This window comes from Rousettus aegyptiacus, unplaced genomic scaffold (assembly GCF_014176215.1).
Source record: "Rousettus aegyptiacus isolate mRouAeg1 unplaced genomic scaffold, mRouAeg1.p scaffold_m13_p_4, whole genome shotgun sequence".
NCBI lineage: Eukaryota > Metazoa > Chordata > Mammalia > Chiroptera > Pteropodidae > Rousettus > Rousettus aegyptiacus.
The window spans coordinates 151,594,635-151,860,807 of NW_023416307.1; the positions used below are offsets into that span (position 1 = coordinate 151,594,635).

At 43.2% G+C, this 266,173-nt stretch overlaps 2 protein-coding genes and 2 pseudogenes across 11 annotated transcripts; 2 read left to right on the plus strand and 2 right to left on the minus strand.

Moving 5' to 3' along the window:
• Positions 1-36,724: 36,724 nt before the first annotated feature.
• Positions 36,725-84,710, plus strand: SNRK (SNF related kinase). Of its 5 annotated transcripts, XM_036219689.1 has the most exons (8): positions 36,725-36,891; positions 39,965-40,014; positions 49,686-49,747; positions 52,943-53,637; positions 70,803-70,944; positions 74,261-74,473; positions 76,950-77,084; positions 80,815-84,710. In XM_036219689.1, the coding sequence occupies exons 4-8, from the start codon at positions 53,049-53,051 to the stop codon at positions 82,037-82,039; spliced, it is 2,304 nt and encodes a 767-aa protein (XP_036075582.1). In that variant the 5' UTR covers positions 36,725-36,891; positions 39,965-40,014; positions 49,686-49,747; positions 52,943-53,048; the 3' UTR covers positions 82,040-84,710. The 5 variants fall into 5 exon arrangements, with proteins under 5 accessions (XP_036075582.1, XP_036075580.1, XP_036075583.1 ...); XM_036219687.1 differs by lacking the exon at positions 39,965-40,014 and having other exon boundaries at positions 36,769-36,891; XM_036219688.1 differs by lacking the exon at positions 36,725-36,891 and having other exon boundaries at positions 37,689-47,437.
• Positions 84,711-92,190: 7,480 nt separating this feature from the next.
• Positions 92,191-236,535, minus strand: ANO10 (anoctamin 10). 6 transcript variants are annotated; one of them, XM_016141260.2, is made up of 13 exons: positions 236,427-236,535; positions 230,506-230,658; positions 226,510-226,707; positions 225,222-225,356; positions 216,659-216,778; positions 213,966-214,535; positions 212,458-212,513; positions 210,065-210,139; positions 208,041-208,223; positions 198,266-198,457; positions 193,424-193,552; positions 126,834-126,950; positions 92,191-92,710 (listed from the first exon to the last, which is right to left on the minus strand). In XM_016141260.2, exons 2-13 carry the CDS (start codon positions 230,642-230,644, stop codon positions 92,639-92,641), a joined length of 1,986 nt encoding a protein of 661 aa, XP_015996746.2. In that variant the 5' UTR covers positions 230,645-230,658; positions 236,427-236,535; the 3' UTR covers positions 92,191-92,638. The 6 variants fall into 6 exon arrangements, with proteins under 6 accessions (XP_015996746.2, XP_015996745.2, XP_015996747.2 ...); XM_016141259.2 differs by lacking the exon at positions 236,427-236,535 and adding an exon at positions 236,211-236,330; XM_016141261.2 differs by lacking the exon at positions 236,427-236,535 and adding an exon at positions 236,070-236,196.
• LOC118602146 lies at positions 139,071-139,189 on the plus strand (annotated as a pseudogene).
• A 19,672-nt stretch (positions 236,536-256,207) lies between the features above and the next one.
• On the minus strand, positions 256,208-256,326 carry LOC118602375 (annotated as a pseudogene).
• Positions 256,327-266,173: the final 9,847 nt, after the last annotated feature.

The window sequence follows — 266,173 nt, forward strand, 5'->3', positions numbered from 1 at the left end:
ATAAAGAATTCTTAAACTCAACGACGAGAAAACGAACATTTAACTCATGATTTTTAAAAAAACGAGAAAGATACCTGAACAGACATCTCACCAAAGATATACAGAGGGCAAGAAAGCATGTGAAAAGATGCTCACCATTATATGTCACTGGGTAGTTGCAAATTACCATGACAATGAGATACCACCACACAAAGTTAGAAGGACTCCAAACTGACAATGCCAAATGTTATCAAGGACGTGAAGTAACAGGAACTCTCATTCATTGCTGACGGGAACGCGAAATACAAAGGCAGACGGTGTAGCAGTTTCTCACGAAACTAACAATATTCTTACAACCCAGCAGTCGTGCTCTTTGGTACTTACCCAATTCAGTCGAAAACTTACGTCCACACGAAAACCTGTGCATACATGTTATAGCAGCTTTATTAATAATTGTCAAAACTCGGAAAAAACCAAGATGTCCTTCAGTAGGTGGGTGAATGGATAAATAGACTCGATTAGCGGTCGCCAAGGGTTGGGGGTTAAATGAACAGGCGGAGCGCATAGGATCTTTAGGGCAGTGAAGCCATTCTGCATTATACGCTAATGAGGGAAATATGTCCCTGTATATTTGTCAAAACCCATAGAATGTGCAACACCAAGAGTGAACACTAATCTAAACTATGGGCTTTGGGTGATAACGATGAGTCAGTGTAGATTCATCGACTGTAACCACCCTAGTCGAGGTGGTCGATGACGGGTGAGGCTGCGCCTGTGTTGGGGGCAGAGAGTACATGGAGAATCTCAGTACTTTCCACTGTTTTGCTAAAACAGCTCTAAAAATGTCTATTTTTTTTTTAAAAAAAAATGGAATTATGGTTCTATAGGAAATTGTTTCTATAGTTTGAAAAAGTATTTAGGGATGAAATGCCATCATGCCTGTAATTTCCTTTTAAAATACGTCAGAAGAAAAACGAAGCGAATATGGAAGAATGTTAACAATTGTCAAACCTAAAAGATGGAAGTTCAGGCTACGATTCTCTCTTTCTGTACATTTGTGGCTTTTCCTAATAATAATTTAAAAAGAATTTCCAGCCATGGAAGCTGTTAAGTTTGGGCAGTCTCAAGTAGAACTGTTCATATGCACCCCCTAAAATCCGAGCCTGTGTTACTCTAAAAGCTGTGAACCTGTCGGGTGGCTGTAATCCTAGTAAAGGCCGGGAAGCGCATGCGCTGGGGTATTGCAGAGCCATCGGCTGGCCCTGTGCTCCGCCCGCCCCGTGTTCACGTGGGGCTTGGCTGGTGGTCTTAACAATGTAGTGGGTGGGGCAAGGAAGTGACTGGCGGTTGGGCGTTTCCGGCCTCCTCAGCTCAGCTGGAGGCAGTCGAGTGCAGTACACGTTTCATTATTTTGTTTTTGTGTTCTTTGTAACTATAATCGTTCAATTAAATGTTTTAGGTCCCACTAACAGCATCAAATCCCACGTCATCAAAATAATATATTAAAATACACTAATACCTGTTTTCTTGTACTGATGCCGCCCCCCCCCCCCCGCCTCTGCCCCCACCTTTTTTTTTTTTTTCCAGGGGAATCCTTCTAATTTGGGGAATTTAAAAAATCTTATAAATGCAAAGAAAGAGAGAGAGTTAACATTTAGCTTCTAGCATCCAAGCTAGGATTTCGAAACCAGAAAAGAATCTTGAAATCCAAGCTTTGTCTTTAGGGAAGGGTTTTGTAAGTCCCTCTATCCCTACTCTTCAGGAAGAGCCGTCCTGGTGGACCTGAAGATATCACCAGCCTTTTACGTCACAGAGTTCCCTTTGCTAAGAAAGAGGAAGGAGACCGGGGAGGGGAAGGTTGTTTCTGGGCTGGGGCGCTGTGTCAGATGAATGGAGAGAGACTCAGCCAGCACTCAGCCCCCCGTATCTCATTTGAGACCCTGGGAGGGGCCCCATGTAAGGTCCCCATGCCAGCTGTCCAGGTGCAGCCACATCGGAGAGAATTGAGGGGCACAGCGTAACCTTGTGGAGGGAGTTCGGCTCCTACGTGGTGTGCAAGGCACCCCACTTCGTCCCCATGCACCCTCTTAGGGGATGAAGAAGCTGAATTGTTGGGCACTGGGCCGAGCAGGAGCCTTGGTGAGAGGCGAGATGGTCCCAGAGCAGAGGAGGTTGGGCAGAAACTCAGAAGGGTCTGCGGTGTCAACAGAAGAAAGAGTGGGCCAAGTCAGCCTGAGAGAGACCGGCCTGTGTGCCACAGCGGCAGCAGAGGACAGCAGAGAGACCAGGAGGACACCCAGACCCAGTGGTCGTTGTCCATGCGGCAATCCCAGCCAGCTGCTCCACGCTGACACTGGCAAGGAACGGTGGCCCTCCCCACCCGATCACCCCGGCCTCCCTGCAGTATCGCGGGGTCATGCAAAACACAGCACTCTCCGCTGTGGTTGGAGGAGCAGAGGTGGGCGTGGAGCACTTTTCCCCAAAGACCTAGACAGACTGTTGAAATGACTGCATTTGACCGAGCACGTTGAGTAACCACGGTTGCTCGCACCCCTTCCTCCTGCTGCTCAGCGGGGCGGGCTCTCCTGGGGAAGACGAGACCGGTTTTAGAAAAATGAAGCAACTGCATTTTCTTTGCTCATCTGAGAAGATCCTAATCGCGCTACAGGCAACGTTCGTTCTACAGCACACCCTTCCCCCGAGATGCTCACAGGGCAGGAGTCCCATGGCCAAACGAATCTGGGAACCCCCGAATCCTGGGGGCCCCTCCTGAAACGGCACAACGCAGCCTGGCACATTAAGGGGGTCGAATGGTCCGCAGTGAAAAAAGCCTGTTGCATCTTTGTTTATCTCAGCACCGTGTTTGGTCCCAAAAAGCCTTTCTTTGGGTAACTTCTGTTAATGTCCCAAAGCGCCCATGTTCCCATAAACACGTTTGGGGAAGCTTATTTGATAGAAAAGAAAAGTTGCTGGATCCCCTAGGGGACCTCGTGTCGGCTCCAAAAGCCGGGGAACGTTTCTCCCACTCACCTCCTCGCAGAAGAAACAAAACGACCCCCAGACAGACCTCTCAGCATCCAGGTGCTCCGGGCACACGATGCCCACACTTGCCAGCAGTTCTGGCCCCCTTTGGATGGCACATTTGTGCGATTAGGGTCAGGTATAACCTGCACAGAGGACTAGATTCTAGTTGATTTGTGGTTTTCATTTTGCTGTCGAATGCACACACATACTTTTGGTTTTTCTATGCAACCCATTTACAGAAGTGGAAAGAGCACTGGACTGAGGAATCTTGGTCCGCTAGTGGACCACCAGCCTCGTTTTGTACTTGTCCCTCAGTCCCTAAAACCCAAGCAGCCCTGGAACATGCCTGGTGTTTCATAGGAGGCCACGTCACCAATTCTTACTCCTTCCACTTGGCTGGCTCTTGATTCAGAGTTTCCTCCTTGTCCTTGCCGTGGCTCGATGACTCGATGAGAACCACAGTGCTCACACAGGACAGTCTGTGGTCTTAGACACCCCGTAGAGCTTGGGTCTCATTTCATAACAAGATTAGTAAAAGCCATCTGTTTTATCTGCCTCGCGGGGCTGTTGTGAGGATTAAAAATTTGAAAGTCTACCCAAGTCTGAGGTTTGCTGTAAAACTCAATACAAACGTTTCTTGTTGTTATCTATTTTTCCATAATTTAGTTTTTAATGTTACACAGTGTCTTTAAGGACTCTCCACATAGCCAATGTTGTTTTCTCCCCTGGGGGAGGAAAAAAAAAAAAGTTTAGTGCAATATTTTTCTACCCAGAAAAGTTTTTTAAAAAGCAAGGAGGTCCTGAGATACGTCCCATGAAATATCCCTGTACCGAGGATACTCCAGCCAACGTGACCTATGCCTCCAACGGCACTTCGCCTCTCTAGCCATCAGCTACAGGTCCGGTTCCTGTTCGTCTGGGAACTGCAGACACTGAATTTTCACCGGCTTCAATGTTCTGCTGTCCTTCATTCCTTTCTTCATTCCTGCCCCCTCCCCCACCCCCCGCCCGCCCCCGGCTTCCCAAGCTTTTGTGATGTTCAAACCTTTGGTGCACAGGGCCGCTGACATAACCTTTTGTACATCAAGCTGCCATGCTCTAGTTTTAGAAGTAAACGCAACCAAACACTCTCTGAAAGCACTTCTAGAAACCTCTTGGGAACAGATTCCATCCCGATTTCGAACAGAAGAATTTCCAGTTCTCCCTAATTCCCCAACTATTAGTGGAATAACAGCTCCAGGTTCGAGGTTTGACGCTCAGCAAAACCGTCAAAGGCAGATGGGAGCCAAGCCTTGGACCCTTCGCCACTTCAGCTGCTCTGGACCAATCACCCTTCTGGCAGTGCCATCTTAGCTCTCAACCCGAAATCATCTTGGGAGAGCTGACGTAAGAGCAAAAACCCCGGGGAACTACTATTAAGGCACCGAAGGTGGAGGGGATGCATTTTAATGCCCCCGGGAACCACCCTCTCCCCTCCAAGATTGGCTCTGAGCCAAATGAATCCTGGTTGCATTGGATTCCTCGCTGGGTTGGTTTCCTCATGTGAGGATTGCCATCCTCCAAGAGACATCAACTGACAGGAACGCTCCCAGGTGTGAGGGTGAAGGTAAATCTTCACCCTGTTGGCAAACGAGGGGCTCCCTGAGACATGATCAGAGCCTGAACCAGATCTGGAAAACTCTATAGTCCCTAATATTTGATTATCTCCTTGTCCCTAATTAATCGGTTAGATTAGATTTGGCAGAATATGTCATTCAGTCCACCTCAAAATTCCTATTTGTAAAACCTTGGCAGTCATGAATCTCAGCTGCCTCCTTCCAAAAAGTGAGATTTTTAGAATCTTTGTTAACTCTCACGTGTGTGCGTGTGTGGGGAGTCAGGTGTAACATTCTCTATGTTTACATCCTTTCTCTCATAAAACCTTACTATAATCCCAGGCAAGTATTATTGGTCCCATTTTATGGCTGAACAAATTGAGGTTTGGAGAGTTCGAGGGGTTCCCCCATGGTCCTATTGTCGGTAAATGACCGAGTTAGGTCTTAGTGCCAATGTGTCTAAGTCTTGTGCACTTTCTTTATATCCTACAGGTTCTTAACCTAGAGTCTTTGTCTGGCTTCGGGGATTGTCTGGAAAAATTCATGCATTTTTTTCTAGAAAGAGAGTCCATGGCTGTCATGGAATTTTCAAAGAGACTCAAGACTCAAAAATTATTAAGAACATATTGTTTTGTCTGGCAAAGAGCAGGTATTTGACATTTGTGTGCCAGATTGAATTGAGGATAAGCGATGGGTAGGGAGATGGGTCTCAGAGGGATAACACTCTGTTTATCCAGAAAAGCGCCCGGGGGTTGAAATGACCCCACACTGCAACAGCTGGGGTCCTGGCCATGGTGACTCAGAGAACACGTGCAGAAGTTGGGGAGCAAGCCAGGAAATTTTTACAATAAATAGATAGCCCAGACCCAGGACCAACATACGTCATCCAAAAGAGAACACGTCCCTAAGAAGTCTATAATAGAGAGAACCCTGTAGAATAAAGAGGAATTCCCTGCCCCTCTCCTGGACTTGGAGTGTGGTGGCCAGTTGAGGAAATCCTGGGTCTTCTCTGGATGAATGGACCCTCTAGGACATTCCTAGAAGCAAAGGAGTGAAACTTGTCTGAGGAGATCGCGTTCATCATCTGACCCAACGCTCATTATAAAGTGGGACAAAGGGGAGGATTGAGATTCCTGACCTTCTGCAGAGAAGATAAATGAATATGAGGCTTCGGCAAAGTTTCCGAAACAAATTTGGAGATCAAGGAGCGTCATTGTCTAGCCGGTTGTCACCTCGGTAACTGGACTGGTTTTCAATGTACTCATTTGGGTATCTTAAAGAATGAGACATGTATCATGGTTTGACATCCATTCAGAGACACGAAGTCTAATCAGGACACTTTTACGCTAACAACAGGGTACCACAGCCCCTCTTAGCTAGAAAGACACATGCTGTTAGAATGTGTAAAATCAGGTTAACTTGGGCAGTAAAAAAAACAAGAATAAGAACCCCAGTCAGGCTTCTAGTTGGAGATATTTTTGGTCTTTGTGTTGAACAGGATGTGTTTAGAGAAGAGATTTCCGTGGCCACTGAAACACAGAGAAACTTGGTGCCCAAATAAGAATGAGGGGAAACAAGAGCCTGCGTGTGCATCCCATTTTAAATAACGAAGCCGGAAGCATCCATCTGGAACGCGGTCAAAGAAAACAACCGCCTGCCGAAATGCTGGGTACCAAAGCCTCTGAAACGGAGCGGCCACTCCGCCAAACTTTGCTGGATAACAGATACTTAGGATGGCCGTGCGGGAAGGAATCGTATGGGGGAAATGTTGGGAACAAGAATCTTTAGCAGTTAAATAGTGTGCGTGTGTGTGTGTGTGTGTGCGCGCGCGCGCGCGCGAGAGAGAGAGAGAGAGAGAGAGAGAGAGAGAGGGGGGGGGGGAGTGAGGGCGGGGGAGAGAAGCAAACAGGTAGAGAGGGGAGAAGAGAAGACCAAATTCCATTGTTGAAAACGCTCTAAGTTTAAAATTCAGCCCGCAGTCCATCGGAGTCCCTTTCATAGTCTTGGCACCAGGCTCTGGTTGTGGCAGCTCCTTGAGGGACAGTGAGTATGATAGCATGGGGGAAAAAACAGGATGTTCAAGATCCTTGAGAGATTCTTTATCAAGCTACAGGGAGGAGGAGAGGTTCAAGCAGCAGTGCCGGCATGATTTTAGCTCACGCAGTGGAAAATTACTGACGCCTATTTCGTATAATTAGGGTCAAGAATGGATTTGGCATCCTTTAAAGCAAAGGCCCCCCAAACACAAAGCCGATTCAGCTGGCATGATTTCTAGTATTGAGAACATCAAGTCTGGCAACAATTAACTGGGCAAGAGGAGACAGTAGAGGGACCATTGTTTGGCTACGCTCTGCCCAAATCAGGGCAAAGAATTGTAGCGCTCCAGCAATTAGCAGGATAAGGGGCCCCCTGGAATACAGCACAACGTTGTGGGTGCTGGCTTGTGCCTGGAACATCTCGGGAAGCATCATGAATGTTAATTTAAGTGCACAACATGCCAGGAAAGTAAGGGGTTCTCGTTTTACAAACACAGGGCATGCTGGGAACTGGGCTTCCTTGAGGCTCACTTGGTGTCTTGAGGGGTAAATCAACTCTAGACCTTGATGCTAAGAGATCCAAAAAGAAGAAGAAGAAGAAGAAGAAGAAGAAGAAGAAGAAGAAGAAGAAGAAGAAAATCTACAGTATTATCAACACGGCTGATGAGCAGAAACTAGATTTGAAACACAACCATGATGCTTAGCACAAATGCTTCCCTTCGGGACCAAAAAAAGTGGTCCTGAGCTTTAAAACTTTCACGTCGTACTCGAGAAAGGATGACGGCAAAGCCCCCAAACCAGCCTCATGGCATTCTTAGACCATCAGCCTCCAGCTCCCTGTGTGTGGAAGGCGGGGGTCCATCTGTGCAACATCTTGGCTCACTGGCAGATGCTATCAAGGCCAAAAGGCCCATATGACACCACTGTGTTTGCTTTGCTTCCCGCTTGGCCTACTCCCAGTGGATACCTTGGGGAGAAGACCAAGAGGCTGGTCTCCAGGCACATTCCAAGGAGAGTCTTGGGAGGCAAAGTACCAAATCCTATGACTTATGGCAGAGCGCCTAAGTGGGTGGGTAGAAAAAGGACGCCTCACGTACAGAGGCAACATCATGTAAAAATGACCCAAATAACGGCGGATCAGACAAGATAGAAGCTACTTCTCTGTCCTGTGACAACCCGAACGTAAGCTATCCAGGGCAGGAATGATGGCTCATGACGGAGGGACCCGGTCTCTTTCAGTCTGGTTCTCTACTATCTCTAGGGTGTGGCCGGCATCCGAATGGTCCAAGATGACTCACCAGCAGCACGTGCACATTCCAGCAGTGGAGAAGAGGGGGGCATTCCTCTGCCCAAGAAGAGAACAATCTGGATGTTCCGCACAGCCCTTGCAGTCACATCCCACTGGTCGGGAGATAGGTCATGAGACCGCACCTAGCTGCAAGGGAGACTGCGAAATGCAATCTTCTCTTGTTTTTTTTCCTCTGGGTAGTCACGTGGCCAGCTAAGAACTGGATTTCCACAGAAGCAGGAGTGAGGCAGTGTGAAGGAGGAGGCTCCCCTTTAGATGCCTCCCACCCCACGCTCCTTCATCGGTGGCTCCTCCTCTTCCCTCCTCTGAACCCCCGACATTTCCTTCCCTGCGCCCCACAACAGCACCTCCAGACCTCCTCTCCATCACCATTTCTTTTGCCCAGATTTCACGGCCTCGCTCAGAACTCTCTCGTTCTCCTTTCACATTCCCTTCTTCTCCCAAATTAGAGAAGCTTAGAAATAAGAAAAGAAACAGCCGCATCTTGCATGAACATCTGGTGAGCATTTTTTTTCCTGGATGTAACTCCCGGTATTACGTTGGCCACTTTAAACACATACCTCCCTAAATACAGTGGGGGCCTTCCGTAAATAGGAAGCGGCTCTAACATTTTCCTGGGCCCTGTGTGCTCAAACACACTAAATAAACAATTTTAAAGACACAAACCAAGATTCACTTGGTTCTACGTGGCGGTGACATGGACATACACACATGTGAGAGACTAAATGTTCACACGGGCAGTAGTTCACGTGTAGACCTACGTAACAACAGGTCCCCAATTTAATACCGACCAGAGAAAGCCAAATATCAAATACGTCCCTCTAACCAATCCCGTAAGATGCCCACTTCTTGTTACGCACCTCCAGTTCCCGCATGCCACAGCCTCCAGTCAGGGCACGCGCCTGAAGCCTTCCCTTTCTCCACCATGAAGCTCCCCCAGGTCTCTGCCTGCCTTGAGTCTCTGCCAAAGGAGGGCAACGGTGCTGGCTCCCTGGCTACCGCAAGCTCTGAACACATAGCCTTTGCCTGTTCTCACTTGGGTCGTCTTCGCTTATTTTCATGCTCAAAAAAAAACTCTCACTGAGCTGAGTATTTAAGACAACTGCTCTTTACGCTGTTTTCTGTATAGATCTTCCCATCAAAAAAATGTAAAGCCTTTACTTTGCTCGGCCTTCTGAATGAAGAAAGAATTGGCAATATTAGGGCACAGAAAAGGAAAGCAAAGAACACAGTAACATAAAGATAGCGCCTCCAGTTTTGATGAGTAGCGTAAGAACCAAACGCTTCTCCCTGCTGGCTCATTGGAAATGCCACAGGCGGGCTCAGGAATAGCTCTGTCATTTTATGAAAAGGCCATAATCACAGAGCTGAAAGGCAGATGGAAAGAAAACGCCTGGAGAAGTCGTACTCCAGAGCTCCTGGGGCCCTGTTCCGCTCCCGAGCATCTGTGTGGCGGTCAGGGAAAACAGCCGAAGGCATCGCTGACGCCAAGTGTTGACACTTTACTAACGAAACCCCGCATGGACCGTGCTTTCCCCCTCCGCGCCTCCCCATAAAGCATCTCTCCGTAGTGGTCCATTTCTTTTCAATGTACATCTTGCCCGGGGCCTCCCTGAGAGCCACTAGAGAGTGGTAGGATCATCTTCCATCCTGGTCTCCAGGAGCTCTCAGAGCATCGCAAGGAAGGTTCTTCACTCCCCTCCCTGCAGCACTGAAGCACGTTATGCAAATCGAACCCGGACAATTAGAAAGCCAAGAACGCTCCTGCCAACAAACCGACGTTTATTTTTTTCTGTTGTGAAGAATTTAATTCGGTGTAGTTCTAGAAATAAAATGGAGCCCCTCTCCTCCCCCCCACCCCCGCTAGTGTTTTGGCTGAGTTTTGACCTAACTTTTAAGGCATTAAATCTTTAAAGAAATCAAATATAAAAAGTTAGAGTGAAGTTTAAGAATAGGATCAAGGCGTCACTAAAAGCTGCAGAATAAAAATGCTCTTCGTGTCAATAACGCAGGGCTGTTCTTCCAGATGCCGAAGATGAATTTCAAGCGTGAAGGATAAGCCCTTCGGTTTATACTCCAGAGAGAGTGAGGTCTACCGGAATAAAACATGTATTGATGACTTGACACCGAGCAAAAGATCCCTGGGGCACTGCGGACTTACACTCGTGGTTATCAGCAGGGCCATAAAGAGATGATGAATGAGGGGAAAGATAGTTACTAACAGATGGTGGCTATGAGAGTCAACCCAATGATGTTAATCGGTTGCAAAGTAGAAGACAAGACATTAAATATGAATGCCAGGAACAAGCTAATTATACGCAACTGTGTGCAGCAGGGGCTTCTCACCTTCCAAGGCAGCATGTTACCCGTTAGGTGTTACCAAGCCCTTCCACACTTTCTTCATTAATCCCAGGCAGCTCTGGGAGGGAGTTCCAACATTTCCCCCCATTTAAAACTGTCTGCAGATGTCCTTATCCTGGCACCAAATGTAGTATCAATGTCACCACAACCATCGCCTCTTGACTAACAAGGTCTTGGCATGGTCCCCACTCCACCCCTGTGCAGGACGCTCTTAGCCGCTTACCACCGAGGCCCTTGTCCTTTCCTCATCATCAGCCACGAGCGCCTCCCACATCCCTCTCCTTCCTTGCCATCTCTCCTGCACTCCACCAGTCATGCTTTTGGTGGCTCAGCTGGGCTCTTGCTCTGGCCCTGCTGGGGTCTTTCTGTCCCACCCTCTCCCCACCCCTGTTGACAAGCTGCTCCCCTTTGCCTTCAGAACTCAACCACGGTCCCCAGCCTGACATCCCAAGACCCCTCCTTCCAGCCCAGCCCTCGACCTCACTTCCTTGACAATCCTTGAGGCACTCTCTTGTCCAGCCATACACTTTCTGGCCAATACTCCTTTTATTCAATCCATGTTTTGTTATGAGATATAACATAAAAAAATAAAAAAAAATCCCACTTAAGATGTAGAAAGCAACAAGAGAACATCGCTGCCGCCCAAGCAACTTGAAAAGACAGATAATCTACAGTCATATGTTTTCTGGAGCCCATTAGAGAGCTGAGGTCACAAGGAACCCAGGTGAACTAAATTCCGAAGATGATAAGCCCCTTCAAGGAGCTATGGGATGCATCACTGTTTCATCTGTGGCAGAGCATGGACAGAGAAGTTGTTGGGGGCCTCTATAAGACATAGCATGAAAAAAAGAAAAGCACATGAAACATACCTGTAGAGCTGAATGAATTTCCGGCGAATAAGCACCTGTATAACTGCCACCCAGCTCAACACCCAGGTCCCCACACTCCGTCTCCGCTAAGAAGAGCAATTCCGCTGGTCTTTCGTGGTAAAGCCTTTTTTTTTTTTTTTGCTTTCCTTTAATCCTTCTACCACTGAATGTGAGTCTGTAGTTGTTATAGTTCAGCTTACTTTTCTTAAGACTTTATAAAATGAAATCCTACAGTAGATCTTGCATAGCAGCCGGCTTCTCGCACTCAACATGGTGTGCGTGAAATGCTACCACGTTGCATGCGGCTATAATGGAGGCCTGTGCCTCTATGCTCCTGATTCCTTCCACCGAGGATGCCCGTCCTCCATCAGCCCATCCATTCTCCACATCATCTGCCAGATTATCGCCCATCCTTAGCATTCAATGCAAATGCCCCTCCCGCCTCGTCCAAGAAGCACCCCCTACAGCCCTGCGTGGAAGCTGTCACGCCCGTGTGTACCTCCTCCAGCACTTTGAACTTCTATTCCACCTACAATGCTCTGCACGGTGGTTACTTGTGCTGCATTTTCAACATGCCGTAGAGCGTGTCCTCCAAACCAAACAGCTGGACTATTTTACTTACGTGGGATCTAGCAGAGTACTTAGCACTCAGCCAGGCACATGGCAGAGATTTAATGAATCCAATAAAAAGGTGGGTCTAGCTACCCAACTCTGCCAGGGTAAAACAAAAGTACCGTGGGCTCCGTCGGGTCAGACCTTGGCAGTGCCCGGACGTTTTCCTTCTCAGTGTTTGATTGTCTCACTAGTAAGACTGAAGCTTGCTCCAGAAGGTGCTTTGGGGACTCAATCCCCCATTCAAAGTGTTTGCATTGTATCTCTTAAAGTGACATGTAGAGCATCATCTGGCTCTTTGAGCTTCCTTGTTATTTGGATTTCGGGTAAACAGGAGTTTTCTCTTTGGCTCTTTAGGATTAAACCGTTTGGTACGTTATTTCAGTCTCAATGAAAACGGAATGATGTCTCCGACATTGTATTTTGAGGAACAGAAACTGGAGAGTCGAACTTGGTGCGTCTTAGATGATCCATGATGGAATTAGAAGTGGTTGGGAACCTTAAAAAACCCGCCTCCCTGCTCTGAACTGGGATGTGGGTGTGGAGGGAGGCGGGCATCTGAGAAACGTAGATGCTGAACAGGAGCCCAGAGTACCAGGTCCCGTGACAACAGGCGTGAGGACAGCGTCTCTCAGAGGCTGCGGCAGAGTCCCCGAGGGGCCGTTGCCTGGGAGGAAGGCTCTGCTTGGGACTCAGCCCTTTATCTCTGTTATTATTTACACTCCATGGAGTCTGGAAGCTGAAAACACCCGTAAGCTAAGAGGAGGAAGAACGACTTATCTCCCTCAAAAAGACAAGCAAAACCAAAGGGCACTTATTACTATCACCAAACTATTAACAGTGGTTGCTGTTGGCAGATGGGCTTTTGGTGGGGGATGGAAGGGAGTGTCTTTCTGTATCACACTCTCTGAATTGTTCGCAACTTTTTATAACAGTGAAAATATTTGATAAAGGAAACACAGGAACAAAGTACAAGTATGATAGCGGTCTGTTGGCAAGCCTGGAGGCATTGGCCCCCAGGCTCCTCCACTTCCCCATTCAGTGTTGTACGCTCACCATACCCAGAGGCTCATCACCTACCACAGCTGCTCCCCTCGCTGACTGGCTCCCCCACCCCACCCCTCCCTCTCTGCAGTGCCCTGCAAGAAGCCCTTGGCTGGCCAGGCCTGGGAAACAGCTCTCTTATTCCTGCCCACACCAAATTCCATCCCATCAGCTCGGGGCCCGCCTTCACTGGCTGTCATGTTTGATAGATTACTCCATGATAAAGTATTAATGCCCGGGCTAATGCCCGAATTTCCTGCACCATGAACTAGGTTTTTGGAATGATATGCTTGATGCCCCATTTTATCTAACGACCTCACTTCTTGGAATGTATTTCAAAGAAATCACCCGAAGAGGGTGGAGTGCAGAGGGCTGGCATCCCACCCAGACGCAACTGCAGGGCCAGAGCCCTCTCCCCACCCTGCTGCATGTTGGCAGCAAACGGCTCACAGCCGATCCCTTCCCTGGAACTCACTTGCTGACTGTGTGCCATGGTCCACCACCCAGGGCAGCCCTCAGCCTGGGGCTGGGTGGGGGGGTGGTGGTGATCAACTCAGTGATGCAAATTGCGTCCAGAGGCCCTGCAGGGTCAGACTGAAGCCTCCTCCCCTGAGACTCCCTCTGTGCTCAGCTCCTTCCCCCGCCCCCACCAGTCTCCCTCACCCCTGTCCTCCTCAGATCCCCTGGCTCAAGGAACCACATGCACCCGAATCCCATCTCAGGCTCTGCTTCTGGGGAACCTGACCCAAGACACAGGGAAAAGTCACAGTCATGAGAAAGGTTTATTACACAATCATAAAATCAGAGAGAGGCTAAGCAGATGCTGATAAGAGATCAGCTTGAGGGAGTGGAGCTAGGGTAGGAGACTCGCTTTTCACCATAAGCTTTTTTTATTCTCTTTAGTTCGTTACCATGTGCTTGCATTACTGTGATTTCAAATATTTTAAATTTAAAAACAAAAATAAACACTTATCTCACCTCTAAAGAGAGCGATGGTCCATCATTTAATGGTCATCTGGATTTCGTTCTGGAAAGTCAGTCCAGAAAAGTCAAAAGTTTTGTTGAGCCTAGAAGGAAAATCTACACTCCAGCTGAATTCATCTCTCTATCTGTAGATAGGTAAAAGGTTCATATCATTTTCTGCTAGAATTTGGCTGTTTACTGACAGTCACCGAATCACAAATCAGAATAGAGCGAAAAAAATGGAGCTCTGACTATTTGTTACTAGAGGATACGAAGATTATTGTAAAACCATCCAATGCCAAGAGCACACAATGCGCTTTTAAATTAAATGACAAGGAAGGAGAATCTGAGCAACAGGATTGTCAGCTGAGCAGAAGCTCCAAGAGGCACTGGCCCTATGGGGACCGCCTCAGAAGGAAAGCGGTTTCTGCCTCGGGATGGGTGAAGCAGCGTTTGGGCGCACGGCACCATCCTGTCTGTGAGGCGAGACAAGGAGGCACGGTGTGGGGGGGGGGGGAGCCAGCTCTGCCATGCGACTGCGTTGGCCTCACTGTGCTGTGAGCCAGGGACGCCAGCTGACGGAGGCCTGGAGACGTGGCCCTCAGCGGCCCGTTCATAAGGCAGGCCATCATTCATACAACCTCCTCTCTACCGGGGACTGCGAGGGGTGCTGGGGACACAGTGGAGAGCGACCGGAAGAAATAAGGTGTCTCAGTCAAGGGCTTTGGACTGCAAGCAACAGAAACAGAGTTTGTCTAACAGGGAAAAACGAATTTATTGAAAGGATTATGAGCACCGGAATCACAGGAGGGCTGCAGGACCAGGTCGGAAGTGGGCAGGAAAGAAGGCCGCTCTGGGTGCAGGGCTGAGAAAAAGGAACGGCAGGAATGAGTCTGGTCGGTGCTAATAGGATAAAAACAAAACAAAACAAAACAAAACAAAACAAAACAAAGCCATTTCTTTCATCTGCTATGTTCCAGAAGAAAGGATTTCAGAGGCCACGCACAGGTCACACACATACCTGTCCCTGGCTGTGTGGGGATGATCACAACAGGGATCACACTTGTGGGAGGTAGGGCTCCCCCGGCGTTCCTGTCCTGACAAGACCACGTACTCTGGTGGGTTCCCCAACTGAGGTGACCCTGAGAGGGCGAATGGGAAGGCTTCCTCGGGGAGGTGAGCGCCCAGCTGTGATGTGAAGCATCAGTGCGAATCAGCCCACCCAATGCAGGGGTCAGGGGGGGAATGCTCCGGGCAGAGGGCATTGCCAATGGCTGGAGGCTGCCTAGCCTGGAGCATCGGGAAACATAACAACCATTTTACATGGGTCCTTATTCTTAAAGGAGCCATTCAGTTGATGGCGTAACCTCAGATGATGCCTTGGAATGGGCAGAAATCGGCCGTAAAGTAAAAGGGACCCCCAAGGATAGTGTCTGCGTAGACACAGCGTAGTCTGGTCACTTGTCCAGAGTGGCCCTAACAGAAGGAAGGGCTGGGTCTAAGACCCGCGCTCCGCTGCTGTGTGGCCATGAAGACATGCCTTCGCTTCTGCAGGTCTCGTGGAGGGTAATTTCCCATCTGCCTGTCCTGGACGTCTGTGGTTTGAGGACTCAATGTCTGTTCCCCTTTGTCTGGTAAGGCTTCTAATGTTTCGTTCGTGGGTCTGTCTGCCTTTATTCTTCAGGAGTAGAACTCAGCCCCTAGCGGCAATGATTGGTTCAAGGACAGGCACACATCCTCAGCCAGTCCAATCAGAATGACGATTTTTATGGAAGCCCTCTGGAAGAGATTTTTATTCTTATCCACTGAGAAAAACCCCGAAGTTAGTCATTCTGCAGCCATCTCACCTTCACTATGGAGAGAGCCACAACACGGAGCCATGGATGGATGGCAGAGCTGAGAGACTGAGAGAAAACAGTCCCAACGAGACTCCTTCAGCCCGTGGATGAGGCTAGACTTGAGGCGAGAAAACACCCCTGGGTTTTTCCATAGCGTGTAAATTCTGATGCAGATCGCTGGTTGCACGCAACAGAAAAATCGAATCAGACAAGCTCTGCAGATGCCGAATGCCCGAATCACCACCACTTTGACCCCAGGGCCTAAGTCTGGACGCCTTTCAGATGGACTCTGTCCTCGGTAGCAATGGCCCCTGTGAGCAGCGCGTTCGGTAACCAAAGCTGTGGTCAGATGTGGCCAAGCTGGTGTGTTGAATCTGGTGGTGAGGAAAAAGGGGCGGGTCCTTCTCGCCGCCGTGGGAGCTGCGTGGGAAGGCTCACGGGCAGGTGGCGCGTGGCCCAGCAAGAGTGCCGGCAGGTATGCACGGCCGTCCCCGAGTCAGCACGCCACAGCCGCGGCTGCCTCTCAGAGAGGTGTTCCTTCCTGGGACGTGGCGCTGGGGGCTTGCGATGACGCTTCGAAGGACACGGGGTGGGGTGGGGGGGTGGGGCTGTGTGTGTGACCAGGGGAGAAGTGCCATCATGGCAGCGTCCGTTTGTGAGGGCAGCAGGACCTCCTCCTTGGGGTGTGGACTTGGTGTGTGTTTGGAGGGCTTGTGCCAGCCCCTCCCCAAAGGGGCTCATGTCTCCCCCATCCCCAAAAGGGTCACCGTCATCACAGTGATCACAGCACTAACAGCAGGAGCACTCGCGCTCAGCGGGTGATGGAGGGTCCACTGGGCTTGGGCCCACATCCTTTCTGTGCTTCTCAGTAGCTCAGAGCGTGCAGACGTTGGAGCCGGAGGTCGGGGTCGGGGTTGCATACCGGTAGCTATGTAACCATGGGCAAGCGGCTTCACCTCTAGGCCTCAGTTTCCTCATCTGTCAAGTACAGATAATAATAAGAGCACCAGCTTCATGCATTGTGTTGAGGATTAAATGAATTAATCCTCAATTTAGGCTTGTAGTGAAGGCTGCGGGTCTGTGGGAGAAGCATCAATTACCCAGTCTGTTTTTAGCCGAATGGCAAGGCTAGACCTGGGACCAGGTCTTCGGACTCTCGGATCTGCTCCTGCCTCGGCCAGGAACATGAGGGTGATGATGTTCATGCACCCCGGTACGGCTCATGCGGCCACACACCAACCCTCGGAACACAGACGCCTCTAGAGGTATCTCCCGCAGGAGCTCCATCCGAGTCAACAGCACACAGGGCTCATTGTCATTAACGCCAGTAGAGCAAGGGAGTGTCACCACCCACACACCCCGTCTACAACTGCAGCCCGCTAGGGAAAGGGAACAGAGTTCCGTCCGTATCTTCTGCGGTTCTCTTCCATTCTGGCCGCTTCAGCGATAAGGACGATGAGCAACGGGGATTCAGGCGAACACCTGAGCTGACTGTCATGGTGGCAAAACTTGAGCCTTCTCCGCCCACGTGATGTGAATGAGGAGGGTCTCGGACATGTGACTTCTACATGGGGGGGGGTCTTTGTGTATCATGCGGACACACCCTCAGTTTATATAAGGAGTAGAGATGAAACGAGATCCATCCCCAGATTTGTTAGCTTACGATCCTTCGGGGACGCCTGTCTCTCGAGCTGGGGTGAGAAGGCATCAGAACTGAGGGGAAACACTAGTCGCCCTGAATAATTCTCCACTCAGCTTTGGATAAGAACAAGTCCCAGGCAAAAAGGGACAATTCCGCCGGTGTGACAGCAGCCTGCTGGCTACATTGTTGCAAGTCTTCAAAGTGATCTCTAACCTTCTGTTATGCCCCCTTCTGATCCGCCTCCAAGTGCCCACAGGGAAGGCTCTGTGAAATATGACAATGTCATTCGCTTGCTTAAATCCTCCTGGGATTCCTGCGGCCTAGCGCGGCACCGTTCGATAGAACTTTCTGTGATGACGGAATGTTCTATATCTGTGCTGTCCAATATGATAACCCCGAACAACGTGGGGCCATTGAGCACTTAACATGTGGGCAGCGTCTGAGGAATTGACTCTTTCGTGGTCTTTTATTTCAGTTCATTGAAACTGCCACACCTGGCTAGTATATCGCTACCACATTAGACAGTGCAGATCTAGAGGATGAAATTCAAAGTCCCCGGCATGTCCTGGCCCTGTTCGAGCGACCTTGATTTTTTCTACCAGCATTCTTTCACACCGGGAATTCCAGCCATAGCAAATAACTTACAACTCCCTAAACCTTGTGCCCACTTCACACCTCCGCACCTCGGCATCTGCCGTTCTCTCCGCCTGGAATGTTCTTACCGCCTGCCCGAACACGCCTGCAAGCCGCCTGCCAGCCCAACACCCCTCCTTCGAGACACAGCTCCGGCGTCGCCTCTATTATCAAGCTTCATCAACCACCCCCTGCCCTCCCCGTGCAGAACGAGCCACCCCTCCCTTCACGCACAGGGCACGGACATGCTGGGGGGCCTTTCCGGCACTTAGGTGCTGACGCGTTTCTGTCTGCTCCCGTCTGCGGGGAAAGGCAGACCCCTGGGGAGAGGGTCCTGCGTTGTGTTCCCCGGCATTTCCTGGCACGGGGCTTGGCTCCTATCAACAGTCACTAGATAACGGCTAAAGAAATAAAATGATTTGCACATTTGTCAACATTCGGCCGTTGTGCGCCCAACTTCCTGTTCTACCCCAGTCGCTCTTTGGGACTTGTCTTTGCACATGTGGCCTTGGGAGTCAGGGAACACGAAAGGGCAGAGCCTTCTCTTATTTCTCAGGCGAGTCCTTCTGGGTGCCGTTGAGAGCGTGAGGGACGCGGTGACCCCTGGGGAGATGGAGGTCACACTTGTCATAGCAGCAGCACGGAGGCCATACTGTGTCTGCTGCCCGCCTTGCCGGATCGCTGAGATTGGTTCTCCAGCCTCCTGTCAAACAAGTGAGGTCCTGATGGCCTCCCAAAAATTCACGGAGAGAGCTGGCTCTCTCTTGGTAGTTAGCTGCCAAGTGATACCTCGCAGCAGTCCTGCAGATACGTGTCTAGGTCTATGGCACCCTGAAGGAGGAAACGGTGTGTCCTTCTGTGAAAAGACTCACTGTGACAAGGCTGAACTGTCACAGCACCCAAAGCTGAGGTGGACGCCGGAGCAGTAGAGCCGGAGGCAGCAGAAGGGGGACCCACGAGGCACTTGAGCGAGGTTTAACTGACCGAGATCGGAGGCGAGCCTCTGACGGGAGTGTAGAGCACCATCCACGCCAAGCAGAGCGACTGGATAAGCTGGGTAACTCCCGGCTGGGTCATCCCAGCAGCCGAAGGAGCGGAGATAGGTCACCTGGAGACTCCAAGCGATGCCGAAGAATTGTTTTGATAGGGATTGGGAAACCGAGTGCCATGGTGGGGCGCAGAGGTACTATTGATGAGCATTATTGGTTGGGTTTCCATTCTTTTAAGTAAGCATCCCTTCAAATACACCGTGAATGGAGAACTTCATTCATCCATTCAACAAAGTTCATAAAGGGCCTCTTCCTTTGCACAAGGGACCATGCCGAGGATCTTTTCTGCCTCGGGGCCTTTATCCAGGGTATGTCCTCTGCCTGGATTTTTCTTTCGGCCTTGTCTGCACAACCCCTACCCATCATTCACACTCAGTTGAAATGTCCCTTCCCTATGGAAACCCTCCTTGACCCAAAATTAGGTCTCCCGGACCCCGGTACCACATCGTATAGCACTTTTTAGAGCTTTAATTGTATGGTTAGTTATTGGTGGAGTGCTTTGAAGAAAGACTCTCTTCCTTGCTCAGTGGCAGTCTCCGTGAGGGCAGGGATAGTGACCGTCCTGTTGCCAGGCGAATCCTCAACACTGCACAGCGGAGCGCGTGACAGTCAAGAAGTAGCTGTTGAACGAATGAACAAAGGCGCGGGGCGAAGAGGAAGGAAGAGCTGCAGCACGACCTCCTGGCCCTCTGGGTGCCCCCGGCGTGATATTTGTCCCCACTTACTTCCTTTGCTCTTAAAAAAAAGGGAAATAACAAGCGGCCTCTCTAGGCCATTCGCTTGGGGCCCTGAGACCTTGCACCCCTGTGAAGCCCAAGCAGGGTACCCCGGTTGTCTTATCCTCTAGAACCCCTCACCCAAACCTCTGCTAAACGCTCTATTGCTATTACTGGTGCTTGTGTCCCCTGGAAATTCCTGTGTTGAACTCCTAATGCCTGATGTGGTGGTATTAGGTAAGACCTTTAGGCAGTGCTTACGTCACTGAGCCCTCATCGGTGGGCTCAGTCCCTTATAAAAGAGGCTCCAGAGAGACCCCTAGCCCTTCTCATCACGTGAGGACACATGAGGAGTCCGTGACCTGGAAGAGGGGTCTCACCTGACCGTGTTGGCACTGTGATCTCAGACTTCCAGCCTCCAGAAACCGCGAGTAATAAATTTTTACTGTTTATCATCTATTTGGTCCGTGGCATTTTGTAGCAGCTTGAAAGGATTGAGATACCTACTATACCACACTTCAGACATGAAAGTTGTAGATATCCGATGCTTTCTTCTGCAGCTTAAATAATATAAATGAGATAAATGCAATATTTCCTTATTAGTATTTTGCACATCACATTTGGGGAGAATGGAGATGTAAAAACTGAGCACCGAGTCTACGCAATGTCAGACCTTGGATGGGATCTTGGACCTTAGTGGAACACTGGGGAAATGCAAATAGACTTTGCAGTTTAGCTCACAGGATTGTACCAGTGTTAATTTCTCTATTTTCAGGAATGTTCCATCGCCATGCAAGATGTGAACATGCTGGGAGCTGTTAATAATAATAATAATAATAATAATAATAATAATGATAATAAATTATTCCAAAATAAAAAGTTTACTTGAGGAAGAATTCATCCAGTTTCTTCTTTTGAGTGCTATAAAATAATGAGTTCTGGGTAGAGAGATGAAGGGTAACTTTTATCGTCTTTTTTATACCTTCTCTGTTTTCTGTAATAGCGTGCATTGTTTTTAAACTTAGAAAACAAAGTGCTTTTAGTAAAAATAATGAAATTGCTTGGTTTAGAAAAGTATATATGGTTAAGTTTTGTTTTCACTTGAAAAGACAGTGGTGCCACTAAGATCAAATTGTAAAAGACATAATAACCCATAATCTTACTACCACGACCAAACTGGATTCTCTACTCACGTGCAAAGATAACTCTACTGAGCTGTAATCGGAGCTGGGCTGTCCAGATTTAATGCAGGTGCCTGCTTGTATTTCCTGCAGATGCAATTAAAACAGATCGGATGGTCACCTCCAAATGACAAGCGCTCAACACTCACAGCAGCCGATAGAGATCATGAACATGCTCTGAAGGTGTCGTGCTGTGTCTTCCCGTTCCCTTCGAGACCCCCTGCCATCGCCACAGTGTGTGTGGGTGGGTGGGGGGAGGTGTGGTCAGGCGGGACTGGGGAGGTCATGCCTCTCCCGCCATGGTGTCCCAGAGCACGTCCTTGTGACACCACTCTGAACGGTAGCTGCCCGCTGGGAGCTGGGAGAAGCTGCCTCTAAGGCTGGAAATGCAAAATGGGCGCTAATGGGAGCCTGCTGCTCTTAAAGTCATTCTAGAATTGAGTTTGGGGACAAGTGGGTGGCTCCATCTCCCGCAAACTGAAGCAGAGAATGAGCTATTCAGAGTCCAATAACTAACTTGAGAATCAAACATGACCCAGGCATGCTGGGGTTTGCAATGCTCTCTCCCTGCCTTACCCCATCCTGTATTCTCAGCTTGACCCAATTTGTCAACTTTGTTTCAAAGACCTCTTCAACGCTGTACGAGCTCGTCTGAATCCGGTTAAAGATTTCTTCTGCCCAGTTGGAAAAAGTGCCATTTCGCACAGAGAAAAGTGACACTGGCTTTGTGTCTCTGACTACGCTTTCCTGGTCCCATGAATGTGGGAAGTGGTCCTTTGTCCACTGCAGAATATACAGCTCTAGAGCTGTCTGAAATTTAGGACCACACTACTGTCCCAGGGAGGGACCAGAATGACCTCCCTCCTGCCTGGGACAGTGGGAGGCTGGCACGCCAGGGCGGTGTTGACCTTGGATTCAGGCCCACCCAGCTGTGGATCCCTGGCTGCATCTCAGTCACCTGTGCCTGGGGCCATGGCCTTGGCCCTTCTGGGTCTTGCCCCACATATGTTCTTCGACCCCTTGCGTTTGGGATGCTGGGCCCCTCCCTAAAGCCACTAGCAGCTGTGATGGATCAAGTGCCAGGTTCTCAGACTGGCATTAAGGTGCCCTCAGGCTCTCCGGCTGCCCATTCTGTGAGGCCAGTCCTCCTCGCTGTCCCTCACACAGCACGTCTGCTCCTCCTCTGAGGTCCTTCCTGCACGCATTGAATTTCTACCCATTTCAAAGCCTGACTCAAGCCAAGCTTCCCAGTAGGGCCTGAGGACCAGCAGCAGCAGCATGTGGGAGGCACAGAATGCCGGGCCCCACCCCAGACCTGCAGCGGCAGAATCAGAGTCACAGAATCTGCTTCCCAGATCCCTGAGTGAGTCACCTGTGCCTCCCACCTGGAGAGAAGCTTGTGAATGAAACAGTCGCAAAGTGTGGGCCTTGGACCATCAACAAAGGCAGACTCACGCACTGTACCAAAAATGTAGATTCCTGAGCAACATTTCAGACACACAGGAATTGGAACGTCTGGGCGTGAGATCCAAGAATCTGCATGTTTGACACGCCAGAGTGATTATATGTTCCATGTAAATTGTAAATTGTATAAATAAAAATTACAGATTTCTATAACAACTTGTAATAAGTTATTTCCATAATAAATTTTATTACATTAATTATAAATTTTATACATTGTTATAGGCATTAGATAGTACTTATGTATGTTATCATGTGTGACGATTTTTACTTTCTACATGAAATAACATCGTAAAAAATCAAAACGTTACCAAGAAGGCCAATGTCTCCTTTGGCCACCATCCGCTGCAGCTGTCCTGTGTCCAGAACATCTTTGCCGTATTTACACACACGCGCATTTCTAAAGAAATCATGTGTGATTATTCTGTTTGAGGTTTTACATAAATGGCCCTTTTCAGGGGCGTCACATTCCACTGTACACATTTTTAAGCCAATAGAGGACAATTCGGTTATTTACGGTGTTTCTGTAGCGCCTTGGAGAACGTGCTTGAACACAACTCCTGTTCCAAGGTGTGCAGGTTTCTTTAGGGAAGAAACCACAAAGGGCCAGAAAGTAGGATGGAGGATTCTGAAGGGAGGAGCATCTGCAGCGGTAATAGCTCTACCGCTTGAAGAGCCACAGCCCTTCAATCCTTCGGACCTTCAAATGTAATCTCTTTGTTTTGAGGTTGATTTCGTGCAAAGTCTGGAACAGAATGTTACGTTTTGGCATCAGAGCTCCTGCTACAAAGGGGCTAGAACTCGTAGTCCTAGTACCGGTAAGCTGAGGTGCCCCTTGTAAGCACCCACTTAATCCTGACATCGACGACCTTTGAGGTAGGTATTATCATGACTCCCAGAACGCTGGTCCCAGACTGGAGCACTGACCAAGCTTGGATGGCGACGAAAATCGGTCCATCCAAGATTCAAAGTCGGCAACTGCGGCCCCCACCCCAACCCCTCCCGTTTGCCCGTTTGCTGTTCAGAATCCTGGGTAAACGAAGGCCGGCAGGATCCAGAGTCACGTCATTGAACTGAAGTTTGTCTCAAGGCTTTTTCAAACCCACGTATTCATAATAGACTTGTCTGAGGAATTCATCAGGAAATTGCCCCCACAAAAAAAGCTGATAGGATTTGCCATGCAGGTAATCCTACGATGCAGTGACAGCATGAATCAGGACCTTCGTCTAGAGGCCCGCGAAGGCCTGACGGGAGGGGCTGCAGCAGAAACAGTGATTTTTGGCAAAGTCATCACAAACACTATTAAAAACAAAAGAAACACAGGCAATTTTATTGTCCCATGAGTGAGTATGTGCCCAGGCCTCACTCGGCATGCCAATCTGCACCCTGTGAAGTGTCGGTGACTAAAACAAAAAGACCCTGACCTCATGCCCCTTCTCTGAGTAGAGCTCTCCCATGATTCTCTGGGGTTATCACTTTATATATTGAATTTAAAAACAGTCCCAATCCTCAGACCGTCAAGAGTGCAATTGCACTCAGCCTTCCCCCCCCCCACTCCACCCTTTGGCACCTTTTACAGAGAGAAAATGTGTGACTTTTCTTGATGAGCAAACAGCCAAAGGTGTTTAGGAAAGGTCTATCATTTTTCTGGTGGCAAGACACCCTAAACGAAATTCATTAGCAGTTCTACTGTTTGGAATTTTAAAATATTCTTTGACCTACATAAATTCCTTGTTATGCCCTCTACTAATATAAGAAAATTAACCGACACACGCCATGGCGACTGAGAAATGCAGCAGCATAGAGTAACGGAAGGGAGCTTGGAGACTGTCATTTCATGGTCAAAGACATCGAAACCCACGGTCCGTCACCTGCTTCTACTCTTCCTAAGAAACGTTCATGTCCATCATCTTGTGAATCGTAGATTCTACTCTCTAGACGTGAGTCAAATCTTATCTGTAGTTCCACAGATAAATGCCATTTAATCACGTTTCTAGATTTGCCTACCTTCTAGAAAATATAAAGAGGAGTGCCGAGACACGGGATTGGCTATGTTTTATGGGCAACTAACCGTCAGGAGTCTTATGGGCAAACACTTAGTTGGTGACTGCCAGCTCAAATAAATCGGTTCCTTTCTCTGCTTCTCGGTTTTCTTGCCCCATATAGATATGGCACAGTATGACCATTCGTTTATTCGTCTGACAAATATCTATTGAGATCTTACTCTATGCCTCGCACCAGTGCAAAGTGAATAACACCGCAGAGGCAAAAGCTCTCAGTCAAAAAGCTATACACACATCTGCCTGGGAAGACGTCCTTTTTCTCCCTCCATCTGTAAAACCAATGCTCCTTCTTAACTACACTATGTATTGGCACTTACTCTAGGACACTTTGGCATTGAAGACACTATAACTTTCTTGAGGGTAAGACACGGCTTAGAGTTTTCATGTTCCCAATACTTAGGATGATGGGTAGCTGGCTCTGAGCCCTAAACATGGCCTTAGGCCCAAGAGTCCCCAGCCTTTCTTCTTTCCTAGACAGCCTTTCGGGTGGGGCAGGTTATTGTGAATGTCAAATCTATGATGGCAATGAAACTGATATTTTCCTACCAGAACTAATAGTGGGTGAATCTGCCGAAAGTTACCTTTTTTAATATTGATGATTTGAACTTTTCAAGACTGAGTTTATAGACATTTGGGGATAGTACATTCCATGTTCATTAAACCTCAATTGGCTTCGTCTGGTGATTTTTTTTTTTCCTCCTAGTTTATAATTATGATTAGCCCCAGAAGTCTGAATTAGGCCCTTTGGGTCGATTTCATTTGGTGTAGAGTTACATACAGCTCACTGACTATAAAAGAAACCATCCCATTTCCACTTTTGGTTTGGATTTGGTTATTTTCTGGCCCTTCTCTTGGCTCAGACCTCCTACAAATACTCCACTATTTCAGATAGCAGAGTCGACTTCTCAGGATGTATGGGGATTATCATGAATAACCCACGCCCATCCTCCTTATGAGAGATTGAGATCTCCTAATTAGCCTCCGGTCCAGGCAAAGGGCCCCTGTTGGGAGGGGCCCTCAGTGCTGACTGGGGATCAGAGTTTAGTCACCTTCTGGGTGAGCCGGGTTCCCATGCAGTGTGAGCGTGTGTGTTAAGTGTCAGCTCTGGCCAGCCATGTTTGTTCCTTTCACCACGATCCACATACCCAAATTTCCTCTGTTCAAAGGGGCGGAGCAGAGTAGTGGATGAGGAGGACAAGTAAAACCTCAGGCTGGTTATTCCAGAGGCAATGATTGGCAGGGGGGTGAGGGAGGGCGGGGGGAAGGGGGGCGGAGTTGGGTGGAGAGAGGAGAGAGAGAGAGAGAAGAAAACAAGAGTGACGGATGGTGGGTACCTGCGTAACCCACACCACATCTCCTGTCCAATCTTTCAACCACTTTCTGAAGACTAGATGGTTCCTCTCTTTTCAACATTATTAAGTTAAGCCTTGAGGACAAAAGGTATTTGATCAACACCTTAGCAGGAAGGATGGTCTCAATTTAGAGTCTCGGCTACTGGACTTCAGAATCTGGAAAGCCATTCATTCGACTACCTGCATAGTCACTGAACAAGTATTCATTGAGTAGCTGTCATGTGCAAGGCACTGAAAGACCTCCAGTCTCTACCCCGGAGGAGCTTGGAATCTAGAGTGAAAGTAAGAGGCAGTAGTAATAGCGTGTTGTTACAGCTGTGCCAAATGGCTTGTGGTGTGTTATGGAGGCCACATAATCCAGACTGGGGGTAGGGTGGGAGGTGGGGGTGGTCAGAGGCTGTGACATTGAAGCTAAGCCCAGAGGGGCATAGAGTTAAGCAATAGGGTGGGAGATGGACGTCTGGGTTTGGCTTTCCATCACTGTGGTGTATAACTTTGGGGGTTACCAGGAAATATGAATATGACCTCTGGCCGAAGGCTGACTCAGAGTGGTCGGAAAGGCTCAGAAGGAAAACTAAAGTTATTTTCATGCATGGATTACCATGCATACCACAAATTTTGGGCCAAAACTCAAGAAATATTGAAGATACTTTTTGGCTTCCTTTTCTTGATTCAGCAAATTAAAAACTGGGGGAGAATAAAAGGAAGAGTTACTATTTCTGCAAACGAGAGTGCTAAGGATTTCATGTATTACTATTGTTGTTATTGTTATTATTAATTACTTACAATCTCCTCTGCCTAAAACCAATTTGAGTAATGTCTTCTAGAAACATACACAGTGTCCTTACAGAGAACGCTATGAGTTTGTCGTGAGAACTGGGTTTGGGGAAGTTTGGAAATGGCACATTTGGCACTAGTGAAAGAAGGCCCCTCCCATAAAGTAGAAGACTCTGGAATCAGAAATAAGATTCAGAAGTAGCACTGGATTCAGAACCAGAAGGTGTAAGTTCTCAGGAATGGCTCTGATTCTGAACAATTGCAGCCCTAGCCCAGAAACTTCAGCCTTTGGGGTTTCAGTCTCTGCGTGTGTAAAACACAGTGGATTGGGTTCTGATCATATAGCCCCAAAATATTTATTGATCACCTACTATGTATTAATATTACCCTAGATATAGGTAATGCAGAAAATAATAGGAATTGAGTCTTCGTTCTTGGTTAAGAGTTGGGGTCAGGGAGATGGCTCATAGTCTAGTGGAAGAGGATGGACAAGTAATTAGAAATCAATGGAAATGACAAAGTGTTCTTGGGAATATGCGGGAAAAAGGGAGAACCAACCCAGGGGGTCACTCAGGAGGACAAGAACGTGGAAGGCACTCTGGGCCAGGACTAACGTCTCTAAAGCAACCTTAACATCCTCTACTTTAAAGTATAGATACATGACATTGCTTTGCTATATCCTTTGACAGAATGTTTAAAAATTGCATTCTCATTTTTATTGCTATTGGCATCTAGAATGCAAGAAAATCAAAATAATCTTTAAAAAAATCTTTTTCTACACAATGTTCAACCATACATAAAAACGGAGGAAAAAAATACAACAAATCTTTTTTGGATCACCTGATTTTGTTTCCTTTATGCCACGCCCACGATTTTTGTTGGGCTTTTCCTGGAATATTTTAAAGCAAATCCCAGGCGTCATTTCGTTTCATCCATACATATTTCACCATGTATCTCTATCAAAGAATAGCTTTTTTTAAAAAAAACATAACCGCAATGCCACTATCTTGGGATGTGATACTCGGAACATACCAAATTTTTCTAATGAGTTCAAATAATAATTTTATAGTCGTTTTATTCAAATCAGGATCCAAACAAGAGCTACGCATGGTATTTGATGGAAAGGACTCTTAAGTCTCTTTTCCTCTGTAACGGTTCTCTTCCCTCCCTGGGTTTATGCTATTCTCTCAAAGAGGGCGAGGCCTGAGTCATTCGTCCCGTCGAATCTTCTGCTTTCTGGATTTAGCTGATTGTTTCCCTCCTGGTGTCGTTTAACTTGTTCTTCTATTTCCTGTAAACTGGATTAGATTCTCGTTTAAAATTTTTGTATAGAAAATATCACAGGACATGCTGCGTACTTTCTGATATATTGTATCACGAGACACATGACAGCTAATTGTTTACCTTTTAGAGATGGCACAACCGATCCGCAGGTTCAGGTGTTATGAGCATGGTCCACCCAAGGTTCCTTGTCTATCCTTCGCCTGATAGTTATTGGTGGCAGTTGCCTAGATTCTTCTGCGTTTCGTCAGATGTTCCGATGTGGTGTTTCTCTAATTTCGTCATTCCTTGGAGAGCTCCTATCATCTCTTCGAATGCTCTGGAATACAGTTCATACCAGACAGGCAGGATAAGTGCTTGGTTATTTGCTTATTTCCCTTTATCAATTTTTTAACTCACTTTAACCCAATCGTCCCCTCCTTTGCCAGTGGAAGTCCCTTCAGGCTGGCTTCTGTGTTGTTTTGGCTTGACCCCAGTAGGATTTGATATCTCCCTTGCTTTTGAGAACAAGTGTCCATAGCTTATTTCTGTATTAACCAGATTCTGAAAACCCTCACTGTCTCTCTTCCTTTTCTTCCCTATTCACGACAAGTAATGGTTTATACTAGTTGTATTACTAAGGGATGCTTTCAGATATAAGTAAGCATAATGAACAAACAGAATTTTCAACTTTTTTTTTCATAGACAGAGAAGTCTGGAGTAGGCAGCTGTTAGCATTTGCTTAGCAGCTCATGAGGTCCGGAGCCAGCACTGCTGTGATTCCCTTGGTCTCTCCTTCGTGGTTGCAAGATGGCAGTTCCTCTTTCAGGCACCATGCCCAATCAGGGCAGGAAGAAAGGGGAAGGCCAGAACCAGCTGCAGCTGTCCCTTTGTATCAGGAAAGCAAAAGCTTCCCCTACCCCGCCACCGCTACCACTCCAGCTGAATTCCACCCAGATCTTACCGGACAGACTGGATCATACAGTCATCCCTACTTGGAAAGGAGGCTGGGAAAGTGAGCTGTTAGTTTTGCCGGTCCCTATAGTCCAGGCAGGCAAAGGAGTGAGGGTTGGGAGTGAAGATAGGGCTGCTGTTTCTGGGAGAGTAGTCTTGAGCCTGAGCCTTGAATCAACTTTCCCTATCCTGCTCTTATTTTTATTTTTTATTTTCATATAATGCCTAACGCTCCTGGATTTTGAAGTAGGGTGGGACAGTTGAAAAGAATGGTGAGTAAAGCTTTATTTGCAAAACTGTCCTAAGGAAATAAGCATCAGCTGTTTTGACATCGGTGCCCTGATGGGTCGGCTCAGCCCTGTTCAGTTATCAGATGCCAACTTCAGCTATGGGGTCTGTGCTGCTGACTGTCCTGTCTCCGCCTGTCTGTAAGGGAACAAACCAGTCTCACCTTCATCAAGACAGATACCTCATCTGAGCTGTAATCATCCATGTGCTCCTAGAATTTCTCATGTCCAGTTTCACCAGAGGCCACGCAACCTTCACTCCGTTACGGCAAAGGGCAGTGCTAATGGTCGCCCAGCCCACTGCACTGATGTTAAAACACTGAGCTTATTCTGCACTGACAGATACACTACCAGTGCCTGGAGCCTCAGAGTCCTGCTCCTTTGGACATCCATCCACCCTGCCCACGACCTCCTTACGATCCAGCAACTGAGGACTAAGGCCTGGCCTAGCAGGGGCGTTAAGGTCCTAACCCAGACAGCACTACAGCTATGCATTCTGCGTCTATACATCTAGTGGTCACGTGGCTCTGATTTTAGACTATTCGGAATATCTTCCATGGGAAAGTATACTTGTTACTATTCCTACTGGTCATTTCTCTTGACTGTCCATGGCTGAAGGGCAAATGGGTAGTTAATGATAACTCAGGAAATGGAGGTAGATTCAGGTGTCCCAGGGCCAGGCCTGTAATTGGATGCAGGCCTGGGATGAAGGACAAGAGCAGACGCACTGGAGGACCTAGACCCTGGCTACCAAGGATACTGGGGGGAGCCATTGGCCATCCATAGCAGAGGGTTTGACATGGAGAAAATGCAAATCTCAGGTTGCCAGGTCTTCCCATTCTTCAAGAGAAGACAGAAATCTTGAATTTATTTTTTTATTTTTCAAAATTTACTCTGCCATGAGGCAGGACTTCTAGCTATGGCAGACAAAACTAGACAAAGTTGGTGTTATTAGTTTCCTATTGCTATGTAACAAGTTACCATAAATTTAACAGCTTAATCAACACATATTTATTAACTCACAGTTTTGTAGGTCCGAAGCCCAGGCAGACTTTACTGGGTTCTCTGCTCCATGTCTAGCAAGGTTCAAATCAAGGTACTACCTGTATCAGGCTCTTAGCATCTGAAAATTAGTTAAGGCAAAATATATTGTTGATATAATAAAGTACAAAATCTATATGGTCAGATCAAAACATGCAGAAAAAACATTTGGCAAAATCTGATACTCATTTATGATAAAACTCTCAACAAAACTCTCAAACTATGAACATGAGGACATTTTCTCAAACAGCTAAAAAAAATCTATGAAAAATCTACACTAAACATCATACTTAATGGTGAAAAACTAAAGGCATTTTCCATAAGTTTGAGAACAAAGCAAGGATGTTCACTCTCGCCACTTCCAGTCAATATCCTACTGGAAATTCCAATCCTTCAAGATGACAAGAAAAAGAAATTAAAGTCATCCAAATTGGAGAAGAAGAAATAAAACTGCCTATTTACAGTTGATATGATCCTATATTTGGAACGTCCCAGTGAATCTAAAAAAAAACTAATAAATAAGACCATCACAAGATACAAAAATCAATACATCTATACATTGATAATGAACAATCTAAAATGAAATGAAGAAAACAATGCAATTCACAATAGTACTAAAAAGAATAAAATAGCTAACAATAAATATAACAAAAGATGTGTAAGACCTAAAATTATAAAACACTGTTGACAAAAAAATTTAAAAATCTAAATAAATAGGGACATATATCATGTTTATAAATTGACTCATTATTGTTAAGATGGCAACTCTTCCCAAATTGACTCATATATATAACACAATACCAAGTAAGATCCCCTCCCAGATTTTTTGATAGAAATGAACAAGTTGATCCTAAAATTTACATGGAAATGCAAAATACCTAGAATAACAAAACTATTTTGAATAAGAACAATGTAGTTGGAGGACTTATTCTATCGACTTTCAAAACTTACTATAAAACAATAGTAGTTAAGACTGTGCCACAATGGTATAAGGATAGACAGATGGGTCAGCGGGAAATGAATAGAAAATTCATAAAATCCTTACACTTATGGTAAATTGATTTTCAACAAAGGTGCCAAGGCAATTCAATTGGGATATGATGCTCCTTTGGGCAAATGGCTTTGGGACAATTGGCTATCCATATACAAAAAATAAATTATTTGTTAAAATTAACCCTTATTTTACATCACGTATAATAATTAACTCAGGATGAATTATAGACTTCAATGTCAAATTGAAAACTATGAACTTGAAAAAAACACAGAAAAAATATTTGTGACTGGCTTAGGCAAAAATTTCTTAGATATGACACTGAAAACAATTCATAAAAGAAAATTTTGATACGTTGGAATTCATCAAAATTCAAAACTTTGACATTTCCAAATATGTTAAAATATGAAAAAATGAACAACACCCTGGGAGAAAATATCTGCAAATCATATATCTAATTAAGTACTTGTATCTGAAATATAACAAAAAATATTATAATTCGACGAAACAAACAACCCCATTAAAAATGAGCAAGAGATCGGAATAGATTTTTCACCAAAGCAGACAAACGAATGGCTAAAACTCACATGAAAAGATGACCAACATCATTAGTCATTTGGGAAACGCAATGAAAATCACGATAAGACACCACTACACACTTATTAGAACAGCGCTAACCTAAAAGTCTAATAATGCCAAATGTTGGCAAGGATTTAGAGAAACTAGAACCCTCATAGGGTGTTGGTGGGAATGTACAGCGGTACGGTCACTTTGAGAAATAAATCATCAACGTAGAGTTATGACAAGATTCGACAACTCCGCCTAGCAACGTATGTAAATATTCATAGCGGCATTACCCATAATAGCAAAAATCTGGAAATAAATGAAATGTTCACCACTTGGTGGATGGATAAAGAAAACCTGCTGTGTCTACATAATGGAATGCTACTTAGTGATAAAAAAGAATGAACTACTGATACGTGCTACAACACGGATAAACAATCTGTGTGAAAGAAGCAAGATGCAAAAGACTATACATTGTATGATTTCTTTTATACAGCATTTCTAGCAAGGTAAATCTATAGAGATGGAAAACGAATCATTGGTCGCTGAGAATTGGAGATTAGAGTGTAATGAACTGCAAATGTACATGAGAAATCTTTTTGGGAGTGAGGGAACTATTCTAAAATTGGATTGGGGCGATGGCTGCACAACTATAAATTTACTAAAAATCACCCAATTACCATGTATTATAGGTGAACTTTTTGGTATGCAAACTACAACTCAATAAAACTGTTAAACAAAAAAATCAAATCTCCCAACTGTTGAAAATCAAAAAATTGAAATTTTACTCTTTGCAATGACCTGGATAAACCTAGAGGGTATCACACTGAGTCGAACAAGTCAGACAGAGAAAGATAAATATCATGTGATTTCACTTAACACGGGGAATCTAAGGAACAAAAGGAACAAACTAAACAAAAACAGACTCACAGATACAGAGACCAAACTGGTGATTGCCAGGGGGAAGGAGGATTTGGGGGCGGGGCGCTGGATGAAAAAGGAGAAGAGATGAAGAAGTACAAATCAGTAGTTATAAAACAGCCACAGGGATTCGGAGTATAGCATAGGCTATACACTCAATATTATTGTAATGGTTGAGCATAGTGTCAGCTGGGTGCTAGAGTTATGGGGGGTTTCACTTCACGGATTGTATAAATGTCTAACTTTTTTAAATTTAAAATTAAAAAATAAAAAAAAAAGCACAGAAATGAATGACAATCTAGAAAGTGAGAAGATGGAAAAAGCTGCATAAAAAAATTAAAGTTCCCAATTTTTAAATGCTCTCAACTAATTCAAATTCTTAAAAGGACCGATATAAAACAAACAAACAAACAAACCCAAGTCTTTAGTGCAAGCCCTTGGGTTACGTGCTTGCAACCTCAGTGTTAAGTGGCATGAATAGAAATTCGAATTAAAAAAAAATTCCTTGTCCCCCAAGAGTTTAAGATGCAATGAGAGAAAATGGAACAGTAAAAACAGTTACAAAACCCTATGGTAATATATGTCCGTTACACCTCAATGAAAAGATGCCCCGTGATAAATGTAAGAGGGTTGTACAGGGATGGGTCCGAGAACTCCTGGCTCTGACCAGGCTGGGGCGGCTTGGGCACCACAGGGGAGGTGACTCCGGAGCTGGTCTTTGAAGCCTAAGTGGACATTCGGGAGCTCACGAGTGTAGGAAATGGAGAAAAGGGGTAGGTGACATTTCCGGGCAGAGGAAACAGAATGTGAAAAAGCAATTTTCTTTCTGAGGAGGACTGGGGAGGCTGGAGGCATGGTGCACATGGAGAATAGAAAGTGCAGGAAAGAAAGGCAGGAGCCAGGTCGCCAGGGGCTTGGCAGTCTGTGTTAAAAGTCTTTGGACAAAGGGTGAAGCAGGATTTATTTGTTGGAGGAACATGGGCATGCTTCTTTTGGCCTTAATTAAACTTTGTATAACTTGGCAACATCATATGGCACTCATCTAAAAAGTATTTATTAATATACAGCTTCCCATGCGCCAGGCGCGGTTCTAATAATCTATATAGATTTACTTAATCCCATCAACAGTGGTTCTCAAACTCTAATCTGTATCTGAATCACGTGGAAGTCTTCTTAAAACAGAGGAACTACAGTTTCTGATTTAGGAGGTCTGGAGCGGAGCCCAAGAATTTGCATTTCAATCCAGTTCCCAGAAGCTGATGCTGCTGGTCCAAGGAGCACACTTTGAGAAACACTGCTTTATGCCAACCTTATAAGAAATTACCATTATCATCACCATCATTCTCATTTTACAGAGGAGGAAACAAAGAGAGGGTTAAGCAACCTGCCCAAGGCCATACAGCTCCTAATGGCGGAGCTGGGATTTCAGGCCTGGAAGTGTCTGCCACGCCTTCTAGTTCATAGGTTGCAAACAAGCACAGTTAACAGCTGGTATTTGCGATCTTTATTCACAACTATCAAAAATTCTCTTCTCTTCTCTTCTCTTCTCTTCTCTTCTCTTCTCTTCTCTTCTCTTCTCTTCTCTTTTCTCTCTCTCTCTCTCTCTCTCTCTCTCTCTCTCTCTCTCTCTCTCTCACTCACACACACACACACACACACACACTGAGGCCTTAACTGGCATCTGAGATAAAAGAGTTAGAAATGCAAACTGATGCCAAGGGGGTGGTGAGGGAAACTCATTGAAGAATTCTTTAGGCCATTCCAATGAAGTAGTATTTTGGCCACACTGGGATGAAGCCAGGATTAGAAATGCACAAGTATCAATGAGTACAAGTACAAAATGACCACTTAAATATGTACACGGAACTCATTACATATAATGTCACAAGTCAAAACTGTACATGAATACTCACTATCTGTTATTTCGAATACATTAAATTAGGAAAAATAACAATATCTAAAGAAGATAACACCTGCTTTTTGTTTGGGGGGGAGGCCAAGTCAAAAATGGCAATTCTTTCATAAATCTGCTTGCTTTTCACTTCTTGATCTAATTTGTAGCATCTCCCTGGTTTTACTCCAATAAACAACTTCTTCCTTTAAATTAGTGGCATTATGTTATTTTCGAGATCTGAATCATGGAGACTGTAATAAAAGCCTGCATGCTCCATCTTGTTTTGTAGAGTGGTATATATCTAATTAAAGCTTCCTACCAGTCCATAAAAAGACCTAACATTAAAAAGGCAGCTTGTCTTGGAGACAGCCCCAGGGCAGACTAGAGAAGGAGTTTCTTCATTACCAATGAACACATTTGCTTAAATTCAAAGTTAAGTAATAGTACATTAATTTATACGGGAATATTTTAAAATATTGCCTAAGCATAATCGGATCACGTTGCCACATTTATGGCGTGGAACTGAAAATGGGTCATGTTCTTGCCAGCAGCACTCCAGCTTCTCAAGAAACATCGGGGATGAATAAATGATTTACCACGTGGCCAGCACTGCATCCCTTTCTCTGGAAGAGAATTGGAGCTGCCTTTACTAAAATCAACTTATTCTGTTCCTTTTCATTGTTTTGCTATTCTCACGCCCTTGTTTTCCTTACATTCAAAACCCGAGTTACATACAGTTGGAGGATAGTCTGTCTTCCAACGGCTTATCTATTATGACCATTGTTTTGCGGTTATTGTTCTGTCTCAGGGGCTACAGACCCCGGGAGGGGGGTGGCCTTCAACCACTGGCATTCTCCTGGGAGACCATTAGAGTGGTATTTTTCCCCTTTACTTAGCTACAGGACTCCCTGAATAGTTATCTTTCCCTGAGAGAAAAAGTGCATAACCTTCCAGCTTTCCAGTAACAAAGGAACAAATTCCACAAAACAGGTAAGGAGCTCTTGCTTAACATGCTGCTAGAGTTAGAATGTCACTGTCAAAGTGAGATTATTCTTTCTTGGTCTTTCTAAATCGGAGTGATCCCAGAGTGGGGACCTTGACTCAGCCTGACGCCCACAGCCTGAGGCTTTCCCCAGCCAATGATCCATGATCCTACGCTGGGACATTAGGGTAACTGGGAGTCCTCCTTTAATAGAAAACCTTAATTGTTACCCATAGGGCAGCACCTCCCAACAACCTACTCTTGCTTCCCAAGCATCTTCAGGTACCTGAAGATGACGCTGTGGAGAGAGTCTAAAGGAAAAGGCTTCTGACATCTGCAGATCAACAGAGACATTTGCTAAAACCATCTAGATTCCTCTTCTCCGTCCAATTTGATCAAACTTGGAGCATCTAAGTAGTATTTTTTGTTTGTTTGGTTTTTGGCTTGTGTCCTTTGCTAGGGGTTTTTTCTTAGGGGAGGGTGGAAAGAAGGGAGAAACAGAAAAACAGAAAGGGAAAAGCAGGTTGGAGAAACCTGGCAGCAGACAGGTAGCGCCCTTCCAGGATCGCTGAGCTCCGTCGGGCAGCACGCTTCCACTGTCAAGGTGGGAGGCGAGAGCCCTCTCGCCCGCCCCTGTGGGCCAGCGCTCAGCTCCATTCCGGAGCTGTACCATCCAGGGCCACGGTTAATGCCTGGCGTGTTTTGAATCCCTGACTTCATATGTTTTAATACTTTCCACGACCTTCGGCCTTGCCACGCTGTTTCTAGAGGAGGCAGCCTGGCCGGGCGGGTGTCTCCCGCTGGCCTTTAACGGTAGCGCTGCGTTCAGATGCTGGGCTTTTTTCTCCCTTTGTTTAAATAGCAACAAAATCAAAACTCCTTCAAATTGGGTTTCCAGAGAGAGAGAGAAAAAAAAACTGGAGAGGAAAAAACCGCATGTATGATGTACGTATACACATATATCAATATATATTTAATTTTTTCTCTCTCCTTGATTAAACCTGTACGGGAGACAGGGTGAACCTTTAGAAGGGTAACGTGAATGCCAGCCCTCGACGCCCCCCCCCACCACCCCCCGCCCCAGGACGCAGAGTCCTGTGCGGATGCGGTGCGTTCCCTCCGATTTCCCCCGACAGCTCGCGCCACTTTTCTGGGCCATTGTCCCGCGTCCCCGGTGCTTCCTCCTGCGCCGTCCCCTGCCCTCCTTGGGCGCCTCGCCCGCCTCCTCCGGTCGGGCGGCGGCCAGGACGCCCTCCGGCAGCCCGCGCGCCGGGCCCGCAGGTGCGCCGCGCCCCGCCCCTCCCGGGCCCCGCCCCGGCGCCGCGTCACAGTGACGAGCGGCCCGCGCAGGCGCAGCTCGGCCCCGCCCCTCCCCGCGGCCGGCCGCCCGCCCGCTCGGTATTATGATTAGCGCTGGGTGCGGGGATTCGGCGGCCGGGAGGGAGTCGTCGGAGCCGCAGCGGCTGCGGACGGACGCCCGCCTGCGGGCCGAGGTGAGGGGGGGCGCGCAGACCGCTGCGGGGCGCGGCGGCCGCGGGCGGGGGTGCGGGGCTGGCCTCCGCAGCCCGGTGGCCTCCGCCGTTGCGGAGCTGGGCTCCCGAGCCCGGGCGCCCGCCGCAGGCGGAAAGTAAGTTGCGCGCTCCGCGCTCCGCGCTCCCCGCGCCGGCTGCAGCGCGGGCCGGGGCGGATGCGGGCCCCGGGCGGCGGCGGCGGCGGCGCGGCCTGGCGGCGGCGCGGCGTCGGGGCCCGCGCGGGAGCCGTCACTGCGGCGGCCGGCCGCGGGAGCCCGGAGGCCTTGCCCTTGCCGCCGCGGCGCGATTGCGGCACCTCGGGAGGCGCCCGCAGCCCCGCGCCCCGCCCCGGCGCGGGCCGCGAGCCCCAGCCGGGCTCCCCGCGCCCAGCTTCTCCCGTGCGCTGTGTGTTCTGCGAATGTGGTGTTCTTTTTTACAAACACATCTACAGATCTGGCCGCAACGAGGGGGTTCCTCGGTAAAAATGCAGCCTTACGGTAGAATAGGGATATTGTTGTCTGTGGAGAAAGGGCAACGGGGTAAGGAAGGAGGCGCAGTGCCATTCCCGAGGGAGAGCTAGAATTTTTTTTTATTTTTTCTTTTTTTCCCCCAGATTGGGAAACCTCTGGTCTTTTCCGTAGTCATCGCCTGTTGATTTCTTTCTGGACCATTTTACAAAAATCTTCTTACCTTTTACTTGGACTTGAGATCCAAGAAAGTGACAGCCTTTTTATCCTGGGCGGGGCGGGGCGCGGGGGGGGGGTGTCCTGGAGCTGTGCTAGTCCTGACAGTTGGGTCAAATACAATCCAGTAGCTTTGTAGAGAGTTCAGTTCAAGTCCAGTATTTGGGGGGGAATTTAGCGGTAGGGTTCTTAAATCTATACATGCCTGTGCATATAAGACCTCTCAGGCTGTCAGGTTACTTTTTTTCACCTTCCATTTAGCTGAGTGCATTCTCAGTCTCTGGAACAGGTGTTCAAGCTGACTTAACGCCTTTCACATTTTATGGTGAAAGGTGAAGCATGGCTTGCAAGTGATGGAACTGTAGATGTTGGGCATCCTGTTGAATTTCCACCAAATTCCTATCAAACGTCAGATTCCTCAGTTTGGGTTCCTTGTACAGAGTTGGGACGCTATCAGTCTAATTTATCAGAATGTTATCGGTGTACTTTAATGCCTGAGGTTGTCAAGGCTTATGTAACCACTTTGTTAATTTATAATCTTGTTACATTGCTTTCCAGATTTATAAAACCATTCCCTTAAGGAAATCTGTCTTCAACGTCTGCTTAAATATTTCTCTTGGAATAGGATTTCAGAAGAGGAATGTACTGTGCAAGTGATGATTAAAGCATACTAATTAGACAAGTTACTTTTAAAAAATCGATTTTTTTATCTGACTATCTAATTTTTCCTATTAGGAAGACAGATGACATTCCCATTTTACAGACCTAGTAATGAGAGAAAATTACACAGCATTCACAAGGTCATGTATGGAAGCAGTGTGGTAATTGCAAATCAAGTGCACAGTGTTAACTTTTCTTAATATTTAATAGTTCATCTTCAAGGTTTTCCAGGCAGGAACTTTGAGTGTTTTTTAAAAAACTGTGCTGTTTTTAAAATTTACACAGTTTTTATTTTATTTTGAACACAAAAATTACAGTCACTGTTAGTTTTTTATGGTTCTAAGTAAATTTTACTGTATTACAGTAAGACCCTTTCATTTAAAACATACAAAAACTTAGAAGGTACATTACTTTTTAGTTTTCTAGAACAGCAATATAGACAGGGAATTTAAAGTTCAAGTTTAATCCCGTTATACTAAAATGAAGGCTTTTAAGTGTTTCTATTAAAATTGAAGGGCATTCATGATATTTTTACTAGTTGCAGGAAATACTGTTTTTCTAAACTTTACTGTGAGTGTTTCTCTTCATATGGAAAGTGAAACTAAATAGGAAAAAAAAAAGCTATTTATTTTTAGAGACATTGAGCAACCATGGTTCTAAGCTTTGATATAAATAAGACATGATTTCTTCACTATAGCAGCACGTCTGAGCCTAGGAGCTCGTTACACTGCCCAGGAAGAAAAGGGTACAGGTGAACGTCCCACATGGTCAGAAAAGTAGGAATTAAAAACACTGGTGGGGAACTCTAAAGACTTGACTTAACTGGATGCCAGTTGTTTGCTTAACAACCAAAAGATAGAGTTTTTAGCCAATATGCTTTTATAGGAAAACTATTATTGAGAATTTAGGTTCTTTCCAGCTTGCATATATGTGCAGGTGAATTCTTAGAGCAACTTAGGTAGCAAAGTTGAGTGGATTCTAGCACCTTTGAAGGTAAACATAACCTGTGATCAGTCATTTATTCATGGAGCCTTCGTGTATCTGCTTTTGGGGCCTTGGGTTAGGGGACAGCAATAGGAAGGAGCTTACAGGCTACTGGGGACACAGGTTGACAGTAACTGGTGAATGCTCTGGTGAGACATAAACAAAACCCTTCAGAAGCGTAGGGCGGAGACAAGGAATCTGACTGGGGAATGCTTCCCAGAGGAGGTGATGGTTGAACTGCTCTTGAAGGACAGGTAGAGTTCCCAGGCAGAGAGAAGGGGAAAGGGCTCAGGGAGTTCACGAAGAAGACAAGGTCAAATAGTGGAAGAACCTAGATCCAAGTGGGTAAAAGGTAGTTGAGGCAGAGACAGTGCAGCTGTTCTTTTTTTAAAGAATATGATGGGGGGTGGGCAGTAGCTTTGGGGCTGGAGGGGGGAGTGTCTTGGTACTTCGTTTTAGTCTGGGAAGAGCTGATGTAAAATCTCTCAGACTTCGTGGCCTTGTGAGTGAACCCTGGAAGTGCGTCGTCTGCACTGGTCCATCGGAGCTACATCATTTGCTACTGTGTATCATTGCTTCTCACCTGTTTTTCTGCACATGATCTTTGGGTAGAGACCCTGCATCTTACGGGAAGCCATTTCTCGCTGGTGGGGTGGGAGGAACCTGTCTAAAGAGGATTTCTGCTCTACCCCCCCCCTGAACGTTTCTTTCTCTGCTGTCACTTCCAGAGCCTCCCGAGATTCTGCTTTGGCACCTGCAGCATTTGGTCTCTGCTCAGGTAGGCTCTTCCACGACAGATCAGGCCTCAGCCCCTCTCCTTCCCTGTTGTGTCCTACGCCCCAGGCTGCTGCCATGCAGCTACTCAGTAGTTACTTCAAAGTCGGAGGGCACTGTCTGCCCATGTGCTGTGATGTTTTTAAGTTCTGGAGTGTGTCCAGCCTCAAAGCAAGATCGGGATCTGTTTGTCTCCCTAAACACATACTCCCTCAACTGCATATTGGCCCGAAAATGTAGGTTATGAAATCAGTGCTCCAAAAGTGTGGGTTATAGGACATGTAACTGGTCAAATCATAGCCTCACTGGGCCTCAGTGCCTCAGTTGTTGACGTGCAGTTATCTTTCTCAAAACCAAGGCCATCAGCTCTGTGAAGGCAAAGACCACTTCTTTGATTTCTACATCCCCAGTCCAGCGACTGGCTTGGGCAGTTTGTTGATTTTATTAGGCTATTCATAGAAACCATACCCACTCTAACACCACTGGGTTGGATTTAAACTGTCTTACAGTCATGGGATTTTAGAAGTAGAAGCAGTATAGAGCTCCCCAACACCGACAGGTAGTAGATGCTCAGGAAATGTCTGTTTCTGTCCCGTATTCCCGGTGCGAGTGAACGTCTCCACCTCCTACCACTCTCCACCGGTGTCATCGTAGATTTCCCTCTGCTTTGCCCCCTGCGCGTTGAGTTCTCGGATTCCGCTTCCTCAGGGCGTCTCCTCCATTATATCCTTATCATCGCTGCTCTTGTTTTTAAATCTTAAGTCTTCATTTACCTGGACCATTTTCAGTTGTCTCCTTCTCTCTCTCTCCCAGCTCTAGCCTTGTCTTTCTAGTGTGATCTTCACTTGGCTGGAGGAGTGGTTCGTTTCACTGCCATGTCTGGTTGCTGCTCCTCTGCTTAGGACTCTTCTTTGTCAGCTCTCATTTGTTCATTTAGTAAAATGTATCTGGATATTCAAGGTTGATGCTGTGCTCTGCAGGCCCTGGGATACAGAGCTGGGTAAAACGGACATGGGCCGTCCACGGACTGAACTTACTATTTAGTCTCATGGGGGACCCAGATTATTAATCACACGATCACACAAATAATTATATAACCACAACTGTGCTAAGGGCCGTAACGGAAAAGGACGTGGTTGCTATGAGAGGGCACTGGATGCCAGTGTGCAAGGGTGTGGGGAGAAGGTGGTGGTCGGGAAGGTGACCTTTCTGCTGGGCCCTAAAGCCCAGGCAGGCTAGCCGGACCTGTGGACTGTCACCTGATTTGCACAGAATACAGGCCCTTGCCATCCTGTCTGACCTTGTCTGCCACGCTCTGCATGTGTTTCTGTCCTGATCACACTAAGCTCTCTCAGGCATCTCCTGGAAAGACTTTCCCACCGTCACCATTCCAGTTCTTAGACAGAACACAAAATGAATTTCTCTGAGATGCCTCCTTCGAACTCCCCAAGGCAGATTCAGGGAAGAGACACCTCTTCTGAAATGTCTGTTCCTAAGAGATTGTAAACACCTTGAGGCAGAGACCTTCCCAGTGTGTCCGGTAGAGATGCTTAGGAGCAGTTTGTTCGGCCAATTAGGGGTGAGGGTACTGATACCCGAAGGAGATGGGGAGCTTGGCGTGCGGCCCTTTTAGATAGCAGACTCTCCTGGGAGGGAGGCCGGTTCTGGGGAGCTGTGGAACAAATCTTTGGGGGATTTTGACGCCACTCACACCGTGCTCATACATGCTGCTGTCCCATTTAGCTTCCAGTAGCGCTCCGAGGTGGTGATCATCTTGGTTTTATGAAGATGGTGGCTGTAGAAGTCCAGTAACTTGTCGGGTCCAGGTTCTGCGGTTGGGGCTCTTCCCACCGCGCCGTGATGCTGCTGCTCGCGTTTGCTGAATAGATGGCATTCTGATCATTTTTGAAGTGTCCCTCCCCAGCAAAATGACAGGAAAAGTTGGCCACGTGGTGCTTCGAAATGCCGGATCTTAGGGTGGTGTTCCTTCCCCCTGCACACACACACCTTTGAGGCTGTTGTGTTCATATCGCACAACCAGGGGGAAATATGTGAATAGCACATTGAACAGGGTTTAATGTTCATCCATGTTGGTTCTTCTGTATTAGAGAGGTTATGTTACAGGTAATGTCAGCTTTCCAGTATAACTTGTCTAGATAAAGTTCGTTTTATTTATTTATATTTTTTCAATTACAGTTGGCATACAATATTATATTAGTTTCAGGTGTCCAATGTAGTGATGATAGATATTTATATACCTTACAGAGTGTCACTCTGATAAGCCTAGCACCCACCTGACACCATACATAGTTGGAGTTGTTACAGTATTATTGACTATATTCTCTATGTTGTACTTTACATCCCCATGAGACAGAGTTCATTTTAGACTTAGAACATTAGGCTAACATATTTGTGGACAGACTCTGAAGCCGGAGTATACTGTATTCATGGGTCCCTTTTTAAAATCGTTAAAATATTATACAACAGTTTTATTTAGCAGTGGACAAAAGCAGAGCAATTGAATTGTAAAGTAAAATTTAGCTTTCTGTTTTACCTCATTTTGTACAGGTTAGGCAGTTCTCTCTTTATTGGGATAAGGTATTATGAGTGCTCCTGAAGACATTTGGAATGAGAATATTCAGCCTGCAGGTTTAGGGACTGATTTTATCCTTTGCTCTCCTATTTTATGAGTATTTGCTAATCCTCTTGTGCAGGAAAATCCTTTTTCAGAAACAAATGGAGAGAATGTAATTTGCAAAGTACATTAAAATTGCAGTTTTGGAAAGGGTAAAGTTTTTAAGCAGAAAACAACCTCCCTAAATCTTACCTGATTTACATACTTGGTGTTGGCTGTCCTATGCCACTGGGAAGGAATCTCGCCATCACAAAATTGTTTGCAAACTCTAAAGGTGAAGTTATTTTCAAGGTGCCATTCCATTTTTAGATGACCAGTAATTACTTCAGTCCGTCTTTCGAATGGTTATTTGGCTATAACTTCCTTTCTCAATTTAAAAGGCAGTTTCTGAACATTTCAAAAAGCTTTTAATGGAATTTTTTTGTTAATAGTGTTTATCAGGTAAGTCCTTAGTGGCGCTGGGAATTTCCTCCTTTTAATTAATTGCGGAGGCAGGTAACTTGCATGGCACGTCAGAATTGGAGGAACAACAGAAATGTCCAAATAGATTTCTTTCAGTGCTGTTGTTTCCCTGGGAATTAGAAGGGCAAGGTCAAAGGGAGGCATTATTGTAGAGAAAGACGCGGGGTCATGGTGTCAGTGGACCCGGAGTCCAGCCTAGGTGGCTCCTACCTGGGCGTAGCACTGGAGCCGAGAAAGCCTTGAACCTCTTTGACCCCGCTTTCTCGTAGGCGAAATGGGTGTGATCCTTCTACGATATTGTAGGTTGTGAGGAATAAATGATACAACAGCGTGAAGAGTCCAGCACATAACGTAGATGCCCAGCTATTAAATTGTTCACTCTTTTTTGAGACTGGCATTAAAGCAAAGCTGAAATTCTAAATCGAGCGCGCGTGGTAGGAAGAGAGCATTTTTAAAATTTGAAACGAGACAGTGAAAAAAGTCAAACGTGGTTTTGCTATAGGACTCATTTCTATATAAACCTATTTAGGTTAATAGTAGATTTTTAGGAAAGTAGTATGGGTGATAATGAGAGAGATCTGATACGTCCAAACAAAACAAAACTTGATGTTTTATGGAACTTTAACAATGAACTTTCTAATTGCTTTAGATTCTCCCATGGCCTTATTCTTCTGCCTCTTTCATGTTAATGACACGCTCCTCTTCTGTCCACACCGCCTATGACGAGACGCTGCCTCTTTAATGACACTTTAATTGACCTCGAATATAATTCAAAGATAGATATATGGTGAATTATTTAGTATGGCAGGTTTTCCATTAGCTTCGAGTAGGTAAGAGTTCATCACAGATGTCTAAATGGGGAGCCATTAGGTACTTTTCAGGATCAGCCTTCTTGACCCTGCTGACCTTACCTTGCTTCTCTCCCAGAGCATCACTTTGCCCAAACTGGCATCCTCGTTCCCCCACTTTCGGGAATGGTGATTCCCCTGCTTCCTGTGGGAGGTGAGCCCTGCCCCGTGGGCTGCCGCCGTCCTGCCCGCAGTCTCCTCTGCTCTTCCTTTGACATGCCCGGCCTCAGCGAACTGGCATAATTATTTATCAGACGTAGAAAACTTATTCGTAAGAGTCTAGAAAGATTCCAGAGGACAGGGACTGTGTTGCGTCCTACACAATTAGGGCTCAGCTATTTGCTAATGAAAATCGACTCTGTTCTAGCCTCTGTCCCTACCTCAGCCTGAAGGAATTGTGTACCTCGTTCCCCAAGGGAAGCAAAATATTCCGTTGAATATGTCTTGTTTGGTAAGATAACGTAAGTAGGCTTTAGACAACATAGGTTCAGGGAAATCGGTTTATTTTATAGATCTGAATGGGAAAGTAAGTTGAATGAATAGTTATGTACAAAGTTGAATTTTTAATAATCTCCGCCTTTCCAAGATTTTAAAAGCAGCATACAGTCACTGCCCAAAATTTGAAAAGAACAGAAAAGCATAAAGAGAAAAAAAATTGTATAATTTTATCAATTTAACAATTTGGGGGGTGTGTGTGTGTGTGTGTGTGTGTGTATACAGACAAATTATATGCTTTAAAACAATTGAATCATATACCATGAAATTTGGTATGTGAATTTTTTTACTTTATTACGAGAATTTCCCCATGAGATTAAATAACCTCAGAATACAGCAGCATACTGTGATTTAACCATTTCCATATTTTAGACCTTTTATGTTTTTTGGCATATATAAATATCACTGAACATTTTTATATATAAATCTTTGTCCATGTGTTTATTTCATTAAGACATAAATCTGGTAGTAAGATTATTAAATCAAGGGTATTAATTATTTTAAGGCTCCTGATACATATACTGCCAGATTGCTTTTCAGAAAGATCATTTGCAGTCTCAGAAGGGTAAAAGAATCCCCAACTGATTCTGTCTTTTCAGTCAAAGTCAGTGAAATGTTGAGTGCCAGTCTTTTTTTATATGGATTAGTTTTATTTTTTATGTTCCAGCACTCCTTTTGGACCATATTTTAATGACCACCTTTGTCACAAAATCAGCAGGGGAGAAAAGATGGTAGGGAGTTAAGACGCGTTTTGACAGTTCGAGAAAAGCTTTGGAAGAGAGGTTTAGATTATTTTTTAATTCTCCATAACTTCCAATTTACATTCTGTTTTCCTGGCAAAGAAGTAATTGTGGGTTGACTTTATTTATTTTGGAGTAATTTCTACACACTGGCTATTACTGAAGTCAGTATTTGTTTTGTGAGCACTTTATACTAGGGCTGTCACCATACTAATAATTTTTAAGGCTCACTTACCCTTAGGTAGACATAGTGACATGCTTAGCATTTTTCATCACTTTAACGAGAGGCAATTCTGTTTAGGAATTTGAACTTATTATCTGTGCTGTTGGTCCAGGTTTTGTGGCTTGGATGTTAATAACCCCTTTCTTTCTGCAAATATTAAGTACTACTCTATGTCAGTTAATAAATCGCTTGACTCCTGAGTACATTCAAATTCCATGGTTTATCCTGGACTATAACCTGTTTTACTTAAAGGAAATTAAGGTTACTTAAACCAGCACTTCAAAGGCTCTGTCTGCATTGGCGACCCAGTCGCTGCCTCGAGGGCTGGAGCAGGCTTGTCAGCCCGGCTTTCCTGGTCACCTCAGTGGCCCTGAGTCCATTAACATCGGCGACGTGGAAGAAAACTTTCAGAAGGTACTTTATTAGGCAGTTAGTTACTTTTCAGTGGAAAATAGTTCCTTCGTCATTTGGAGGTACCATTTTACCTATTAGGACCTTTTTTTTGTAATAAATAGTTGACTTTAACCTTTTAATTTGTAGTTCCCATCTAAATTCCATCCAGCGACTGCAGACTGATACTACAAGGTGACCGACCACATAGCAGTAGCCACCAGTTCAGTGAAAAACTGGGTCCGTCCGTGACCTAGACCTGTTTCCTATTTGTGTGTGTGTGTGTGTGTGTTTTTTATCTTTGATTTATAGCTTATATTGATAACTGCCAGGAGGGAGGGGTACTATTCTAGAAACATGGAATATTGTTTGCTTTGGGTAAAGGAAAGAGCAGTGGTGACCGCATGGTACAGTCGTATTTTATTTTATTTTTTGCTTCACCTGGAGATTATTGATTTTGCTGGAGGATTTAGTCTACTGTCTTCCTTTCGGCTTATGCCATTTTTGTTATAGATATCTCTGAAATTTTCACAGTAAGGTCAGATTGGCAATATTCATTGAGAGAATGTTAGTTCCTCCACTTAAGTTGGCTTTTCTATAGACATACAGTTTAATTTGATATTTCCCATGAGTAAGAATTACAGTTTTCGTTCTTTGATATTTGTAGAAGATACCGGATAATTTGCCTGGGTAAGAGGCTTAAATACAGTTTCAGTGTGGCTTTGCAGAAGCTCATCTTTTAGTCGTTTGTATGAGAGGGCACAGATTTTTTTTTTTTTTTAAAGCATGTAATTTGGGAGGTTTTGGCACATTTGAATATTGGAGGTCCGATTTTGTGGGGACGATTATAATTTCCCACACAAAACGTGGAGCTGCCGCGGAAGTGGCCTGGTTTTTGCACACGCCCTTTTTCGTTCAGCCCTGTCCTCGCCCGCCCGCGGGGTGGCTCGGCCGGTGCCTCACGGTCCAGGCAGAACCGGCTTCGCTCCTCGTGCCATTTTTTTTTTTTTTTTTTTTTAATGTCCTCGTCTCTCGTGGGGCAGATGTGAGTGGGAGACATTCATTTAATGCACGGACCACACTGCAGTGGTGGTGACGTCAGTGAACAGTTAAAAGTGCATTTCGACAAGAATAACCGGGCGAATTCCAGAATGACAGTCGGTTTAACAGAGGCTGGCTCTACGACTGTTTTCAGCAGCTTGCAAAATGTGTGTGGGGCCGCCCACGCTTCCTTCCTCTTCCCCAGCCACACCCGCACCGCACTTCTGCTCTCCTCGCCGGGGGAGCATCAGGCTCTCCTCGCCGCAAGCACTGGCGCTTGTTTCTCACACATGAGAAACATACGATAAACACTCTCGACGACTCGGTCTGCTTCGCTTGGGCCCATTCCGGTTCTGTGCACGTGCGAGCAACGCCGAATAAGACGGCTCCACGATGGCCCGATTTAGTGGGTCTCCTGCTTTCAAAGATGTCATCTTAGCTACGGAGTTATTAAACATGTGGGAGATGTTCATCATATAGAGGAAAAAGTGGTTCTCATACTTCATAGACACTGTCTTAGTTTTGTAAAGAAGCACAGGTATAAAGGGTATATACTCCAACCCGAAGAGAGGCCATCCTAGATGAGGTTACAGGTGGGTTGTTTGTTTTTTTTTTTTTTTTTTTTTTTACCTCTTTTGTACTTTTCTGCATTTTCCAAATTTTCTAAAACTTATTCTTTTGTAGGGAGAAATACTTAAAAACAGATACAACCTCCTCCCACTCCATGTGTTCGTGTGTGTGTGTGTTTGTGTTCCATTTTATTTGAAAATTTTGTGTCTGGGCATATATTATACACAGAAAATAATGGAAGGCCTTGTACCAAAATGTTAATGGAGGTTATCACAGAGGATAGAGTAATGGATGATTTTTTAAAATTCCCCTCATTTTGCCAATCTATATGTTCTAATTGCATTTTCCCCTACGTCGCACAGATATTTCTTTCATAACTGAAACAAAAATGCTGAAAGGAAAGTGGCAGGGAAAGTGAAAAAGCAGTGTGCAAGACAAGAAGTCATATACAGAATGATCACACCTTCGTGAAACAACATAGAAAGCTGCGTGTGAATATTTGCAGAAAGGCCACCAAAATAGGAATAGTGCTGATTTCAGTGGTAGGACTGCGAATGCCTCTTTATTCTTTCTAATTTTTATTTTGTATTTTTGAGATTTTTCTATAAGAGAATATTTGATGGGAAAAATGTAAAGGAATATTTAGTCCTTTTTTGGAAGGATAGAATTGATAGCAAGTTATCTTAGTATCATTTTAAAAGCAAGTAGTTAGATTTTGTGCGATGGTTTATTGAAGAAGTATCAGACGTTGATGCTCAACTAGAGACATTATTCCCTTTATCACTGTTATAAGCACCCATTTTAAATTTAATACATTTTGGGAAAATAAACAGCAGAATTTTTATGAAAGCCAGAGAGAGAGAGAGAAATAGCTCAGTAAATTCATTCCCTTGAAGTAGAGTAGAAAACTAGAAAGAATTTCTACTCGGGAGAATACCATCAGTTTAACAGCGATGATGGTGGTGGTGGGTGGCATTTAATGGCTCTGTGCCAGGTTTTATGCTCAACACGTTACCTGTATTCATTCCTTTACTTCCTCACCACAACCTGTGAGGTTCCACTCTTACAGCTCACAGTTTCTCATGAGGAAGCGCACCGTGTGGAGAGATCAGGTTTCACTCAGTTCCGTAGCTATTGCTTGGTGAGCTGAGATTCTGATCTAGTCTTTGGCCTCCCGTGTGCCAACCATCCTGGACCACCACAGCACCTTGCCCTAGAGACTGTAGGTGAGACTGTTGAAAGAGAGAAGCAGACACAGGTGATGGGAAGAACTGCTGTTTTTTGCTTGGAGCCGAAGGACCAGGTGGGCATCCCAGGGTTCACCCGTCGCTGGATTTTGTTGTGCCCATGATTCTGCTGGCCCCATTTCGTGCCGCAGAACTGCCTACGTCTCTCTCCATCCTCATTCCCAGCAGTAAGCCTGTTTCCACATCTACCTCCTCCTCTCACCTTTCCCGCCTGCTCTCCCTGACCTCTTCACTCTCCTTTTCCCCCAAGCTCATGTGCCCTTGAGCTTAATGATCACCTGGACTCTGACCTTTAGTGCATTGTGTAAATCGCCTTTGGCCCGGTATGGATGTCTAGGCCTCTTGGTTACTTGTGAGCTATGTCAGCGTCGGCGGGGCTCGCAGGGCTGCCCCACCTGTGCCCAGGACGTAGCTGTTGGTGATCTGCTCACGTTCTCGTTGTTCATAGTTGCCTCGTTACCCTCAGATGGAAAGCCTCGAACGCAAAGGTGTTTTTGTGTTCCCTGGCGGTGGCATCATCATTGGGTTTTGCTGGCCTGCCAGAGGGCCGTGTGTTGGAAAGGTTGCCGGCCTCTGCTGTTGGAGGGAGTTTCATGAGCCTGGAGGGGCTCCTGTGGGCAGGTTGGGCTTCGAAGCCAGAAGGAGCAGGATTGGAGCTGCAGACACGCCCCGGCAACCTGAGCCTCATCGTGCCCGCCTCGCAGGCTCGGATTCTGTGAAATGTGGATTTGGTGCCTGTTACCCAGAAGGCACTTAGAAAATGATGAATTTACTATTATTCGTTATCACTGGTTCCTCCTCCACCCAGTGGAATCTGTGTACCTGTTCACTGTGAAATTCTGGTTTAGTAAATATCGAGTGGGTTGTAATTCATAGAAGAAAGATAATGGGAGACTGGGTCACTGACGACAAATATGCCATTTTTATTTGTCTGGATTCAGTCTGATGGAATATATTTTGATGTTACGCAGAGTTAAAACAAATAGAACGAAACTAAAATCTTTTTCTGTATTTTCTTTTTTAGGAGAAAGAATCAACTAACAAAATACAATAATAACAAGGATTATTCAGTATGCAGTTTGCAGGGTACGTTTTGGAGCCCGTACAAAGTCACCTTTACTTTATATAAGCCACATCTTAACATTTGGCGTCGATGGTCACAGTGATTTTCAGGCCCTGCAAGATCCTCAAAGACCAGAAAATGATTTAATTATTTCCTATGCTAACTCAAAATACACTTGATAATAGTATTAGAGAGTGGACTAGTATTTAAAAAGGTGTTCAATAATAAGGCTGTTTTTCTTTCCAACCTTTAGTTAATCATAATGTCCTATTTTTAGGTGTATAGTTATAGTTTCATAGACACTTAAAAAGGGGTACATGTACAAAAAAGTGCACTCTTTGATAGTGAGTTTGGACAGTAATTTCACTGCAGGGTATTTCTGTCGTTTTGAAGAGACCCCGGAGGATTCTTTCCCATGGACTTACTAGTAGATTACAGATTGATTCATAGCACCCTTTTACTGGCACAGTTCTGGGGAGAGAAATGTCAGAGTGTTAGTTGTGATTATCTAGGTGTCTGAGACCCTGAAAAAGATTTTTTTTCCTTATTCGCATATTCATTTATTACTTTTGTAATAAAACAAAATTTAAAAAACTAAATTGAAATTTAATTTTAAAAAATCTGATTTATATGCCTCTTTCCAGGAATACATCTAAAGTAAAGTGATAGATGAAAAAAATAAATATATAACTTGGGGGCAGCCTGAAGAACTTTGTTTTGAAACCTAAAGTTGCATTTGCAAGCTGATACAGTGGAAACATGGAATTGGGTGGGATTTTAAGAATAATTACTGCCTTTATAATTAATCAGTTAAAGGTTTAAAGATAGTTTTCTGCCCCCTGGAGTTAGCTTGGAGTTTCTGTATGTGAAAATTAATATGCTTGAATTAAACTTTCTTTTAGGCAACCAGTGTCCAGATAAAGCAAGATCTTTCCACTTGGATTTTCCTGTTAATCTTATCATTAAAATTATTAGCTCAGATGCCAAGGATAATACACAGTATAGAAGAAATTTGGGATTTTTTTCCCCCAACACTTGTTCATAGTACTGGTTTTATTTTTAAAATCTTCATAGAAACAATTTAGTTTTGGTTTCTGAAATTAATTTGCAGACGCAAACTAATTTGTAGCATAGTGTAGCATAGTGGTTAAGAGTGGAGATTTTGGCATCGGAGAGCCCTAAGTTAGAATTTCAATTCTTTACACACTGGCTCTGTAGCCTAGGCCAAGTTACTACTTCTGCGCCTCCAAATGGGGCTAATTATTCTTATCTCAGAGGGCAGTTATAGGGCTTAAATGAGGATGAAGTAAAGCTTTTAGCATGTGACTGACATATTGTACCAATTCCGTGAAGGGTGGTTATTACAGTAATTACTAAAACATAAGAAACATTAGTATACATATTAACATTGGCTTTTCAAGCATATGTATATATGTGTGTGTGTGTATATATATGTGTATATATATATGTGTGTGTATATATATGTATTTATTATTTTTTTGGAGGGAGTCCCAGATATGTGATTCACATCATTTCAATTTGCATATGAGAATGACTTTATGCCTCTTTTATAGTTGGTATTTTAACTCTTAAGATATTATTGTCCTAAATGTAACCATATTGGGAATAGTCAAATGTTTATAAAGGGTGTAGACTTTGAAATAAGAATTCTGTTTAAAACTTAGCTTCAGCACACATATACCTAGAACATTATACAACCTAGAACAAAATGTTTCTTTGGCTATAAAAACGGGGCTAATACTGATCTCTTAGCATTGTCAAGATCCGGCGACACAATCCAGTTTGATTTATTTTGCACAAATTATATACAGTAGGTTTTCCATAGATGTTAGCTTTTTTTCTGTTCTTTTAAGCAGATACGAGATTTAAAGGCATTTCATATTAGTGATTTTTTTTAAACTACCTTATTTTACCATTTAGTTCATTGAGATTTTGTCATCTAAGTGCAGTAAATAATATAAGTACTTTTCTTAATAAAAAAAAATGTGAAACTCTACTGGGAGCTTTAGAAAAGACTACCAAATGCTTGGCTGTGCACTAATCGGAAAGAGCTAGTCTTGAGAGGTTGCCCTAGTCCTCGTTGGATTTTTTTTGTTTAATTCTGTTAAATTTTGGTTTGAGAAAATAATAGTGGGATTTCAGTCTGTGAAATTTAAAGTGATGTCTTAATTTGTATAATTTTACACATTTATTTGTTTTTTTTTTTTTTGAGTCAGGGTCATTTATAAGAACCTATTTCTATATTTAATGTTTGCATAGTTTGAGAATTTGAAATGCCCTGTGAAGTCTTAAAGACTTTAGTGATTTAAGAATACATGCTGTTTATTCTTGAAATATAAGCAGATCATGGTGGGTTCTGTTTGAAAGTTGAAAAACCGTAATAAAGGTAAACATAACTGATAAGTACAAAGAGTGAGTACCAGTCAGCAAATATTTATTAAGTACCTGACATGTGCCAATTGCAGTTCTAGGCACTAGTGACAAAAGAGCAAACAATTGTCTTGTAAACATTTTGGGAAAAAGTTGCATTTCAAAATGTAACAAAATTTTGATTATCTGTTCTATGTAACACATTGTTCTAGATATTAGGGGAGGGTAGAAGAAAAAAATAGAACCGTAGAGTTCTCAAGCACCTTGCAGACTCAGTATGGAGATGGTGTATATAAAAACCTATAGGACAAGACCACCTGAGACAGGTGGCTCAAGGTGATGCGGAGAGGGAAGGTAATTCCAGCTGGGAGAGTAAGCGAAGGCTTCACCAAAGGATTTTTTTTTTTTTTTTTTTTTTTTTGTATTACAGGAAATAGCGCTAGTCTATGAATAACACAGAAAAAGTTGTTAGGTTTCTGTCCAGGTGTTTATTCTGTGTTTTCCCTGTCTTGTCAATTTTTTCCTTTTTTAAAGACACTAATTGAAATTACTTTTGGACCATGTTTTTTTTGTTGTTTTTTTTTTAGACATAGCTTATCACACTTGCCAGTTTTTGTATTTTTGATATTACCAAAAAAATGTAACAAACTAATTGTTTTGCAGTTTGCAAATTTTAAATGTATTTAAATTCTCAACCTTTATAATGTAAACCCTAAATATATAAATACATTGTTATAAATGGCCCTCATGTTTCAATTTATTTCAAGCTTCTCATTATTAAGTTATAAAAGAAAAGTTATAGAAACTTTGTTTCTCTTATTTTGTAGATGTCCATGGCATCACTGAAAATGAATTCCTTATTTTCACCAGATACTCTTATATGAGAACATCCATTTCAAACAGTCTAAATACTTTTTCTTCTGTTGGACCAGCATGGCAGGATTCAAGCGAGGGTATGATGGAAAGATTGCTGGATTATACGATCTGGATAAAACCTTGGGTCGAGGTCACTTTGCAGTGGTTAAACTCGCCAGGCATGTCTTCACAGGTGAAAAAGTGGCAGTCAAAGTTATTGACAAGACAAAATTGGACACACTAGCCACTGGTCATCTTTTCCAAGAAGTGAGGTGCATGAAACTAGTGCAGCACCCCAACATCGTTCGCCTCTATGAAGTCATCGACACGCAGACCAAACTATACCTTATCCTAGAACTTGGGGATGGAGGAGATATGTTCGATTACATCATGAAGCACGAGGAGGGTCTTAATGAAGACTTAGCCAAGAAGTACTTTGCTCAGATAGTACATGCTATATCTTATTGCCATAAACTCCATGTGGTTCACAGAGACCTAAAACCAGAGAATGTGGTCTTCTTTGAAAAACAAGGTCTTGTGAAGTTGACAGACTTTGGTTTCAGCAACAAATTTCAACCAGGGAAGAAGCTCACTACAAGCTGTGGATCTCTTGCATATTCTGCTCCAGAAATTCTGCTCGGTGATGAGTATGATGCACCTGCAGTGGGTAGGTACCCTTCCACTATCTGCCCACTTGAATTCCACTGGCTAGAGTGTAGTTGGTCAAATTAGTGGTGGTTTTTCTAAAAATAATTTCTAAGAGGACTTCTATGAGATATGTCTTAATTAACAAACTGGGTTTTATGGTTGCCATCTATCCCTGAAGCTGGCAATTAGTTTATTTTACCCTTTAAATGGCAAATGTTTAAAATATATTTGTTAGCACAAGGGAAAATGAGTAAGTTACCGTCTAAGGCAAACTCTTATCTGTTTATTGTAATTTTTTTAAGGTCTGAATACTCTTCCTATGTTAGATTCTTCAGTTATCTTCTACCTGTGAATAGCCTTTAATAGTCATCGAGACCCATACTGGGAAGGTATTGTAAACATTACAGTGCAGCGTGAAGAATGTGGGCATTGGAACTATTTATTGTGACCTTGAGCAGTGTACTTGACCTCTCTATCATTTCTTCATCCATAAAATAGATCACACATAGGTACCGTATTATTGTATTCCCACATTATCTTACTCCTCACAGCAGCCTGTGTGGTTGTTACTGTCCATCTCATGTATAGGATGGGAAATCGACCTGCAGGTGCCAGCTACGTGGTGGGCTCCCGAAGGGCGGCGGCTCTGGGCCTTCCCAGCTGCCCTTGGCCTTCACTGCAGTGCGGTTTTGTGCTCTCCCTCACGTATCGCGAGTTACTGACTTGCGGTGGAAGCGTTAACCGCTTTTTGGCTTGTGCCAGCTTTGTCCCCCTTGGCATCACATCTGTTTCGAAGGTCGTGTAGGAATTCATTTTTAATTTTAAGGATCTGTTCATCCGACGGTACGGTCAGCTTTAAAATTTTTTGGTTTACTCTGGGAAAAATATGTCCCAATATTACATGTACACGGTGTGAGACTTCACAGGTACGAGTCTTCCGCTTGCATTCTGATCATTTGCAACGCGGGTTATGGAAGATTGAAAGGCACACGGTGACGAGCACGTCGAAGAGTGTTGGTCTGATGCTGAGCACTCCGTGCACCGGGGCAGCGGTTTTCCGTGTTGGGCGGGATGCTCCGGGAAAGAAAGCGCTCAAGAATGGGTTTGCCCGCCGCAGATAACCACGCCCCACTGCGTCTTTCATGCGAATACTTAGCCAGAAACTTTTGATTAGTGGAGCAGCTCTAATCAGAAAACGAAGCCAAGAATGTACAGAAGGGGAAACTTAACGTGTCTCAACATGAGGAAAGGGGTTCAACTTCACTGTTAGGGAAAGGCAGATTGAAACCACATTAAGGCACCGTTTCTTACTTTCCACGCTGGGAAAAGCTGAAGGCAAAGCTAAGAGTGGATAAGACTATAGGACATGAGGAACTGTCGTTCTGTGCACAGGACAATTTGTCAGTATCTCGTAGGGTTAAAGATGTGCACAGCCTGAGACCCAGTGGTTCTGCTCCTACGTACACACCCCAGACAAGCTCTCACTCAGGCACACAAGGGGTTTTCAGAAAAATGCCCCTGACAGCATTATGGAATATTCATCAGCAGGGCGATAAGCCATTCGCTGTTCACATGATGGAACTCTATGCGCTGGTGAAAATTAATGAGCCACCTATGTCCGCATGGCTGGAGTTCACAAGTGGAACATTTAAGAGGAAAGAAAATTGGCAAAGAGTACATATAGTGTTATAAGATTTATATAAAAGCTTAAAAACATACGGAGCAGTGTTATATGTTGTTTAGGGATGCATGCACACGAAGAGAAGTATGAAGAATGCATGAGATCAACATAATTGCTTCTGAGGGGCAGGCGAAGCTAGAGGTTTTAGCTATGTTGGCGATATTTCTTTCCTAAGTAGATACATAGGTGTTCATTGTAATGTTCTTTTGTTTCCCTTATACTTTAAGTATTACATAATAAAACTTAAGTTTTTTAAAAGGAAAAGATTGTCTGGAAGGATAATCAGCAGTCCGATAAATGGTTACCCTGTGTTGGTGAAGTAGGGTTGGGTGGAGTTCACAGGTAACTTCTTTATTTCAATTCATTCAGTGTTATCGTGTGATTGAAATAAATATAGAATTGCATTAAAAATCAGATGGGCAGTTATTCTCTTAATAGAATGTTAGTTTGTTGTGCCAAAATCAGTCAGTGAATTTTTACAGGTACTTAGTGAAATTAGTGGAAACAAAGATTAAAATGTAATTTTATTAAATTACCAGATGTTAGAACTTTGGTTTAATTTTACAGCTAAGTGTTTTAGAGTATTTGGGTCCTCCATACTGAGATTTAGTTGAGGAATAGTTTTATCATTATTATCAAAGAACCAAATTTTTGGTTTTACTGATCAGCTGGACTTTTTGTTTTCTATATCGTTACCTTTTCTTTCATTTTAATTCTAGGATCTCTCAGGGTTTTTTTTGTTGTTGTTTTCTTCCTTTTTTAATTTAGTTTCTTGTTTAACCCACAAGTTTTTTTGGTTTCTTAACACTCAAAGTGGGTAGATCTAGTTTCCCTTTTAGCTATTTGGTTTTTGACTTCTAATTTTAGTCAGTAATTGTGCCTGATTGGTTTCTGCTTTGGGGAGTATTTTTAGATTTTCTATATGGCTTGATACATAATTTTTTGGCGACTATTTCCTGTGTGATTGAAATGTTTTTATTTTTGGTATAGTTTTTATACATGACTAAGGTTGTTAATTGTGTAAGTTTTTCCTTTGTGTCAAGTTTTTATTTTGATCCATTATTTTCTAAATTATGCTATTCTCTTATTCTAATCTGTGATTTTTGTATTTCCGGTTTTTGTTTTGTATGTTATTTTCAAGCTTTATTAAATATATAAAAGTTTGTAATCTATTTTATATGATGGGCCAGATACCTTTTATCTGTATGAAACTACTTATTTTATGCTTATTGCCTTGAGTTCTAATTTGTCAGTTGGTTTTAGGTCTATCTTTTTAAAACAATATGTGGGTGTACTTTGTGTCTAATCCATGAGTCAGTCTTTGACTAGGTGAATTTAATCTATTCATATTTATTACTGGAATGTTTGGGCTTCTGCTAACACATTTTATGCTTTTCATTTACTTGATTATTTTTTATTATCCCATATTTTGTTGGGTTATGAAAGTTTTCCATGCTTCTCCTCCAGTGGTTTATATGATGTGCAGTTTTCATTTGTGTAAATGTCTACCCTTGATGTCCAGAGTTAATCAAGGTCCATGTCATTCCCTGTTCCCCACAAACAAGCACCATAGTTTGTTTTCACTTCTCTTTTAGTAACAGATTTTTATTTGCTTTTATTTATTTATAATACAGACTTACTTAGACTTAATTTTACAAACGTCTTAGTTTACCATTCAATCTTGACCTTCCTGACTGGGTTTTATTTTTTACGTAATGCTTTGGAGAGGATTTGTGAAAAATTCCCCAAGTCCTTGTCTAAAAATGTTCTTATAGTTGAATGGTAATTTGGCTGGGTATAGAAATACATTTTCAAAATGATTTCCCTTCCGACTTTGAAGACATTTTCTCATTTTTTTGCCTCTAAAGTTGCCAGTGCGAATGTTGACGTGAGACTAATTTTATTTTCATTGTAGGATTACATTTCATTCATCGATGCTGTGAATGCTTCTGTGAGTGCTCCATTAAGTGGGTGTTTTTGGGTATTGGTTCTTTTGGTCGATGAGCTGGTTTGTCTCTCAGGGTGTGCTCATTTTTCCTAAGTGCTTGGGGATTGTTAGTTATGTGTTTATCTCTGTTTCTGAGAGCCCCTCATAGCTGTCTGTGAATATGATGTCTGCATATTGTAGTCTGCATACCGTGGATGTGGGAGAGGATCCAAGCATGGCTAAATGGGATGTCCCAGAATCTGGTCTTACTGTATGACAGGCTGTCAGTTCACCTCTGCCCCTGATGCCCACAGTCACTCCTTTCTCCTGGAACAAGCGTCTGCTTTTTCATGTGTGGTGAGTTACAGGGTGAGCAGAATTAATCCCTCTGTTGATTGTCTGGGTATAGTTCCTGTTTCCAGTCTGTGTCTTCTAGCAAGAAGTACCCCAGAAATTCCTACCAGGAAGTTTCTTATAAAACTCAGTATGTACTGCCATACATCCCTGCACTCCTGGCTGTTCATCCCAGAGAAACGAGTGCCGACATTCACATAAAAACCTGTACGTGGATGTTCAAGGCAGCTTTATTTGTAATATCCAAAAACTGGAAAAAAAAAAAAAAACCCAGATGTCCTTCAGCAGGTGAATGGTTAAACTGTGGTTCATCTTTGCAACCATAAAAAGGAACAAACTATTGATGCAACAATTTGGATAGATCTCAAAGGGATTGATTATGCCGAGTGAAAAAAATCCGATCTCAAAAGTTTATGTACTGTATAATTCCATTCGTATTAACTCTCTCGAACTAACAGAATCGTAAAGATGAAGAACAGGTCGGTGGCTGCCGGAGCTTAGAGGTGGTGGCGAGTGATGTAGCATGTAGGAACTCTGTGGTGACAGACACTTCCTCATCTGGTGGCAGTTATGTGAATCTTATCTACACGTGTGAGAACACTGCCTGGAAACTACACACACACACACACACACACACACACACACACGAGCACGTGTGAAACAGTGAAATCCGAATAAGTTACGCGGACTGGACTGGTGTCAGTGGACCTGGTTTTGTTACGGTGCTATGTTAAGCAAGATGTTGCCGCTGAGGAAAACTGGGTGAAGGGTACATGGAATCTCCCTGTTTTTTTTTTTTTTTTTTTTTTTTTTGCAACTCCTGTAACTATGATTATTTCAAAATTAAAAATTGAAAAATAATATATATATGATTCAGTGCCCGAAAGACAGTATTTCAAAGCAGATGTTCCTGAGATGCACAGGGGTTTTTGCTTTATTTTTAATAATAATGCCTGATTACTGTCTGAGAACGAAAGTCACTGTGATAGAAATACATCGCATTTTTGCAGTGTTCAATTGTGTGCTGAGAAGTGTCTTATACTGTATTTTTAAAAATAAAAATAATTTTAAAACCAGGTAATCAGCCAAAAATTGTCCTGTATCCACTTAGGTGAAAGTATTGAGCCTTCATCATGTTAAAAGTATGTATTTTTATTTATTTAGTGCAGTAATGCTTAACTTTTACTGGTTCAGTGGTGCCTTAAGATCTGATAAAGGCTACGGCACATCTTAAAATTGTGTTCTTAAGCATCTTTAATTATTCCTTTCTTTGACCTAACTTATTACATTTGAAAAACATCTCAAAATCCAGTGCGAATTTAAAAACGACCATCTGGTCTCTCTGAAAAAGTAGATTCGTAAATCGTAAGTTGAGACATTCTTGACTATTGATTTTATATGCAACTTACGTTTTGTATAATATGCAAGGTTTTGGAAATCTGGCATGTTCAAGCCAAGGACTGTGGTTAACCGAGAGGCTGCATTTAGTGTGCTTCAAAGCAGACAGTTGTTCCTCGCTCCGCTCTGGTCCCGTGGTAAAATATCTCAGTATTCACCCTTCTTAAAAAAGAGTCTCCTAGAGAACGTAGCAGATGGGTGGCCCCCAAAAGAACCGATTGCTGTATTACGTGTCTAATATTTTCAAATATTTAAGTAGGCAAGTAATTTTTTAAAAATTCGAAAGGATTACTTCTTTCTGTGCAGATAGTACAACCTAAGCCATAATACCTTTGAGGCAGAACTTTCACCTTTGAGGTAGAAATAGTCCCAAAGCACATCCACACGTGGGACGTTTTCTCTTGGGTTTTTATAAACCCGCCGTGATCACCTACGGCATGAGGCGACAGCCCCCGGCTTTGGTTTCAGATTGATTCCAGAGAAGCGCAAACGCCCTCGCTTTCGCGGCTTCCCACGCTCGCCCACGCCGCGTGTCCGCTCCCGCTGCCCGTCTCAGAGGTGCCCTGTGTTGGAGACGGTTGTCTCGGCAACGCGTCAGCGTGTCCTCGACTTGACTTTCTCTTCCCAGAGTCAGAACCCGGTTAAATTTTACATTACTTACTCTTAGACTCCTGGACGTGCGGGCCCTGAAGCGTTCTAGATTAGACGACCTTCGGCTTGGGTCACAGTTTGTGGCCTGAGTGTGGACTTTTGGGATTATACGTTTTTAAGGGATAAAGATTGGTGGCTCTCCTCAGCATAGGGAAGGACGTTGAAGTAGTCCCTTGTTTGTTTTATTTTAAAAGGTAAACATGCAACCTGCCTGCATGGTATGTGCCCAGCAGGAACTGCATTGCACCTGTGGTCCAGGCATGGGCCACACGTGTAGCTTTCAGTCGTCAAGAACTGAAAAACATACCCATAGAAATGTGGCACACGCCCTCCAAAACCCAGCCACCAAGTGCAAGGTCACGTGCTCTGTAAGGATACAAACTATAACCTCATCATTTTGTCACATAAAACCAAAAGAAAAATTGAAAATCCTCCCCTAAACTTTCTGAAGTGTCACATGCCCATTAGAAATGACAGTTATTTCAGAAATCACAATTAATTCATCTGGCACAAAGCAATTGTAGATAAAAGCACTCTATTTAGTATCGGTCGTGTATTCACAATGTATTGGCTTATCATGTGAATGTTGTGTAACTAAGTATTCGAGAAGCAGGTAGCAGAGCTTCTGTGCCTTGAGTAAAATCTTTTGGGTTTTATAAATAAGCTGCTATTGAGTTTAATACTTGCAATAAAGATTCTTGAGCACGAGATGTTATGGGTGGTATAATCTATAGGCACCGTAAAAATGGTTGTTTCAGGCGAACTCAATCATTGACTCTTCAGAGAGAGGCTTGAAAAATATGACAGAAATGCTGTATGTGTTTTTAATGTTTTCCCTGCCGTATTTTTAGCTCCGATGCGCCTTGTTCTCACCGTGTTATAGGCTCACATCCAATGAGGTGGATGCTGACACTATTTTGAGAAGCGTGATTTGCTCTACTGTTGCAGTGGCATGCTAAGATTTAGACTGATGGTTCTCAACTTACCTAGCCCGTCAGGTTCACCGAGGGGAGATTTAAACCAACCAGCCACCCAGCCTCGCCCCACCCCTGGGACCCTGCTTTAAATTGTCTTGGGTGAGGCCAACACCCATAAGGTTTCTTCGGATTCTGATGTGCATCTATCCAGCCCTGCTGACTGCCGATTTAATAAACCCAAAGAATCAAATGTTTTTTAGTTATTAGTGGGAAATAGATTCCCTGTTTTAATTCTAATGTTCTTTAAAGAATAAATGTTAGGGGAAATTTTTTTTAACCTCTTTAGGTTCAAAATGTGAATAAGACCATGTGTTTCTTTTTTGCTGTCGAGAGTTGAGGTTAGAGCCCCACCCCCGCCCCCAATTTTAAAAATCGCATTCTGTGCTTATTTAGTAGGTAAAAAACAATTTCGATTTTTCCCGCTGTTCCGGTTCCTGGATCGACAGGCTAGATGCCGCTTGGGCACCGTTGACCTTGCCTTTCCTCTCAGGAGCCCAGAGACTGTCCTGCCTGCTTCCTTTCCCCTGCCACCCCGAGGTGCTTCTGATCAGGGTGTCCCCTGGCCTCGTGTGGGTCAGACGGTGGTCTCCCGGCCTCGTTCAGAATCATCGTCCAGAAGACTCACAGCCCTTTGCGGTCTTCTGAGGCTCTACTATGCAGCGGACAGGGTTTCGTTTCAGGTGGGCCTTCGTGCCCCTCTGGTTCTGTCCCTCCAAAATCCTGTGTGGAAAGACAAAGGCAGTAATCGTAGGTCCTATTTGAATAAAAACCTCAGTTACTGTTCATCTCCATTTCAAACTAGAGCCCGCGCTCTGAGTCTTTGGCCATGTCATCCGAGGAGGTAAAAATCGGGCCGGCTGGCTTGAGCGTGTGTGTCGTAGAAGGTGAGAGAAGGAAGGGATTCTGGAAGCAGGGTTCCAAGGCTTTGGGATGTCAGCAGGTCCCGCTGAGAGGAAGCCCTGGGACTTTGGGCCCCGGGCCCGCAGGGCGTTGCAGCTGTAAGGGGCTGGGAACTCCTGGGGTCCTCAGCCTGAGGTGACAGTTTCAGGTAACCACCACCCAGAGGAAAGAAGTGCTTGTCGGTTCCTTTTGATCTGTTCCTTTCGAGTCTGTTCCTGTCATTCCTCTGCTCAGAACACTGTAAAGACCTCCGTTTCGTTGAGAGGCCGCACCAGAGCCGTGCCGGCGCCCAGCTCGGCCCTCACAGCTCGGCCTCCCACGGTTGTCCCAGGTGCCCGTTCAGCTCCAGCCTCGCTGCCGCCCGGCCGTTAGCCACGTTCCACGTCCACTCCTGCCTCGGGCCCCTTCCGGGTCCCGTCGTCTGCCCAGGCCGCTCTTGCCCACATGCCACCGTCCTCGTCTACCCCAGAGGTGGAGGGGCCCACCCCTGCCTGCGCCCCCTCCCCTTAGGACTGCTGTCGGGGTGAGGCGCACGGCGCCAGGTGACGTCCTTAGCATTCCGCCGGAGGCGGTCGGCCTCCCGCGGTCAGCCGTGGGGTGTCCGCTGGGCCGCTCGGAGAGGTCCCGGGGAGCCTTGCCTTTCCTCGGTGCCGTGGCTGCCGGCCCGGAGGGTATTTAAGGATCCCGGCCTCGTTTTCCTTCTGAGGTTCTTGCTGCTGCTTTGCAAGTGTGTCCTCGGGAGAATTTCTGAAATGTCCCGAAATGTTGGCTGCTGCGGGAACACTGGGAGGACGTGCAGGCCCGAGACCTTTGCTCACGTATCTTTTCTCCACATTTCTAGACGTATGTAACTTCTGGAATGTCAGGCTGTTTGTGTTTGGGGACTCGATTAACTTCTAAAGCAGGTACTTTTCTCTAGGCGTGCACGTATGTGTGTGTAATGTTAGATAAAAGGAAAACATATGAAAGTTCTGGTATTTATTTGATACCTTTAGTTTCTTGGATCTTCAGAAGAGCTTTTCAAACCCCTCAAAACAGTAACTATTTTAATACAGAAATAATAGAGAAACCGAAACCACTTGTGTTCACTTCAGGTTGCAACAGAGGAAACCTTTAGGGAGTTGAAAACCTCAGATCTGCTTGGGTATTTATTTTAAGGGGTGTGTGTGTGTGTGTGTGTGTGTGTGTGTGTAAAACACAAACCTGTTGAAGAAAGTCTAGTTAGCAGGGCAAAGAATCTGTAAATCAGTAGTCAGAACAAACTCGAACATGATAACGTGACACATTTGAAGTCCCGTTAGGACACACAGTGCTGCCAGGCCTCTGGCCGGCAGGCGGTGCCGCCGTGGCGTCGGGAGCCCTGCCGGAGCACACGCGTGTCGCATGCAGGCAGCGGCGCGTGCTCGCGCTCCGTGCTCACGCTCCGTGTTCGATCTGCGCTGGACCTGGCGGACCCAGTTCGTGGCAGGCCTCAGTTTCCGGGGAACCCCTGTCCCCTCGTGTCCCGGGGATGTCCTGACTCCCAGGACGGCGGTTGGGGAACGATCACGTTAGCATCCAGCTTCTTTCTTTCCCGGGCTGTGGCTTCTGTCAGGCAGAGCCCCGCTCGCGAATGCGGACCTCGGTGGAGGAAGACGGGGAGCAGACGTGGGCCGGGACCCCAGATGCGCGCCCCTCGCTCCCCTTTTACGTCTCATTCCCACCATTCTGTGGAAAACATTGACTTACCTAGTTGATCTTGACTTACTAGCCTTAGAGTGGCATGTGTAAAATTACATCCAGCGTAGTATAAAACAGTGCCCAATTCAACAGTGTAAAGTTTTAGTTCCAAATTGTTTTAAACCTTGAAACCTGAAGACAAAATCGTAGGACCTGAGCATCCGTGGCACTGTCCGGTGAGCGGGACAACAGCACCGTGGAGCGAGCCTCTCTCCGCAGATGCCTGGGGTGAAGCCAGGGACGCCGGTTTGTTGGATAAAACTAATGGAGAGGTTAGAGACAGCTAAAGTCAGCAGACGATGAAGCGCAGAGGGCGCACGGCCCGATTGCCTTTCCCTTTGGCAGCGGCTGGGGCGATGCCAAGCCTCGCACCCTCCGGGCGGCTCGCTCGCCCACTTGCTCAATAGTACGGTCCTCGAGAGAGAGAGAACGGCCTGTCCGTCCACATCGTATCTGTGTTCCGTCCTCGTCACCTGGTAAACACGGCAAGCTCTTAATGTTTGTTTAGTGAATGCATGTCACAGAGGGGAACTAAAGAAGTCAGGGCGTGCGTTCTCCTGCACTTCTCTATGACGTTTGGGGGCGGTCGCCTGCCATGCCCCTCTTGGCCTCTCTGCTCACACCTTCATTCCTTTCTCTCTTTTTGCCTTCTTTATGTATATTTAATGATTTCTAGAGTCATCATGAGTCTGATGAAAGCTGCGATCCCTCTCTTCAGAGTGAAATGCAGAGGCACGGTGTGAGAGGTGTGTGGACCACCATGAAACCCCTTTTCATAAGGAATTTTTAAAAAGATCTAATTTCGGAAAGGTGCGATTTATAGCTCGTTCTTGCTTTAATTTACAAATGCCTTGAGGGGATTATTCTGGCTAGGTGGAAATTTTGAGACAGCCGGAGCATCCAGACGGACTGTGTCTGGCAATCTACCCGGGGCGGGTGACCCGGGGGTGGCTCTGGCTCCAGTCTCACCTTTCCCTTGAGAACCCTCAGGTGGCCCCAAAGCAGGAAAATCGAAGCAGAGGGGGAAATGGCCAGCAGCAGTGCCGTGAGACCAGGGTCCCCTCCCTGGACACGTAATGTTGAGATCCCACCAGGAACACCGAGGTTTATCCGGAGAGTCTGTGGCCCCACGACTCAGTGGCCCCTCCCCTTTTTCCCATTACATTTTATAAGTCTGTTAGGGATTTTTATGAAACAGCAGCGAATTTCATATTCGAGTTTTCTGAATCCTTAAGGGAAGTTATTTGTGCTAACAATTACAATTAAAATCATTCTTGCTGTAGATGTTCGTGCTGTGGAGAGATTGAGTCATGAGTGCATGAAGGGAACCTTGCCAAACCGAATGTCCCCAGACCACAGACTGAGAATCGCTGTCGCACTGAGCAGAGAGAACCTATCCAGGCTATTTTTAAAGTTACTTTTATATTCCTATAAAGAGCTTTCTGCTTATTCAGCTAGAGTATGCACACATCACATTCTGTTAAGTACAGCTGGTTTTTAATTACATTTTTTATGAGTAACGAATGATGTAAAATCATTCAAATAATACAGTGTATTAAATAAAAAGTATCAAATCCCTTTCGCTTTCCCCTGCCAGTCCCTCTCCTGGACTTAGAGGCGACAGTCTTTGTCAGTCCTCGCAGGCTCTGCACTGCTGCGCTCTAGCGCTGTTGGCCCGGACACCCCTCAGAAACGACCAGATAAGGGGCGGTGTCCACGGTTTACAGAAGAGAGGACCCGCCCGCGCACAGGCCAGGTCACTCGGCCAAGAATACATGCACGGCCAAGGTAGAATTCGAACCCAGGTCTCTACTGAAAGAAACCACACAACCATCATCATGTTTCAGCCTGGGTCATCATTCCCTCTTCATCTGCGAAGGTCGCTCTTGGGTGGCAGAATCGGATTTGTAAAGCGCTTCGTGAGAGTGCGGAGTGGGACAGGCGTCCGCTCCTCCGGGCCGGGTCCGCGTGAACGCCTGCCAGCCCGGTGTGAGCCTGATAACCCGCTGACTCCTCGAACTTTTTCCTGTTTTCTTTTGACTTGAAAAGCAAGTTTGCACAAGGCCTTCAACAGCTGACTGAAACCAACTGCAGCTTGTCTTCATCGATCACCCCACCCCACTCACCCACCCACCCACCACTCACTCCGAGCACTTGCCCTCCTTTCCCTCTTAGCTTTTTTTCGAAGGACGTGAAGAGCCACCGACTTCCCTGTACCCTACACCTCCGCTTCAGCTGCCTTCTGGGGTGCCCTGCCCAGCCAGTCTGTCCCCAGAAGCACTGCTTTCCCTTGAGTTTCTGGTTCACTCCATTCAGCAAACTTCTGTCGGGCGGGCACTGCCTTGTGCCTGGGACATAACTCTGCATTTGAGGAACTCTGAGTGATGGAGGAAAGTGAGAGCATCTGTAATGACAGCTCTTTGCGATGGTGCTGCAGGCACCAGGTGGCCCAGCTGGCCAGGTTGGACGGCAGACCTCCAGGAGACCTCCGGGCAGGGTCCGTGGGGGCTCGGAGGAGCCTAAGCACTCGGTGGCGTTGGCAGGGTCTCCCCGACCTGGAAGTCGGAGGACCCGCCCAGTGCAGAGTCTGGGACGTCTCCCAAGTTTTGCCTGGGTGGAGGTGCCATAGACCAGGCTAGAACACAAATGGGGACGGACAGGTGCAGGGGAAAGGTGGTAAGCTGGTTTGCGCAGCACTGAGTTTTGAAGTCCCCGGCAGGCGTTTGGCCTGTAAGTCGATTCAAATCTAGGGAAGAAATTTTTTGAAGTAGATGTGATAGCATTCGTTCTTCTTTTTTTTTTTTTTTTTTTTTTTTTAAGAGGAGATGCTTCGTTGTTAAATAATAAAACTTTGAGTACTAGAGACATCCTAAATCAGGGACTTATTCAGATTCTTCATTCATCTTCTGCTTTCATTCTCACGCTGTTAGTTCAGATGACCTGACAGTTTTCTACTCTCTGAATGGTCCCTAGTCCGGTGTGTCTTACAACCCGCCCCGATCTAGTTCACAGCCAGAATCTTTCGTACACAGAGCTCCGGGTGGTTTTCGAATGCAGATGAGCAGTTCTTATGGCGTAGGTAAGAGTTCATGTCAGTGGACCACAGAACATCACACAAGAAACAAAAGCCCTCGGCTGTATCATAAACATCAGTCCTGGGGCCCACACATCTCTGCCACAGTCTTTGCTGTTCTGAGTAAGCGTGGCCTTCTTCGTTAGCATCGGGTCCTGCGTCAGCTGCTGGCGACCACAGTTGGCGCTGGAAGGTGGTTGCGTAAGGCCCGCTGGTCGTAAGCGGTGTGGTGCAAGGTGTTGGTCCCTCCTTCATCTGTAGTGGTTTCAGAACGTTCTATTCCTGTTGCTGCGTTTATGACTCATGGCTTAACACTGATAAAAGAAAGCCAGAGACGAAAATAGAGGTTTCTACCTAAAACCTTGCCTCCGGTCTTCCCGTTTGTATTGCTCTCTAGTCCCTGATCTTTCTTTCGCTGTCTGGATGGTTCGTGCACTTCGGAACGGGTGTGTGAGGAACCCTGTGGTAGTTGCGAGGTTCTTCCCTACCCCGCGCACATACTTTTTCCAGACCGATCATTGGCCTGTTCTTTTATTCTCTTGTGTTTTCTTTTCGATCTTCTCTTAGCCCGCCTGACGTGAACTGTGTCGTAAAAACGCCAGCTCCAGTACTAGAAATAGCGTAATTCAATTGCATTATGATAAGCGGACCTACTGAGTGTTAGCACACGAGACCTTGGCGCTTGTTTCCGTGACCTTATTTCCAGCCAGCTTGAGCGCCAGCAAGGACCCTTCGTACCACAAAGACGTCGTTATCTTTCCAGCCCTTCCCACAGTTCCATGAGTTGGAAGATTTCTTTTCTTTTCTTTCTATTTTTAGCCAAGTGAACTGTACTTATTAAGCAACATTTTCTTTTTCCATTTTTATTAACCAAAACGCATGCTTTAAATAGTGTCAGCGTTAAGTTTGACCCTTCCGGTGGTTGGTGTTTGTTGGCCTGTGCGCCTCTAACATGAGCAGACAGTTCCATGAACACTGTTTTAAAAATGAAAATAGTGTCACCTCCCCGTCCCCTGCTCTTTCTCTTACCCCTTACAGACTTGGTGGAACCCTTGTGGTCCTAGGGTCTCAAGCTCAGGCTGTGATCTATATTTTTGGAGTCTGTAGTTTTATTAGCAAGGTTGTTTTTTTTCCCCTCCAATGGAAAAAGATTAAAAACATCTACTGAAATGAATATTTATTAAGACAAGTACCACCTCCCTCCCCCGTTTGTGCAAGAACATAGGCTAATCCTTCTTGGTGCCGTTCTCAGTCCTGTAATACAGGTGTCTCGGCCTGGAGACCCAGGCTCCTGAATCATCACCCTTTTCTTTTTTTAACCTGTATTACTAAGAGGCCTTCCTTGCTCATCTCCCCCATCTCTGTGAGATTTTCTGCTCTGCGTTGGCCTTGTGCCTTCTCGAGCTCAGCTACTTCCTGTTTCCATTACCTGCTGTCTGTCGCTCACAGTGACTTGCAGCCCCGTAAGGACAAGGGTGCCTCCTTCATTTCTGTGTTCGCTGTGCCTGGAGCAGTTCCGGGCACAGGCGGAGGAGGGCAGGGCCGCACAGCCTCCTTAGAATGCTTTCCGTGTGCCGGGCTCAGGCGCGGTCCGGGCGCTTAACGTGGATTCTCTCCGGTCCTTTGATGGCCCACAACAGCTTTAAGAGGAATTCCACTGCTGTTTCTGTTCCCATCTTAAAAATGGGGAACAAACACATTTTTAAATAACTTGGTTGAAGTCAGACCATTTCGTGTTTGTTGAGTGACTATTTTCATCTCTTTCTTTTGACCCTTGGGATGAAAAAGTAAAATGATTCAAAGACAAAAGAGTAGAAAGGAAGAGAAAAAGTCTGGAAAATAAGTAAATGGCATAAGTGGCCCCTTGAATAATCATGTCGACTCAGTGAGAGAGTCTAAAACTTTTACCTCTAGTCACATTGCTGTTCTTCTCTAGTTTAAACGATTCAAATTATGTCACTTTGCTTTGCAGTCTACTTGGGATAGAATTGTATTTCTAAGTTTTTCAAATTTTAAGCATTTCCATGTTCATAAATTATTTGAGCCCTAACTGGAAACAGTAGAAACAGGGTATATATTTATGTCGTTTTTTTCTTTTTTACTCTCCTAATCACGCAGCAGCACTTCCTAACAGGCCGAGTGTGTTAGTTTGCTTGGGCAAAGGATCCTGAGGAGAACATTTCCAAATAATTAGACTTCACTGTTGCTGTCGAGGTTAATATTTAACAGAAAAAGAAGTTTTCTTTAACCAAATAAGGGTTTAGAGTAATCATTAGTTGACATTTACATAATTCATTCTATTTTTAAAACATCAGTTTTGTATAATTGCACAGTCAGCCGTCATCTCCAGTGGAGCATAGAGAAAAAGTAAAAAACTGAATTAGCATATCCGCAGTTAAAATCTGTGATGGCAGACGAAGCAATGTCACCAAACTCATTTTGTAAAAATTGTTTTCGTAGGGGTTATATGGAAAGATATGAAAGACACAGATATTAACGGTTAGGTTTGGGTATATTCGTCGCATTAAACAGTGTCAATATTTTAACAACAGAAGCCAATTTTTATGTTAACTACCCTGGTTTTTGTTTACGCATTTTTCGTAAGCCATTTAAAATCCCCTCTTATTTGGGGAGGAGATAGCCATGTGGATATCATAAACAAAAACTTGGCGACATTCCCTTTACGTGTAATGAACATCAGTGAAAAGGTGAGTTTATGGTTAATTTCTATAATATAATTGTTTTTGTAAAATAAAAGACACATGTATTAAAGGGAGAATAATTGTAATTCTCCCAGTGGTGGTTTGAGAGTTGGGACAGGTGACCCAAAAAAGCAGGTTTAGTTGTAAAAATAGTGTTTAAGTCAAATATCAACCTCTATAAGTTTCCTTTAAAATTTTTAATAAGGTACTACTAGAATTGGGGTAATAAATTATTCTTGTTGGATAATTAAAGAACAGGTGTCACTAGGCACCATTACTCGGATGGTTTGACTTTGAATGGGTATGGTCTTCTGGACTCCAAGGTCAAGGCAAAGAATTGTGGGTCGATGAGTGGAACGGAGTCCTGAGCTTCTTACTGTCCTGGAGCAATGCCAGGCCGACCTCTTAGGGGCACTCCAGAGCCAAAGGTTTGAACCGAATGACCTTTCGGTACCTTTCATCCTCATTTACATAACTGTCTTAATTTTAGTAGATTTTCCCATCTGCTTTACTAATTTCCATTGGAGCATCCTTAGTAAAATTTACTGCACATATAGAAAAATCAGTGTGTGTACCTTTTGGGTTTTTGCCTTTATTTCCCTCGGAGGTTAGTTTGGACCAAGGAAAAGCCATTTTATTAACACGGTTTAATTCTCTCGGAAAATAACGTAGAACCTACATTTTTTCGGTGTTTAATCTTAAATGAAAACAGCAGTCGCAGTCGAGTATTAACAGATGTGGTGACAGAGGCCATGTGGCCTGCCCCTTCATTCTCTTTTAAGCCTTTTGTGGTCTAGAAAGCTTCTTGAATTGATCTCTTCTTATATGAATATTTATGTAATCATGTCTGTACTTTAGTGTTTGGAATGAATGCGTATGACATCTTTCCTAAGTGGATTCATCCTTTTTTCATCTGAAAAAAACATCATTTTTCCATCCAGTCAAGGGCCCTGTTTTTTATTTAATGGCAAGAAGTAAGGTGCTGTTTGTTGTTATGGAAGTCTGTCTAATGCTAGAGATGAGAGGGTCCTCAGATGGCAGCCCTCCAGTGTAGGGAGGTCTCTGCAGAGGAGTAGACAGATTGTGGCCCAGCCTTTGCTGGGATACTTACTCTGATGGGAAACTCACCACCTTCTCCAGGGTTTTAATGGCTCCATTAAGCAGCTCCTGCTTTTTTCAAGCCAGAGCGTGCCTCTTAGTTACTAATACCTTCCCTCCGAGTTCTGTCCTCTCAAGTAATACATAACCAGTCTTTTTCCTCATTGTCAGCCCGGGAATATTTCTCTCCCCTTTGAGCTTTAATTTTCTCATCTATAAAATGACCGTGAGTTACATGATCTGGTTATCTCACCAGGATTGAGCTAAAGAACAACTGAGATAATTGTGACCTTAAGCAAAATCCTTTTCATGTCTGAGTATTAATACCTTAGTCTTCTCTCTGGTGTGTAACGCGATGGTAAAAATGTCTGTGTATGTCCGTCGGTTTGCGGGCTTTGATGGGTGCTCTCCAGTTGATGTTCTTGCCATTAACAAAGGATTAATTTATCTTTTAATTGAACGCTATTGACCATTCACTATGTGCCTGGCACTTGCTTGGGCCTTAAGTGAATGTAAAAACGGAACAAGACAGATTTCCTTCCCTGCCATATTGGGACTTGAGTGTTTGTCCCCAGATCTTATTACTTTGAGATATAAATGCTTTGACTGTTCAAAATAAAATAATACTGTTAGTCTACTTGTACTCAAGTGCTTTTTGGTTTTCTAACTAGTACAATGTTTACCAGTATGTCTTTAATTTGTAGATATATGGAGTCTGGGAGTGATCCTCTTCATGTTGGTGTGCGGGCAGCCGCCCTTTCAGGAGGCCAATGACAGTGAAACATTAACAATGATCATGGATTGTAAATATACAGTACCGGCCCATGTGTCTAAAGAGTGTAAAGAGTAAGTAAAAAAAAAAAAAGTATATGTGTATCTGGGTTAATTTTAATTTTTGACCTTAAAATTTTTGTTTTTTAAAAATTCTCTTTTAAAGCGTGTTTGAAATTTAATTTGAAATTTAATTTTAGAGTACACAATATATAACTTCTTAAACATGCCCGTTCTCAAGAAACTCATTAAATGCCTCTTCAGTCTCCTTGGTTCAGAATGAAGACATTACCACGAGAACTACCTTTCTCTTTTTGCATCAGCAAAAAGCACAACTAACTACCTGGGATTATTTTAAGTTTCAGAGAAGAGTTGGGGCATTTCCTTTTCTGAAATAGACCCATCCACACACCATTATTTTAGGATTTACATAGTGTGTCTCATAATTTTCTTCACGCACCCCTCCCTGCTTTGACCAAAGAGCTCTGTTTCGGTTCACGTGACTGTGAGAAGCCAGCATCCAAAAGTACACTTAAGTCGATCGATTGGAATTTAACGTACTGTATAGCACTATGGTGTGTATCACGAGAAATACAGTAATGGAATAAAAGAACTGTTGGAAGTTCAGTATTTCATCAACATTATGGGTGATATTTTTAAATAAGCTCAGCTGAAATTATAGCTACTAAAAGGATTTTGCTGTAGTAATACATTTTCAAGTTTCTCGGATCTACCGATAAGAAGGAAATCCGAGGGCTTAAGGAATCTTTTCTCTAAGTGGGCCCCATCTTAGGCTATGTGAGAGATGGTTAAGAACTAAGCTATATTCAGACTCTGGATTCAAACACTGGCTTCTCCGTTTACTAATGATGTGAGAATGGTAGAACCGACCTTTTAGGGTGATTGTGAGAATAGAATGAACGAATGTATATAGAGCTCCTAGCTCAATCCTTAGAACATAGGGGGCCCTCGGTATGAATACTGATGACGATGACGATTTCACACCCTTACTATTATCATTCTCTACCCCAGGAAGCAGGGCTGCCGTCTGTGGCTACATGTTCTGTGCATGTCAGATGTTCGTAATTCAAGGAGCATCCTCACAGCCCCTACTAAAAAACCTAGAACAGATTAGCATTTGTATATTGACGTGTCTCATTTAAAAGGATATTTAAGATGTGTATGTAATAAAATGAACACCTGGGTACACGTGTCGCAGCTTAAGCGGCAGAACAGTGCCAGTCAGTGCCTTGGAAGGCTTCTCCGTGTCGCCCGCCAAGAGGAATTCTCTTTAACAACCAACCATAGGACCACGCCGTTTTCCACTTTTTCCTGTGTCAGTTTTGCTAAGTTGTGTTTTTTTAAGGAACTCATTCATTTTATCTAAATTTTCAAATTTATTGGCCTCAAGTATTTATAATCTCCTCTAACTATATTTTTAAAGTCCGTAGATTGAGACGTTGCTCTTTTTCATTCCAATATTGAGTTTTTCCTTTCTCTTATTTTTGTCTTGAGCTGTCTTGCCTGAGGTTTGTTAATTTTATTAGTCTTTTTGAAAGAACTACCTTTAATAACTGTCTTTATTAATTAACTGTTGTACTTTTGTTTCGTTATTAACATTCTTTTATCCGTATTATTTCTTCCTACCTACTTAATGGACTAATTGTTTTTTTTCTTTCTTATGTTGGATACTCAGCTCACAAATTTTCCTTTTCTAATGTAATAGTCAAGGCTATAAATTGCCTCCTACTACCATTTCAGCTGCATCCCACTAGTTTTGATTTATAGTCCTTTTTTTATTATTCACTTCTGAGTATTTTCTAGTTTCCTTGGTTTATTCGACCCCTGACTTTTAGAGGAGTATTTTAAATTTTCAAATGTATGGAGTTTTTCTAATTAGCTTTATTATTTCTAACTTACTTACATTGTGGTCCAAGAATATATAGTCTGTATGGCACTGGATTTTTTTTCAAATTGTTAAGGCCTACTTATGGCCTAGCATGGAATCAGTTTTTATAAATAATACTTTTATTCTGGAAAAGATATATATTTTCCTAATTGTTGGGATCAGAGTCCCATATAAATCCTTAAGATCAAGCTTGTTAATTATGCTGTTCAAAATCACTTACATCCTTTCTGAGTTTTTGAACTCCTGATTTCACACTTACTGAGCTGTTCTTCCACTGTTATGATGGACTTATTTTATTCTTGGGAGATCTGTCCGTTTTTTTTTTTTTTTAGTGTTTTGAGGCAATGTTATTTTTGTACAAACAAGTTGAAAACGGGTGAATTGAACCTTTGTATCACTGTTTGTCTTTAATAATGCTGTTTTACCTTAAAGTCAACTCGTGTTATCCAGTTTTAGCTAACCACACCAGTTATTTTTTTGGTTGCTATTTATGTACTATATAGTTTTCCATTCTTTTACTTTAAGCCTTTCATTGTCTTGGTTTTAAGTAGATCTTTTTTAACAGCTGGGAGCTGGGTTTTTCTTTAATCGCATCTGAGCATTTTTGTCTTAATTGGAAAGCTAATCCATTTACATTTATTGTATTCACTGATAAATATAGATATGTTTATGCCATTTTTGTATATACTTTATATTTATATTTTATATTTTTATATGCTTTTTCTTTTTATCCTGTCCTTTGGGTTTGGTGGAAGTTTTTCTTTTTCCTCCATATTTGGCTTTTCCCCTTCATTAGATTGGAAGTTATAGTCAATTATTTTAGCAATTTTCTTATTTTAACACACACAGTTTTTGTACTTAATTTAATAAAGTCTTAGTTATTCTTTAGCTTAGTTATTCTCTTTCTAAACAACACAAAATCCTTAGAACACTTTACCTTTCAATATTTTAGTAATCCTTTTTTTAACTCCATAAATTACACACTGAATTTACCTGCCTCCTTCCCTCTGTAATTCCTCCCCCTTCCTGCTTTTGCCAACACAATGCCTTTAACCAAAAAATATTTTTAAAAATACATGACATTTTGGTGGCTTTCATCAGGAGGGCCATTCATTCATCCTGAAGCAGAAGTTGGCTCAGGCACCATTCTGTGTGTCATTGCTGGTCGTTGATTCTGGTTCCGGTACATCACTAAGCCACAGTTATTTCGAGGACAGATATTGGTATGTAGAGTTAATTCTAGATGATAGAAAACTATATTTGTGTGTTTGGCTTCTCAGTATATATAGCAGTTTTGATTTTTTATTTTTTGAATCTGATACTAAATTTTCTTTATTCCTGTCGCCCAACCACCACCACCAAAAGCGAACTTAATTTATGATACAAATGTTGGAAGCGATTTTGATTAATAAAATTATCCACCATTCCTAATCTCCCTGCCACGCAGTTCGTTTTAACAGTGAACTTGATCTTCCTTTTCAGCCTGATCACTCGGATGCTACAGAGAGACCCCAAGAGAAGGGCCTCTTTGGAAGAGATCGAAAACCATCCTTGGCTCCAGGGAGTGGACCCGTCCCCAGCCACAAAGTATAACATCCCGCTCGTGTCCTACAAAAACCTCTCGGAGGAAGAGCACAACAGCATCATCCAGCGCATGGTGCTCGGAGACATAGCGGACCGCGACGCCATTGTGGAGTAAGTACGTCAGCGCTCGTCCGTGCGGGGACGCGGGGGTAGGGTTCTTGGAATGGCCTCTCTCTGTCCCTGCCAGGGCCTGTGGACACCATGTCGCGGATAGAGATCCCCGTTGGCAGGGGTTATGTCATTTCTCTCCAGAGCTCCTGGCCCAGTGCTTGGCTCGTACGTTTTGTCGGGTTTTTTTTTGTGTGTTTGTTTATTTTTATTTGTGTACTGCTGAACAAGTGCACAGTTGCCGGGCGGTGGCCCTGAGCGCTGTGGCCTTTCTCCCTTCCTGCGGAGTCACCCGCTCTGTGTCCCAGTACAGGCCTTGTCCACAGCAGCGTTCGCCTCATCCCCATGTCTCCTGATGGTCCCCACAGTGAGCAGCGAGAATGGGGCGGCACCTCCAAGCCGCTGGACTTGGCGGCTGGTCACACTTTTCTGCCAGGTTTCGGCAGCGCGCAGCCAGGCCCACTCATTGGTGTTTCGTGTGTGGCCGCACTGTGTACGGTGTCGGAGTGGTTGTGAGAGAGACCGCACCACCTGTCAAGCCTGAAATGTTTACTGTCTGGTCCTGAAGAGCCCCTCCCGTCACCACCTGGAACCTGTCTGACTCACAGCCTGTTAATTCTTTTAACACCAAAGAAGGAGTTCAGAACCTAGACGTTTGGAAATCACCTAACGTCTTTTAATAACCTAAGAAACTTGGAATCAAGGATAATATAAAGATACAGTTGCTTGTTTTTTTTAAGCAGTGCTTCATTTCTTTAAGAGGTCCTGTCTATAAAAATATCATTTCCACAAATGAAAAGTCAAAAGTATTTAATCAGTTGAATGACACGGTTGCATGTGATGGAAAGAGGATGTGCGGTGGGGGTGGGGGGGGGCGGCGCATAAAAACGGTCCCAGCAGAAGAGCCGCTCTGGCGGAGTGATCGACCCCGTTACCTGACGTCAGGAAGGGGAGGCTGCAGGCGGGACTCACAGACCCCTCCTGCACCCCGGACTGTCACCCGGGACACCCAGAGTGTCTGGTCTCTAAGAGGGCAGTGTCTGTATAAGGAGCATATATCTCTAGGGTGTTTCTAGCACCCAAAAAGATTTATAAAAACAAACCCAGGTTCATAATTTTGGTTTAAGTACAGATTTCCCAGTGCATTACGAGTTTTCACAGATTGACCCACAACTACTTAAATGACCTAAATGAGCGGGAAGAGCAGCTCGCTCGCTGTTCCTGCCAAGGACAGTCACTTTAGGAATGTGAAGGAAATAATTTTTCATTTTCGAGTGGATAAAAGGCTATTTTATAGCTCTCTAAATTGGCTTAATGTTCTCAGCTTGCATAAATAAATACCTGCCGTGTCATATAGAGCTATTTAATTCATGTAAATTCAGTTCCGAGTCCAAAAGGAGCGGTCATTTAAAGGAGGCAGGCGATTCCACGCAGTCGCAGCCGTGCTTAGCGAGCACGCGCCCTGAGGGAGGCAGGAGCCGGAGGCCAGAGCTGCTGTCCCCTGTCCTTGCCTGGCTGGCCTCTGGTCCTCCGCTGCTCATGTCACAGCAGCGCGTCCTGCTGAGGCTGGTGCCTGCTGCCCACGTTCAAAGACAGGTTTGTGGGTCCACCTTGGGCTCTTCCTTTGGAATCTTACACCTCAGCCCACTTTGCCCCCATTAGCTGTGGCCCCCTGTACGTTTTGTGAAATGTGATCCCCATAGTATGGCTTCTGAGTGTTCATTCTGTATTTTCACTGACTGTAGAAAGTTCCTGAAAAGCCTAGTTCCATATTTCTAGGCCTTGTGCATCTTCTGTTGCGCTCCCAGCCATTCCCACGAAAGGCCAGCTGCTGGCGAGCAGGCGGGGCGGGTTCCCTGAGGGCCTTGTACCCCCAGCTCCTCGCCAGCACAGTGCCCGGCCAGAGAGCTGCTCAGAGAGCATTGCTTTTCAGATGGATGAATGAACGCATAGATTTTATTCCAAGAAGATGCTAATGACGTGCTCTCAATTATAATTCATTAATGTCTAAAATTCCAATAAATGCAGAGTATAAAAATAAAAACATTTCCTAATTTTCATATTGACGCTAGTGTTTCAGTGCATATTCAGATAACTCATCTCGTACTTCTAACGGAAGCAAGCAAGCCAGCTTACTGAAAGTAAACACTTTGACGCAGATTAAAGTTTTGGATAATGTGTACGTTCTTAGAAGCTTCATTACCTTTTGTATTTCCGAAACTGACGTCCAGCTCAGCTGCCATCGCATTTTGGATTTTTCTTACTAATTGAACATTTTTATGCAGTTGTTTTGTAGAATTTCAAGAACGATCTCAATAACTACTAGCTGTTTTTTTTCTTGTTTGTGTTCTTTCATAATTTTAAAGACTCCAAGTCATTGGCTTTCACTTGCTTGTACTTTAAAAACAAAATCAGTTCTGCTTGTGAAAATCTGAACCTGCTGATGTGGCCTCTGTGTTCACTCCCTTATTTTCTTCAGAGCCCTGGAAACCAACAGGTACAACCACATCACGGCCACTTATTTCTTGCTCGCCGAAAGGATCCTGAGGGAAAAGCAAGAGAAAGAAATACAAACGCGATCTGCCAGCCCCAGCAATATCAAGGCCCAGTTTAGGTGAGAAAAAAATCTTCACTGATTTTAGTAAGTTAACATTTTGAAATAGTGAACTTTTTTTTTTTTTTTTTTTTAATGCTTCCTAACTCTGTGGGTGTGAGAGTATAAACAGTGACGATGGCCTCATTGGAGGGGCCACTCGCGGGCTCTCATGTGCTTTGGGATCTTGGGTCCTCTGTCACCTCCCGGGCTGAGTGAGAAGAGGGGCCGTGGCTGCTGGCCTGGCCAGGAAAACACGTCCGGGGAAGCGGCCTTACGCCAGGGCGGCCGTCAGTTATTTTCATTAAAATCTTCCAGGCCCGACATGTGTCTATGTGTTCTTTTCTTTAATTTTTCATTCCAAGAACAAGGCCAAATTTTTCCTTATTTAAACTAATTTTTAAACATAAGAGGCCCTTTCTGTGCCGTGGCCTTCTCTCTGATTTCAGAGATGTGCCAGTCAGATCAGCTGGTTTGATTGATGAGGTGCTCGACCGCGGGAGTTGTCACAACCTCTCCGTGACGCGGCTTCCTGGCCCGTGCGGTGGGAGTAGTGATGTCCCCCGCCTCCTGGGGTGGTGGCGAGGGATGGGTGATTCAGCTCTGTGATGAACCCCCACTGGGCTGCACGTGGTCGCTGCCGTTGACATGGCTGTGACCCGGCCACTGAGGTCCGGTAAAGTAGCGAGTGTGCTCTCGGCCCTTGTTCTCGAACTCCCCTTCCCTCCCCCTGCTCCCGCCCCCTACCTTCCCTACCTTCCCAGTTCCTTTTTCTCCTGCCATGTTAGCTTTCCATTCAGAATCAGAGCCTTGGAACTGTTTTACATCATCATTATGAAATTTGTTTAGAATACCTTTCTGTTCAGGTAAATAGATAGGAAATATTTTAGCGTTTCAAAAGCCAAAGGGCACTCCTGATTCTGAATACTTCTCTGGCTGTATGTCCAACTGCACAGGAATATATGTGTCTGAATATATAGTAATTATTACGTAGAAGAAAACCATTGGGTTTTAAGTTACTTGCAGTCAGCTTGCCACGTGCAGGTTGTTGCTTGGGCCGGAGCGACAGAGAGCAGAAAGCAGGCCCAGGTGGCCAGAGGACACAGGCTTAAACGTCTGGACCGAAAGCTGAGTGTAGTAGCCTCATTTCTATCCTGGATGAATCCTGGATGAATCCTGTGGTCCGGTGTCTGCTTAGAGGGGGACTCTTGGGCATGAGACATACCAGGAGAGTGACTTTGAGGGGGCGGGGTCAGCCTAGCCCTGACCTGGGCCCCGTACTCGGAAAGCGTGGCCTCGGAGCCATCACTGCACAGCGGGCCACTGGGTCCAGGGCCACCCCAGTCTTTGGGAGCAGAAAACATTTGGATTTGGGCTGCTGCCTGTTCAGTGAAACAGAACAGAGCTCAGTCTAGGGGTGACAAACTATGTCACTCACTGGGTTAAATTGGTTTTACTTTTAGAAATTACGAAGCCAACAGTAGCTGTAAAGAGGTGTCAGAGCCCTCTGTGCAGTTTTCCTTGTGCCCTCCTGGGGATTTGGGGGACGTGCCGTGAAGCCCCTCTGCCCCCTGGAGCCCGGGGCCCACCAGTGGGTGGCGGGTGTCTGCTTTCTTGCCTTCTCTTTATGTCACTGTGACTTTACTTTCAAAATCCTGGGCCTGACTTGCCTTTATTGCGGAGTATGCCTTGTGGTCAGAGTGACCGGGGATGCAGAAACCCGGCCTGAGCCGGGAGACCGCTGTGTAAACCAGCGTGGCGGGGAGGGGCAGGGCAGGCCAGTGAGTGCCAGCTGCAGAGGGTGAGTACCTGGGGTGCTCTGTCTGGCAGAGAGGCCTTGCGATGTCCTGGGGGAGCCGACCTCAGCATGGGAGAGTCTCTTGCCACACCCATCACAGAGACCGTGGGGTGAGGACCGCAGAGGTCCACCCACTCAGCAGGCTTCCACTCTGAGGGCTTCACGGGTTGCAGAGTGCAGCCACTGCCCCGGGGACCCCAGCTAGATGTCACTGTCTTCAGGGCCGTGTGACCTTGGGCATATTACTTACCCTCTCTGTTTTGATTTCCTCATCTGTGAGCGGGAGACTCGTAGCACCTGCCCCCTGGAATTGTGGGGGAGCAGATGAATAATCCGCCGGGCCGTCAGCAGTGCTGGCGCTCCTGTGAACCATGCCGTCGGCGTGACTCGATGGTGGTTCTCGTTGGCGGTCTGTCTTTTTTGTTACACAGTAAGCCACAGTTTTCTCACCGTGTTGTGTTTACAGAGATCACCGCTTGCTCTGTCTAGTGCAGTGTTGGGCTCAGATACGTGCTCAGTACACACGAGCGACTTGACAGTTTGATTTACCACGTGGACGAGAGCGACGGGGCCGGAAGCGGCCGACAGCGCAGCGCTGGCCCGCCCCGCGTCTGGGGCTCGGGTCTGGAGGGGGGGGCGGAGAGAAGAGCCTTCGTCACGTCTGTGCCCCCATCCTTGAGTGGACTGGCCGCCGCCCTCGTGGGTCAGACATGTAGTCAGCACCTCGCCTCCCCGCACAGGACCCCCGCCGGCCCCCCACCCCACCCCAGTGCTCACTGGGTGGGATTCCAGGGGCCCCTTCAGGAGCAGCCTGAGAGGAACTTGTGTTCGGTTCTTCGGGCCACAAGGCTCAACGGGAGTTTGTCCCGTTGTGTCGGTGGATGACAGGTGACTTGTCCAGAGGCAGTGCTTGACCTCAAAAACACTGTTGAGCACTCAGCTTTTATAAACAACCCGGCGGTGACTGTAGCAAAGGGGGGACCCACTGCATCCCCAAGAGGCAGGCTAAGGCTCTGAGCTGGGGGTAGGGTGTCTCTCATAAGTTCCTCTGAGTTTTATAAAGCTACAGATTTACTGGGGTTTAACGTAATTAGGATGAAGGGAAAATGTCGTAGTGTGGAAGTTGCCGTTTTAAATGTCTCTGGCATCTGCTGGTCTCCCGGGCAGAGAGGACAGGTGAGAATTCCAAGGTGTTTATTGAAAATAGGCTGGAGACCTCAGTTTCAAAAGTCTTTTTCTTTGGCTACCAAGCAGTGTTCTTTTACTTGGATGGTTCCAGATTGGGGAGTAAAATCAAAGTTTAACGGTAGATGTTGCTCTCCAGCACGTTGTGTGGGCATTTAAAACATACATATTTAGGTTTAGATTCGTACATTTTTTAATTGGTGAAGAAGAGATTTATCTATGCCAGACTCTTCTCGCCAGTACGTTCGTGTTTAAATCCATTTAACTATTTCCATTTATTCTTGGAAACACCAGACTTTGGCACGGTCCTGTGATATAGCTGGAGGCCTGGAAGTTTCAGGTGAATTTTATTAGCAGTAAGATACCGTCAGAGGCGGTGATCTCAGACCCAAAGGAGCAGAACACGGTGGCGTTTGGGTTTTGCTTTGGCGATAACTCCCTTGTGCTTTTAAAAACATATTTTTCTTGTGTTGCGGGATAAACTGTCGGATGGAAGAGATGGAGCTGCGCCCCGCCCCTTTCCCCAGCCGGGATGTTTTCTTGTGGCCGCGAGCCACTGACCGACCCACGCTCAAACACCACGTTTGCCCTTCTGGCGTCCCCGGGGGTGGTTGCCGGACGCTGGCCGGGTCTGCAGGGCTGCAGTTTATTGTGCTCTTCCTTTCCCTTTGAGGTCTGTGGGTTTTGTCCCATAAGTGTTATGTAACATCCTTCGGCAAAGGCTGCACATTATCACATGACTTTTCTTTTTTCCAATCTGTTACATAGGCAGTCATGGCCAACTAAAATCGATGTACCCCAGGACCTTGAGGACGACCTCACGGCCACCCCTTTGTCCCACGCGACTGTCCCTCAGTCTCCTGCTCGGGCCGCCGACAACGTCCTCAATGGCCACAGGGGCAAAGGCCTCTGTGACTCCGCCAAGAAGGACGACCTCCCCGAGATGGCGGGGCCGGCGCTGTCCACGGGGCCGCCCGCGGGCCTGAAGCCCACGGCCAGCGGGCGGAAGTGCCTGTTCCGGGTGGAGGAGGACGAGGAGGAGGACGAGGAGGACAAGAAACCCATGTCCCTCTCGACCCAAGTGGTTCTGCGCCGCAAGCCGTCGGTGACCAACCGGCTGACCTCGCGGAAGAGCGCGCCCGTGCTCAACCAGATCTTCGAGGAGGGCGAGTCGGACGACGAGTTCGACATGGACGAGAACCTGCCCCCCAAGCTGAGCCGCTTGAAGATGAACATCGCGTCGCCGGGCACGGTGCACAAGCGCTACCACCGCCGGAAAAGCCAGGGCCGCGGCTCCAGCTGCAGCAGCTCGGAGACCAGCGACGACGACTCGGAGAGCCGGCGGCGGCTGGACAAGGACAGCGGCTTCACCTACTCCTGGCACCGGCGGGACAGCAGCGAGGGGCCGCCGGGCAGCGAGGGCGACGGCGGCGGCCAGGGCAAGCCGAGCAACGGCGGCGGCGGCGCGGACCGGGCCAGCGCCGGCGACCGGGGCGCGGGCGGCGGCGGCCCCGCGGGCGGCTCGGGCGGCGCCCCCGCGGGCTCGGCAGGTGGCGCGCGCCGCTGCGCCGGCCCCGCCCCCGCCAACGCCACGCAGCTGGCGGCGCGCGGCGCGGGCGACCTGGTGCAGAGCCTCAAGCTCGTGGGGCTCTGCCTGGGCTCGCAGCTGCACGGCGGCGCCCGCTACCTCATCGACCCGCAGAGCGGCCTGGCCTTCTCCAGCGTGAAGGTGCAGGAGAAGTCCTCGTGGAAGATGTGCATCAGCTCCACGGGCAACGCCGGCCCCGCCGCGGCCGTGGGCGGCCTCAAGTTTTTCTCTGACCACGTGGCGGACAGCACCACTGAGTTAGAACGGATAAAGAGCAAGAACCTGAAAAATAACGTGCTCCAGCTACCTCTGTGCGAGAAGACTATCTCTGTGAACATCCAGCGGAACCCTCGGGAGGGGCTGCTGTGCGCCTCCAGCCAGGCCAGCTGCTGCCAGGTCATTTGACTGCGGCCGCCGCCCCGGGGCCCCGAGCACGCCTCCTGGCCCCCTGCGCGCGCGGCGAAGGCCGGCTCCCTTCACCGCTTCCCTTCCGGTTTTACTCTTTTAAAGCGGGCAATTATTTATTCCTTTTTCATCTGTTCGCCTGGCGATGTGACAAATGCATGGTCTTTGTGCATGCTGCTGCTAGATGACTACTTTTCCAGCCGAAAAGTCTATCGTGTAATTTTTACATTCATAATTTTAATGTGGATGATCAGGATTAAATTAAAAATGTATATTCGGAGCCTAATATACATGGAGCACTTAGAAATTTGATGTTCTGCACTTAACCTAGGAAGAGGGGGGAAAAAAGATGCTTTCGTTTCCTTGTGAAAAGTCAAAATTCCTGTCCTGCCCGTCTGTGATAGGGAAACTCCGTGCTCTGAGGCACACTCTGTGGTGTCTGAGACAGAACCAAAGCAATAACGGTGTCGTGCCCACAGGCCTGGAGCCCGCGGACGGGCGCCTGCCAGCCCTCCGCGGCCCGCGCGGAGCAGACAGCCAGCGTCTGCCCGAGAACCTTAAAGCCGTGATTTCAGCGTACCCACACCTGTTTGTCTTAAGCTACAGTGTGACAGAAATGTTTGGGCTCTTAAAATTTTAACTGAAAAAGATTTTCTTGTAATAGGTGAGATAAAGTACTTAGATTTATAAGGCAGCTTCTCCTGTAGTGGTAAATTATAAGCAGACAATCCTATTTTAATAATGTGATAAAGTGAATTTCGATGATGTCTTTACTTCTAGAGTGTCTGTTTAACAGAACAAAAAGATGTAAATTCCTGTAGGGCACAGCCCAGGGTTTCCTTGAAAACCCTGTAGATAGAAGAAACTATAGGGCCTAATGTGGAAGCAAAGGTGCACACAGAGGTTGGTAAAGTCAAAACCCCATTAATTAAAAAAATTCCATATATATGTATGGATTTGATTTTTAAGTTTGGTAATTAGTTGTCTCTTTTGTCATCTCCATGTTACATCCTTTAGCTCGAATAGCTATGAAAATCGGCCAACGAAAAAACACACATAAAAGGGTAAAAATTCACACAGCAAACAAAGATGCACAAAGCCTGCCTCGTTTTGGGTTTCGTTCTGGTTTGTTTTCCGCTGGAAGTGTCTCTCACTTTGCCTTCCTGCTAAAACAATAATCAAAGAACTCTTGCTTTAAACTATTCCTGTACAAAGACTACTTTTGACCAGATAATCGTCTTTCGTGGCATTTTATCTGTAGGACACAGTATATTGCATATTGCTGATTTTGGAAGGGGCCACATGCTACTTTTTCATGCTGTGCCCTAGGCGGTGGTGGGTGGGGGGCGGGGGTCTCATAAGCAGTGCTTAGCGACATTGGGGATGGGATGTGGCTGGGCCCCGGGGGCCTCCCCATGCTTGTCAGCCTCCAGTCGTGTCCCTGAAGTGACAGTCACCTGGTCCATAGAGTGGGCAGAGCACCAGAGGATGGCATTCCATTGGTCACGGTTTCTCCAAGTACACACTGATCTCGCTACTTTAGGATTCACATATTTTACTCAGAACTCCGAATTTCACTATATACTTACTAAGCTAAGTAAAGAAGATACTTAAAATGCTTGTTTTACTTTCTAGACCTAGGCTAGATATGTTTTAAGCTACAGCTCTAGTTCATTGGGATATTTATAATTGAAAGCTACGAGAATAGATGTGTGGGCGAAGCCATAGAACATATTTGCTTGAAATTCTTGAGCAGGGATCTTACAAAGGGCCAGAAATAAGATGTGTGGTTCACGTGGAGAGTGAGCGTAACATCTGTATTAAACGTAAAAGAGAAGTTTATAAAGGGCATTGGCAATAAACTCTTTGTTGCAGCTGTTTTCCAAGTAATGTAAATACTCTTTCCTGTGATATGTATAGCCTTGGAATGGCACCTTTTAACTAACCCATATGTGTTTGGTTTTCAATGGTTTTTTTATATTCAGATGTATATATGGTGCTCACTTTAGGATCAGCAGTGTTGACCATTTATGCTGCATAGCTGTATTATAGCCTTATTAGTTGTGTGTGGTTGGTTGACCCTCTGGGTATACAACTGTTAGTCTGAGTGGCGTCTTCCTCATTTGTTCATAAGTGAATGATTGTGCATGTGTCGTATGTCATAATTTGTCGTCACATACAAGGGAAGGAGCGAATAACCATTACATTAAGATAATATTGGACCAAACTATTTACTTGCTCTAAACAGTTTCTTGTACCCCTTAACCTGTCTTCAGAAGTTTCATAGAGTTACAGTAGTGTGTAAATTAAATATTGTGGAAAAACAATTAGTCTTGTATTTTTCTGTGTGTGTGTGTATGTGTATATATATATACATATATCTGTGTGTGTATATGTATATATATAAAATTATGTACTTCTGGCAATTCTATCTGTATTTAAAGATGTGACAATCGACACCTATTTTAAGAAGTCGTGAGACTGAATCAAATTAAAGGTAACTTCTACCAAGGAAGAATTGATGTGTTAAGAGGGTACAGAATTATCAGCCTATTTGGTCAGTTGCTTCCGCTGCTGGTTGATTTTCCTCATTGTGTAAACATTGACAGGTATGTGACAAATGGGAAAAACAAATCCAAATAATAAAGTGGCATATTGTTGTTCAGCAATATGAACCGCGTCCCGTGGTGTTTCTTCTCCCGGGTGCCGCTCCGTGGAGTCCCCACCCGGGCTGGACGCTGAGCCCCTGCATCACCACATGTGACCGAAAAGTACAGTCTTCACTGTCCTCACTTTAACCTTGTGATCACAAGGCTCAGCGGGGCCCCAAGGCGGCCCGGTCATTATCCTTCATTTCCCCCATTCACCTGCTCTCCTCACTCGGCTGGTCACCATGCTCCATAACAACTGAATAAACCGAAGCCGTTGGAACCGCCCAAGGCCCCACGCCCGCCACCCTCCCTCTGCGCGCATCCACGCGCCCTGCCCTTCCTCGTGGCAGTGTGACCCCGAGGTGGGTTCCTTTGCAAACTTCACAGCTGCGAGGCAGCCCTGAGGACTTGTCCTTCTTACGGACCTTGGCTTCTCCACTACATCGCTCCTAACGGCACGCAGCAAATACGATTTTATTCCCCTGTCTTTAAAGAATGGTTTTGTCGTTCTCTCGCTGTTACCACATTTCTCTCTTCCTCTTCTCCACTGTCTCTTGACCTTTTCCAGTCAGGCTGGTGCTGCTATAATCCCACCAAAACTGCTTTACTCAAGGTCGGCAGTCACCTCCATGTGTTAATCCAATGTCAGTTAAAAAAAAAAAACACACACACACAAAGACATATAATCCACATGCCACACAATTTACCTATTGAAATTGTACTACAATTCAGTGGTTTTAGCATATTCTCAAGAGTTGTGCAACCATCACCATAAACCCCCAAACAAATCTTACACCCATGAGCACGTTCTCCCTCTCTCTCCAACCCCCCAGCCTCAGCCCCAGGCAACCACTGATCCATGGGGCGGTTCAATCCTGTGTTAGCATTTGGTGAGTCCCTCACTCTTCCTTGCAAACTTCCCATGGTTCGGGACCCCACTTCTACCTTGCGGCTCTTTAGTCCACCAGCGTCTCATTCTTCCAACCTCTAATCTCGAAATACCCCAAGGTTCTGCTCTGGATCCCTGTTCTACCTGTGGTCTCGATCCCACACAGTCTAATGTTGACATGCTGTTAGAATCTGAAAACGTCGAGCCTGCATTTCCCCCGGGAACACCGGGTTCCAACTACCTAGTCGGCTTTGCTACTCAGATATGTCTAACAAGCATCTCAATTTTTGCAAGCCCAAAACTACTAATTTCCCCCTTCAGATCCTTACCCCTCAACGCTCCCCACCTCAGAAGCAGCAACTCTGAAACTTCATTAGTTTTGCACAAGCCAAAAATGTTGGTGTCATCTTTTACTCATCCCAACATCTAAACCATCAGCAAATGTCACCAAAAACTGGCCCCTTATTACCTCCGGTGCTACTGCTCTGATCCAGGATGCCATCGTCACTCATCTGGACAACCGTAAATGCCCCTTAAAGGGTCATTTTGCCCTTGTTTCTCTCGTCTACTCTCCATTGGGCAGTGCTAAGCAATCCTTTCAAAAGACTAACTCGTATGCTTTGAAAGGTGTTTTAATTTCTGCATATTTGGGATTTTTTCACAGAAGTTTTTGTTACTCATTTCTAATTTAATTCTCTTCGGGTCAGAATTCATGCTTTGTATATTTGCAGTCTTTTAAAACCTATTAAAACTTGTTTTATGGCCCGGCTAATGGCCTATCTTGGTGAATGCTTCTCAAGTGCTTGAAAAGTGCTATTGTTGGTAAAGTGTTCTATATCTGTCAGTTCAAGTTGATTGATGATGATATTCAAGTCTTTTATACCCTGATTTTCTATCTTATATACCAATTAACGAGAGAGTAGTGTGGAAATCCAGCTGTTATTGTGGACTTGCCTATTTCTTTGGTTCTATCAGTTTTACTTCATGAAATTGGAAGCTCTGTTTTTAGGGGAATGTACACATGTAAGATTTTTTTTTTTTTTTTTTTTGGAAATCGATCCCTTTCATCATTGTGAAACGTACCTCTTTATCTCTGGTACATTATTCTTTGTCCTGATGTCTGCTTTGTGTGATATTGATATAGTCACCCTAGCTTTCCTTGACTTGTAGAAGTATGTCTTTTTCTTTCTTTGTACTTTTAACCTGTCTTTACGTTTAAAATATTTTGTTAGTTTTGCTTTGTAGACAGCATAGAGTTGGGTCTTGCTTTTTATATCCAGTCTGCAAATCTTTGACTTTCATTTGGAGTGTTTGGACCAATTACGTTTAGTGTAATTATCAACGTGGTTGAGTTTATTTATTTTTTCCGTGACAGTTGACATTCAGTATTATATTAGTGTACTTATATCAGGTGTACTTATATAACTTATGAAGTGATCCTCCCTCACATGGTTGAGTTTAAATCTACCATCTTTCCAGTTTTCTATTTGTCTCATCTGTTTTTCATTTCTTTTTCCTGCTTTCACTACATTCTTTTGGTTTAGCTCAGTGCTTTTTATTGACTTACTGGTTATACCTCTTATTTTTTAGCTCTTGCTGTAGAGAGATAATATACGTATTCACAGCCCACCTTAAAATAATGCTACTTCCTGCGGAATGTAAGAAACTTCTAATTGTATACTTCCATTTGCCTCCTGTCATACATTGTATTTTTCCATATGCATGTTTTTGCTTTAAGTAGTTTTTAAAGAGACGAAACATGAGAGGGAAAGTCTTTTATTTTGCTTACATCTTTATCATTTACAGCACTCTTCATTTCTTTGGATAGATGCACATTTTGATATTTTCCTTCTAAAAATCTTTAAAACTTCTTATAGTGCAGGTCTGTTGACAATACGTTGTCGGCTTTTGCTTGACTGAAAAAGTATTTTTACTTTATTCATGAAGGATGTTTTCATAGAATTCTAGGTAGACTTTTTTTTTTTATTGCAATGCTGGACGCTGAATTTTACCTTGTTGAGTGCTGAACTTTCAAATATTCATGTAAAAACTGTCTGATTTTCTTCTGGCATAGTTACTTAGAATCAGTTGGATTCTTTTGGGTCTTGCTTTTAAAGTGTATCAGGACAGATCCCAGAGCAGTCTTTAGGACTCAACTGGCTCATTATGGAGGCGACGTCCTTCTGAGCACTCTACTGAAGTCTCTCAACTCTGGCTACCGGGAACATGAACTGTCCCCAGCTTCCTGTAAGTTCCAAGCATTGTTCGGCCTACTGCTTGCCAGGGGTTCTTCCTCCAGCTTCAGGTAGATTTCTTGCACACCTGTACTGATCAGTGCTCCAAGACTGCAGCTCTCCAGAGCTGGCTAGCTCTGCCACAGACTTCAGGTTGCCCCTTTGCCCTTCTGCCCCCACAGTGGGCAAGCAGGGATGGGGACCCTCAGACTCCTGGGCTCTGGGTTAGGAGAGATGAGAAGGGGAAATGGGGCCCAAGCACACCGACTGCTGGGGAGGCACCGATTTGAGGACTTCCGACTCTAGGACTGAGCACTTAGAGGACACCTTACTCCAAGCGGGGCGTTACAGGTGGGGATATCAGGAAGAGGAAAAAAAATGGATCTTGGTCTTTGTGAGTCCCTAACACCCCTTTGGGGGCAGGAACAAGCTTAGATTAGCAGCAGATGATTATCAGAGATGGTGTCAGGGTCAAGGCCGTTAGCAGAGGGTGAGTCAGGCGAGGAGTTAGTGCAGGGGACAGAGTAGCTGAGCAGGATTCAGATTGTCGGCTCCTGTGGGAGGTACAGGGGACAGCAGTGGACTCTGCTGAAAGAGAAGAATCCATTTTGCTGCTTGTACCTTTCCACAGGGAGGCCAGGGGCTCGGGCTTAGAAGACCGGGAGAGTCAGAGGCCTGGGGGCACTGCTAGAAGCTGTTGCCGAGCAGAATGCCGGCATTAAGGTGGGAATAGGCTGCCTCGCTATCACACTGTGTATGGCCGGTAGTCACTTGGGGCCCCCATATAGTTCAATGCTCTGTTTAGTCTGTTGTCTTGCAATTCCTAGTGACTTTTGAATGAGGGTTTTCATTTTAATTTTACAGTGGGCCCTGCGGGTTATGCACCTGACTGAGGGAAGCTTTATAGATCTGTGACCTGCAAGCGTGGAGGAGGTGGCCTCGACCGTGAGAACGGGAGACTTCGGTGAGAAGACAGGCCGAGAGAGAGCGGCCCAGGCCAGAGAGAGCAGTCCAGGGTCCATCTCAAGCGTGGGGGCGAGAGAAAGCACCGAGGAAGCCAGGAACGGAGGGTCCACAGCGCGGGAGGCCAGCGGGCGAGCCTGGGGACGTCTTGGGGCCGAGCACTCTGCGCATCAGCTCTGAGCACCAGAGGCTCCTCTGCGGTCGAAAGGAGCGGGCCCGAGGTATCAGGTGACAAGTGGACATGGTCACAGTGAACGTGTGGGTGTCGCTGTGGCAGCGCCCCACAGAAAAGGATGGGCAGGGGGCGCACCGCCCCGTGTCGCTGCGGGGGCACTGGGGCCTGCCCAGGGCCATGCCTGTGATCCCAGGGCCCACTCCTCAGGTGGCCCACCTGGACGGGGAGAGAGGAGAGTGGACGACGCTCTTGACGTTGCCTTTGACCCTTGACCAGAGGGCTGGGCAGAGCAAATTAAGGCCTTGGACTAGAGGGTTCCACTTTAAACCACATGAACCTCCTACCTAACATGTAGATGCACCTTGCTACCAAATGCCTGAAAAACTCCAATTCTGTGGCACACCTGGTCTTAGGGGATCGTGGACATATAAATGAGACCAAGTAGGGCAGCTTATTGTTCCTTGTGATGAGGGATCATTTGGATTCAGGGTCTGAGATCTGGTCTCACAGCACTTCCGGAGAATTCCAGCAAGCCGAAACTTCCCTGGACCGGATGGCTATTCCCTGGGACCCGCCACCTGGGAGGTAACTGAGATGGGAGGAAGGGTCTCTCGACCCCCAAGACGCCCGTGGTCTGATAGGAATCAGTATCTTCCGCGTGTCTGCGTAGGAAGCAAACGCCTGGACCGTGGGCACGGCGTGGGCGGAAGTCTGCCGCACCGCTGAGTCCACGCAGGCTACTGACGCGGCTCCCAGCCCGCTTCCTTCCGTCCCCGCAGAGCGACTCGTAGCTGGGCAGCTGCTGCAGCCGGCCACTCCCCGAGGGCACTGTGGACGGCCGGGGCACCCCGAGCCTGGAGAGCGCTGTACACCTCACACTCACTCTTGGTTTCCCCGTCTCTGTTTAGCTAACTCCATCTGCAAAGGCCAGTCTTTGGCCTCGCGATCTGGGGTCGGGAGGGGCAGAGGTCACTTTGAGTGGCTCTCCGGCCCCCACTGGGGTGCAGACATATGCGGTTTCTGCTTCTCAGGCCAGACAGTGACGTAAGGGGAGGTACGCGTCGTGTCTACACTGCCGAGCTGCCCTCCGGGTAACATTCGGCACGCGCCCTTGACTGTCCTGGTGGCTGAGCAGCGCTTTAATGTGACGTTTTGGTGCATGCATGCTCTCCGTACCTCGGCTGGCCGTGCAGGCCGGTGCCCGTGGGAGACTTGGGGCGGGGGCTGCTCCTCCAGGCGGCCAGCAGACCCGGCCTTGACCAGCTCGGCCCCATCTGCATCCTCCTGCCTGGGCCTCGGGCCTCAGGTGTAAACGGGGGCTGGACGAGCAGGGGGACGGAGCCGCGCGACCTGATGCTTCGCACCGTGTCCTCCCCTCCTGAGGAAGTTCGCAGCGTCGTCAAAGGTCTGGAGAGGCCGAGTCGTCGGTGTGATCTGTGCTGCAAGCTCAAGGGAAACCGCCATCGAACCTCTTTCCCGTGTTTTCGTTACCGCGAGGCCCACACCCAGTGACCGGACGGACAGAGGGGAGCACCGTGTTCACGTGCGCGGCCGGGGCGCGGGTGCCGGGAGGGACGGCGGTGTCCTGCCTGGCTCCCTCAGTTACGATGGTCAGGACCGCGAGGTGGGGGACGGTGAAGGACACGCCTCGGCCCCTCGCACCCCCGCTCCTGAGCACCTCCCACGAGCTCGATGCCACCCCCTCTGAGCACTGAGAGGACCTCTAGGGGCCCAGGGCACCTACATAGCGCACCCTTCCTGCCAGCCTCCCTCTTGACACGACCCAACCTGTCCCCACATCCATCCTCCTCCCCGCTGTGGCCCACGGCCCGGTCCCTGTGGAGATGGCTCTTTTCTCCCCAGGCACGACTGTCTTGTCCTGATTAAGTGGTGTGGTTCTGCCTGGTCAGACCGAGGCAGGGCAGAAGGAGGCTTCCAGGATGATAGTCAGGCGCAGGGACCTGGGGGCTGTGCAGGCACCTCACAGGGTGAGGAGGGCCACCCGGAGAGAGGGTGGCTCCCAGAGCCAGCTGGAAGCTCTCAGGTGGGAGATGAGCTGATGGGGTTCACATCCGAGACCCAATGCCTCACACCCAGCGGTATTCATGCAACTGGCCCCCAAAGCCAGACTCCGGGGAAGATGAAGAGCTGGACCCTGGGTTCCCACCCGAACGTCATCCTTTCCTGGCACACGCAGGTGCCTAGGCTGGGACCGCGAGGGAGCTCCGGGGACTTGGGGATCAGGACCACAGTGGTCACAGCCATTCGCGGGTGTTTTGAAGCATGAGCATGTTCTAGAAAGCACTGGGCAAGCATGGAACCACCACTGAACACCTGTGCCGCGCAGCGCCTCGGACCACACGGGCGGGGCAAGGACGGCCATGGTCCAGCGGGACTGACTGACCAGCCACGAGTGGCAGACAGGAGAGCTGGGGCTCCCAACCCCAGGACGCTTGCAGGGGCTGCTGGGGCCACCCCCATCCTGACGTGAAGATGGGAACCACGGCGCTGGCCCCTGGGGGAGAGGCGGGTCTAGAATCTGAGGCCCCTCGGCCCCTCCCTGCTCTTCCCCAGGCAGCTGCGGCTTTCCGAGGGGAAGGGCCCACGGGTCTGCCGGGAGGGGCATGCGCCCGGGTGGGGGCAGGCTGGCTGTCTCACGAGGCAGTTTCAACAGCTGGCGGGAAAAGGAAGCGAGGCCCAGGCCTCTCGGGGTGCTCCTCACCGCCAGACCACAGCCAGTCACTGCCTTGTGTCTAGAACGGCGGTCCCCAACCCTTGCGGCACCAGGGACCGGTGCTCCTAAGAGAATCGAACGCCTGAGGATGTGGGGTGGAGCCGAGGCTGGGGGGCGGCCGCAAACGCAGACGAAGCTTCGCCGGCTCGCGGGCCGCTGTCCAGAGGCCTGGCGCCTGAGCGGGGCCGCGCCAGCCCACGTGGGCTACGGTGCCTGTGAAGGATGCGGCCGTGCGGACACAGGCAGGGAGGAGGACAGCGGCCCTGGGCAAGACCGGCTGCTCCTCCGCAGCCGTGGCCCCGCCAGGGTGCCGGGTGTGGCCGCTGGCCCTCGCCTGGCACCGAGGGGCGGGCTCCACTGGCAGCGGAATCCCCCCTCCTGGGACTGCCCGGGCTTTGGCTGCAGGCTACGGGGGGTGGGGGGGGGCGCCCAGGTGCCCAGCCCCACCCTCGGCTCGCGCTCGAACGGGCCGCCCTGGGCTCCTCGTCCACGCGTGGGAAGCAGCTGCGGAGATGCGCGTGGCCTTTAATAGCTCAGTTACTGCCGCTCAGACAACGGGTCTGCGGACGTGCGGGGCAGGACCGGGAGGAGGTGCTCGGGTGTCGGGTGCTGGAAACACACTACGCCGTACCCCCCCCCCTTCAGCTGAGGCTGGGAGGGAAGCGCCCCCAGAGTGGCTCCGGTGACGGCACGGTGGGCCGACACCCCGACCCGCCGCCTGGCCCCATGGGGCCCTGGGCCGTGGCGGGGGCAGGCGTGGTCACCATGAGGGCAGCTCGGGGAGCTGGTGGCAGCAGAGGCTCTGGAGCCAGGCGGGGCGTGTGGGGGGCGGGGCTTGGGAGGGAACTGCCAGGAGCTGGGCCCTTTCCCAGCCCAGAGTCTGGACACCGCGGAGGGCGGGGAGCCTGCCGCACAGAGCCGCCGCGCTGCGCCGGGTGGCCCTCGGCCTGCGCTCAGCCCGCCGACTTCTCTCCACCTTCTTCCCTCGATTCGTCCTTCAGCTTCTCCGCCGTGAGCTTCATTTGCTGTCGAGAGAACACAGGACCCTGGGTGAGCCACGCAAGCCCAAGTGGTGGCACCGCAGTGACGGCCCGGGGTCCCGCCCTTCATGGAGGAGCTGTGGCCTTCCGATGCCGCCCAGGCCTCCTGAGAGCAGAGCCCGGGTCTGGACACGTGGGCGGAACCGTGGGAGCAGGGTTTAGCGGACAGCTTTAGGGGGGTGTGTGTGGACTCTTCCTGCAGGGGATGCAGCATTTCGGCGGGCCTGGAGCAGAGGGTGGGCACAGGAGTCGACGCTGGCCCAAGGACACACCTGCCCAAACGACCCACGGCTGCGGTGTGTACGTAACCTTCAGCCAGGCAGGGCGACGAGACGGTCTGATTTAGCGCACACACTTGGAGAGCAGAACTGCCATGTCGCCCGAGTCTCCCCAGAAGCTACTTTTCGCGTCTGCTACCTTTTCTGTCACTAACACTCCTGTCCTCACTTCGCCTAGTCACCGATGTAAAATACCCCAACCAGGGGAACGAGCATTCCGGCCGGGATTCACTGCGGACTCTGCCAGCTGGTGTCATCCAACACTTATTCGACCTTTTAAAATGCCTTTTAATGAGGGAGGGAGAGCGGGAGGGGGGAGAGGAATCTGTTTTCAGATTTGACAAGTAACCCTAAGAAATTAAAGGCTAAATAAATTTAAAGTAGAACCATGAGGATAAAGCATTCCCTAGCTTGTCACGGAATCTTCCAGCCACACTTCCCCAGCATTCCACAGAGGAAAATCGAAATGGGTTGTGATCCAAAGGGCCTTTGAGACTCTTTTCGAGGTGCGAGTCGTGCCCCGTCCCCATTTATGTGTATGGCTCTGGCTGGGGCCCGCTGTCCTCGGCACAGGCGGCAGAGGAATCTGGCAGATCCCACGGGACGGGCCTCCTGCCCCCGCCTCCCCCGCGGCCGGCCCTCTCCCCCGAGCTCCCTCTGGCAGGCCCTCTCCCCTGAACGACCCGGCCCTAAGCGACCTCAGTGCACCTTCTGGGAGGTGTCTGGACTCAAACCCTCTCCGCCGCTCCTCCCCACCTGCACTGCCTGCCCTGCCGAGGGCAGCTGCTAAGAGGCTGGGCGTGTCTGGGAGGTCAAGGGGCTGTCTACACTGAACTGCACTTCTGGCAGCAAGGGCAGGATGACGGCCAGGGACCCCACAATCTTCTCATGCCTCAGGCCAGGAGGCAGGGACAGACTGCACAAGTGACCTGTCCCCATTTCTGTCCTTCCTTCTCCTGTCCTACAGCAAGGCTTCTTTTGAAGACAAGTGATCAGGCCCCAGGGTCTGGTGGGCTGGCCCAAGCCCACCCCTAGCCCAGCCCTTCCCTCTGTGGCTGGGTCCCTCGGGGCTTGATCTGCCTCCTGGAGCTTTGTGATCACCGAAGGGGATATCCTGGGAACACTGTGCTCCTGGTGGCCTTCACCGGGTTGTGGGGGAAGCTGGAGTTCGGCTTGTCTCTGTGTCTCTGTACTCCCCTGCTGGACACGCTGAGTGAATGGCAGGACCAGAACTGAAAACCTGTCGCGAAAGCCCAAAGAAAACCCAAGCAAACCGCTGCGACAGCCTGCTGGCCTGAAACGGAGCCACACTGGTTCTGAGGTCTGTGAGGCACATGCAAACCTTTCCTGTACAGACGGGGCCGGCCCCCACCGCTCCTGCCTGAAAGGTGGCATCAGAAGCCATCTGGCCTTGAGATGGCTTCTCTTCTCTCCGGTAAAGCAACTGCTGTCTCCTGCTCGTGGGTCTGGATGGCCTCGGTTTGCTGTCATGCAACTTGTACGAGGACCCATCACCCACCCTCCTGGTGATGAGGAGCCGGGAGGCTGAGCCCCAGCCCCAGCCCTGCGTGCTTCCTACATCCTCCTCTACCGGGGAGGTGGCGAGCGCTGGCAGAATTAACTCTAGAAGCACAGCACTTCTGATCCGAAGGAACATGATCGTTCAGCCCCGAGGGGACTCAGAATCCGGAGCCCTTGTTAACGGCAGACTCACATCGCAGGCCCTTCCCTGAGAGGCTGACTCACAGCTCCACAGTGGAGCCAGGACTCTGAGCTTGTAACAAGCCCTGGAAGTCTGTGCACGGATCACCTCAGGCCCGGAAGTCTCTCTAAGCAAGCTGGTCGCAGGGGTTACGGCAGACGGGGTTATGGCAGACAGGGTTATGGCAGACGGCTTCCAGGCCACGCTCTGGGCTCCGGCTGAGCTCCAGGTGGCATTGGCTGTGTGGCTACTGCTGGGCCCAAAACCACCTCTCGCAGCTCAGCTGTTTAGTTCTCCTTAGCCACCCTGTCCGGGGGTAGTGGTGGCGGGGGTTGGGGGTGGGGCAGGGGGCAACGTTATCCCCTTTAAAATGAATCTGGCTTCTCTGGGATTCTTAAATTAAAACCTTATTAAACATGTAAGCAGGATAATAGCGCTGACTTACTTCCTACAAAAAGTATCAGATGGAGAACAGAATCTTCCCCCAACTCATGAATCATTAAAATATTCATGTTCCAAATTACTTTTTAAAAAGCGCAGACTGGTTCTTTGCATCACTATTAGTAACGATCATAATAGGAACCTAATCACTACGCGCGCCGGCCACACGTGCAGCTAACCTGAGAAAGAATGCGTGAGCGGATCCCTGTTCCTCTCGGAGAAGAGTGGAAACGTTTTCTGAGACCCGCAAAGCTTCCTGCAGCCCCGGGACGGCCTCTCACCCTCCCAGGCTTGGAGTGAAGAGTCCCCCGAGCTGGGCCATGATCAGCTTGGGGATCTTCCTATTGTAGTAGTCAGGAATTCACCAGCTACAGAGGTTCTGCACCTGGGCAGCCCTTGGCCAAAGGACAGAAAGGGCCTGAGCATCCATCGCTTCCTGTTTCATGGAGAACTTGGGGCCCAGACTGTCCTGGGCACTGACAGCACCAGTCGCCAGCCCCTCCCTCCCCAGCCCCTCCCTCCTGATTTAATTGGCCTGGGGTGTGGCCTGGGCAGCAGGGGTTTGAAAGCTCCCCCAAGTGCTTCTACCCTGCAGCTGGGGTGAACCACTGCCCGAGAGGAAGCCTCTTCGCCAGCTCTGCCGGGAGCGGGAGGGAGCCTGCCCGCTGCACCCCGGCACCCGCGCGCCCCGGCGAGCACGAGCTTCTCTCTCTGTGTCGCTGACAAGGCTCAGCAACTTGTGGGGTCAGGGCAGAACCGAGCAAGGTCTGGCAATTCAGGTGAAAAGCGGGAAGTACAGAACGGGCCCTCTGGGGTACCCTATTCTCACAAAGACCACTTTTGTTCGACTTGGCGGGAAGCTGGCCGCAAACAGCAGTACTCCGAACACGTTCTGACACCCCAGTTACGAACTCCAGCTGCCCGGGCCTGGCGATGCCAGCGGGCACCAGTGCCACTGGGCCGCGCTGGAATTCTGTCTGCCACCTCTCCTGGAGGGCCTGGCTCCTTTTCACATTTGATAAAATGTAAAAGGGCGAGGCTTGCTGACAACCAAACTCGCCAGTGCTCTGAACCCCACCTCCCCACCCCAGCCAGCTCTTCCCCTAGCCGCCCCATCCTAGGGACTTCAGCCACCCGGCTACGCAGACCAGAATTTCACTGTGGCCCTGCCCTGTCTTCGGTCTGCCTTCGACTCCACCTGCCAAGCACCTGCCACCCCTCCCATCTCCCACCCTGGGTCTGTCACCCCTGCTACACTGGAACTGCCTCGTGGACTCCCCCACGCTCGTCCAAAACCAGATCAAGCCGTGTTTTAAAACAGGGCCAGGACATGCCACCGCAGAGCTTTCCCATAGGCTCTGGACGAAAACGCCAGCCCCTCTGCTTCTCTGAACCCTTCCCCGCTGTCGCCACTCCAGCCTTGGTTCTGAGTCCCAGCCACCAGCTCCTGTGGCCTGCGGGCTGCCTCCCTGCCCTGCCCTGTCCCTGAGCCTTGATCCTCGGCCACCCCTCCACCCCCCGCCACCACCAAGTCCTTGATCACTCAGCCCAGGGGAGCGCCTGCCACCTTCACATCCCTCTAGTTTAATCCCTGCACTCCACTCATCCTGGTTTTTTTTGTCATTGTTTACATACATATTTTTTCTGCCTGAAATGTTCCAGTCCACCCAGTATGTGATCTCTGGAGAGCCCAAGGACTCTACCCCCTGGGCGTACCACGGTGCTGCCAAGTGGGCTCTCCATAAATACTGGAAGAGTAAGCGCCACGGCTTCCCGAAACAGCCAGGCAAGTTATAATTCAGCCGATGTGTTCAGCAAGATCAAAATGAGCAGGTAAGGCCTCCGATCTCACGGGGAGGTAAACGACGCGCTCGCCGAACACGCCTCGCTGCCGCTGTGGGGTGTCGAGCACACGCAGGCGGCTAGTCAGTATTTTCCGAGATGTGGAGCCGAAGTGGCACACGCTGTCCTGGTTGGTGGCGATGGTCACAGAAACCCATCCAGGGAACCGGCACGCTCTCTCTACACCACGTTTCCCCCAGGCAGAGGGACCTGGGCCAAACCTTGTGACAGGTGGAGTTAGGGATAAGTCAGGTAATTTTTGAAGCTCACGACTATTTTTATGGATTAACTAGATCAAACGGGCATGAAATTCGTCCCTCACGTCGTTTCTCCATCTTCTCAGAAACCGTCCTTCTCCCGGCGCACGCCTGGGCCGTGGACAAGGGACCGGGCTGTCCTGTCGGAGCCCAAGGAGCCCGCCTGAGGACTGGGTCCTTTCCTTTCAAGGACTCGCCTGCTCTTTTAAGCCAATGAGAGCAGAAGACCCGGTCTAGAACAGTTTTAAGAAAACATCTAAAAGTTCCTGTTTCTGGCTGACAGTGTCTCCTTCCTGTAGGCAATAAGATACTACTTAAAAAAAAAGGGGGGGAAGGAATTGAAAATAAAAAAGAAAAGACCTCTTGGAGAGTCTTTTGAACTCTATGCAGGGAGCCCCTGGCACCTGGTCTGAGACACCAAAACTGCCCCTCGCCGGTGGGGAAAGGGACCTGCCATAGGCTGGGCGTCTGCAGGTGGCCCTGTCCTCACGGACGGGCCCTTCTCCTCAGCAGGGCTGTAGTTTTTGATTGGAAAGTAGCAATGGCTTCCTTTTTTGTCCCCATTACGCTTTTCGGAAACTGGAAAATTCTAGAAAGATGGTGCCTGGCCCATGTGATCAGCGCTCTCTTTAGTCGGACCTTGGGAACAGAGATGACGGTCACAGTTCGGGTTACACCGTGGGCCAGCACGCGCCTGCTGAGGCCGTGCGGCTGCAGACACAGGCTTCCCGGCTTCCGGAGTGTGGCGGAACTCCCCCTCCTCGCTCCACTGTCCGGAAACAGGAGCCGGTCCAGCTAATCGGTGCCGAGTGAAACAGGCCTTCGAATACGCAGCTGTTCCTCGACCACCGCCTCCGGTTTCTCACGTGAAGCCCAGAGCGGCAGAGAGCGGAAGGGATAAGTCGTTTGCTGACAGGGAATCAAAGTTGTAGAAGATAAATGGATTTCGCCTGCCACCTAGAATGACCAGCAAGTCAGCTTGTTATGAGGAGACAGAATAAATGTTTCAGGAGCACATGGCCAGGTTTTAGTGACGTGATTCTGTCTCACCTAGCAAAGCCCACAGCTGACTCGGTTCATTTATGTGGCTGCAGGAGGAGGAAGCACATTGACGTTCCCATAAGTTGCCTTTGACAAGTCAAACAAGCTTTGCGCCGAATAAGTAATCATGCAGTCACACCAGGTTGTGGGTATAGGTATATGTTGCCATTTGAACTGAGCATTCCAGAGAAGTCAAAGCACACAGAAAATGCTCTGGCTTAGCAGGCTTAATTGAAAGGCCATGAGAACCCCTGGAAGGGAAGGAGCTTCTCTTATTTTCAGGAAGGAGCTGGCATTGGTATCGCGACTTCCTCAGCACGCTAGAAAAAAAAAAGGCAGTCACTCCCCAGGCATGCACGATGCAGCGGCCAAACGTCCCAGGCTGGAGGAAGCGATGGCTGACCGCACGAGGAAAACATGTACTGGACGGAAATGGAACAGAACAGCGGGTGAGTCAGAGCCAAAAGGCCCCAGCGCAATGAGAGGACAGCTAGTCCCAAGCGAGGCCCTCACCAGGCGCACCGGCCCACCACCACGCCGACACCTGGAGAACGAGCCCGTGCCTCCTGGGACGCTGTTCGCTCTCGGCATTTAACATCAGGCCATCTGTGCTACCTGCTGTGAAGAACCTGCAGCCCCTGGGAGAATGCAGGAGACGCCTGGGCCTCTGGCCACCACGCTGACGCACCTGGCAGAGGCCCTGAACCTGCCTCTATGGCCCGTTCTGCCTAGGCCCCTCCGCCTGAGGACACTGCAGCCCTAAGGCAGAACCCGGGGCTCCACCCCAGACCTGCTCAACAGGAATCTGCATTTGGACGAGATCCCAGGGGCGAGTCCGAGTCCGAGTGAGCCCAGAATACAGCTGGAACATTCACTTACTAATTCCTTAGACCAGTGCACAGTCATGAATACCAGCCATTCGTGCCACACGCTCTGCAGACACCGGGGACCCTGCAAACCCCCCAGAGTGGAGCCTGGGTCCAGCAGCGCGGGGCACAGGGCTGAGGTGCCAGTCACCTCTAGGCAGGAGCTCGGTAGGGAAACGAGGCGGCAGTGAGCGACTCTACTTGGGGCCAGCAAGGGTCAGGAAAGGCAGGGGAAGCACTTGACCAAGTGTTCATCTAAGGAAGGGGTCTGCTGAGCAGTCACTGAGAGGGGCTTTCTGAGCAGCGAGAGTGTGATGCCGAAGGATAAGAGTGATGGAAAAATCCGGAGAACGAGACTGGGCAGGGGAGGCGGCCAGGCCGGGCCCCGGAGGCCCTGGGGTCGCGCCCCTTTGTTCTGGACACTACTTTCTTCCTGCGACCGGTTACGTAAACGTTTCTGGCAGCCTCGCTTCCAGCTCATTTGAACTTGCAGCCAAACAGACAGGCCTGCTGTTCTCACATGTACTTTGGTCAGACTTTTTTGCCTCTACTTTTTTCTGTGATCGATTTTTTTAAAAAAATCAAATGTGAGGCCTTTGGTTCATCCTGATTAAGCTGTAAGGCGCCCCTGCCTGGCCTTCATCGTCGCAGCCTGGCACGGTCCGAGTGTCCTCAGCACCTTTACATCTTCCCTTTCTGCCTTCATTTCGTGCATCTCCCACGCAGTGTGCATTTTCCTGACCCTCAGAGCTCACTGCAGACTTCAGTCCATCAGAATAAGACACCTTCCCGTCTACTGCTACTTAATCCTTCCCTGCCCAGGTGGTCTCTACTTCCTCTTCCTGTATGATCCCGTCTTCACTCGACAGGTGAAAAATGCTAGGTGCTCCCCTATCGTCAGGCGTGAGCTAGTAACCAACTCCTGGCCAATGGGGCTTGATGGTGAATCTGCTGGCGGACTTTTGGGCAAGACTTTCCTCTCTCATATGATGAGATTCTATGAGAAGCCACCTTTCCCTCTCTTGCCTCTGGACATACGTGTGAAGATGTGGCACCTGGAGCTGTGGCACCCCGTGACCAGAACGAAAGCCAACACACCCAGGATGGCTGAGTGGGGGACAGCAAAAGCCTACCTGGCTCCTCATCGCCGGGCTGTCCCCCAAGCCAAGGGCAGGCCCACTTAGGGATTCACCGTTATACTCCGCCTCCGAGTCCACTTTAATAACTTTCATTCTTTACATGTGAACAACCCAGAAATGTCCCAGGCTATGAAAGTGCCGAAATCTCATCATTCTACGTCCTCCTGTAAGTTACTGGGCATTGTCTCAACTAAATATGACATTTTTGCTGTTGATAACTCTACCTCGTCCAAAGGCTTTGTCTGGGCATGTTTTTCTCCCATGAATTATAATTTAAACGTCTCTTGATTGCACTGGCCAATTTTCTGACAAGTTCATTCTTCTCGCGTATTCTGAGGTACGTCCTCCGGCTGTCATGCTCCAGTATTTTAAGCCTCATTTAGAAACCCAAAGTATGTTCTCTGACATTCCATGCAGCTATTTATTTCTCTTTCTTTTTGGCTATAAGGTCTTGACCCCCGAGGTGAAACAACATCAGGTCTCTCTCTTGCGCGGGGTGCCAGCATCAGCAGAGAAGCAACCCGAGTCGTCTCCTATGAGCTGAGCTCCCTGTGGCCTCTCACTTGGCCCCATGAGGGGGCTGACCTCGGGTGTCCAGTCTCCTCCCTGCAAACGCCCCCTCAGTCCAGCCCTCACAGGCGCCGGCTTCCGCTTCCCCAGCTCCGCTCCCAGATCTCCTCTCCCACCCGCCCTTACCAGCGTAAGGCGACCAAGCCCGCCACCTCCACCCTACACTGGCCCCTGCTTACTCTGCCGCACACGCAAGCCTGGGGACTGAGCTAGTAGAGGAAGAAGGCCTCCCCGGGAGGGGAAAGGTGTGAACACTCCCAGGGTATCGTAACTGGCTTCTTCTATCACACTTCGTTTTCACGAGAATCAGGGAAGTTTAGGGTAAGTGGTAGGCTGACGAGTGCTGGCAGACTTGTTTTCACATCTCAGAAATATGTGCCAAAGTGGCGACGTCCTTCCTGCTTGGCGGAGCGGGCTTCATGCTGTGCCCGCTGGCCCCGCCCCGGGCCTCATGGCCTCACGGGCAGTAGCAGGCTTCCTCCGACCCGTCTACGAGTGTTTCTTCTTGTCCAGCTTTTCCATCAGAAGTCCAGCTTTTCCCTCTATGGGAAAACCTTCCTGTCATACACACACCACCAGTAGCTCTGCATTTTTCTTTTTCCCTGGTGTCGAATTCTTCCACCCTCACCTCTTGACTCTAAGCCTTTTCAGGACATTTGTTTTCCTGGCCTCCTTCTTGAATTTTTTCCACCCCCCACTGGAATGTTTAATCCCCTCTAGAATGCTAGAGCCCGGACCTTCTCTCCTAGCAAGACCATCGACTAGTTTATAGAAAACAATCCGCACAAGCATCTCGCATGTGCACGCCCTTTCACACGTGGCAAGCTCCCCGGGCTGGCGGAGAAAAGCCGAGAGGGGCAGCAATCGCCCGGCACAGCTCACACCTGAACGAGGCAGCGCGGGCTAGCGGAGGCCACCTCGCTGGCGCCTGGGGGACGCTTGGCGTCCTTTATCTCCCATTCTTAGGGTGTTTCCCACGTTATAGGTGCAGCCACTGACCTGCACTAAGGTCAGATCACATGCCCTGCAGCTACTAAGTTTAGGTCCTGGGATATAAACTCAGGGCTACTTAGCTCCAAACCACTGTTCCTCCCAATTCCTTTAATTTCCATATTTTCTGGCATTCGAGGCAAGTAACCTCCTCTGTGGCTTTTCCTATAACCAGTTTTTTGATCTTGGGAAACTATGGCTGTACCAGTCTTTGGCTCCCACCCACTGGAGAGGGGCGTGCAGTGGGAGAGTGGGCTGGGCAGCTGACTGCCTGATGCAGCGTGTTTACAGCCCGGGGAGAGTGACCGCCTGCCCCGAGGCCCCCAAGGGCAGTTTCCTAGAAGATTCTTCTGCTTTCCTTTTAGCTTTCTCATTAAATAAATGACAGATTTTGAAAAGCATGTTTTTAATTTTGATTTACTGTCATTTGTCGATATTTTTCTTTTATGGATTGTGCTTTAAGAGTTGTATCTAAGAAATCTTTGCCTAATGCTAAGTTGGCAAGATTTTATGCCATTTTTGTCCCAAGATGATTTATAGTTTTCGGTGTTATGTTTAGGTCTAGGAACCATTTTGGTGTGAAGGGCGGGTCCACGTTAATATTTTTGCTTATGGATGTCCAATTGTTCTAAGCATTTTGTTGAAAAGACTATCCTTTCTCTACTGCACTGTCTTTGTGCCTTTGTCAAAAATTAGGAGCCATCCTGGTATCTGTTTCTCCCTTTCATACTATTGGTATTTTTCAAATATCTGATGCTCCTAAGTGACCTCTCCACATTTTTGAAAGACTAGGTGTTCCCTGGTGGACTACCCACATCTAGGAAAGAAGAACAGGGTGACGAGAATGGGCATCTTCCAGGGGTTTCCTCTCCCCTTACCCCCTGTCCCCACCGTGCCCTCCCTCTGAATGGGGACATGAAGCTCCTTGTAGGCTGTGTTAGCGGACCGCATATTCCAGAGCCTGGCTTCCTTCAGGGCGCGCATGCTGGTGGCGGGTGAGTGGCCTGCAGCCGACGAGGAGCCGCGACAGAGCCCAGGTATGCGGGCTTAGCATCTCCCACCGCTGGGTACCACGGCCTTTCCTTGTGTCCCTTCTTTGTGGGTCCTGAAGTACAGAGTAACTTGGAGACCCCTTACAGTTCCAAAGCTCCTCTCACGACCCCCCAATCTTCTCTCTTTGGGGAAGGGGAGCCCCTTTGATGAGCTGCCGGGTGCTGGCCTGGTTCCCCTCCTCTAGAGAATGCCCTCCCTCTGGGGGCCACTCTGAAGGGGTGCAGCTTCTCTGCCCTGGTTCTGTCAACCTTTCTTACTTTTTCTATTTTACAGAAATTTCTCGACCTTTTTTAGTTAGCAGATGGTATACTTTCTTGTTTCCTAATATTTTTAATAGATTTATGCATTTCTTATATTTTTCCTTTTTTAAATATGGTGTTTTGGAGGGGACAAGAGTACGTTTAAGCTAGGAAGTCCTGTCAGATGGTCTTAAGTGTCAGGGACATGGGAACTCACTTTCCCACAGGAAGTCCACTAAGCGGTCCCCAGAGACGGAAGGCAGAACTGGACACATTGCCAGGCCAACCAGCGACACCGCATATAGAAAGCCGGCTGGCTGGGAGGCTTCGGCAAGTCACGAGGCTCTGGGGCCGCGCTCCCCCTCTAAAACGTGACCTCCCTCGAAGCGCTCCGCGGGCTCTCCGGCCGCGTGTGGCGCACGTGTGATGGGGGGAGGGACCGAGGGCGGGGCGCCGCCGACGCGAGTCCAGCAGGACACACGTGCCGAGAACTTCCCTTTCCCCACTCGTCTTTCACAGGGGTCTGAGTCCACCTCTGTTTTCAAGAACAAGAGTGCACGTGTACATGTACTTCTGATGCCTCGTCAGTGCTTCTAGTACTAGGTTTTTAAAAACTATATTAAGATTTTTTTTGTCCTCAAAGCATCCGTAATCGAGGTCCCATGAACTGCGTGCGTGCACACGTGTGGCGCATGTGTGTGTGTCTACAGTATTTTTTTTTTTTGGAGTAAGACGGGCCGGCCGCAGCGCTTACCACTCGGGTGAAACAGCGGGGACCGGCACGATCAAACACGTTCTTCCCGCCACACGGCCATCAACGACCCATTTCAAAAAACAAGACAAAGCGCTCTGCAATCTCAGGTCCCCATCTAAGGCTCAAGTTCTGTCATTAAATCACTGCGTAAAGATGCATTAAGTTTTTAAAAAGGGGTGGGGGGAGCAAACACAAAAATATGCCACAAATACAGCTCAAGACTCTTCTTTCGTTAACAGGCTTTTGCTTCTGCTGCTAAACTCTTGTTAATTTTGATCTGTTTACACACATTTTTAATTTGTTCAATCATTTCACAGACCAGCAGTTTCATGGTTCAATTTGTTTCAGGCAAAATGAACTGTTACAAAATTCCCCAGACTATTTTCAGTTTGGAAAAATTAATGAATTAGAATTGGATGATTCTACGTGATGGCTTTTTCGTTCTAATTACAGAATGGAGTCTTTTTCATAAATGTAAAAATGTTCAGTATTAGTGTAACAGAGGTGATAAATAAGATAAGTACAAATATCTTCCTCTATTTCCTAGCCTTCCCCTGGCATTCTTAGACACGTCCAAAAGACCATTTTTAGACGCAGTGAACTCACGGGGTGCCACAAGAAATTTAAAAATCTTGAGAGCGACACAGCAACACTCAGCCTCTTCAGCTGTCAGACAGCCATGAAGGTCAGTCTTCCTCCACTCCTAGTGAGCTGAGCCTTACTGAGCGGAGTGGTTTTGACTGAGGGAGCAGAAGAAAGGTCATCTGGGCACACGGGAAACGGGTGTGGGCTCAGCCTGTGTGGGTGCAACAAGATGCTTAGGGCGGCATGAGAGGCTGGGCTGCTCCAGGTGTGTGGGGAAGGGAGAAGCAGATGTGGCCTATCACCAAACAGGGCCTGAGTGGGGGTGATGTGGAGCTGATGGATGGGAGTACTCTGTGCCCCAGAAGATGTGAAGAAGTGCTTTCCCGTGCTACACACCTCCTGATCTTATTCCAAGCCCGAGGCAAATGGCAGAGAAATAGTCTAGCCACACTGCTTTAGAAAGGCTTGGTCGGCTCACCCATAAACTCAACTGCAAAAGTTCTTCTTAGAACACGTGTTCTGCTTTCCCAACAACTGGCTTCTACAAAATCTTTCAGGTTAATGAACATTCGCTGAGTGCCTGGGGTGGGGGTCACCAAAGATGCCCATCTCTCAGCATCCATGTCTTGGACAATCCCCCCTCCTCGAGTGTGAGCGGAAGGTGAGTTTGCTTCTGATCAACAGCATACGGTAAAGGTGATGGGATGTCACTCCAATGACAGATTATATGACAAAAGCGAAGGGATTTTGCAGATGTAATTAGTGCTCCTAATCAGCCGACTTTAACCAAAAGGGAGCTTACCCTGGGTGTGCTGGGCTTAATGAGTAGTGAGCCCTTTAAAAGAGGGCTCAGTCCACCCACGAGGTCAGAGACCCCGAGCAGAAAGACCCTCAGGGCCAACTGTAAAGAAGTAAGTGGCCAGGCTGTGAGGGGCTTGGGGAGTGGGCGACACAGGGAAGGGACTCCAGGAGCTAAAACTGGCCCCCAGTAGACAATCAGTAAGAAAATGGGGCCTCACAGTCTTACTGCCCCAGGACATGAATTCTGTGAACAGCCTCAGAAAACCTGAAGCAGATCTTTCTCTAGCTGAGCCTCTGACAAGACCGAAGCCCCGGTCAATGTCTTCCTGGAGCCTGGTGGGGCCCAGCTAAGTGGTGCCCAAACTCCTGACCCACAGAAGAGGAGGGAATAACTGTGTGTTGCTTGAAGCTACTAAGTTTGTGCTCCTTTGTAACAGAGCAATAGAAAATGAATATGGTGCCTAAGGTGGAAACTCCTGATGCTAATTCTTCATGTACTGACTACATGAAGCCGTCAAGCAGAATTATCTCCAAACATTTAATGGTTTAAAATAAATGAAGATTTAGAAAGTATTTCAAATTTGTGCCATAATTTTCATTGCAAATTGACCTAACATCCTTTCAATCTTCAGCAAATTCAAATTTCTGTTACTTGGCTCTCTTGGCAAAGTGTTTCTGGTTTTGCAGGATTTGGGTGACTACAACTTTTAAGAAACTCTATTCTTTGGTGAACTCTAAACACTAAAGTTCTAAGAAACCCTCCCTGGGGAACCCCACCTGGAGGAACCCCACCTGGAGGAATCCTGGGATAAACAGGGTGCTGTATCTTGACTAGAGGAAGGGCCTATGGATTCTTGAAGCAGTTTACAGGGGCAAGGCCAGATGTGATGTGGGACTGGCCACCTCCACCCAGGAGTCCTACTGACTTCCCGTGAACCCAATGAAGATTCAAAGCGTTTTGTTAATTTATGGGAAACTGCAAACCACGCCTTAACACTTTTCAAATCAGTAGTTTTTTTCAAAGATCTAAAATTTCAACATAAACTGCATACTTACCATTGCCTAATTAGCCATAAATTTATCTGATATTGCTATATTTTCATCAGCTACTTTTGCCAAAGGCAATTACCTACTTGTTTGGGCCTGAAGAGAACAATTTCCCTCTGATTTACTTCAAGTGGCACAGTAGTTAAGGTGAAATAATTATGTTACCCATTCTTGAAAGTGTATTTTAGAAAAAGAGAAAAAAAGAAATCGTCACAGTGAAGCTGGGCCCATCGGCGTGAGAGCCAGCTAACCACAGAATGTTACTGTGATAAACACGAACACATTTGCAGTTAACAGGAACACAGCTCTCAGGGGAGCGGGAAGAATGCCATCTGCCATGGCGGCCACTGCGTGCCATCTTCCGGCACCTCCCAAACGGGCCTCCGGCCCAGGCCCAGGACAGCTGAGGGCTCCTGCTCCCTGGGGCGGCGTCTGTGTGTCTTGAGCTGGCCACACTTGGCCCATGCTGAGTCAGGGCCTTCGCTGCCCAGGAGATGGAAACACCAAGTGCAAGTGCTTTTCGCTCACCGTGTTCAGGGCGTTTATAAATCATCAGGATATTTAGTTAAAACGAACCCTGACCACATTTTTAGAGGCAAAATTTTAAATGTTGCGAGCCAATACTGAAACCTCAGAGGCAAAAAGAGAGTCATCGGCGCCTGTTCATTGCTGCTTTTGAACCAAGTCTCCTTGTTATGCTGATACGTTATTGGTACATGGAGAACTGTCTCTTACACACAGATCATGGCTTAGAGCAATACTGGTTGTTAATGACACTGAGGGGCTTACCTGACACCTAATTCATGACAGCCAAATCATGCAGAATGTACTCTAAAGACAGGTGTGCCAGAAGTCTCTCCCAAAAGCAAACTGCTTCTTTACATCCCTAGTTACCCACAGAGCTGTACTGTGTCTTTTTATAAAAGTTCAAATTAGTTCACAACAATTCAGCCAAAAAAACATGAAGTGAGCACTAAATTCTTTACAACATCCCAAATTCCTGCCCCATCTATGGAGACACAATGGTGCCGGCTGATCACGTGACTGTCATTTGAACACCCAGGGGAGTAGCCCGTAGGTCGCCCTACCCTGCAGCGCGCACGCTGAGTCTCCATGAGGAGCCACCTGCAGCACCGCGGGAAGCTCAGGGACTGCCTGGCCCGAGTCCTCAGCTTAGGGGTGAGGACACTGAGGCAAAGGGTATGAGACTTGCCCAAGCGGGCAGGGCTGCTCCATGCCAGAGTTCAGACCGGGATCCTGGACTCCGATTCATGAATTCCGGGAACGCTGGTTAAGGTCCCTTGACCTAGAGAGATTGCCAAACCGACTGCAGGCGTTCTAACACCAAGGAAAATGTGTTTTTCCCACCGTACGCTTCTCGGACTCCCAGGGACCCGGTCTGTCCCTAGGGTCTTTGGCCAGGACAATGGTGCAGCCTCCAGCAGCAGCACACGCACCTTCCGTGGGAAAACATATGCAAATAAGGCATCGCCAGGTCACGCGGTGTAACGTCTCCTTTCCTTTAGCACACCCACCACAAGCCAGGCGCCGCGAGAACGCAGACGAGCCACCCTCGGCTGCGGCCTGTTCCAGGACGCAGATGTGAACCAGTGAGCGCAACGGAGCACGGCGGTGACCCGAGTCTCACAAGAAGACGAGACATTTCCTGGAAGACAAGCGGACACAGGGGACCCAGCAGGGAACGCGCCGAGGCGAAATGACAGGGGGTGTCCCGGGACGCCCCACGCGGCTGGAGAGGGAAGCACAGCCACGAGGAAAGCTGGGTTTCCCCTGAAGAAGGTGGACGTGTGAGGTCCCGGGCAGGGGCGTAACATGGAGGCAGTGTCGCAAGACGTGTGGCCAGAGGGACAGTGGGGAGCAGGGAGGAGGGACGGAGGTGGCGAGGCCACCGGGGGCTTCGGGAGCAGTCCAGGTGAGAGGGTGAGAGCCCACCAACACGTTCCTGACGGAAAAGAAAGCGTCATTATGAAAACACTGGCGAAGTCCAGACACCACATAAAACCACAAGCTGGAAATGTCAAACCCTAACCCCAGCCAAGCAAGCCGAACGACACAGCGCGTCGCCATAATGAGCTCTTCTTGGTCACAGAGTTCTCGGATGATGTGGAAGAAGAATCTTAGTCCTTCTAAAAACTGATTTACTTACAGTTTGTTTATTGTGCCTTAGTTACATTACTATAGTCCATAATGACAATTTCTGCATGTCAAAGTACCAAATGAAAATAGAGCCTTACAGAAACCAGCAGTACATATTCTGAAAATGGGTTTGATTTTCAACTTAGAGCTTGCTCCTTTGAGAAATTCAAAGGTGTAACTTAAGAGTCTGGTGACTTAAGAATTCTAACCAGCACGAATGATTTCACCAACATACAACACTTCCCAGTCTGCTTCTTTCGGCAGTACGACATCCCATGTTTTACTTTTTGCCCTATTTAAGAGGCACGGAAGGTGTATAAAATGCTTGTCAAACCTGCATCTGAAACCCGAGGCTCAGCGTTCGCGGCCCTCACCACGGCGCCTGCCACAACCGAGGTCAGGACGGCCCGCCCGCCCGCCAGCGTTTCACGCTTACCTCCTGGCTGCGGAGTCCACACGGAAGGGCACAGTGCAAAAACTTTGTACCTCTGGGTATTTTCTGACTAGTTACAATCTCTGTCCAACACTGATCTTGCTTCCGAGTTACCTTCACTAGGACCTAGTCGACAGTGTCTGGGGAAGCCGATTTAAATACACACACCACCACCACGGCCCCAATACGCAGCATCCGGGGAGGGAGGGTGGAACTGGAGGGGACCGTGGCACCCTGGCCATCGGGAGCAGGGGAGTAATGCTCTTCACTTCGTCTGTCTCTTCCATAGTCCTGTTTCTCCAGATATAAAATGTTGTTTACGTTACTTATAATTCACTACTGTAAGGAACTGGAATTAATTTTACCAGTTAATTTTAATATACGATAAAAGAACCATTACAACCAGAAAAATTCAAAAGTATATGTATATTACTAAATTGTAAGTTAAAAATCAACTAGCCCATCTAATTTATATTTCACACTTGGCATTAATGTTGTGTTAACAAAATATTAGATTACAAAAAGCTAAGTGTCTCTCAAGTATTTTAGGGGGAGTTGACTTTTTACAACTTTTTATGTTACCCTTGAATATAATTCTTTTTTCAGCATTATTACTTCTGAGGACTCATTCTTTAAGAAGAAAATTGGAAGCAGGAAGAGAGTGATTAGAGTCCTTTGTTTGTGTTAAATGAGAAGTTGGGATTGTTTCTACCACGTTAATTGCTTTGGAAAATGAACAATAAAATGTATTATGTTTCATGAGATTATCTAACTTTTTACCTGCCTCCCCAAATCTACCATATTTAACACATGCTGAGGGAGAGGTAAAGTAGGGAATAAGAATGTGGCAACAAATTTTGTTTTTTAACTGTATTTTACCAAATTGTTGCAAAAAGATTTTTCCTCTAAGTAATTTTAAACATGACCTATTACTGTCATTTAAAAAATTTATTTAAAAATATTAAAATCTTCTTGCTGGCCCCATATCTGATGTTGCCAGACAACACTATTTGAAATCTATTACCTAGATTGTAATGGAAGCTTTGATGACTAGAATATTGTGAGTCCTTCTATATTTAAAACATTCCGAGCCTGCAGCATAGTAAACTATTCTGATGTGCTCTTGAAAACCATACAAAACACGATGTGCCTTTTCAATCCACGTCATGCAATTCACATAACTAGCACGATGGCAACAGTACCCGGCCCACTCCATCCTGCTGAAGATATTTTCTGAGAGTGTTTCCAGGTATGGGACATCATTCCAGGGGCTGGGAAGAGTAACTTTTCTCAGACAAGTCTTGAATAAACAACTGCAGTTCTAGTAACACGGCAAACAGAAGCTAACGCCTTCCTCGCTGGTTCACCTAGGACAGAAGTTCCGTAACATTGGCGAATTGCTGGCACGTGTCACTTTTCTGTGTGTGCACTGAAGACGAATTATTACCTCAACCCTCTGTCTATAGCCTCGGGCGATAAACGTTTGGATTCCTTATTTCATTTACATGTAGTAATGCTTTGGGAGTTGGGTATGGCAAACTGGACAGGCATAAATACAATATGACTAATATAATCCAGGATTTACTACGTTAAGAATCAAAGCGAAGCATAGGCCTACTCTGGTGTCAAACGTCACACCACCTTTTTTGTCCAGTAATTTTCCTGTAAGAGAATCTTGCCTCCCCATTTTATTTATATCCTTTCAAAAGCAGATCACATTGACGTTGACAACCGTCTTACAGCTGACTAATTACTCTGTCCGAATGCAAATGGATATTCAATAAAGGCATATTAACTGAGATTTAATCCTTTGAAGCCCAGGAGGACAGCAGAAGAGTGGAGCCCAGTTTTGAAAAGGCATTCCATTTTCCCCTGGTTCTTTGTTCCTTAATCAAATTGGTGGAAATGAACTTGCAGTGCCTCGCAGAGCAGGCTGGCGGGAGCCCTTCCGCAGGGCTCCATTCTTGCCACTTCTCCCTCTGGAGTGATGCCATCGTCACAGTGCTCAGAACAGTGGAAAATTTATACTTTGGCTGCAAACGAGCAGATGGTTTCGAGCCTAATGGGGGACCATTTAAAGATGCCTCAGTCTGTATTTTAAGGCTCAGAAACAAATCCATTTTGGAGTTATTGTTTCTCAGAAAAATTAGTTTCAAGGGATTAGCTATGTGCTAACCAGTCATTTCTTCCTGAGACTGCTACCATGGGAAGATGGCATTAACTCACGAGAACTTATTTTTTTCTCTACAGTTAAGCACCTTGTATCTCTTGACAGAAGAGGCTCAAGCACCAGAGAGGGAAGGTTTATCTTTGTTGGCATTTTTAACTAATAAGTCCAAAGAACAGAGGTATCTGGATTGCCTCACCTGACATGTGATGGTTTAAGTGAGATTACTGAAGCTAGAGACGGAACAACAACCAGGTCCTACAACCACGTGTGTTTACAAATGAGAACCAAACCCACTCTGCCCTCCCCTAACGATACTAACTCATGACCACTTAACCGCCCTCTAACCAAGCACACAGGGCTGGGACAGGAATCTGAGGGACACAGGCTTTAGAACCGGCAGCCAGTGCTGACGCAGTTAGTGTCAGGAGAACGTGGAAATGGAGGCAGCTAGAGATAAGTGCTGAGACTCGGCGGTTTCCCACTGCCCCAGGCAGGGCTGCTGATAACGCCGCGCACACGGTCCGCACGCCAGGCACGAGACCAGCTACTTTTGAGCATTACTCCACTTACCATCCCAAGCCCACGAAGCTCTTACTGTCCCCATTCTAGAGTGCGCCCTACTGCTCGTGAACCGACTGTTCATCTCTACAGCTAGGGCTGTCTCAACCTTATAACCTCTCAGTCACAGAGCATTCTTTTTTGATCAAATGAAAGAAACCGTACAAATGGCAAACAACTGTCTTTATTCCCATCTTGTTTGAACAATGAAAATTATGTGCACTATGATCTCGAACCAAGTCTTTACTACGGTAGAGCCATAACAAAAAAAAGCCTGTACTTGAGAATAAATCAACTGCATTCTATACATGGCAGGAAGCAACTTCTGTTACAGTTCTCAAACGCTCAACTTTTTGTTTCCTGTTTCTTCTCACCTAACCTTTTACTTTTCTCTGCCTAAGTCTATAAAATAAACACAGGAGAAGACAGAATGTTTTCTCTTTCTCGAATGCATGTACGTTTGGGTTCTACTTCAATTTCAGATAAGCTCCTTGTCTGCCATCTAGTGTGGCAATATTTAAAAGAGAATTCGTTACGGCCATCGACAGAAGCCGACCAGTTTCCTCGGAGAACAGGGAGCTAAACTGGTTGTTGGGCTGCGTCTCTGGCAGCAGAACCTGAATTACGTCTATTTCCACCTCACCTGCTGTTAGCAGGAAAGTAGCCCGCATGTCCCCCAGACCCCACGGAGATCGGACGCACTGTGAGGGCTCCGCCTAGCATACCTGGCTGGCGTGCGCCACTCACAGCCGACATGGGAGGCCCTGAAGCCCCCAACCCCATGGCCCCACCACTGAGGGAGGGCAGCCCTCCGGAGGGAAGTCATCCTCACACCGAGCTTCCCAAGCAGGAAGGCTGGCTGGGAGCACGGACCACCAGGCCCGTTGGCCAATCTCAAGGAAGGGTTTGAGACCGTGTGCTTTGAAGGCTGTAAGATAGAACCAGCAGAATAGAAAAGGGATGCATGAGCATCTGTAAAGATAAACAGAAGGAAAAAGGACAATTTGCTAAAAGGAAATAAAGCACACACACAAAAAAAGGGTGCAAATAGTAACACAGGCACAAAGAATGAAGGTTAAAAGGAGGACATTTGGATAATACCAAATTCAAAGAATGGCCACTCTGTGCTCTTAGCCTTTTTCTTTTCTTGGAAAACAGAAAAAAAGAAGACATGAAGATGTGGAGTGGGGGATGGGGTGAGGGAAGAAAGGAAAATAGCGACCACCACACACACACAGATTCTATAGAATGCTGGAAGCGCGGTTCTATCATGTTGAACTAACACCGTTATTCTTACTAGAAACTCTACGCTCGAATTTATTTCAAATCTAATGCTCAGTGAATTTGCCACCAAAAGACCAAAAGACTTGTTCCTTTAAGAGTAAGTCCAAGAAGAAGCTTCCAACAAGGGCCCCACTGTAATTTCTGAAGGAAGGCCACACAGCCCAGGGACCTGACACCACTCTTCATTTCCAGAAATGCATCTGAAATCCAAATTACCTGTGGTTGATTAGCATTCTACGAGACCTGGTTTTGGCTAAAATATAGCTGGATAACAACTATTTTTAAGGAATCGCTGGACTGGGAGGGATCTGAGACTGTTCGCTGCCAGAGAGTAGGTAGTTATTTCTCCTCTGCAAGATCTCCAAGGATAGAGTATGACGACCACCCCTTTCCAAGGACGGAATATTAAAAAGGAGTGTTTTATGTCATAATGAGCAAAGAGTTCTTCACTGTACTCAACTGACACTTCTGTTATTTATACCCCCCTGCCCTGTGGTGGAAATGATGGACAAGCCTGGATTCAGAGTTGCCAGCCTGGACCTGACTCTACTTGATCGTCCTGTGTGGCAGTTGCTGTTTTTACGCCCACTTTACAGAGGAAGAAACCGGGGCCCAAAGAGCCTTGGTAACGGCGAAGCTGGGATTCCTGAGACACGTACCCCTGACTCCAAAAGCCATTCTCCTAAACGTACACAAACCACTCGTCCTGCTCCTGGTACATTTTACAGCCTCAGAGAACCAAAATGCTTCATTTAAGGCCAACGTATTGGTATAGACTGTGAATAACAATGACAATTCCTTATCAAGTTTCTCTAATTGTAACTGTTTAACCACGAATCATTTTCGCAGAAACAATCTGTGCACAGCTACCTTGAATAACATTTAAATAACCAAGACTGATGTTTTTGGAAATGGTTTTCTATAACATACATTTAAAAAAGTGAACCCATTAGCCCAGGAAGTAAAAAAAAGCAATCTGGATTTATCCTGTCGCTAATCAAAACAATATTTATCGCATGTGAAAGTAGAGGGGGTTGGAGCTGTATTTCCCAGACATTTGGCAGTTCATTTTCTCTCATGCCTGTGACTAAAACCAGACGTGCAAATTAAAAATATGCCTATCATTTTTTTCAAGATAATTCAAACAAAACAGCCTGCAAATCTACCCACACAAACACTGCTTTAAGCAACTTGAAGAAGCGAAGAGAATCTCACGATCTATGCATTTTCCAAATAACAAATGGAGATTTCTTACCAAATTAAATTCCAAGAATTTAAAGTTATAGCCCTGATGACATAGCTACCTGGCGGATAATAACTGCCTTATCGACTCTATGTAAAGGAACCGCCAGCTGCCAATTAAAAAACAAAATGAAATTGAAAAATTATGAGGGGAAAAGTTTGATTCCTCCTAAACCTCATGTTTAGAATAGGAAAATTTGACATTGCACAGATTTTTGAAAGGAAAAAGGAGAGAGGAGATGTGCTTTTGAACTGAATGCCATGACCTTGGCATTTCCCCAGGTCTGGTATTCTGCTCTTGGCTCTCCCTCCACTCTCTCCACCTGTTCACATCATTTTCCCTCTTTCATAAGTGGCCGCATCAAAGGACAGCTGGTTAAAAGTACAGAAAGCATGAGATGTTCAGAATCCAGCACAAAATCTTATTTCATGGTCGTCCTGAGGAACTAGAAGAGTGGAATAATCCAGACCCATTTTCTGAGTCCAACTCATCAGGCACTCTGGGACGGTGAGCACGTGCAGTCACTGAAACGGGTCACGAGACGAGCTGTTTCAAGGATCCATTCCAGGTACCCAACAAGCGACACAATAAGGTAATGACATTGCCAATTAAGACCGTTCAGAGTGATTCCCAATCTCCAAGGGATTTTAGAGAGAAGGGAAACTCACTGTTTTATTATGTATTATGTGCCAAGCACTGTGCTAGGTACTTTCACATAGTAATTTTACTTTATGTCAAATTCTGTGTTTCTGCTTAAGCACGAGAGAGGCAGTACAGGGAAGAAGAAAGAGCACTGATCCAGGAGCCAGATTCCGGATCCAGCTACATTTTATTTGACCATTTAAACTTTCTGAACATGTTTCCTTATCCTCAAACGCTGGAGTGAAACCTGCCAGGTCTGTCCTTGTAGGCTAGTAAGGATTAATTAAGATCATGAATTTGCTAGAGCTCTGTTGACAGCAGTGTCCAATAAGAATGTAAACAGTATTATTGTATTCCAGGCCACGACGACACAGGACTCTGGGTGTCTGAACAAGGCTCCGTCTCTGAGTAATGACTAATTTTACAGTCTACAGTACAGAGAGGCATAAAGAATTGGACAGGTCCGCAAGATGGTTCAACAATGGCAACGGTATCGAGTCCAGAACTTATAGACGTTGTTGGAAGTACCATGGGAAAGAACTGTGGGGAAAACTTAGGTAAATAGCTAAATTTTGACTAGTTGTTACTTCTGTAGGGAGAGGCAGCCAAAATATGGGACTTCGGAGCCAGATACCTGGTTATGCGACATGGGCTTTGTGATTTACCGACAGTATGATTTTAGACAAATCACTTATTTCTTTTTTTTTCTTTTGAATTTTTATTACATAAAAACAGAGAAACTAATATATAATGAATACCCCTTTATCTACCCATCGCCTAGCTTCAACCACTATCAACTCAGTTAAACTTGGTTTGTCTGTCACCCAGCTTCCCTTCCTGGATTACATCTATTATTGTGTAACAAATTACCCCAAAATTTAGTGGCTTAAACAACAAGTATTTATTATCTCACACTTTCTGTGGGTCAGGAATTTGGAAGCAGTTTGTGGCTCTGGCCCAGAGCCTCTCAGGAGGCTGTATCTAGGATGCAGGCAGGGACTGCAGTCAGCTAGAGGCCTGACTGAGGCTAGAGGATGGATGACCAACTATGGTCCATAGGCCCAATTTGGCCCACTGCTTGATTTTGTAAATAAAGTTTTATTGGAATACAGCCTCTTCATTTGCATATCTTCTATGGCTGTTTTTGCACTACAAGAACAGACTTGAGTAGTTTTGAAAGTGACTGTATGGGCCACATGCCTCACATATATTTACTAACTCACTCTTTACAGCAAGTTTACTACCCCTTGGACGAGAGAATCTTCTCCCAAGGTGGTTCACTCATGTGGCCCCTGGCAGTAGGTAATGTTTCTGGTCATGTGGCCTCTCCACTGGCTGAGTGCTGGTTTGCAAACTCGGGAGCTCACTGGGTGAAATTTGAAACTTGACCCCGTATAAAAAGGGTAAGGAGAGACTGAAGACACAGATCATTCTAGACTGGCAAGTGGCAGTTTTAATCAGCAAGAGAACTTACATACAAGGTTTGTCTTGGGCAGCTGCAAGATAAGCACATCTCTGCACTGGCCTACTAGGATCTTAAAAGTTTATGTACAAGGCCTCAACGGGGTTCAGTCATGTACACAGTCTCAACAATACCTGACTCTGTCAGGGCTGCGTCCTTGAACCTGTTCCCACTGTGGGAACAGTGGGCAGAACGTACATTCTAAGGACAGGGAAGGGGCGTGGAGCATCCGATTGCCCAGATCCAGCTCAGAAGTCACATTCTCTCGATGACCTCTTTCAACACTGAGTATCTTCACAACATGGCAGCAAGCTTCCCAAGAGCAAGTGATCCAGAGGGGCAAGGAAGGCAGAAGCCATAATGGTTTTTTAGGACCTAGCATCAGAGGAGACGCACCAACTTTTCTGCAGTATTCTACTGGTCATAGAGACCAACAGAGATGTAAGGTGGGACTGGACTCCACAAGTGTGTAAATGCTAGCAGGTGGAGACCAGTGGGGACCATCTTGGAAGGTGACAACCACAGTTAATGACCCTTTCCTTATTATATTAAATCAGGGTTTGGGACATAATCAAGAGTTTTTTCAACTCTAACATTTGACCATTCATTATATTATACAGGGAATTTCTGATAATTTATATTTTTTGCATTGATCATAGAATGTTGCCAAATTTTAATATCTGTATTTTAATTTTGACTTATGTGTGAATTCAGCCTAATTTACTATTTGTGTTCTTAGAGCCATTATTAATACAAAGTGATTATTTTTCTTTAATTAGGCAGTATTCTAAAAAGTTCTTAAATCCAAACATTTCTTCTTTCTTACATTCTATTCTTAGGAGACAGAGGCAAATCAGTAAATGTGCTAGTCTTAGGGATTTACTTCAAAGTCTAAATTTCCTAGTCTATCGATCACTATATTTTCATCCCAATTTCTTCATTGCATGACATAATATTCAATCGTATCTCTGAGGCTCTGTAGCATTGGAAATCAATGGAAAATAATACTGTTTATTACATCAAATACAAAATTTTCTATTTTAGCAATTTACTGGTAATTAAAAACAAAAGTTAAAAATAAAAAAGTCTGTGGTTTCCTGACATAGTAACTACTCAATAATGGTTTCCCGAATTCCAAATATAACACACAGAGGATGATTTCAAAGTCAAAGAAGTAGAATTTAGTAACAGAAAGGGGCACAAAGGGATGGGGCTTCGACCCTAGTGATGTTCATTTAATTACTGACTCATGCATTCAACAAATATAAATTGTGTCTGGAGTGATCCTGTCTCCAAGAAGCTTTTAGTCTGGGGGTCACAGACAAATACCTTTGACCTTGATGAAGCAAATAATATATTCTTTTAATAACCTAGACCACTGGTTTTAAAAAAAGGTAAATAGATATATATGTGTATATTTAACATCTGGACATATACCTGGAAAGAAGACCTGCGCTCACACGTGTGGGCCCTGGAGGTGACATAATTATTCATCTAGCACACAGAATGAGACTGGAACATGTAGAATTTTGACTATCTTACCAAAATATATATTTTTTCTTCCTTTTTAAACCCACAGTTTGCAGCATTCTGAAATCTCCAGATTAATTTATTACAGGGTGGATTTTTTTTCTTTACAAATATAGACACATCTTAACGACAGATGCAGACGTGGCCCAAAGCACAGGGCGTCCTCTGTGCAGCAGGGTGACCCTGAGGCCCTGCCGGGTGGCCTGGACCTGGGCCTCCGGGCCCCTCTGCATGCACTGCTTCAGGTCGACTCACATGGTGACTGGGGAAATGCTGAGTTTCATTCTGCTTCATGGTCTAGTCAGTCATTTCCACAAATAAAAATAAATCTGGTTCTGATTTGGCCATGTTTCTTACATCTGGGGGAATAAATAATTAAGATATATGACTTTTAAATTTTTCTTAGAAAACCAGGGGAATGAGATAAGTAGCAATTTATATATATTGTTTACTAAGGAAGACATAAATGCTCAGAGGTTTCCTAGAGCTTTAGTGAAGCATTTTTTTCTCTAGTGAGAACAGAATATGAAGGGGGAAAATGTCTACACGTCAGAGGTAAGGAGAAGATTGTTCCAGAGCCTGAATTTGTGTGAAGTACAAACTATTTTAGAATTCTATCTGGCTTAATCTGGGAGTTACTTTACAGTCTTTTGGGAGCCACCCTTGTTACTGATGTCAACCATGGTCATTCTTTTCGGGGTGGGGGTGGGGGGGGGAGATTTGAGCTTTATCAAGGCTTGGGACGGGGCACTTATCAAGTGCTCACATGTGATTCCTCAGAATGCGTTCTCTTCCCTAGCGATCCCAGAAAGGCATATGACCTGTTTCCATTTTTGCCAGAGTACCTATTTTAAGATTTCTTTTTTTGTGCTAGGACATTCATTTGTCATTTACTTAATATATTAGCTTTTCAACTAGGTATGCGTCAACAAATTCAGTCTGATTAAGTGGAGATTTCTTCAGAGTCTGGGCCTAGGGCCCTGTGCTGGGTGAGGGATACAGGGGTAAGGCATGCCCTGGACAACTGCACTGGGGCTAATGCACGCAAAGGGCCCCTGTGTGACACAAGAGGGCGGTGACTCCCCGTGGAGGTGGGGTCTGTGAAGCTGACGATGACGGAGGGGAGGTGCACTACAGGCCGTCAGTACGAATCCGCGAGCAGTGCAATCCTGCTCGACCCAAGAGGAAGAGGCAGAAGTGACAGAGAGCAGGGCTGACGAGGCGCTCAAGAGCCAGTGTTTGCTAGCGCGCCGATCAGCCCTAAAGAAAGCTATCGTTTATGAGTTGGAGAGAAATCACACGCAAATGGCGAACGGACCCATCCGAAGACCTGTTCTGAGGAGTCGGCCTCGGCAGAAGGCTCCGAACAGCGCCGGCTCACGTGCGCCCCCGCTGCACGCGGCTGTCACTCCCGTTACCACTGCCCGGCTGTGTTCCGGTCACGTGAATGCGTGGGCCTGGGGCAAAGGTGGAACTGTGCCTCATATCTAATCTGGGATTAGGGTGCCACTTCATCCCAGAATTCCTTGCTGGTCCACCCGGGGATGCAGGGCACCCAAGCGTGAGGCGGTCCTCCCCTTCCATCCCCGTCTCGTCTCCCCCACTGCCCTGCTTCCAACCATGCTCACTCCAGCCTCACTCGGCCCCTGTGGTAGGCACCATTTTCCTTGGCCTCATCTGAATGGTGGGGAGGTTATGAGACTATGACACGGAAAGGTCAAGTCACTCATCCCGAAGGCACACAAGGCTGAGACAAACGGCGTAAACATGAGAAAGACAGACAGGCTCGGAGGGGCCACCAGAACTTCCATTTACTTTTACCTCGAGCTCATGAGGCTGGCACTTGATGTGGGCCCTGGGAAATGGACCTTCCCCCGCGCCCACCCCCCACGTTCCTCCACCAAGGACTGAGTGAGGCTCCAGCACTGCCTGCCCCTGGCTTTCTGAGAAGCTAATCCTTTACTTGGATTTGGTGTTTCATTCTGAACCACTGGTCGGCAGATCAACACATGATTACATTCAACAGTCAGGCACTTTAGCATTCTCATTCTATGTGTGAAACTTGTAATTTTCCATGAAAATTGCTTGTGTGTCTACTATAACTTGAGCACAAATACAAGGAAAGTTCAGAGGCTCTTAGGAAACGCTGGCCATGGTTTCAATGAACTTAACCCCAGAAAACAAAGGCATTACTTAATGCAGGCTGGTCCTGTGAAGAGTCTTGCCTCTGATTTGAGGCCCTTGAGGGCTATAATTAGCATTGCTGTGTCTTAAAGTTCTTATCTGCTTCCTTATGACCGATTTCCTGATTTCCGAGGCTGTTCTCTCTCCCAAAGGCTCCATCTGGACCCAGCTCTCTCTGCTTCCAGGGGTGTGGCTCGCCGATGGCTGGCTGCCCAGACACCAGCCAAGTGGTGGCTGTACAGAGGATGTTGTGTCCTCGAGCCCCAGGCTGTCCCACCAGAGACTCGTTTCTATTTTTAAGTGGATCTTAAAATTACTGAGAGTTGAATAAATCAATTTGAAAAGAAATAAAAGGGCATCACTAGGATGATATTTACTGTCTAGAATTCTTCATAAAGGTCTCACCAACCAAAACCTAATCATCTGAAAATGCCCTTTGCAAAGCAAACAATTTTATTTCCTCCAGTCTGCCTCTTACCTTCAAGTATACCTAATTTGCCAGTATATTTAGACACGCCGCACAGTTTCCTAGCTGACATTCAAAAAAGAACTGCTTTCGGGGCCTTTCCCATTCATCCCCACACTCACTGCTGCCCCTCCCACCACAAGCGCTAACAAACCCACGAGCATTTCTCCCAGCGGGATCAGCTCCTGCGTCAGAATCACAGACGTGCTGGGTGTACATGTCTGAGCCTTCCCACAGACCAGAGTCCAGCCTTTATTTTATAAAACAAAAAACTGAGGTGCAAAGAGGCTACCTGACCCATTCACAGTGGCAGAACTAGGCCCGCGACTTGCTTGTTCTTGGCATGAACCTGACCATGCCTGGGATCTATCTGTGCTGGGGGCTTCAGGTTAGGGGTGGGGGCCAGGGAGCAATCGGAAGGGTTTTATTTATAAACAGAGGGGCCTGGGCCCTCCCTTAGATCTAGGAAATGAAAAACCTCAGGGTACGGGCCGAGGCACAATGAGTTTTCAAAAGTTCTACATTCAAGATGCACAGCCCAATTTAAGAATGAACTCAATGACTCAAATTTCTCAATTGTGTTTTGTCTACAAAATGGAAACTGAGTTGAAAAGTAGCAGTTCAAATATAAAGCACAATAATTTCTATTGACAAGTTTACTGTCGATTTCTGGTCACTTAACAGTGAGCTGGGGATAGGCTTGGCATTAATGAGATTTATTCTTAAATATGTTTTCAACAACTCCATTTTTGATCTGGGGCCACCAACTGATCAGAGGACCCGGCAGAAGCGCGCTCTGCCTTTGATATGTGGGAACGGCCCACTGAGCCGAGGCTCTACTTATTTACAAAGCAGATAGTTAAATGTCAGATTGAAGAAAAATAAGAAAAGTTCTATGTCCTAGAAATGTCAGTAGTTCAGCAAGCAAACTGAAGACATACCAGATAATTTACGAGTTTCTGAAAAGCACAGAGCAGGTGACCTTTCAGAACTAGAACCCTCTGGACTTTTTAGGACCTCTGGATGTGAGGAAATGTGATGAAAATCTTTGTTTTCGATTGACAGCAGCAGAAACTTAGGCCCACGCAGCCGCAAAGCCTTGGGCCAGCAAGAGAAAGCAAAGAGGTGGACAGCTGCAACAGATCTCCTGCCAGCGTTTGCCCTGGGCCTTCTATTCCATTGTGATTATAACAAAAAGTGATGGAGGGAGGAACACTCTTCCTTGGCTTGCAGTGAAGGCCTACGAAACCCTGCCTCCTCCCTGCCTCCCACTCACTTAACGGATCAGAGACATCTGAGCCACAGGTGCACTAACTGAAAGTCACCAGGGAATGTCCTGTTTGAAGGCATTGGATAAATACACTGAGTCAAAACCTGTTAGACATCTCTGTCCCTCCAGAACCTGAACAGCAAAATCAGCACCGGAATCACATGTTTCTTAGAAGGAGATATTAATCAGAGAATCACATCTATGTCACCTGGAGAAAAAAGACCCAGAGAGACTTAGAATCTTTTAGATGTTTTCCTTTTCTTTAAACAATTTGAGATGGAACTTTGGGCAGTGTCTCATTTCTTCTTGAAGACAAGTGTAAATAAACCTTGCCTGTGCATCGGGGCTTTGCTTAACTGCCAGGTGAGTGTATCTGAAGTTGTGGGAATCCAGGAGCTGAGATGAAGGCAGATCATTTAGCCAAATCCACAGTAAACACTAACATCCGGGAGTCCCGCAAAGCAAACACAACATCTCTATTGCAGGGCTTTTCAGTAAATAAATGTGGTTGGTAACATGAGGCATGTCAGCAATGGCCAACATCAGTGAAGACCCTCTGCTTTTAGATAAACACACGAGTGAGGAACCCTTTACCAGCACAAAGCGAGATCGAGCCTTGAGCAGCGTGAAGGTGTGTCCACATGGCCCGGGGAGCTGCCTGCTCCCACCTATCAAATCTCACCGGACGTGTCATCGTGGAGAAGAACTCTTTCAAAGACAATACTGTACAATTTAAATTGTTTTGCTTATGCACCCCCTAACGTTTTTGGATGCTATGTGTCCTCCCTCACAATTTTAAGTTGACATCTAAAATTTTCATCAAAAATTAAATAATTTCAAAAATGTGTTTTCTAGCATACTGTAAATGACACAAAAAAAATTAAGTCACTCTTTTGAAGATAGCCAACAGTCTAATAACTACCATAGTGATCTTATCCACCATTACTCATGTAAAAAATACATGAATATGCTTTTAATAGTAACAATTTCGTGTCTTTACTTTTTTCCTTCTTTGAAATCATATTTTCTTTCTGCTTCTCCCAAAGAAATTTGTCCTAATGAAATATATATATTTTTCACTTGAAAGTATCAGTTACTCTCTCATACTTTGATCATATGCTCATAAATGGAAATATGAAAGTTTTTTAAAATTCTTGTGACTGTTAAGTATTTAAAATTTTCTTCTGGACTGACTGGTCATTACAATGATTACTGGTGTATAAGTAATAAAAAATATGTAAATATAATATAGATTTTTATAAACAATTGTTGAGCATAAATTTCTGCATGCATTTTGGAAATGTAGCTCTTAAGGAGATAATTTGGTTTTGGTGAGTAGAGAATTGGGGTCCTAATTATTGAGTGTAGCTTATCCCCTGATACGTCCATTTGGAAGGGTTCTCTGTCACACGGGAGGTTTTTACCCGGGGAACAAGGCATATGGTAGAGTTCAAGATGGTGAGAGGTATGTCTTCCTCCTCAGAGTGGGAGAAGGATAACTGTGAAGGGGGAGGTGGCTATGGACAGCCAGGAGGAACCAGCAGGACACCTGGGCCCCCTCAGGCAATTACGTTTTAGATGTGCGTAGGGACGCGTGTCAGGTGAGGGCCTGAACATCCAGGCCCTTGTAACTGTGCCCACTGCTCCTTGCGAAGTCCCAGGAGTGCTGCTGTGCGGAGGGGCTGTGCTCTGCCAACCCCTCCTGGCTCCCCCTGCTTCTCTGGCCCTCATCCCTGTGGTCTCGGGTCCCTTAAAGGAGCGAGCTGAGCGAATACTTTAAAATACTGAACGGGGTGCCAAGTCGACAGCCTGCGGGCCCGTCCTGTCTTGGTTTCCCTCTGTCCTGACCCGAGGTTTACCGAGGAATTTACAAGCAAATTCCACTTTGCCTCACACTGCATCTTGGTTTTCCCTTTTGACTCAGGGCCTCAAACATTATGCGTCAAATACATATTCTGTGAAAATAAATTTTACTCTAAAGATTTTAACCTATGTTTAAAATTTTTTCTTAAAACAAAAAAGCATATGAATGTTTGTAAAAAAGAAAAAGGAAGGAGGAAGAAGGATGTGTCCAGTGAGTCTGAAAATGGCCTTAGGGAAGTTAAGGAATTATTCAAATTACCGATGTGAGGGAGGCTGCATTCCCTGTTTACTGCCATTGGTGTTGTAAATGCAGAAAAGTACACGGACTACAGCTGGCAAACAACCTCCCTTCCCAAGAATTTGTTGACCTTGAAAAACTAAGATGTGTGCACGGTCAGAAAATTCAAAACTGTACATGAAAAGAGAAATCCTAACCCTTCTCCTCAAAGGTCACTACTGGGCAGGATTCCCAGGAAGTCCTTCCAAGGACAACCAGGGCACATACCTGCATTCACCCCTTTCTTGTTCCTTTTCTCCTTCTTCAAAATTTAACTCAAAAGGTATCGCATTGTTCTGTATCTTGCTTTTTCCACTTAATAAGACAGCCAACACACACACACACACACACACACACACACACACACACACACACACAGAGCACAGAGAGAGAGACCTTTTAAAAAGCAGGTTCAGAGAATTTTATCACATGGAACCATATACCATAATTTACTTAAGCAGTCTCCTACTGAGGAATTTAGTTGTTTCAGTTTTTTTTCTAATAGAAATGTTTCAATGACTACATTTTTGGTATACCTCACAGAGAGCAAGTCACTCTGTTTGGAGGGTAATTTAAATTTTGATTCAACTGCATTCCAGAAAGACCGAGCCAGTATACATTTCTGTCAAGAGTATAGAAAAGTGTCCATTTCCCCATACCCAGCGAGGACAAGTTATAAACCAACATTTGCCAACACAGCGGGTGGGATGTGCTCTGGCGTTGCTGCTTGAATTTACATTTCTTTGCATGACCTCGAACATCTCTTCATGTGTTAGCCTTTGATTACTGGATTATCTTTCTTATGGATTTAAAGACATTAAGCATTTTTAATACATTGCAAATATTTCCCCAGTTTGTCCAATTTACCTTTCGAGTTTTTTAAACATTTTGTCTATAGAAGTTTTAAATGTTCATATATCTTACCTTATCGATATTTTCCTTTATGATTTTTGGATTTTGTGTCCTGAGTCAGAAGGCATTTTTCTCTGTAAGATGTCCCCAGGTTTTATTTAACAAACCTTGTAGGGCTTAAGTATTTTACATTTAAATCTCTCAACCACCTGAACATTGCAGGGGGCGGGGAAGGGAGGCAAGAGATGTATAAGGAATGAAGTAGAATAAAGTAGCAATTTTCCTAAACAACTATCATCAAACAACATAATCTTTTTTGTCCACTGACATAAAATGTCACTTTTCCCATAAACTAAAGTCCCAGTCTTATTTGAGCCTATTTATGAATTCTCTGCTCTATTTGATCTATTTCTTTCCTACTTCAAAATAGATTTAATTATCAGAACTACTGTATTATTCAGAATACATTTTAATATTTGGCAGAGCTGAAGGCCTGCCTCATTTTTCTTCTTTTTTAGAGGTTCTCTGCAATGTTTACTTCTATATATTTGAACTGGCATTACATTTTTATAAGACTGAATCTTTTGATCCTAATAGACTTTAAAAAATATTCTTCATATAGATTATCCATATTGTTTTTATAAGTTATTGGCTAAAGTTTTTATATTTTAGCTTCTTCGGGAAAAGGGAATTTTTCTTCAATAATATTTTCAGACTAGTTATTATTTCTTGTGATAGGAAACAAATGATTTTAGATTAACTTTGTAACCTGCCTCCTTACCAAATTTTCCTATCGGTTCTAGTAATTTATCTTGTGATTTTTCGGCATATAATCATAACCGCCAAGTAACGATACATTTGCCTCTCCGGGACTCCTGGAGCCCCTGTGTAACTGCATTGGTTAGCGTCTCCAGAACAGCGCTCAGCGCCATGGTGACCACGGGCTCCTTGCGGATGCTGCCCTGAGCACTTCCGGTGTTTCACTGTGGAACACGATGCTGGCCCTGATGCAGGTACAAACACACTGCTAGCCCACATGCCGAACGTGGCCTTGTCCCAGCCCTAGGAAACACGGAGCTATTCAGTCCTCTCGCCTACTGTGGCAACTATGAGCACCCATGTGGCTGGGAGACCAGGGTTCTCCCTCTCCTCTGTACTCTTATCACAGGTCGTTATGGGGTCAGCCCAGCTATTCGGGGGAACATTTGGTTTTCAAAGTGGAGCTTCCCCACCTGGTGCAGTATCTTCGGAGCCGTGCTTCTGTCAGAAGATCAGCCCCGGAAGGTCCTCCCTGCAGCTTTTTCCCTCCCAGTGCCCCAAACGTAAGAGGAGATATTCCTGTACGAGGCGGCTGAGAAGCATAAGGGGCTGTGCGGGTCCAAGAGGCCCTGGGCCTGAGCACCTCCCCTCGGAGGGCACCGCCTTGCTGGTTTTCTCCACTAAAGTCCTATGTGTCACTGGAGGAAGCTAGCTCTGGGCAGCTAGGAATCTTCTGTCTCCCTATTCTCACTCTCCTACAAGCAGAAAATCACCAAAATGGTGACTTCCAGCATGGTATTTTAGAGTGAGTGAGTGAGAGTGTGTGTGTTTGTGTGCGTGCATGCGTGTGTGTGTGTGTGTGTGTGTGTGTGTGTGTGTGTGTGTCTAGTAGAATGTGGAAGTCATTGGGAAGAGGGTTCTACTTTCAGGGTGTTTTTGCTGTTTCTGCCCACACTTTCTCTTTCTCCCTCACTCTCTGTAAGATATTCAGGATTCTATTTACTCCCCTCTCTTTGCATAATGCTGCTGTGGAAGGCAGACTCGGAAACTGTGGGGGGCGGCCCCCTGGGTGATTCTTGGAAATCTCTGTCTTGTTCTTCTGCTGCATGCCAGCTCTACTCTTTATTTAACATCGTTTGAATATTTTTCAAGCTTAATTTAGTTCTTTAAACCTATATGTTGCTGATATTATTAGGATTTTAGTTTTGTTATAGCATTCTAAACTGGAGTGTTCTGTATTTATTTAAACTGGTAACTTCAAAGCTGAAGGAAATGCTGAGAGTAAATCCTCTGAAGTATGTCTCCTGGCATTTGCTAAAGAAATACATTTACTTTCAGGATTGTTGCCCTTACCTGCTGCTTCAGTGCCTCCAAAGACTCAAATTCCAACCTGGCCAGTTTCATCTGGATATGCCGTGGTTTATCAGGTATGGCAAATGCAAGTATAAACTTTAGAGCCAGGAGTGCATGCTGAAAACAAGAAAGAGCACATGTTGACGTGACACATTAGACCATACGTGCCAGGAAACAAATTAGTCCTTACACTATCTGCGACCCTTCTCATTACCCTTTGGCAATTTCTAACTACTGGCCTGTACAGTACCGAAGATTAACCAGGCCCGTGAGCTATACTGAATCCACCCCACTGTGGCCCATTCAATAATGACTGACTTACTTTACTTTATTCTTTTAAGATTAGTTATTTCCTTAAATTGATGCCATTTATTACCCTCAAAGTTTTATAGAAAAAAAAGTTTATTCTGGAAAATTCTCCAGTGTTTCTTCTGTCTGTGTCTTAATTCCCAAGGTATCTGAGCATACAACGTTCATAGTCACTCCGTCCTTTGCTTAACATCTCCCCTTGTGCTCTGCTTCAGGCTGAGTTGTATGAAACATACATGTATCTTAAACATCAGATGCCTTGAATCCTCTGCATCCTCAGCAGTGACTAGTGTGGTTTCTTTCATGAAAATGATAATCAATTAAAGTTGATGAATTGACTGATGGCAATGTACTACCTCGTACTGCTGACTCCAAATACTTTACAGGCAGCTATACAGAAATGTAGAGTGTATCCTTTATAACACACAGAATATACCCTTTATAACATGCAGGATGCACCCTTTATAACATGTAGAGTGTACCCTTTATAACACTTAGGGTGCACCCTTTATAACACATAGAGTGTACCCTTTATAACACATACAGTATACCCTTTATAACATGTAGAGTGCACCCTTTATAACACGTAGAGTGCACCCTTTATAACACACAGGGTGTACCCTTTAGAACACATAGGGTGCACACTTTATAGCACATAGAGTGTACCCTTTATAACACATACAGTATACCCTTTATAACATGTAGAGTGCACCCTTTATAACACGTAGAGTGCACCCTTTATAACACATAGGGTGTTCCCTTTAGAACACGTAGAGTGCACCCTTTATAACAGCCTCAATCTGTGGATGCTTCTCCAATTCCAGCATTATTTCGTGATCCAGGATCACTATCCACAGAAATCTGAATGATCAATAGACTAAAGTTGACTGTGATGACAGAATGAATTACTAAATGATAAAAGCTGTGAAATAGTTTTTAAAGGTTAAGAAATAATTAAAAAAGCATTAAAACCAGTGTAGGAGATGAAACAGCCTCTAAGAAATGTTGCACTGAATTACTGACAAAAGGAAAAAGACAGCTGAAAAAAATTAAATGAATTCCTTACTGCAATATTTTCAAAAGAAGGATAAAGGATAAGTAACATGTAGACATCTCCTGGGAGAAGCAAGGAATAATGAAGGAAGTCAGCATCATAGCAGAATCAGCAATAATTCAATCCAAAGACTTGAAAATCGGCAGAATCCCAGGGCAGGCCGGGCAGGGCCTGGTACTGACAAGCAATCTGGAGCAGACCAAGGATAGGTAGCCTTCACTGAAATGTGACTGCCATGGCCACAGAAGACACTGGAAGATACTGATTAGGTGTCTGTCATGGGAGAACAAGTAGATGACACACCATGGATCAGATGACATTATTAGGTTATAATTCTGAATTAACTGAATTAACAGGAACATGAATATAACTATAAAGAAATGAATAATTCAGAAAAAGCTATACTGTGCCATTATTTTATTCCATTAATCTTAAAATATAATTTCATATAAGGCTTAACCTCTGTAGTGGAAATATTAAAGAAGAAATCAATCAGTGTATAAAAAGGAATCTTCCACATGTTCCAGAAACTATGTGTCCTCAAGTCGCCAGAGCCCCCCATGACCCAGCCTCCGGCCCCTTTCCACTTCTCCGAACAAATGTGCACCCATCCCATGTTCTTTGCTTTGGAGTCTTGGTGGGAATTAGTGAGATAAAAACCTGCTGAGGTTTTCCATTGGACATAAGGTGGAGTTATGGGAGCTGGAGGCAGAGATCTGGGAGCCGCCGGTGTGGGTATACGTAGCAAGTAAAGCCGCGGGGACGGAAAGAGCCACAGGGTGTGCGGTGAGAGAGAAAGGATGAGATGAGGCTAGAAGAGGACACAGGATGGAGCTGGATGATGAGAGGAAGGGGAGGGGCGCTCACAGAAGCCTGGGAAAGAGGAGGTGGGACAGGCAGAAATCCAGGAGGTTCCGGAGTCACAGAAATAAAGGGGAGAGTGAGAAGCCAGTCAGGATGGGTGCTGGAAGGTCAAGTACCTGAAGCCTGAGGAGACACAACTGTATTCAGCCACCAGGAGGCCTTCGGTGACCCTAGTGGAAATGGTTTCAGCTGAGTGGTCGTCACAGGAGCCAGACCACAGCACGCTGAGAAGGGCCTGGGGAGCAAAGCTGGAGAAAGGTCCAGAAAGTCTGGCTGGGGAGGAAAGACGTGAGACAGGAGGTAGCGGGAGGCAGCCAGGTGTGGGTTTTAGAGGTGTAAGTCCAGAATATGTCGAAATGCTCTGGGGGAGGAACCGAGGCAAACGCAGAAGGTGGAGATCCCGGAAGAAGTTCTAAGGCACAGGGCCAGGCTGCTGTGCAAGGCAGGGGCTCGGCCATGACCAGGTGGTCTGCCGCCGTCACTGTCAGGGCGGGAGGGCTGACCACAGGAAGCAAAGGCACTTGGGGGCACAAACTCGAGACTGAAGAGAAGAATCTCCAAAGAAATTTTTGTGTCAAAATATGCCATTCAATACTTCCAACAATGAAGCGCAATGAGGAATGACACGCCGTTGCCGCTTTTCTTTTATAGAAATCATAATCGTAAACCATCCCATATCCTTCCCCAAAACAGCATCTCGATCCTCAGCAGAAAAATGTGTGCCTTAAAGAACAAAGCAAAGCAAAAATGCCAACTGTATTAACGAGATTGAAAGAAAATACAACACCCTCACGACAGATTTCTCTGAATGGTGACACTATGTATTTATCTTTAGTCCTTAATGGACATGCATTACTATTATAGGGAAAAAAAAACTCCAACACTCATGTGAAAAGAACACATGGTTTCCTCACTTAACAAATGAATTACACATGCCCTGCCAGGCTCCAAATGCGCCAACCTGGCCACGAGCGTCCATAGGCCCAGAGAACAGCCCCAAACCAGACAACCTGCAGCTCAGAGTCTGGCTTTTAATCTGGAGTCCAGGAACAAAAGCAGCTAGAGTCGCCAAAGGCCTGGCGGCTGAAGAGTTGTTTCTCCTCAGGCTTCATGTACTTCACCTTCCAGCGCCCACCCTGACTGGCTCCTCTCTTTCCCCTTTGTTTCTGGAACTCCGAGACCTCCTAAATTTCTGCCTGGCCCTACCGTCCTCCGTCTCAATAAAAGCAGCAGTCACTTTGTGGTCATTCATTCTGCAGACACGTAGGGAGTATTGACGCAGCGCCGGGCTGCCTACGTGGTGGCCCTCTCCCACCACGTTGTTACCTCCCCAGAGCTTCTGTGACAGAGATCCGACCCCCGCCCCCACCCCGCCCCGGCCACACACACTTAGCTACACACCCAGAAGTTCCACCGAATACAGGTTTATTTGGTTTAACACGCATCATCATTAAAAAGGGAAAACACCACTGGAGGGGTTGAGGAGCATCGCCATTCACAAACACCTGTTGATTGTTTAATTAGCTGGCGCCAGCAAACTCTTTCTCTTCATCCCGCCCCCACCACCAACCACCTTGGGTCCCTGATTGTGGGGTGGGGAAGACAGCACAGCGGCTTCGGCAGGAGGGGACTGGCTTCCAGATGGAGGAGTACAGAGGAGAAAAGAGCTAACGTCCTCTCAATGACTAGGAAAGGATAATTCAGACATCCATCTTTCACCACCCCTTCTTCTTATACGTTCTTTACCCAGAATTCAGAATTCAAGTTGAGCATCATGATGGATTAAGCTTTTTTGATCTAGCCTGGAAACCTAAATAACATTTATGGTACCATGTTTCAAAAGATCAATTTTTAAAATCTTGTTTATATTTTCCATACAGCAAATCTGTTTCAAGGCTGGGAACTGCTTTATGCTGACTGAACTGAGGGAAAAAAAAATCGTAAAAAGCATTTTAGCTATTTTTACTTGTTTTCATAAATAAAAGAAAACCTAAAATGAAATACGGATCTGCACAGATTTGAAGAAAAACATACTCAGAATGAATAGCTGGGTTGGTTTTCCACAGCCTGTCTATGAAAAGAGAGGATAATTTCTGGGCCATGATCATGACTCTTCAACAACAATCTTCTTTTAAAGTAAAACTCACAAAATTATATCCCAAACAAAGTGAAAGAGAAAAGAAACAGTGTGGGGTGAGGTGGGGGAGATGGGCAGAATTTTAAAACTAGTAAATACAAAGAAGTTGGCTCTTCATAACAATATGCTTCAAGTAATGATTATAGGATGTCTCGGCTAGGAAAGAAAAAAAGACCAGGACCAGAGAAAATTAGCGCTCAGAAGCAAAACGTCTTCCGGTGCCCACGGTAGAGTCCTACCTACTCTGCCACCAGCATGTCGCTCACCTCTGGTCACTGCAGGGCTGTCAAAACCTTGGGAGTCTCATGCCAGGTGCCCAGAGAGCCAGTGGAACCATTTTATTTTACAAAAGCTAGAAAATTCACAACATGATCGACAGTAACAGCTGTGTTTATAGTAGTGTGTCCCCAACCCTCTCTTCTAAAATAGAAAATGCAAATTAGAGTTGAATTCTTGAAATTCTGAAAAGCTAATTTGATTTCTACAGTGGTATGTCTGCCACAGTACCTCTTCCCATTCAGAGCCCAGCCCCCAATGAATAAAAGGAACTTCCTCAAAAAAAATTCTCTGCTGATTACCAGACAAATTACACACCAAATGCCAATTAATGAAAAATGATTAATGGAGCCAAGATTGGAAAAAAAGGTACAGAATTAGGCTCTTAAGGAAAAAAAAACTTCGAGAATTTCATTTTAAGATGATAGCACAGATATCTGCTTCTCCACCTATCCAGGATCCCCTGAAATCACAAAAATATATATTCTAAAAAAGAAAAAAGAAAAAGAAACTGGAAACAAGAGAATTTGCCAGAACTTCTGAATATAGGGCTGATGGAGCAGAAAGTACAGCTCAAGTCTCCCAAGACGAAGGAAGAACCTCTTCAAGGAGCCTCAGAGAGGGGCCAATGTCAGATTCAGCCCTACGAAAGGAAAGGTCCTTTTGGACCTTTGAGCCAGGGAGTCAGCACCAAAGTGCATGCATTAAAGACCTGTCTTCAGAAAAGCCGGGGCCACAGGGAGCCACCTTGTAACAGAGTAACTGCAGGTTCTACTCTTGTACTAATGCCAGCGACTTGTCCTTTAAAGAAAGCGTATGATCTTCTGGGAGCGTGCCTTGTTTACAGTTGCTAGGCCAAGAGAGAAACTGAACCCAAAGCCATGCCAGACTCTTACTAAAGACTTGACTGCCGTAGCGATAGCAGCAAGATGACAGAGTAGGAGGCCAAAACCTTGTTCCCTCACAGAGACATCAACTTAACAGCAATATATGGTCCAAAACGCCTTTATGAGAACTCCAGAGACCAGTTAAGAAGCCTCAGTAGCCCCGGCAAGCACAAAGCCAAGAACAGCCATGTTGAAATGGAATGGGTAAGAAAAGCCCCTGGATTTCACCTACGATAGCCCCTCCTCCAAGCTGGCACAGCTCAGCTCAACTGGGACAAATGCCCAACTCTTATCTTTTCCCTAAGAAAGGAAAGAGAATGGAGTGGATGCCCCATTTTCCAGTTTTTCAGGGACCTGCCCTACAGACTAATGTCTATCGTACCAGACTCAGAACCCTGGAGAGGACCTGGCACACTCTGGATGCTTGGCGGCCACTTAGAACAGCTGGCTTGTTGAATTACCAGAGAACCTGAATTACTGCATACAGACACCAGAGGGGGTCAGAGAGTGCGAACTCCTGAAAAAGAAGCCCATGAACCTCCTTAATTGGGAAGTATCGTGGACAAGCCCAGGGAAGATATCTCGCCCCAGATATCCAGCTGGGCTGACTGCTGGAGGTCTTTCCCTGCACAAGTCTGTAAAGACTGGGAGAGGTGCTCATTTTTTCAAATGCTCAAGTCTCTGCACAAAATAAGGTACATAAAGAAACAGAGAAACATGGCAAAATCAAAGAAAAATAATAAATCTTCAACAACTGACACTAAAGAAACAGAGATCTATGCATTATCTGACTTCAAGATAATCATCTTAAAGAAGCTCAATAAGCTACAAGGGAACACAGACAACTAATCAAAATCAGAAAAATGACGCATGAAAATATGAGAATAACAACAAAGAGAGAGAAGCTATAAAAAAATAACCAAAAAAAATTTCCGGAGTTGAAGAATGCTATAATTGAATTGAAAAATTCACTAGATAGGCTCAACAGTAGATGATTAAGCAGAAGAAAGAATAAGCGAACTTAAAGACAAGTCATTTGAAATTATAAGAGTAAAAACAGCAAAAAATAATAAAGTAAGGGGAAGAATGATTAAGGGATGAACGAGACACCAGTAAGATGATCAATATATGCATAATGGGAGTCTCAGAAAAAAAGGGGAGAGGAAGGGAGAGAGAGGCAGAGAGCTTACTTGAAGAAATAATGGCCAAAACTCCCCAAATCTGCGGACGGAAATGGACATCTAAAGACTCTAACGAAGACGAATCCAAAGAAGCCCACACCTTTGTATTCAAACTGTCAAAAGACAAAGAGAGACTCCTGAAAGCAGCCAGACACAAATGTCACAAGGGAGATCCCATAATATTATCAGAGAATTTCTTAGCAGAAATAATACAGGACAGAAGGGAGTGAGATGATATATTCAAAGCGCTGAAAGAATAAACCTGCCAAGAAAGAATGCTATATCCAGCAAAATCGTCCTTTAAAAATGAAGGAGAAATAAAAACCTTCCGAGATAAACAAAAGCTGAGGGAATTCATCAGCACCAGATCTACACACGCTCAAGGGCATCCGTGAAAATGAAACAGAAGGGCGCTAGACAGCAACACGAAAGCATACGAAAATATAAAGCTCTTTGCTGCAGGTGAATATACAGACAGATACTCCTGTAATACTGTAATGGTGGCATGGATAGCGCTTAATTCTGATGTAGAATTTAAAGGATAGAAGCATAAAAGATAAATATGAAACCATGTGAATGAATATAAAATATAAAAAAATGTCATCTGTGTCATCAGTAATGTAAATTGGGGGCAGGTGTAAAGAAGAAGAGATTCTGTATATAACTGAAGTTTTTATCAGTTTAAAAGAGATGGGTTATAATTATAAGATGTTATAATTATACTCCGGATGGTAACCACAAAGATATACCTATAGAAGACACACAAAAGAAAAATGAGAAAGGACTCAAAGCAAGTCACTCCCAAAAAGTCAACAAAACACAAAGGAAGGCATCATGGGAGGAAAGGATAAGGTAACTACACAACACACAGAAACAATGAAATCATAGTAATTTTGTTACTATCAGTAGTAATTACTTAAAATGTACATAGATTAAACTCTCGATCAAAAAACAGAGTGGCTGAATGTATAAAAATAAGATTCGACTGCATGATATCGACAAGGGGCTCACTTTAGAAGTAAGGACATACCTAAGATAAAAGTGAAAGGCGAGAAAAAAGATATTCCATGCAGATAGAGGAGAAAGCACCACAAAACTTGGCTTTGTCTCAATAACACAATGAATAGGAATCTTCTCTGGCATTTCAAAGGTCGCTTCTCACAGTGTCCTCAGATCCTAACACCTGGCGGGTCACTAACCAACTCCTGAGATGCCCATGGGGCAGAGCGGCACCTGCTGAAGTCCACACCTGGTGCTCTGAGGGTGCACACAGGGCATAACAGGGGACCCCCAACAAATCGCCTGGACCTCTGGTCAGTCCACATGGGCCATTTCATTTCCCAAGGCCAGTCAAGTGAATGAGGAGTTGGGCTTAAAAGGTTAATGGAAAGCTGAAATCCTTAAAAAAAAAAAGCAATGGGCAATTCTTAGGAGAGTCAATTAACACAACGAGAGAGATAAGAGCAATTGATTACTGTAAAAACACAAAAAGCTTTTTTTACCTCCTCTTCCTCTATCTCGCCACCCCGTAGAAGAGTGGTTTGAAAAAAAAAAAAAATGCCAGTTAGACGTAATGAACAGAAGAAAATATTTTAAAGAGTTAAGAATCAGTTAAAGTGGGTGCCTCATCAGTTCCTTCCTTTCGCAACAGACTCCCCACTGCTGGGACTTGCTAACAGGAGAGGCTTCTTGGTGAGGGAAGGACACGAGAGATGGGGTCGCCGCTTGTCAGTGGGGCGAGAGGCTAGCTTCCAAGGCTCTGGCCATCCCTGCATCTCTAGAGAACACATCTTCCCCAGCGCTCCAGCGATTTACACGTGTCGAGCTTGTTCTCCTCCTATTCAGAGCCACATTTCAAGCAGACAGCAGTTTCTAGGCCTGATTTGATGCCTGTGAAAGGAACCGCGATCTGTGGGAGGATTATGTTTTATTTGGAGTTTGTTTTGTTTTTTTTTTCAACAATTAGTTTGATCACTGGACAAGGATAAAAACCCAAGCAACACTTAACTGTGTGCCGGAAATGTTCTCTAAGGCCGAGCAGCAGTGATACCCTAAGACTGCGGTCTCATTTCGCTACATGCATACTTTGTTTACTTTAATTGGTCCATCGACTGAGAATTTAAATCACACTGGAGAAGTACACAATTGTAACCCCTAGCCACGAAGGCCAGGCAGGGTGCACCCCGAGGGCCACGTGAGGGTGGAAGCTCTACCACAAGACAAGGAGGACACACAATCCAGCCCCTGAAGTCACCTGTCTCGCGCTTGCCTGGTCAGTGAAAGGATGAGGAGGGCGGGGCTCGGGATACCCCAGGTGGGGAAGTCCCGCAGGAAACGAAGCTGCTGTTCCTTCTGAGCTGCAGTCCAGGGACAACGGAACTGTCCCCTACCTCCTGGCCTCCCAAAACGTTCTTTATGTTCAGAGATATACAGGTATAATGGACACCGGGAGAACCTTTGAAATTGAAAAAAGAAAGTCTCGAGGGCCCCGTGGCAGTGAGGATCCTAGGCTACAGGTACAAGAAGAGAGGAGCGTTCTCCCCCTTCGCTGGTGACAGAGGGATGTGGCAGTTACGTGACATGAAGCCGAGACCCCAGGATGGCTCTCTGTTCACAGACTCTGCCTCCTTCCCTTTTGTTTCTTTCTAGTTTTCATTCTAATTTAGATGGTGTGGTCATGGTAACAAATTTGTTCAGTATAGAAATAAATGAGTTGATAACTAGTTATATTTAATAACACTTCATTGAGTCCCAACTGTGAAATAAAGATATCGGGCATTTCTTTGGCATTATTGGGCAGAAGCTCTACCCTGTCTCCTTGGCTCCACATGCCTGCTCCGGACCAGCTTCGGTTTGCCTACACCCTGTCTGGACTTGGCCTCTGGAATGTGCCCCTTGCCGGGGGCTGCTGCTCCCATCCCACCTCCGCCAGGTTTGTGCATCTTCCTCCTCCTCCAGGCATTGTCTTCCGTTCCTCTTGTGATGCTGCGCAGTCAGCATGAGGCCCAACTGGGTACAGAGGGAAGGGAACAGAGACCGGGAATGCAGCGATCACAGAGCTCGCGGAACCTGAGCGAGGCCTTGGAAATAAAGTCAATCACTTCAAGGGCAGGAAACGGACCTTCGGTTTCAGACCTGTGAGTGAAGTTCCAGGTTCTTAATTCTATGCATTGCTGTTTCTTCCCGCATGACCCTCCCAGGGGTCTCTGCGAGCCAGTGGTGGAGGAGGGAGAGCACAAGCTTGGGGATCGGGCAGCCCTCTGTGCAGGCAGCTCCTCCTCGGACGCCGTGCAGGTCAGTGAGCTGCCTGAGCCTTGCTTTCCTCGTGCGACATGCCCGCTGTCACACCTGGCACACAGTGAGTAGTCAAAATACAGAAATGCTCATTTCTAGAGTTACCAGGTTACTGTCTTGTCACGTTGTTCTCTGTGACAAGCTTCAACTCAGTTGAGGCCTCTAAACCTCAACTGAGTTGAGGCAGTAATGAACTAATCAGGCTTTCTTTTGAAGAAAGCAATTATGCAAAGAATGTTAGTGTCCTTGATGGAGCCTCCTAAAAATCAGATGGTATCTGCTTATACATGAAAAGAGAAAGCACCTTCTCTTACTTGCTCTTTGTAAGTCTTTGTTTTAATCCATTTACTGCTGATTTTCTGCATTTACAAATGTCCTGCTGAAGACCACACCGTCCCCAGCTGCAGTTCCGGGAGAAGGGCTTCTGAACACATCTCTCTAACCAAAATATGCTCCAGAGCAGGATCTTGTGCCAGGAAATAACAAGCTTTACATCTCAGGCACCAAACCATAGCCACAGCGTCAGCTGATTAGCTGAGTGATGGATGACAGGAAGGTCCTCAACTGAACCTCGGATTTATTATCGTGAGAAAATCTAATCTGCGGAGAAGAACAGCCTGAAAGCCTGGGAGGGCGGTGGAAGGTGCTAGATTTCTGCCTGCTCCACTGTGGACCTTTCACTGCCACTGTTGCTAATTATTGAGCAAATAATTAGTTTGCTTATTGAAACATTCTGCTTCCTGTGCTTCCCTGGAGCAAGATTTAGTGTTTTTAATACCGAACATATGTTTCAATTTACTATTTCTGTAACTGACAAATTTATAAAGAACCAGATAAAATCTCCTCAAGAAAGACTTGTGAGCACTTCTGGTTTCAGTTCCAACGTACTGTACAGAGCTTGGAAGCTGTCACTCCTGTCAACGTAACAAGAAAAAGCTGGAAAGCGGAAAATAAACTACTTTTCTTGGATCTGAGAACTGAGGGAAAAATCACCACCCCAAAAATCTGGAAAGGCAGGTGCATCCAAGGATATATAGTAACCAAGACCCACTTAGCTGGAAGAGAAGCTGCGGGAGGCTATAAACTGGCTCATATGGTAATTTTGATGAACTGCTGTTGGCTGAATACGACTAACATGAGTGAGGAACCACCAAAGGCTGCAGCCTTAGGGGGCCCCCCACTCTCACAGGCTTCCCCCTCCCAGGAACCCTACCAGGCTCTCCTGCTGGGGATACAAGAAGGCTCTCCTGTGGGTGCTGCGGGTGGGGGAGGGTAGGCATTATGAAATGCCGTCCACAGCCTTCTCCGTAGCAAAGGCTTACTCTCCAGGGAAGAGCACTGTGCCAGGGAAAATTCCTGATTCTAGCTGGAGTAAGAAAACTCCTCTCTGCTCCAGCCCCCTCCAGCCTTCCTGTCTCTCAGAAACAAAACAAAAACAGAGTCAACAGAGTCGGGCTTCAAGGAAATAGATGAGGAACACGGCAGCCAGGGAAGGGGAACAGGGAGGGGGAAGCCAGGTCACCGGAGGAGCACTTGTGGAGGTCACTGTCCTAAAACACAGCCCACTAAGGGATGGAGATGTAACCTGAAGGTCATAGAATGCGCCCCCTCCCAACACCTCATCACAGAGCAGCGGCTCCAGTATAACGGCACTGGACGACAGTTAACAAGAGCGCAAGACACAGACTCTCTCTGAGGAGAGCACACGGGACAGCCCGACACAGACAAGGGTGACGAAAACAAGGACACTAGAGGAGCTTAAAACTTCCGGTATCTACAGCCAAAAGAAACATTCAATATAGCCCCCATGCTAGCCAGGTTAACCTAAGTCCTCAGACTAAGGCCTATTTACCTCAGTGAGTATTGCCTGAAACAGCACGTTGGGCTTTCAGTAATAAACTACCAGCAGTGTCAAAAGGCAGGGGAAACACTCTGAAGAGATGAAGAAACCATTGGAACCAACTGGGACATAACAGATTTTGGAATTATCAGACAGGGAATTTAAAATAACTATAATTAATATGTTAAGGATTCTAAAGGTAGAAGTATACAAAAATGCAAGAACAGAGAGATAATGTAAACAGAGATGGAAAATTTAAGAAACAATTAAAATGAAATGTGAGAAATAAAAAAAATGTAATGGAAACAAAGAATGGACTGATAGACTCATCAGCAGGCTGGATACAAATGAGGAAAACTCAGCAATCTTAAGATAGGTCAAAATAAACTTCTCAAGTCTACGGCCATGCTATCCTGAATACATCTGATCACGTCTGATCTCAGAAACTAAGCAGAGTTGGGCCTGGTTAGTACTTGGATGGGAGACCACCTAGGAAGACCAGGTGCTGTAGGCGTAAAATAAATAAGAAAGAAAAAAAAGAAAGAAAGAAAATAAACTTTCCAAACTGATATGCAAATAGAAAAAGAATGAAAAAATAAATAAATACCCAGAAGAAAACATCCAACAACTGCGAGACAATATCAAAAGGTATAACAGGTGCATAGTGGTAATACCTGAAGGAGAATAAAGGGAGAATGGAGCAGAAAAGATATTTGAAAAAGTAATGTATGAAAACTTTCCAAAATGACGAACAACAAATCAAACATCCAGGAAGCTCATAAAACAACAGCTGGATAAATACCAAAACATTGACAACTAGGCATATCACATCCAAACTGCAAAAAAACAAAAGACAAAGAGAAAATCTGGAGAGAAGGCAGAGGGGAGAAAAATGCCTTGTCTAGAGAGGAACCAGAGTAAAAACTGAGCAGACTTCTCACTAGAAACCATGCAAACAAGAAGAGAATGAGCTAAGATGTCTGATGTGTGGAAAGGAAGAAACTAGCATTTATATCAGGCAAAATTATCCTTTAAAAGTGAGGGAGAAACACTTTCTGTAAGTTATTATTCTAGAAGGCTCTATGTGAGTCTCTACACTGCCACCAAGAGGTGCTGAGAAATGACCAGGGTGTGGGCAACATCCTGGTCACTAGTGACTTTGAGAAGCGCTGTTCTGGAGGTGGGACGGTTCCAGAGAACACAGAAGAGTAACTGGAGACTGTGAAGATGAACAACTTTTCAAAAGGGCGACTGGCACACTGCATGATGGAAACTGCTCAGCAGGACAGAGGGCCACCTCCCTGGGCATCTTTCGTCCCACCGATCCCTCAGGACCAGCTGAATCTAACTGACCTGACTGGCTGCTTATACTTGTCCTCTTCCAACATCTGGGGGCCCCTCCCCGAGCGGCACGGGTGCTCCGTGTTTGATCCTCCTCCCGGGGCCTCTGAGTGAGTGGTGCTTGCAAAATTTCCAAACATAATAGTAATATAATCAATCAAACATTGGTTCCAAATCTGTTTCTCTTTTTTTCGCACCAGATTCTGGCTCTAGGCCTTAGGGCACAAAGATGAAAAAGACACATAAAAAAACAAATTATAGTATCCTACGGGACATGAGGCAGTATTTACTCTGTAGACTATTATGTTCCAGGCAGGCAATTTTAGAGCAAGGTCAAAGTGCAACAGGAACAAAGAGTTAACTCTAACTTTTGGCACACAGAAATGAAGAAGAGCAAAGAAAATGACATTTTAAAAGAATACTTAAGTACCTACTGCATGACAAAATAATTTCTTTAAATAGAAATTAAGGTGCTACTTTTGCCCACACCTCAGATGGCTCTGGCTGGCTCTCTGCCTGGGATCCCGGGGCTCAGCAAGGAGTGACAATCCCCAGCACCTGCAGAGACACCGGGAGACAGGGAAAGGATGCCACAACAACAGAATCCGCAGACGATGGCTTATAATTAACAGTGATCTCAATTGCACTTCTGAATGTCATCTTTTACACAAAATGTGTATATTTTAAGGCCCCCAAAGTTTTGTATCACGCTGGTGGCACTAACTTTACCTTCTAGACACTAAACATGTGCTGAGCCGGGGCATTTTCTCCACTTGTGCTTCAGTGTAAGCTTTTGTGCACGTCACAGGGGAGCAGACGTGAGGCTGCACAGGCTCAGGCAGCAATGGCTTTAGAAGCAAAGAGTACAAGGCAGAATAGGTGTCCGTCATTAGAACGACAGATAAGAAAAGTTCGGTACATTTAGAAGATGGTAATTTATGCATCAGTATGAAGCAATAAAACGGATCTATATACAGTAACAAAGATATCGCAAACATAGTATCAAGTGGAAAATAATTCGAGATTCATGCACATAAATGTAAATACACACACACACAAAGCAACACAATTTAAATAAACGAGTGAACGAGAAGGACATGACAGTAAATAGCCCCGAGGAGGGCTACAGAAGTGGGACTCCATCCAATCCAATCCAATCCAATCCAAGCAAAGAAGCCTCTGCCATGAATCGAGGAGGAGGATCAACTTGATTCTGTGTACTTGGGTTGGTGGTGGTCAAGAGGGAAGGGAACAGCAGCGTTCTTATGAATAAAACACAATTGGCAGGCATGTATTTTTCATACTTGAAGCTTTCCCGTATTCGTTACTTACAAATCTTGCTCCAGAGACATCTATGAGGCAGCATGACTAGAAACCCGATTGTGTATCACCATTCTATAAACCTGACATGTTTTAGTACAATCATTATCTCAGTTTGTGGATGGTATTTAATAGAAACTAGGATAATTGTTGCTAAAAGCTAAATTAGCTAATGCTGTATCCAGTGAAGAATAAAGATTTGATCATGCTTTGAAATAAATTCAGAGAGAAAAACAAGTATAAACAAACAAACAAACAAACAAAACTGCACAACTGAACTTGACACTGTGATCGACATACAAAGGTATTTCTTAGCAGACAGCTAACCACACATATCAGAGCTTACTCATCCCGACGAGTAGAGCTTACTGCAAAAATGTGCTCGTTTCATTTCAGAATAAATGTATGTTTTCTAAGGCTCCTAGTTCATAGCATGCTTTTTGTTTTCCATCTCTAAAAAAAATCAACTGCAAGGAGGCGATCAGCACCAGTGGAAGTCAACGAACGTGTTCTGAGAAGCCGCCACTTGCAATGCCCAGCGCTACAGAGACAGCTGTGCACTGGTCCTGGGGCCTGGGGGTTCGTGATCTGACCGACTGAGGCTCGAGGCCCCCATTCCTACTCCTACGGGAGTCTTTCTGCGATCTTGGAATAATCACTCAAGTTTCTTTGCCTCCCTTTCATTAAGTGACACTGAGTTCCCGGCAACCAAGGCGGCAGATGAATGAACACTGGACGGGGGGTCAGGCACCCTCATCTGGTTCCCAGCTTATTACTCATTAGGGGGGCGATAACAACATGTCCCCACGGTGCTGTGTATGACCCGTTACTTACAAAGTAAAAATATAAAAACCCGAAGACCTGCTATGGATGCTGTCCTTCTCAAGAGACCCTTACAATGGAGCCATACAGCACCTGGAGGGCGAATCTCCTCAAAGGTCTAAGACAGACATACTTTAGAAAAACCTGTTCTAAGGAGAAGTTTAACAAAGATTCCATGATACTCATTTTCTGTTTTCCCCTTCTCAGAAGGATGTTCTCAGCACAAGATGATGCAGCCCTGAAAAGTTTTTGAATTTAAGCTGAAATAATTTGATTTCCTCCACAAATTCCTCTTTTACTTACTGTAACAACAAAATTTTCTGAAACTATTTTTACATAGAAAATATTTCTACATGAATTCTTTCATGAATTACAAATTCCCATTAACACCAAGCGAAGAAGCGGTAAACAGGAAATGAGGAGTATTAAATCTCCCATGAAACTTAAACCGATGCCTCGTATGCCAGGAGCTTCTGAACCCAGGTTTCCACAAGGGAAAGACAGAGCCTCGGAGCCCCTTGAGTTGCAGAGAATTATGGAGAACGTATTAGTGGGGCGGCAGCACCATTTACTGCAAGGCGGGGGAACTCCAGCCCAAAGGCCATTAAGTGGCTCCCAGAGAGATGGCTGGTGGACCATGTGGCACTCGACCGAGAGTGGCACTTCTCTTGCTCTTTCCTGGACCCCCTTCTGTCCAGCCATCACCCCACCTCCTGCTACCAAGCCATTTTCACCTTTTGTCCTATTCTGTTGGGAGTCAGAATGGGAGAATTCTGGATGTGAGGATTCTCCTTCAGGACTGGGCCGGAGCTCAGATCCAGCTCCACCCTTTGCACCTCCCTAGTAACGGGAGCGTAACAAACCTGAGCATCGCCCAGCTCAGTGGGAGACAGACCAGGTGGTACTATCAGGACGGGGCCAGGTGTCCACAGGCAGAGTCTTCCGTGAAGAGGCTGAGGGTGAGGGAAGGCTTGTTGGTGAAGAAACACGGGTCTGGAAGGTCCACAGAAATATCCGCCTGTGGGCTACTGGGGAAGAATGACTTATGGGGAGCAAGCTCCGAGCAGGGAGTGGGTGAGTACGGCAAGGAGGTGCCATCGCTGAGAGGTGTGGGGGAACTGCCAGGTCCTGAGTGGGACCCTCGTGACGAAGGCGCTTCTGAACTAGCACGGTAGGACGGAGCGTGCCTCCTGTGAGTGCCTGTCGGAAGCTTTTGCTCAGGCTTCCAACCACCATACGTATAAAGTTGCATTTTGTGCCTTGGAGAAGCCCAGCCCTGGCTGGTGGGAGCTGGTGAGGGCTCAGCCAGCACCGGAAGGTGGATGAGTTCTGACTCCGCCACCACGCGGCCCACCCCGGCCTCCGCCCGCCTCGCTCCGTGAGCACACTCCCCGGGAGTGGGGCCAGCCCTCCTTCCGCACCTCGACATTATTAGGAATTCTAAATATAAACTTCATTTAATCTGTTTGATTATTATTTTAGCTCTGTAACTGAGGAATGAAAGAGCATTATCCATTCCTATTTGTCTATCGGCTTAGAAAAAAGATGAAAACCACTGAGGATTCTCACATCCGTTGTTGGTGGGAAGGTACGACAGTGAGGAAGTTACCTGCTCTCTCTACGGAAACCTCGAACGTGTGTGCTCCCCACCCTCCCAGCAAAGGCCACCTCGTGTGGAGAGACTCTCACATGCCCCGAGCATGAGCACTAAGCTGGGACACCTATCACAGCACTGCTCTAATGCACACACACAGAGACACACACACACACACACACACACACACACAGAACTCGAAACCACCCAGTGGGTGTGCGCACAAGGAACTAGGCCACAGCCTCAGAATAATACAGAAAACATATATATAGGGCTGAATCATGCTATAAGTTATTCTAAGGGCTTTATATATAGTAATTCACTTAGTCCTGATAACAATATAATGAAGTAGGTAGTCCTATTGTCTTTATTTAAAAACCGAGGCACGGAGAGGTTAAACAACCTGCCCAGGGTCTCATGGCCAGTAAGTGGTAGCATGGGCTTTTGAATCAGGCACATTCTAGACCACCACGTAAAGCAGTTTAAAAAAGAACACCACACACTGGTTTAAGATGAGAGCCTGAAGATTCCCATTCATCTCTCATGTCCATTTGAAGAGATCATAAAAAAAAATGGCAAAGAAATATAGAAGGCACAATTTCATAATAATGGGGAAATGGGAAGGAGACCATGAGCACGTGGGAAATTCCCATCAGTTTCTGGAAATCCAAAAGCCGGTGCAAGAGCACAGGATGAAGAAACTGCAGCCTAAAGCCCGCATGGAGGTAGCTTCGGCTAGGGAAGAAGCTGGCCAGCTCCTGGGAAAGGCTCCTGACCTCAACACTGTCCTCCTGACGGTGGGAACAGTGACATGGGGGCTCAGCCCTCCGTGCAGAGGCTCAGGTGACCCTCAGATGCACACACTCACATGCCATAAACACACCTGCCGCACACGCGCACACAAAAGAAGTCTTTTCTAAAGAAATTAAGTGAGCTTGCATGGGATCTCAGCAACAATGTCCATTTTGGGGGGTGAGCGGTATATCCTGACCCACCGCCACTCATCCATCATAAAGCCTCTGCCTCCTGGAAAACCTCGCTTGCATCGCGATGCCCTGAGCCAGCCATGTCACTGTCTAAATCTCAAATATGAACAGACAGCAAAGAATTAAGAGACACTTGAGAAAAGTCTTCATTAAAAAAGAGAAACGGACAGACACGCAGCTCTGCACACAATACCCCAGGGTGCAAAAGGAGAAAACAGACCCCAGAGGAAACAGATAATTTCGGGAACAGAAGAGAAGATTAAAAAGAAATGCTAGCCTCAGGGAACAAAGAACATCTTGCATTCACATAGAAAAAACAGACACTCATGAGAAAGAAACAATTAAAAAACCAGAAAGAGTTCTTGAAAATTACCAATGGTCGCCAAAATGAAAACCTCAATAGAAGAGCTAGAGAATGTCGTCTAAGACATCATTCATAAAATAGAATTAAGAGTGGGTAGAAAAAGAACAAACTAAACCAAATTAAGCAGAATAAAGAAAGTATTTTTTGAATGTAGAAATCAGTAAGACAGAAAACAAACAACAGAGAAAATCAATGAAACCAAAAGTTGATTTTCTGAAAGGAAACTGATTAAGAATCTAAAAAGACAGAAACCGCCAATATCAGGAATGAGAAAGAGGATATCACTAAAGACTACGAAAATTAAAACACTAACGAGAAAGTAATATGAACTTCATGCCAATAAATTCAAGTTGTTACTTTGATAAAATAGACAAATTGCTTCAAAGAACCAAATTACCAAAACTGACACAGGAAAAAATAGAAAATCTGAATAGCTCCCTGTATTTATTAAAGATATTGAGTTCACAATTTAACAATTTCTCAGGCCCAGATGGTCTTACTGATAAATTATATCAAACATTTAAGGAATAAATAATACTAATAACCCCAAATAATCCTACGCAACCTCAGAAAAAAGGAGAGGGGAACTTAAAAAGACAATATTACTCTGATACAAAACCTGACAAAGATATTGCAAGAAAAGAAAATTACAGATCAATAATTCTCATCAGCATAGATATAAAAATTCTTAGCAAAATATTAGGAAATCGAACCTAGCAATCTATAATAAAATATGACCAAGTTCAGTAATGTAAGGCTAGTTTTACATTAGAAAGTTAATGTAATTCAACACAATAAAAGGATAAAGGAGGAAAATGACCTCTCTTAAGTAGAAAATAGTTAACAAAATTCAATACTCATACATAACAAAAGCTCACAGTAACAGAAATAGAGGAAAATTTCCTCAACCTTAAAAAGGCCATCTAGATAAAAATACAGCTAACATCTAAATGGTGATAATCTGTTTTTCCCTAAAATGAGAAACAAAGCAAAAAAAAAAAAACTACTATCACATATAATAAGCAAATTTAGCAAAATTGCAGGAAACATGATGAACATAAAAATAAATTTTCCTTCTATATACTAGTAATTAAAACTGGAAGTTGATATAAAAATCTATACAATTTATAATAGAGTCTAGAAACAAAACACTTATGGATGAATTTAACCAAATTTAACCAAATCTATAAACTATTGCTGCAAAAACTTAATGGATATACAATGTTCATAAATTATAAGACTCAACATTTTTAAAATGTCTATCATCTCCAAATTGATTTACTGAATCAATGCAATCCCCCAAAAAAGACTTTTTAAAAGAAATCAACAGCTTGACTCTAAAATTTATATGGAAATGTAGAGAACCTAAAATAGAAATCTTCTTATAAAAATAGCATTAAGTAAGTAAAAAGGCAAGTCACTGATATCATTTCTATCATTTACAATGATAGAAAGTACTTCAGTGACAGTTTTTGATAGAGAGCAGAAGGGACTAATTGCAGAAGGAAAGAAAAATTTTTGGAGTGATGGAAATATACTAAATCTTTTTTGTAGTGGTAGTTACATGGGTATATACAATCGTCAAGACCTACCAAACTGAACATTTAAAATGAATGCACTTTATTATATACGAATTATGCCTAAATTTTGATGAATAAATACGGCACAACAGAATGATGCAGTGAATCCTAAACTCTTCTGATTTTATCTGCAATAGTAATATTTGTGTCAGACTGAGATATCCATGAATCAAACTGTAAAGATAATTAATGCAAGATTCAGAGAAATTTAGAGCTTTCCAGCAATGTATAGTTATAAAACTACAGGGGAAAACACTGACTCTATTTTGCTTTCTGACACTTTATTTTGCTTTCGACGCCGTGACAGATTTCTCAGCATTGAGCATTGGTACTCTTTTGAGTTGCCTGAGGAAGTGTAATGTGAGCGTTCTGGGTCATATTTTAGGCTTTAATTATAAATCCTTTCAATCCACAAGCTGTTTTTATTTCATAGCGAAAGTTAATTACTTCCCGGCTTTGGCCACGGTGTCTTATAATTTTCAGCAGTGCTTTTTCATATGCGTTACATAATGTCACTGTTTAAAAAATGCCTGCGGGCACTACGCTGGCTGAGCAGGTGATTCTAAAGGGCATGACACACTGGTCTGTTCTGCGAGCCAGTTTCGTAATTCCCACAGTGGTTTCAGACACCGCGGTCTCCCCGGTGGGCAGCACAGTCGGGCACGCGGCCCTCGAGAAATGCCGAAAGGATGGTCAGAGCCACGTCTAATGCGACACTTTTCCCGTAACGGGAAGCGCCCTGGAGGAAAGGAAAGCTCCTGTGCAGGAGGCGAGCGGAGTGACGGAACACAGGAGGTGGCACGGGCTGCTCCGGTGAACGATCCGCCACCGGGCCCCTGGCACGCCTGCAGGCGGCTCAGCACGACCCTGCGGGGTTCCCGGCCCTCACGCGAACTCTGGTTATAAATCACACCACTGCACGGAGCTCGCAGAGCACTTACGCAATGAGTGCATCCAGGCTTCAAGTGAGCAGTCTCGGCAGGCAGAGGGTGGTGGCGACATCAAAAACCCTTCCCTAAACCTGCAGGTGGGGTTCCAATCCCACACCCAGCAGCTTCGTTTCATGACTTACTCCCGACAGTTCTTTCAGGTTTATATTGATTTCATCTCCTACTGACTCGTGAATCAATAGGACTTGACAGCCTATGACCAGAAAGGGATCTTTCACTGCTCTGGTATAATATTACAGGGCCTGGTAAGAGCATTGTTTCATTACCTGTACTGTTAGAAGTGAAAACTCTGAAAGCCTCTAGAAGTGCCAAGAACCATAACTTTTATCTTTAGAAACGAAACTTCTATAAATAAGAGGTACATGATGGTCACAGAGCAGCTGTCACAGCCAAAGGCTTCTCATCGCGGACTCCTCCTAAGGAAGCTTACTGCTTTGGGTCTCTGATTATTCCTTACACATGCCAGTGCTTAATCTCCTAACGACCGAAGTACTTAAAAGTTCTCACAGGGGTCCACATAGGTCTATTTACGTATTTACGTTCTCAGATACATTTTTTTACATAGTCTTGCTCTTCCCTAGATAGACTGCAAGCTCCATGAGGCAAGCGCTTGACTGTCTGCTATTGTGATGGCCAGTGCCACCTGCGAACATTCTTGGAACCACTGTGGGTAATCAGTCAACGTAAGGCCTATCGAATGTAGGCACATCGAATTAAGTATCAACCATTACAATTGTGTTTTAACAATTAAATTGTAGTTTACAGCAGCTTTATTCATAGTTGCCCCATACTGGAAGCAACCGAGATATCCTTCAGCAGATGACTGAATAAACAAACCATGATACAAACATATAATGGAATATAATTCAGTGATGAGAGGAAATAAGGTGTCAAGTCATGAAAAGACATAATGAAATCTTAAATGCATATAACTAAGTGAAAGGAGCTAATCTGAAAAGGCTACATATTGTATGATTCCAACCACATGACATTCTGAAAAAGGCGAAACAGTAGAGAGAGTAAAAGCTCGGTGGCGGCCGGGGGCTTGGCGTGAGGGGAAAGAAGGGCGGAATGGACGGGTGACGCACAGGAGCCTTTTCAGGACAGTAAAACTATTTCATGTAATACCACAATGACGGTCACATGGCATTATGCATTTGTCAAAACCCATGGAAGGCACAACACAGAGTGAACCTTAATGTAAACTGTGGACCTCAGTTAATAACAATGAATCAATGTTGGTTCATCAACAGTAAGGAATGCACCATACTAATGAGAAATGTTAATAGGGAAAACTGAGGAATTGGAAGTATACGGTAACTCTGAACTTCCTATATAATTTTTTTGTAAAACTAATACTGATCTAAAAATGTCTATTAATTTAAAAAATTTATATTGTAAATCCAGAGTGTGGAGTTTTTAATATTACATCTTCAAACAGACATATTCTGATTGCAAAATATTTTCCCAGTGAAGTATTTTTAGAAAGATGCAAACTGATTTCCTCTCTTACATAACACTGCTGTGATGGCCCAGAAAATATTCTGAAAACACTTTCCCCTAGTTGGAAACCTATTTAAAGTAACATCAAACATCCAATCCCAGCTATAACAGTAAAAATGCATCCAATTAAAAAAGAAACATTAAGAAATTGAGTATAAACAAAACACATTTTTTTCATTACTTAACATAAAATGTCTCATATTTTGGGTGCACAAAGTTTTAAAATTTCAAAATTCTATACTTAGGAAACAGACTATTCCTTCTTTAAGTCTAGATTTTCTATTCGTGATCTGAAACTTCATTACATCCCTCCCCTGCAGAGGATGGATATTCAAGGCTTCCAGGTGTATATCAGAGATGTTAAAATTCTACAGTGTAACCAGTTTTACTGATGGCGTTTTTGTATGATATACTCCCACGGGTACTCTCACATTCTGAAAATATCCCTCAAAATGGAGACCCAGGATTAACTAAAATTGCTCTATTAACAATACACCTACCACAATGGTTAGAGACAAACACACAGCCTTGACTGACCCCACTTTAAATTCATGCCTTCAAGAGGGCTCTCAGAGCCTAGCATCTGCGACTTTCCCCTGTCCATTCAATCTCCCACTCTCCTATGTGATTTCACACTTTCTCCTCTGCAAACATCCAACACCTCTACTTCCTTGCTTTCAGCACTGACCTTACTTGCTGTTTCCAGGAGAGAAGAGAGGCTTTCAGGTGAGAACAGCTGTGAGCTCCCACCATGACTCACACCCACCAGCTGCCCAGACTCATGTCTTCCACCTTTCCCTCTGTGTTGAGGTCCAACCCATCCACTTGTGTTTGATCCCACTCACCCCTCTCGCATAGTCAAGGACATCATTCCAGCTGCTCTCACTCTTGGGGGCTCCTGAAGTGCAGTGAGTGGCCTCATCAAGCTATGGCTTTGAATCTGCTCCAATTTGGTTTTTAAAATCCCTAATATATACATCACTCATAAAATGTTCTTGCCAAAATTGCTGAAACTGAGTCTAACCAAACCTCTAGATCTAATGTCCAATATAATACAGGGACAGAAGAATCAGTTTAACAGAAAGAAAGAAAGAAAGAATGAAAGAAAGAAAGAAAGAAAGAAAGAAAGAAAGAAAGAAAGAAAGAAAGAAAGAAGAAAGAAAAAAGGAAAGAAGGAAGGTACAAAGAAAGGGAAGGAAGAAAAAAAAAATCACCATAAGAAAACAATCACACAGACGTATACTGTGGAGGAGTCTAAAGGAAAACTGTCCTAGATGCATCAAAAGCCAATGTCATGGTCACTTCATCAAAGAAAATAGGTTATCACAAATAAATACATGAAAAGATGTTCGGTATCATTAGTAATTAGAGAAATTCAAAGGTAGGCATTACGAATGGCTAAAATAAACGAAAACACCTGCAAATACCAAGTGCAGACAAGGATCCACGTGGAGCAACTGGAACTCTCTCATTGCTGGTGAGAATGCCAAAATAGTATGTTACATCCATTATGGAAAACAATTGGCAGTTTCTTACAATGTCTAATATTCCCTTAACACTCCTAGGTATTTACCCAAGTAAAATGAAAGCCTATATTCACACAAAACCCTGTGGGTAAGTGTTTATAGCAGCCTATTCAAAATCACAAAGACTGGAAACAAAATACCCCCCTTGTACGGAATGCACTAACAAACAATGGTATACTGCTCAGTAACATACAGGAACTATTAATAAACACAGTAACGTGGATAAATCTTAAACACATCATGCTAAGTGAAAGAAAACAGATTCAAAAGACTACATATTATATGATTCCATGTACATGATATTTTGGAAAAACCAAAACTATAAAGAAGAAGAACAGATCAGGAGATTTGAGTCTCTATTTTCTAATTTCTTTTTCAGACTAGAAGGTTGTCGATACAATGGCTCATAGGAGAAAGCTGATGGGCTCAGAGGAATCCATCAGACTCAATGATCTAAAACAGCATCTTGTTTCTCCAAGTCAACAAGTCTATGGAGGACACAAACCAGGAGGGGTGACGGTTCTCCAGAAATGAGGGTGTTTGCCATTGGCAGCTGGAAGCTTCTTTGTGGAGGAGCTAAAATGATCTCTCCTTGATTACAATGCTTACTTAAAAATATTTAAATTGGCTAAACCAAAGCTTCCATTTAGGGGCATATTCACTAACTTTGGTTCTCCATAATAAATTTGTATGTTAAAACAGCTCTTTGTTGCTTAATTCAGAGAAACTAAACAAAGCAAAGGCTGTTTAAAAAGAATGAATGTATATATAAATCAAATATCAACTATAATAAAAGAAATCACCATTTAAAAACACAACCTTTTAGAGTTATTTTAGAAGAAATGCATGATTTGGTTTTTACATTTAAAAAAAAAATTGCATTTGTGGTCATGACGGATTCAAGTTGCCACAGAATGAAATGCTGTTATTATGCCATAAAACAGATGACCCCAAATGTCCTTCTAAGGAATCTATCTAATCTAGTCAAGACAGAAGCTGAAATCAGTTTTCTCTCCTATTTTATTATCACGTTATTTTGTACAATTTTTTTTGTACTTTGGTTTTAATTATACTTGATTAAATACATAATCACTATTAAAAAAAAAAAACAGAAAAAAAATTATCCAAATCTTAATAGCCAGAGAAAACTATAACTGTTAACATTTGGATTATATCCATCCAGGCTTTTTCCTATAAAATGCATATGTGTAAATACACGCATTTGTAAGTTTTTCACTTAGCATGCGATGGCCATCTTTCTAATAGTAAAGATTTACATACAGTTTTATTATTATAGTGGCAAGGTATACTACGGTAAGGATAGGCCAACACTTAATCAATTATCTAATGCTGGATACACAGCTCCTTTTCAATCTCGAACCTGACCTCCAACATTGGTATGAAAAACTTGTGAGTCTTTTCTCTTATGTAAAATACCTTCTTTTGGTGTCATTCTTATAGCAAATTTCTGCCCATCCAAAGACCAGCTAAATATTCACCTATAACCCTTTCTAGTACGTTTATAGTCTTCATTTTTATATTTATATCCTTAATTTTACTGAATTTAAATTGAGTGTATAATTTAAAAAGGGGATTTAACTTTATGTATTCCCCTTAAACTGCTAGCTAGTTGTCCCAACACCACTCAATAATCAATTCTTCTTTTTCTACTGATAGGAAATACCTTCCATAACTTATACCAAATGTGTATATATATATAAGTATATATATCTATATTCTTGACAGTTCCTATACTTTCAATTCCACTCCATTGATCTATCCTGGTGCCAGTGCCATACATTTTTAGTGACTGAAGTTTTCAACACATGACAGTGCAAACCCCTACTGCTGCATTATTTTCTTCAAAAGTGTTCATGGCCATTATCTCATATTTATTCTACCTGATTTACTTCAGATCAGGTTTTGACACACTGTTTATTCATTGTTATTTTGTAATGTTCACTTGTTTTCTCTGTTATTAGGTTTAATTAATTTATTTTTTCTTTTAGCTTATCTTCTTTTTTCCTTCAAGCGTTATGCACTTAATCACGTCTAATTAAAAACCAAAGGAAACAAAGAAAAGTCTATAATAATTGTTAGTGGACCCGATGGCTGTCCCTAAGCTTTTGGTTTATTGTGGCGATCTCCTGGTACCCGGTCTCTAAATGGTATTGAATCCTGGGGTGGAAAGGGCCCCTGCTTCTCCTAGGCCTTCTCTTGCTTCTCCAATTAGCAGGTTTTGTAGTGATCTACTAGAATTTGTTAAATTTTATTCTCATGATATTGCAGCAACTTTTTTAGGAAGGGCTTAGTTCTTGGTGTCTTTCTGAAGCTGGTCTCTCCTTCCTTCCTTCACATGTTACATCAGGTGAAAACTCATCAGAGCTGGTAGCATACGATGGGCACCACTCCCTATCAGCTCCCTGTTTCTGTACCGAGTTTCCTCCTTACTTTTCTTTTTCTTTGTAATTTTAAATGGTTTCTCCCCTTACTTCACGATCTTCCATAAAAATCTTGAGTTAGATCATTTTATGGAATGTTGTATAAGCAAGTAATACTCATAAAACATTAAAATAATCAGATAACCTAAAATTGTTTTAAAAAAAAATCAAGTGTAGCTCTGAATTCATGGATGTCCATAGTATAAATTTTGGAAGAATTAAAACATGACAAACCTGCAGGATAGTTTTAGAAAATGTACATAATACGCCATCCAGATGGTTCAATATAGGTTCTACTTACCAGAGGCAGATTTCCAGAGTGGGCAGAGTTTTGGACCTTTCCCAGAGAAAAGCCAAGGGCTCCACTATGTTATAATATCTGATTGAGACTGAACAATCTATAAAAAGTTTCCTTGAAAAGATTTCCAGTCCCTAGAACTACCTGGTATGTCCTAGAAGGTGAGATACAATTTGCCCAACTATTAAGCTAATTAATTAGCAGGATAAGTATATGTTCAGGTTGGGCACAAATAATTGTATGTTTTTTCCTTTTGGCATGGGTCAGATTTTTTTCATTTGAGAAAGTAAGGTGTACACATTGTTTGTTTAAAGAGGACAAAGGGTACACTGAAAAGTAGACCTTTTATCCATTCCTAACGTTCCCCCCACCCCCATCCTACAGTGCTCTCCCTAGACAAAGGCCCTGTTATTCTTCTGCTGGTTATAAATAGAGAAATCCTTCATTATCCCTCAAATTAAAAGTGATCAGTATGACACTTTAAAGATACAATCTTGCACACCATTAAGAAAGCTAGCATATCAAAAGTGTTAACCGAGTCTACGAAAGAGATATAGCACATTTTCCTTCCTATTTAGGAATATGGAAATAATTTGTAAATTATTAATTCAACATTTATTAAGCATCTACCATATGCTAGGCACTGTCCTAGGAGGTACGAATAGAAAATGAAACAAGACACATGTCACCTACTATTACCCTCCAGTATATCTTATTAAGAAAATAGTTAAGAATAATTGATGATTTTTTTTTTAAATATCATCACATAAAAGTCATTTATGAATCAAACGGAACAATCACAACATAGATCCAAGGCTCAAATGCTTCCTCAGATCCTGGATCATAACATCGTCCTTGTGGTAAGCTGAGTGAGAAGAAATGACCTGATGACAACTTGCCCCTCATCTTAAAAGTCCTCACATCTCTCTCTATCGTTAGAAGACTTGGGGTGTGACCACGTGTAACAGCATGCGGGAAGATAGGTTGATGCGGCCCCCTGTTTGGACCAAGTGTAACCTTACCACAGAGGTGTCTGTCTGTTAAATGGTTATGAGCAGAAAAAAAGAGAAGTATCACCCACACTTGGACAGAACCTTTTGGCTTGGGCCGGTGACAGCCAACCTACATACCACAGGCACACACAGAGGCTGAGGGGGGCAAAGTCAGACGCCGCCTCAACACAGCCCGTCGCTGGGGAAGCAGTTCACGCTTTTTCAGTTAACGGTTTAGTACAGTGTTTACCACTGTGTTGGGCCCTCCTCTGAGCGACTGACATACATTTACTCATCCAATGTTCACCACAATCCTATGAGGTAGGAACTATGTCCTTATTTGACAGATGAGGAAACTGAGGTTCAGTTCCTACCTCACAACGGCTCTGTGTATTCTGATGGTGTATGCCTATGATGATGCATGTGGCCTTCTAGGTAGGGGAAAGTCTTCATGCGCAAGTAAGTAATTAATTTAGAAATACTTAACTTTTATCGTTATGTAGTATGCATGCTTGATGTAATTTTCCCCATTTTAAACAATGCAATATACTTGCACCATACATATATAGCAGATAATTAAAAAATAAGCTGACCATGATCTAACATTTGGTCGAGAAATCGAGTAGTTGAAAAAGTCCACCAAATTCTATCTTCATTTTAAGATTAGAGCATCTAAAAGCAAAGCCAAATGCCTGGGTGACAGTTTCACGGCCGCCTGCAGAAATGCCTCCACTAAGTGAAGGCACTTTAGAACCTATATTGAACCATCTAAATGGCGTATTATGCACATTTTCTAAAACTATCCTGGAGGACATTGATCATTATGTAAATCAAGGCTCCCTATTCAAGGAATTATATAATGAAGTCATCTTTGAGTTTAATTCAAAAATTTGTTTCTAAAGAAGAATGTTTATGCTTTCTTTTATTTAACAACAAAAAGATGTACTACCTTTGACTTTTTACTTCAGCTGACAGAAAAACTTAAGGGCAAGATTGAAGGTCCAACTGTATGACATTTCTCATCTGGTGTGGGTGGATAAGGACATAACTGTCCCTATTATTCCAGATACTCTCTAAAAGTTTTTTAACCTAATTATCCTATTCACATTTTAAAATCTGTTGCCACTCTCTTCAAGTAGGTAGAGGTAGAAATAAAAAATAAATATTAGACTTGGATGTAATAATTAATTCAGAATTTGGTCAATCTAAAAAATTACATAATATAGTAAAAATGATCAAACTCAAAGGACTCAATGATTAAAAAAAAAAAATCAGAGAAGTAATAACCTTTAGTAAAATGTGACTGGTACATTTGCCCTGAAGAGAGCTTTAAAAAAAAAAAAAAGAAAGAATGAAAAAGAGAATCAATAACTGTAGGCATTTCTAAGTACTAAGTATTGGATAGACTAGGAGAAAAGTTAGTATTTTATTACCTAGTAGTTAATATCAAAATGTAATACTGGGAAGCAGGAGACTTCTGGAATAAAGAGATGAATTTCTTTCTGTTCTCTTCTCCTCCCAAATCTTAGTGAATGACAGCCCACAGAGCGCCCACAGAGCCCAGGCCCAGTGAAACCCAGGAGAAGGGCTCTTCGGGCCCCTCCCTCCTAGGCCTCAGAGGCAGGCTGGGCCTCCCCCATCCCAGTGACAGACAAAAGACTTCCTCTCCATTGAACACCACAATGAAAATACTATTACTCTGGCAGAGGAATTAGGAGGAGACAGACAAGGAAGGGAACAGAAGAAAACTTCAGAGAAATGGCACTGCATTCACGAAACTCAGCACAGAATACTATCTTTTAAAGGGAGTGGGAACATTCAGAGAACAAAGAAGAGCTCTTGGATACTAAACATGACAGCAGAAATCAATTCAATGAAGAATTAGAAAATTTACTTGCAGGCTGAAAAGAGACAAAAACAAAGCAAAATAAATAAACGGAGACATAAAACAGGGGAGAAATACACAACAAATAATAAGTCCAGATAATGGACCAGAGGTCCAGAAATAGAGAGGATAAAAGCTGGAGAAAGATAATTTTCAAAGAAATAATTGAAGAAATTTCATAGAATTAGAGTTTCTAAGTGTCAAGCACAATTGATGGGAAAGAAAAAAGAAACCAACCCACAAAGCCATATCATTATGAAATTTTGAAACACCAGGGATAAAAAGACTGTGAAAGTTTCTAGAGACTGAACTGGTCACGCGTGAAAGGCTGGGGCTCAGATCAGCCTCTCAACGGTGACGCCAGAGGCAACTGAACAATGCCTTCCAAAGCTCAAGGGAAATCGGACCTGGAGACGTTTCCAAGACACAAGATTCCAAAACTTCTCTCTCGCGCACCAGCCAACACGAGGAAGGGGATTAAGAAAGGATGTTGGCAAGCAAAGCCAAGTCAATTCTCCAGAAGTTGGAAGTGAGAATAAGAACCGCGCAGCGTAGTGAGAGAGCATCTGCCCAAATGCAGCAGCACAATGTGATCCCAGGAATAAACCCTCCAAGGAAAACAACAAAACACTGGTCAGTGACTGGATGTGTTTAAGCTTAACATTAAGCTTAGGAAAGTATCAATAATTGGTACATAGAAAACCAAGCAAATGAAAAGTAAGGCAGTTATAAACTCGTCTACATTTAAGGAAGAGTCACATGGTGGAGCCTGGCCTGGGTGCCCACAGCTCATCGCTGGGCAGGGAACAGGGCAGGGGTGGGGCAAGCTCCCCCTGGGTGCAGCTGCACCCGCTGCAGTCAGGGAGGGAGGAAGGCCAGTTTCCAGAAAAAAATGGGTAATGGGTGGGGAATCCAATAAGGAGGTCATCGATGTTAAAGAAAGAGACTGCTTATTGAATTTGTCTCTTCAGAGATTCAATTTTTAGCCCTGTTTAAGAATTATTTAATTATATCTTCTCCTAGAAACAAATGATTTTATACTCTAAGCTTCCTGTGCTCTGGGAGCTGATGAGTGATCAGCACCAAGCACTACGAACAGAAATCCAAGAAGATAGTTGTTCCTATAAAAAAAAAAATTGCATTTTCTGCTTTCTCTGTGTGTGTCTGTTTGTTGTGGAAAGAATGGTCTCCTCAGTGACCCTAAGTGGAGTGAAAAGATCTGCTCCCAGGCCTCATGCCCTTTCCTCGATGAGTTCAGCAACCGTGTATTCTGATAGTGTGCTGCAGATCTTGCATTCTTTCCTGCAGGTAGCATGTTTTGTGCTTTCCATTTGCATTGAAAAACGGTATCTGATCAGAGCAGCCTCACTGCTGCAGCTAGATTCTGGTACAGCGGTTCAGGCTGATGCACCCTGGGGGAACGCTCAACACGTGGCCTGTTCCTAACCAGGTGGTAGGCACGAAAGACCAAAATCAATCACCCAGCACCTCGCACTGCTCAGTGGATTCCTAAGCCAGCATTATCCATGGTTGATTACAGAGGAGGGGGCTGTAGTCTCCCCACAGTGGGCATGACCAATTGTCTAAGTATTTGGACTTTATCTGTTTGCGGCATATTGTGCTGCCGAGTGGGGGCATGATGTGAGTTAAAAAAAAAAAAAAAAAAAAACTGATTATACACTTGTCAGGGTGACCCCTGAAGATACAAGGGACAAGAGAGGATGCAGCAAGTTTTCACGATAATACTGTGGAGATTACACAGTTTAAATTCTCCAAAAATTTTCATTTCAGGTGCTCAAAACATGTTGTGATTCCATTAGCTAGTACTGAAAATACGTGTTGGAGAAAATTCTTCGTCTTTGTGTGTGTGCGCACGTGCTAGAGGAGCGTTTTACTACAAGAAAAAAAAAGGTCTCTATTTCCAGGTAACTAAATAAAAGGCACAGAAAAAGGTTTTTTCCCTCTAGGAGGACAAGAAAAAAAGGAAAAAAGTGTAGTGATACCCACAAAATAAATGAGCTAGTGTTTTGTTCCCTTTCTCGATATTGCTAATGATGCCAGGATGTCAGTCTTACCCACCACGGCTCACTGAGGTACAGTGCAACATCTTTAAAACTGATATTACTTAACAAAATTTAAAAGCTGTTTTTATTACCTCATGGTCATTACTGATCTTGACCAAAAAAGACTGTCTTACAATAAATTGACAACTACCTAAACATTTGCAAATAAAAATCTCCTTTCATTAGAGATCTTTTATTACATTAATCATCTGATGAGAATAATCCCATAAAAGTACCCTTCGAATCAACATAGTGCTTTAAGGATTCAGACATCCTTAAATATTATTTCTTCTGATCCTCGCAGCAGTGGTATTAGGCAGTTATTAACATGACACATGTAAAACCAACTGGAAGCTCAGAGAAGGGCTGCTTCAAGTCACCCAGTGTGCAGGGAGTTGGGGCTGGAGCCAGGCTTTTAACAACCAGGCCTGTCCTCCTTTTCTTGCTAAATCTAGGTTCCTTCCTCTTCTTACATCTCCAACTGTGCAACAACAAAGCCTTGGACGGTGTGTGTATAGCTCTCCCCTCCATTTGTTCTTCCTGTTGCAATAAGCTTTCAGCCTATAACTGAAACTCTAAAACTTATTATGTAAATACAAGCAAAATAAAAAGCAAAACAATAGCCCAAATCTTGGCAGTTTGACAAAGAGGAGAAAACAGGCATTTTAAAGACCTTCCTTTAAAGCAATAAGATCATATTTTTAAATCATAATGGTAAAGATTAAAAGCTTGGTAATACCCCACCCCCTAATAACAATGGACAGCACACATCAGAAAACAGATGCTTGCTGTATAGTCAAACCAGTCTAGACCATGGAAAAGAATGGAAAGCTACCTCGATTAATTCTAAGAAGATAAAATATACTTAATACCAAAACCTGATCAAGAAAACTAAAGACCAAGTTCACTTATAAAAACAGATGTAAAAATTCTAAATACAGTCCTGGCAAATAGAACCCATCAGTGAATTAACAGAATATAACACAACAAAACCATTATTTCGGGAATGCAGAGATTGCTCACCATGAGGAAAGCTATGAACATAACTTATTACATTCACATTTTTAAAAAGTGAAAAAATAAAAACCATATCCATAAAACAAAGAGGCTAAAAAACATTTGGTAAAATTCAACAGTCGTTGTTAATTAAAACAAGTAACCAAACAAACAACTACCTAAATTAGAAGTAGAAAGAATTTCTTAAATAAAATCAAGGTCATTGACTACGAACTTATAACAACTTACATAATGATGAAATACTACAGCTATTAACATTCAAGTCAAGACTAAGACGTTTGAAACTGTTTTGGGGGCCAAGCCAATGCAATGAGAAGATACGAAATAAATGGTGTAAGTATCGCCAGAGAAAACATGTGTGCTTGCAGCTGTGAATATAAACCCAAGAAATGACTGACAACCAATTATAACTAATATGAGAGTTTAATAGTTGCTGGATATAAATATATTTTTTAAATCTTTCCTTTATACTAGTTAGAAATGGGGATTTAGAAACATACTATTTGCTAGAGCAATAAAAACAATGAAGAAAACAGGGCTTAGATGAAGAAACCCATAAAATTTGTTGAAGGACATATAATAAGGTATTGGTAAAAACACTGAATACGGTGTTTTTAGTTGGGCACTTACCACAAAGTGTTCATCTTTCCGATATTCAAATATAAATTTAATACAATTTTAAACAGAAACCAATGGATTTTGTTGAACTTGAACTAAATTTTAAAGTTCCTATGGAACAATAAATGTATAAAAATTACCAACACATTTTTTGGGAAAAAAATATGTAGAATGAAAAATTATAGGGAAAAATGTTAAATACTAAAACTTACTACAACAACTATAATCAAAAGAATATGGACTGGCTCAAAAAGGGACAAGATGATCGAGAAGCAGGACAGAGACTCTCAACACGTATGTGATAGAGGTGGTCCGTTAGGTCCCGTTAGGTCCCGTCACTGGACTGATGGTTTACTTAATGAGAAAATAAATATAAATGCTATTCCTTTGGAAAACACGAAGTTGGACTCCTACTTCAAAAACAAAAGTAGTTTCCAGATGAATTAAACATTTGAATGTAAATAGGACACCAAGACAAACAACCAAAAAAACTCACTCCTGTTGCTGTTTTTCTGGTCACAGAGAAGCCCGGCCCGTGAGAAGGAGAGGAAGGGCCTCTCTTTCAGGCTTGTCCCCCAGCGAGGCAGGGCCTAGAGCTAGGGAAGATGCCACAATGCGAATTAAGCTAACCAAAATACGAAATTCGGGAACCCAAAAGTGAAATTCAGGGTACGTATCTTAATGTTGATGCTTAATTGCTCATTTTGCCGCATCATCGCTGTCTTCATGCGAAATGACTCATATATTTTGTCCCTAGTCAGAATAAATTCTCAGTTGTGAATCAAGGCATTAACATTCTGGTAATTACTTTAAAAAGATTTATGTAGCATGTAATTCTTTGCTCATGCATTTTATTTTTTTTTTTAAGCACGAAGTACTAAATCCTTGTTTTGCATTGTGGTGTGCTGTGTGTATGTGTGTGTGCGCGTGTGCGCGTGAGCGAGAGAGACAAAGACAGAGAGAGAGAGAGAGAGACAGAGACAGAGACAGAGACAGACAGATACAGACAGACAGACAGACAGACACAGACATACAGAGAGACAGAGAGAGATAAGGTGCCGATGAGATGGCGGATCCGGCTGCTGTCTGGCTGTGAGCAGGTGCAGCAGAGAGCAGGTAGGAGCTGTTTCTCATCCTGCCTCCTGGTAAGCTACTGGGCATCTCTGCGTGTTCCTTCATCACCAAAGAGTTCTGAACTTGAGGTTGTGGGGCTTGGGGCATTCGAGTAAGTCCCCAGACCTGAAAGACTTCGGATGGTGGTGCGTACGGAGGAAGGAGCTAGAATCGCACCACAGGTGGCAGCGGGGGAGCATGGGCAGCATTCTCCGTCAGAGCTCCGGCGCTCACTGAGAAACCAACGGAGAGGGGGCAGCTGAAGGGTTTGCCCTTATTTTTCTCATAAGATACCTTCATATTTCTGACAACGGTGCTGGTGACTTCTAGTAAAATTTAAAGCACAGCCCAAATCAACAGGAATTTATCGAGTGAGTTCCTTGGCCATGCTAGGTACTGTGAATAAAATGACAGGAACACAGAAGACAGAACCCTGCCACAAAGAGCTTACCATCTACTGCAGGTGAGGAATCCAGGCATGAGGCAAATACAGAACATTTCCATGGCAACATACACTCAAGTGTGGTTCAAATTATATACCCATACAAGCACCCTGAATATAGAGAAATGCTCGAGATAGGGAGGTGTTTATCAAGCGAGGCGTGGCAGACAAAGACTGCCTTAGGCTGGGCCTCAAAGGAAGCACAGGATTTCAGCAGGCAGACAGGAAAGCTGACAGAGGAAGAGGGCATTCACAAGGCACAGGATCAGCTAAGGATCAGCTAAGGTGCAAAAAACCTGGGTATTGGAGAGGAAGAAAGATTCCTACTCCAACAAGAAAGACAGTTGTGTTATTCAAGGCTGATATTTTGCTGGATGGAACTAAATTTTCCTGGGGAAGGATGGAACGAAGGGGGTGGAAGATGGCGATGAGTATTATGGGGAAGGGGAACAGGCAAGTCGGGGACCCTGGCCAAGGAGCCATCACAAGGTCCTCACTCAAATTGCTTCACCCGCATCACATTTTATGCCACAGAGTACGAGAACACCGATGCAGGCAGTGGTCTCGATCTTGTGACCTCCCATTTTCACCTTTAAAGCAAACTGAAGGAGATCATTAATATGATGCATATGTAAATCACTGGTCGTAGGTACTCTTTTCTATAGCCAATAAAAATCAAGCTGTGAAACTTCATAGGATTAAGAAATCAGAACATAGGGGCGCCCTCTAGTGGTTTACAACACCTTTAAATACCTTCAGGTAACTTGAAGTTTCTACTTTATTCTGATCATTTATTTTTATTTTTTGCATCCTCTATTTTCCTCCCAGGAAATCCAAATTTTACAAGTAGTTTCCAAATGTTCACTCACGATCAATTAGAAGCTTAAGTAGTGAGGAAGGAAGAGATGAGGATAGACAGCTAAGCCAAGGGGTAGAGAGAGACTGGGAAAAGAGGACAGGATTAGGCAAAGGGAAGTGAACTGCACATAACGACAAAAAATTAATGCTCTCAAAAGGCTACAAAATCATCTCTGAAGAGATTCAAAAGGATTAGCTTCTAACAGGATTGCCTAAGTTTTCAGGCTGCTGTGAATAATCTGATAGTTAAATCTGCTTGAATTTTTCAATGCTGTCATGTAAAGAAAGAAAGGTTTCAGCACTGCACACCGACGTATCCTATTAGAAACCATACTCGAGTGAGGCAATTTTACAGCTGAGAGAGAAGGATTTTTCCAGTCCGGCAAACCTGCCATCTGCACTGAAGCTCTGAGTCTTTATTACAATGATGCAATGAAGTATCAGAGGTCTACAGGTGAAAAAAAAAAATGCAAATAAATGAAAAAGCTAAATGCAGAGGAACTAAAGAAAAAGCATGAACTACCTCCACCAAGAAATGTAAATAATGATTATGAAACAGATGGGCAATAATTGGTACCTAAGTAATTATAGCTGTGGCTGCGATGGTATATATTTTCTGCCATTGCCAAAGGAGGAATTGTTTTTTAAAAATCAGGTTGGTTTACCTAGTTTGGAGGAAAAATGTCTTTTCAGAAAGTATTCTCGAATCAGTTTCTCAAAAAATTACCAACTAGTCCAAAGTTTCCTTCGAAGATGAAGGTAAAAATCCAAATGAAGTTCTGGATTCTCTAAGTACAATGACAGTTTCTCTGATTTGCTTTGTAAGACTGATGCGGAAGACACAGGAAAAAAAAGCAGCTTTCTGGTATCGTATGAGACAGTGTCAGCATAGATAAAGTTCCATGACTGGTAACTGGGTTTCACAATACTGTGTAAATTTTATACCAAGTAGCATGCCATTTACAGGTGCAAATAAATATAGTTAAATCCAATGTGTCTTGTAAATTCTCTACAATATCAAACATTGGATCCTTAGTCAGAATACAATTCTCTCTCACATTACTTTTTCGATGGGAAAATCAAAGTAAATTAAAATTGCTTAAAGTATCAGAGCATCTGTCCGGCTGGATTCCCTCGGCACCGTTTCACCAGTGACCTGACTGAAGAGCATGTGTTTCCTGAGACGCCATCACCTCCAGGGGTTTACTCAGGCACCAAAAAAAAAAAAAAAACCCACAAAACCCCAAATTATACCACATCAGAGCCCTTTACTTGAGGTGTGCTTCAAAACCTCAATTAATTAGTTCTCTTACTCATCAGAAATGAAGCATCACGTTTTTCTCACATGCTCTTTTCAGTAAGTCATCTTTCAGATCATAGGACCAAAACACTGTCATTTCGTGACATGTTCTAGAGGAGAAGGCAACAGACATCCACACGCGCCACGTCAAGAAATCCAACCTGTCAGCCAGAGGGGGATGTTTCGATCCCGTCATTATTCTGCAGTTTCTACATCTTTTATTCATGTTTAACAAAATAATATGGTCCCTCAGAGCAGAGGCTATGCCTTTTTTAGTCCTCCACAGGGCCGGGATACTGTGAGTATCACGATAGGGATGAAAGATACTTGCAGAGCAAATGAACTTTATATTTCTGTTTGCAGCAGAGACAGATGTACCCTGCTTCTCAGAAGTGCTAAAAAAGGTATAGAACTTAAGATGTAAGTAATTAAATAAAAATTGTCCCTTCAAAAATTTTATGATGAATAAAATATATTTAAGATATAGTGTTCCTGCAAAACCACGATGTGAAATAAGCACACTTTAATAAACTTTACTGTATGCTTAATCCTCAACTTTTAAAAAAAGATACAATGCTCTTACAGTATTATCTACACCTTATTTGCCAAAGCTCATTTATAATGTCCTTATCTCCAGAATGACACTCCATTCTCTAAGTTGCTCAGGCCAAACCTGCGGGTCATCCTTGATACCTCACTTTTGTTACATTCCACCTGCAAACTATTATGAAATCCTTCTGATTTTGCCTTAAGAATATATCCAGACAGAACTCAACCATTTCTGCTACTTCCACGTTTACTACCCTAGCCGAGGGCGCCACCATCACTGCCACGGCCTCCTAATTGGTCTCGGTGCCTCTACTCTATCCCTTCCAGACAACTGTCACCACAGCAGCCAGGGTGACCCGATGGACACAGACATCTGACCACCCGCTCTCTGCTCAGAACCTCCGGCAGCTCCCATGCCCCCTACAGTCAAGTGCGCCTTACTCACGACCTGAAAAGCCCTGCATGACCTGCCCTCCCGGGCCCTCCGCTGTATTTCTGCACTTACTACCTTCTGCTCTTTCCCTTGCTCACGCGAAGCGGCCGCCGCATGTGCCTCTTTGCTCGTCCTGAGCGGTCTTGGGCGCACCTCGCATCTTCCTCCAGGCGCTGGCTCAGTGTCGCTCTGCTCTCTGACCGACCTCCGACCTCCGTTAACCCCGCACCAGCAGGTCCGCGGCACGCCCCGCCTCCACCTCAGCACCCGCCGCTTACACGTACTGCATGTTTTATTCACTTATCTTATTCATTAATCAACGCCTGCCCCCTAGAATATACACTCCGTGAAGACAGAGGTACCTCTTCTTTATTTGTTGTTCACTGCTATGTCATCACTGCCAAGAAAGCGTCTGGCACTGAGTAGGTGCTAATGATCCTTACTGAATTAACCGAATGCGTTAGAATTCCTATTTATTGAAAGATTGTAGAGATCTTCTCGGTTTCATAAGTGGTGAAAAAGAAGAGAATAAAAATAGTTTAAAGGAAAAAATGCTCTAATCCTATGTATGATATTTCTCCCTATTTTTCAAAAAAAAAGACCAAACATAAAAACCACAAAGAGGACTTCACCAAAATTAACTTTTCTTCTGTGAAAGTTTATATGAAACGATAGACTGGGAGAAAACATTTGCAAACCACATATACAACAAAAGACTGCGATCTAGGATAAAGGGTGTTTAAAATCCAACTATTTAAAAAAGAAATCCAGTTAGAAAATGAACAAAAGACATGAATAGACATTTCAGTGAAGAGGATTTACAGATGGCAAATAGCCCATGAAAAGATGTTCAACATCATTAGCCATCAGAAAAATGCAAATTAAAACCAAAACAAGATATTGATACAAACCCATCAGAATAGCTGAAATAAAAATTAGTGACATCATCATTCAGGCAAGGATGTGGAGAAACTGGATTGCTCAAACATTGCTGATGGAAATGCAAAATGGAACAGTCACTCTGAAAAACAGTTTAGCAATTTCTTATAAAACCAAACATGTGATTACAGTCTAGCAAGTTACTCTTGGACATTTACAGAGAAATGAAAACTTATGTTCACCAAAAAACCTGTACAAAAATGCACCTTTATTTGTGGTATCCCCCGATTGGAATAAACCCCGATGTCCTTCAAGGGATGACTGTTTTAAAAGCTATGGCACATCTATACCATGGCATAATACACTACAATAAAAAGGAAAAAGCTATTGATACACACAATAGCTTAGATGAACCTCCAGAAAATTGTGCTGAGTGAAAAAAAAAAAAAGCCAATCTCAAAAGGGTATATACTGCATGCTCTGGAAATGGAGAACAGACTGGTGGCTGCCAGGGGCAAGAGATGGAGAAGGCGGGGTGAAGGGGCGAGAGGCGGGTGTGGTGACAAAGGAATGAGAGGGACCCTGTGGCAGTGGAACCCTTCTGTACCTCTCTGTGATGGTGACGACAGAAACCTCCATGCGATAAGACTGTACAGAACCAAAGCACACAAACGTACAGATGAACACAAATAAAACAGGGAATCTGAACGGAATCAGCGGACTGTATCAATGTCGACATCCCAATCTGTGACATGGCTCTACAGATCTACAAAATGTGGCCGCTGGAGGAGACTGGGGGGAGGGTACATGGGATCTCGGTGTATTTTTTCTTACGAATGCATGTGAACCTACGATTATTTCACAAAAAATTCCAGTGGAAAAAATCATGAAGTCATTACCTCGCTATGGTCTCACAGGTACCTTCTCCTGAGTCCCTGGGATCTAACTATGTCACTGTGTGCAAGGGAGCGAACTCATAGAGCTGTAAAATATATCTGATTCAGGTGGTGGTTAATTAAACCCACCAGATTTACATAAAACTCCCCAACAGACCTACTAATTCAGCCAGTTTACATCCTGCATGTTATTCACATCTCCAGCTAGACTGGGAGAAGATTATCCTTTTAAATAGTAGGACACGATCATATTTAGTTTTAGTATAATCATCCTGTTCTCAAGGTGACAAAAATTAATTACCTAATGCTCATCCCATTTCATGGTTTAATTAAAATGGTTAAGAAACAAGAAGAGTACAGTTTAATTCATGTGACCAATTATAAGCAGCATCCAAAATTTTCATGATCGTGCTAATGATTTCATCTTTAAAGATTACAATTTTAAGTGAAGCAAAGACAGTTAATGCAAAATGAGTTGATGGCAAGAAAACAATGGAATACAACATGCACAAAGTAAAAAGCAAGCATTATTATATTTCAACATCATTTATACATTATGGTTGTTTGGCTTTGTTACTGCTGCTCTAGTAACACAAATTAGATTTTTTAAAAATTCACAAAATATGGTTCATATATCAATTTATTTATTGATTTCACGGTGTCTGCAAAATCTCAGAAAAATATTTTTAAAAAGATCCTCGCTCTAGACTGACATTTCTAATTCTATTTAGCCTGAGAGTGGAGTCTGTATAAACTCGTCCGTATTAAATTAATGTCTATCTAATATCCAATCCCTATCTCAGCCTGAAAATAATCTTTTATAAAATAAACTTGAGCATCTTTCTCCACATGTGAATCACGACTGTGGAGACAGAAAGTCAGACAGAGGACAATCTCTTGTTTTTTGCTTATGTCTGTTGGTGACATAGCCCCGCTTCTGATTTCGGGACGCGCAGCCTGAAGGGACCTTGATGTCCACGAGGGTCAGAGAGGCTCGTGTCTGTGGTCTGACAAGAGTGTGACCTGTCGGGTTCTCTGGAGGGAAGAAATGCCCTCTTTGAACCCGGAAACCACTCAAAATGTGCGGGGCTCTTCCCTGTGAGGTTAAATCTGTGCCTGTAGGTGTTGTGACATTGGCTCCTCAGGGCCCCCGGGCCATTGCCCCCTCCACGGTGTTTTCTTGGGCAGCGCAGGCACACAGCAATAAGGTCCATGGCACAAGGGCTCAACCGCAAAGCAGCACAGTCTTGTCATCTAAACCCAGGGGGTCGCGAGCTCTGACAGTGCTCTCCTCAATGGACGGCCCAGCCTGTAGGCAAGGACGGGAATGTGGAGGAGGGTCTGAGCCCACGACGGGAGGACACCTGGCCCCCGGCCCTGGGACACATTTGCCAGGACAAGTCACAGAAGGGGGAGGCTGCAGCCCATGATCCCTCACTTCCGTCCGTGCACGAGTCCACCAGACTTACCTCTGGCTCCATCCATGTAGGCTCCACCACCCAACTAACTGGCACGTGTCTCCTGGGGAAGGGGTCCACCCTCTCGCCGTTTTATTTTCCGGCACTAACCATGCCCCAGGCACGTGGGCAAGCCGAGGGAAGACAGAAGGTCGGCACCTCAGGAGCCGACCTCAGATCTGCCCCTTTCATTTAAAAATACACCAGGCGCCGTTCTAAATGCTTAAAAAATACTGACTTCCTTTTCTCCTCGTAGCAATGTTTTTAGGGTGGGTACTGTTATCACGCATTATTTTACTGATCAGGAGCAAAGGTGAAACAGAGCCGGCAATTTGTCCAAAGTCACGAAATACGACTGGACCACAATGCTAGAAGGAGAGGTGTGAGGAAGTCAGATCTGCTATATTTTGAATAAACAAGAATTTTAGACTTGGGGTTGGAGATGACTCGAGGATGACTCCCAGGCTTTTGGCCTTAGAAACCAGAAAGATGGAGTCAGTATTTATGGAAATGGGAAAGATTTTATTTTCATTTACTGATTTTAATTCTTACTTTATTAAAAATGTTAGATTTTTACTTATTAAAAAAAACTCTGATGGGCAACTTCCACTTCTCCCAAGATAAAATCACCCTCTCGCTTAAAGCAAAATTCAAAATTTTACGAAACAACAGTTTCAAGACACTGGACATGAGACAATGAAGGACCATGACCCCCGAGAGACAGGAAACCAGGTGACATGAGGTCGCTCCTGCTCACTGCCTGGAGAGAGTTTCCCGCTGCCGCGCAGGGAGGGGGCCAGGCTGAGCCCGGCAGACTCCAAGTGGCCATGAGGTCCGGGGAGGACATGGCACCCGCTGTCTGCAGGGCAGGGGACAGAAGAGGAGAGCGCTGCGCAGAAAGACAACTTGGGAAGTCTGCAGACGGTGGGTGGCAACCGGCTCACGCATGAGGAAACCACCCGGGGTCTGGGACAGCGACACCTGAACGGACTGGTGGCAGCAGTGCCCGGTGCTCACACGGGGCGGAGAAGTACGCCACCACCGGCCAGACTAGAAACCCAACCCGCGGGTCATCAGAGAGAGCGCGCAGAGGTCCTGACTCAGCAGCGGGAAATAACCACGAGGGAGGAGAAAAACACGCCTGTTATGGTGTGGTTCTCCCACTGTACGTGAGTGGCACACTGTCCACTAGCTCTTGAGGGAGGACTATAGTGAAATAAAGATGCATTCTGCAAAACTTAAGGTAACCGATGAAATAACGAGACGGAGCTGAAGCTCGTAATTCCAACGGAGGAGAGAAAATGTGGAACCTCCCTCTCTCCCTCTCTCTCTCTCTCTCTCTCTCTCTCTCTCTCTCTCTCTCTCTCTCTCTCTCTCACACACACACACACACACACACACACACACACCCCACACAATAAATTCAGAGGGCAGAAAAGAGAATGAACAGCAAATGCGGCAAATAGCAAATACGAAGCAAGATGGCAGAATAAAATCTAACCACATTAGTAACCAGATTAAATACAAATGCTATGCCACCCAATTAGCATGCGGAGATGATCAGGATAGATTTTTTAAAAGACCTAATTATAATTCTACCTAAAAGAAACACCTTGAAATATGAAGACACGAATGGGTTAAAAGTAAAATGTCTTTTAAAAAAAAGGAGCCCATACTAACAGAACCATGCTTTCCAAATATTACACTGTTGAGGAAGAAAATGAAGTCAGGAGACCTCACTGAGACAGCCCAACGAGGCACAACGCCGGCCTGGTGCAAGGGGGAGGGCACCTTCGAAAGAAAGGGTCACGGAGGAGGCATCCTGGAGGCAGAATCGGCAGTGGGAGACGAAAGACATCTCCCAAGGAACAGAGGAAAACTAAAGCCTGTTCCATGATCTAGGAGTGAGTCGCTGTGAAGATAATGACCCTATTTGTTGAGACACAGAGAAAAAGACACACAAGCGCGGGGTCCCGGGAGGTGGCTGTGCTCTCCTCTGAAAGGCTGGATGGCGGTGCCTACAGCATGGCCGTGGGGAGAGGTCCCCAGGCAGCCGGAAGGCCAGCGCCAGCGGACAGGGGTGCAGACTGACGAGCTGGCTGCACAGACAGGACAGCCACGCTACAAGGCCAGCCATCCCGCGGTAATCACATTAGGCTCAAGCCCAGGTCTCTGGAGGAATTAACCGCTCAATACATCTTTTCCTGTTCTCAATCTAATCTCGTGTAAAGGGTCAACATTTCACACAAAACTATTTTATTGAACGTGAAGACACATAAACTTCATATGTATTTAAACTTTTTAACTTAAGCCTAAAGTTTCCTGCTTCTATATTAGTAGTATTTATTTGTGATCAGGTTAATTGGCACCAGTTATGTCTACAGCAGAGCACCTCAAACTACCTGTGGTGAAGGACCAATTTTTTAAATTCCCAGTCCATTATGGGCCTATATAATGTCTTATGGGGCTTAGATTGAATTCTGTCCCACCAAATTCGTATGTTGAAGCCCTCACCCCAGAAGTGACTGTATTTGGAGACAGGGCTTACGAGGAAGTAATCAGGGTTAAATGAGGTCATAAGAATGGAGCCCTGATCTGATAGGACTAGTGTCCTTATAAGAAGAGATGCCAAAGAGCCCTCTCTTTCTCCACGTGCACACAAAGAAGAGGTCGTGCGAACACACAGCGAGACGGCGGCCGCCTGCAAGCCAAGGGAAGAATCCTCAGAGTGATGTCTACCCTGCAGACACCTTAGGCTTCGACATCCGGCCTCCAGACTGTGAGAAATAAACGTGTTGGCTAACCCCCAGTCTGTGGCACATTACTGTGCAGCCAGAGCGGACTAACACGGCTTGGCACCAGACGCACTCACCAGGCAAACCCAACGCTGCTCTAATGGGCTATTCAACAAGATGAGCCCACCGACTGCACGCTTAAGTGTCCTAGCAACGTCAAACTGCCTTAGAAGTTCACGCTCGGTCTCCCTTTCTGCACTTTCTCACCATGGACCCGTGATAAGGACTTTGTGGACTAGCAACAGTCTGCAGACCACACTCCAACCAGCACTTGTGTACAGTCTTTCTGTGATTGTTTTTGTAAATGTAACATTTAGCTGAAACATAGAAACTCGAAATAAAGGCATGAATTTTAAACACATGAGAAACCAGATGTATGCTGTGGGGTGAGAGAAATGACAGAGAAACACAGGATTCTATCGTATCACATCTAGGCAAGGTCCCCCAGGACACTGCAGGATGCAGGTTCTTAAAAATGAACACCACTGCGCCTGGTGTATGACGCCCCTCGAACTCTGTTTCTCTATTTAACGCTTCCATCGGTCTCCGTAATCATATCCACAGGGCACATTATGATTAGATTATAAACTCACAGCTGGAGTATTACTTCTTCCTCAATTGACAGACAGTACATACTCCATACTCACAAAACAGATGCCCTTAGGAGACCTGAACTCAGATGGATGAGCAAATAAACTCCTGTGATCCTGTCACTGAGGTGCCTCTGGACCCAATGCGGAGATGTCCAACTTTTTGATGGCCACTGCAGAGGGTCTTTGATGGAATCTAATTCATACGTGTGGTTTTCATTCTGGGCCCTACGGTTTGTTTGGTTGGTTTTTCCTGTAAGTGAATGTTCACTAATCTTCGAATGCTTCTATATCACAAATGAGAAACATGGTTATCCTGTCAGTTCACAGGAAAATGGGCCGGCGATCAGTAGAAATCGTCAAGGTCTCAGGCCAGCATCACACCTTGGGAAACAGATATGTTCACAAGATTGCAGAATGTATGTTTTGCAAGCAGGATTGCTGTGACGTAAACTTTGCTGGCTGAACTTTACTCTCTTTTTATGTCCAGGGAAAAGGTAATTGAGTGTTATTGCTCTAACTTCTTTCCAGTTCTTGTAACTGTAGGACTCAGTGAGGGAGAGCGAATATAGAACAGAATTCCAGAACTGTAAAAGCCCCCTGTCCACCCCCACCCCGAAAAATAACCAATGGCAACCTCCTGTAACAGAGATGGCTAGCTGTTCATCCACATCACTGCCTCTTCCTTCTGGGCACAGAGCTGGACCACACTTCCTAGCCTCCCAGTAGCCATGTCACCTCCTAACAGCCATGGCTGATTTTCACATCCAGGAGAATGTGCATAGAAGTGATGATGTGCTCCTTCCAGGGCTGGCCCATAAAATCCTCCCTCTTGCCACCCTCAAGTTCCCTACCCCAGGCCCAGCTCTTACATTTAGGTCACTGATCCATTCTGAGTTGAGTACATGGTGTTAATTAGAACCCAAACTTCATTCTTTTACATATAGATATCCCATTGTTCCAACAGTATTAACGGAAAGACTATTTTTCCCCCATTGCATTGTCTTGGCACTCTTGGCAAAAATCAACTGACCATAAATGCGAAGGCTTATTTCTGGACTCCCAATTCTGTTCCACTCAGCCATACGTCTGAACCACACACACTTGATTACTATAGCTTTGCAGAAAGTTTGGAAATTGGGAAGTATGAGTCCTCGTACTTTGTTTTTCTTTTTCTTTTTCAATTAATTAATTAATTTATTTTTATGGTGACATTGGTTAACGAAATCCAGTAACTTTCAGCTGCATACTTTAACAGTAAGGCATATATATATATATATATATATATATATATATATACACTGTGTGTTCACCTCCCATAGTTAATTTATTTCTGTCACCATGTATTTGACCCCCTTTACCCTTTCTACCTTTCCCCACCCCACTCCCCTCTGGTAACCACTAGTCTACAGTCCATGGCCGTGAGTCTCTGTTTGTTTGTCCTGTTCATTTGTTGCTTTCAGGTTTACATCTCACATATAAGTGATATCATGTGATTTTCAACTCTTTCTGTCTGGGTTATTTTGTTTAGCATGACTATATCCCGAGGTCGTTCTTCTTTTTCAAGATAGTTTTGGCTGTACTGGGTCCCTTCCGTATCCATGTGAATTTTAGGATCAATTTTTGCAAATAAATTAGCTGGTGTGTTAATAGGGAATGTGTTGGATCTGTAGATCAATTTGGGGAGCACTGCCATCTCAACAGTATTAAGTCTTCCATTTTATTCTTTTATACTATTGTAAATGGGATAATGTTCTTAATTTCAGTTTTGGTTTGTTCATTGCTACTCAATAGAAATACAATTCATTTTTATATTTTTTATATTCTGTAAACTTGAGGAACTCATTTATTAGTTCTAATAGTGTTTTTAGCTGATTTCTTAGGCTTTTCTATCTACTAGATCATGTCATCTGCAAATAGAGATAGTTTGCTTTACTTCTTCCTTTCTAATCTAGATGCCCCTTATTTCATTTTCTGGCCTCATTTCCTTAGCTAACTTTCCAGGAGAATGTTAAATAAAAACAGCATGTGACATGAGTAGGCATCTTTGCCTTGTTCCTAATCTCAGTGGCCACGCATTCAGTCTTTCACAATTAAGTATGATGTTAGCTGTAGGTTTTGCATAGATGCCCTTAATTAGCTTGAGAAAAAGGAATGATTTTTTAAGTGCTGCTGTCACGCCTTTATAGGGAACCCTTGTGTTTGAGAGCCGAATTTGGCCATAAAATCATACATGGAAGAGAATCCCTGTTTGCTTACTTCCAGGAAAAATGCCAATTACAGAAATGGATTAACTGATCAAGACGCTCCTGACACAAATGAGATAATCAAGATGCTCCACACCTATGAGAAGATGCTGAACATCATAAGTCATTAGGGAAATAAATCCAAACCACAGTGAGATACTACTCACACCCAACAGGATGGCTATACATTTTTTAAAAATAGACAGTAAGTGTTGGCAGGATATGAAGAAACTGGAACCCTTGTGCATTGCTGGTGGAAATGGAAAATGGTGCAGATGCTAAGGAAAACAGTTTGTCGATTCTTCAAAAAAATTAAACAGAGTCATCATGTGACACAGTAATTCCACTCCTAGAGGGGTCTGGGGAGTTATTGCTTAATAGATACAGAATTTCTGTTTGGAGTGATGAAAAGTTTTGAAAATTGCTAGTGGTGATGGTTGTACAACATTGCGAATATAAATAATGTCATCAAATTATACAGTTAAATGGAAAATTTTGTTATATATATATTTCACTACAATAAAATTTTTTTAAAAAAAGATTCATAGCTATTACTACACCTACACCTTTATCATCTTCACTGTTATAGCAATGTTTTGGTTTGCTTTTCTAGGGAAAGCCCTGTCAATTTAATCATGTGACTACCATGTATATGTAGCACGAGATCCTCTTAAGTATTAGGACTACTCACCTATGTGCAAGCCAGGAGCTTCATATAATTCTTATGTGTTAGGGGAATGTCACTGCAGTTACCTAGACAATAACATTCCGCCCTCTGTCCATGAAGGCACTGATGCTGGAAATCTGCCTGAGTCAAGCAGGGTTCTTGTTTGCAATTCTGTTTCACCTGGGCAAAGAAGGGGTATTTTAAAAGGGCATGAGGCAGCTCATCTCCTCTAGAAGGTCTAAGGAACCAGGCTTGGCAGCGACACAGCCATTAGCAGTGTTTAAATTCATGCATAGTAAGGACGCTGGGGCCCCAGCTGCAGGGCATAGACATAACCCCCCAAAACAGTTGCAGCCTCCCTCACCAGAGTGGATTCTGCATGATACCTGCTTCTTGGGGTCACCAGCTTCCAGTTCGAAGTTTGGGTGGTAAGGTTATAACTGGCTGATCACGTGCCCCTGTCCATGCCCCAGCAGCAAGTGAGGCCAGGGAGGGAGTACGTCGCATTGCCTGCATCAGGGAAGGAAAGAGGGGAGGACAGAGCTCTGCTTTATAAGGTCAGAGATTCTCGGGACACAGGAAGCGAGTACAGGTGTTCCATGATGATGGCACCATGTCTTCAGGCGAACCAATTTGCAAAATAACAATTTAAGCTAAATGTGCCTGAAAAGGGTCCTCAGCAAAGGAAGCAACGCCACCTAAAACATCACACAAGCAAGGGCGCAGTCCATCGGAGAAGCCACAGGGAGCTGGATGTTACCGAAGTGCAGAGAGGAGGGCAGTCGGGAAGAGCTGCATGACTTCACAGAGGGCCTACGAAACTAAATCTGGACTGGGATCCTGAAAATGGTAGAGAGCCATGGAAGGCTCTGAAGGAGAGAAGCCCAGGAAAGGGGTCAAGAAGGAATGGCCAAAGAGGTAGGAAGAAAAGCCAGAGACAACTCTCTGACAGCAGTTAAAGAATGGATTTCTAGAATGAACTGGGTCACCTACCTCAAACGAGCACTGTGCACGGGTCATGTTTGTTCGTCCTCCCCTGCTTTGGTTCAAGCAGTTCTCCACACGGATAAGGATAAAACTTCGAGTTTCTGAGATGGTGTATCAGTGCGTTTCTAATTAAGAGTATATTTTCTACCCAGTTTGGAAGACCTGAGTTTTGGGGGGGCAGGGAAATCCAAAGGATATTTTAGGAAGCAGTTCTGTCAAGTTTTAAAGTCAGTATTTAGCACGAGGTGTCAAAAACCCCCAAATATAAGCTAGGTGGATGCCCCTTAGGGGCATGGTCAGCCCCATGGTCAGAGGCCAGTACACTTCCCCTCTTCATGACCACAAAGCACTTTAACCACGTTTGGTGAGGAGGAAGTAATAGCAATGGAATAGAATTATTAAGCAGGGAAAGACATTTTGTCTCTCTCCTCTCCCCTTTCCAAGTTTCTAAAATAATTCTGTAAATAGTGGTGGCACGGGAAGGGAGCTGCGTTTAGGAGGAGCAGAGACCCAGGTTTCCAGTGTGCCCCTCTCTGTCACAAACTCTTCTGTTTTCATTCTCAAAAGTGCCAGCGACTGATGAAGACTCTAATGAAGGTTGCTCACTTCAAACCTCATGTTTTCTGGGTGTCGTTCCTTCCAAATCTCAAAGATCTGCTGCCCCTAACGTATGTCACGCTCATCTCTCCGCTCTGCATTTATTTATTTAGTTTGTTCTGCAACAGAATTATCACCCCTATTTTCCAATGACAACATTCAGTATATTCTAGCATATTCACAAAATATACTTAGAAAGTATTAAGTAAAAGAATTCATTGAAATCAGCACGACTAGCGAAATAAAACCAAGTCAATGATGAAAATGATGAAGCTTTTAAAAGATGGCCAACTTATCTCTTTAGTCAGGGATATGACTAACATATGGGCTGTAAAATTATCTTACCCACTTTAGACGCGTTTTCAGAATTAGTAACATACTAATTGTTCCATTTAGTCACCAAATCTTTAAATATCTTCATATTTTATTAATCTCTCTAATTAGCCATCATTCTGACAATTTCTTCACCGGATTTAGAAATGTAATATTTATGATTATTTTTATAAAGCTAGTGACGGTGCATCTGCGGAGCACCGCGGCTCAGTGCCAGCCCTGCAGAAGCGGCGATGCGCACATCAACACACACTGCTAAAAGATTAATTAACGAGTTAGAGAAAAAAACTGTTAAGAAGCATGGAAGTTGGGAAACAACTTCAACAGACTGGAATAGTAAAAAAGTATACTGAGAAAACATACTGTATGATACAATTTATGTAAATTTTAAAAACAGGCCAAAGGAAATGGCAACAGAAATCAGAAAAGTTGTTACTTTTGGTTGGCAGGGCCAGGGAAGGCAAGAGGCGCTTCTGCTCAAATGTCCTACGTCTTAGGAATGTGCCCATTTCTTGAAGCTTCTTTGGGCTTGGCACTCATAACCAGTATCTATATGTATGTTATGCTTTAATAAAAATTCCTCTAAAATATTTTGCTTACTTAAAATAGCCTATAAATATTATGAAATACAGTATCAATATTCTGATTTCAGCCCTACTTTAAGCAGTCAGGAACAGCAGAGGGCCTTTAAATTCTCTTAGGATCTAAAATAATTTCTAACGTACTTTTTGACTTCAACGATAGTGGGAAAACATGCATACATACATGTGTGTGTGTGTATGGCACGTATAATGGATAACACACACACACACACATACACACATAGCATGCTGCTCTTTTTAGTGGCTTGGGAAAAGTTACAAAGGATTTAAGTGACAGATGTATAGCCTTATAAGTGTAATAAATTTCTGGGACATTTTTCATATTTTATTCAATGACTATATACTTTAAAAATTCAATCAATTAAACTATTACAACATGCTCAGAATGCTCTATATAGATGATATATTATATGTTAGATGATATATTAGATGTTATATTATGTTAACGAGAATAGATTTTGTGGTGAACTAGGTACAAATCAGAATAACTAAAATTACTTTTGCTAGTCCAAGAAAATTACCATTTCAAAATGAATTGAAAAAAACCAGCAGAAAACAAAGTTAACTACGAGAATAGGGCAGTCCATGAGAAGAAAAGATTGAGAATCAAGGTATTTCAATTTTTGATTCTGTTCCCCCCATAACCCCCAAAGTCAAACAAACAAAAAAATTATAATTCGACACTGGACCTTGAACTGAATAATCTTAAATAAGTATTTGCAAATTTGAAAGAAAACCTCCAAATAATTAAAAAACCCAGAACGGAAAGATCAAACAAATGAACAAACAGGAAGATATGAAATGAGAGTGATGACCCAGTAAATAATTAAAGAGAAAGACAAAATCATCTTAGAAGTGAAGATTAAATTACAAAGTGGCCAAGGAAGAATGGATGAAAGTGAAGAAAATATAATGAGGATCACCAAAGAAAGGTGTAAAAAGCCAAAAGGACATAAATAAAATAGATGTCAAAATGAAAGAAACTGATCGATATGCAAAATAGGCAAATTAGATCCAACATAGATATAACTGAAGACCCTGAAGAAAAACAAAACAGAACACGATTAATATTAAAAACTATTCGAGAAAATGTCCCAGAAATAAAAGAAGACTTGAAACTGCATTAAAAGGCCCACCATATATCTGTGATCTGAACCAGTCAACTCTGAGACATATACTTATAAACTATTTGACTTTAAAGATAAATTTAAAAAGTAATAATAAACTCCTGGGCCTCAAAGCTAAATGACCAACTCACTCACAAAAGGAGAAAAATTAGATTGGCATTGGAGTTTGACAGAACTAAAGCAAGATATTGCTGTAGCAGTTTCAAGAAACTTATATTCAAGAACTTAGGACCTCTTCTTGAGGAATCTTTTGTTATTCGAAGTAGGGTTCATGGCCCACAGCACTGGCATTATTTAGGACTACACCCAAGAGGTCCAAAGGTTTAGTATGTCCATTATTGTTTGAGAAGCACTGTGCCAGAGAACAAGTTTCATAGGAAAAGAGGTGAATAGAGAAACTAGCAAGGTGACTGACGGTAAGCACCAAAGAGATTTAACTGCTTATCTAGGACTGAAAAAAGATAAATGTAAATGCTGAATATTCTGACCAAGTAGAAACAATACAATTGAAATAATGAAAAGAGAAAGCAGAATATATCAACTAATTGTCAAACAAGTAATACTTAATCAAAACTGAAAACCCAAATAGAAGAAATCTAAGTAAATAAGAAGGGAGTTAAGGACATCATAGAAAATAAAACTGTAAAGGTATAAAACAAACATTCCTAAATTTCTCCCCATGAAAATAAAGAAATAGATCATATAGAGAAAAAAACACAGTAAAAATAGCAATACCATAATGTGTGTGTGTGTGTGTGTGTGTGTGTGTGATAAAATAACAGGCATGTTGAGACCAAACCCATCAGGCAGCTCGATGAATACAAATAGGCTTAACAGACCAATTAAAAGTAAAATATTTCAAACAGTTTTGCAAAAAAAATAATAATAATCAATTCTAGGCTGTATACAAGAGATATACCTAAACCAAAGTGACTCAGGAAGACTAAAAATAAAGGTATATTGGGAAAACTGGAAATACTAAGAAAGCAAAGGATATAATATAAGCCAGAGAAAGCAGAATTTAGGTCAAAAAGCATTAAAAACGACAAAGAATAACATTTATAATTTATAATACTAAAGGCCACAATTCAAAACGAAAATATATAGTAGTTATAAGTCTCTATGCACTAAATAACATAGCAACTACATTTATAAACCAGAAACTACGGTAGATGCTTTGTAACAGGAGCACGTTGTGTAGTAGGAGACTTTAAAACCACTCTTAAACCAAGATGAGTGGACAAAAAGTAGTAATTTAGAAGACTTAAAAAACATGTTGAATAGGGTGGAGCTTATGGATCAGTTATTGATAACATTACATGCTTATAATGGAAAATATATCTTCTCAATACACATGAAACATTCAAAAACATAATCCTATGTTCAGTCATAGAAAAAGTCTCAAACTTAAGTGCCATGTATGTATCTATAAGGCAAAATTTGAATATGTTTTTTACGAAAACCTAAATGTACAATACTATTAATAAACTCCAGGCAAAAAGACAAAAAAAAAAACAAGTCTATAAGTCTATTGTCATGAGTATAAGTATTCTAACTTTTGACTACAGCTATATGCTGATTAACTAATATTCAACTATAAGTTCATCTTTTTAAAAATCACCAAATACAAACGTTATGCTTTTTAATGACGCCACTAACTGACGTCAACCTTAATCCCTCACTCATTGGGACCCTGGAATTCTCAATCGCGCACACTGCGCTGCTTCCCACCGCCCTTCTACAAACCTTGCTGATACTAGAGGCTGAAGACTACCTCACACCTTGAAAAGCCTTCACGGCAGTGGCATACCCCTTTCCATATGGCTATCTGAATGGATGTGGGTAACTCACGTTCTGAAATGGAGTCTGAAAACAACAAAACAGCTCACTGTTTTTGTTCTTGAGCATGACCAGCGAATTCTTTAATGCCTGAGAACTACAGCCCACCTCATTGATTTCCTCTCATCAGGAACAATGATCAAGACAGGCAGCTCCTTTTATACTGAAAAGGAGGGTTGAAGACTTAAGAAAAGCCAAAGAAGCCTGCCTATCTTAACGGGTTCCTTTTAGCGAATCTCTGAAAGTCCAATTGTGAAATCTTCCTCAGAGCTTGAAAAGAGCCATTTGCTATATAAAATCAAATTTGAGATTAACTGGCATTAGGTTGTTTCATTCTGAATTACTTTTGAGAAAAATTACTTCTTTCATTTTGTAAACATATCCAAACAAAAGATTATCCAAAACATGTTCTTCAGTAAAATTTTTATATATCTTAAGATTTATTTTTTAATTTATATAGAGTAAAAATCACTCATCTGGCTGCACAGCTCTTTGAACTTTAACGAATGCACTGAGCTATGAAACCATCTCCATAATCAGGATGCAAAACAGTTCCATCCCTCCCCAAACGCCCTTGTGCTGCACCTTCGTAGTCAAACGCTCACCTCGCTCCTCATCCCTGGCAACCACCCTTAGTAGACTTTAATGTCCAAATCCAGACTGGATGCATATCACAACGATCTACAGGACGAAGCTCACAGCAAAGACAGTGCAATGACCTCTCCCCGCGGTCTCGCTCCCACGTCTGTCCTAAACCCTCGGTGGAAGAATACCACTGACCTACTGGAAAACTGCTCTTTTTCTTCATGGTTCCTTTTCCACAATTGATCACCATAAAAAATATTAATAAACTGTATTCTTTCTGTTCCAATCCCACCACCACTTTGTTGTGAAATACTCCCTCGACCTGAGTTCCTTGCGCACCGATGACTACATCGATATAGGCTTAATTATTAGCACAGATGGTGCCAATTAGTTTTTACGTGAAGTGTGGAAATGGAAAAGATAATGGAAGCACTAGGACCTTCCTGCACATGTCATGGCTGGGGCCGTGACAGCGGCTCGGGGATAATCGAATCTTTACGTTCTGCAGTTCACCTTCCACCTTGTGCTCAAGCTGCCACAGGAAAAACTTAATCTTCAGACTCAGAACAGGCACGGCTTATAAAATGCACACGTCCACACGCTCATATACACACACATACATACATACACACACGTGTACGTATGTAAACATGGTGTTTATATTCCTTCAGTTGGAAAGGTTTTTTAACTAAAACATGTAAGAAGTTGTTTTCTGGAAAGTAATCAACTTTCAAAATCTTTTCATGGTTTTTAACATTTTGGGGGAGAAGTTCATTTTTAGTAACATTTCTAACACAATGAAATTAGGAACACATTTTATTAATTAGAAAGAAATAATAGTGGTAATACCATCATCTTACATTTATAAGCGCCCTGGAGTCTACGAAACTCTCTCACACAGTTTCTAATTCAATACAGTCTTTGCAAGACGGCACCTGGGGGGACTCGAAACAAACCGAAGCCCCCGCAGCGTCTGAGCTACAAAGTGGGGGAAAGGAGAAGGAACACAGAAGTAACAACAAAAGCGCAGCTATAACATATCAAAATAACCCAAAAAACTGTGAACTGGTCAAATACATACCACTTTACCAAATCCAATGAGTTTATCAATGTCCATGATGCTTAAAAAAAAAAAAAAAAATGACATCCAAGTCTGGCCCAATTTTTGTATGTGAGTTCCCCTTTGCAGCCTATCCCCCCGCCCCTCGCCCTGGCGACCCCTGGTCTGATGTCTATCCCTATAGTTTGCTTTTTCCAAAACCGAAATGGAATCAACAGCATAGAGCCCTTCGAGTCTGGCTTCTTCCACTTAGCCTAACACATCTGCGACTGATCCCTACTGTCACTCGGATCAGCAGCTGATTCTGTTACTGCTGAGTGGTGTCCCACTGTACGGTGCACCACTTTGTTTATCCATTGGCCAGGTGAAGGACATAGGGACTGTGTCCAATTTCGAGTGACCATGAATAAAAGGCTATTCTGAATGGCTACATATGGGCTTTTGTGTGAACCTAAGTTCATTTCTCTTCAGTAAATATCAAAGAATGGAATTTCTGGGTCATATAGTAAGTGAATGTTTAACTTTTTAAGAAGATGCCAAAGTGTTTTCGAAGTGACTGCACCTCTGTGCGCTCTGTCCAGCCACGTCTGAGAGTTCCAGGTGCATCGCATCCTGACCAGCACTCATATTGTCATTATTTTTTTCTTTTGACCATTCTAATAGGAGTGTGGTGATATCTCCTTGTGGCTTTAATCAACATTTTCCTAATGACCAGTGATGCTGAACTGATGTATTATAGCACCAGTCCAAGCTGTAGATTGAGGTGTATGGCTGGCTACATCTTACCCAATTTTGGATACAAAATTCCAGGGCAAAAGCAGTGATTCTTGAAATGAGATTTGACTTAGAGTACTAATACAGCATTTTAGGTTTGCGGCGGTGTTAATGTAGGAAAAGTTTCCTAAAGTAAACAGGATATTATGCGGGGTCTAGATGTTGATAAACACAAATTTAAAGATACAATTTTAATTGAGGGAAAAAGCAAGATGCTCGGCATGTGGGTGAGGTCTCAGAGAGCAGGAGTATCATTTATCATCTTTGTGTTTCCAGTGTAGACCAGAAACCCAGAAAGGGTATTAAGTGGAAATGAAACAAGCTATGTGACAGCGCAGAAGGACAACTTAAAGAACAGGTCTTTAAGAACAATTATTCTGGCAGTTGTGTATTTCTGGCAGAAGAAATAAACTGCAAGGACGCAGGGATAAAGAACGGGGACCTGCAGAAACTGAAAAGGCAAGCTGGATTTGAGGCAATGGAAAAGAGGTCTTGGCAGACCCCAGCTGGTCTTCTGTACTGATGTGACAGAACAGAGACACCTGGGGGCCACTGAGACAGGGAAGGGAAGGGCAGGGTGGAAGGCAGCCGATGCTGTCCACACGCACGGGGCTCAGGCTCCGCAAGCCCAAACCCACTTCGTCCTCTGCACAACCCCATGCGGCCGGCGACTACGACCTAGGACAGGGAGGCTTGGAAGTTCGATCTCACAATGATGAATCAGATTTCCAACCTATTCATTTTTACATATCACTGGAATGGCCAGGTAGAGTTTACATTCGTAAGGGGAAATGAATATTGCAGTTCTGCCTCTGAGCATGTTAAAAGAGACCATTTTGGAATGAAATGGAAATGGAGTGTAAAATTTCTGCAGTGAGCTCTGAGGCTCCATCACTTCCCCGGCCCACTGTCCCTCATCACGCAATTCATGCTCTTCGCTCTCCCCAAGAAACCCACGTGGTCTCCAGTTTCAGCATTGCCATGCTCACTCCTGCCAGCGGAGCTGCCCCAACGTCCCACTCTTCCTTCTCAAAAGGGTCCCCTGCTACAAGGCCTCCCTGCACATATTCCCCTTGGATTTGATACTTCTCAACATTCCTTCCAATGCTATAAACAGTGGAATTTTCTTATGTTCTTAAACTCTAATTTCGATTTTCTGAAGCAAAACTTGGTTTCCACCTTCGGGGAAAAAAATGGACACTAAAATGTTTCTCTCTCCATTCTCTGAAGAAATAAAACAGAAAAGCAGAGAAAGGAGGCAAGTCTGACTTACTGGTTTATGTACCAGAAAGGGAAGTCCACTGTCATGCAGGGCGGAGGTGAGCAGGGAAACCCAGGGGGAAGCCAATGCACTGAGCGGGGACGTCCCTGGAGACATCAGAGGGAGCAAGTACCTGACAGAGGCCTTGACAGCACTGACTGAGAGGAGACCGGAGTAGCAGTCCTCAAAGATGAGCAACCCCAGTCATTTTATTTGCCTTTGGGTATTTGGTGTATTTACATTTGAATATGGCAACATATGATGTTCTGTGATTTCACGTTAAAGAAATTGAAATTATGACTTAAGAGTGTAGAGAAACTGTTCAGTTTTCTAATTCTTAATCCTTGTACAATTCTCTTCTGAAAACAACTCCGTTCTGAATACAGACTGATCTCCTTCATATGTGAGAGACTTGTCTTTTCCTAAACTTTCTAGGCCAAGAAACAAAGTTGGGTTAACCACTGTTGATACCTTAAAAGAATGCAAATGAATTGGTAAAAATTGGATGTCAACAAAGTTATATTTAAATGGACTGTGTACTAACCATCGGTTTGGAGAGCACTGGGTTCTTGAACAATACAAATATTTCCCATTAATTGACAAACTTAAAACCTGGGCCCCTAGACACATATGAAAAGATGCTCAATGTCACTAATCATCAGGGAAATACAGATTAAAACCACAAGGTGATAACACTTCACACCTGTCAGAATTGCTATTATCAATAAATCAACAAAGGACAAGTGCTGGAGAAGACGTGGAGAAAAGGGCACCCTCATGCACTGTTGGTGGGACTGCAAATAGGTGCAGCCACTGTGGAAAACAGGATGGAGGGTCCCCCAAAATTAAAAATAGAACTACCTTATACCCCAGCAATTCCAATTCTGGATTTATCCAAAGAAATCCACAACACTAATTCGAAAAGACATGTGCACCCCTGTGTTCACTGCGGCATTATTTACAACAGCCAAGATATAGAAGCAAACTAAGTACCCATCAATAGACAATTGGATAAAGAAAATATGGTACATATAATAACAGCCATAAAAAATAAAATAAAATAAAATCTTACCATTTGCAACAACATAGATGGATTTACAGGGTACTATGTTAAATGAAATAAGTCAAAGAGACAAAGACAAATTCTATATGATTTCACTTGTATGTAAACAAAAAATCTAAAGAACAAAATAAGCAAAACAGAAACGGACTCATAAATACAGAGAACAAACTGATGGTTGCCAGATGGGAGGGGGGTTGGGAGGGTAGGTGAAAAAATGTGAAAGGATTAAGAAGTACAAATTGGTAGTTACAAAAGTCACAAGGATGTACAGTACAGTCCAGAGAATGTAATCAATAATACTGTAATAAGGAGGTATGGCGCCCGGAAGACACTAGACTAATTAGGGGGGATCACTTCATAAATTATGTAAATGTCTAACCACTATGCTGCACACCTGAAACTAATATAAAATAATATTGAATGTCAACTGTAATTGAAAAAAAAAATTTAATGGGAAAAAAAATAGCTGGGCCTCCTAATTCCACACTCTCCAAGGGCAGAAGAAGCTAATTTAGGTGGCACACTTGGGATCAGTCATTCCTCAGTTAATTGAAAAAGTTAACTAAAATGAGAAATCATAAAAAAAATGCATGTTTTTAACATTTTATTTTAGCAAACATTGAGATGTACGTTTACTCAAAACTTTTGTAATGTACGGCCAAGGTCCTTTCCTCTGAGGAGGATCCAGAGCCGGCGTTTCCCATTGTCTTCCCTGCATAAACAACACGCGAAAGACAAGGTCAATGATTCCCAGGTTTGTTTTCTCTAAAGAAGAGTGAAAACGTAAAAACGCTTGTGAAGCAGCGTGAAAACAGAATCTGGAAGCTGTCCATGTTTTTATGATTTTCCCCTAATCTTTTATAATTGCCTCAATTTTACCCAATCTGATAGAAATTTCTCTTTATGGAGTCTTTCCAAAGATTGTCACAGAAACGGCGGCTCTCCCTGTTTCGGCACACATATTTCATCAGTTTTCATTCCATTTAATTAAATTGTGCCAATTACAGTAACAAGAATACCGCACATCAACAGATTTGGGAAGAAAATGCCTCTTGGTGAGCACTTAACTCAGTGAGTGAACCCCCTCCCTATAGCCCCCACCCAGCGGGCTGGGGGAGCTGATGCCAGCCTGGTGCCTGTCACAAGGGGATGGAGAAGCTGGGTCACCTGGGGAAGGTAAGAAAAGTGGCCTTCTGCTGCACTGTGATTTATCCCTTGGAAGGAACTGTAGAGACCATCTCTAAAGCCAAGGCTATACCTTAGAAATGCCGGTCTTTAATTATTCCCACGTAATTAAGAGAACACGGCAATGTTTCATTTGGATAAGACTGAAGAGGGGGAAAGCCCATAGCAAGACCAGAAAATTACCAGGATTATCACAGGAATAGAGAAAACCAAAGGAAGAAGAAAAAAATTCAGTTCAATAATTCTATTCAAAAGTACCCTAATCCAAAAGTCAAAACCGTATTTACTTTCCCCAGTGCATGCGCTGACACTGGGAAGTACTGACCGTGAACAGCTGGTTGTGGGCTCCTTTCTGGGCAAGTTTTTAAACCGAATTCTTAGAATTTAATCAGACCTATCAATTAGGTGAAGAGACTACTACGAGAACAGATATTTTTTCTGAAAAACAATAACTAACAAATCCTGAGTAATCTTGCCGAGCACTACAGTGAGCACACTGAGTGCATTTATTCATTGATCCTCATAGCTGGGGTAGGTACGGAGCTCATTCAAAGACATACAACTTGTCAAAGGTAGAACCAGGATTGGAACCCAGAGTCCCTGTTCTTAACTACTGTGATATACTGCCTAATTCAGTTCACCTTGTCTTATAATAATTTTAATATTTTGCCTAAAGGTTTTATTAGTATACTTCCCAAAAGAACATCGAAGTCTTTAATTATAAAATTGAAGTTAATTCTTAAATAACCACCATCTGTTCAGTGAAAAAAAAAAAAAACTATATGTGACTCATTCATTCGTGAACAAACATTTATCAAGCAATTGTTTAACCACTTGAAAACAAAGAGTTAAAACAATTTAATGGACATTTCTCAGTGATTGACTATTTACTGTGTGCCTGTCCTTATCCATGCTCCCAGGAAGCTAAGTCTGGTGGAAGGAACTCATGAGCGCTCTGCAGTTTTAGTGCAAACAGCGACCTGCAGGAAGTGCTCGGGGGTGTCCAAGGGTGGCATGGCAGCCGGGGAGGAGAAGGGGACAAGGAGATTGCACAGAATCTGATATTCAACTGAGGCATTTCTTCTGTAAGCCGTGGAGATTCGTGTAAGGGCTATAGCTGAGAAGAAATAGGATCAGAATTCGTCTTGGAATAAGCACTTTAGAAGCAGAGAGCATGAAAACCAGGAGGCTAGGGAGGGTCTGCTGTAAATGGCCAGCTGAGAACCACGGACTGTGCACGTGAAATCAGTACATTATATGGTAGTGGAATTAAAATCTCAATAAAGCTGTTGAAAAAAAACAAGTCTAGATGAGAAATGGTGAGAGCCTGAGCTCAAACCATGCCAGTGGTCAAAGGGAAGAGAAACTAAAGAGAGAATCAGAAGTCAGAATCAGCAAGACTTGATGCATGATGGGTGGGTGGGTGGGAAGTCAGGCTGGACTCAGCTGTGGGAACAAGATGGGGAAGAGAGAAGAAAAATAAAGTCCTATCATGGATGGAAACAGACACGTAGAAACATATAAACATACAAACAAGAAGCTGTAACACAAAACCAATTTAGTGTTATTATGGAAAACCAAGCCCCGGCAACACATCAGTGAGCTGACGGAGCCACGTGAGCTGACTGCTAACGGATTAACTCATGAACAACGGTGGTACTGCGACACCTTTTCACTTCCTCCTCTGCATCGGACCTAGTGCCCGTCACTTCTGCGTACATTACCAATGCCCTCATTTCATATCTGAGGAAACCGAGACATAGGGATTAAGAGGAAGAGCTGAGATTCTAATCTGGCTAACTCCTGACTCTGCCACCACGAGTTACTTCTCTGTTGCCACACTGCCTGCTTAACCAATAATGCTGATAATTATAAAGATAAGAAAAGCTTCATTCAGCAATTGCTAAACAGTCAGAATTGCAGCTCATATACTTTGCGCTGCAGCCAAGTGCCCAGCTCTGTGTTCGGTATTTCACATGCGCGATCCTGTCTATATCTTGCCCTGTAAGAGTAGTAACAAGACCTGCAATTTATTAAGTACCTGTGCAATGCTGGACACCTGTGTCAGGGTTACACACGTGTCATTTCTACTCCTCAGAGCATCCATGCAAAGGAAGCGGCACTGGCCTCAATCTGCATCAAGGAAACAGATTTACAAAACAAGGTGATTGTCCCAGGACCACTATGTACTACGAGGCAGTGCAGGGTTAGAATCTCCCCAATTTGAAATATCCATGTGTAGATGTTCTAGATGTAAATATAAATCGATCGAGAGACAGAGCAAGCAGATGTGTGGCAAAATGTTCAAAACAGTAACTCCTAACGAAGGATATATAGGAATTATCTGTATTGTGCTGCAACTTTTAAGTCTGCAACTATTTTTTTAAAAAAACAAAAAAATAAACCCTGTGAGTCAAGTCATAAAAGAACTCTAAGGGCTTGGTCTGTTCTCAGAAGACATCTTTAGTCCTTACAAACAGATGAGAACCAATTCCAATAATAAGCGGCTCTAAAAAAAAAAAAATTACCTAACTTACTTGTTTTAAAAAAAGAAACTGCAATTAAGTGATATTTTTAAAACTACCAATTAACCATGCATGGTAAGAACTGCTTGCTGGTCACTAAGAACTGATGATTAGAAATGCAATGTAACTTCTGGGGTGAGGAGTTAATTCAGTTGCACCTTAGAAAAAGAACAGCTTTTAGGAGGTGAACTGTTAGTATTCAATATGTCTGACTGGTACATCTTGCCAAATTTAGAATTAAAATAAAGCTGTAAATGTATTAAATGCTAAAACGAAATATTATCAAACATTCGATTTTTAGCAGATTATAGGACATTTCTATTTTTTTAGGTTTTGGAAATCTCTGCATAGTCCTGCATTTAAAAGTGATCCTTTGCTTGAAATTACGGACTGAATTAAATTTGTCTCAAAAGTGAGGGTGATGATTACTACTTAAGAGAAATTATTTGGATGCTGATTTAATCCAGTGTCAAATATTGACACTGACAATATTTGACTATTTTAAAGCTAGAAAATGGCATTTTCGCATGGTTCCATCTACTGTTTCATATGCTGGTAGGCTATTCTATTTTACTCTTGATCAGTCTATAAAGTGAACACATATTAGAGTACACAGATGTTATAAAGTTATACACCTGAAATTTATAAATGTTATTAACCAATGTTATCCTAATAAATTTAATTTTTTTACGGTGAAGATATATTAGTTTTAAAAGGCAACACTAGATGGCAGTAAATACACAAAAGTTGTAATAAATGACAGTTCCTAGCATAAGGTAATGATCATTTTTGCCTTTTACTCAATTTTATGCTAATAATTACAGTTTCCTGGCTTCAAAATGTGAACCATAAAAGCTATCTAAATTATCAATATCCACAATTTAAATATGAGAACACTACTCTCAACATCAACTTTATAAAATTCTTAAGTTTTCTAAGTCTTCTTTTTTAAAAAAATTCTAATCACATAAATGTACTTTAGATGTTAACTTAGTTTAGAGGGAAAAAAACTATTAAAATAAAATAAACTGCTTTTTACATCAGATGTTAAGTTTACACAAGAATTTACTTTATATATATTTATGGCTTATTTATCATAGCTTTTTGAATTAATGAAATTTCTACTCTTTTAGGGGCCACAAATGAATATAGGAAAGTAAGATATGACATTATTTATTTGATATGCTACTGGCAAACATTTTTTAAAGTCAACAAAAACTAAAACTTTATCTAGACTGCAGGGAAAAAATAGAGAATAAAATACAATTTTAAGATTTGACTCCCCTATTTGAAAAGACACTGAAGATCAAAGAGAAAAATCCTATAAACAGAAAAATGTTAATTTGATCCACTGATAATTTTGATGAATTTTCTGTAACAGTCTGAATTAAAATTTCACTATGATTTTTCAAACTTACAAGATAATAAACCAAAAACTTATATTTCCTAATTTATTTGTAAACTTTTCACTTTTTAGATTCATTACAAGACCAGATGGCATTCAGCACAGGTCTTAGCAATACTAGATTAAACTGTCTAATTGACTAATTTTTTGGTTATTTCTAATACTTTCTCTGAGCTTGACTTTGTTATGATACACCAAATTCTCAATTTAGAAACCAAAGCTAGGGTCCTCTAAAATGTATGAAAGTCGACAAAGTAAAAATAAATCTTTAAATAAGAGGATTTTAATGCCACTCTATGCCAATATAACCCAACTTTTGATCAATAGTTTAAAAAAATCAGAAAATAAATAGCTACAGTTACTACAAATACTTTAAAACAAACACACAAGCAAATAGCCAAAACAATCTTGAAAAAGAATAATTAAGTTCGGCATCTTAACACTTCCTGATTTCAAAACTTATTACGAAGCTACAGTAATCAAAGCAGAATGGTACCAGCATAAAGATAGATACTACTTATCTCCAAATTCATCAAGCTTCATACATTAACTATGTATGGGTTTTTGTATGTCAATCACACCTTAATAAAATGGTTTTTAAAAAGTATAGATACATAGACCAATGGAATAGAATAAAGAGCCTAGAAATAAACCCTCACATATAGTTCAAACAATTTTCAACAAGGTGCCAGGATCATTTTGTGGAAAGGACTGTCTTTTCAACAAAGGATTTGGGAAGGCTGGAGACGGATGGTGGTGATGAATACACAACCGTGTGAATGTCTTTATCAATGCCACTGCACCACACACCCTTAAAAACGGTTAAGAGGGTAAATGTCATATTATTGTGTTTTTACCACAGTTAAAAATTTTAAGAGGCTAAAATGGTGAATTTATGTTGTGTACACTATGTCACAATCAAAACCAGAGAAACTGGAAGAGCGGCACGCGTGTAGTCATTACGACCTCCCACACCCCTCACTGCCCCTTCCTCTGACTTACTCCTGGTTAGCTCCGTATTAGTAATTATCTCCTTTTTAAAACCATCAATAACATTATAGTTATCTCCTCATAAAAAATACGTGCACACCAAAAATAATCACTCTTCTCTTATATTTAGCCTTGGTAACCAAAGGAAATACTTCGTGAATACAGATCTAAGTCTAGGAAGTAATGAAATAGTCTAGAACATTGTTGGTATCTTGGCTCATGTGGATTAGTTTTAAGAAGAAAAATACCTTTTTTCTATGTTATGACAGACACCAAATCAGCCCACGGCTGGGCTATTATCTCTCATCCTTCAGGTTGTCAGGAGCCCCTAACTTAATGCTAGGAGTAGCTTACAGTGGGGTCAGAATTCGCAGTGACAAGTCTCTGCCAGCATGGAAGAATGCCTTTCAAACTGCTCTTAGAAATCAAGGTCAGGTCACATCCAGGCATTCCCAAAATAAGCTGCAGAGGTCCCAGGACTGCTGCTTTTGGATGAAATTCGTGGATAAATCCTCCAGTGTTATCACAGGCCATTCACGTGGTACATCGTTTATACTGCCTGGTTGCAGCTCTTGTAAATGTACTATACACGTGTGTGTGTGTGTGTGTGTGTGTGTGTGTGTTAAATATGCACATCTTCTCAACTACATTTAGAAGCAGAGTTCTTGAGGACAAAAATAAAACAACAGCTTTGTCTTCGTTTAGCACCAGATTCAGGATTATACACAGCGGCTCTCAATATTGAGTGTAATTTAATTAAAGAATAAACAGGAGGAACACGTTGCACCACTGTAAACTCTTGGATATGACAGCATCGGACGGTTATGTAAGGTTCAACCATTGGGACAAATCAGGTGCAGGGTGCATGGGAACGCGGTACTATCTTTTTAACATTCTTTGAATTCTAATTATTTCAAAATAAAAAGCTTAAATAAAAATTAAAGTCACAATTACAGGGCAATAATTTAAATTCTCTATGGATAACCCAAGGTTTTTCCTCATAAGGATTTGTTTGAGACTTCTGCTATACTCTAAGAAACCAGTTTAGATAACAATGGTAAAACAGATGCTTTAATATTATATGAAGAAACAAACAAACAAAAAAAACTTGAGAGGAGGCATAAGGGTTAGAATCTAGAAGCAACAACAAAAGTATCCCCTACAATTCACAGATTAAGTGAATCTGTGAAGATTAGATTAGCAAAACCAGCCTGCGACACTTGAGGTCAGCCATCCGCAGAACAGTCCCGTGGGCCAGGAAATCTCCCAAATGAAGTGAGGAGAGCCGGGCCCTGGAGAGCTGGTTAAGATTATCACCAATACAACAGAAGCAGTAGCCTAATCGATGGGAATATACAGAAGACTGGGCCAGCCAGAAATCCAGAGACGGTGAAGGCGAAATCGACAAGCGGGCAGTACTGACCTCATCGGCACTGCTCAGAAGCTGGCGACGGACACCAAGCCCTGTGTCACGACGTGGCTCTGCTTGGTTTGGGGCAGGGATAGCTTTCAGGTTCTCTGTGCCTCTCAAGACCATTACACTCCTCTTGATTTGGTTCTAAATTTACCAGGAAACCTGATAACCGATTCCACTTTTACTTCAATGCTGGTGGTCACGGTCATTGGAAAAGTATCTCTTTCAGGTAAATTAACTACCTGGTACTCTGGTTGGTGCCTTGTGAGTCTTGTTAGTTTTAAGTGTAAGTCGGTCCCAAAGCCTAATTAGCTTCGGATGCACTGGCCAAAGACAAGTTCCTAGATCTGCAAAGTTCAGGACCACAGCCTGGATCAAGAAGGTACACTCAGCCTGGCCAGCCGGCCACCCGCTGTCTAAGTGCCTCTGTTCTGTTCTTTCATTTCCACAGGTAATAAACTAGCCTTGCAAATAGCCCTCCGAAAGCCTGTCCAGTTCATAAAATTCCAAACAGGCCTACTTTTATCCATCAAAACCATTCTCTTTCCCCTCCTACTCACTGCTGTCTAAAATCATTCCCTAAAACGCATATTCTACATATAGCATCGATCACGAACACTGATTCCTATAAAATATGGTAAAAAAGCAAATAGAGCAAAGCAGAATATATTTCTTTAGCCACTACTGGAAACGTACAAGTTCAGGATTTCCAGTCAGCCCTAAGTCCTGAGGCCTTAGATACATGAGTTACCACTGCTCTATGATCCTGCTAAATTTTGCTTTAATAAACTTCTACAACTGTTCTATTTTTAAGTATTGCAATATTTTTAAGGTCACAATATTCCTGACAACCATAACCACTAGCAACAACAAAAAAATTCCTGCAAATTCTTCCATTTGTAATTGGTAAGTGCTTAATTTTCAAGATATTACAGTAATCCATATTCAGAAGTATGATAACACGAAAACCTAGGACAGCTAGCTTGTACTTTGTATGTGAAACTATGAGTCCTTCTACACATTACAGCACACTTTGGAGATTTAGAGCGTTTTATGATGAATTCCATACCTGTTGCAAATGAGACTTAAACAAATCATTCTCAAAAAGCATTTCTTAGGATTCATTTGCTTGAGAAAGTAGAAGTGACAGATGCCTAGCATAGATTTTAAAAAACATTAAATCTACAGAATTCTATTTCCAATAGGACTGATCTACTCAGCACTGGACAGACTGGCACAACGGCGGGAAAAACCACTCTCCTGCCTGCACCATGGTGACTGCTTTCCGCACACAGGAGACACGCGGGAGCGCGCAGCCTCGCCCCCCACGTCCTCCCGTCACCGGAACCGTCTCGCTTTCTTACTGGTAAATGTTGCCAAGTTGCCAGTCCCTGACAGCCAGGGACATCCCTGCTTTACAATAATGGAGCCATCTGATGCAAAAACTATTTAAAACAGGTTTAAATTTTCACTCACCTCCACTGCTACTACAATCAAAACGAGGTCTGTTTTTGACTCTGGAAAGAGTGCATTCACTTGTGGAGACATTCCAATCAGGGCGCAGTTGGTGACCACAGATATAACACTCATTGTTTCAAACGCCAACTAAAAGAAAAAAGAACATGAAATTAAAAATCACAATCGCTACTTTCATATTTCCTCATCCTTTCTCGTATTGTCTAAAATCAAGCAAAAAGTCTTTCTTTAGTTCTAAACATTTTGAGTACATTTTAAACTTTTTTTCTATAATGCCTTATTTTCTTTAGTTTAAAAAACAAAATCCTTTTAGGATGTATTTGAGATACTTTTGCCTTAAATATCCCGAAGCAGCGTATTCTACCTTTCCAATAGGAGGTGGCCAGGATGCATTTGGAATACATCCTAGAAGGTTACGCTGCTTAAGTTACTCTACTCATATCTAAAGGGAATCTGAAGTTAGGCCACTAGAGAAAATCACATTTAAAACGATTTTGAATAGAACTTATTCTGAGAAATTGTCCTACAGATGATACACCACATCTGGTCCAGCTGTACTTGAGGCACTAGTCACAATGTCCTCCCTGTGGCAGCATTTACCAAGTCACCTATAGAACTTCAGAAAAACACAGATGCCAGGCCCCACTGAGACCTACCAAAGACTCTGATGCGGGGTCCCACGGAGTGGACCGTGCACTACCGACGGGGGCCTGTGGCATGGTGCGACCACTGCTCACTTTTCTTCCTTCCCTCTTTTCCCTTTGTTTCCATTTCCTTCCCTTCCTTTCCTTACGTACAACACTACTGAATAACTTACCCACTCATTGCGAGAAATACAATTAGTACTAGAAATACAGATTTTTTTAAAAAGCAAAACAAAATATGATTGGGCTCAAACTTAATAAAATCTTGTCCAGTGGAGAATTTCTATCATCTTCCTTATATTTTAAGAATCCTTTGTGTAATCTGATTATTTTTCCAGTTTTCTTTACAACAAATCTACTTAGGACTTTATTTACCTTCTCTTTAAATTGCTTAAAATTTCAATGTTTATTATAATTATATTCCCATAGTTCGAAAAATCACACATTTCAAGTGGATAGTGAATCTCCTTTGTCTCTCTTCCTCCCCCTTGCCAGCTTCTGATCTCCCAAGACAATCACTGTTATTTTTTTCTTTTATAGCTTTCTAGATACTTTGTATGCAAATACCAGCAAACTTGTATACTTTCTTACTCTCTTCTCAGCATAATATACATTGTCGGTCCCCTTGCTTTTGTCACTTAAAATGTCTTGGAGGATATTCTGTGTCATACTCAAAGACCCCTCTCATTCTTTGTCACAACTGCTTAAGTATTTCATCACACAGATGCACCGGAATTTATTTAACCATTTCCTTATTGGTGGGCATTAGTTGTTGTTACAAACAATGCTACAATCAGTAACCTGATAAACACATCATTTAACAAGCCTGGAAGCACCATAAGTTCCAGACAGTGGAACACCTGAGTCAAAGGTGCCATACATTCATAATTTTGATAGATAAAACCAAGGTGCACTCCACAAGGTTGAAAGTTCACTTTTCTATCAACAGCATAAGAGAGTGTCTAAGCTGCCTGTATTTAGAATGCATTTCTAACTACGCTTTTGGAGTTTTAAATATCACCTATACTGATTATAATTTGCATACAATAAACTGTACTCGTTTAAGGTACGCACTGAAGTTTTGATAGATGTATTCACCTGTGAAACCACCAGCAAGCACGAACAAGATACTGAACACTTCCTTTCCCCCCGAAAGATTCCTCAAGACTCTTTGCAATCCATCCCTCTCTTTTACACCTGGCCCCAACCAAACACTGATCTGCTTTTTGTCACTATATATTAGTACATTTTCCCAAATTTTACATAATTGGGATCAAACAACTTATAGTCTTTTGTGTCTCAGCATAAGGATTTTGAGATCGATCCATATCATATGTACTGACTAATTAATTCACTTCTTTTTTTACTTCTGAGTAGTGCTCCACTTATGAGCACACCACTTTTTAACCCATTTATCTGTTCGAGGCAAGTCTGTGTTTCCAGTTTTGGACTACTGTGAATAAAGTTCCTTATGGCCACTCCTGCACAATCTTTGTGTGGACATGTGCTTTTTTGCCCCCGGATATCAGGAAGTGGAAGTGCTTGGCAAGGTAAGTGTACGTTTGGCTCTTTAATAAAATGTCATCTAGTCTACAAAGTGATTATCATTATGCATCCTCACCAGCAAGGAGCGTTCCCGTTATGACATGTCACTGCCAACATTTGGCCCCATCAGTCTTCTTGATTTTAAAATAGGAATGTAGTATATTTCATCATGGTATTCATTTGCATTTCCCTGGTAACTGATTCTAAATGTTTTCATGAGCTCATCAGCCATTTGCATAAGATCTTTGGTGAAGCACTTCTTCAAATCTTTCGTCCATGTTTTATTGATTTAATTATCTTATTGCTGAGCTGTATAAGTTCTTTATATAATCTGTATATAAGTCCCCTGGTAGACACAGTATTAGGAATATTTTGTCCCATTCTGAGTCTTGTCTTTCTCTTAACTTCTGAAGAGCAAACCACTCCCTGACCCCACCCACTATATGGAAACTATTAGTAGACAGTCAGGCATTTCCCCCTTGAATTGAGATTTCACCTATACCATGTACTGAATTTCTGGACTTTCTATACTGTTTCATTGGTCTGATTGTCTACCAATGCACCGGTCCCATGCTACTTTACAACTGAGGTTATGCAAAAACTTTATAAACTTGTTACTATAACAAATTTTAATATGTAGTATGGAGTGTCCTTACTCTTCTTTATAGAATTTTCCTGATATTCTACTTCATCTATTTTTCCCTGTGAACTTGATAATAAGTTTATCTGGTTAAAGGAAAAGCTTTGGTTAGGATAGCGCTACATTTATAAATTAATTTGTAGATTAAGTAATTTTTCAATTAAAGGAGAACCGATATATTTAGAATATTAAGTCTTTCTATATTAATTAGCTATTGCTGCATAACAAACCATTCCAAATTCTGTGGCTTAAAAAAATTTATTTAGTTCATGATTCTGCAGACGGACAATTGAAGCTGTGCCCACCTAGGCAATTTTTCTGGTCTCGGCTGACCTTGACTGGGCTTACTCACAGATCTGCAGTCACATAGTGGGTAAACTGGAGGTGTCAATTTATAAAACTGGCCTTATTATGCTAGTCTGAACTTCCAGTACTATGATCACTAAGAACAGTGAAAGTAGGCATTCTTCTATTGTTCCTAATCTATTGTTTGTTTGCTTCAACTATCAAACATAACTTTAAAGATTAAAAGAGAAGGAAAGTCTATTGTATTTACTTGTATTTTTGTTTACCACTGTTTTTTTCTTCCAAATGCTCCTAGATTCCTATGTTCATCATCTCCTTAGTTTAGAGAACTTTAGTTATACTTTTAGGATAGGTCTGCTGACAACAGATGATCCTCTTAGTTTCACTCTGAGAGTGTCTTGATTTCCTCTTCACTCCTGAAGGATATTTTCTCTGAATATAGATTCTGTATTGACAGTACTTTTCTTTAAGCACTTGGAAAATATCGGTCCTACTTTCTTCTGGCCTCCATAGTTTCTAATGAGAAATTGGCCGTAATTCTAATTGTTTTTCTCCTAAAGATGCTATTTCTCTCTTACAACTTTAAAGACGTTTTTCTTTGTCTTTAGTTTTCAGATGCTTAATTATGATGTATTTTGGCATAGACTTCTTTGGGTTTATCCTGTTTAGGATTCACTTGACTTCTTAAACCTGTAGTTTTAGGTCTCTTGCCAAATCTGAAAAGTTTTGGCCATTATAATGTCAAGTACTTTTTTAGCCCCTCCCTCTTTCTCCTTTCCTTCTGGAACTCCAATAACAGCTGTGTTAGAGTTTTTGTTAGGTCACAGATTTCTGAGGCTATCTTTACTTTTTCAGTCTATTTTTTTCATCTGTTATAGGTATGTTTATAATTGCTTGCTGAAGCATTTTTATCATGGCTACTTTAAAATCTTTGACACTTCTATTATCTATATCATCTTGGTGGTCTTTTTTCTTTCAGTTTGGTATCATCCTGATTCGTTGTATGACAAGTGATTTTTTAATAGAAACATGAATATTTTGGGTGCTATAAGACCCTAGGTTTTATTTAAACCTTTTGTTTTAGTTGGTGCCTCTGACAACACTGTAGCATGGGAAAGGGGGCCAGGTTCTTCATTTGGACACCAATGACACCCAAGGGAGACAGCAGGGTGCTGCTTACTGCTGGGCAGCGGTGAGACTTCTGGCTTTCCATAGACCTCCACTGATACCTCCTTTGTGAGAGAAGTACGAGTGCCTCGTTTGTGCTCTCGTGTGGCCTCTACTGTCCTGGGTGGTGGTGGAAGTCCTGACTCTCCACGAGGCTCTCCCTGAGACCATCCAGCAGACTGAAAAGGGAACCACATTACTGCCAGGTAGGAGTGAAAGTCCAAGCTGCCCATGTGATCACCACTGACTCTGCACCCAGTGATGTCCCAGCTGGCCACTCGCCTAGAAAACTGTCAAAATTTTACACCTGAAAGAAGTCATAGAGATTATACTTTACCTCTCTCACCCCGACCCCCAATTTTAAAAATAAGAAAAGCAAGGCCCAGAGAAAGTTGCAACTGTCTGAAATCACATGGCTAGTTTGTGGCAGAGCAAGGATAAAATCCAGTTTTCTCAAATCAATCTTAGGGCTTTTTATTAATCGCAATGCTTCATTTTGCTATTTCTTTTATAGGAATAATTTTTTTCTCAAATAATTACCTGCCATACTCCAATACTGGCTGAAGGTTCTGAGAATGGACGTTTGAAGACTCTGCACATTTTTAAGGCATCTGAATTAACTTCAGTGAAGTTATTTATCACAGCGAAGGCAGCTGCTAATGGGTAAACACAGGAGAAAAGGCTCACATAACCAAACTGCAGGAACAACTCCAAGTAATCATCGAAGGTACCCTGAAAACGTGAACCACGAGAAAACAGGCATTGTTTTAATGTCATATAATAAGAATAACCTTTTGCGATACTATCCATCGCATCAGCCTTTAACCGTCCCCCGCCCCCACAAAAAGAAATCTCAGAGTTTCTCCCAATTCCTTCCACTCAACAATAGAATTTACTTAAATTCAAAGGCAATTTTATATTGAGGTCCCTAAAATAAATAATTAAAAAATGATTTAGGCACTCATCTTGCATCAAATCATTGAATTATTACACTTTTTCTAAGGTAAACAACAGCGAAGCTAAAGATGTTTACCCTTGACCAAGAAAAAATTAATGATGTGGCATCACTTTTAGAAATCTAACATGATGGTCCTCTCACATCATGGGCACCCCAGTACCTGACTCCCTAACCCTCCTTTAAAAAACTAATGGTAGTGATGCCAGCAAAAATGGTAGAGTAAGGGCCTCCAGAAGCTCACCCCTCCATAAAAGCAACAACAACAAAAAGGCAAAATTGATCAGAAACAATTTTTTCAGTACTCTGGAAATTAACCAAAGGCTTGTGGCAATCTGGGCAGCATTTAGTTAAGAAAAACAGCTCGATCTTGTGGCATTTTCATTTAGCCTCATCTCCTACTCCCCAGCGCTGCAGCAGCCTTGAAACATAACACGCATCCCCAGTACCAGAGGGAGCAGAGTGGGGCTGGAGGACGTGGAAAGCCACATTTCCACAGGGAAGTCATTATCTGACTTGCCTACTAGTTCCCTGTTAGACGCCACCAAAAAGGCTTTTCTTTGTTCAACCTCACTGAGTCTCTCCCAGCACTGAAGACTTCTCTCCCCGGGAACATCAGATGAATGTTTTAACATCAGTCTGTCGGAAGTGAAGGGTTGCAGCTGGATCAAACAGTAGATTAACCAGGGAGCTCAAAGAGAAAAGCTGCAGAATGACTGGTCCACGGGAGTTTTTGAAAAGCTCCAACATTCTCCTGGGAATTGAGAAGACCAGGCACATGCACAGGATCATGCATAAGCCCAAGTAAGACTTGAGAAGGCTCTAAGATCTCACCTCCGACTGACGGTGAGGCTCTGCACAAGCAGAAAGTGAATGCTGAGGCAGAATTTTAAACTTCCTGCTTACTGTTGAAGGCATGCCCTAACACAAAAACAGGGACCTAACAGATATCTACAGAACTTTCGACCCAACGATACTCATTCTTCTTAAGTCCACATGGAACATTCTGCAGGATAGATAGTATGTTACGCCATAAAACAATTCTCTAGAAATTTAAAAGGCTTAAAAATCATACCAAGTATCTTCTCCAACCACAATGGAATGAAATTTGAAATCAATGATAGAAGGAAATTTGGGAAATTCACATAATATATAAAAATTGAGCAACATACTCCTTAAAAAAATAACTCAAGGAAGAAATCACAAGAAAAATTAGAAAACACTTTTGAGATGAATGACATTGAAGATACAACATACCGAAACTTATGGGATGCTGTGAGAGCAGTGTTCAGAGCGAAATCATGACTGCAAACGCCTTTGCTAAAGAAGAAAGAAGATCGCAATATAACTGCAAATTTCACCTTAGGAAGCTAGAAAAAGAAGAGTAAACTAAATCTAAAGCAAGCAGAGGAAATAAATAATAAAGATTATAGTAAAATTTCAAAAAAAAAAGAAAAATAAGAACAATAAAACCAAAAGTTGGTTTTTTGGAAAAGATCAACAAAATGGACAAATCATTGCTGAGACTGTGCAAGGAAAAAAGAGAGAAAATTCAAATGAAAGAGAGAACATTACTACTAACCTTATGGGGGGGAGGTGGGGAGATCTCTAAAAATATACTATACAACTTGTGTGCCAAGAGTAACATTAAATAACCTGATGAAGTGGGTAAATTCTTAGAATGACACAAACCATTAAAAGTGACACAAGAAGAAATAGAACACCTAAGCAGAACTTAAGTAAAAAGATTAAGTCTGTGATCAAAAACTTCTTACAAAGAAAAACCTGGGCCTAGACACCTGCACTGGTGAATTCTATGACTCACTTAAAGAAGAATTAAAAACCAATTCTTCCCCAAGTGTTCCAAAAGAAGAAAAACACTTCCAACTGATTCCACGAAGCCAGTATAACTTTAATACCAAAACCAACAAAGATACCACAAGAAAAGAAAGCTACAGACCAACAACCTCTGAGCAGAACTGGAAAAATCCTCAATAAAATGCTAGAAAGCTGGATACAGAAACATATTAAAAAGATTATACACTGTGATCAAGAGAGATTTATCCCAGAATTGTAAGGTTGGTTCAAAATATGAATATCAATCAATGTAACACACTACATTAATAGAATAAAGGCTATATTTATATATATACATTTCATATACATAATCATTTCAATAGACACAAAAACAAAATCCAACACCCTTTCATGATTAAAAAAAAGAGAAAACTCAACAAATAAGTAACAGAAGGGAGTTTTCTCCACCTGAGAAATAGCATCTACGACACGCACAGCTAACATCATACTTAATAGAGGAAAACTGAAAGCTTCCCCACAAGATCAGGACAAGGACTAGGATGTCTGCTCTCAGTTTCTGTCCTCAAGGTTCTAGTCAGTACAATTAAGCAAGAAAGAAAAGAAGAAGAATCCAGAGCAGAAAAGAAGTAAAACTATTTCTATTTGCAGAAGATATGATCTTATATACAAAAATCCCTAAAAAACCCACAGAAAATTATTAGAGCTAATAAACAACTCCAGTAAGTTTGCAGGATACAAAATCGATTTACAGAAATCAATGGTATTTCTATACAGCGTGACTATTCTGAAAATGAAATTAAGACATAAATTCTATTTACAATAACAGCAAAAAGAACAAAACAGTAATAAATTTAACAAACGGAGTGTACGATTTGTACATTGAAAACTATAAATCACTGCTGAAAAAAATTAAAAAGACCTAAATAAATGAAAAGACATTCCATGCTCACGGATTAGAAGACTTAATGTTTTAAGATGGCAATGTTCCCCAAAGTGATCAACAGATTCAGTACAATTCTGACCAAAATTCCAGCAGCATTTTTTTTTACAGAAATGATGGACAAGATAATCCTAAAATTCAAATGGTATTGCAAGAAACCCAAAACAGCCAAAGTAATCTTAAAAAAAAAGAAAAGAAAGTTGGAGAAATCACACTTCGTGATTTGAAAACCCACTCAAAGCTACAGTAATCAACACAATGTGGTGCTGGCATAGAACAGAAACAAACCCACATGCCTACAGTCCTATGGCTGTCGAGGCGGGTGCCAAGATCATTCAATGCAGAAAGAATGATCTTTTCAACAAATGGCACTGCAACAACGGGAATCCATGTGCAAAAGGATGAACTGGGGCCCCTTCTTCACACTACCTACAAAAATTAACGTAAAATGGGTCAGAGATGGAAGAGCCAAGGCTATAAAATTCTTAGAAGAAAATAGAAGAGTAAATATTCCTGACCCTGGATTAGGAATGATTACTTAGATATGATACCAAAAGCAAAAGTAATAAAAAAAAAAAAGAGAGAGAAATTGGACTTCATCAAAATTAAAAACATTTGTACATCAAAGAACACTACTGAGAAAATAAAAAGATAACTTACAGAATGGGAGGAAATATTTGCAAATCATGTATCTGATAAGAAATTTATATTCAGAATATATGAAGAAATCTTATAACTCAATAATAAAAAGACAGGTAATCCAATTAAAAATTGGCAAAGAATATAAATATTTATTTCTCCAAAGAAGAGATACAAATGGCCAACAAGCAGATGAAAAGATGATCAATATATTTAGGCATCAAGAAAATGCAAATCAAACCCAAGTGAAATTCTACTTCCTACCTACTAGGATGGCTATTATTGAAAATAATAATAAGTATTGGTGAGGACATAGAAAAAATAGGACACTCATATGGCTGTTTGAAAGGCAGAATTGGTATCATTGCTTTTGAAAACACTTCCTCAAAAAGTTAAGCATAAAGTTAACATATGACCCAGAATATGGTAATGCATGTTCATACAAAAGCTTGTACACAAATGTTCATAGAGGCATTATTCACAATAGCCAAAAAGGAGAAACAATCTAAAAGTCTATCAACTGACAAGTGGATAAGCAATTGTACTTTATCCATATAACAAAATATTCTTCGACCATAAAAGGGAATGAAGTATTGACACATGCTATGGCATGAATGAACCTTGAAAGCATTATGCTTGTGAAAGAAGCCAGACGCAAAAGGCCACATATTATATGAAATGCACCAGATTGGGGGAGGGTGTGACTGCTAATAGTTATTGCATTTCTTTGGGGATGATGAAAATGTCCTAGAATTAGATAGTGGTGATGGCTACACAACCTTGTGAATTTACTAAAAAACAAACAAAAAAAACTAAAATGAACTTTATGGTATACAAATTTTCTCTCAATTTTTTTAAAAAGTGAAGAAAAAAGAAGCTGATAGCAACAAGGAAGCTCCAGAGAGACACTCTAGCAGACGTAGTAGATACAAAGCAGCCAAAGAAATGAGTTCACAGCAGAAAATGAGGAACCCATAGAAGCATGAAGAAATCTCTCTGAAACTATGTTTGAAACCTTTCCAATATGTTAGGTTTAGTACAAAGGAATAAAGGGTTATATACAGTCATTACATACCCTCAATTTGAGGCAGAAGAGACGCAAACAGCATGGGGTGAGTTAGTGATCTTTCATAAGTGGACAAAAGAGCCTACGCTGAAGCAGGAGGCCTGGGTATCGATGACAGCTGTCACCTGAGTAACATCACCACACCTCGACAGGACACAGTGACTTGTTACTCAGATGCCTCACTAGACACATGCTGTTCACAATATCACGTTGATCCGGAACTGAGAGAGGTCGAGCAGCGCTCTGTTGTGGCATGACTGAGTGACAGAGCCAGCCCTCATGATGCCTAAGGCCACACCTGCCAACATCTGGCATCCTCAGGCCTCCCCACAATCACCCGGTGCACATGCAATGACAATTTCAGTTTAAGAAAAATACTCATCACAATATTTTAAAACAATATTAGACATCAACATTTTTAAATGAATATTATTACTGCATCTCAGAGTCAGTCTCATACCCAGATATGCATTTTAGGCTCAGTAGCCAATAACTTTAAGTATAAGGGAGTCCACTTCTAGTCAGTTTCTTTTATTATTCCACTAAAATAGAAAACACCCAAACGTAATTATAGAGGATGGGGAATGGCAGGAAGTGCCTCTTTCAGATGCTCTGGATGTGTGGATGAAGCACAAACCCAGGGATTCTGAGTGAGTCTCACTGGCAATTTTCAAGGCTCACCAAAGAGCAACGCCAAACCCACATACTTTGGAAGCTGCCGGCTTGACGTTAGCTGGGGATCAGGTGGCGAGCAGTTTCTAAACCACTCTTTGGTTGCATTTGGCCCTAGGAAGTATTTCCTTACACTGCGTTGCAGCATACGGATGTGGTTTTAAAATATGCCCAGCGCTATAGCTCCCATTTATTTCTCTGAAGAGTGAAGCAATCAAGAGTAAGAAAAGAGTAAAAATCTCAGCAATCGCGTCGTTTCTACCACAATTTTTAAGAAATCCTCATAGCCTGTGCTCAGCTTTCCAAATTGTGCCGTTTGGGCTCCAAAAGCAAAAGGTTGAGCCTCTGCAGAGATGCGCAGACAGTTTCTCTGAGGCCCTCCTGGCATGTTGAGCGCCCGGCACCGGGGGACGCCACCCCTGCACCGCAGCACACTCCGCCCGCCGTGTTCCGCCTCACCAGGGGACTCAGAGTGGCGGTACTTACACGTGACACTTTATCGGCACTTTTACGCTTCTCAGCACTTCTGAGTCAGTAACTTTAGTACATCAGGGACATAATCCAACAAGGAAAAAAAAACGCAGACTTAACAAAGCAAACAAGCACATACTAAAATAAAAATACATTAACCAAGACACACTCTACCTTATTAGCTGCAAGCTAGCTAAGACCAACTAAGACAATTCTAAGAACCCATATTCGAACATTAAGAACAAAGCAGTTCTTAAGAACACTATGGTATTTCTGAGAAAATCCTAATTTTATATATCTAATTTATTCAATGTATGAAAACAGTGTCAGGTTCCATGTGATCTCTCCCACCTGCTCCTCACAGCGCCCCTGGGGAATGCCACGTCTTAGAGCTCCCTGTGCGGAGGTATCAGTTCAGCACAGATCTGAATGACAAGGGAAGAAGTAGAATGTGAAGCCACACGCAGCGCAAAGACGCCGGGGGTCGGGCTGTTCTCTTCTTGAAACTGTTCTTTATTCAATATCATACTGAGTGTCTGCTAAATGCCAGGCTCTGTGTTAGAAATGGAGTTTTGTGATAAACAACATGGGGACCCTACCCTCAGTGGCCAAGAAAGGAAATTTGGAGCAAATGGCACAAAAACCCTAAATAAAATATTAGCGTATTCAACACAACAATGTATGTTAAAAAAAAAAAAAAAAACCACTGAACAAGTGGAATGAATCATTTAAAAGCAAACATGGTGTTCCACTAAGAAATTTATTAATGTAAATGAAAATATTAAAGGAGATGTTATGATAAACTCAACAGAAGCAAAAAACTGGCATTTGATAAAATGGAACGCATTCACGACAAAAACTCTTAGCAAAACTCTTAGTTCTCAAAGGGACAGTGGTGCACAGTGAAGTCTGAGGCGGTCCCCAGCCCGTGCCCCGTGGCTGGCGGAGCAGGTCCGGAGACCCCAGGGGATCACCCCCAGCGCCGATGTTATGGAGCATGACTCTTCCCTTATTTACTCAGTCCTCCACGGTCCAAGTTTTCTAGAGTGAGTGAGTATGTATTACTTTTATAATAACGGTTTTTAAGTTTCAGGCAAATTGCTTCTTCCCAAAGCTTGGCATCATTGTTTTAGATTCGTAGATAGTAGTCAGCATGAGACTACAGAAATCTAAGTTCACTGACTTCAGCGAGTAGAAAAATACCCCGGGGGAAGAATCAGTGCATAGCCAATAACGACCTGGAACAAATGTGAGGCGAAGCATCTCCCCCCTCCAAACATATGAGGAATAGCGAATATCTGATGCCGCCCCAGTGGAGACTAGAGGAGGGACCCGTAGGAGACGAGGAGGGGAAACGAGTCAGATCAGGCGGGGCCATCCAAGCAGGATGGGGCGGCACCGTCAGCCCTGGGTTCCCTCACAGACCCAGCACCTACGAAATGACATCAGAGAGCCCGTGTTGAATGACAAACACTCTAAATTGGAAAAGCAGAGTATTGAATCTTGTTCCTGATTTAGTCACCAAGTGTTTAATGACAGAGCTTCAGTTGCCTATTTCTAACGCGGGAAAAGCAACGCCTGCCTTACCTTCCTTCATAAAGGCAGGATCAGATGTGGTGAGACGCCAAAGGGGTTGAGAGCTTAGATTCTGACAGCGTCGCCTCACTGGCATACAGTTCTCGGATAAATTAAAACGGCTTGGACCAAAGGCATGTTGTTTGAATTACTGAACACCATTCATGAAGCCAGAGGAAAAGGAGCAGAAATTGATCCGGAGAAGACCATGAATTTGTTTTGGACACTTTAGGGGATGATGATGTTTGCCCAAATAATTCAGAGAAAAAGAAGAGCTGAAGGCAGATTAACTGGTCACAGGCAGAAGGGAAGTGGGACCAATGACATGGAGGATTATTTCAAGAAACTGCGAGGGCAGGAAAGAGACAGGACACGAATAGCAGAGCGTGTGAAGGGTTTGCCTGGTTTGAAACAGGAGAGTCACTAATGATTGGGGCAGGCAGAAGGGGAAGAGGAGATACAGGGGCTCCAGGTGGGCCTGGTGCATGACGCCTCGGAAACCAGAGAGGGGATGGAACAGAGAACTCAGGGGCAAGACTGTGGTTTAGTTCTATAAGAGAGTAAAGGAAGAAAATAACTGGCCAGAAACACCACGCCCCAGAAGAAGCAAGGAAAGAATTCTGACACAAAATGAATGAGAAGGAATATTTAACCCATAGTAAAAGCCAGCAACCAACCGACTCAGGCAAGACAGCTGTACATTCTGGCCATGTGCTCCTTTTCTTCAATGCTTCGCGTGTGTGTGTGTGTGTGTGTGTGTGTGTGTGAGAGAGAGAGAGAGAGAGAGAGAGAGAGAGAGAGAGAGAGAGAGAGAGTGTGTGTGTGTGTGTGTGTGTTTTCTCTGACACTTCATGTATAGACATAACCAGTGTTGTTGGTCAAGATGTGCTGTGAGTTTATACTTTGAAAAACCTTCTCCCCCCGCAACACAACAATGATAGCAAATGCTAGCGCATATATGTATATCTTAATCAAAAGACTTGTATCACCACTCAAAAACAAGAAAATCAGCTGCATAGGCAAGAAATAAAACAAAATGCAAGATCATCAGCAGGAGGAGCCCGGCCAGGCCAAGGTGGCTAGGGTCTGTACCCTGAGAGGAAAGGAAGCAGAGGGTACCCCACTCCTCTGGAGCAGAAGTAGAACCAGGTGCCTGAGCCAAACCAAGGTCCCTGGCCCTTGAAAGGGGCTGAGAAAAGCCACAAGTGCTCTTCTGGAACTACAGCTTATGTCAACAGCAAGCCACCTACTGGCTCTGTGGCTGGTTCTGCAGAACGCCCAACATCACCACAAGTTGAGAACCTGGGCTACAAACACCTCATCCTGGACCAGGGGCTTGCAAGCCCAAGGTGGGGCAACTGCAAAAATAAGGCAGGGAGAAGTGAGCAGAGACAGAGAATCGACTCTTACTCAGGATGAATATACAAACTAAATCCTTAAACACATGAGAAAAACTAACTATGAAAGTCAGCCGACAAATTTTATAATGGGACAAATTCATTTGAGATGAAGAACAAGGCTAAGAAAGTTTCACATGATGGACCCTTACTGAGTGAGCCACTGAAGGGCTTATTTCACTAAGAAGAATACAACATATCAAGAAGGAACGCGCAGGATCTAACGAACAATGCCTGAAAGCAAACACGACCCCAACACTCCCCCCAGACACAGAAACGGTGAACATAGTCGGGGCTCAATAAAAGTTTGCTAAATACATAGTTAGGCTTTATAAACCTGTAGTGATCTATTTGCAGTTCCTAAAAATAACTCATACATTCTATCTTAAAGGAACTATTTTATATTTACGATAGAACCAAGTAATTTAAATTATAAATCAAACTCCGGATCGGCATTCCACTTTTAACGACGGGCTGCAGCCTTTTCTTTGGGTTTGAAGCGTCAAGAGCAAGCAATGCTGCCACCTCTCCGTGGCTATCTCCTCTCTCCCTTGCTCCGTCACCTCTGAAGCAGCCATTCCCACCACCCTCGTCCTCTGGTGGTGTTAGGCGTGACTTCAGACTCAAGACCACAGTGCTTTTCATTGCAAAGTAGTTCGTGGTGAGGAAACTGGCTGGAAAGCACTTACCTGAGGCCGTGAGTACACTCATATGTGTTGAATTTAATACGTGACTAGTATTCTAATTCGGTCAATGTTTAATCCAACAAGATTCAAACTTACCAAATAGGTTCCCATTTCTTTTTCCAGAATGACTTGTTCATATAACGTAGCATCGATGTCCGCCTTTAAAGCCTGCACCTTCCTCTTCACCTGCATGTGGTGCTTCCTTTGGAGCCAATAAGGAAGAAGAGATTCTACAACCTGGTTAAGGATCTGGGAGGTAATCAGGAGAGTGGCCAAGCTCTGAAGAGAAGCACAAATGATACTTGGCAATGTTGCTTAATAAAACCATTGCGTGTGTATAATTATGCAATAAATAAAACGGAATTTTCAATAAACAGCATACTATTGTTACAAAAACTAGTATCAGAAAAGCTAAGTGTTAGACAGATATTTCTAATTTATTGCTTTTTTAGAGAGAAGACTCAGATTAATATACAAAAAGATTATAATAAAACTGTTATTAAAAAATAAACCAGTTATGTGTCTGCAAGAGAATGAATTATCTCGAAATTGTGTTTTTTGTTATCTCATCCTGGCTACAACACGTGAATCTAAATGATGTTCCCAAATTCGAAAAAAAAAAGTTTGGCCACAACTTAAAAAATATAAAACTAACACATCCTCCCTCACCACAGAAAACTTAGAAAATGAAAAAACAAAAAGCAACCTATAATTCCACCACAACGGAACCAATGCTAATATCTTAAATATTTCTTTCTAATCATACATAAAAATTAAAGTACAATCATCCCAGATGTATTATATACAACCCTGTATTATTTCTTTTCTCTCAATATATTGAGTACTTTCCCACATCATTAAAAATTATTTTTTACTTAGCCCATGCACTGTTGTTGAATGCGTTATTCGCAACCTTCACTATTATGAATGCTACTCCTTGGACACCCATGTCCATAAGCCTTTGCCCCATCTCTGATGACTGACTAGGGATGAATCAAGGTTCTTGGCAAAGCTGCCCAAGTGGTTCCCAGAGGTGCTGTGTCAACTTCCACTTTCTCCAGATGAATATCACTGTTTCCATCACACTGATATCATCCCTGCTGGTTTTAAAATTCTACTTTTGAAAGAATCTTCTCTGATCCCTCTGTTCCCTCTTCAATAAAGGAAACTCTCTGAAGTATAAGAAATGAGAAGTCATACCCTATTAATACACGAATGGTGGGGCTGGAGAAGGTATGTACATCCAACATCAACTTCAAAAGTATCGTTTTAAACTTTTTCGATTTTTGAAAATAATTTTTAAAAAGCAGTAATATATCTAGTATAGTTTTTCAGGCACAACATTTTAATTTTACTTTTATGCAAGCTGTCAGGACCATAACTACAAAATCTTTTACCTTTCTCTGTTACACAAATCTTTTAATTTCCTGAGAAAATGATCCCAAGCTCTCATATAAATATTAAAAAGCCTAGGCTTTGAGATTCTGCTCACTAACAAGCAGGGAATATTAAAACCAAGAAGGAGTGGCCCTCACTGACAGCTGACTCAGGTATAAAAATGAAAACTTAGAAAGCAATCATTTGTGCTCAACTTATTATTCACTATTATGTGATCCAGAAATGGCAGGCGAACAAAATATATGTCAGACTTTCTTAGACATTTCAGAAAAGACACGGCACTGCATAGGATATGCTGTTCTCTAAAGTTTAACGACTTATTAATTTTAAAATGAAAAGTGTTAGATCTATTTAAGATTACACCAGTCACCCCCGACCCAGAAACATACATGAAAGTTCAAAAAAATGTTATTAAAATTGTTTTTACAAACAATTTGCTATTAAAATTGTTTTTACAAACTTATACAAATATAAATATATGTGAACTATATATTTGACTTTACTGTCCTATATGATTAATTTTGCAAGTTGGTTAGCTTTGATTTCTTTTCGGTTGAGTACAATACATAGAACAATTGATAATGGGTTTTTTATTTAGAATTAGACTTAGAAATAGGTTAAAATTGGGATTTTATTTGTAAAAATAATAGAAAGACAATTACATTACTTAAGTATAGGAAACCACCTCTAAGACCTAAAAAATTGATACCTTTCACGCTTACCTGGCGCAAAAGCTTCATATCCTTCAGGACAAAGGCGATGTAGAAGAGTGACGCGAAGCAATTTAGAAAGTTGAACTGCCAAAAAAAAAAAAAACAAAAACGATATTTAATACTGCTCCACAGTTCTTTATTACAACTGTAAATACGGCATTTAAAAATGTAACAAGGGACCTCCAGTCAGGTTTTCCATAGTCCAGAAAGATGGCATAGACTTGTTTCTCCCCACTCCTCCTCACTAAGCACATCATAAACTCTGGAAATAGCGCAAGGGACAACCAAAGGTGAACTCTGAAAGGCATGAAAGGAAGGCGAACTGACTTGGGTCCCCAGGACTGAAGGAACAACACGGCACCAGGCTACCTTAGTTCCTACAGAATAGGGAGACTGAGGCTCAGCATTCCCCACCCCCAACCTAGTAACCCAGGTCGCCCAGGTGGGCTCATTCCCAACCCACTCCCACTAAGAAGAAGTCCTAAGACAGCAGAGGAGCGCAGCAGAAGTGGCAAGGGAGGCTGGTCAGGAACCCCCACTGACATTAATCTGCCAGAGGATATGTTCTCCTCCTCACCCTCTCCCCCCACCCCCTAGCCTGTCCTGACACTCCCTTGCCTCACAGAGTTGCAGGATGGCCAGGCAGCACCTGCAAGAAGGACCCCACCACCACGAGCAGTCCAGCCCTGGAAGCCGCTCTGTGCCCACAGACCTGAGACTCCCCACCCTCACCAAGAGACACCTAGGTAGCAGAGTGGCACTAGCAAGAGAAACCAGCCTTAATCACTAGCCCAGCCTGGGAGCATCTTTGTCATCATTAGCTTGAGACACGCTTGCCCTATCCCAGGCACACAGTCCTGGGCTGGAGATGCCACTATAACAAGTGCCATTTCTTCAAGAAGCTGCCCTGCTCAAGAACCTGCAACTACCCCCTGCACTAATGGGTTTCCTTTCTGCCCCCAGCCCCGGGCTGGCTACTTCTGCTTAGCAGCATCACTTTCTAAGACAAAAGACTGCCATGAGTACCACTGAGAGTACTTAATGAGGGAATGGGGAGTATGGAGAGAGTGAGCAGCAAGATCAATATAGCTACAGGAGAGGGTGCTAAGGGAGGTGCTAAGTTAGGGTAGAAGGTGAAAATCAAAAGCCTGGGAAGGGGAGAAGTACTCTCCCTGTAAGATTAAAAAGGAAGGGAGAGACTTAAGAAACACAACGAGGACCAGCAGATTCTAACGTATGAGTCTTTTTACAAGGCAGGCACATGACGTATCCAGCATCGTTAAAGAATAAAATCTCACAAATAACGGAACTCTTTACCTCTAAGAGCAAAAGTTCCATTTTATAATCTTTTGGAGTGATCTTTTTAATTATTACATGTTTCCTTGCTTTCTTACACAGAGAACAGAACACAATTTCCTTGCTGATTCAGTACCAATATTTTGAATATTAATTCTTTCATGGGGCTAGACTGAGGCCTTCAGAGCCTTTTAACATGACACTTGCCCCTTTTCTAATGTGTAAAATGCTAACATTGTTGAATTATTAGCATCTATTATGACAGGTTTTCTATTTCCTTACCTGTTCTTGCTTCTATAAATTTACCTACTTCCAGAAACCCTAACACCTTCCCAATAGTGGTTTTTGATCTTTTAAGGACTGAAAAAATAGATAAATAAGCTTCTCAGAATGATTTCTACAGCTGGAACGGAGACTCTAAGTGGGGGCCTGGATCCCTCATTCAGGAGTAAAGCACATGGACTGTGTTAAATTGAGTTTAGCTCCAAGCTCAGAGGACTCCATCTACCTGTCTTGATTCTCAGTTATGTTACAGATGGCTGACGGACTCTCCTGATAAATGAGGAGCTTTCAAGCTGGCACATCTTCGTGATTTATAATGATGGTGAAAAGAGACAGAATGTGCAAGATTTTACACAAATGGCAAGCAAGTTACACATCTTTTCATCTCTTTCCTCCTACCCATCAAAACATGCCAGGAACCTTTTGGACTCTGGAAATTTTCTTCAACAAAATTTTTTTAAAGTAACAATGTCCCATCACTAAATAGACTGTGGGTTAATTGGAAGGAATGTTGAATAGTGAGACATTCAAAGAAATCACACACACAAAAAAGAGAATAGAAACATGACTATAAAGTAGTTAATTAGTTTTATATAATGAGGAACTGGCTACAATACCAATTTTTACATTTAACTCTTAGACCACATGTGCAGTTGTATAACACCACTGAACACATATGCAAATACACTTAATCCTTGCCGACATGCACAAAGCTAATTGATATCTTAAATTATAAACACGTCTTCATATTTATATTCCTAAACATTAAATGATAGGCATTAGTTTCATAATTAAAATAAATTTGTAAAAAAATCTCTACTTACCACTAGAACTTTCAAAATTAAGTGATTCTGGTAGGCAGATTCCAATCTGTGATTCTCTAAAATATTAAAAAGAAGTAATTTCTCTCAGATAAGGAAGCAATAAGGGAGCATTGTCATAAACGAAAGTGAGACTTGTGCCGAGGGCAGAGACATCCAACAACAGCGCCTCAGTCAGTAAATAGGCTAGGCTGTCAATCGTGGCTACTGTTTGCCACCAAGAACATCAGAGAAAGAAGAAACTAAGAACGGGTACATCTTTCATGGTACTGCAATAGCACTGTAGTCTGAAATTATTTTTAAAATATTACTGTGACAAAGAAATGTGGGATGTGCTGGCAAATAACCCCATAGACAGCCACCCAGAAAAAGACCCTGAATTAGTGGTCATGATAAACCGATAGCATCCTCTAAAGAGCGGGGCAATAAAGTTTTCTCAACGTGTGGCTTGAAAGGATGAACGTAAAGGGAAACTCAAATTTCTATCCTCAGCTAAGAAGAGGAGACACTGTGCAGCTCCAAAGACATGGGGACAAAAGAACAAAAAGGAAGATTCTGAAGAAAGTGTCACCTTGCCCAGAGAGGCACTGTTAGGCTAATCTGGATCTGAAACCCAACTCGGCTACTCAGCCACTGTCCGACCTGGGCAAGTCAATTAACCTCCTGATGCTCAGACTCCTCACCTACAAATCAAAGCTGATACCACCCTCTCCCCAGAGTCACTGTCAGGATTAGAAATAATACAAAACCTTAGCCCAGTATCAGCAAAGAAAAGCACATGATAAGTGGCAGCTGTTGTTAAACGATTAATAAAAATAATTGAAAATATCTTTGTGGTCCATTAAGTTAAGACCTATTCTTCCTATGAAATAATATCATGTTTGTTTGTTTGTTTGAATGCAGTAAATAGTGAATGGCCTATCAAGACTGTTTTGAAACTGTAACCCAGTTCCTCTTTTACCATATATGCATACATGAACACCCGCCTTCGCTGAGTTCAATGGCAGTCCTCAGCCAGACAACAGGTTTTCAGATATCTAGACATAGTTCATTGGGCCAGAGCATCAAGAAGATAATTCAATCTATTTCAGCCTGAGCGCAAAAAAATGATTTTACATTATTAGGAGCACAGGTTTTAGACACACAGAGGCCTGGATTAGTCTGGCTCTACCATTTGCTATCCACACCTTGTTAAGTCTCAGCATCCTTATCCATAACATGGGCAAATGTGTCTATGTCACGGTGTCCTGAAGAGGGGAAAACGAGATGTGTGGGTAATACGCTTAGCAGGGCACCAAGAACACAGTAACGAACACTCAATAAATGAGAGCTGTGATAACCACGATCTGGAGAGCATCAGAGCTCACAAAGCCCATGAACTTTTCCTTAGGTCTCTATCATGAGCCCAGAGCAAAATCTACTGCTTCACAAGGTAGAAGTCATATGAATCCTGTGATGTAAGCAGTATTTCTTACAGGCAAATAAGATAAATACAGAGCATCGAGTCTTACCCCACGAAGTTAAAAACTCAGCAGCATATCGATAGAGGCGGTTCAGGATCTCGATCACAATGGCATAGATGATGCTGGGCACATACAACAGGACACTGGTCCACTCGGACCTGCTGCTCTCATGGAGACCCAAGGCCCAGGCTTCCATGTCGAAGTAGATCATCATGACGTACAGAGAGAAATAGAGACAGAGGCACACAAACGGCAGAGAGACCAGGTAGATGCGCAGCTGTCTCTTGTAGCTGGGGTACAGAGGCTCCTCCCTGCCAGTGACGGAATTGATACCCAGGACCCCATGAAATCCTGGCCGGGGCTCCTCAAACTGTCTCTTCATGACCAGGGTCCCCCACCTGTAGGTCATATTGGCACAGCCACGCTTCCACACTTCCAGGATTACTGTGGACCAGATCAGGTTGAATGAGGCGAAGATCACGTACTTGTCATAGTCCTCCCACACGAACAAGTAGTAAGGTAACCCAATGACCGCCATGGGGATTAAGGCAAAAGTAAAATATTCCAAAAATCCAAAGTAAAGAGCGATTGTTTCCCCAAAGTAGCCACGAATACTATCTATAATGAAAGAAAAAGAGAAAGAAAGAAAGACCTTAAGTACAGACTATAAGAAATTTCTTATCATTTCAAGCAAGCTTATTCATTCCTTTGGTTAAGCCAGGCTCAGTCAATACCCTCATTTTCCAGTAAGTGTGTGACGGCGAACCTGTCCTCCACGCGATGCAAAGACCCCACTTGTCCACATAGCAAGCCTGACTTCCCGCAGCTTAGGGCCCGGCTCTGCCAGGCTGTTTCCTCTTTACCTCTTCATCTGGTGGATGCCTTCTTTCCAAAGAAAAAATCACCTTGCAGCTTGTCCCACATCTCCAAGGTCCTCATTTAAATTCAGCCATGGCCAATGAGCCATTTTAATGTGGGGGTTTAATGCTCCTGAGTTTTCTCCTACTTTAATATTATAGTTATAAACGTTCTTTTCAAAAAAGAATCCCCAGCCATAATATCCTGCTCCCTCTACCCAAAGCCATAAATTTTCATCAGTGTTGCATGGCAAATTTTTCAATGCACTGAACAAAAATTATTCAAAAGTACAGAACAATATTGTACACATTCACTTCTAGAACAGCCATGGAACACATATATCTATACCTCCACATAAGCACTGGGCAGAAGGTCCAAGCAACATCGCTGTTGACATTCTGTGAACCTGACATAAACTACCTAATCCTAAAGAGGTCACTAACACTGTGTCCTCTGCCAGCCGCATCTACGTGGGTGTCTGGACTGTAAAAGCATCCTGCACTCGGGGTGCGGGAGGTGCAGCGGTCAGTTATTCCTTCTTGGTTAATTACACATAGTTAAAATACAATTTTTAAGAGAGAATGTGTCAGATTGGTCTATGGTTACGGTTTAGAGTTCGTTGATATAAACTTTTTCCTCCTATTTTTAATTTTTTTAGCTAACCCAGGCACTAGATATTAAAACAGTGGGTCTGATGAAGTTACTTCAAATCTGAATCAGGTAAGGATATCCTAGCAATAAAAATTTTAAAAAAAATTTTTTTTAAAAAGTGTGCAAGGTCCCAGGGCTCCAAACTAGATGACCTCCTTCTTTCAATCTCAAGGGAAAGTTCGAGATCTGCCTGTGGCCCAGCACGACCAGAGACCTCAGGTCCATAATTGTGCTCAGCCTTCACCATCGAAATGAGTTAAACCCCTTACTTTCTAAAAAGTAGCTAATGGATACTTCACTTACAAGTCCTAGAGGCAATATTTAAATTTATTGTCACCTAAGTGCTAAACAAAGTGAAAAATATGTCATAAGTATAACATAAAATGACTACTGTATTACCTGGATCTATCAAAACAAAATGATTCCTTTCAAAAGCTACAAGAAAAAAATCAGAATTTCAAAATTTGATCTTAAAAACAGTTTTGTTCACTGTTACAATATTATAATAGTTATTTTCAAAATGGAAATTACAAAGAAAATTAATTTAGAGGGATTCCTTTATACAAAATCAAAAGAGAAATTTTTTTAAAGAACTGATAATAACGTTTATGGTGAAATCTACCAGCTTAAATGCAACTCTGAGTCTTAAATAAAACATAACTAAACCAAATATTTTGAACATCTATAATGATATAAGTTTATACAAAGTATGTTCAACACACATGAAATAAATTCGTGGGTATTCTTATCACTGTAGTTAGAAAAAATGGATAGATCTAGTAATACACACCAAGAAACTGATAAACTACCTCAAAAGATGTTCAGGCCTGCCAACTTGCCCCTAAAAAGGAGCAAGGCATCACTCACTCCTAATGACTAGTTCTAAAGACACAGACGTTTTCAAACGCAAAGTATTCACAAACTAAACTCTTATAAAATCTGTTCTACTCCAACTCTGACATGTACTCACGAAGGCCACTCTGAACTGCCTGTGCTATTGGTGAAATTTAGTGAAAGCCTGGAATAGTCAATGCATTTAAAATAGTATTAGAAATAAGGAAATAAATAGGTCATGTAACCCATCTTATTCTCCCCTACCCAATTTTGCTCAAATTCCCCTGGAGAGCGCTGCCTAGCAGAGCATTAAATATCTGTCCAAGGGGGATGACCCCACTGCTGCAGGTGGCTTTCATCGGCAGGCCCTCTCTCCGGCACCAGGTATTGACACATACCTAGGGGCTGGTGCTTCAAGGTGAACCGAGTATACCACGTGTCCTCGAGCTTCTTCAGGGCCTCGTTGTCATGCAGTGGAAACACCTGGATCACGATGCCTGACGTCAGCAGTCTTCTCACTGCGGAGGGAAACGAGCCGCACTGCGTGAGACCGCGCTGAGCCCGCCTACGACGTGCCTCGTCAAGGACTGTCCAGTCACTCGGTCAGAGAGGACTGCTACACAGAGATCAGTCCACGCTGCCTACTCCAAAGTGTATGTTTATTTTGTTCTTCAGAATATTCATATCTTGACTATTTTCTTTGACTATGACAGCAGTACGAGTCAATGTAAAATTTTAAACAGTATAAAAATGTACAAATTAGAATTTGAGAGACCCGTTATTCTCTCCTTCCCCCCAAAATAACCACTATAAATAGTAACTTACTGTATAACCAGACTTCAAAATAAACATCCATAAATATAAATATATTTAAACGGAATCATTCTCTACACATTGTTCTGTAATCTTTTCTCATGTAGCAGTATCTAATGAATATTTTTCCATACCAATAAATAGAACATGAAATGTTCTTTTTAACAGTCATAATATTCCCTTGGATTAAATGCTTTAATTTGATCCTCTATTGAAAACTATGTTTCCTTCTTTTGCTATTATAATGTTAAAACTCTTGTACGTATATCTTTTCCCACTTGCCTACTATTTCCTTATTATATATATACTTAAAAGTAGAACTATTAGGTCTAAGAGCATATACATTTTAAATTTTGACACATATTATAAAACTGTCCCTAGAAAAATTTTACTCATCTATCCTCCCACTATAGTGAAAGCAAGAGAATGGTTTAGTTCCTTTCATTCTTGATACTGAGCATTTTCAATCATTTTCAACTTTTCTAATTAGAAAACAAAGGCTTACATTCACAAACAGCAAATGTGAAGATAAAATAAAGACTTCCTAGTTTCAGCAGTCATTTGACTAGTACGATTTTAACATGCTTGCACATATCTGAATGAGACAAAGTAATTCATACAAAAAAAATATATCCCTCCAGTGATAATAAATGAAAAAAGGGCATTCTCTCTTCCATAATTACTTAGAATGACTCACTCGGTGGATGTTTAAGAGGAAGTGTGTTCAGTAGACGTGGAGAACTCAAAAGTAATGCCTTGTCCCAAATGTGGGAAGATGGAGCACTTTCCACACGAGTTTCTAGTATAATATATAAAGCCTCCTACTCAAGAATATGGCTGCTTATAAGATGGAATCTGCATCAAGAAAGGTTTTTTTTTTAATCCATTGGTAAGCTTTGAGCTCTTTAAGGTTTATCAGCTCAACTCTTCCGAGGGTTGCCTCCCTTATCACTTATCTATCTAGTCACCAAAGGCAGGTGATGAGAATATCAGTCAACAGGCCCTTCAATGAGGAATAACAAATGTCTAAAGCATGAAGAGAAACAAGACTTCAGTTTTCAGTGTAGAAATACTACATATAATGAAGAGAGACAGTATATTCTCAGGACAGAGACCCTATCATAAAATCCTCAAAGTAATTTAAAAGTATAACTTCTTAGAAATGACCAAAAAAAAAAAAAAAAAGGTAATAAAGAAGCGGTATCTGATACTAACGAAAGGAAAACAACAGGGTCAAAAAAAATTCTTAATACATGGCTCTTCTTACAATTATATCTCATGTAAGTTACACAGAGGAAGTTTTTTAAAAGCTAAGGTTGTGATGAAATCCTCCTTAATGATTGAAAAAGGTATGTGGTTTAAGTTAGTTATATCAATCTCTGGCACTGTTAAATTCATTTTTTTATACTTTTATTCTAATTTAATGGATTTTTCCTCGGCTAACATGAGTAAAGTCGATCACCCGCAGCTGCTGTGATTCTTGTCTCTCATTTGGGAACACATAGCTGTAGCTTGCTCTTTCTCTTTTCCGATCCTTTTCAATTACTACAAAGTTTGTTAACTTTAAAGTGACTTACGGCATCGAAATTACTACTTTACTATTTCTAAGTTCTTTTTTTTTTCTTAAATGACTCCATTCTACTGTAGAAGACTTTCCAGGCAGAATACTTTAAAAATAGGAGCATGAAGAGAATATAACGCCGCAGGTCTTAAATTACTGGGCTTCTCTTCACCATCAATGCCAAAAGCATGGTTCTGGGTTCAGCTTCTAAAAATAGTTTTTGTTTTTTTTTTTCCCAACCTTCTCGTGTCAGCTAAGAATGTAATTAACATGAGCCTTACCTTTAAAGGAAAATATGATGCCGTCCAAGCCTATTTAAAGAAGGAACAACTTAAACCAAGATTCTTTCCTCCAAGAATGCTGAATGATCTCTTGTCAAGTAACTACCTTATTACTATTACAGCCATTTAACAATGAGCCAAAGAAACCAAAATCTAATTTAAGGGAGACTTTAAGTAACCTGGCTTATAGTTAAACCCTCTAAATTCAATAATACTACAACAATAACACAGCACTGCTGATATCTTTGGTTAACGTGATGTGTTTTTTTCAAAAGTAAAAACAAAAATCTCTCTTACAACTCCTTACGGTGTCTCTGTGAGGGCATGTCACACTGCCTCCAGGCACTCGTGCAAAGGGGTGATGGGCGCGCAGAGCACCATGGGAGCGAAGGCAGGCCAGCGGTGGCCTTTCACCCCCAGCAGTTGCTGCTGCCCCCAGCATCCCCGCCCAGGCTCCACCCAACTCTAGCACTCGGGTGTAAACAGACTATTGTCTTAAGAAGTAAAAAACTACTTCTCACTGTGTTTTCAAAATACATTTCTATATTTCTATATTGTTTCCATTCTTAATATAAAAACAACAAATACGTATGTAGCAAAACACAGTAAATACATATACTATACCCAGCCAGTGAGATACATGCATATATATAAATATATCAATAGCTTAATCTTCTTAATGTACATGCCTGCTGCATGTTATTACCTTGAAATCTACTCATTACTCTTATAAGGATGATAAATTATTTTAGAAGACAGACTGTATCTGACACTTTTTCTATTTGTATATAGAAGATATTCAAAGGAAACTATCATGATCTAAAAGATTAACATCATTAAAGACCTAATATGAGATGTGCCATATCCCATTAATCAAAACACAATAATCACCTGATAGACATTTTGAGACAGATCTTTAACCTAAACTAAGTAACATCCTTGAGGACACAGTTAACACAGAAGAAATTCTCGGCTCCTTTAACTCCTCTTTCTAAAAAAATCTTTCATTAGGTTATTTGCATGACTATATCATCAATTAGGAATCAATGGGGAAGGCAGAGTCAGAGGGCACGAAGGGATCTTAGCTCACACAGCAAACTAGAACTGGAATGCCCACTGCGATGCACAGCAACGACTAAAACACACAGACGGCCAATTTCTAGTTCCCCGTGGTGTCTGCTCTTTGATGGAATGAGGGACAGCCCTGAAGCGCACAGCTCACAGCACCACCTAACTGTCCCCAAATCATGTTTATAATGACACACGTTGCTATGCACTTAATGAAGGCTTTCTATCAAAATACGACATTATGGCAGGCTAAATTATAATGACTGCACGTAAAATGAAAATTGAGTTAAACCTAAGATAATAGAGGGCTCCTCATGAAACCCCATCCAGCTCTCAAGGTGCTGATGGGGGTCACACTGAGCAGGATGCAGTCAGCTTCAGAGAGGGGGCTGCCTCAGGGGGTGGCTCCCATAAAACTTAGAGGTGAAAGTAAGCCTTTCCACTTATTTCTACGGTTCTAGGAATTAACTTAATGAAAATCTAGGACTTTAAATTACTCAAGTTTTATTAGTTCTAAAATTTGCACTCTGAAAATAGTTCAGTTTATAATTATGCATATTCTTCAACCAAATATTATGATATAAAGTTAAAATGATGCAAAAATACAAGAAAGCATTTTAGGGATTACATTTTCAAAGACATAAAGAGAAAAAATAATGCAGAATTTTAAAATCCAGCCTGGACAAGTTAAATATGATTTTTATCTCAGATGATATAAAAAAAAATTTTAATGACCATAATTGAGATGATTTTATTATTTTTATATTTATTACCAAAAAGAAGAGAGTGAGGGATAGAGGGAGGGAGGGAGAGAGAGGGAAGGAGGGAAGGAGGGAGGAAAGAAGGGAGGAAGGGAAGTAGGAAGACAGGAAAGAAGGGGGGGATCAGTTCTGTTTACAAAAGCCTCATCCTGCCAGCAAGAAAGTTATTTTTCTTACGTCTCAGGACACCAGACTGGCTCCCTATAGAGCCAAGAGGAATACATTTACATATTTTCTTCAAAGTTTCATTCAGCTGCAAATTTCTCTCTGTGAAGCAGTTGGGAGCATTTGGAAAACTGCTCCAGAGTCCCTTGTGATGAAAGAGCACACTCTTTTCTGCGTCCCAGTCACACCGAAGAGGATGCAGCGGCGCAGAAACCAACAGGCTGAAGCAGCGGTGGTCTGCTTCCACGTGGCGGTCCGATCGATGTGCATGGGCAGTGCACATGGGACGTGCACATCAACGGCCTGGGCGGTGCCTCGGTCCACTCTGCATTCCGTTTGACGCAGTACCCAGCTGTGTCTGAAAACACGCCTTCCCACTAAGAGATTAAGGAAGCCTGGAAATTCTGGAATGGCACCAAACGACTGCTTAAATACAGAATGTGGAACTCCTGGTAGTAAATGGTGACAGAAAGACCTCTTCCCTGTTCTTGTTCATGACACCACATTAAAAACAACAAAGGAAACAAGAAACATATAAAGAAACCGTCTTTGATGAAAGTAAGTAAAAACAAACTATAAAACCAAATCACAAACTATGAAAAGAGACCTTAAAAATCAGGCCAGCATAAGCTAAGAGCACTCACGCTTCTGCAAACCTGGGCCACGCAGGCAGGGGAAGGGTTCTCATGAACTCTGAGGGGTAGGAAACCACTGGCCCACTGCTCAGAACGCAGGCAAAGAGGATGCATGGCAGGCCCCTGAAGTGCGTCTGCTCCCCTCTGTCACCACAGCCAAACAGGAGAGATGAGGCTGGAGGGGGGAAACCGCAGGTCTGCCATCTGGGAAGGAATTGCTGCCTGCTAGAACCCGGGGTTGAAGGGCAAGCAGCTCTGGAGCTGTGGGTCTCGGCTGGCCAAAGACAGATCTAAAGACCAAATGCAACAAAAATGCCTGAAAGGACAGGGCTCCACGGAGGATCTATCTCCACAGGACCGAAGAAGACTCGAGGAGAGGGTACAGCCAGGCAAAATCCAAGCTCCTGACCACATTCCCCGACACACCCACTTTCTAACACACACACACACTTCCTGCCAAAAACAGCCCATGAGGGAAAAAACAAAAACAAAAACAAAACAAACAAACAAGAAACAGAAATAACCACTAAGAAATCAATATAGAACAATGGAAAAATACTACAAGGAAAAAAGGAAAACCATAAACAAAAGACAATCATCTTAACTGATAGAGAAAAGCATTTGACAAAATTCAATACCCTTTCATAACAAAAACACTCAACGAACTAGGAATATAATAAAATATCTCAACATAATAAAATCCATCTATGAAAAGCCCATGGCAAACACCATACTGAATGGGAAAGACTGAAAGCTTTTCCTAAGTTTAGGAATAAGACAAAGACGCCGCTTTCGCCACTTCTAGTCAACATAATATTGGAACTTCTAACCTGAGTGATTTAGCAAAAAAGAGAAATAATGGCAACCAAATTGGAAAGGAAGAAGTAAAATCTCAGTTCATAGATAATATTATCTTACATCTAGAAAACCCTAAATTTTCCACAAAAGTATTATCAGAGCTAATAAATGAATTTAGCAAAGTAGCAACATACAAAGTTGACACACAAAAATCAGTCACATTTCTATACACTGACTATGAACTATCTGAAAAGGTAATTATAAAAACAATTGCATTCATAACACCACCACAAAGAATAAAATCCTTAAGAATTAATTAAGGAGGCAGAAGACCTGTACAATGAAAACTACAAAACAATGCTAAAAGAAGTTACGGAAGACATAAACAAATGAAACACATTGTGTGTTCAGGGGACTTAATTAATATCATTAAGATTGTTACCCAAAGCAATCTATAGATTCAAAGCAATCCTTATCAAAATCTCAATGACATCTTTTGCAGAAATTAAAAAAAAAAAAATCCAACCTAAAATTCATATAAAACTTCATGAGCCCTCAAATAGCCAAAACAGTCTTGAAAAAGAACAAAACTTCCTGATTTCAAAATTTGTCAAAAAGCCGCCATAATCAAAACAGTGTGGTACTGGCGTACAGACAGACATACAGACCAATGGAATAGAATAGAAAGCCCAGAAACAGACCCTCGCATGTATGGCCAAATGATTTTTGACAAGGGTGCCAAGGCCATTCAATGGAGAAAGGACAGTCTTTTCAACAAATGGTGCTGGAAAACCTGGATGTCCACATGCAAAACAGTGACACTGGACCCTTACCTAACACCATATACAAAAATTAACTCAACACGGATCAAAGACCTAAACATAAGATACCAAACTATAAAACTCCTAGAAGAAACACAGAGGAAAGCTTCATGACGTTCAATTTGCAATGATTTCTTGCATATAACACCAAAGGCATAGGCCAAAAAGTCAAAAATAGATAAGTTGGACATTGTCACAATTTAAATTTTTTGTGCATCAAAAGACGATATCAATGAAGTAAAAAGGCAACCCACAGAATGGGAGAAAATATTTGCAAATCATATATGTGATAAGAAATTAATATCCAGAATATATACATTATTCCTAAAAGTCAACAACAAAAATAACAACATGATTCAAAAAATAGGCGAAAGACTTGAATAGACATTTCTCCAAAGAAGACACATGAATGGTGAATAAGTACATTAAAAGATGCTCAACACTACTAAGAATGGGAAAGTGCATATTGAAACTAGAATGAGATACTATCTCACACCCATTAGGATGGCTACTCTCAAAATATCAGAAAATAACAAGTGTTGGCAAGGATGTGGAGAAACTGGAAAGCTTGTGTACTTTTGGTGCAAATGGAAAATGGTATAAGCCACTGTGGAAAAGAGTAAGGTGGTGCCTCAAAAAATTAAAAATAGAATTGTTGCATGACCCAGCATTCCTACTTCTGGATATATACCCCAAAGAACTGAAAGCTGGGTCTCAAAGAGACATTTGTATACCTCTGTTCACAGCAGCATTATTCCCAACAGCCAAAAGTTGGAGGCAATCCAAAGTGTTCAAAAATGGATAAGCAAAATGTGGTATATACATACAACAAAATCTTTATCGGTCTTAGAAAGGAAGGAATATCTGACAAATGCTACAACACGGATAAACCCGGAGGATATTATGTGAAGTGAAATAAGCCAGTCACAAAGAGAGAAATACAATTATGATCCCACTTATTTGAAATACCCAGAGTAATCAAAATCGTAAAGACAGAAAGTAGAATGGTGGTTGCCAGAGCTGGGACAAGGAGAGAAGGTAAATAATTGTTTAATAAATACAGAATTTCAGTTTTACAAGATGAAGAGTTATAGAGATGGATGGTGGTGATGGATGTACAACATTATGGATGTATTTAATACCACTGAACTGTACACTTTAAAATATTAAAGATGGTAAATTTTATGTTTACTTTACCACAAAAAAAAGAGACAGACAGACTGACTGACTTAGGGGATATAACAACCAAACAAAATGGGTGATCTATGATTAGATCATGGTTTAACCAAATCAGCTCTAAAATATATTTGGTGACAACAGGGAAAATTTGAATATGGTTCTTAGGCATATATCCGGGGTGAAGACTGGAGGGCGGTATTACACTGACTATTAAAAGAAAACCAGACTAGGGAACACAAGTTTATAAAGCTCACGTGGATTTTAGGTAGCAAAAATGCTCTGAGGCCTTGCACTATCTGGATTTCAGATACCTGGAATTACACATTGTAGTAAACACTCTCATTCTGCAAGCTAAGTATTCTCACTCAAAAGGAATTGGACAAACCCCAAAATTTGCAAACTGCTGATCTGTATTCAGGTATTATATCATTCTGTGATCTTCCTAAGCCTTTCCATTTCTGCACGTGTTCACAGCCAGTGGGATGAGAGGAGATGAAAGAGTGCTTCAGAAAAAACCAGGTCTCCCATTTCTACCCTAGACTGTCACTGCAGGACAATGTTTGGGCATAAAGTAAACGTCACTTATTTTAACTGAGTAATATGTATATATGTTCACACCAAATTTTATGCCAACTTAATGCTGTGAGATCATAAGTAATAACTGGCTAACCACATAGAACATATGTATTGATCTTAAGTGCAACATAACAAAGTTCTAAAGGTAAATGACACGTTTGTGAAAAAGTTATTATAAAGTTGTATAAGTGTTTCAGTAAAAGGAAAAAAACAAAGCCTCTGTAATTTGTTACTTACGTCTACTAAGAAAAACTAATTGCATTGGAATGTGTACTAGTGAAGCTGGTTGGCATAGTGACTTACATAACGATTTTCCTGGATACAACTTTGCCTGGGGGTAACCAGGAATCATTTTTTCATCTCTGGCTCTAAGATTTTCAAGTTCATGTTTGATAATGAATTGACATTCTGCCATTGTGAGGAAATCATCATTGTTATCTAAAAAAAAACAAAAATTTCCAATTATGTTCTCAGAAATAGCCAAAATAAACTTAATAATATTTAAATAACCCTAGATTATGGAAATAACTATGTAAGCAATAAATAATTAACATAAGGAGTAATCAAAGTATAAAACTGGTAAATTTAACAGAATGTAAAGCTCCTTATATGTTTTCTAAGAATAAAAGCATGCTGTTATGCCTTCGCTTAACACAATTCTTCAATCACTATACTAATTATTATATAATATGGTATAAACATCAAAATGGCGGACACTTGCTTGATCTCATTTAATCCAGTGACCAGAAGGCAGCATGCTCTTTAATTCTGACAATAATTGTAACTACAGATGGAACTGAAGTTTGCCATGTGGAAATTCTCCTTCAAACTCTCAATCCTAGGCCATTCCCTTCCAGAGTTGAATATCCTTCCATAAACGAGGGAGAAGAAAGTTCAATAAGAAAATTGTGTTGTTTTTTGACAGGTGAATCCTCCTGAATGAGCTGAATTTCACCTTCATCATTTATTTAATAAACTATTAAAATCCAGAGGGAGAGAAGTCTAATAGCATCTTCTAACTCCAGGAGCCCTGGGAAGGACCAGTTTGAACTGAAGCCAGACTCCTGCTCTGACATCACAGCTGCCCAGCTTTCTCGGTCCTTTCCAGAATCCATTCTCTTCTGGAAGCCCCTTTGAGGCCAGAACTGAACCAGCTACCTAGAAAAAAATGGGGATTCTAGGAAGCTGAACTAATGCCGTTTAAGACTTTTCTTTACCAAGCCAGCGAATAGTCACCATTCTCTAAGAACTGAAATAGAATAACAGAAATAACTTAAATGTGTTATCCTAATTCGTATTCACTATCCCAGAGGTGTAAGTAAGGCCCACAAGCCAAATCTGGTCCAATACCTGGTTTTGTAAGTAAAATTTTAGTTGAACACAGCTTCCCCCATCCATTTCTCATGGTCTAAGGTGGCTTTCGCTTTACGATGCCAGCATTAAATAATTATGAGAGATCATAAGTGGCCCGCGCAGCCTAATATATTACTATCTGGCCCTTTACTGGGAAATGCTGCCGACCCCCGATCTACTCCTCAGAAACTTACTTCTGATAAACTGATTGGGGCAGAAACGGCCCCCTGGGACTCACCATCGAAGCCTTTGAAGCTATGCCTGGTTCCGTACGTGAAGGCTCTCATGGCGCTGTCGCTGCTCTCTTTGACCAGCCCCACCGCTTCTGCCCCCAGTAACAATCTAATGTTGGAGGCACCAACGAGATACAAGTTCTGGTTCTCTAGCGTTTCCTTCTCGTATTTATTTAACAACGGTCTAAACATCAGCTGGGCACCTTCAAAAAGATCAGGAAGAGACCAATGAAAGCTTCGAAAATGAAAACATAATATTATGTTTCTCGTTTGGGAGAAGGAAAATAAATTATATAAGCAAGTTAAATTCATCTTCCAAATAAATAAGAAATGTAAGTAGGTTGGGGATGGCAGTTCTTTATGCTTTTGAAATAAATGCCAAAACTGGGAAATGCAATAAGTTATTCACAAGTTACTCATATTAGAAGTAGGTATGAAAAAATAATCCAGTATTTATTAGCTATAGGAATAAAGTTGCACTAAGTAAAACTATAGGGCAAAAGGATATAATTTCTTAATATAAATAAAAAAACAAAATTTAAGAAAATTACTTTGAAATAAAATATCCCAGTAAAAATATCACAAATTAACACAATTACAGTAGACTATAACAAATTTTGTGAATGTAAAATATTAAATCAAGAGCAAATGTAATTTTTCAGTGATTCTTCCCATGAATATCTACTTTCAATTAGGTTTAATATTTTTCTCAAATAGGTTCCCAAAACGTTAGGGCAGATGTGATTCGATATTGCATGAGTAATTATTACATAAAAGATTTTGGAGAAAAAAAAACTTCTTTCTAAATTTTTATTTCTACCTACATCAAACTTATTAAGGTATGTATTTTTTTTCTTTACTATTTACCCTCCAGAGAGCATAGAGACGAATTATGAAAATATTAATTAGGTAATAACAGGATAATGAGAATTTATATTTTACTTACCAAACAGGTTAATATATTAAACTTAATGTATTGTGGCACTGTAATTTAAGTAATTTATAATAAACATTAAAGGCTTTAATAAAAAATTGGTAAAAGACATTCGATTTACAGAAAATACAAATGGTTCTTAAATATAAAATCCTTCACCTCATTCATATTAGGATAAAGGCAAAAATGACACCAATGTTATTTTTCACTTCCCACGCTGCAAAGATCAAAAGTTTGGCAACAAACAGGCTGGTGAGTGCAGTAGTCGTGGAAGCGCCCCACCCCGCCCAGATCTCCCTTCCAGAGGATCCGCTAAGAAGCAGAGTTGACTGACAGCCTCCTGCTGCCCACCTTCTAAGTGCCCTCGCTCTGAGGCCACGCTCCCCCAGCTGCCCCCACTCACTGCTGAGCACGCAGGGGACCTGGAATAAGGCCACTGCTGCTCAGCCTGGGTTTTCTTCTAAGAGCAATGCTGTGCTGTCGTCCGAGGCTCTTCCTTCCCTTTCTCCTTTCACAAGCGCCAGACCTGCAGCAAAGTCCGAGGCTCTCTACGCCTACCACTCCCTCCTCCTTTACCTTCCTACAGATGTTGCCCTCAATAAACCTGTGTATCAATCTCATCTCGGCATCTCTTGCTTGGCAAATCTAACCTGACACAGTGAGTGTGTGGGAAAAGGCACTTCTTGGGGAGTATAAATCGGTATAACCTTCAGGGAGAACCATCTGTTAGTATCTTGTTTTGGAAAAGAGCAGTGGACATCTCCCTTCCTACAATTTACCTTCTTCGGAGGCAATGGCTTTCAAATTGTCCCATGATTCCTTCGTTATTTACTTTCGTGTCCCCAACCAACTTCTTAAAAAGCTTTTCCTCTTTTTTTAAGCCTTAGCAGGTGAAGATCTGGCTCTTCTCTCCCCACTTTGGCCATTTCCATCCACCACTTCCATCACCCCATTCTCACTACAGTCAGATCATCCTTTTCATTTTTCATTTCATCAATAGTATTTTCATTATTTTGACATGTTATTTATAGTTGAGCCTTACAGTTATGCTATGATTTTCCTTTTCTACAACTTTCCATTTCCCCCCAAATTATTAACTGTCTTGTTTTATCATCTGCTTAATCATTTGCACTTATCAATAATTCAATCCCCCTGGGTGGGGCCTTTCAATCTGGAAAAGCATGGCCCCGGCCCTGCATTTTTCATTGATGATTTCTTACTCTCCTTTTTCTGTTCCCTTCCTAGAACTCCTTTTATTCAGGTGTGCACCTCCTGGACTAATCCTCTAATTTCCTTATATTTTTCTTTCATATTTTCCAATTCTTTACCTTTTGCTCTACTTTCTGGGAGGTTTTTGTCAAAATTTTCTTTCAACTCCCTTCTTCTGAGTTTTTAAATTCTGCTTTCACGTTTTAACTGTATAAGAGCTGCTTTATTTCTAAATTATTGTTTTATAATATCTTACTCTTGATTTACAGATGTTCTATCTTCTCATAAATCTGAGAATTGAGCCTTTAAATCTCTTTTTTGTGTTCTTATGCATAGTTTGCTGTTTTTTCCTGTTTAGTTTTAGCTTTCTCTTCCATGTTAGAGATATTCCTTGGATGTGTGGTAATTGTTTATTGCATACTCATGTTTAAGAAAGGGGTTCTAACAGGCTAGACAAAGGTCTGAAGACTTAGAGGGAGCTCGTAAAAGACGACCTTTGCTGCAAGGTCACCTGGTCAGGTCATTTTCCATTAGCAACTCTGATTTTTGTACCATTGTTATTCTGTCTTGAGTTGACCTGATTCCCCAAAGAAAAATTATTCTATCTCCCTCCTAGATCATTTGAATGTAGCTGCTAACATTTTAAAAACTAAATTAGGTACAAGATGGAGGACAGAAGCAACAATATTCAGCTGCTACCCTATTTTCAGTATAGGATCTCTCTTTTCCATCATCCCATGCCACAAATCCATGCATCTAACCCTCTCCAGAGAATAATTAGCAGAATCTTCTGCTGGGCGGTACAATATGGAAGGACTCTAAGAATCTAACTATTAAATAGATCTCAGCCTATTCTTTTTTTTTTTTCTTGGTACCACTTTTATTTCCAACTCCACAGGCCCATAGTGTTCCACACAACAACCTGAAAAGAAGAGTGGAAATATACTGGAGCCTCTCATTCTGAGACACTACAAATGTTCTCACAGAACTTTTAAAGAAGGGACTCCAATCAAGTGAAACACTTCAGATTTCAGCAAGTAGGTACTCTTGTTTTTAAGTTTATTTTTGGTTCAATTATTTGAAAAATTCCACTTTGATTCAAAGTTTGATTTTTAAGGAAGTATTTCAGTTTTCAGTCAAATCTTTTTTTTAAAAAAAAAAGGTATTTAGTTTTGCCCAGTGTTGGGAGACACGGTGAAGTTTCAGGTGTTATTTTTGTGTACTTTTATGAAATGTCTGCTCATGTGAAATGTCCTCAACCCAGATCTAGACCCCTTTTTGCTCACCCATCAGGAGACGGCTAGAGTTTCGCTTCTTCTATAGTCATCCACTCCGAAAGCATCACCAAGTACCACTCTTCCTTCTCTTTACTTTTATAGCAAGTATAGATATGATTCATTTTTAAGTACCATGCACTGCTTTGTAATAGCTCTTTCATTAGCTTTTATTTTGTTACTTCAATTTCCATGAACTGGCATTCAGTCTCCTCACTGTCACCCAGACAGTAACATCTTTGCAGGTAGAGACTGTATTTATCTCTCCCTTAGCACCATAACTTACACATAAAGAACACTCAGTAGATACTTGCTCATTCATCTGACAAATATTAATTAATTACCTATTATGCGCCGAGCATGGTGCTAGGCACAACTTTTATAGCTGTGAACAAAATCACTCATGTTGCTTACAGTGTAATGTTGATTTAAGACTTCCTTTCAAGTCCCAGATAAACAATAAAGAGCAAATAAACGGACATTAATTTTATAAAAATATCAATGAAAAAACTGTGAAACACATTTGAAAATACATTTTTAGCCACTGAGCATGACTAGGTCTGAGTAATATTTATTTAACTCACCTCCATCTTTCTTTTTAGTGATAATTCTGTTTTTCAGCCATTCTTTGGTTTCATCTTTGACATCCTGAGCAAGTTCTATGACTACCAAAGGCGTGAAAGAACTCTCGCAAGTGTCCAAAGCTGATAAGGTCACTTTCATCTTTGACAAACTTTCTGAAAATTAAAATAAAATAAAAAGCAAATATAGGTTATAATGAAAAAGAGACATATATAGGCTGTAATTGTATACATTTTTTTTATTACACCTAATTCTGGTTTCGAAGATAAAGTAAAATTTCTCGTGGTCCAGGTGGGTTCTCTGACAGGCTCCACCAGTCAGGCACATGTGCGAGCCGGACCCTGTACAAAGGCCAGGGGAACACCCGCTCTCTCCTGAGAGCCGCCAGAACAGAGCAGGAAAGGGAAGGGCACCAGCGTAAAATGCGCTCTCACACAAGGAGTAAGAAAGCAGTTTCGGTGACGCCTAAGCAGGATTTAGAAGGATGAATAGGATTTTGCCACATAGACAATGAATGACACTCTGAGTAGAGGAAACAGCATTCCTCTACAAAATGATGACGAAAAACAGCCAATGGACTCAGAGAAATACAAATGTTAGGTACGGGCTGGAGCATTAACCACAGGGACAGGGGTGGGACGGGAAAGTGCTGGTCAAGAACCAGGGCCCCTGATTACACAGTCGCTAACTCAATGTGAGCCGGAAATTAACATAGTCCGATTTCATGCTTCTGTATGAAGTTGATCTCCCCGCATCAGTTTTCTTTTCTAGATTCCCTACCTTTCCCAGGGATATCATCTTTATCTCTGTAACCAAGCTTGAAAAACGTTAAGAGTGAACTTGGAGACCCACAAATGGTATCAGTCGGTCACTAAGGCCTAATGGCCTCCCCCAAAATGTTTCTCACGTGAATCTCTTTCACCTAGTGATTCTCGACAGGGACTATTTTCATACTTCAGACTTTTTCATTCTAACTCTGTTCCCGATGTAAGTTTTAATGACTCCAAAGGACAAAAGCAAATCAATTCCTGGGAACAATCAAAAAAGAGTGACCGACACCACAGAACACCTTTATTTTCTTCGGGAGAAATCACGTGTTGTGGCAAGCGACCAAAGAGACCCACATTGTCCAGGTTAGACTGGTAAACTTTCATTTTTCTCTAACAGTGCCTAAGTTTTGTTTGAGACAACACAGGTATTATAAAGCAATGTTAGATTCAAATTATGCAACTATATCGGGAATACTATTAAAGATAAGAGCCAAATCAAAAATCTACATGCTAGGTTCTATGAAGGAAACCAGACCAAAACAGGACCTAGTATTTACCACCAGATAGCTAATAAAGTAGCCAGGAACTACAACAGAATGAAAGAATGATAGCAGATAGCAGTCAGGGCTATGCGAACTCGGAACACTCAATGTGTAAAAGCTTTCGATCAAGCAAAGGAAAAGCACGTTCTACACAGGGAAATATCGTGTGTGAAATCAGGACAGTGGAGGAGATCTACAAAACCCACCTGACCAGAGCAGAGTGGCACCATTCTGTACCCTGAGACCACTTTAGGATAATAAATGCCATAATTGACTTCTGACTCAATGGTCACTAAGGAGTCACTGTCAGTTTCTGAGTCAGAGTGATAGGAATCTCATTAGGTAAATTTAGGGGGCAAGAATATGAATGTTCTTCATGATATTCTTTCAGCTTCCCTGAACTTCGGAAATTTTTCAAACAAAAAGTTGGGGGACAATGTTAATCTACCAGTAGACTATGAGGTTTAGCATCACCATCTTTTAAATGAAAATTTCAAATACAATAAACATGAATCGTGTGCTTACTGGGAACCAAGCCATGATAGAGTCTGAAGGCACAAAAGTAAGGTCTACCTCTTGCTTTTGAGAAGCTCCCAGCCTATTAGCAGAAGCATTCTAACACATGGCCTGCATACATTAGCCATAACCCGGGGTGTAGGGGCAGCCCAAGGAGGGGAACTGACTTTCCGGGGAGGGAGGCTGAGAATCACAGCCTTCGGCTTGGAAAGATGCAAGGATGGCTCCAAGATTTCTAACCTGGGGCATGGAAAGAATAACTGTGCATGAATGAACAGCAAAGATGGAAAGAATGGTTAGGTTAAGGGAACAATAAATTGTTCAGCAGGGCATATGTGAACATGCATCAAAGGTCAAAGTTTTTTAGCACGTATGCACTGCCTAATGCAATAAAAGGCCCACTTTATTCATAATTACCAGGTCATAAAACAATCTTTCTGAGACACTAAAAGGAGGTTTCAGTACCAAACATGTGTATGAGCACTGTCTAGAAACTCATAATAAATATTTGCTCAATGATTCATTTGAGATACTATCTGCCTTTCATTACCTGAGACACAACCTAAACAAGAATTCCAATACATTAAAAATGTCACAATATCTACATACAGAGTTCTCACACTTCAACAAAAAAATAGAAAAAACTGAAATCACAAGTCACATAAGAAGAAATACAAGTGGCCAACACACATCTGAAAAGATGGTCAAAGTTACTAATAAAGAAAGGCAAGGTAACAACGAAATACTTTTCCCTTTTCAGATTTGATGAAGTTGAAAGATGGAGAAAACCCACTTCTGACAGATGTAGAAGAAACTGGACAGTTTCACACGTTGCTGACAGACGTTGCAATCTGATTCTATACTTGTGTCATCCATCGGCCAGGTTACCTAAGAAGCAGGACCCCCTCTTACACCACCTCTTCTTTCTGTCCCTGTAACTCTGTGTGGCCTTCTTCCTGTGCCCTCTGCTCAGTAACTCTGCTGGGGGTGCCCTCTCCTTGGCATATCCCTGATCTTCTCTGTGTTCAAAACACAACAGGGTACAGGTAAGGCAGACTTTACTTACTCTTGCAGTTCACTGACCAGTGGAATCCAGGCCTGCTCTAATCCCAATTCTCCCCATTGGCTGACAGAAATAAGAAGCCTCAGGGCGGCCTTGGCCTAAACCGAGTTCTGCAATCTCCTTTTACCAGAGAGTCTTAATAAGAGCTTGCTTCACCATTACTATGACACTAGACTATTGCGTAAAACCAAAATACCAAATGGGAGGACATTAGGGCTTTATCTGTGAGTACATTAAAGGGCCTCATGGCTCCAGGTGGGGCCAATCTCAAATTCTGTTCTTCTTTATCACGTGTTGAATGGCACATAGGGCCAAAGAGAGTCCAACAAAGGAACTGGTTTCATGTGGTTTTTACATTAGCTACTGGAATCCCCTGACTACAATAAGAGGTAAATCCTGACCATGGTGGTTGAGATGCACACCTGCAGTGAAACAGACTGTGAGTCCAATCATGATGAGTAGGTGGCGGGTGGTTATGGGCATATTTTGTGAAGGATCAAGAAAATAATAATGGACCCTTTACTCTCTTCCTCAGTTTGGATAAATAAAAAAAAAAAAATCAATAGAATTATCATACATTCAAAGGCTAATAAGGAAATACACAAGGCTGTCCTCGGAATCAACCTATTTCAGAGTCAGGGAAAAACATGAACCAAAATTACAAAATTACTCTGCCGTGAAGCAGAAAAGGAACACATCAGAGAAGAATGAAGGGCCACGCTGACCAAGCTGGAAGATGAGGGGGATCTCCTCAGGAGGAAAGCTAAAATTTTAACTGCCAGGGCTAGAAGGAAGAGGACCGGGACCCCTCCAGAGATAACTTAGAGGCATCCTCTGAAACCTCTGAGAGGCGGTTTATGAGAGCAACTGGGGGACATGCCTTCCTTGTGACGTAGGGCAGCTAAGTTGCATAAGAGACGGGCAGATAGGCGAGTGGAAAATCAGCTCTGCACACACCCACCGTCACTGGGTTCTCACACCGATGGTGTAGGGAAGCTGGTGAGGCCATTCCCTGAGGAATATATCTGGGGACCTTGTGGCATCAGGACTCCACAGAAAGTTGTAGGAGAGATGAGACATGACATACTAAAGAGAACCCGGCCACAGTGGCCCAGGCCCAGGCCTGACCGAATGCATGGACAGGAAGCCACCTCTGCACAGAATCACCCCACTGAGACTCGCCATGGTCTGACTCATACATTCTGTCTACTCTCATCACCCCTGATACTACTAAGATTTTGCTAGAATATTGTCTGAAAATCTGGAGTAATACTGAGTCTCACCTCCAAACACGGGAGTTGGCAGCTAGTTGAAACTCTAATATGTGAGAAAAGGATGAACCCATATGATGAACTATGTATTATACAACAATTTTAAAAGATGTGTACAGATAATTTTTAATGATTCAGGAAAACGTTAAGTGAGGAAAAAAGCAAAATACAAAGTAATATATAATATAATCCCATTATGGAATATGTACGTTTAAATACACAAGAAAATACGAAAAGAATTGAGAAGAATTGCAACAAAATGTTAATAGGGTCAGCGAAATTACATGGGTTTCTCATTTTAATCCTTACATTTTTCTCAAGTTTCCAAGTTTTCTACAACGAAAAAAAAGTTTCACTGGTTTGTTTTTGTTTTTGTTTTTGTTATTTTAGTGCATACAGCTCCACTTTACCAGGTCTTTTCTAACCCTTTCCATTATTTTAAGATATTTTTAAAATTCATTCTTTATCTGCAAATCTATGATTCAGCAATACCTGATCGGAACAGACGTGATCTACTTTCCACAGCTAAAACTGTTTATCATGCTCATAGAAATGGCCCTTAGAAAACATCTAGTTCTTTAGATTACTGTGACTTTAAATTGAAAGTAGCTAGATAATAATGATTTAATTTTTTTAAACCCTACAAGATTATATTGTTTAAACATACAACTCCGCAGGATTTAAGGGACCTGACACAACTATTTTTGAGTCTGAATAAACCTCACTGTACTTTTTAAATCTGGGACCTCCATATACTGTCTCATCTGCCAAAAGAGGGTTTTACAGAACACAGCGCACACCGAAGCTGGCGCTGTGGAGGCGCCGGGAAAATAAAAGCAGCCTATAGGAGAACCCCATGCCACCCACATTTCTCAGGTGTCCCAGGCGCCGCCCCGGACTTGCATCTATTATTTTAAACTGTACAATGTGTCCCAGTCAGAAGCCAGGAAACCCAGTCACCCCGATGCGAGAGATAGCATCTAACCCCGTCGACTCGCTCCAGCCACCCTCGTTCTGGGATTCCCTAGCCCTTCCTGCTCCCCGGACTGCCAGGGGAAGCGGTGGGCTGGTCCTTCCAAAAAAAAAAAGCCACTTCACTACGCTCCTCCGACTCCTCCACCCCCCTCACGACCACCCTCCCCACAGCTCTGAAGTCCCCACCCCCTGACCCCTAATCCTACATCCACTAGTCCCAGATTTCGGCCTCGCTACCTTCTTCCATTCCATTACTCAACGCCTCTACCCTCCGCCTCATATATCGTCCCCAAACCTCGGCGGCCCCCAGCCTCCGCCTGAGACAGCCACACCCCTCAACACTTTCCCTCCTCCCTCCTCCCACATGAACGCCCCCAAACCTCTGCGCCCGTCCTGGTCCCACTTCCCCATTCCCGGGATTGCCAGCACCTCGGGAAGGAAGGGCGGCGGCTGGGAGGAGTCGCTGGAGGCGTCCCGCCGCCGCCCGGCAGCCCGCGATCGGCCGCGCTCGCAGACCCCGGCTCTGCGCCGCCGAGGGCTTGGGGGTCCGAGGTCCCCTCCCCCACTCACCCGCTGCGGCGGCGCTCCACGTCTTTGGGGGCGGGCCCAAGAGCGGGAGCGACCGGAGGCCGGGCGAGCGGACACTCGCGGCGGGGGGCGGGCCGGGGCCTACGGGGCGGGCGCAGCGGTGCGCTGGGTGTGGCGGGCGTGGCGGGGCCTAGACGCGACGGCGCGCCGGAGGGGTGGGGCCACGGGGGAGGGGCGGGGTCCAGCGCAGTGTCGCACCTAGTTTGGTCGGGGCCTTGCGGTGTGTCGCTCCAGGACCCCGAGGACTGGGTCGGTCCCGGAGAAATGAGAGACGAGCCTAGCTAGCTTGTCTCTTGAAGCCGGGAGGCGCCGGGAAAGGGAGGGGCGTGCCCTCTGGGCTGTCACTCCGAGAGGGGGCGGGACCGGTGGGAGAGGCGGGGCCTCGTTGAGCTGTCACTCCGAGAAGGGGCGGTACCGGTGGGAGAGGCGGGGCCTCGCTGCGCAGTCACGCTTAGAGGTGGTTGAAGGACCTAGTAGAGCGCCCAGGAGAGAAATTTGCCCGTTCGTTATTTTCCTCTTTTCCATCTCTTAAGGTCAGGAATCCAATTTTTTGACACTTTCAAATATAAGAACAAGTCTCATTCTAGTTGTAACTCACTTTCAGGTGGTGAAAAACCCAAATCCAATTTATTATGTAACTTAACATCTAATAAATTCCTTACAACGGTCTTTAGGGTCTCCCAGCCCCGCCACCCCTTATGCCTCAGAAAACCACTTTAACCCCCACCTTTTCTCCGCCCCAGCCACATTAGCTCCCTACTCTTCCTAGAACTCAACAAATTACAAAGCTCTTTGTTAATTATGGAGATGGTTTACTTCCTTCTTTCATGGGAATCGAACGCCACCTTCTCAAGAGGCTCTTTCTGACCACCCTATTCAATACCTTCTCCTCTCGACCCTACCCTCTACCTTACCTGCTCTTTCTTTCCTTCACCACAGTCATCGCCTTCTAACGTTTTATATCACTATAAAAACTCTTAGTGGAATGAAATAAAACAATGAATGAACACTTTCTCCCTCCATACTTTCAGTTCGCCCTGGAGGGATGCCTCAAGGTCCTGCCCAGCCAGAGGGGCCAGGTCTGCTCTTCCACTGCCCTTGTGCCTTCTCTGTGTCTTCCAGGTTCAAGACAAGAGGGAGACCATGGGGAAGGAGAAGCTGTTTATGATTCTTTCTAGACCCTTGACGATCTGCTGTGGCAGCTCACAACCTTCCTGACCAGTTCTCCTGTGGCTCTCTTCTAGTATGTCCTGAATGGGTAAGTCCAGAAGTTCTCTCTCTTCTGAAAATCGGGACAAAGTGTTCAGGAGCTTCAACAGGTTTAGACATTAATTACTCATTAGGCTTTTGTTTCATAATTGCAGTATTCCTCTCTTCTCGCCCTTGAACTTGTGGCCATCCCTCCATATAATTTCACCTTCTGATATTTGTAATAATTAATTAAAATTTGAATGAAAGTATAAAAAATACCTTTCACACAGACAATCTCCTGTGATCACCATGATTAATTTGTGTTAACTATGACAAATTAGTTGTTGGACAACACAAATGGCAGACCTGAATTAATGGCATGGATTCCTCTATCAGTGACCTGTAGCTGTATGACAAACCACTACAGAGAATTAGGGATTGCCTCTTCTATGTCTCTCCTTTGGGGGATTTTCTTGATACTCTGTGGGACCCAAGACCCCCTTTTCTCAGTTCTGCTGGCCCGAAAGATAGGGTTCTCCTGCAGTTCTGTGCAACTGGAGCTGCCCTTTGGGCAGTGTTGAGATTTTAAAGACAGAAAAAATTAGCAGGGATTCTCTCCCTAGTCTGCACAGCAAGGATCCCTTTTCCCATTTCCTCTGTCCAGGGTCTTAGTTATCCCTGTCATTGTACTACAGCAGTGCAGCTCTGTGGCTGGGACTGGTCTCAGGACAGAGAAGGGAGAAGAAAAAAAGATGTCATCACTTTCGGCAGCTTCCACAGCCTTTTCTCACGTCTCGTCAAGGTTTTAGCAGCAGCCAGTGGGGGACACAGGCTGCAACGGACTTGCTCCATTTTGGCTAGAACTGGAACTTATCAATCTGATAAATGAAAACACTGTTTTAATTTGCATGTCTCCTATCTTGAGATGAAGAAACATTTGTAGTTTGTTTTCCACAAATAACCTATTTGTATATTTTGTCCAATTTTCTACTGGATATAGGAACTCTTTATATAATAGTAAAAATACAGTTGTATCTCAGTGTCTGCAAGGGTTTGGTTCCAGGACCCCTGCAGATACCAAAATCCATGGATGCTCAAGTCCCTTATATTAATTGGTGTAATACTGGCGTATAACCTAGATTTGCGTATATGCTACAGTAGGATATGGCTACATGTCACTTCTTTTGTGTGGATTCAGCATGTGGCAAATTCAAGTTTTGCTTTTGGGAACTTTCTGGAATATTTTTGTTTCGAATAATTTTGATCTGCCCTTGGTTGAATCTGTGGATATAAAACCCACAGATATGGAGGGCCAACTGTAGTCCTTTTTTTAGATATGAATGTCAAAACTTTTCTCAGTTTGTTATGTCTTTTGATTTTTCTGACGCTGTTTTATTTGCTTTTTAAATTTTTTTCTTCATGGTTTTTAGCCACGCAGACCTTTTCCATTTCCAGTTGGCCAATTTTATGAAGATTTCTTTAACTACTGACCTTTTCTAGGTTGTATCATACTTAGAAAGGCTTTCGCCATACTTAGATTACTTTGAAAATCCTCCCATAGTTTCTTCTTCATGTTTTATGATTTTACTTTTTTCCTTTTAAAATTTGACCTACCAAGAATCTGTTCTGATGTGAATTAAGTGGGATGGGTCCAACTTAACTTTCTATCTTGATCGTGATACATTTGCCCAACTTCCTTTACTTAACAATCCATCTTTCTCCTACTGATTTTAAATGCCATCATTATCATGTATCAAATTTTCTTCCATATTTTTGAACTTTCACAATATATTATTTTATTTCTTTAAACCCATCAAAACAGTCAGAAAGGGCTAAGCCACCTCAACAATTCTTAAATTCCCATCCTAACTGCCCAGTGCAGCAGCCACTAAAGCTTTGCTTTCAGCAGACCATTCATTCCAGGTGACCACAGGTGATCATTTATGTAACCTTTTTCACAGTATACCATTTTCCTCTGGTGGCAAAGTCTCCATTGCCCTTAAACCTGGCCAGGTCAGAGTCAATTCCAGATTCTTATCTTGAGGGCTGGATTCCTGCAACCGCTTAACAGTACCAACTGTGTACATGTCAGGACTGCATCCACACCCACTGCCTGAATGTGAGGAACAGACACCTTAACCTGTCCCTCTGGGGATTTCAGAGTTGTATCAAAAATCTGTCACAACCACTGCTGCTCCTTGACACCCAGGAAGCTTGAGAATAAAAAACTGGTATTTGCTGCAAAGAAACCACAGCCTTCCTTCCTCTCCAGTTGGATGGCCAGGAGCCACAGGAAGAGGGTTCCTAACTTCTGCCTACCTTATCTCAAGGGAATGCATCTAACTGGAGAGCCTGATGTTATTGTTAGACTTCCAACCCCTAGAGCTAGCACACAAATCTTGCCCATTTCTTATAAAGTTTATTCTTGGGTATTTTACCTTTCTTATTGCTAGTGTAAATGAGAACTTTGCTTCCATTACAGCTCTATTCTGTTTTTGCCTGTTATATGAACATTAATTTCTGCATATTAATTTTATACCCTGAATAAAATCTTTTACAGTTTATTGTAGTTTATTCCCTTAGGATTTCTAAGTTTATAGTCACAAAATATGAAAATAAATATAAATTTCCCTCCTTTGTTGTCTTGTTTTTGATATTAAGGAAATGCTCTGATGTTTACTCAGCAAGAAAGGTTGATTTTGGGTTTGAGATAAATATATTTTCTCATTAAGTAAAAATCCATGAATTCTTATTTTATTGAAGGTGTTATACTTGACAAAGATGAATGCCGAATTTTGTTATATGACTTTTCATCATCTATGGAGATATCCATGATTTTTTCTTCTTAGTGATGGTGAATTGTGTTAATAGGTTCCCTTATTTAGCTTTTATTCTGAAAGAAATGGGGAGCTATTGAGGAATTCTGAGCAGAAGAGTGACATTATCTGACTCACATTGTAATGGGATCACTCAGTCTTCTGTGTTGAGAATACACAGCAGAGGAACAAGGACAGAAGTAGGCTACTGGAGTAACTGAATCAAGGGATGGATTGTAACAGGGTGGTAGCAGTAAAGTAGGGAGACGCCATTAGATTCAGGAAGTGTTTTAAGGGCAGAGTTCACTGATGACATACATACTGGATGTGAAGTATATGAAAGACAGGAGCCAAGTTATAGCATTGTTATTAACTGAGATAGGGAGGACCGTGGGAGGATGAGTCAAGAATCCTGTGTTGGACACACTGATTTTGAAATGACATTTGGAAATCTGAGTTGCAATATAGGCCTATGGCATTCAGGAGAGAGGTCACAGCCGGAGGTATGAATCTACAGGTTTGCAGCACAGAGATGGTATTTGAGACTGGATGGGTCCACAGAGGTGCATACGCAGTTAGATAAGAAAAGAGGACCAAGGTTTGAACCCTAATCCTTAGCTCCAATAGGAACAGGTTGAGCTACGAGGAGAAAAAAACAAAGGAACTTTGGAAGGACTGGCCAATGAGATGGGAGGTAAACTAAGAGAGTAGGAAAGGGGGGTGTCTCAAAAGCGAGTGAAGAACATGAATTAAGGAGAAGTTGTGCCGTGTGTTGATGATAGGTCGAGTAAGATGAGAACTGAAAACATGATATGACAGCACTAAGGTAAACATGTTTGGACTATCGATTTTTATAATCACTTGTGAATAAGCAAAGAAGTTCAAACTGGATGCATTAAAACTTAGCTCCGTACTATATGTAAGAGGCTACCTAAAACAAATTAATTCAAGAAGTTTTAAAATAAAAGAATGGGCGAAGGCTCACCAGGCAAATATGAACATAAACAAAGCCAAAATCAGGCCGGAGTCCGAGCAAAAAACATTAAACAAGACAAAAAGAGGAGCTTAGAATGTTTATGTGTAGAATTCAAAATGAAATAGAATATACATGCACGATATGGTACTGGCATAAAAACAGACACACAGATCAATGGAACAGAATAGAGAGCTCAGAAATAAACCTGCACACATGTGGACAATTAATTTACAACAAAGGAGCCAAGAAGATACAATGGGGAAAGGACAGTCTCTTCAACAGATCGTGCTGGGAACTGGACTGCCACACACCAAAGAATGAATCTAGACGACTGTCTTATACCACACCCAAAAGTTAACTCAAAATGGATTAAAGACTTAAATGCGAGACCCGAAACCATAACATTTCTAGAAGAAAACATAGGTGGTAAGCTCCCGGTCTTACTGATGTTTCTTGGGATATGACTCCAAAGGCAAAGGAAACAAAAGCAAACATAAACGAATTGGACTACATCAAACTAAAAAAGCTTCTGCATAGTGAAGGAAACCAACAAAATGAAACACAACCTACTGAATGGGAGAAAATATTTGCAAATCAATATCCAAAATGTATAAAGGACTCACGAAACTCAACAACATAAAAACAAACAACAGATTATAAAATGGGCAGAAGATCTGAAAATACATTTTTCCAAAGGAGACATAGAGATAGCCAAGAGGCACATGAAAAGATGTTCATCTGGTGATTAGTGATGATGCAAATGCAAATCAAAACCACAATGAGGTATCCCCTCACACCTGTTAAAATGGCTATTCTCAAAAAGACGAGAAATAACTCTCTCGTATACTGCAGGTGGGACTGTAAATTGGTACAGCCACTACGGAAAACAGTAGGGAGATTCCTCAGAAAATTAAGACTAGAACTATCAAATAACCTAGCTATTTCACTTCTGGGTATTTTTCTGAAGAATAAAAAAACATTAACTCAAAATGATATATGTACTCTTATGTTCACTGTAGCATATGTAGCCAATATGGAAAAAACCTAAGTGCCCATCAGTGGATGAATGAATAAGATGTGACACACACGCACACGCACACTCACACGCACACACACACACGAATAGTACTTAGCTATTTAAAAAAGAAAAAAAAGGAAATCTTGCCATTCTCAACAACATGGATGGAACTCGAGGGTATTATGCTAAGTACAATAAGTCAGACCAAGAAAGACAAATACAGGATAATTTCACTTGTATGTGGAATCAAGGGGTGGGGGGGGCGGGGCGGAGTGAACAAAATAAAAACAAATCCAATCTCATAGATACAGAAAACAGATTGGTGGTTATCGGTGGGGGAGGGGGTCTAGGGGAGGGCAAAATGGATGAAGGTGATAAATTGTATGATGATGGGTGATAACTAGACTGATCGTGATCACAATGTAGCATATACACATATAAAATTATAATGCTGTACACATGAAATACATGCCATCTTGTATGCCAGTTCTGCCACAATAAAAAAAATTCTGATGTTTTTTATTTTGATTTCTAAGAATGAAAAACAGAAACTTATTTTCATATAGTAAAAGATCTATCTCATCCTCCTAGAAACATGCAAATTGTTTCCATTTTCTTCATGTCGAATACAAACACCTATTTGCTAGAGTAGATAAAATAGCACATAAGTATTTTGAATATCTCAGGGAAAGTGTTATTTTATTTCCATTATGTTTTTACTGGAAACCTATAATATAGAGTAATGACCATGTGACACCTGCCAAATAACCAAGGACACAATTGGGCTCCCAGTGTTATTTCAATTTCTTGTCTTAGCAAGGAACAGGCTAAATGGCTAATGGGTCTTCCTCTGTCTCCTGTATATCTAATACGTTCTTGGAATAAAGCCATTAAAGTATAGAATTCCTCCATGAAATTGCTCACCTGAGGAGAACTGCTCATCCTAAAAATGAGATTTTGATTAAGGTGCGTATCTCCAGCTATCAAAATCCGTATCATTAGTGTCAAGAACTACAAAGAGTATGACATTTTACCAGACCTGTGAGCTAGGAAGTTAATTTGTCACAGTTTCATGGGTGCCAACAGAAGATACGAGACTCCTGGGTCAGAGACAGAGGACTTTATTCCTCACTGCATGGCAGTCGCTGTGAGCTCCATGTTCGTGTCAGTCCCCCTTGCCCCCGAGTCCCAAGGGGGCAACATGGAGCAGCTCAGGCAGGTTCTGCACACCACTGGGTTTGCATCATAGCTAAGAATCTCTGAGTTTAAGGAAAATTTGGTGATGGAAAGAGGGGATGGGGGATTGGGAAGCTGGGAGAATGGGGTGAAGGGTTAAAGAAGTACAAATTAGTAGTGGGTAGATGGTCATGGAGATGGGGAGCACGACATATAATAATGCAGTCAGCATTACCATATTGGCCAAGTAGAAAACCAGAGGAGAGAAGGAACAATTAGGGGGATCATTTTATAAACTATGTAAATGTCTAACCAATGTACTGTATACTTGAAACTAATAAAAATAATAATGTCTTGAGTTTAGGTAACCCTGGTCTTAAAGGAGCTAGCTGTTAGTAAGCCTGCTCAACCTTACCTCTGAGGACTACGTTAACCTTCTACACACAAAACAAACCTGCCCTCTGTTCCACAGGGAGAAACCAGCTCTCTCTTCAAGACTATTTGCTGTAAAAACATCAGTGCCTTTACTCAGAAGATGTACAGCTATACAAAAGACCCACGGAGAATTATCTCCCAACAATTAAGAGTGGCCTCACTACCAGCACAACTCATGAGTTTTCCCAACAAAAGTATATCTACAGCCTCCACAGGTAGTAGACCTTGAGTTACATGGATTTTATAAGAGAACAAAAGATTACCGGCTTTCCTTTTAACATGTCTTCTAATAAAAAAGTTAAATAGATAGCACACCTCGGCACTTAGTACCGAAGTAAAAACTATAGGAGAGTAAAAGTGAAAAGTGGGTCTCTCTCTCTATCTCCAAACCACTCAGTCTCTCCCTAGAGGAAAAGATTTGAATTTCCCAGGATTTTATATCATCTGTCTGTCTGTCTATCCATCCATCGTCCATCCATCTGTCCACACACACACCGAAGTGTTGGAAAGTATATATGTATACTCATATTTTTTCTCTACCTGAAATTCTTGTCTACTCTTCCACACATCCCTACCTACTAGAAACAATCAAGACACACACACACACACACACACACACACACACACATACACACACACACAATTTTTTTATTTATTATTCTTTATGCCTACAGCACCTGGTCTTCCTAGGTGGTCTCTCATCCAAGTACTAACCAGGCCCAACCCTGCTTAGGTTCTGAGATCAGACATCGAGCTCGCTTAGGGTGGCATGGCCATAGACCATGGACCATGTATGGCTCCTTTGGGGTGTGAACCCAGGACTTTCTGCATATAAAGCAGACATGCTAACTGCTACACTACGGAACCATGTCCAAGACACGAAAAATTTAAAACCAAAACCACTCCAGTTTCACCCACTGACTTTCAGAATTCCTGCATTTCTTTATCCTTGGAATAGAGGAATAATGCACTGGTGACCACTCACTGAGCTCACACATATTTAGCAGAGCAAAGACATCTACATACATAATTGCAAATCAGAGGAGGGATAAACTACTCAGAGCCAGAGGAGCTGCTGGGAGGATTGATGGCAGAGGTGATGTCCGAGCTGGCCTCGATGGAAGGCGAGGGCGTGGTCCTGTGGACGGTGTGAGTTGATAGGGGTGGGGAGCAGAGGAGTAGACAGGCGTTCAGGAAAAAGAAAGACATGCGCCAAAGTACAGAGGCGAGAAAGCAAAGCACGCAGAAGTAGTCTATGAAGCTGGGGCTGGAGAGTCGCAAGGAAGAAAGGGAGAAGAGGAGGCGCCATCCATGGTGAGGACCCAAAATGCAACACTGCTGCCAGGGACAGTTTTCCAGGGGATCTTCTTTGGTCCCACCGTAAGACCACAAGGGTACAGAACCTACGTGTAAGCACTCACGTATCATTTATGACACCTTTTCTGCTGGCATCTACTTCCTTTTCCTTCACAGCAACCAAAACATTCTGAATCTAACTGGAGCCCCTGGTCCCCGGTGTGGAATTGTAGCTCACCATTCATGTCAAATGTTAGGCTCTGAACGCCGGAAGGCCCTGAACGTGGCTTCGAGTCCTCTTTCAGGTATTCTGGACATAAATAAAAATTCTTGCGTCTCACTTATCTTCCAATATACCCTGTAGATTATTACTCTGCTATTTAAGTATTTTCTAGTAAGCCTAAGTCCATAGATAAGAACAAATTGCGACATAAAGTAAATGTGGTTCTTTCTATGATAAAATAGAAAATGGTGATGTTTTAAAGGTCATTGACTTGATCTGACATTATAGTTTTGGTTTATTTGTTTCCTCTAATTTGGTGAACTCTGACACCTTCTTCTTTGAGAAGTTCAGTGTGTGAGAGGTAAATACTTTTTATATATTTTTTATAAAATATTAAATGTTTATTAAATAAAATTTTTATTAAATATTTTTATAAAAATATTTACCTCTCACACACTGACCTACTCAAAGAACAAAGAACAAAAACCATAAACCCAAAATAGGGTTGTCTTAGTGTGGGTTTGCATCCTCAGAAGCAGACTTTTAGACAGGGGTTCAAGGGCAAGCAGTTTACTTGGGTGAAGAGCCTGGGAACATGGGCAGTGGGGTAAAGAATGGAGACTAGGAATGAGGGTGTGCTGCCAAGCTGGTACCTCCCGTGGGCGCTGGCGCTGAACCCCAGTGGGCAGCTCCGGGAGTCAGTGGAGAATACACCTCAGAGTGTCCCGTCTGATGGGTGAGGGAGCTGGCCACCAGAGGTGCCCTCAGGCAAGGAGACGATGCTGGCAATTGGATGTCAGGTAAGGTGGGAATACAGGTAGGCTCCGCCTGCATCTGCAACAAGGGGCATTACAGGGCCAACAGAGTCCTTTGGCTCATAAGGGTGACCTTCCGACTTCTACTACAACTGGAGATGAATAACTGAGAGATAAATACTTTTGGTAAGCAAGAAGTAGATGATATTTGTTGAAATTATGCAATTTGTATTCATCTTCTTTGATGTCAATTCATAAAAAGTTGAGAAGCTTTTTCGAGATATTTTTATACAGCGTTAACAAAAATGGCACAAACTGGAAAATTTGGAATTTCGATTAAAGCATTTGTCATTTTAATGGGATCTTTATCGAAATCAAAACAATAAATGCACGTAATGTTGGATAGTCAGTCTCTTCAATGAGATATGGGTGGGATTTGGTGAGAAATCTTTTGTCCTACATTAGCATTTCTGAAAAATGAAATGTGTATTAAAATCGAAATGAGTATTTAAAGGGTAAAAGTACTTACCTCACAGATATCCAAACAGCAGCTTCTTGGCACTCGGCATGAATCCATGGTCAAGGCCCTGATTCCCAGAGTGCACTGGGCCACAGCTGTACAGCCCCTGCAGGGTGAGACAGCTCTTCACAGCACAAGCAGCTACATAACAATACCATCGAGGGGTGTGTAGACCATCGGGTGCACATAGCACCTATTGCTGTTTAACGAATTACCGCCAGACACTGCAACTTAAAACAAAAGATATTTATCATCTCATACAGTTCCTGAGGGCCAGGAATGTGGAAGTGACTTACCTGGGAGGTTCTGGCTCAGGGTCTCTCCTGAGGTTGCAGTCAAGATGTCAGCGAGGGCTGCAGTCGTCTGAAGGCCTGGCTCAGACTGCAGGATGAGCTTCCAAGGTGGCTCTCTCACATGGCTATTGGCAGGAGGCCTCCTTTCCTCACACGTGGATCTCTTCATAGGACTATGGACATGTCCTGCTGACGTGGCAGCTGGTGGCCAGCAGAGGGAAGAATCAGAAAGAGAAAGCAAGCTGGAAACCGTAAGGCCTTTTAATCGCCTAATCTCCGAAGTTCCACACCATCACTCCTGCTTTGTTCTACTCCTTAGAAGCAAGTCACTAAGTCCAGCCGACAGTCAAAGGGAGGGGAATTAGGCTTCACCTTTTGAAGGGAGGGTCAAGGAAGCTGACGTTTTAAAGCAGTGCGGTAGGCCCAGGGATCAAACGACTCGGCCAGTTCTCCCTCACATACCAGAGCATTCACATCCACACACCTTTCTAAGTATTTGTGGTACATTCCTGGCACTAATGTTTAAGACATAGATCTTACTTAATACTGTACAAAAAAATAAATAAGCTGAGGAATCAGTGTGTGATGGAAGTATAGATAATTCTGATTTTCCAGAAAGTGGAATCTGACCTGTCAGTACCTTGAGCCTGTTAGGATGACAGCCCAGTTCATTCAGACAACTTTTATATTCCAACGCTTTTGATAGATGGTCCCTGTTGACTGTTTAATTCTCCAGTTACGTGAGTAAACAGACTGGTTCCCTCTTATAATCTCCATCTCCATTTTTATCTCTTTGTTGGAGTTCTCTACCTTTCCCAAAAGTTAATTGAGCATCTTTATAACCAGTGTTTTGAACTCTGCGTCTGTTAATTACTTGACTCCATTATATCTGGATCTCTGTCCTCTTCTCTCATGTGGTTTCTGCTTCTTTGTCTTCCCATTTTGGTTGCCTTTCCATGTCTGTTTCTATGTTCTAAGCAAAGCTCCCAGTCTTGTTAGTGCGGATTTGTGAAGTAGGTGTCCAGTGGCACAGTCCTGAGAGGGGTTCAGCGGCTGGTCAAACTTAGCCCAAGCCTCTACCCCTCCAAGGCCACCAGTCAAGATTCAGCTAGCAATCCACAGATGCTGTGCTTATAGTTGCTTCAAAAGGCCACATCAGAAAGCAAGGCCAGCTGCCTCCAGTGTGAGGCTAGGTGCTGCTCAGCAAGACACAACTGAGTCGCCGAGGATACAGTTGGATGTGGCTTGGGTGGGGCCTGGGTTGGGGGAGGCAGGGTTGCAGGGAATCCTCTGGACAGAGCTCTGTTATCCAGTTTGATGACATCACAGTGCTGTGTCCGCACGCTGGGAGGGGGGAGGGCTCAACAGGGAACAATGGATCCGCCGGCACTTCTGACTAGAGCAAGTCTCACTTAGGCCCTTACTCGGACGATGGCTCTCTGTAAGTCCCTGGTGCCCCCGGTGCGCAGCCGAATGGGCACTGGCGATCAGAGCGAGCAGGTCTGTCACCATGAAAATCCACTCGCGGTCACGGAGTTAAGAGGCATCTGCCACTGCCACTGCCCCAGCCTCTGTCTCGCTCAGTGGCTCAGGACGGGGTCGCCCCACAACCTCGCCCCGTCCTACCTTCTGCCATTGCAGGGTGCTTTCTTGGATTCTTCCATAGTTGTATGGCTTGTTCATCGAGATCCCAGGAAATTTTTCTTTGCTGCCGGTCCTTGTTTTTGTCATAGCTTTGATTTCGTTGCCAGAGGGATAAACGGAACCTCTGTCATCTACGCCATTTTTTGTCTCCTCCTCTGAAAAGGCGCAGTTTTGAAAGATGAGTTCATATGGATAGTCTCAATTCAAATTTAACCTCACAGTGTCTTATTGTAATTTCTTTGATTTAATATATGTTTTTGCATCCCTTTTCTCTAATACTGAAAATCTTGGTTTATAAATAGTATAATATTTTTCTTCTCATTTAGAATCGTGTATTTGTTTTCTCCTGGTTCAACATTATAATACTATATTAACAAATAGTTTAAATTTCCTTTTCTATTCATTTCTCCTTAGATCAAATCCCACAAAGAGTGTATAATCGGAGTACTAAAATAATTCTGTTCTCCGCATAGCTACGTTGCCACATTTGAAATAAAGTTAGGCCCGTTTGTCCCAATTTGTTTTCCATTTTAGGAATTTCTTTTTTCTTTTTATTTTAATTTTTGGAATACATAAAAAAAAACATTTACATGATCCCAGAGTAAAAACTGTATGAAAAGTAATCAAACTCGCAGAAGTCTCGCTTCCAACCCTCTTCCTTCACTTCATTCCCCTGCCTCCTCAGGCCACCATTTTCATGGCTTCTTTTTGAAAATAGAAGCAAATACCTAAATACGTTCTTACGCCTTTCTTTTTAAACATGAAATACTCTGCATACTGTATGTACTGCTATCGACTCGCTTTTTTTAATCTAGAAGTATATTTCAGTTTACAGACATTCGACTTTGTCTTTCTACGACTGCCAGTTTTCCGGTTCGTGTAGGTCCTGAGGTGTATTTGCCCTCTCCTGTGGGGGGACTTTTAGGTTGCTCCTAATCTTCCACTATTACGAACAGGGCTGTGTTTCACACGCTTATGTAAAATTTATGGAGAGGTACTTTCAGGGTGGATTCCTAAAAGTGGGATTCCCGGGTCAAAGATTAATAGGTATGTAATTTTGCTAAATGTTGTTAAATCCCATTCCACAAGGTTTGTCCTATTTCGCACTTCCACTCTTAGTAGAATATATTATCAAACTTTTAGACTCAGAGGAGCTTAAATTTGCATTTCTCTTATTCTAAGGAAAAGTAAGCATCGTTTCATGTGTGTAAGGTGCGACTTGTGTTTCTTCTCTGTTCTCACATCTCTCTGTTTGCGACTTGTCCATATTTCTATCCAGTTTGGGGGCTCCTCTACTTCAAGAGCTTTCTTTGTATGTTTGCCCTCATCTGTGAAACATCTTGCAAACGTTCTCAGTTTGACATCTGTGTTTTTGGCTTGTATATGATGTTTCATTTTGACTGTTTATTTTTAGGTAGTAAAATTTATCAAACTTTTTCCTGTTATTGGATTTTGAGGGGCTCTCCTCACTTCCAGGTTATTAAGTAATTTATCTGTGCAATGCTTCTTTGGCTTTGTGGTTTATATTCAGGTCTCTGATCCACTTGAAGTTTATTTCAACGTGAGGTTTGGATTCATTTTCATCTTTTTTTGAGTGCCTTTCTAGTTGTTTCAGAACCATTTATTAAAAAGTACATTTTTTTTCCTCTGACAGGAATAACTTGATTCATTTTTAGACATTGACTTGATACAATGCAGCACATAGAGACTAAGGAACAAACATCTGGGGAGAAATGAGCTCCACAAAGAGACACTTTTACTCTCCCGTGGAACATGTCTGCTCCCTCACGACTTGGAATAGAGGAACGCTGCTCAGAACAGTGCGCACCACAGGCATCTTTAGAGCCAGGCTTTGTCCTGCCCCATTGCTTCCTCGGTCCCACCCAGACCCCTGCAAAAGGCCCTCCTAAACCCTCTTCTCTTGCACGTTTTTGGCCTTCAAGTGTGCCTCGTGTGTCCTGCCACAGCCTGACACTGATACCAACAGAACCACCAATGGAGACCAATCTATCAGCAGAAAGGTAGGCAATGTGGCTCTACTCCACCGCCCCCAAATTAGAGAGTTTACAGAGTAAAGCCAAAAAATTGTCAGTGAGGTCACACGCCATTTAGAAACCCAGAGCGGTGCTATTTCTCTTGCTTATCCTCCTTATTCACTACTCAAGGCTCTGGTTTCATTTGTGATTGGTTTCACAGATCAATCCCACCCTCGAAGATTTAAGGTTGAACTCTTCCTAGGACATCAAAGATCATATTCCCTGCCTCTGAAGACAATTCCAGCATTGCTGAAATGTTTTAAGCTGGTATTCCCTTTGGGGAGGATTGCTTTGAAGTCAGACACAAGCATGTACAGACTCTACTCTGCTTAAAAAAACAGAAACCTTATTCCCATGACTTACAGCCAAGCCCTGAGTGCTACTTCTTTGACACATTTCTTTACTCTGATATTTCTATATTTAGCTTTTAAAAGCCTCTAGCAAAGGTATTTAAGTGCCTCTGCCTGTTTTAAATTGCTTAGTTGACCAGAGGAAAACTTCCATGGGCAGTTTATTATTCTACTGGAGTCATGTTCAAAGTTACGACTTAGCTTTGTTTCAGTGAACACTAACCTTGGAAATAAATGTTACCTGTCTCACTATGACACAATGTAAAAACAAAAGGCTCCAGAAGTTCTACTTCCCACATCTGTAGGAGGGACTCTTCCCGCTTCCCGCTTCCCTGTTTCGAGCAGGGGTGATGGTGAGGGGAAGAGAGCAGAGTGCCCTCTCACCTGGGACCTGCTCCTTTTATGTTTTCATCTTACAGCAGGTGTCACTCCAATTCTGAATCTGTCTTTTAGTTAAAGGATTAATATAACGATGTTATGGTTGAAGAGGCCTTGGAAGTCATCTAATCTGGCCTCCATATTTTATAGGGAGGACACCACGCCTCCGAAAGAATGTTGCTGGGCAAGCCATGGTCGCGCTGAGCTAAAGCTTTCCGCGAACAGGCTGGCGTGTTTACTTTCAGCTCAGCTTTGAGAGGGGAAATTGGTACCAGTCACACAAAGCCCTTCTTCTCAAGTATTGTAGAGCTGTCCTCGAAGGTACAATGTCTGGAGAGTAGAGATCAGCTTGTTGTGAAGGTGGGAGAGAGGGAAAGCATTCTCCCTTCCCAACGCAGAAAATTCTTTTTCACCTTCTCACTGTCAATATCTAGGGTTCTGCCAGACACAAAAGATCAACTATTGCGTGATGCATTTATATGAAATATCCAGAACAGGTACATCTATAAAGTAAAAAAGAAAAAAACAAAACAATAGGTTAGTGATTACCCAAGGCTGGTGGGAGGGAGAGTTGCTAATAGTCTTTTTGAGATGATGAAATGTTCTGAAATTGGTAGTAGTGACATCATGAATTGGACACTTTTAAAGGGTGAATATTACGGCATGTAGGTTATATGTTAATAAATTTGTTTTTTTAAAGCATACTCCGTATTAAAGTATCTGATGCCGATGTCTGCCTATAAAACTAGTCCCTCGTCTACTTCACTTCGAGTTAGTTGTGAGCCCTGTTAGGTATTGTACACACATACACCCCGACGTCCCTTTTGCTCATGTAGGTTATAAATCATTGTGTACTTACCACACATACACCCACAAGAAGATAAAGAACACCACAGGACTGGCAGAGGTGAGAGGCGAAAGGACAGAGAATTCAGAGCACAAAATAACTCAGGTAAGAGGCAGGGTGGAGTTGTGAATGTCTTAAGGAGGTAAAAGGATATTAATGGCTGCAGGATAAGAAAAATAACAGGTAGCTGAAACTGCTTTGAAAATGGAGAAAAACCAGTACTTAAGGAGTAAAATCATTAAGGATAGTAAGTCTGGTGTCTTTTTTGGGGTGGTTAGAAAAAGAACCAACAGGAAATCAAACTTTAAAAAAATAACAATATCCAGTAACTCAAACTTTTTTGAAAATCATAATCACAGAAAAAATGTAATCAGAAATTATTTTGAAGTTAAAAAACTTCAATAAAAAGCAAGACTGCCATCGAAGGAGTTCTGGGTAGGGATTAGGACAGGGTTTAGGGAAAAGTACACACGTAAGAAATAATTACCTTAAGCCAGCTGTGTTCTGTTACTTCAGTTTCTTTCATTTCCTGTCTGATAAAATGTGTGCATTAAGTTGTGTGTATTAACATTAATGGAACAAATGAGCAATTTGCTATCTCTGAAAGAAGCCAACAGCCTCAAATGTACTTATGGAAGTGTATTTACAAAAACAGATGCCTGTGTTAATTTCGTTTCACAAGGAGTACAATAGTGTCCTTCTTGAGGCAGCACCTTTTGATAAAGTGAATTAAGTGCTCATCACATCATTTATTTTTTTGTCACTCCGATGTACCAGTAAGTGTGTGCTTCTTTCAATTAATATTCTATTACTTACACAAAACTATGTGCCAATAGATGTAATTTGGAGGGCAGTAAAATTAGATGAAATTAGATGACATAATGAGTGTAAAATTTGGGCAAAGTTTAAGATAAAAACACTATTTATAACATCTTTCTATTCGGCTCTATCTAATCCAAGTCTACAAATAATAAACAAACACTATGTATCCTACATTGTCCTCACTTTCAAAGAACTTAAAATCTTACATAGAAGAAAAACTTACAAGATGAGGAAAAGAACAAGATAAAAGGGTGCATCAGCATATGCCATAAAGACATGATGTAAAACTTTACAAAATTCTCCCCTAGGATCAGCCACTGGATTCAATTGTGCAGTGCATGTCTACACCACACTAGAGGGGGCACTGTCCGTGTAACAGATGTGGTACAGTACATGCAAGATGATGAGTTCCTTGAGAACAGAGCTTTTCTCTTAATCGGCTTTATGCAAACAGGTTTATCGAAGTCTTAACCCACTAAATTATAAAGGTAGAAAGTATTTATTTATCTTTTCCAATGATGCTTCAACCATTCTATGTCGAATCTTCCTTGCCAGACCCTTAAAAACATCAGAGGAAGATTCTATCCTGTTCCAGTCCCTTTTAGTGATTACTCCTTAGTCCACTCCAGTTCGAAACTTACTGTCATATCTGATTCGAATCACTGCTTCTCTCCCACAGCACAGTCTACACGTGGCTACTCAAGATTGCTTCATATTTCTTATAGTTCTACTCCTCCACTGGAAGTTGGAAGTGGGCCAGGAGTGACAAGGAAGGTGACATTTCTCATAAAATAGGGTTCCTTTTTAAAGATCTAAATTAATAGAAAAACTTCCCATATTCTTGGGTCTGAAGATGTAATACTGTTAAGATGGCAATATCCTCAAATTGATCTATAGATTCAATGTAATCGCTGTCAGAATTCCAGCTGCCTTTTTTTGCAGAAACTGGTAAGCTGGTCCTAAGATTCACATGGAAATACAAGGGATTCATAATAACCAACTATCTCGCAAAAGAAGGACAGAGCTGGTGAACTCACACTTTCTGATTTCCAAACTTCCTATAAATATACAGCTATCGAGAGAGTGGGTACCGACATAAAGATAGACATATAGATCAATGAAATAGAATTGAAAGTCTAGAAATAAACCATTACATTTAGAGTCAATTGATGAGAATTTCAAGATAATATAATGGAAAAAGAATAGTGTTTTTCAATAAATGGTGCTCAGACAACTGGATAATCATAAGCAAAAGAACAAAGTTGGACCCCTACCTAACACCATATATAAAAATTAACTCAAAATGAATCACGGATTTAAATGTAATCATTTTGGAATGATGAAAATATTCTAAAAGTAGATAATGACGGTGATTATACAACTGCATTAATACACTAAAAACCATTGTATATTACACTTTAAATGGGTGGATTTTATAGATTGTAATTATCTCTCAATAAAACTATTTAAAAAGGATTTAAAGAAGTTATTAGAAAAATATAGTTGGATATTATATGATCTACAGTCAAAGGCCTTTCTAAGCATATTACCAAGGTAAAAAATAACAAAAATGCTTTATATACTTGATTATAAATTTTTATAATTTAAATATAAAAAATAACATTTATGAAATTTTGTAATACATACCATAGTGTTAATAATGTCCTTAACATATAGATTAGTTAAAAATCAGTATGAAAATTATCAACGCTCTTACAGAGAAATAGATAAAGAATATGAACAATTTATAAGAATCAGAACTGGTCAATAAACATTTTAAAATATTCATATTCATTGGTTAAAAAAATTACTAATTGAAGCACAATGAAATGTCTCTTCTCATCCATGAGATTGGTGAAGACTCAAAAGAAGTATACCTATGGCTGGTGAATACATAGGAAAATAGGCTTCTCGTACACTTCCAGTGGGAGTGTAACACAGAATAACTGCGCCGAAGGCAATTTGGCAATATGAACCAAATGTTTAAAAATATGTAAATATTTCATCTGATCAATTTCTTTTCTAGAATTGTGTTGCAAGAAATAATGCAAGAGATACTCAATCCCTGCACAAGGCCTTGAGGGGCTGTCACTGAAGGTGTAAGCCCTCTGCCCAGCAGAAGGGAATGTATTTTCATTGTTCCCTTCTTGGAAGTTATCTTGAGCTGAGGAATACAGAGACAGAAAACCGGTTTCATTCCATCTTGCTACGAGATGGCTACTGAGGATCTGTCTTCCTTTATTCTGACGCCAGTATCCAGCCCCAGTATCCTTCGGGTCCATTTCTTCTCACTTACGATGGCCCAAGGCACTTCCTATGGTTACAGCCAAAGGACTGAACTGGTAAGAGTGTCGGTGCCTCACAAACTCCATCTTTGAAAGCAGCTGTTTTTATTTATTGTGTGAGAAAGTTCAAAGATCTCAACAAATGGCACAGCTCTTAGATCTTTCCCGTAAGGTGTGTATTCAATCAGGACAATCTAATGTTTCTTCCTTGGGTTATAAATAAGTATTTTGTATTTCCATTTTGAATTTACTTCTTCCTCTTTTGCCTATTAGTCCCCCTTCCATCTAGATAAAACCCACCATAAGAGAATACAACTGCTGCTATTTAGACGGTCCTTGAAAAAAATATAGAATAATTATAACAGTATAAGTTATACTGGAAATAGTACCTTTAAAATTTGCCTCTGTAGAGAACATGAACAATCAAGATTACTATATCTTCCATTAGGTGTATTTTTAAAGCCCATGGAATGGATAAATCATCAAGGCATAAGAAGAGTCATAAGCTACTCAAATTAAATTAGCTATTTAAAACTATTCAAATACAGACATGAGCTGCATAATGACAATGTTTCAGTCAGCAACAGAGGTCTCAGGTTATCATGGAGCTGAGAAATTACTATTGCCTAGTTGCAGCTGTTGTAACATCTGCATTGTAAAACATTGTAAAAGAAAGACACGCTACTCATGTGCCTTTGGTGATGCTGGTGTAAACCAACCTACTGGGCCAGTCATATAAAAATATAACACATACAATTACGTACAGCACTTGATAGTGATAATAAATGTCTATTACTGGTTTATATATTTAATATACCTTTTTTTTCTTTTTAGGCGAGGCAACCCTTGGTTGACCTCACAGATTGCAAGGACCTTGTCAGCTTACAATCCCCTTTATTTTTCATTTTTTATTTTTTATGCCTGCAGCACCTGGTCTTCCTGGGTGGTCTCCTATTCAACTACTAACCAGGCCCAACCCTGCTTAGCTTCCAAGATCAGACGGGATCGGGCTTGTTCAGGGTGGCATGGCTGTAGACTTTACTACACTTTTATCATTATTTTTGAGTGTACTCTACTTATGTTATGTGGGCTGCAGCCTTGCATTTACCATTTCTCTTGATTGCATCATTTTCTCTTGCGCTCGATTTCATCTAGTGTTGTTTTGTTCGGCATGGTCCTTAATCATATAAAACCCGCTTCTAATGTTGCCAGTAAGAGGCCAAATGATTAACCTGGAAACAAAATTAAAACTGATTAAGGACTACGAAGATGGAAAATCAGTGATGGCTATTGCTCCCCAGTCAGGCAAGTCCCCTTCCACCACAGCTACAGCCTCGAAGAACAAGAACAAAGTGATGGAAGTTGTTAAAGGATCTGCTTCATTGAGGGCAATGAGACTAATGAAAATTTGAGAAAGACCTGTGTCACACATGGAGAAACTTCTAATGAAGACACAGAGGCATACCCCTCTCAGCACCATGTCAATCACAGCCAAAGCAAAAAGTCTGTTAGTGATGTTGAAAGAAAAGGCTGGACTTGACTATGATATTGAATTTCCTGCTAGCTCTATCCAATTCTAAAAACTGTTATTCATTCATTACATAATATGAAAGAAAGTGAGCGGTGAGTCTGTGAGTACTGACCTGAAGACAGCTGAAGAATTTTTGGAAACTCTAGATAAGCTGATAATGGAGGAAATTTACTTGCCAGATCAAATATTCAATATGGAAGAAACCGCCTTATTCTGGAAACAGACATCTGAAAGGATCTTCATCCATCGGTTGGCTGAGTCAAGGCCAGGTTTCAAGGCTTTTAAGGACAGGATAATAGTCTTGTTTGGGGACAATGTTTCAGGCTACTTACTGAAATTCTTTGTGATCTGTCACAGGAACCCGGGGCTTTCAAGCACATCTATAAGCATCCATTGCCAGTGTACTACAGGAACAATAAAGTCATGGATGACCCAGCTCCTCTTCCAAGATTCCTTCCTGAATTGCTATGCCAGTGAAATGGAGAAGTCCATTTTGGAGAGAAATATCTTTCTAGAATTTGCTTATTGTTGATAATGCTCCTGGATATCCCCCTTTTATTGGTGATCTTCATCCCAGTATAAAGGGGTGTTTCTCCCTCCAAACATCACCTCTTTGATCCACTCAATAGGTTAAAGAACAACAGCAGCTCTGAAGGCCCACGACCTGAGGAGGACCTGTGCCCACACTATTGCTGCAACTGAGGAAGACACTGAGAAGACTGTGAGGCAATTCTGTAAAGATTACAATATCCGTTGATGAAGGACGGGGAGTATTCCCACTCGAGTTCCACACCTAGAGAGCGGGTCCTTGAGGGCGTGTGGAAAAGAACCGAAGCGCATGTCAGAGTTAGAGACAAAAGGAATGTTTCTTACAGAAGGAATAATGTTCCACACAGACATGGTCCCCTCTCAAAGAAAGAGAATGAAAGAGGGCCCAGGTGTTCGAAGAATTCAGTCCATATGTGATTCTTAGTTTCTACGAATTAGTTTAAAGAAGCTTGTATCCTTATTTTCCTTTGATGGTAGGACATGCAGCATGAACGGTGTGAGTATGCAGCATTAAAGGCATGTTAGTAATCACGGCCTTTGCTCTGTAGGTTTCCCATGGTCTAGCCATAGGGAATGAATGATCGGGTTTATTTTGTGTAGAGTATGACTTAAAGACTCTGTTTTCCTGTTCTCCTTTCATGGTATGGAGAGTTGGTTAGGAATCCTAGCAGGAATCTTCCTTTGTTCTGCAGGCTTCCCATGGTCTGGCAGCACACTGCAGGCTCTGAGTACAACCTGGTTTAATATTTAGTTCTCATGCCTCTTCCCTACATTGCTACGACTGTATCAAGAACCTTGCTTGGACTTGAGGTGATGTTACCTAGCAGAGTATCAATGACATCTGGAAGAACACACTTAGGACGTTCATCTGTGACTTCAAAGGATCTGCCAAGGATTAGGAGGCTGCAAAAGTCAACAAGGCTGTGGCTGACACGTCAAATAACTCTAATCTGGATGTGGGTGGAGGGTGACACTGAGAAACTCGTGGGGGTGACACTGAGGAGCGCCCGGAGGTGGTTCCTGAGGAACCGACTAGTGGGGAGTTGTTGGAGCTGAAACAGGAATGTATAGCCGAAGAAGAGGCAAGAGAAAAGAAAACTGCGGAAGAGAAAGACCTTCTAAGAACATTCACAGTGAAGAACTGAGCAGGAGCTTTTGCACACCCCGACAAGTTCTTTAAGAAGTTTGAAAACAAGGTCACCAACACCCTAAGGTTTTCATGAATAGAGAGGAATGTTCCTGGTGCATTATCTGCTTACAAGCAAATTTATGATGAAAATAAGAAACAAATAAGCAACATACCAAGGATATATTTCTGCAAAGAGTGACAGCTCCTCGAGAAGTGCTCCAGGCAGGTCCTTCAGGAGGTGTTCCAGGAGAAGGCATTGTTACCACAGGAAGTGACAGCTCTGTGGGCGTCACTGCCCCTGGAGGCCTTCCAGTGGGGCAGGACATGCGGGTGGGAGAGTGGTACAGATGATCTTGACCCTGTGCAGCCCTAAGCTAATGGTTTGTTTGTGTCTTAGTTTTCAACAAAAAAAGTTTTAAAAGTTAAAAGAATTAATAGAAAAAAGCCTATACGATAAGAATATAAAAAAGGAAAATATTTTTGTACAGCCGAACATGTTGTTTTAATACAGTGTTATTACAAGATTTGAAAGTTAACATTTTTTTAAGTTTCTAAAGTAAAAATGTTACAGTAAGGTTGCTTATTGAAGAAATTTTTTAAAATAAATTTAATGTAGCCTATTAAATTTAATAAATGTAATGTAAAATTTAATTTAAATTTTAAAAAAAATTATAAATGTGCAGCATTTATAAAGTCTACAGTAAAGGGGGAAACTGATTACTATATGAGATGTTTACTTTTATATTTTCTCACTTGAAGATTTTTAATTATATAATTATAAAGAGGTTCCAGCATGTGTTTTTCCCCCTAATAATATGTCATATGTATATAGCATTGTGTTCACTACCCAAAGTTAAATTTCCTTCTGTCACCATGTACTTTAATATCTAACACTAAAAGCACATGCTCTCTCTTTATATGTATTTAGAAATATAAATATATATTTATACCTAATTATAAATATAAATACCTAACACTAAAAGCACATACTATATATAAAGATGCTATATATGTAAACATGCTACATGTATTTAGATTTATGTAACTATATAATAATGTTATACAAATATGGTAATAAAAGTACATATAGCATGTGCTTTTAGTGTTATTTACTTTTTTTGTTTTCAATACATTTTTATTCTAATAACCCCAAAGAGAACATGCATAGGTGACAAGAAATTAGATTCATGTAATTTAAGTCATTTACATGTTAAAAACATTTTAATTAAAAGCAATACTATAATTCTGTCATAGCTTCGGAGTTTTTAATTCAATTGAGATTTGTATGATATTGCAAGTACAAACACTGGTTTTGGAATTAAACCTACATTTCAAGTGCTAAAGAATAATTCAAAAGGAAAGATTTAATGTCTCATTGTTCTCTTTCTCTCAAGAGGAAAAAAAAAGTATTCAACTGGAATAAAGGTTAAAGTGCAGTGACAACTCAAATAACTGGAAAAAAAGATTAAGAATTTCAGTTACATGAAGAAAGAAATAGTGCGTTCTAGATTTGGAGGATTGAATTATTAACTAAACCTGGCAATCATTCTTCCATAACTTGTTAAAATGGTTAAAAATTAATGAGACCTAAATTTTCTCTTGCTTTGGAATTCAACCAGTATTCTATATATTTTATCTAGAGTGATAATTGCTTTTTAAAATTTGTTTTCAACCAAATTAAGTTCATTACAGTTATTCTGACGAGGAGAAAAAAGGAGAAACTATATCTATATATCTCCTTATCATCTATCATAATCAAAGCAAATTTTTAGTTTATTTTTTAAATAAAGTTCTATGGTCTAAATCTGGAGATCATTCCTAATTTCCTAATAGGTAAGGAGATTTATGGTTAAGATTCTAAATTTTTAAACAGATTTCGGTAGTATCGTAACATACTTTTTATATGACTGGACCAACTTGATTTCCAAATTTCCAAATAGGGTCAAAAAATAATCACCTGTTCTGATCCTCAGATTCGAAACTGGACAAAAGAGTAGATTCAGCATTCTTATAATTAAATGGTCCACATGTGTAACTGATTTACAAATGTAAATGTAGCTGAGGTTGCAGCTTTTCCAATTGATTGGTTACAGCATTACTCAGAGGGGCTGAATGGCAAAGGGAAGAAAGTGTCTGGCTGCTGAGAGCTGCATTATGGCTCCAAAGTATATCTTTTACTGGTTGTTCAGTAGTTATTGCTCTACAGTAAGAAGGCTGACAAAACTAATCTTGTCAAGTTCACAGTCACATTGCTAACTCCCTTCGAGTGCCCTGCAATAGATGTAAATCGGTCACCACTGCTAGAAACACAGCTCCAGGAGAGTGCCTTAGGGGTGTGTGGCGGGGTAAGCCCCCATGCTAGGGCTTAAGATAAAAGAAACAGAGAAGTCCTCTTGGCTCTTGCTATCATCTCTCTGCATAGTTGTTGGAGAACCTCTCTATTCCCTGACTTCCAGTTTGTGTAATGAAAATCATATTTACTATAAAGAGTGATGGAAAGATCAATTGGCTTAATCAGGTAGCAGGTATTATTTAAACCTGAGCTGTAACTCAGTCAATAAAAAGGGTTTATTTGGTTCCTACAGTATACAGATTACAATATAGTTCTAAATACGTTTGGGATTTATCAAGGAAGAAGACACATCTCTATTCCTAAGGAATCGTTATACTTTGGGTGAGACAGGACCAACAACCCAGTGAAAGCTGGTAAGTACAATAATGAAAATATATAACCAATTGCAGCCACTGACAAGGACGCTGATGTTCCTCAGTGGTCCACGACCAGATAGATTTAGATGTGGTGAACCGGAAGGTCTGCCGAACTCCAGGAAAGAGTACTAGACTTACAGGATGAGTGCACTACTGAGAGTTTAACTATTTTGGTAAATTATTTTTGCTTAATCTCACGCTACTATGTATTTTTTGTTTGAAAGTTTTTATTATATCGAAAAACTAAACTTTTATGACAAAAAAATGATTGATTCAATCTAGTATAGCTATATGTGTTAATTATCACTAAAATTATCACTTTCCTTTACATACAATGTTCCCCCAAGGAAAAAAAAAATGTGCATGTGTACATAAATGATAGTATAAATGAGACTGATGAGTTGCAATACGAAAGTAGCGAATGTTACTGAACATGTTACTGAACCGCACATGTTACTGAACTGCACATGTTACTGAACCGCAGAGATAATAAGTCTATTTCCCCTACCTGCAGCTGAAGAAATTACATTAAATCAGAGACTACACTAAGAAGAGGAGTAGCTAAGCAACCTTCAAATGTCAAAGGAGAAAAGCTCTAAATTTAGCTATTAAATGTATACTCATCAGCACAGCTAAAAAAAAAAAAAAAAAAAGTCTTCCTAAACTGATTTGCAGCATCTATTATAATAAAATAAAAATCCAGAGCAGATTATAGTGTTCAGCTGAAGTTCTCGAAGCTCAGTAGGTCACCTCTTCCGTTGCAAGCCTGCCTGGATTGCCCACTCCCTTATTTTCTACCAGAGTGTCCCTTTTCTTCTAGAAAATTTGCTTAATAATCTGGATTGTGCTTATATGGGTGTGTTTACTTTGTGATAACCATTATGATCTGTGCTGCATACTTCAACTTAAAATGAAACAAGCCTTATTTGAGACTCAGTTTCATGAATTATTACCACACTTGCTTGATGTAATAACCAGGTCTCTATTTTTCGAATGCTTAAATGTGCTTATCTATACCTGGGTACCTTTACAGGAAGTTATTATACCTTTGTCATCCATTTCTTTGTGTATTTCTAGTTTGTGTTTATTCACTTTTCCCTGAGAAACCTTAATTTCTATGCCTGTCATCTCGTTTGTAATTCTCCTATATTGAGGAAGAGGAAGCAATAGTGTGTTAGCAAACCTGCTTTCAAAAAACAAACAAAAACTAAAAACAAACCTGATTTGAAGTGATTGTCAATTTCTGCAGTGTAAATATTCCCGATTTCAAAGTTACAAGGTTTAACATTCAGCTCACAAAATTCTTTAATACTTAACAATAGGTTCTCCTGAACTGACAAGAGCTGGCTCCAGCCACACAGGTAAACAAGATCATTGCAAGATTTACACTGACTTAGCACAGCATTTGCACTAACTGCTCATTCACTCGTACCACCACGCGGTTCCTCCAGCTGTGGGCGTAGACAATCATAACCTATTTCAGTGTGTGGAATCAATGACGGGTGAAAAGTGTTCCCTCTGTGCACCCTCGCGGAGCTAAAACCAAACAAGCCAATTTGCTGAATTACTGAGAACCAAGTATTTATTGCATCACGAACAGATATTTCCCACTTGTCAGAAAATGTAATAGAGCCAAGACACCAAGTGTTGTTTGTTTTCCGCCACAAGTGCAGACTAAACAGAATGGATATTCAATAAGCTGTATTCAACTGAAGGATGCATTTTCGAAATGGTGAGGGGGTGAATAAACAGGCAACATTAATGTCAGAAGGAATTATGGGTATGAACACTTTTCTTTCTACTACTGTATAAACCCGCCCCTGCTATGAAAGTTCAGTGGCATAAATAATGACCGTACAGATAGATTTTGCTCTTGGAAGTTCAAACACAGAAAGACGACTGACATGTTCAACGTCGACATTTAGGAGGGCAACACTTTTCCTGATTTATGAGGATGCCTATTATTTCAGCACAGACTGATCAAAAAAAAAAAAAAAAAAAAAAAACCCTCACCAGGAGAAAAATTAAAAGTTAAAATCGCTGCTGGAATATGCTGGGAAAGATCCTTTATAAAACACTGTTCCTACTGAAAATAAAAATCCGAGACTCTTCTATTTCAATCAAATGAAACGGAAGGTGGATAAAAGGGACACCATTACAATTCTCTCCCCAAATCATCATGACTTCAAATTTTCTGGGGTCAGGGGACCTGACCGAAAACTGAATGCTAGCCCCTCTGACCTCTCTCTCCTAGGCCCAACTCCACTGGCATTTGAGCTTGGCATGGGACAAGCACTTCTATGATTTTCTTCTCTAAGTCTGGGTTTCCTAAGGAGTTATGAAAACCATTAGAAGGACATCAGAATGGGAGCTGGTACGAGCTTGGGGATGATTTCGGGATCCTGACCATCTGATCTTTTGGTCACACGTTGATGGCGGAGATTTGGCCCTGCTGTACTCCTGGAGAGTCACCCACTTATCTACCTTCGTAGTGTTGGAACCGCCAAAAACTATGGTGACAGAAGAGGAGGCGACCACGTCATGCAGCGCTCACTCTGTCCCACTCGTGATCTTTCTCCTCTGTCTGATGCGCACGCCTATGCTAACCCCACTGGCACTCACATCCGCCGTTTCCCGACCTCCCGGCTAACTTTCCTCTTTCGCAGTGATGTGTTGAGAAAGTAGACAAGTTTCCATGTTGTGGCTGACTCCTATAATAGCAGTATAAAAACCATGAAGTTACACAACCTTTTCACCAGTCTCAATACCTAAGCCAAGTGTCATGCTTATCGTTAAATAGAAAGGTAACTGAGCATCGTAGTGTGGACTCTACAAGAAGCAGTCTCTGAGACAGAGTTCATGGAGTGCCCTTGAGATTGACACCTGTGGAAAGGAGGCGAGAAAGAGGAACTGGGCAGAGGGAGAAGTTGAGCTGTGAGACAGGCTCAATGGCCTCAGCCACAGAGAGTTCTGGGGCAGAAAATGGACCATCAGAATCATCTCACTTTGGATGGAAAGAGTTAGTCCTTTCTATCCCTGCTTCCATCCATCATTAGATGTGAACCTTCCCCAGAAGGGCATGACCTTGGTGAGGTGGCTCTCTGTAGCCGAAGTGTTCCCTAAAGGGACTGAAGGCTGGAAGGTGTTCCACTGACTCCCTCATAGTAGCTGGGCCTTCCTCGAAGAGGGATTTGAGCACCCATTTCCATATCCACCACCACAAACCTCCTTCCCCTGAAAAATCCTATCATTCACACATCATACATTCTTACAAGAACACAAGAGACTACCTAGTAATAGATTAAAAACTATTTGTGATTCTAACTAATGGTGCTGGAGCAATTAGATGTCCATAGGCAATCGATAAACACCTTGATCCAAACCTTTATATAAATCTTAACTCAAACTAGATCGTGGACTTAAATGTAACATGTAAAACCATAAAACTCAGAAAAGGACAAAGGAGAAAATCTTTGGGACCTCAGATTAGGCAAAAAGTTCTTGGACAACATCGAAAGGATATGGCATTAAAAACCAATACACTGGATTTCATTAAATTAAAAACTTTGGGAAAAAAAACTTGTTCTGCAAAAGCCTACATGAAGATGACAAGAAGAAAAGGGAATATTTTCAAACCATGTGTTTGACAAGGGACTAGTACCTAGATAATATAAAAAGCTCTCAAAACTCAAGAGTTAGAAAATGGGCAAAGGAGAGGAGCAGACATTTCCTTGAAAAGAATATACGGATGGCAAATAAGCATGTGAAAAAAGGCTTAATGTCACCAGTCATCAGAGAAATGCAAATTAAAACCATAATGGGACATCACTGCATACCTATCAGAATGGCCAAAATAAAGAATAGTGACAACCCCAAATCCTGATGAGGAGGTGAAGAAACTAGATCAATTACATTTTGCTGGTTGGAACAGAAATTGATAGGCCACTTTGGAAAATAGTTTGGCAATTTCTAAGGAAACTAAATATGCAACTATTATGTGACTTAGCAATTGCACTCCTGGGCATTTATCCCGGAAACATTAAACCTTAGGTTCACAGAAAAACCTACGTGTGAACGTTTATGGCAGCTTTATTTGTAATATTACCAAACTGGAAAGAATCCAGATGTCCTTCAACAGGTACATCCAACCATGGAATACTACTCGGCCAGCTATAAAAAGGAATGAACTATTTAATGACACATGAAACAACTTTCATGACTCTCCAGGGAATTATGCCAAGAGAAAGAGAGAGGGGAGGAGGGGGGAGCAAAAGAAAGAGGGAGAGAGGGAGAGGAAGAGAGGGAGAGAGGGAGAGAGGGAGGAAGGGAGGGGCACAAACAAGACAATCTCAAAGGTTACATATTGATGATCCCATTTATATAACTTTCTTGAAAAGACAAAAGTATAGAGGCTGGTTAGTGGTTGCCAGAGGTTAGGATGGAGGCGCTGCGTGTGGGAGAGAAGTAGCATGGCTATAGAAGGTCAACGTGAGAGATCCTTGTGCTGACGGAAATGTTCTATTTATTTATTACATCAATGTTAATATTCTGGTTGTGATATTGTATGGTAGTTTTGCATAATGTTGCAAGAGAAAACTGGTAAAGGGTATGTGAAATCTTTCCATGTTATTATTACAACTGCATGTGCATCTGCAATTACATCAAAATGAAAAGCTACAGAAAAAAACTATTTGTGAAACAATCCTGAACTCGAAATCAACTACATAATTTACTATATGTGGCATAACACATCGGTGGGTAAAGGGTTATCGGTAATTAAATTACCTAGTGCTACATAACAAAAAATATAGTGGTTTCAAACAATGGCCAACTTTCTCATAATTCTGTGGGTCAGGAATTTAAGTTCATTTGGGCAGATATTTTAATCTACATAGTGCTGATTGGTGTTATTCACTCAACTGCAATCAAGTGGGGGGAGGTGGGGCTGGAAATTCTAAGACGGCTT

Excerpts from the sequence above, each read along its gene's own strand:
- SNRK (XM_036219689.1), top strand. The coding sequence starts at position 53,049 with ATGGCAGGATTCAAGCGAGGGTATGATGGAAAGATTGCTGGATTATAC. Across the intron at positions 53,638-70,802 it reads GTATGATGCACCTGCAGTGG|ATATATGGAGTCTGGGAGTG; the intron begins GTAGGTACCCTT and ends TTTAATTTGTAG. Across the intron at positions 74,474-76,949 it reads GACCGCGACGCCATTGTGGA|AGCCCTGGAAACCAACAGGT; the intron begins GTAAGTACGTCA and ends TATTTTCTTCAG.
- ANO10 (XM_016141260.2), bottom strand. The coding sequence starts at position 230,644 with ATGAAAGTGACCTTATCAGCTTTGGACACTTGCGAGAGTTCTTTCACG. Across the intron at positions 216,779-225,221 it reads GTATCCAGGAAAATCGTTAT|TGAGAAGACTGCTGACGTCA; the intron begins GTAAGTCACTAT and ends TTCCCTCCGCAG. Across the intron at positions 212,514-213,965 it reads TGAGTTTTTAACTTCGTGGG|AGAATCACAGATTGGAATCT; the intron begins GTAAGACTCGAT and ends TTAATATTTTAG.